The sequence below is a fragment of the Eumetopias jubatus genome, unplaced genomic scaffold (assembly GCF_037043125.1).
Source record: "Eumetopias jubatus isolate StellerSeaLion01/CBP00866 unplaced genomic scaffold, mEumJub1_p1.0 scaffold_3, whole genome shotgun sequence".
Lineage (NCBI taxonomy): Eukaryota > Metazoa > Chordata > Mammalia > Carnivora > Otariidae > Eumetopias > Eumetopias jubatus.
The window spans coordinates 138,722,381-139,010,738 of record NW_028274809.1 but is presented as its reverse complement, the minus strand read 5'-3'; the positions used below and the strand labels follow the sequence as shown (position 1 = coordinate 139,010,738).

At 43.7% G+C, this 288,358-nt stretch overlaps 5 protein-coding genes and 2 non-coding genes across 13 annotated transcripts in view; 3 read left to right on the top strand and 4 right to left on the bottom strand.

Annotated features, from left to right (window-relative positions):
- Nucleotides 1–18,455: 18,455 nt before the first annotated feature.
- Nucleotides 18,456–18,589, bottom strand: LOC114212976 (small nucleolar RNA SNORA31). Its single transcript, XR_003610092.1, has one exon. It is a non-coding gene; the product is annotated as a small nucleolar RNA SNORA31 (small nucleolar RNA).
- A 449-nt stretch (nucleotides 18,590–19,038) lies between these two features.
- TPT1 (tumor protein, translationally-controlled 1) lies at nucleotides 19,039–23,244 on the bottom strand. Its single transcript, XM_028103781.2, has 6 exons — nucleotides 23,087–23,244; nucleotides 22,747–22,820; nucleotides 22,001–22,191; nucleotides 21,486–21,591; nucleotides 20,570–20,686; nucleotides 19,039–19,583 (listed from the first exon to the last, which is right to left on the bottom strand). The coding sequence occupies exons 1-6, from the start codon at nucleotides 23,112–23,114 to the stop codon at nucleotides 19,581–19,583; spliced, it is 519 nt and encodes a 172-aa protein (XP_027959582.1). The 5' UTR covers nucleotides 23,115–23,244; the 3' UTR covers nucleotides 19,039–19,580.
- On the bottom strand, nucleotides 19,653–19,782 carry LOC114212973 (small nucleolar RNA SNORA31). Its single transcript, XR_003610091.1, has one exon. It is a non-coding gene; the product is annotated as a small nucleolar RNA SNORA31 (small nucleolar RNA).
- A 54,624-nt stretch (nucleotides 23,245–77,868) lies between the features above and the next one.
- On the top strand, nucleotides 77,869–111,723 carry SLC25A30 (solute carrier family 25 member 30). Of its 4 annotated transcripts, XR_003609800.2 has the most exons (13): nucleotides 77,869–77,957; nucleotides 84,049–84,226; nucleotides 84,408–84,528; nucleotides 85,734–85,881; nucleotides 88,800–88,894; nucleotides 90,125–90,210; nucleotides 92,000–92,095; nucleotides 92,768–92,892; nucleotides 94,375–94,513; nucleotides 96,093–96,173; nucleotides 97,116–97,724; nucleotides 100,490–100,621; nucleotides 111,273–111,723. XR_003609800.2 is itself a non-coding variant. In XM_028106204.1 (11 exons), exons 2-11 carry the CDS (start codon nucleotides 84,215–84,217, stop codon nucleotides 97,155–97,157), a joined length of 945 nt encoding a protein of 314 aa, XP_027962005.1. In that variant the 5' UTR covers nucleotides 77,869–77,957; nucleotides 84,049–84,214; the 3' UTR covers nucleotides 97,158–99,755. The 4 variants fall into 4 exon arrangements, 2 of the variants coding, with proteins under 2 accessions (XP_027962005.1, XP_027962013.1); XR_003609801.2 differs by lacking the exon at nucleotides 111,273–111,723 and having other exon boundaries at nucleotides 100,490–101,205; XM_028106204.1 differs by lacking the exons at nucleotides 100,490–100,621; nucleotides 111,273–111,723 and having other exon boundaries at nucleotides 97,116–99,755.
- A 6,763-nt stretch (nucleotides 111,724–118,486) lies between these two features.
- Nucleotides 118,487–186,501, top strand: COG3 (component of oligomeric golgi complex 3). 2 transcript variants are annotated; one of them, XM_028104601.2, is made up of 23 exons: nucleotides 118,487–118,762; nucleotides 127,702–127,848; nucleotides 129,535–129,596; nucleotides 130,824–130,989; nucleotides 131,642–131,716; nucleotides 133,170–133,262; nucleotides 133,980–134,105; nucleotides 135,647–135,727; nucleotides 139,066–139,109; nucleotides 139,581–139,707; nucleotides 140,314–140,405; nucleotides 141,685–141,824; nucleotides 143,195–143,355; nucleotides 154,921–155,026; nucleotides 159,804–159,928; nucleotides 163,798–163,887; nucleotides 167,355–167,475; nucleotides 170,074–170,162; nucleotides 170,272–170,406; nucleotides 175,781–175,856; nucleotides 180,140–180,267; nucleotides 181,309–181,407; nucleotides 184,512–186,501. In XM_028104601.2, exons 1-23 carry the CDS (start codon nucleotides 118,589–118,591, stop codon nucleotides 184,539–184,541), a joined length of 2,487 nt encoding a protein of 828 aa, XP_027960402.1. In that variant the 5' UTR covers nucleotides 118,487–118,588; the 3' UTR covers nucleotides 184,542–186,501. The 2 variants fall into 2 exon arrangements, with proteins under 2 accessions (XP_027960402.1, XP_027960409.1); XM_028104608.2 differs by lacking the exon at nucleotides 127,702–127,848.
- A 4,209-nt stretch (nucleotides 186,502–190,710) lies between these two features.
- Nucleotides 190,711–231,450, bottom strand: ERICH6B (glutamate rich 6B). The gene is given in 12 exon segments (XM_088021979.1): nucleotides 190,711–190,877; nucleotides 190,880–191,033; nucleotides 193,472–193,697; nucleotides 195,604–195,756; nucleotides 195,929–196,014; nucleotides 201,707–201,885; nucleotides 206,878–206,939; nucleotides 209,224–209,360; nucleotides 212,044–212,132; nucleotides 221,854–222,021; nucleotides 222,391–222,569; nucleotides 231,080–231,450. Coding segments are annotated over 12 exon segments (1,971 nt in total).
- Nucleotides 231,451–278,228: 46,778 nt separating this feature from the next.
- The window catches only part of CBY2 (chibby family member 2), a 12,277-nt gene continuing 2,147 nt past the window's right edge, over nucleotides 278,229–288,358 (top strand). The window contains exons 1-2 of one of the 3 annotated variants that reach the window (XM_028107172.2): nucleotides 278,229–278,303; nucleotides 278,594–278,674. In XM_028107172.2, coding sequence (XP_027962973.1) covers nucleotides 278,229–278,303; nucleotides 278,594–278,674 — 156 coding nt within the window. Of the gene's footprint in view, nucleotides 278,304–278,593; nucleotides 278,675–279,188; nucleotides 279,355–288,358 lie in introns of those variants that run through there. The other 2 variants (XM_028107180.2, XM_088022203.1) reach the window with 2 other exon arrangements.

Sequence of the window (288,358 nt, the reverse complement as noted above, 5' to 3'; positions counted from 1 at the left end):
AGCCTCTGCTGTTGACAGAAATGGAGGCTCTCTGCTGCGTGGGTCATTCTCCTCTTAACTTTTTTTTTTTTTAAAGATTTTATTTATTTATTTTTGAGAGAGAGAATGAGAGATAGAGAGCACGAGAGGGAAGAGGGTCAGAGGGAGAAGCAGACTCCCTGCTGAGCAGGGAGCCCGATGTGGGACTCGATCCCGGGACTCCAGGATCATGACCTGAGCCGAAGGCAGTCGCTTAACCAACTGAGCCACCCAGGCGCCTCCTCTTAACTTTTTAATGGCATCCAGGGTCACTGTGAGTTGAAGCTCTAAGTTCTCAGCCATTCTCCAATTCTGAGGTTGCTTAAAACATCTCTGCCTTAGAGCCCTTATTTGTGAAAAGAGAATATAAGAATCATTCCAGGTACTATTCAGGAATGACTGATGTCAGGTCATACCAAAAAGTCTTGGGATTGTTAATTGTGAAGCAAAGTGATCCAGTAACTCCCTGAATGACTTGAGTTGAATTTTATTAGTATAACTTGTCATTTGCTAGAAAGTCTGAATGCAGCAAAAATGAGAACATTCCCAATCAGAAAGTGGACAACTTCTCCCTAACACATCAGTTTTTATAGTTGTGAGATATCATATATTACATATATATTTTTTAAAAGATTTTATTTATTTATTTTATAGAGACACAGCAAGAGAGGGAACACAAGCAGGGGGAGTGGGAGAGGGAGAAGCAGGCCTCCTGCCAAGTGGAGAGCCCGATGCGGGGCTCAACCCCAGGACCCCAGGATCATGACCTGAGTCAAAGGCAGACGCTCAACGACTGAGCCACCCAGGCGCCCCTCATATATTATATATTATTTAAGACAGGACACATACATCCCCAACACACACCTCTTCAGAAATTGTTTTCTGACCTGTGGAAGAAGGAGGCCTTTGTACTCATAGGAAAATAAACTTTCTGGTACACATTTAAAAAGTGGTTCAAGGGTGCCTGGGTGGCTCAGTTGGTTAAGCGACTGCCTTCAGCTCAGGTCATGATCCCGGAGTCCCGGGATCGAGTCCCGCATCGGGCTCCCTGCTCAGCAGGGAGTCTGCTTCTCCCTCCGACCCTGCTCTCGCTCTCTCTCATTCTCTCTCTCAAATAAATAAATAAATAAAATCTTTAAAAAAAAATAAGTGGTTCAAGTATACATTTTCAATAACATTAAACAAGGTAAAATGTACATTTGAAAAGATATTTAAATGTGCATTCTTTTTTTTAAAGATTTTATTTATTTGAGAGAGAGAGAGAGAGCACAAGTGGGGTGGGGGGGCCAGAGCGAGAGGGAGGAGCAGGGAGCCCCACCCAGGACTCTATCCCAGGATCCTGAGATCATGACCTGAGCTGGAGGCAGATGCTTAACCAATTGAGCCACCCAGGTTACCCTTAAATGTGCATCCTGAAAACGAGGCAAGTGTAAACACCCTCCAAGGGGGTCTTGGATGATCCGTACCTCCTGGTATTCACACTCTCGGGTAACCTGTCCCCTCCCACATTCAATATGGCTGACCTGTGTATCCATTAGGATGTTGAGGGAATAATGGTGTGTGACTTCCAAAGCTAGGTCATAAAAGGTATTGTGGTTTCTACCTTGCTGTCTGTTGGATCTCTCACTCTGGGGAAAACCAGTTGCCTATCATGGGGACACCCAAACAGCCCTATGATGAGGTCCATGGGGTGAGGAACTGAGGCTTCCTACCAACAGCCATATGAATGAGCTTCTTGGAAGTGGATCCTCCAGCCCAGCCAGACTCAAATGATTGCAGACCCAGCTAACATTTTGATAACTTCATGAGAAAGGCCCCAAGCTAAAACTACCTAGCTGAGTCACACCCCAATTCTTAACCTATAGAAGCTGCAAGATAATAAGTGTTTATTGTTGTTTTAAAGCACTATGTTTGGGTGTTATTTGTAACATAGCAATAAATATTTAATACAGTGAGTCACAGTAAACAAGGCTAAAGAGATTCAGAGAGGTATTTGAAAATAAAAGGAATCCCAGTATTTATTCAGAAATTTTAACTTTTAGAACATACGACAAAGTTCTTTTGATTATGCAGAGCTGATTTCATTCATTTCTGGATGTACAGCCCCATCCCATTCACACCTACCTATTCATTAGACTGTAATTACACTTTCCCAGGGGCCACCGTTGATCACCATCACTGTAAGAACCCTTGGAGGTGGACACATTGAGAGAAAGGGGAAATTCCTCCTCCTCAGCAGCAAACCACAACAGAAAACAAGGTCCAAGACTTTCTAATCCAACAGTGGGCATTAGCCCAGACATCTTCCAGTTCACACCAGTGGGTCCAGGGTTACCAGCCCTGCATCCCACACCGCTTTCCAGGAAGGCGGTGTTGAAACAGGCTTGGGCTCTCTCACCAAGTCTTTTGAACTACAACTTGAAGTTTTGTAGGAAGCAAACTTGGCCGCCCTCTGGTGGCGTTACCAGGAATTACACCACCCAAACATTACTGGGCCCTCTAAGTACATTGGCCATACCGGGGTTTAATCTAGTGAAGTCCCTTTTCTATACATATGCTATGGATGCAGCAGCTGGGCAGTGTGATTTACAAAAATAAAAACTTTACCTACATCCTTTTTTTAACCTGTCGCAGATATTTTTCATTCTTTCCCACAGGCATGTATACCTTAGTGGTGCAACTAATGGGTTATGGTTATTGGTAGTACAAATTTTGATAAAATCATAGCAATCTCACCACCCCATCTAATTCCCCTGGCAAGTCTTGGAGAAGTTCTTGCAAAGTTGGTTAAATTTTTCTTGAGAGCTAGAATAACAATGACTGACTCAGCTGCTCTTATATTTTAAGTTTTGTTGGTTCCAGAAGACCCTGGGGCCAGAATTCAGATATTAACTATCAGTTTGTTTACCCTTCCCACTTTGCACCCCCACCGTGTCATCATTTTACCTACCTTTGCCTTTCTTTGGGTTAGGAAAGGGCAGGAATAGAGGAGGCAAAATAGTCACAAAAAGATACAAAAGGGTGATAGTAGATGTGTGTATGAAGAGCTTTCTATAAATCAAACTCTATGGTGATACACATGAACTTTGCACAGTAGTACCTACTATCTTCGGAAAGACTAAATTCATAAAACCTCAGGCTAACCATTTTGGCCACCTTAGAATGCCCACAGCATTAATAACAGAATTAGACTGAACTTAATGTACCAACAGCGTCATTTCCACTCATTCCCAAGGGAATGTTTTGTATCTTTCTGCAAAGACGTATCTAGAAGCAAAACTACTTCTCCCCCCTACCCTTAGTCATTAAGCATTTCAATAATGAGATGCAGCAGTATGCATGTACTTCTGTACCACCTGCCTTTTATTCTGCATTTTTATTAACACTTTATGTTGCTAAGCAATGAGCCGAGTCTGGGCTCTTCTCAATGAGGCTAGACAAATGTCTGCTTAGTCCTGGTTAGGAAGGAAAGTTCACCAGAGCAGAAATATACTCTTCATGGGTTCTGACCGGCCGTTTCTTTCCTTGGACCGCTCCCGATGCGGCCACGCTGACCCTTCACCCCGCGGAGTCCCAGCCGCGCAGCAGGCGCCCCCACCAGGCGACATCTCCCACCCGTGGTCGCACCGAGAGGCCAGACGCAAGGCCCTTTGGTTTCACTCTCCCAAGCTAAGGCGAGCAGCCGCTCGGCCCATTCGATCGCTGCAATCGCGATGTCCCGCGCTGTGTCATCAGGAAATGCCGCTTCTCGTCACAGTTCCTGGAAAACGGGACTGGGGGGTGGGGGGGCGGGGGAGGAGATGGGTCATGCGGATGAGTTGCTGGGGGTTTGTTGTTTAATTTGGGCAAGTTCGAGTGCATTCTGCTAGGAAAAGGCAGATCGGGAAAGGCTGGAAAGATGAGGCGCCTCCAGAGCGGCAGTCGCCTGCCACCGCGCGGAGCGAGCTGCTGTCCCCGGGGACTCCTGCCGCGTCCCCGTCCCCGGCGGCCTCGCACTCCCGGCCTTCCAGGGCGAGGCGAGCCCGGCGCCGAGCCGTCTCATCTCCCGAGGAAAGCCCGATCCCTCTGGGCCCCTGCTCCCGGAGCCGGTCCCTGTGCTCTCCACGGCGGGCACAGGTGGCACGGCCAGGGGTCCCGGGGCGGGGAGGGCGGCCACGCGCCGGGGACTCCTGGACGCCCCGGGCCGCAACAGAGGCCCGCGGGGGGCCGCGGGTCGTGGGTGTCTGGCCATCTCTGAGGGGCGCCCAGCCATCTCCGGTACACACAAGTCCTCTCTAGGGCCGCGGGTGTGCTTCTGAACAGTAGTCTTTGATTTTTCCCTAGGATGATCTGCAGGGGGGTCCAAACCACAAGTCACTCCAAAAAGTCTGTGTGTCCGCTGAATGTTTCCAGAAGATTTGGCACTGCACCAAAAGCAGACAGGTAAACACCTTTACATATCACTATAATAATGGTTATTTTCCCCACAAAGGTCTTGAAATGTGTCCCTCCTAGGGGCAAGCACCTGAGGGCAAGCAAACATATAATGTATTATTTGTTTCAGGGGACAGGTCTGTGGTTCATCAGTCTTAGACAATTCACAGCACTCACCATAGCGCATACCCTCCCCAATGTCCATCACGCAGCCACCCCATCCCCCCACCCCCCTCCACTCCAGCAACCCTCAGTTTGTTTCCTGAGATTTAGTCTCTTATGTCTCCCTCTCTGGTTTCATCTTGTTTCATTTTTTCCTCTCTTCCCCTATGATCTTCTGCCTTGTTTCTTAAATTCCACATATCAGTGAGATCATATGATACTTTCTCTGATTGACTTGTTTCACTTAGCATAATCCTCTCTGGTTCCATCCACGTCGTTGCAAATGACAAGATTTCTTTTTTGATGGCTGTGTAATATTCCATTGCATATATACACCACATCTTCTTTATCCATTCATCGGTCGATGGACATCTGGGCTCTTTCCATAGTTTGGCTATTGTAGACATTGCTGCTCTGAACATCAAGGTGCACGTACCCCTTTGGATCCCTACACCTGTATCTTTGGGGTAAATCCCCACTAGTGCAATTGCTGGGTCATAGGATAGCTCTATTTTCAACTTTTTGAGGAACCTCCATACTGTTTTCCAGAGTGGCTGCACCAGCTTGCATTCCCACCAACAGTGTAGGAGGGTTCCCCTTTCTCCACATCCTCACCAACATCTGTTGTTTCCTGACTTGTTAATTTTAGCCATTCTGACGGGTATGAGGTGGTATCTCATTGAGGTTTTGATTTGGATTTCCTTGATGCCGACTGATGTTGAGCATTTTATCATGTGTCTATTGGCCATTTGTATGTCTTCTTTGGAGAAATGTCTGTTCATGTCTTCTGCCCATTTCTTGATTGGATTATTTGTTCTTTGTGTGTTAAAAATATTATTTTGGGAAGAGGTTCATAGGCTTCACCAGACTGTCACAGAGGGCCACAAGAAAAAAAAAAAAAAGGCCAAAAACCCATGATTTAGAATAAAAAAATAAATTTAAAATATTCTAATTTTTAAAAGCTGACAGGGGTGCCTGGGTGGCTCAGTTGGTTAAGCATCTGACTCTTGATTTTGGCTGAGGTCATGATCTCAGCGTTGTAGGATCGAGCCCCACCTCAGGCTCCATGTGGGCTCCAGTCTCAGTAGAGTCTTCTTGAGATTCTTTCTCTCCCTCTGCCTTCCCCCCACTCTTGTGCATGCTCTATAAATAAATAAATAAATAAATAAATAAATAAATAACATGTTTTTAAAAATAAAAAATTAAAAGGCTGACAGATATTCAGAAAAATAATATATTTTTATTAATTGCCTGTCAATTTCAGTATTTTCCCAGTATACATTTTGCAATAAATATATATATTGCCCCAAAAATGTATTTTTTATTGGCTACCTCTTCATTCTTCAGATATTTACCAAAATATATGGGCCATTTGATTACTCTTGGAAAAAAAGCAAAAGATCTGTCAGTGCTGGACTCTTATCCCACTACTGGTACAAGATGGCTTTATAACATAATTTCATAAAGAGTTTTATTCATCTAAGGAGTAGATGACTTTTCCATAGACTAGCTTTTGGCTCCATTCATTTTGTACCTTGTTTCTTTTCCACCACCTACGTATTCTAATGTTGGTCACTCAAAGGTTATAGCGTATCACCTCTGACTTTTCATCTTTAAGTCACACATCACAATTCCAGGTGAATTGTGCAGTGAGTGGTAGAAGAATTTCTGGAAGTTATTCCTATGCCAGCATCCTGTATGTATGTACCCCCAAGTCAGCTTCCCTCTACTGTACTTGGATTCCAAAAATGTCTATAGGCACTCCAGTGCCACCCAACTTTAGAAGGAGACAGAAAGGAAATCAAAGTGGAAAGAGACAGCAGTCTTAACTGATTACAGATACAGTATCTTATTTTTGCAAATTTTATAAAAACAGTTGGACCTTGGGGGGCGCCTGGCTGGCTCAGTTGGTAGAGCTTGTGAATCTTGGTCTCAGTGTTGTAAGTTCAAGCCCCATGTTGGGTACAGAGATTACTTAAAATCTTTAAAAAAAAAAAAAACCAACAAACAAAAACATGTGGGCCTTGGAAGGAGCCTATGCAAGAGAAGACTCCTAGATTTTCTTGACAAATCAGAAGACCTGATAATATTGGGCCCTCGTGCCCTGGGGACCACAGTCCACTGGAGCTAGGTGATAAAAACGCTTTTCAACCAGGCACATGCTCTCCATTTTGCCAGAGTCTCTCTGCAGCCTGCTCTCCTCAGACCTATGATCCATCAGTACCTGCAGCTGTCTGAATTGGCAGCCATGTCCAGCATCACACCTGAGTACGGCCTGCTTACCTCTAGCTAGAGGACAGGCCTTAATGGGGCCTCTCAAGGAAGGTTGTCCAGCCCTGACTGGGATTAGAATTGGTAGAAGAGATGAACCAAAATAATTAATCCACCAAAAACATCTGTCTTGATTCAAGTTGGAGAAGAACCCAGAATTCTCCATTACAATTGAACACAATATGCTGAGTGTTTGGAAACAGCAGTTTCATCAATGCTCTTTGGGGTGCACAGGGGGTGCAATGATATGTTTTGACTGAGGAGGATGAGGGGGCACTCTGGGAAACTGACATTGATCTGGATCTTTCAAGATGGGGGGGTTTGACCAAGTAGAGGATGGAGAAGGAAGCATTCCTGGAGATAAACAGAAGGGGATGGATGCAGGAAGGTGGAGGGTATGTGGGGGGCTGGCTGGAGTTCAGTGAGGGAGAAGCTAGAGAAGGTAGGGGCCGAAGTGGTAAAAGGCTGGGTTGAGGAAGGTGAACATTTCATGTCAGCTACAGGAAACCATCAAGGGCTAAAATGTTAATGATGTATCATTTGTTAATGTGGTAACCTACTGGGAAGGCTTACATTTTTTTTTAAATCCATATTCTTTTTTTTCTTGAGATTTTATTCATTAATTCGTCCGAGAGAGAGACCATAAGCAGGGGGAGGGGGAGAGGGAGAGGGAAAAGCAGACTCCCTGCTGAGCAGGGAGCCTGATGAGGGACTTGATCCCAGAACCCTGAGACCATGACCTGAGCCAAAGGCAGACACTCAACCAACTGAGCCACCCAGGAGTCCCAAGGCTTACATTTTTATAAAGGTCTTTTGGAGCCCCCAAAATTTGACCCAAAGGCAGTCTTTTTTTTTTTTTTGATTATGGAAATTTCAATAATATAATGAACCTTCCTGTACCCATTATCCAGCCTCAGGAATCATCAACTCATTGCCAATCTGGTTTCATTATTATCACCATCCACTTCTCCCTTGCTCTGTAATGTTCTCTAAAAGAGTAAGACTCAAAAAAAAAAAAAATCCCATAATATCATCAATGTCATAATTTTTTCTTTTATAATTTATTTCTATCAGGACCCAAATAAGGTCCATAATTTGCAATGAGCTGATCTGTTCTTTTAGTCTCTTAATCTATAGTTTGCCTCTTTCTTTTTTCTTTTGATTTATTTGTTTAAAAAGAAACCCAGTTATGTGTTCTTTAGAGTCTCCCCTCTCTACCACCACCACCACCACCAGTCAGGATTTGGGGGATGGCATCACCGTAATGGAGTTTACTCCTCTGTCCCTGGAGTGGTGGTACTTTGGTAGTTGCTTGACAACTAGATTCAGGTTTGATCTTTTTGACAAGACCATTTCGTAGCTGGTATTGTGTCTTTCCATCAGGAGGCACTTAATGCCCGGTTGTCTCTTTTTTTGTGATCTTAGCAACTGTTGATACTCAATTCCTAGATAGGAGTGGATATTTAATGATGGAATTTCAGATCTGCAAGCAGGTCAATTGGAGGAGGGCTATTTTGGGGTACAGAGAACCAGGATATCTTGCCATCCTTGGAATAACACCTCACATCACATAAGGTAGACAAGTTCTGAGTCTGTTTTCAAATAAGGTTTTTGCAAAGGAGCTACTGTAACCACCATTAGCTTTCTTCTCTCCAAGTAATTATCTATTCCCTTTTCTCAAACACTATATACACTGGCCTTTCCCTGCTTTACAAATTATGTTCCTTAATTCAACAGATATTTACTGAGTGCCTACCCTATGCAAAGAACTGAACAGGCCCTGTGGGGGTGGGGAGCGTCCAAACTGGACCCTGCCATCAAGGACACTTAGGATTTAGTAGAGGAGACAAGCTCTAAGATGAAAAGAATGGTGTAGCTCTGTGGGCTTTCCAAGGGGGAAAAGTCACCTCTAATCGAGAAGAATAAAGAGGCCTTTGTGGAGTTAGTGCTTGAACCCAGCTAAGGTAGATGGAATGATCTGGAAAGGGCTGTTGCAGGCCATAGGATTAACCTGAAGAAAGTTTTGGAGGCAGATCTTAGAACACGTCTGAGAAAAAGAAAGTAGTTCAGTTTGGCTCCAAGGTGGGTAGGAGGAATGGCAGGAAATTGAAATAGTGAGAAAAGTGGGTGTGGAGTTCAACATTGACCTATGGTACAGCCCAGCCATTCCACGCCTAGGTATTTATCCAAGAGAAATGAAACATATGTCCACTTACAGGCTAATACACAAATGTTCACAGTAGGCTTATTCACAGTAACCCCAAACTAGAAACACCAGTAGGATCCAAATGGAGCATCACACTGCAATATAAAGGAAAAAATTACTGATATCTCCACAGTGTGGATGAATCTCAGAATCATTACAATGAATGAAAGGAAAATGCAAAACGAATCTCTAGTGACAGAAGCAGTGTGAATTTAGCCCTAGAACTGGGTTCACAGAGTCACAAGGAATCTCTGAGGTAACAGAGACACTTTGTATCGTGATTGTGGTGGTGGTTTCAAAGGTATACACATCCGTCAAAATTAATCAAATTGTACACTTGAAAAGGATACCATTGCTTGTGTATAAAGTATACCTCAATAAAATTTGGTGTTTTAAAAAAGGTACATTTGGGACACACCGTGGAGGTTTTTGAAAGACAGGCTAAAGAGTGTTATAAGATTTTGAAAAGAAAGGGTGAAACGCTTGGATCGCTATGTTCAGAATTCAAAACCAGGTCACATTCAGGCCAGGACTGCCTCAAGCAGTTACTCAACCTGTGGTCCACAGCCTGGGGCAGAAACTGAGAGTTGATAAAAGATAAACCGAGGCATATTAAAAAAATTTTGGAGTCTATTTGAGAAGAAATGACTTGACTTGGGCACTGCCAAACCAGAAGTGGTTGGGAGCATTCCACCAACAGGAGCTCAGGGAAAGACTTTTCTGTGGGAAGGTGGAAATGAAGCAAGGAAATTATTTGATTGGCTGTAGCTTGGGTGATTACGCGCTCTGGGAAAGCCTAGGTGGCTGTTTGTGATTGTTTGGCCTTAAGGTTTTGATTTCCTAGCCTTGAGGCATTGACAGGTGGTAGGTTTCGCTTTGCTTACGTCTGCTAAGGTATTAGAGCCACTTCGGTCTACTGGCCTCATTGTTTAGTTAATTTAAAAGGATGTAGAAACTTGTAATTAATAAATAAATAAATAAATAAATAAATAAGGATTTAGAAACTTGTAAAGGCAATTTAACAGAATAATTTTGTTTGTTGTATATAAAATATAATCTAAAAATCTAATAAACAAGAGTTTAGAACTGTAGTATGTATGTTTTGGGTTTTTTTTTCTGTGATATGTGGTTCATAATAAGAAATAGGTGTTTTTAAAAAGTGGGGGGAGTGCACCTGGCTGGCTCGGTTGGAAGAGCATGTGACTTGATCTCTTGACTCTTGTTCGAGCCCCATGTTGGGTGTAGAGATTAGTTAAATAAATAAACCTTTAAAAAAATAGATATTTTTGTCTTTATATCCTGGGTTCCCAGCACTTAGCACTTTATTTTTTTTTAAAGATTTTATTTATTTATTTGAGAGAGAGAGAATGAGAGATAGAGAGCACGAGAGGGAAGAGGGTCAGAGGGAGAAGCAGACTCCCTGCTGAGCAGGGAGCCCGACGTGGGACTCGATCCTGGGACTCCAGGATCATGGCCTGAGCCGAAGGCAGTCGCTTAACCAACTGAGCCACCCAGGCGCCCAGCACTTTTAAACCTTTAAAATTTCCTAAGCGATAAGAGCTATAAGGGCTTCTTTTGTTCCCAGCTCCTGAAATAGCTCCCAAAGATAAAAGTGAAATGTGTGTTTTTTGTATTCCTAACAAGTTCCTTTCAACCACATCTGATTTATGTTAATGGAGTGATTTTTGGAAAGTCCCGCCTTAAAGGGGCTGGTTGCCAGGGGAACCAATCACATGAATAAAGGGTTGGAACTTTCAGTTCCATACCCCATGGGAGGGGCGAAGCAGTGGCGGTGGAGTTCAGTTACCAATGGTCAATGATTTAGTCAATGAGGCTTATGTAATGAAGCCTCCAGGTTCGGAGAGCTTCTGGGTTGGGAACACATCTACATGCTGGGAGGGTGACGAGCTTCGAGAGGGTACGGGAGCTCTGTACTCCCTCCCCATACCTTGCCCTCTGCATCTCTTCCATCTGGCTGTTCCTGAGTCCTAGCCATTCCTGGCAAACTGGTCATCTAATAAGTAAAATGTTTTCCTGAGGTCCGTGAGCCGCTCTAGCAAATTAATCCAACTTGAGGAGGGGGTATGGGAATCTCCAATTTCTAGAAGCACAGGTAACCTGGACTTGTGACTGGCATCTGAAGTGGGGAGGTGGGTGCAGTCCAGTAGGACTGATTCCTTCACCTGTGGAATCTGATGCTGTCACCAGGTAGAGAGTGTCAGAATCGAGTTAAATTGTAGGACACACGGCTGGTGTGACAGAATTGCTTGGTGATTGGAAAAACCTGCACACATCTGGTGACTAGATGTGTCAGAAGTGAAGAGTATATAAAGCGACACACAAGAGTGTTTTTCCTTTAGATTTCCTAGTTCACTTTTCTAGTAAGTCATGTTTATTGTGGTTTACAAAAGTTGCCAGTCCACAACAGATTGAAATTTAAAGTAAATCATCCATTTACTACAGATAGTTTGGGCAGAACTGCACCAGAGTCAGAACAATACCGAGGCAAGATTTTTCTCTGACAGTTTCGGTCGGTTAGATTATCGGAAAAAAGTGAGCAGACACGCGCACTAATTAAAAGTTGGCTATTAAGAAACTCGTGGTTTGCCCAGGCATGGGGTTGCGGACAGTGTGAGCAGCCACGGTAAGGCGGATTTAAAGTGGCGATTTAATAACAGCACTATTTGTTCCAGACTTCTAGAGCGCTCCCAGAACCTTGTACCATATTCAGATTTAAATCCAGGCTGCTATTAAATAAATGAAGAACAAAATAATGGGGGGAGGGGCAAGGGGAAATGGAAGCTTTCTTCTTACGCTAACCTTCTATAACCTGGGAGCTTATAGCTACTTTCCCATTTTTAAATGAAGTTACTGATACATAAGGGAAATGTTACAAAGAATTCTAAGAAAGAAAAGGAAAAGTCTAATATTACCAGACACTGCAGGGAAATGTCACTGTGTGATAACTCCCATATGGGGTGGGTGACAGATTTGGGCTTCGTGCCTAACAACATACCATGCTGTTACAGAATAACATACAGCCTCCTTCTGGGCCTCCCCGCCTAACACAGCGGTATACAGCCCTACTGTGACAGGGCGGACACGTCGAGAAATAGGAATAGAGACATATTCTGAGGGCAAAAAGGCTATCAGTAAAAACAAACCAAAAATGGTCTTTTAAATGTAGGGAGCAGGTTACCTACTTGGGGAATCATGATTATTCCTCAGGTCTCCAGTTTGCCAGGGCCCAGGCTCACTACTCCATGGGGGGCAGCCAAGCAAACTCTTAAGATTGGGACTCAGGTTAAATGAAACAAATTATATAAAAATGTCTTTCAATCTATAAAACATGGTACAAATATGAGGGAAGTATTCTGATTTTCCCTAACCGGAGAAGCTTCTGTGTGCACTTTTTCTATGACAACTCTCCCCCGTGTTCCTTGCAGACCCTCAACATACAGCCACATGCTAAGAAGGTGGGCTCTTCACCTTCAAGTCATGAAATAGAAGCAGAGAGGAGCTGACATGAGCTGCAGTCATGCCTTGGCCTCCTCACCTTGTACATGAACTGGCCCCCTTGGTGGCAGCAATAGCTGTGTGGTGCCCAGGTTACACTGAACATCACCCTCGAGAAGCAGGCCCCAGAGACCCAACATCTAACAGGAAATCCAGAAAGTAAGGCCTGAGAAGATGGAAGGAAAACACCTAAGTGTGTGTATGTGTATATACACATGTCAAGAAACTTTCCAAGAAACAAAAACCATGTTTCCAAGTTGAAATGACTCACCAAGTGTCTCACAGGAAATGTTTAAAGACATAATACCAAAGAACAGCATTATGAACTATTAGAACATCAGGAGCAAAGAAGATTCTAAAAACTTCCAGAAAGGAAAAAAAACAAAACAAAACCATGTCACCATGAAAGAACTGACAATTAGAATAGCAAACTTCTCAATAGCAACAGTGGAAGCTAGAAGAGAGTGGGTTTTTGGACAATGTCTAAATTTGACAAATAATTATTCCTAACCTAGAAGTCCATACTTAGCCAAATTATCAATCATGTGCAAAAGGAGAATAAGGATATTTTATACAAGCAAAATCTCAAAAAAAATTTAACTTCTCAGTAAGCTATGAGAGAGCTGCTTCACCAAGACGGAAAGGACATTCGGGATTTAGGTAAGTGGTGAAGGGGAATTCCAGACTGAGTGGGGGAGAAGCTCCATTTGACCAGAGGGCAGCAAGATGGTGAAGGCCTCCATGAGGAAGCTCTTTAAGAAAATAGAAAGTTAGTCCAATAGATTCCTGGAACACTTCAAGTTTTTTAAAAAAATTTACATTTTGCAATGTTGTAATTTATAATAAGACATATATATTTAGTCTTTGTCCCTATTTCTGGCAGAGATCCTAAAACCTTTGGGATTTCCTGTGATAAGAGCAATAAAAGGTGTCTTTTGCTTTGAGGTGACTTTTGGAAAGCCTCAAAGGATGGAGGCTGATTGCCAGCGGAGCCAAAGGTGTGATTAAAGGGTTGGAACTTTCAGTCTTACTCCACTCCTTTCTGGAGGGGAGAGCTGGAGATTGAGTCCAACCAGTCACCAATGGCCAATGATTTAATCAAGCACGCCTAGGAATTGAAGTCTCTGTAAAAATTCAAAAGGATAGCGTTCAGAGAGCTTCTGGGTTGGGAACACATCTACATGCTCGGAGGGTGACAAGCTTCGAGAGGGTACGGGAGCTCTGTACTCTCTCCCCATACCTTTCCCTCTGCATCTCTTCCATCTGGCTGTTCCTGAGTCCTAGCTGTTCATGGTAAACTGGTCATTTAATAAGTAAAATGTTTTCCTGAGGTCCATGAGCCGCTCTAGGAAATTAATCCAACTTGAGGAGGGGGTGCGGGAATCTCCAATTTCTAGAAGCACAGGTAACCTGGACTTATGATTGGCACCTAAGTGGGGAGGAGGGGGCAGTCCAGTAGGACTGATTCCTTCACCTGTAGAATCTGATGCTGTCTCCAGATAAGTGTCAGAACTGAGTTAAATTGTAGAACCACCAGCTGCTTGGTGTGGGGGAAACTTCCACACATTGGAATTAGGAGAATTGTTATAATTTCTAGAGTTTAGGGAATGAATTAATGATGAGTACCTAGAAAACTAAGCAGTAGGGAATGAATTAACTCCAGCAAAATGTAAAACAAATAAAAATTAGAAATTGTACTATATGGCTTAATTTGGAAAAAATACACAGACATACCATAATTATTAAACTTAAATTGGGAGATAACCGTATGGGAGGATGAGGACAGAGAAGCGACAGGGCTCAGGGGAGAGGAGATGGGAGTTACCAGTGCCAAGAAAGCATGATCTTCATCTTCCATAGAGAAAGTCAGAAGGTAATTTTTTTTAAAGATTTTTATTTATTTATTGAGAGAGAGAGAGAGAGAGCATGAGAGGGAAGGAGGTCAGAGGGAGAGGCAGACTCCCTGCTGAGCAGGGGGCCCGATGCGGGACTCGATCCCGGGACTCCAGGATCATGACCTGAGCCGAAGGCAGTCGCTTAACCAACTGAGCCACCCGGGCGCCCCAGAAGGTAATTTTTAAACTCTGAAACTGAAAAAAACAAGAAATAATAGTTGAAGCAAGTTATTTAGAAATAAACATTAAAAAAGAAAAAGAAACAGCAAATATGCAGAATGTGTCTTGGGAGAGTAAAAATAGCCTGGCAGGAATGAGGTGGGGCAAGGGACTGATGTTCTCGCTGTGATCACTAAATGCATCAGTTTAGACTAGGATATTAAGTATTTTTTAAAAGAAGCATATCCAGGTCAAGCTCAGCAGCGTGTGTAGGATCTCCCACCATTCCTTTAATCCTGTGACCAACACACCTTGGTGCTGAGTGCCAGGCACCATTCTAAACATTCAGGATACAGCACTGAGCCTCAAAGCCGAGCTCTTTTGGAGCTTGCGTGGAGTGGAGACACGATAAGGCAGTAAGCAAGTAAAATCATAGTATGTTATATGTTGAGAAGTGCCATGGAGGAAAAAAGCAAAGAGGGTGGGGTGGGGGGGAGTGTAGGTTTCAATGGCATGGTCAGAAAAGGCCTCTCTGATTTTGACCAGATGGCCTTTGAGCAGACTTGGTTGTCAGAGCGAGCCACGTGGCTACATGGGAAAAGCATCTGGGCTGAGAAAACAGCCGGGGCAAAGGCTGTGAAGCGGAAGCCTGCGTGGTTAGGGTGGCCAGGTTAAATGCAGGTGTAGGAAGGGGCCTCAGATGCAGGCAACCCCAGGGATTAGAAAATATTCTCCAAACCACCATAGGCTAGTGATAGGGGAAGCTAAACGGTAGTTGGGAGTTTTGCACAACTCTCACAGCCCCATAAACCAGAGGGTTCAGTAACTGCCTTAGAAAAGGAAGCTTCCACATTGCTCTTGGGAATGCTAAAATCAGCTGCTCTCACATTCACACCCAGCCCTCCTCCTTTGTCTGTAGAAGAGTGGAACAGTTTGCACATTACTTAACCAGTTTCAAAAGCTTCGTCACTTTTGCTTTTAATAGATGCCAGCAGGTGGTATTTACTGTCCTGCCGGTTGATGGCAGTCACCAAGTGACACCCCGCCCGTCCTCCACTTGACAAAATCCATCAGTGTGGATTGCCATCACGTTGATTCGACAGAGTACGCTTCAGAAGGGTGGAATGCTAGGAAAGTGATGGGGAGAAACACTGATTGCAGGCCACTGAAGGGTTTCCTTAGCTTCCAATTTTATACTTGCCATCTGTTGATACGCATTATTTCACCTCAAGGCAGTCAAAAGAGGTGCTCATGTTTTAAACTTCATGCATAGTAATCCTCGTTTCACTTGCCAATCCCCCACCCCCAAGGTTGACTATTAGATTGGCTATTTGACTTACAGGACAAATTGGCAGTTCCCGAGGGAGACTTAAGGTACCTGAGAAAATGGAAATTACATGTATAGCTGTTTTGAATACTTGTCCTCAAAGTACTAACTTTCTCTGTGATTTTATCAGCTCTCTACCACTCTGGGTGGAGTGATTTTATTTTCCTATGCTCTAGGTGAGGCCATGTGCAAGTAGCATTTGAGAATAAACTAGAACTTATCTGCTGTTTTTACATATGAAGAAAATCACCAAGTACAAGACTAGATTTCTAGCGTTAAACTGTTACAAACTCAGGACTGAGAGTCTAGTAGTTCTACGGTACTAATGGTACTGCACTCTTGGTTAGTCAGTTGTGCTGTGTCCTCCCCCCCCCCCAGAGGACCCCTCTAGTTAGTCACCTGATGTCTGAATTCTCATTTTTCACCTCAAACTGTGATGCATTCATGCAAAAGCACTCCATTGCCCCCATCTCCATGCTTCCTGCTTTACCACTAGCTCAGTACTATGTATATATGAACAAAGAGAGATGTCAAGTGTATCCTGGAGGGGGTGGAGGAGAGGCGTCAGTAATTGAAGGGAACCTCATTGAACAGTTACTTTGGTAAGAATTTTCCCCTAGGCTCATGGTTGACATTTTTCTACTGAATTGTATGGACTCCTGTTAAAACATCCACTTGAGGTTTGCATAGCCCAGTGTACGGGAGGAATCCTGTATGCCAGTCTCCAGGCTGTAATAGGAAACCATGTGTAATAGTACAAATCCATTATCTATAAGCTCTCAGAAAGTATGCTAGAATGTTCCAGTAGTTAAAAAACATGCCCCCACAATAGTAAAAAAATCTGCTTTGGACTGCCAACAAGCATTATAATCAGACATACCATTGCTACACTAAGGGATGGATTTGGAGGAATTCAGTGGGATAAATATAAACTACCATCATTATGGTTCTTAACTTTATCTGCAAACTCCCCCACAGTAGTAACTCTGCACATAACTTTCCACTCCCCACTTTAATAGCCTACTGTTGACCAGAAGCTTTACAGACAGCATATTAACACATATTTTATGTTATACACCAGTCTTGCTTTCTTCTCCTACTATTCACACACTTGTCAAGTTCGCCTACTTGGTCCTCATCTTGACTAACCCTGAAACACTGTCCACTTGACTTCCAGACCACTCCTATGATTTTCCTATCTCAGGGACAGTTCCTCTGAATCACTTTGCCAGGTCATCATGCTGCCCATATCTCAAGCTCCAAGTCGGAGGGCTGAGTCTATCCTTTCTAGGTGATCTCACCCACTGTTTTGGCTTCAAATGTCATGCACTGGGATTTTCCCAGTAGCTCTTTAAATCTTTAGATCTCTCCTCCCAAGTAAAATACTCAATTGGGTACAGTTCATTAGGTCAGGTCATGTCACCCTTCTGCTCAAAACCCTCCTATGGCCTTCCTGCATGACTTGGTTTCCTCTTTTCCTGGATACTCTTCTATGCCTTAACCCTTTCTCTTGTCATCGTGGGTCCAGCAAACCGGCCACCTTGTCTCTAGAACATGTCAACACACTCCACTTCAGACTCTGTATTTGCTTTTCTTTGCCTGGACTGTACTGCCCCCAGATATCTACATAGCCTATTTGCTTTCCTATTCAAATCACATTACAAAGGCCTTCCCAGACACCATCAGAGTCCTTTTACAATTTTTCTCCAAACGTGTAACAAAGCCTAGGGCTTAAAGGGCACTAGGAACAAGACTTTATCAAATTTAACACCAATTAAGGACATAAAATGACATACCCATAAAGTACACATCACCTGTTACTCTTGCACCAAGTATCTTAACTAGACTCTTAGCTGGGAGTAACTAGAAAGACTGAAAATAAGCATTCCTAGGCTGGACTGATCTGGACTCACTTCCTACAAAGCCTCTGCACCTCCTGTTCTTCCAGTCTTTTCCATGGCTTGCTCACTGGACCGTTTCAGGTTAGATGGTGTAAGACTTTACAATCAGGTGGTCATGTTCATAGTACTGACCGCTGCCCCAAAATTCTTTCCCTGTTTGAGGCCCAAGTGGCCTCCTAGACCAGCAACTGGCACTTTTTCTATTTTAATGTCAGATCAGAATGCTTAAAATTGCCACCAGCTTGACTAGTTTCCAGTATTTGGGTTTACTTCCACTCATCACCAGGGGGCACTATCAATCTTAACGTGTCTCAGGTTCTGAATCACATCATGAACTCTGAAATCTCTAGGTTCCCAATCACTGGATTTGCCCTGGGTTCACGTGTCATAGGACCAGATGACTCACTGGCTTGCCTTCTTTTTAGTTTTAACCCTTAAGCTTTTAAAAGTGGGATTAATCAAAAGGCAAGGGTCTGGGAAATCCTTTTGTAGCACTTCTCATAAACTCAAATTTCAGATACTTTGGAGTAAAACAATTTCACTGTTGACGAGGTCACTTCTGAGTTGCAGAAATTCTTCTGGTTTTTCCCTGTACTCCCCCATTCAATCTTGACTGCCATAATGAGACAGACAGAAAGCGCGAGGACACTTTTTTCTTGCATCTCTAGTGGAAACCTTAGCAGCAGACAGGAACTGCTCCAGGTCTGTCAAACGGATGCATTTTTCTTATTCTCCTGACACCCACAGCCCTTTCAGACACGACAGGACACAACAGCATTTTCCTGGGCCCACACTCCATCTAGAATTTCCATCTTTGGAAGCAGGGGCAGGCAAACCTGTCTTGAGGGGCCACATAGCTGTTTTAGGATTTGTAGGCCTTAAAGGTCTCTGTCATACTCTGCTCTTAACAGTTAAGAGCCAGTCAATACATAAAAACATGAGCATGGCAGGGCTCAGTAAAATCGGACACAAATTTAGGTTTCATGTTTTTCACATTCCACCACCTATTTTCTCCCAACCATTCAAAAATGTAAACACCACCTTGAAGTCACAAAAATAGGTGGCAGGACAAGCCATTCCAGGGAGTTTGACACAAGCATTCCAGGAGACGTCTAGGTTTCTCTAGAACTTGGCTCTACTTGACTTATGACAAGTAAGATCACACAATACTTTGCTTCCAACTGTCATTAGTCTCTTTTTATTCTTTTGGTAATCTCCTCCAGAGTTAACTACTTCCGTTGGTAGGTGACGAAATGTGTAAGGAATCCACTTCAAATGTTGGCCCAGCTATGAGCATGGTCTTTCCCTTTACTTGAACTCAGAATTAAGACTTTTGGATTCTTGTTTTTTATATTCCAGTCCCAGAAGTTTTTCACGGTAGAAGTTATCTGCAGGCAGTCTTATGCTTTCTAGCAGTAGTCTACGACCAGGCTCTAGCTTCTCCAGGACACTACACAGGATGGATTTAAATATGTGTTAAACTAAGAGGCATTCTCTCAAATGAGTTTAAATGCATTTTATTTTTAGACAACCTACATGACATGTTTTTTTCTTAAAAACAATGCCTCCGCTCCAAATAAATCAGGGTCAAAACAAATGAAGAGCTCAAGATGCCATCAGTCCCATCTGTCTAAGTCCTGGTGTCGTGTGGATGAAGAGGAGCAGCCCGTTAACGGCAACAGGTGACACATCCAAAGTCATGGCCGAATTCGTTACTGTAAAAACGAGACAGACCGTATTAACACTTTTACCCGGTATGAAAATATTTAACATTTCTATGCTGCAGATGTATTCCCCTATTCAATCTGGGCTGCCACAAAGACAGACAGAAAGCGCAGGGATTTTCTTCTCTCGCATCCTAGTGCAAACCAAAAGAACAACAGCCAATTGTTCAAGGTCTATCAGTGGATGCACAACCATCCTTAAAGCAGGGGTAGCACATTTTCTAGAAGTCTCATTCTGAAGCAAGCCCCACTCATATGTACATATACTTTTTGTTCTACCAACAGAAACCGCAGATACTCCTGGAATAATCCCCTTAGCAAATCATCCATACCATCCTAAAACATTTTTGTCCACTGTTGTCTCAAATCTTATTTAGTGTAGCCTTAAGTTGATCTTACTTCTAATTTACATGGAAGCCTCTGAAAGCTAGGATAAATGAATGCTTTCATTCCTGTATTGCCTCCAGAAATTCCTTGCATAGCAGACATTCCTTTAATTTTACTGAAGGATTTTGCATATTGGGTAAGCAGCCACCTCTAACTTTATTTACTAAAAGCTAGTAACATCAAGGCTTTCAATGACCAGCTGTCAATTATCAGTAAACCAAAGTGAAAAAGGTTTCACATGCCATACATGCCATTCACGTATGCTTGGCAAAATAGGAAGAGAAGGACCATTTCTATGGGGGAAGATCAACACAGGGTGCTGTTTCTGATCCCCAGCTTAGTGATTTAAGCCACCTGCAAGAAAAACTCTCTGTATATAAAAATTCTAAGTCCCTTTTCTGTCCCGTAAAAATCTTTTACATGTGAAACACAACCCTGTTAAGACTCCCAAAAAGAAACAAGAACTAGACCTACATTTTACAAAGACTGCTGTAAAACCCATTCTAACCATCCCAGGGGCAGGAAACAAGGAATCACAAAGAGGTCTCCATTTTTACATTATGGATTTCAACCCACTTCCTTATACTTACACATTTCTCCATTTCTAAACCATCCTTAAAGAAAATCATATATGGGGTCACACCATCCTCACGGTAGTCCAGCAGAGCAACCATGCCATCTGGATTCATGTTTTCACCAATAAAAAACTTAGGAAGCAAACAAATACCCAGAATTAGACCGTTATATACAGATCGTATCAAAACAAACTACAATAAAACAATCAAAGGAGGATTCAAAACACCACAATTTAAGCAATTTTCACCAGGAGAAAAAAAAATTCTAACCAAACTTCTGTTCACCGAATGAGAACACTAACAATTGACCAAAGTTAAGTACAGAGCAATCCAGAACACTTTAGACTTTCTGCAAACACATTCTCTCAACCCCACATATACAATTCCAAACTCTGTAAAAGCCTGTTTACATCATCAAGCATAGGGAACACACAACGAAGAGAGCACATCATATGGATAAAGTTATCTTTATGGCCAGAGGACATGTGAAAGTTGGAAAAATCAAAGAGCCAGACTGTAATGAGTTTTTTCTTTATTCCTACAGAGGTAAGGGGAAGTCACTGAGTTTCCCCAAGAGAGCAAGTGTAGAAAGAACTCTAGTGGCAATGAGACACTGGAGTTGGAAATAAAAAGATTGGAAGACCACTTAGGATATTAACAAGCAATTCTAGACAGGGAGAAATGCAAAATGTCCTCTGGGAAGTGAATAGGGATGAGACTCTGGAATCAAGCAGACAAGATCTAGAAACACACTTAGGAGCAGGGAAGGCTACTTTCCACAGCCTAGGCTACTGGAATTAAATCTATGAAGTATTTAAACTGTTCAAAAGACCCAGGAGACAGCTAGGTTACATCAAAGATTCATCAAGTAATTTGTTGCTCTGGCAGCTAAATTGCACAAATCTTTGACACAAACATTTACGGTATTTACCTGGTAGTTTTTGAAATTAGCAAGGATGTGCTTGATTTGTTCTGCAGCCCCTGTCATAAAAGGCTTTACTCTTTCTGGCCTCTGTTCTTCAAGTTTGCCTTTGATTCTAAAACAGTATTTTATTAATAGGTTAAAGTACTCAGTTCTCAGCAAAATGAATTTTTTCAGTAAAAAACAAGCAAGCACTGAAAAGGACAACTAGCTGTCACTGGGCCAGATTAACATATGGCACAATCAAGAAACCACTAGCTCACAGGATCAAAGTTTCAAGACTGTTCACAATTTTGGATTTCATGTTATTCCCAAAGTACACTTCTAAAAAGCTAAAACCACACTGCATGCTCCACTATGTTCACGTTAGTTTATTTATGGAAAAGCGCCTACCTTGTAAGCTCACAACAGAAAAGGTTAAGGCCTTTCACAAGTAAGCCTGCTGCTAAAGACCCTCCAAGGCAGCTTATCCCCGAATCCCACAGGATTGCGGGCAGTAGGTGGGCGGCACCAGCAGCACTTACGATTTCATGTAATCTTTGATGTACTTCTTGTAGGCTTCTTTTGTGAAGCTGGTTTCCTGCAAGTGATGGTTCATGACAATATCAACACCAGTGATTACTGTGCTTTCGGTACCTTCACCCTCTGGGCCTTCAGCGGAAGCATTTCCACCAATGAGCGAGTCATCAATGTTACCCTCTGTCCTACTGACCATCTGCATTAAGAAAGAAAGTAGTTCGGTTTCAGACGTTTTTGACCGTAGCTAAAGGAATCCCCCAAATCTTGTGTCAGCAGTTCACATAACCATCATCCTCCCACCAAAACACTTTTGACTCTTGCCAAAATCACTAAAACATTGTTACGGAGAAAAAAACTCAAGCCGCCTGAAATTCCTGAAACATCGTAACTCAGTTAAGAATTCTTTGTTGACCGGAAGGAAAACGGGGTCATTTACACCCAAGTAGAGGTTCTATGTGGGCTTCTGGACTGATGAGCAAGTACATGTAGAGCAAACGTTGAAGGGCTTAGGGCTCCCTAACCGGAGCCTACCTGTCCCGGACCGCCCGGGAGGAGGATGGGCGCCAAGGCGGCGGACCTATTTCCAGGCTCAGCTCCGCCTCCACTTTTCTAGAAAAACCCGAGCCCGGAAGAAGCGTCTCCTCCGCCAGGAGGCAGCGGAGAGGATTGCACAACTTCGGGCGGGGGAGCGGCGGAAACCCGAGCCTGCCCAGCCTTGCCTCCCCCGCGCCGCGCGGCCCGACCGACTCACCTTCCCCTCCACCTCCAGGCACAGCCCGTCCGCGATCTCCCGGATCTTGTAGATGTCGGAGAACATCTCGTCATCTGCTCGGGGACACACACCCGCCCGTCACGGCGCGCCCGAAGGTCTGGAACCGGCGCCGCCATTTCCCGCGCGGGCCAGGCGCACGCGGCCCCCGCTCCTCCCCGGGCGTTCGAGACCCCGAGGCGTGTCCCAGGCACCGACCCCTCCTCGCTCCCGGAAAGGCCGCCAGCGTCCCCTAGGCTCACGACAGCGGCGGCGTCCTTCTTCCCCGCCCCCACCCGCAACCCTGTCCCCTGCGCGCGGCAGTAGTGCAGTCACGACTCACGGCTGATGAGGTCCCGGTAGATGATCATGACGACGGCTGGAGAGAGACGACGGCGGCACTACCTTAGCAGAAGCCGGGAGCTCTGACCGAGCGCGGTGCAGCCGGAGCGGCACTCGGGGGGAGGGGGGAGCGGGCGGAAAAGGCCGACTCAGCCGCTCCCCAACCTCATATAGAGGGCACGTCCCCCTACGTCATCGCCCGCTGCGCCTCCGGAAGCGCCGCAAGCGGTGACGCAACACGCAAAGCCGCGCGAGGGGTGGAGCCACGGCACGGGCCGGTGAGGGGAGGTGAGCATCCGGGGACTTGGCCCGAGGACACAATGCCGCGTTGCGTGGTGCTCGCGATGGGGTGGTAGGTGGAGAAGGGGAGGAAGGGGTTCCCGGGCCTCTAGTGCGGAGAGAGGGGGAAGCGGGGCAGGCTTCCTGCCCCCTCCCTATCCTGCCGGGCTGCCCTGGGAGGTGCTGGGCTTGGGTGGGGCTTAGATGGAATCTCTTCAAGCTTCCGCCCTACGCCTCGCGCCGCGCAGCTCGCACCCATTTCTGGGAACAAAAATGTCAACTTGGCGTTTACGGAGGGTCGGGGCCTGGAGAGACCGCGAGGCTGTCCACAAAAGATGAGGGTAGGGGACTGGACTTTTGACCTCGCTATAGGTTCTCGGGAGGCCTCGGAGGACTTTTTAGCGTTTGGCGCAGGCGCTACCCCAGCAGTAGTTTTCGGACGCTTTTGTGGGGCAGAGTTGAGTCCGGGGACCGGGCTACAGGTGGTCCAGCTGCGCCTCTGGGATTAGTCGTGGGCGGGGGGGGCGCAAGGTCTTGGGGAGGACGTAAGGTGTCTCTGGAGTTTGCACAGCTTTCCCATCTCCCAGTTGGAGTTCCGTATTTGAAAGCTTGCGGATTCCTCGGGCAAACAGCTGAAGAAGTTTCCCTTCTGTTTTGCACTTGGCCTTGAATTATGTCCTCTGTTTGAAAAAAGGGTTATAGTGTCGCTTTAAGATGACAATGAAATTATGTCCTAAGTGCTAGAGAGTTAAAAATAGGGAGCTTCCTACCTGCCCAAATGTTATGTGGACTTTAGACCCAGTTATAAGGTACAAAACAAACACTCAAGGTTAACAATTTCCCTTTTTGTGTGAAACCGGAGAGCATCTCCGGTTACATTCAACAAATATTTTTATGCTCTGCGGGGTCCCTAGCACCGGGTTTTGCACGGATCTCCCAATCGTGAACAAGTTAAAACCAGTCCTATCCTCACCTAAATTTTTGTTCCTAAGAATCAGGTAATTAGGGGCGCCTGGGTGGTTCAGCTTTAGGCGTCTGCCTTCGGCTCCGGTCATGATCCCAAGGTCCTGGGATCGAGCCCCGCATCGGGCTCCCTGCTCAGCGGGAGGCCTGCTTCTCCCTTTCCCACTCCCCCTGCTTGTGTTCCCTCTCTCGCTGTGTCTCTCTCTGTCAAATAAATAAATAAAAATATTAAAAAAAAAAAGAATCAGGCAGTTATAATACAGCCAACATTTTTGTTTTTTTCTAAATCTAATAACGAAGCATTCTGCGTAGTAAGAGAAAGCAACTCGGGAAAGAGTCGAGCACAAAACTGAATTGAGATGATGGAGAAGTCAAAATGGAAAAGAGCCAGGAAATAGTACCCTCCCCAAAAGATGTGGTCCAGGGCTGCACTGGACACCCTTGAGGACCCCCGGTAACTGGGAGGAAGCTAAACAATGGCATGAAGGGAATTTGAAAACAAATTGACATCTTCTGACAGAATGTGAAGAATCTCTCAAACCTCTTGATTATTTCTGGGATATATGAGTGGAACAGGTTATCCCAGGCAGACGTTCAATTATTTTCCTTGGCTTTAACATTTTCAAATTTTTGAAATATTTCCATTTGCTGATACCATATCCCTAAACTTTTCTCTCCACTCTTACCCAGTTTTATGTTCAATTAAAAACATTTTTTCAAGTTTTATAAAAGCCATAGTGAAAAAAAGTACTGAAGTTAAGAGTCATAGTGAAAAAAAGTACTGAAGTTAGGTTGAATCTTGGCTTTGTCTGTTACTGGTCCTGTAACCTTGGGAAAGCCAGGCTCCCTAAGCCTAAGCATAAAACGGAATTTTTGTGAGTTAAAAGGTTTTGGGGATATTAAATAAGGCAACGAAAAAATGTCTGGTGTCTTCAGTAGGTTGTTAATAAATATTGGTTGAGGGCGCCTGGGTGGCTCAGTCGTTGGGCATCTGCCTTCGGCTCGGGTCTTGATCCCAGGGTCCTGGGATCGAGTCCCACATCGGGCTCCCTGCTGGGCAGGGAGTCTGCTTCCCTCTCCCACTCCCCCTGCTTGTGTTCCCTCTCTCGCTGTGTCTCTCTCTGTCAAATAAATAAATAAAATCTTAAAAAAACAAATAAATATTGGTTGAATTTGGTGCATAATTCTTTCCAAATCTACCTTTTTTCCCCAAATTTTATTACTTTGCAAAACATTCCTGAAACTATTCCATTAATCCTCTAATTAGTTATTTGGAAATATTTAGGGATTTAGTGGATACGTGTATTAAAGACGTTCTTCTGTTCAGTCACAACACTTAATTGTTCACTGAAAGAATTCGGCTTTTGTCAAGAGATTTCTATCTTGGGTTCATGTTTAATAGCTCATGGTAATTCAGAAACTACAAATCCTAAAAAAAAAAAAATCTTAGGAAAATCTGATTTGAACTTCAAGATATTTTGTAAGCTCCACCCTGTCATCTAAAAAATTTGTTCCTCGGGGCGCCTGGGTGGCTCAGACGTTAAGCGTCCGCCTTCGGCTCAGGTCATGATCCCAGGGTCCTGGGATCGAGCCCCACGTCGGGTTCCCTGCTCTGCGGGAAGCCTGCTTCTCCCTCTCCCACTCCCCCTGCTTGTGTTCCCTCTCTCGCTGTGTCTGTCTCTGTCAAATAAATAAATAAAATCTTTAAAAAATAAAAAATAAAAAATTTGTTCCGGGCGGGGGGAGGGGGGGGAGGGGTGCGCCTGGGTGGCTCAGTTGGTTAGGCATCTGCTTTCAGCTCAGGTCATGCTCCCAGGGTCCTGAAATCATGGGCTCCCTGCTCCCTCTACTGTTTCCCCCTGCTCGTGCTTTCTTTCTTAGTTAAATAAAAATCTTTAAAAAAAAGTAGGGCGCCTGGGCGAATCAGTTGGTTAAGCAATTGCCTTTGGCTCAGGTCATGATCCTGGAGTCCCGGGATCGAGTCCCACATCGGGCTCCCTGCTCAGCAGGGAGTCTGCTTCTCCCTCTGACCCTCCCCCCTCTCGTGTACGCGTGCTCGCTCTCCCTCTCTCTCATTCTCGCTCTCTCGAATAAATAAAATCTTTTTAAAAAATAAAAATAAATAAAAAAATTTGTGCTGGGGCAACCCTGTCAGGACCCCTGTCACTCTTGAGAGCTTTTTCTGTATCTTCACTTAATAAACTATCGCTTTACTCACTGAATGAATGAATGAATGAATGAATGAATAAATAAATATTTTTTTAAAAATTTGTGCTGTATCTTGAAAATACCTACTTAGAACACCAGCAATGCAAATAGGGAAAGTTACTAATTGCAAGCCACTGACAAAATTGAAAGGATTTGGTCTTTAGCTAATTTGCTTTTACTTTGGCATCATTTGAATTTTTTTTTAAGTAGGCTTCATGCCCAGGGTGGAACCCAGTGCGGGGCTTGAACTCACATAACCCTGAGATTAAGACCTGAGCTGAGATCAAAAGTCGGATGCTTAACTGACTGAGTCACCCAGGCGCCGCTAACATTTTAATTCTTAACATGATTTTTTCAGTGTTTTCTAACAAAATCTAAGGCTGTCCTAAATTTTACAACTGGATATGACTTGGTATCTCTTGCAATTAAAGAGGTCTAAATGTCTTCTGGCCTCTGCACACAAGCCCTCACATGAGAAAAGCACCTCAGAAGAGTTCCCCCTTTTATCACTTTGGGATTGACTACAATAGCTTAAACACATACAGGTTTATTCATTCTCTCATATAAATAAAATTCAGGGATATGCAGTCCAGACTCATGTGGTAGCTTCATGGGCATCAGGGGCCTAGGATTTTCCTTTCTTCACCACCTATATGGTCTGCAGTAGAGGCTGGAACTCCAACCATCACATCCACCTTTCAGGCTGCAAGAAAAGGGGAAGGACAAAAGAGGTACATTCTAGCGTGTGTTTCCCTCCTAGGGAACAATTCTAAAAGTCCTAAAAGAGGACTTAGTCGGCCTCCATTTTGACCTCAAACTTTTCTAGTTGGGTTATTCTTTCCAGCTTGTCTCCACTCAGGTGGAAGAGCCTGAAGGCAAAGCATCCCCTGATAAGAATCAAAACTACCCCCTCAAGCAATAAGGACTGCCCTGAGCTAGCAAGACACCACACTTGATGGACTCCAAGACGATGGTTTTGGCTTTCACTGCCCACCTGCACTTACCCACCCACCTTTGCCCCACATTTTCCTTATATATACCTGCAAGTATTTTCAGCGCTTTGGAGACTGTCTCTGAGACCGTAGTCCTCTGTCTTCCCAGTGTCTGCCTCACTGAAATAAACTCCTTTCTTGTTTCACCACCACTCAACTCTCTGCCTTTGGATTTTGTCAGTGGCGAATGGCCGAACCTGGACTGTTTGGAGTACCCCAGTGCCCTGGCTACAGTCCCACTGAACAATTACATGGATCCATCCAGTTGCAGTGAAGGCTGCAAACTAGTCTCCCAGCTCATGGACACTGGTTGACTGCCACCCTAAATAAAATCAGGATTTTGTTCTTAAGGAAGACTGTAGGCAGCTAGTAGTCCTTGCTGTACTCACAGTGCAAAGGGTCTGGTTCTCAGCTTAGACGTTTTTCACCTTTACTCACTGGGGGTCAGGTTCAGGGAAATTGATTAGTATTTACCAAACTCATGAGATTGATTTGCAAAACAAGAATACCATTAATGTAGAATGAGGAATTCCTAATTGGTTACATACAGTGTAGACAGTGAAGTTGCAGAAAATGTAGTTTACTTAAGAGGGAATTGGGCAGGGAGGTTAGAATGTGGTTTATGATGGTGACAGAAGGTGATTTAGGAATGAACCAGTCCAGCTGGACTATTCCTGGTGCATGGTCTGAATCCCTTCATTCTGAGATCTGTTAATGAATTCTCTTGCTCCTTTTACCCAGACTTTTCATACTCTGCTAACAAATCAGTACTTTAGTCAAGTTACAAGGCAAATTCTTTCCTTTAGAGCAGAACTGTTCAAAAGAGCTTACTTTGATAATGGAAATGTTCTGTATCTGCTCTAATACAGTAGCCTCTAGGCCACAAGTGGCTATTGAGTACCTGAAATGTGGCTAGTGTGGCAATGGAACTGAGTATGTACTTCTATTTAATTTTAATTAATTTAAATTTAAATATCCATGGCCGCAGAGCCCTATAATGTAAACTCTATGAGTGGGGGACTTTGTTTTGTTAATTGCTATACCTCAGGAGTCCTAACAGGGCCTGACTCAATAATTATTGATAAATGATGGACGAAAAAAAGTTTTCATTTCTCTTAATTAAGTCAAATCCCATCTCAATTAATAGGATTCAGCATATATTCAAGACCTAGTGTAACAGTGCTTTTCAAACTGAGAGCTGAAAAACAACTTAGGGAATAGTGACCAACTTAATTAAAAATGAAACAATAAAAAGAAAATAGAATCACATGTAGTAAAGGTGACTATTGTTTCATGAAACTTATGTTTTAGATTTACACATGTATATGTGTACTGGATCCCAACATAAGACGTATTTCTTCATGTGGATCTAGTTCAAAAAAGTTTGAAAGCCTTTGACTTAAGCAAATTTTCTCTTCAAATACATTTCTTGGCAGCATGAACTGGTCGATTTCAGTGGATAATTTTATTATTATTTTTTTAATGTGCCCCTTTTGACTGTAGCGCTTTTGGACAAGGTTCATGTTTTTGTCACAAAGTAGCCTTATCTGGTGTTAATGTTCTATGAGTTTGTTTATGCTCAACAGAATACCAAGCCCTACCTGGAACAGGGACTGCCAGGCCAGTTGTTGGCAATATCTAGGTCTAGCTGAGAATACCCGTTCCCTTTCTCTTAAGTGAAACCAAGCAACATAACTAATATAACTTCCAATAGTGTCTTTGATGAATGTAAAATGATCATTAGAATCTAAGATATTTTAGATATTTGAATATTTCTTTTAACTTTGAAAAATAGGGCTTTTTTTCTGATATAAAAAATCATAATACACATAAAAGAGCATTTATAAACCATAGAGAAAACCACAGATAACTAATCTTGACGTTAATGTTCGCCCCATCAATATTCGTAAATTTTTTAAAAAGCAGGGTAGAGGGAGGGGCGCCTGGCTGGCTCAGCGAATGAGCATACAGCTCTTGATCTCTGGGTCCTGAGGTCAAGCCCCACATTGGGTGTAGAGCTTACTTTAAAAAAATAAATAAACGTATTACCTATATTAAAAAAAAACAGGGTGGAAGGAATCCTAATGTCTAAGTGACTTCTCCATCTTTTAAGACTTTTAAGACTTTTAAGCATAGGTTACTGTTTTTAAGACTGCTCTAACAGATCTATAAACAAGCCAATTTGAAGATTTCTTGGTTGGGACTACTTTTAATCATTTTTAGACTGGATTTTAAAAATGAGTAGAAGATGATTAGACTAATCAGTCAGCTGGGTGGGCAACTCTTTAATCTCAGAAAATTGTCCAAGTATTTTACCTTTATCGTGAATATTTTCCCATATCATTAACTATTCATCTAAAATGTCATTTAAAATTATTATAAATAGGGACGCCTGGGTGGCTCAGCCAGTTAAGTGTCTGCCTTAAGCTCAGGTCATGTTCCCAGGGTCCTGGGATGGAGCCCCACATTGGGCTCCTTGCTCAGCAGGGAGCCTGCTTCTCCCTCTGCCTGCTGCTCCACCTGCTTGTGCTCTCTCTCTCTCTGACAAAGAAATAAATAAAAAATACAAATGATTATAAATATTCCGGGACGCCTGGCTGGCTCAGTCAGTAGAGCATGGAACTCTTGATCTCAGGGTCATGAGCACAAGCCCTCCATTGGGTATGGAAACGACTTTTAAAAAATTTTATTATAAATAGTCCAACTGATGAATGTTGGAATTTATTTTTAAATCATAGATCCAAAACATTGGAAAAATAAACATTTTAAAGATATTTAGGTACCCACCAATCACAATAAATAACTGCTAACATTTTTCATATTTGCTTCAAGTTTTTTTTTCAATGAATGAAAAAATACAACTGATCACATTGAGGTCTACTTTATCCTCCTTTGTGGACATCCAGAGGTCCATCCACCCTCCCCACCAACACCCACTCAGGTACCCACACCACCCATGTCCACATCCCAGTAAGGAAGGGATAAACAGAAATCAGGGCAGGCACTAGCAGTCATGCCTATCACTTCTTTTATCTTATTGCCAGAACCTAATCACAGAGCCTTTAACTCCGAGGGTGGCTGGGAAGTATATTCTTTATTCAGGGTGGCAGATGGATAGGGAGTTGGAAGAGTGAGCAGTCTCAGTCACAGCTATATTAGTACTTCCATGCTCTGTGGCATAGGGGAGGAGAGAAAGCACAGAATTGAGTCAGAAGAAAATTTAATGGCTGTGAAGTAAGGACTGACTTTAGCCTCAGTTTTTCCATCTTGCCTATGGAATTATTATTGGATGTATAAATACTTCATCATCATGGATGAAGGAATGAATAAATAAACATATGGATAAATAAATATTAGAGTTATCTCTATACTTATTTTTATCTCCCTTCCAGATTGCTAACTTCTTGGCTGGCTTACTCTTCTTTTCTACGTGACTTCTCCTTTGCTGGTGCATCTTGCCCAGCTGCCTACCATTCCCTATAACAGTCCTGGAAATTAGCTTACAGTAGGAACTGAATGCAATTTCAGAATATCAAAGAAAATTTAGAATTTGAAATACAAAGCCTGAAGATAATTAAATTTTGTTATGAGAACAGAGCAAATAGAGTCACGTAGATAGAATCAGTATTCCTTTTAGGAAAAGAATATACATCTGTTTGTGTCTGTATTAAAACTTCTCCAAAGTTTTGTAAATTGTTCACAGTGATTACTGTGGGATTGGGGTTAATGTGTAGATAAGAATTAGGAAGATTTTTAGTTTTAGTTTTATAACCAGTGGTACTCTTTGGAGGCAGAATTTAATTGCTCTAATTCATCTTTGAAATTTATCACATAGTTGAGGACAAACAGGGAAGAAAACCGTGGCAGACTTTCTTCATTAAGCTGTTGGTATGGCAACAGTTATTTTTCAGGGCTGCCTTAGCGGGGTCACTAGAATGTTAAGTATGGAAAAGGAAGGAATTTTTTTCTCAGATCTCTTAGGGCATGCTAGTGCACAGTAACTTATTACCACTTTTAGAGCAAAATGTGCATTCTATTTGAGACATCAGATATGTAAACATTTGTTCAGAAGTGCAAGACCAAAATTATAGAAATGGAGGGGTGCCTAAGTGGCTCAGTGGGTTGAATGACCCACTCTTGATTTCAGCTTAGGTCATGATCTCAGAGTTCTGGCATCAAGCCCAGGCTGGGCTCTGTGCCCCGGCGGGGGGGTGGGGGGCTGGGGGGTGGTGGGAGGGTGTCTGCTTGAGATTCTCTCTTCTTCCTCTCCCTCTGCCCCTCGCCCGGTTTGTGCTCTCTTGCTCTCTCTCTCAAATAAATAAATAAATCTTAAAAAAAATTATAGAAATGGATATAGGAGTATATATGATATAAATATAAATATAAAATATATATTTAAAATATAATCTGAAATATATAAATATGTGAAATATAATTATAACAATAAAATATAAATATGTCATGTATATTCCTGTGCATATCATATATATAATATAAATATATTTATAGGAATATACATGAACATGCAAATATAATTTATTGGCCCACTTTTTGTCCTACCCTGTATAGTATATCTTTTAGTGTAGGTATAGAGGTGGCTACCATTTTCAAAAACTGTCCCCATATGATGAGAATTAGATTTGAAACAAATATTTCTACGTTGATAAGGAAGTATACTTCCAAGAAACCTTGCTCTTCACAGTTCTGTGAAGGTCCCCATGGAAAAACGGACTGTGTTTTCATTTACACACAGTACTTCTGACACCAGATTCCCCACAAAGCAAGGCAATTCTCCAACACCAGCTGCATGGCCTACAATTCAGTTCACTTCTGACACTAAGTGCTCAGATCCCGCAGGTTAAGGGCTCTGTCCCACAACACTACCACCCACCAACCCTTTAGATGCCAATCACAAGTAGTAGGTCCGCAGATTACCCACCACTTCTGTCTGACTTGGCTGTAAACTGGAGACTCTCACAACTTCCTCCTCAGGTTTAATCATTTGCTGGAACAGCTCATAGAACCCAGGAAAACAGTTCACTTACTATTACTGATTTATTATAAAGGATATTTTAAAGGATTCAAATGAACAGACAGATGAAGAGATCCATAAGATTAAGATCCGGAAGGTCCCCAAGGGCAGGCGCTTCTGTCCCTACGGATTTGGGGTGTGTCACTCTCCCAGCACATTGTAAATGCATTCACTTACTCAGAAGCTCTCAAACCCTTGTACTTCTGGGATTTTTATGGAGGCTTCATCATGTAGGCATGGTCGATTATTAACTCAGTCTCTACCACTTTTCTTCCTGGGGGATGAGGTGTGGGGCTGAAAGTTCCATGGTTAATCATAGCTTGGTTTTTCTTTCTTTCTTTTTTTTTAAGATTTTATTTTTTCATTTGACAGAAAGAGCACAAGCAGAGGGAGCAGCAGGCAGAAGGAGAGGGAGAAGCAGACCCCCTAGAGCAGGAAGCCCAACGCGGGGCTCGATCCCAGGACCATGGGATCATGACCTGAGCCGAAGGCAGACGCCCAATGACTGAGCCACCCAGGTGTCCCATAGCTTGGTTTTTCTGATGACCACCCTCCATGCTGAAGCTATCCAGCCCACCAGGAGTTGCCTCATTAGCTCAGAAGACATTCCTAATCACCCCAGAAATTCTTTTTTTCTTTTTTAAGATTTTATTTATTTATTTGTCAGAGAGAGAGAGAGCCTACAAGCAGGGAGAGCGACAGGCAGAGGAAGAAGCAGGTTCCCCACTGCGCAAGGAGCCTGATGTGGGACTCGATCTGAGGACCCCGGGATCATGGCCTGAGCTGAAGGCAGATGCTTAACCAACTGAGCCACCCAGGCACACCCCACCCCCATTTTTTTTAAGATTTTATTTTTACTTATTTATTTTAGAGAGAGAGTGCATGAGTACAGGAGTGGGGGAGAAGGAGAAGGGGAGGGTGAGAGAATCAGAAACAGACTGCACTGAATTGGGAGCCTAACTCGGGGCTCGAACCCACAACCTCAAGATCATGACCTAAGCTGAAACCAAGAGTTGGTCGCTTAATCCACTGAGCCACCCAGGCGCCCCACCCAAGAAATTCTAAGGGATTTCAGAGCTCTGTGTCAGATGCTCCTATCACTCAAAAAATTACAAAGATCTTAGGAGCTAAGGACGACAACACATATTTCAAAAAAGATAATATATTGGAAAACACTTTGCAAAAGTGTGAAGTTGTGTATAAGGAAGTAAGGAATAATTAGTAGTAGCAACATCTGGCTAATTATAGGATCCCCTGGTCTTAGTTTCTGGCTGACCTGTCCTTCAGTTGGAAACCTGTGGTCATTTGTTGAACAAATTATCACTAGGGCCAGTGGCCTGTAAGACAGTGGTTCTCATCCCTGGCAGTGCATTAGAATTACTTGGAAAACTTTAAAAATCCTGATGCTTAGGCATACTCCTGATCAAAGAAATTAGGACCTCTTGGGTGGGACACAGGCAGCAGAAATTGTTAAAGCTTTCCAGGCCATGCCAATATGCAGCCAAGATTGAGAATCTTTGTCTTTTTTTTTTTTTTAAGATTTATTTATTTATTTGAGAGAGAGAGCTCACACAGGGCTGGGGGGAGGGGCAGAGGGAGAGAATCTCAAGCAGACTCCCTGATGTGCACAGAACCACATTGGGGCTCAATCCCACAACCCTGAGACTATGACCTGAGCTGAAACCCAGTGGGACGCTCAGCCAACTGAGCCACCAGGAGTCCCGAGAATCTCCATTTTAAGGGATTAACAAGAAGAGGATTTTTCAAAATAGTAGTCAAGAGAAGCAATTTGATGCCTTTTAAACATTTTATTTATTTTAAGTAATCTCTACACTCAACATGGGGCCCAAACTCATGACCCAGACATCAAGAGTTGCAGGCTCCAAGGACTGAGCCAGCTAGGTGCCCTGCAATTTGATACCTTTTAAAAGTGCAGGTGCCTGATAAAGGAAGCCTGATAAAGAGAAAACAGCCAAGTTGTTTTCTGGCGTGCTGTCTGCAGGCTGACAGAAGTGTCATCTTCCTGACCCCTCTTACAAGGGCATTGCTCAACCGTCGAGTTTTAGAAGGTGAACCAGCTGTGGGAGGGCTGAATGATAGGAAAGATACTGCTGAAAATGCCTCATTTAAGCTTTTTCTCTCTCTCTGAAAAAGAAGCTCCTGTCTGCACAAACTAAAGGTATAATTTGGCTCCGATTGTTACCTTCTCTATAGGCCCTCCACGGCCACCATGTTTAAAATTGCCACCACTGGTCTCCTCTTGGAAATCCCTATTCTTTTCTCTCTAATTTTTCTCTGTGGCACTTACCAGCAACCAACACATTCTTTTTTTCTTTTTTTTTTTTAAGATTTAGTTATTGGCAGGCCTGGGTGGCTCAGTGCATTAAGCGTCTGCCTTCAGCTCAGGTCATGATCCCAGGGTCCTGGGATCAAGTCCCACATCGGGCTCCCTGCTCGGTGGGGAGCCTGCTTCTCCCTCTGCCTGCCGCTCCCCCTGCTTGTGCTCTGTCTCTCTCTGACAAAAAAAAAAAAAAAAAAAAGATTTATTTATTTATTTATTTGAGAGAGAGTGGTGTGGTGGGGATGGGGGGGGGGAGGCTGAGGGAGAAAGAATACAAAGCTGACTCCCCACTGAGCACAGAGCCTGAGGCGGAGCTCCATCTCACGACCCTGAGATCATGACCTGAGCCGAAACCAAGAGACAGACGCTTAACCAACTGCACCACCCAGACTCCCCCACACACTATTTCTTTTACTTATTATTTTATCTTCTGAAAGCACCAGAGAGGCATACATTGTCTTTTTGCTCACATTTAAATCCCCAGTGCCTGGAACAGTGGGTAGTAGACAGCCAGTCAAAAATTGTTAAATGAGTGAGCTTGCGACTGAGATAAATTATAGGTTTAGCACCATAGTCCAGCCCAGCAGCCTATGAGGGAGTCCTCCTTGTATAGTTAGATTTTCTGAATTCCTTTATGATCTGCAACTTAGGTCTTTAGCCATGCTGGTGACTGAACAGTAAAGATGGAAGACTAGCCCCTCATGACTAGAAGAGGCTGTTTGCATGAGTTAGCAGAGACAAGAGCTCTTCCCTCCGAGCAGGAAATGGGCTCAAAAACATATGGTTCTGTGAAAAAAGCAAGTTGTAGAGCAGCGTAACACAGCATACCATCCATCCAACACACAGACACGCCTAAGAAAAGCAGTGTCTTGCTGTGGATACATGTATATATTTGCAAAAGCACAGACAACAGTCTGGAAGGATGTGCATCAGCCTGGTAACAGTGGCTAACTCTGGGCGGCCGGGGCGCTGAGGAAAAGTGGGGTCCAGGGGAACTTTAGTGCTGTTAGCACTTGCCTTGTAATTTATCCCAATGACTTTGTGTACAATTTCACATTTAGTTTCTAAAGCTCTTTTTTCTCACAGATACCTAACATTGTATTATAGTAACAAGTGAAGTATGGGGGAAATATTTCTGTCATATACAGACAATTTATAAGGAAAATGCCCTAAAGAAATAAGAAGCATATTACACCTGAGAAGAGCTAAAGGAGTTCCACCTCTAGATTGTGTGCCTGGGAGGCAGTGAGTTTTCTGATCACTTAATAGGCACAGGGTGTGTGTGTGTGTGTGTGTGTGTGTGTGTGTGTGTGTGTGTGTGTGTGTCTGAGAGAGAGCTTGATTTTGATCCAAAAAACTGACCCATAAATAATTTTGCTAGAAACGGCAGCCAGTACTTTAAAGGGAGGAATGGAGAGGGATGGGCCAAGCCTGCCATCCGGCTGTGGGGGGAAGGTAGCTTATCTTCTGCTTTCCACTCTTTCAAGTGCAGATGCGCGATGGGGTGGGAACTAGACAGAATATAATTTGGAAAGCATATTAATTTCTTTTCTTTCCACTTTGCCTTACTTAAAAAATTACTGGTAGCAACTTATGGAGGTCTATGTAGCACCTTCAAAAATTAGTGAGGCCATAGGTACAAACTGAAAATGAGAATAAGAATATGAAGCCAGGGGTTGGGATTATATCAACCTGGGTGTGTCGAGTCCTGCACCGTCATTAAAGGTGGGCCCCGAAGTTGGTCAGGAGCTTTTTCACAACTGAAGAGAAGGGAGAATATAATTAGTTCTAAGATTTGCCGTCGTTTTTGTGTTTTTCCTAGGGAAGACTTTTTTTTTTTTTTTTTAGTGTCTGATAATGAGACACCCAAGCCCTCATCAGTAAATACCCCTACAGTAAATTCAGTAATGGGCTTCCTGTGGCTTATTTTGTGTGATCTCCTTCAGTGTAGGCCTAATCTTCAAATTCAGCTCAATAAAAATAATTCTAGTAGTCGGCAGAACAAAGGGATCCTGCCTTACAGCTTTCCAAGGCCAGGACCCATCCAAAGAAAAAAAATATCTTATTATGATCTGGAATGGCTAGAGCACTCTTCAGGCAATCTAGCACAAGTATGTTTCTGTAACACAGATGTCTGCCGGGCTCTCCTGTCCCCATGGAATCCAGATAAGGTTGGCGCATATCTTCGGAGGAAATCCAAAACCCTCTCCAAGACTTCTGTCGATGTTTATTTTAGTCATTGACAATACATGGAAAGGAAGAGAGCGTCTTACATCACAGCAATGCAGCTTCGGAGGAAGTCTGGGTGTCCCTGTTGTTAAAGTCCCCCTAACCACCCATCACGACTCTGCATGATCCCCCATCTCTTACCCGCTCGCTGGCTGCCCTCTCTTTTCTCCATTCCTGGACCTGCTCCCCCACTTCCCCATCAGGAAAAAAAAAGACAAATCCCTCATTTTGTCATACAGAGGCAGCTTAACCATTGCTTTTTCTTGCCTTCAAGGTCTCTGACTTCTATTACAAGGTGATTTATTATTTTCCCACAAGGGAAAAAAAATCTAATTTGCCCTGAGCTTTTGGTAAGAATTGAGTAGTATTAATTTTGTATTCATTCATTCAGCACATGTGTATGGAACAATTAATATGTGCCAGGCACATTAGCAGCTGCTAGATGTACAACATGAACAGGACAGAGCCCTTCCCCGGAAGGAAAGTGGAACAGATGGGAGATTAAACATGCAAATTGCAATAGAGTGATAAGCCTCGCCCAGGGGAAGATGGGAATGCTGCAGGTAGCGCCTAACGCAGGTAAGTCAATCAAAACATCAATTTCCTTAAAGGGTAACAAAAGTTTCTGAAGATAATACCCAAAGCAAGTTTTATAACTTGTACACTACCTTTAATAACTGTCTTTTAGCAGTGACCTAGAATTGCTAATACTACCTATGTGACCCTGCTGGGGGCTCTAAGGCACACAGTAAAGGTGTCCCTTCTGCCTCATTCTTGCTTAATGGGCATGGAATTTCAGTTTGGGATGATGCGAAGTTCTGGAGATTGATGGTGGTGAGTGGCAAATTTTATGTTATGTATACTTTACCAAAGGAAAACAAAAAAAACCCAGCAACTACCATGCTGCCTGACTTACTCTATGTGTTCATCAAATACTGGCTCCCTCCCTGCTTTTGTGAGTGAATTTGCATCGGGGATCATCCACTGTTTTGCTTTATTGACTAATATACATACAGAAAAGTGCCTGACATCTAAAAGGAACTTCTGTGAAGCTCATTTGTAAAGTGACAAGTTCTGAGGTGCCTCGAGTCCTGTATATTTTTTTTTAAAGATTTTTATTTATTTGAGCGAGAGAGAATGAGAGAGAGAGAGAGCATGAGAGGGAAGAGGGTCAGAGGGAGAAGCAGACTCCCCGCTGAGCAGGGAGCCCGATGCGGGACTCGATCCCAGGACTCCAGGATCATGACCTGAGCCGAAGGCAGTCGCTTAACCAACTGAGCCACCCAGGCGCCCAGTCCTGTATATTTTTATGTCTTTCTCCCTTTAAATTGCCAATACTGTCTTCTCCTTCAGTAGAATGATTTGCCAGAACATTGTGTCTAGAGCTTTGTGGTAGAATAATACTTCATAGTTGTAGAAAAACAGCAGTCAGTTTTTCACAGTAAGGGGACATCATCTTCTTACAAGTCATTTGTTTAAGAGACTTGGTATTTCCAAAGTACTTTCTGGCCAAGGAGCTCAGATGACTGTACCAGTCAATGTTCTCAGGGAACAAGAATTACCACTTCCTTCCAGGCAGGCTTCCTAGTCTTTAGGAATCAAGGATGGTAGTTAGAGCAAATCCCATTAGGTAAATATTTCTTCAAGAGAATCTAGAATCTCAGAGCTCATGGGAACCAGAGAATTTAAGAGGAAATCTCATTCAAGTGTTAGTTTTCATTTCCATCAGGTATAAAACACAGGGTGATCTATGCTTTGTAGGATTATTATAGCCTATAGCTCAAAGATCATTATTATAGTAGGCGTGAAGTAGAAACACTTTTATTTAGATTCTCTTCATTCTCCCCTCCTCATGCTCCCTCCATTTCTTCTCAGAGCCTGCCTGTAGTGGGATGTTTTTCAGCTCCCATCTTGGACCCATTCACTGGCACCAGACTCAGCCATCAGCTATGCTATAGGTCCTATCCTATGCTTGGGTCCTATGTGGTGGACCAAGATGTGGGTGCTGCTAAGCCATTCCTAGGCCCAGTGACCAGAGGTGTAGGCTCCCTCCTTCAGTCAAGAACCTGCAGGCTGATGAGTCAGGTCTAATTTCATCTTTGTGGATAATTAATGAGTAGAAAGGACTACAATTCCAGTTTTACATGTCAGAATGCATTCTTTTAATTCTAACAACATAAATAAGGATTGGGTATTTCCCTAAAGTAGGATCTTAGGACTATAAGAAAAGTTTTTTTTTTTTTAAGAAAAGGTTTTATGAAAATATACATACCGAAAAATGTGTATATTGTGAGTATACAGCCCAATAATTTTTCACAGACTGATCACATGCATGCAACCACATCCAGGTCTATAATCAGATCATGGCCAGCACCCCAGAGGCCCCTTTTGCTCCCAGAAGGACCTCTAAGAAGTTATTTTATACATCCATCTGCCTGTAAGTAGGCCTATGCCTAAATCCACCTAATAGATGGACACTCTCCCTTTTTATTTTATTTATTTCTCGGGTACGGAACCATACATAATTCATTTGAGGAAATGCATAAATGTTATCATATCGTATATACTTTTTTGTGGCAGCAGAAAATTTCCTTCCTTCTTTTGCCTGGCTCTCCCACATCCCTCTCTTCCTCCTTAGACTTATATAGTGATCTCAGTGCCCTGCAAACATGCTTGTCATCACTTCCCAGGCAAGAAACAGAACAGGCTGGGGCCACCCCAGAAGCTGCCCCTCCTGCCCCATCCCCATCAAGCCTTTATCCTGCCTTTCCATATGAAACCTACCCCTGGGTAACCAAATCACAGATGCAGAAAAGCATCTTTTTGGAAATGTAAAAATACATTTTTAAAAAGAAGTGGTAGATAACAGGGTTTCTGTTTGGGATGATACAAAAATTCTGGAGATGGATAGTGGTGATGGTTGTACAACATTGTGAATGCGCTTAATGCTACTGAATTATGTGCTTAAAAATGGTTAAAATGGTTAATTTTATCTATGTATATTTTAGCACTATATAAGAAAAGAAATGGTAGAATTAGAGTATCGCCATTTTGTAGCCCTCAAATGAGTCCTGTCCCATTTCAACCCTACCCTTTCCTTAAAGTAAATACCCTCCTGATTTTATACTGATCACGTCCTTCCTTTTTTTTATAGCTTTCTCAGCCAAATAGCATCCTTAGATGTAAGAGTTTAGTGTTGCCTTTTTGAAAAATTTGCTTGGTCTTCTAAATTTATTTTTAGTCTGTATGGTTCCTCTCAATTCTTTCCCTCAATTTCATCTGTTGGAGATTTTACATCATTTGACCTGCTTCTCATGGTCTGGATTTTGTGTGGTTCATGTTCCTCTGGCCTCTGTATTTCCCCCAAAGTTGTCTTGCTAGATTCAGGGGCTTAAGGAGACTCCATTGGTCTTTGGCAAGACCATAGCAGGGTTGAATTCTCTCATCAGGGGGCCCATATTATCTGGTTGTTGCTCTTTTTAAAATTTTTATATTTTTTGATATCATCAAATAAGGTACTGAATCTTCAGTGCTTTGCTATTGTCTATTATTGTGTGAAAGTTAGTTTCCCTGAGCCTTTGGAACGAGGTGTGCTCTAGAGTAGCTTGTGTGGTCACAAGGTTTCCTCTTCTGGTATTTTGGATAGGATTCAAATACGTAGGCAACTTCCTATCTGGGGTTTCCTGGCTCTGCTCCCCTCCCCCACTTTTAAAAAAATATTTATTTAACAGAGAGAGAGAGAGAGAGAGAGAGAGCATAAGCAGGGGGAGAGGGAGAAGCAGGCTCCCTGGGAGGCTGATGCCAGACTCGATCCCAGGACTCGATCCCAAGACCCTGGGATCATGACCTGAGCCGAAGGCAGATGTTTAACCCACTGAGCCACCCAGGCGCCCCCTCCCCACCCCCACTTTTATGTGGCCTTTCTATTTCTTTGGTTCCTAATTCCTAGGGTTCACAGGAGCTAGGCTGTCCAGCATCTTCAAGCTTACTGCAGACTCCTTGCATTCCCTTACCATTGGTGGGGCAGACTCTCTCCCTGTTGCCATGCTTCCCTGTGAATCCGTTAGTCACTGTTCTCAGGTCTATCAGACACCCCACTGGCACCCTCTGCCTTCTCCTGCCCAGATGTCAAAACCATGCGGTCTGATGGCTTGCCAAGGTTTGCTCCTATCTGCCTCTATTTTGATCGTCATGGAGATTTCTTTCTTTTTTTTTTTTTAAAGATTTGATTTATTTATTTGACAGAGAGAGACACAGTGAGAGAGGGAACACAAGCAGGGGGAGTGGGAGAGGGAGAAGCAGGCTCTCCGCTGAGCAGGGAGCCCGATGTGGGACTCGATCCCAGGACCCTGGGACCACGACCTGAGCCGAAGGCAGATGCTTAACGACTGAGCCACCCAGGCGCCCTGTCATGGAGATTCCTTACTCCTAATTTTGTTGTACATGTCATCCATAAGATTTTGGCTTTGTTGTAGTTGCTCTATTTTTTCACTTGGGGATTCAGAGAGATTAAAAATCTACCCTACCCCTGCTGCCATTTTCCCAGAATCTTCCTGATTGACTTTAACAAAGGAGATACACACACACACACACACACACACACAGTTCGGCTGCTCATTGAAGGGTATATCAAAGGCTTTTTCAGTTCATGCGTTTATGGGGTTTTACTTGGTTAAATCTAAGGTATAGGTTTTAATTTCTCAGAGTATCTCATTTGGTTTTCTCTACCAGTGATATCTGTGACATATCTTATTATCAAAATGTCCTGACTTGGGGCGCCTGGGTGGCTCAGTTAAGTGTCTGCCTTCTGCTCAGGTCATGATCCCAGGGTCCTGGGATCGAGTCCCACATCGGGCTCCCTGCTCGGCGGGAAGCCTGCTTCTCCCTCTCCCACTCCCCCTGCTTGTGTTCCCTCTCTCGCTATCTCTCTGTCAAATAAATAAACAAAATCTTAAAAACAAAAAAACAAAATGTCCTGACTTAACGCTCCAGGGCCCTCAGCCAGGTGACCAGGGGCAATCTGGAGAGGACCTTTGCTTTGTTGTGCCATATGAGTGTTTGGGTCCTCAGGGCTGGTGAGTGGGGTTTAATGTGCAAACTTTAAACACATGGTACATGGCCTCGACTCCTGAATTAGTGGCCAAGTATATTCCTAAAATGATGTACTCATTTTGGGGAACAGAGGCTCAATTAAGGTGCAGGTAGAAGAGAATCTACTCACTCAGGAAATGCCTGGTGTTCAGTTAAATGAGCCCCGTGTCATACTATTCAGGAATTGATTCTGTTATAAACTAAATGTTTGTGTTGAAAATTCGTATGTTGAAGTCCTAACCCCCAGTGTGATGGTATTAGGAGGTGGGGTCTTTGGGAAATGATTAGGTCATAAGGGTGATTGGGATTAGTGTCCTCATGAAAGAGACCCCAGAGAGCCCCCTTGCCCCTTTTGCCAGGTGAGGACTTTGAACCAGAAAGTCGACTATCACCAGACACCAAACCTGCCAATGCCTTGATCTTGGACTTCCCAGCCACTAGAACTGTGAGAAAGAAATGCTGTGCAAAGCGCCCTGGTCTACGGGATTTTTGTTAGAGCAGCCAAGTAACCTAGGACTTATTCCTTTCATGGTTCATGATATTTTGGATCCTGGCCCACTGTGAGAATCTGATTCAAGATATAGATCTTTCCCCCCAGAAAAGCGCACATACCCACACATTTTGCACACGATATTAAATGTTTACGGACTATCTTAACCATGACTCATTCCTATGTTTAGAATTCCTGTGCTGACACATTTGTCAAAAGCACATGTCTTCCAATGATTGGTGGGATGTTCACAAGAGAGAGCAAGTAAGGTGCCCCTCTCTTGGATTGTTATCAAGTCTACTGGAGTCTCACTAAACATGGAACTCTGAATCACACCGCAGGGGAGTTTCGTTTGTTTCCATGGGAGGCCAAGCTGACAACCGTGGGTACACGGGCCTGACTTCCTGCCAGGCTCTGGGCCATGGTGGGAGTAGAATGCTCTGCTCATTAGCACTGCTAAAGAGCCACACAGTTCTGGCTGCTGACAGATGGAGGTAGCCTGCTTCTCCTCTGGCTTTCCCTGCCTGGCACTTTCCAGATTCAGTCGTTAAAATGAACCAAAGTCCTCTTCATCTTCTTTGTGGCCTTGGCATTTCCACGACTAAGTCCCACGGAGGTGGAAATAGGCCCACAGAGGCTCACTGTAGGTCAGGGCAGGTGTAACTCAGGAGGCCAGGTGGGCATCAGCTGGTCTGATGTGCAAGCCTTCTGTGTCCTGGGAGATTCCCTGCTCATCTTTGCTGTGAGTCTCCCGATTAATAAACAACTAAGCCAACCGACAAGCACAGCAGAAGGAGGCACATGGCTAAAATACTAGCTTCTGAAATAAATTTGCTTAACTTTATGTTTTTTGAAGTTTTCTTATTTGAAGTCTATTAATTAAAAAAAAAGACTCAAAGGGATGAATAATTCTACAATTACAACAGCAAACAGCAAATTTTTTTTTTAAGATTTTATTTATTTGTCAGAGAGAAAGAGCAGTAGGCAGAGAGAGAAGCAGACTCCCCGCTGAGCAGGGAGCCCAATGCGGGGCTCGATCTCAGGACCCTGGGATCATGCCTGAGCCGAAGGCAGATGCTTAACCGCCTGAGCCACCCAGGTGCCCACAAACAATCCTTTTTGTCGGCCAAGTTTTTCTTTATAGATTCACCAAAGAGTGTGGCTGGAAGCCTAATGGCCTAGCAGGTGGCCCAGCCAGCAGTCCAGGAGGTAATTGATGAGAAATGATACCACAAATAAGCAGCAAAAAGGGCGCCCCCAAACTTCCACATCTCAGTCAATGGCATCACAGTCCTCCCCGGTTGCACCTGCCCTCAATGAGGAGTCTTCCTTGGTTGGACTCTCTCTTGCCTCCTTCTTGGGGCTTCAGCGTGTCCTGTTGCTTATGCCTCGGATGTGTATCTCAGCGCCACCGTCTTCTGTGTGCGCGCTGCCCCGGCCTCCCGGGTGAGGTCCCCGCCGCTGCCCGCCAGCCCCACAGCCCCGCTGTCACGGAGCGCGTGCGGTCCCCGGGGACCGTCCATCGCTTCCATCACTGCCGCCAGTGCCGTAGCGGCGGCTTGTTTAGTAAACCGGAGTGTGCTGAAGTCCCGCCTCTACTCACAGCTTTCCAAGTGACTTCCCACTGAATTGAGAATTGAATGTAAACTTAAAAAAATAAATTCCTGGGCGCCTGGGTGGCTCAGTCGTTAAGCGTCTGCCTTCGGCTCAGGTCATGGTCTCAGGGTCCTGGGATCGGGTCCCACATCGGGCTCCCTGCTCCGCGGGAGGACTGCTTCTCCCTCTCCCTCTCCCACTCCCCCTGCTTGTGTTCCTGCTCTCGCTGTCTCTGTCTCTGTCAAATAAATAAATAAAATCTTTAAAAACAAACAAACAAACAAAAATTCCTTCCACGGCTCATGCCTCATTTAGAATAAGAGCCAGCTTCCTCACGTGGCCTCACAGGTCCCTCCTGATGGGGGGCTCCTCTCCAACCTTACATCTGTGTCAGTGACCTGCGCTTTCTCTCCAAACCCCTCTTGGTCTTCGATCGTCTTGAATTCACCATTACTTAGATAAGTGGGTGTTTTTCCTCGTTTCTCCTCCAGCTGTTCCTCCCTGCCTCCCTGCTTCCTGTCTGTTTGCCAGACACACTGTGTTCTTGTTCCTCGCAGACCACCGCCTGCCCTGGACTTTATCGGTCTGCAAGCTCCTTCCCCGGGCTGCTCCTCACCACCAGCTCACAGTGCAGACGCTCCCTATTCCAGGCTGCCTGCCTGACCACCCCCTCCACTGAGGCTGCTCCCTGGCCTGTTAAGCCAGCCTGTCGTGACCTCACCGGTTCGCATGTGTGTCCCCTTCTTCTCTGGCTCCCCTGGAAGGGGAGCTCAGAGAGGGCAGAGTCTCCGACTACCTGGTTTTGCATGGCATTTCCAGAGCCTAGAGGGGCAGGCGACATACAGATAGATGGGTTAGGGCAACCTCCTTCCTGATGAGCTGGGGGTGCTCTTGCCGCCCGCCCGCAGAGCTGTAGCAACTCTCCTCTTGCCGATTTCCCCGCCATGCACCTGCTCAACTCTCTCTCTCTCTCTTCTGGTTCACTCGTGGGCCTTGGTTTGCTCTCAGTTTGTCCCATCTCTCTAGGACTGTGAGCTGAGCTCAAAGCAGTCAACTAGCTTAACCTTCCCATGTTCAGGAGGGGAGCTGCCTCATTTTTGTTAGGGGTTTCCAGCGGGGTGAGGGGTGAGGAGGTAAGTGAGGGCACATGCGCCCTAGGGTGGAAAATCCCAGGCCCTGAGGAACGTGGTTTCTCATTCCTGAGTCAAGGTCAAGGCTCTCCCCAACACCCCTACCCACACTAAGTGCTGGCAGTCTTAGGAGGCAGCATCCCTTAGAATCTAGTCCCTCCAGCCTCGCTTGGGCCTGGGAGAGGTGGGGAGGAAGTGAGTCCCTGGGTCTGGTCAGTCCCACCTGTTTTTTTGTTTTGTTTTTGTTTGTTTTTTAAAGATTTTATTTATTTATTTGACAGAGAGACACAGTGAGAGAGGGAACACAAGCAGGGGGAGTGGGAGAGGGAGAGCAGGCTTCCCGCGGAGCAGGGAGCCCGATGCAGGGCTCGATCCCAGGACCCCGGGATCGTGACCAGAGCCGAAGGCAGACGCTTAACGCCCGAGCCACGCAGGCGCCCCTCAGGCCCACCTGTTTACGCAGCCTCTTGCCCTTCACTGACTTTCCTCTTGAACCCGAGGATCCCTGCATCTGACTCAGCTGCTGATCCTCTCAGGCGGGGGGAGGGGAGGGGCAGCAGCAGGACTAGACTCCTTCCCTGGCCGCGCTCTCCCCACCCTGTAGCCACCTTCCAAACGGCCTCCCGCCACCCCAGGGGCTCCTGGCCTCCTCTTGATCTGTCCTCCCTGTAGGTTCTCTGGATGTTGTTGGGGAAGGAGCCGGGGGCCCTGTGCCATTCCAGCACAGGGGCACGAATGGGAAGCAGAATGTCTCATCCAGGGAGACACATTCACACTTAATTTGTGTTTTCCTATTTTCTGGTTGTTTATTTGGCAGATCCTTGATACTCAGATGTGGTCCATTTGCCAGCACTCAGCATCACGTGGGAGCTTGTTAGAAAGGGAGCATCTCCATCCCCACCAGACCTCCCAAGTCGGAAGCTGCACTTTAGCAAGGTCCCCAGGTGATTCATAGGCTCATTAAAGTTTGGGAAGCCCAATGCCTCGGTAAAATATACTTCTGTAATTAAGAAAATGACAAGTTTTTTAAAAAAAATGGTAGAGCTTCCCCAATGGCTCTTAGTTACCCCTATTTCTGGGCTGTCAGGTTACAAGCTGGAGAGCACTCGGTGTAGAATTGTGTTTCCTGTACAGGGTGAGGCCCTGGGGTGAAGACGGATCTTGCCGTTCTTCCTACTAGAGACAAGAACCTCGTAAACATTTATGGCAGCAATTCTCAGCACCCAAAAGGGATATAAGAGAGAACATTTTAATCACCATATTAATTAATGATGAAATTGTGATCATGGGATTATGGGGACAAAATGATTTTTTTACGACGATTTGTCATTACGACAAAATTGTAATGCTTTCTGGGTGAAGATAATCAAGTAGAAAGAGAAGTGGGTGAAATCAGGGGCGGTGGCGGGGAAAGATAAAAAAAAAAGCAAACCACCCCAGGAAATGACAACGGGAATATGACTAATAATGCCTGAGCCCCGCCCAGACTCGAGGTGGAATCCCAATCCTAGAGGTCTGTGGGCGTCTGCCCCCCCCCCCCCCCGGAACCGACAGCCTGTCTGTTGCTCTGTGTAGCCTTGTGAGCCCAACAGGAGACTGAGCGGTTACAGGGAATGCGACACTAGGTCTATTTTGGGGTGTACCTACTGCTTCCTAGTGTAGACTGATGCGTGGACTTACCCAGGCATACGGGCTGCCTACACTCAGTCGCTGCCTCTGGATCTAGGCCAAATCTTCCCATGTGTAAGGAAACAGGAAGGAGGGGTCTCTCTTTTTCCGAGGACATTATGAGGGCAGTCCTAGGCTGCTTTTGTTTTGTCATTTCTTTCTTCCTACTTGGCCCTCCTCAGTCACTGACTGTCTCCCTCCTTCCACCTCCTTCTCTTCCCAGATCCAACCTCCACATGCATGAGTTCCAGAGGGCTTGGTCCTTGGAACTCTCTCTTCCCTAGGCAGCACCGTCTATTTCTAAATAGCGCCCATTGTGCTAAAAACAACACATTTCCATTTCTAACCTAGATGTCTTCTCTGAATCTCAGAATGAATTTCAGTTACACACACTAAGTTTGAGATGCCTGTGAGTCTCCAAGAGCCCCCCTGATTTTTCACTTAGATGGATCACCAGCATCCCAAACTGAGTGTGTGCAAAACCAAACCGTACTCACTCTCCTACATTTGCTCGCACCTCCATCCCAGTCAGTGGTCCATGTCCAGTTTCCTGAGCTCAGGTGCCATCTTTCATAGCTTCCTCTAGCGCACCCCGCACCTGACCTGTCCCCAGTGCTGTCCCTTCTGTATTAAATCCATCCTTTTCTCCCCCATCTCCACTGCGCCCCACCTTGTCTGAGTCACAGTTAGTCCTCGCCTGGCCCGCTGCACGTGCCTTGCACCTTGCCCCTCTACTCTTGCCCTCCTGTGACCTGTTAGCCATTTAGCACAATCTTGCTAAAACATAAGAGATCGCTCAGAGCCCCTGCATAAGAGCTGATGGAGATAGCTCGCTGCGCTTGGAATAAAACCACAAACTCCTTAGGGATGCCTAGAGGGCAGTGTAGGGTGATGGCTGAGTGTGTGTAGGGTGATGGCTGAGTGTGTGTAGGGTGATGGATGAGTGTGTGTAGGGTGATGGATGAGTGTGTGTAGGGTGATGGATGAGTGTCGAATCTGGGGGCTGAGGCTGAAATGCATGGGTTTCAATCCTAGTTTTGCTCCCCACTATCTACAGGACTTGGGGCAAAGTACTTAATCTCTCTGTGCCTCAATTTTCTCATCTATAAAATTCAAAAAATGAGACTGTTATTTACTTCTTAAGACTGGTGGGGATCAGATGGGACAATGCGTGGAAAAGCAAAGTGGAACAGTGCTGTCACATAGTAGGTGCTTATTGTTAACCAGACTCCTTTAGCCTTATCTCACTTCACAAGCCCCTTATGCACATACTCCTTAAATGAGAACTCCGTACACCACCTGGAATCCCCTCCCTGCTTTGCATGGCTCATTCTATCCCAAATGTCAGATCTTAGCTTCAAGTCTGCTCCAGAGAGAGGCCTTCCTTGATCTTCCTTCCTAAAATAGGGCTCTCGAAACCTAGTTTGTTTTTTGTTTTGTTTTGTTTTTCTGAGATTTTATTTGAAGTCATCTCTACACCCAATCTGGAGCCTGAAACTCAACCCCCACATCAAGAGTCACAGACTCCACGGACTGAGCCAGCCAGGCACCCAAACCTAGTTCTTTTATTTCAAAGCATTCATCACCATGTGTAAGTAGGTATTTATCTGTTTAATTCCTCTCTCTATCTCTAGACTATAAACTCCCTGAGGAGAGGGCATTTTGTCTTGTTCTGTGCTAGAAGAATGCTTGGTGTTTAGTAGTGTTTATTATTCAATGAATACTTGTTGGAAAGAAAAGAATGAGTACATGAATAAAGAAAGTCTGGGTGACTCCTAGGGAAGCAACTCTTTACCTACTCGTGCCCAAAACTGAATAAACCACAGGTTCCTTCTGCTCCAGTGTGTGCAGCCAGTTCTGTTCTAATTAACAGCAAATTCTTTTTTTCTAAAGATTTTATTTTATTTATTTGAGAGAGAGTGAGCACATGAGGGGGGAGAGGGTCAGAGGGAGAAGCAGATACCCTGCTGAGCAGGGAGCCCGATGCGGGACTCGATCCAGTGACTCCAGGATCATGACCCGAGCCAGAGGCTTAACCAACTGAGCCACCTAGGCTCCCCTAATTAACAGCAAATTCTTTTTTTTTTAAGATTTTATTTATTTATTCATGAGAGACAGAGAGAGAGAGAGAAAGAGAAGCAGAGGGAGAAGCAGGCTCCCCGCTGAGCAGGGAGCCCGACGCGGGACTCGATCCCCGGACTCTGGGATCATGACCTGAGCCGAAGGCAGACGCTTAACCATCTGAGCCACCCAGGCGCCTTTAACAGCAAATTCTTAATCCATCTGTTCATTAATAGCATATGATCAGCATGTATTTTCTCAGTCCGTGGGTATTAGTAGTATTCACCTTCACAGTACGGTGGGCTATCGTTATTACATTTTTTTTTTTAAAGATTTTATTTTATTTATTTGAGAGAGAGTGAGAGAGCACAAGAGGGGGTAGGGTCAGAGGGAGAAGCAGACTCCCCACCGAGCAGGGAGCCGGATGCGGGATTCGATTCCGGGACTCCGGGACCATGACCCGAGCCGAAGGCAGTCGCTTAACCAACCAACGCCACCCAGGCGCCCCTCGTTATTACATTTTTTGGTATTAAAAAAGGCGTTGGGGAGCGCCGCTTGATGCCCCTGATACCTCCCGGCGGAGAAAGTTGGTCGCAGTTAAGGTTTGAGTACGTATCCAGCAGAGGGCGCTGCGGAGACACAGCTGCAGAGGGCGCTGCGGAGACATAGCTGCCGCGGGCGCAGGCGCAGCCCCGCAGGGAGGGGCGCAGGGAGAGTAGAATGAGGTTCTGAATGACTGCAGTGAGAAGTATTGGCCCGTTCCCGGGACAATTTCCAACTACTAGGTGGTTTCATAGCCCAGTATAAGGCAATGGTTTCCTAGTCTGGCTGTATCACTGGAACATGGAGAGCTTTTGCAAAATACAGATTTTTCGGCAGCACCCCTGAAGATTCTGGTTTAGTGCGACCCCCTTGAAGATGTTCCCGCTGATTTTGATGATCAAGAGGTTTGGGATCCGTTGGTGGGAACACCCACCAACTCGAGGTAGCCGAAAGAGTGAGAAGACAAACCTGGTTCTCACTCCCAAGCTTGTTGCGTTTTAGCTGTGTGACCTTTGGGAGCATCACCCTCCCCTTGTAGGATGGAAGTATAAGGCCTACCTTGTAAGGTTGTTTTAAAGATGAAACGACATCCAGGTGTAAAGCACCTAATAATAAGTGCTCAAAGCAAAGTAGTCTCTAACCTGAATCAAAGGTGGAGGAGATGTTCTGAGACCTCTCCTGGGTCTCCTCCCCTCTCTCCCTAAAAAGGAGACTGTCCAATCCAACCATTTTAGAATTGACTACAATATTTAGTTCTAGAATCTCTGCCTCTGCCTGTCTTTAGTTCCTTCACTTTTCTTCCAGTAGGCACTAAAGAACAGTATAAGGAGATGAGGGAGGGTTCTAGTTAGAAGGGATCGTAGGCAGCATCTGGTCAATCCCCTTTATTTCTCAGATGGGGAAACAGGTTCAGAGACGTCGAGGCTTACCCAAGGTCAAACAGCTGATTAGGACAAAGCCATGGGCCTGTGCTCTCTCCAGCACTCAGTGCTGCCTCTGGAGGGTTAGTGGTGAATCTATTTGGGTCTTGCCCTTGTCCTCCGGAAAAAAAGAAGGGTGCTTTTCTTGAAAACTCAGTGCTTCCTGTACTCCCATTTCGGGGTCATTATTACTGCCTTATCCAGCAAAACAGACTTGCCGCAAAAGAGGAAAAATAGTAACACTACTACCACTAAATCGTGAAGCTGGTGGGCATTCTCCAAGTGCTTAGGCACATCGTCGTATGTAATCCTCAACTTATCCTATTTCGTTCATCAGATATTTGTCAAGACTTCAAAGGATTCCGGGCACCATGGATGCTGCAATGGGCAAATAGGCCCCTGCTCCCATGTAGCCTGCATTCTGCTGACAATGGCAGACTGATAATCAACACAAGTCAGTAAGATAATTTCAGATAGCATCCAGGGCTTTGAGAAAAACAGGATGTAGTGATAGAAAGTGACTGGCCCACAAGGGACCTGAGGCCTGGGGTCCAGAAAGGCCTCTCCCAGGAGGTGACATTTTTTTTAAATCATTGTTATTATTATTAACATATAATGTATTATTTGTTTCAGGGGTACAGGTCTGTGGTTCATCAGTCTTCTCATCAGTCTTCACAATTCACAGCACTCACCATAGCACACACCCTCCCCAATGCCCATCACCCAGCCGCCCCATCCCCCCCCCCCACTCCAGCAACCCTGTTTGTTTCCTGAGATTGAGTCTCTTATGGTTTGTCTCCCTCTCTGGTTTCATCTTGTTTCATTTTTTCCTCTCTTCCCCTATGATCCTCTGCCTTGTTTCTCAAATTCCACATATCAGTGAGATCATATGATAATTGTCTTTCTCTGATTGACTTATTTTGCTTAGCATAATACTCTCTAGTTCTATCCACATTGTTGCAAATGGCAAGATTTCATTTTTTGATGGCTGCATAATATTCCATTGTGTATATATATATATATATATATATATATATATATATATCACATCTTCTTTATCCATTCATCTAGGCTCTTTCCACAGTTTGGCTATTGTGGACATTGCTGCTATAAACACTGGGGTGCACGTACCCCTTCGGATCCCTACATGTGTATCTTTGGGGTAAATACCCAGTAGTGCAGTTGCTGGGTCATAGGGCAGCTCTATTTTCAACTTTTTGGGGAACCTCCATACTGTTTTCCAGAGTGGCGGCACCAGCTTGCATTCCCACCCACAGTGTAGGAGGGTTCCCCTTTCTCCAGGAGATGACATTTGAGCAGCGACCTGGACAGTGAGAAAGAGCCAAGGACAGAGCAAGGCGTGGAAAGCTGCCGAGAGTGAACTCAGTGTGTTCAAAGACCTGCGAGGAGGCAGGTGAACAGCAACAAAAGGTGGCTACAGCTGGAGGGATGCACCCGGAGGAGGCAGAGAAGGCGGCTCCAGGCTTGGCCAGCCTGTCGGTCCAACTCCTATCCTGAGACTTGCAGCCGCCAGCCGCTTTTCCCTTCTCTAGGGCGAAATGTCACGGAGGCGGGGAGGACTTTGGGGGAGACTTGGAAAACAGTTGCACCACTTTAAGAGGTGGGTATATTTCACCCATTGCCTACAGAAGGCACTGAGCGGGGGGAGAATGAAGGGGGGCTTTGCTCCCTCCTTCCAGATCATGCCTCTAGTTTTCCTGCCTTTATGTATTCCTGTGGCTTACCTTACCCCCAGCCCAGCTCTGCCTTCGCTGGGTGTCCTGTGGCCCCACCACCTCTCCTAGCTCAGCACTGGGCTTGCAGTGGGGCTCTCGTATCAGCCCTAATTCTCGGGTCCTTACTCTGATCCAAATTAAGGCCAGCCTCCTTTTGTGTGAACGGCTGTCATAGTGTAAGCAGAGTCCCTTTCTCCTCCCATCCAGTGCCCTGGCCGGTGGTCCCTGGGCTCCTGCTTCCCAAGGCTTCCCAAGGGGCTGCTGGAGGGGCGGGGGGCTTCCTCAGCAGCACAGCTAGTAACACGAATCAGTTAGGATTGTATTTCGTCTGGAGTTTACGAATAAATGACCTCAGCTTTGTGTTGTCAAAGAAAAGAAAAGCTGGCCCCCCTCTCTTTGGGACCTAGATGAGGGGTCATTTCCTTCGCCTTGTTCCTTAGACACCGCCTGCGGAAGAATGTGATCAGATCCACACCAAAGCCCCTCTGTGTGCCACCGCCCAGGGGCTGGAACTTCAGGCAATCACAGTAGAATAATCACGTCAGACACAGTCTGTAATCACGTTCCGTGTGTTCCCTCCTTGATCTTCAGCCTCTGGGGCAGGGGTGGGGCCGGTACCATGGTCTCCCGGTAGGTAGCTGGCTTAGAGAAGGACTGTCTGCTGTCAAGGCCACACAGCTAGGGCCTGGAGGTCTTTTCACTCGGTGTTTATGCCTCTAGAATCATAATCCTTCTGCTTTAGAACGGATGAATTCAGGACGGGGCTATTTTAAAAAACTGTTTCATTAATTTTTAAAATCATGTTTACATGAGAATAACAGAAGGAATCTTTTTCTGAATGACGACTGCTGGGGTTGGGACTGTTCAGGTAGAGAAGTTCTGTTTTCTCACTGACTGGATGAACTTCCTGGGAGGTCAGAAGGGCGCGGGGGGGGGGGGGTGGCGAACGTGGGCTATCAAGTGACTTCCTCTAAACATCCTGAACAGGGTCCACTTCTGGGAATAGCCAAGGACTGTCCCTCCCTTAGACAACAACTACAAACCCTGGGGGCCAGGAAAACTATCTGGAGGTGCTGTGTGTGGTCGAAAGCAGGAAGATTCTGTAGGAGTCAATACTCCGAAGGAGGGATTGGTACTGGGGGGAGTGTCCCGTTTTAGGGCTCCTATCTTGAGGACAGAAGAAGAGGAGAGAAAATGGGACAGAAAAAAATATTTGACATTATGGTTGAAAATTTCCCACATTTGGCAAAAGCCATTTATAGATACCAGAAGATCAGTAAACAGAATAAATACAAAGTAAACTATGCCTGGGCCCATGAGAGTCAAACTGTGAAGAACCAAACACAAAAAAATCTGAAAGCAGCTAGAGCAAAATGTCACTTTACATACAGGAAAACACTAATTCCAAAGTTCTTCAGGCTGAAGGAAGATGATGCCAGACAGGAGCTTGGATTCTCAGGAAGGCGTGAAGAGCATGCAGCATGGTGAGTGCGTGGGTGAGGAAAAGCATCCTCCGCGGGCCGCTGCATGGGCAGGAAGCTCACTTGAAGGGTAGAGGCTTGGGTGCCCTGGTACAGACCAGATCCTGGTTGGATGTCAGCTGGAAGAAGCCATTTCGAGTGTGATGTCGCTATGGTCTTCATAGATTGATCCCTGGACCCTGAACCCCCAGCCCACTTCCTGGAAACTTGTGCCAAAGCCCAGGGTAGAAGTTGGACAAGGAGGTGAAAGATGACTGCCTTATTCATCCCCAAATGAGAATGACAAAAACTGCTTCACTATTGACTGAAAAGCACAGGCTGTCTGTTTGGGCCCCTTGAAAATTTTTAAAGAGGGTACTACTCTCATGACCTAGTTACCTCCCAAAGGTCTCAGCCCCAGATACCATCGCATTGGGGATTAGAGCTTCAACATAGGGTTAGTGGCGGGACACAAACATCCATAGCAGGACAGCAGGACAGCTTCCAGGGACATACTACGTTTTATGGTTTGCTCTTACGTTGGCTGTATTTGTTCTCTTAATGCACATTTGTTACTTTGGGAGTCTATATATGACAATCAGTACAGATGATTATTTGTTCAGTTATTTTGTTTTTATCAGCCATTGTTACAAATCCAGTTTCACAAAAATACCAAACAAAAATAGAAGTGATGCTTTTAACTTGTGGCAGTTGAGGAACCCAACCCTTGTGCCTAAAGCTCTCCTTCTGCTTCTCTGGCCTTGGGGGCCCCTTGCCCAGGGGCTCACACTGGGCCCAGATTGCCCCCCTCCCACCAGAGAGGTCAGGAATCAATCTGAAAGGAAGGCTACAGGCCAGAATACACTGTCACAGAGAAGCATGATCCAAAGACAGCTCTGGCACCTGCCAAATCAGGGAGATTGGGCCGACCAAGACACATGTGCCCAGGAGGGAGGAGATGGGTGTGATGCTCATTGTATGGGACCTCCCTTTCCCTCTGTCAGAGCTAAACTCGAGTTGTGTCTTCTCATGTTCAGAGACTCACAGTTGAATATTGGCATATCTCTGAAATGGTCATGGCAAATATATTTGATATATCTTGATTCACTCAATGTGCAATGTGAGGTCAATTTAGAAGTGATAAATGAGGCTCAGAAATTCAGTTCTAATTTCTTTTTTCCCCTTCAATGTGAACATACAAAAGCTACCTTATTCAGTCATAGCTTTCTAATAATGTAAAAACCCAACTCAAGTTCAGCCCTTAAATTGTAAGATCCAAAGTGAATTCTATGTTGTTTTCTGTAGCCAGACAAGTGTGCAACACTTAATTCTGGTTATTGGTCTCTGAAAGTAGTAATTTAAGATCAAGGATATAATTTCCCATCCAGAGACCAAAAGGCCAGAGAGGAGCCTTGAAGCCTGCTATTATTAGATCAGAGGCAGTCAGATGGGAAGGAGTCTAGAAGATCAAGTTAGCGTTAGTCATATATGGATGTATTAGTCAGGGTTCTCCAGAGAAGCAGAACCAATAGGATATATACGTAGATATATATAAGAGGAGATTGATTATAGGAATTGGCTCACGTGATTATGGAGGGTGAGGAGTTCTACAGTCTGTCTTCTGTAAGCTGGAGAACCAGAAAAGCCAGTGTAATTCAGTCCCCGTCTGAAGGCCAGAGAACCAGGAACACCAATGTCTGAGAGCAGGAGAAGGTGGATGTCTGAGCTCAAGCAAGAGGGCAAATTCACCCTCCCTCTGCCTTTTTGTTCTATTCAGGCCCTCAGTGGATTAGATGAAGCCCATCCGCATTGGGGAGGGCAAACTTCTTCACTGAGCAAACTGATTCAAGTACTAATCTCTTCCAGAAGCACCTTCTACGGACAGCCAGAAAGAATGTTCTACCAGTCATCTGGGCATCCCTTAGCTCAGTCAGACTGACATACAACATTAACCATCACACTGGACTTTTCTGGTGGACCAGACCTTCTGAACCTACCCTGGCTGCTGGAAGCACCTTCTGAAGAGACCCCTTCTACACCCCTCCCCGCCCCAGTCAAGGGCCTGAGGGGACAAGTGTGCCCTGCCCTGCGCTCAGGCCATAAGACCTACCGTTTCTGAGTTACCGTTTGGTTCATGAAGATCCACAGCTGGGAGAAACGGAGCAGTCTCTTTCACCTTTTAGTAGACCAATTTTATGGAGGCTTAACATGGGCAGCGTGGTGTGGGATGGAGAGGATGCACACCTGAGCAGACGTGGCCCCACCTGCAGGAGCCCCTCAGGTCCTGGCCAGCTGGGCAGAGGTGCCGCACATGCACGTACCCACAGCACAGGGCCATCAGAAAGCAGTGAGACGTGTGATAATGAAGGTAGGGTGGACGCTTTTCCCAGCCATATGGTGACCAGTGACCAACCATGGACCCTACACATGTCCTGCTGTTGAACGTGTGAAGTGTGATCAAGGAAGTCTCAGCAAAGTAAAATAATTTAAAACCAGAGGGCATGGGATGGTATTAGGCTAGGAGATAAAAGTGCCTCCCTGCTCTTCCCCGAGCTTATCAATCTGATCTCATCTCCAGGCTTAGTCCCTTCGAGCTGCTGTGTAGAAGAGCACAGACTGTGGGGCTTATAAGCCACAGAAACTTACTGCTTATAGTTCTGGAGGCTGAGGCGTCTGAGACAAGGCCCCGGCAGATCCAGTGCCTGCGGAGAGCCCACATCCTGGTTCATAGATGTCTTCTCGCTGTGTCTTTTTTTTTTTTTTTAAGATTTTATTTATTTATTTGGCAGACAGAGAGAGACGGAACACAGCGCGGGGAGTGGGAGAGGGAGAAGCAGGCTTCCCGTGGAGCAGGGAGCCCGATGTGGGGCTCGATCCCAGGACCCTGGGATCATGACCTGAGCTGAAGGCAGACGCTCAACGACTGAGCCACCCAGGTGTCCCTTCTCACTGTGTCTTAACATAGCAGAAGGGGCGAGGGAACTTTCTGGTGTTCTTTTCTTTTCTTTCTTTCTTTTTTTTTTCCCATTCAATTTTTTTAAATTTTTTTTTTAAAGATTTTATTTATTTATTTGAGAGAGAGAGAATGAGAGATAGAGAGCACGAGAGGGAAGAGGGTCACAGGGAGAAGCAGACTCCCTGCTGAGCAGGGAGCCCGATGCGGGACTCGATCCCGGGACTCCAGGATCATGACCTGAGCCGAAGGCAGTCGCTTAACCAACTGAGCCACCCAGGTGCCCTTTTTTTTAAATTTGAGAATGCTTGACACGTAATGTTGCATTAGTCTGGGGTTTCTTTTCTTTTTCTTGTCCCATTCATAGAGCCTCCCAAAGGCCCTATCTCCTAATACCATCACGCTGGGGATGAGATTTTAATACATGAATTTAGGGGACATAAACATTCAAACATCTACCATCGCTCCATTTCCAGCCACCCGGAAGCCCAAGCTGTTCTGCAAACAAGCCAGTTGCACTAGCCTCAGGACCACTGCCTTTCTTGCTGCCCATGTCTCAAATATTTACATGGATTGTTCCCTCTGTGTTTATGCCATATGTGTGCAAGCTTGTGGTCTCATTTCATTAAGTCTCCTCTCAGACATGGCCACCGGACATTCTCTTTCTCTTTGCCCTGCTTCATTTTTCTTTAAAAGATGTCTCACCTGACATTTTGTGCTTGTATGTGTGTTTATTGTCTGCCCCCTCTAAGCATAGTGGAAGGTCTAAGAAGGTGGGGACTCTGATTTGCTCCTTGCTGCAAGCTCTGTGCCCAGTAGAGCATCTGGCATATCAATGAAATTAGTATTTATCAGCAGAATGGACAAACACATCATCTATCTGAAAAAATATACTTTTTAAAAAACACAGCCAAATGAATGTCATAAAAGTACGCTGTCATCACTATTTTTCTCCATTCTACATATTTAAATTAGTTTAAAGCAAGAATAAGGTTTTATGGGAATAAAGCATTAAGGAAAAGAGACCCGAACAATCGGGTGATCTACTCACCTGCATCCATTTCTTGTCTTGGTGCCTAGTCAGTTTCCTGTAAGTCATAGAAACAGGCCATGAAGGAGATTAAGTATGATATCCGTTGATGTATTAAGCTCCAATTTCTCATTAGAAACCATGGGAAGTTATTGCTTCAGAACCAGTTGGGTCTAGCCGGCACAAAAGGAAGTAGAAGTTGAACACCTATCCAGATAAAATTAGGGGGCATCTGACATCCAAATTGGCCAAATTATTTAGGTAATTGCCAAGTGTCTGTTTCATGTTGTGACAACCAAATGCAATTAAACTCTCAAAGTCGTCCTTTATTTAAGCAGTGAGAAAATGGGATAGAATATCTGTCCAAATTAATGATGAGTTATGTTATAAACCTGGCCTTTTATTTGAAAATGAAGTAAGGGCCTGAAACTGTGGTAGAAACTAACTCCTGAGGACTCTGCGAGGTAACTGCTTTGTTACACCCCGGGGGTGAATACATGGGGGCAGATGGACTCTATGTCCTGTGCTAGGTTGATATCCAGGTCCAAATTCCCAGAACTTCTGATGTTGACTTATATGGCAAAAGAGACTTTGCAGGTGTGATTAAAGGTTGTGAGATGGACAGTTATCCTGGATTATCTGGATGGGCCCTCAATGTAATCCACAGGGTCCTCGTAAGAGGGAGGCCAAGGGTGATTTGAAGGCGATGTGACCATAACAGCAGAGTTGAGAGCGAAGGGCTCTGAAGATGGAGGAGGGACCACAGGCCAAAGAACAGAGGCCACCACTAGAAGCTGAAAAAGGCAGGGAAGCAGAGTCAGCTCTCAGAGCCTCCAAAAGGAACCAGCCCTGCAAACAACTCGATTTCAGCTCAGTGAAACTGATTTCAGGCTTGCGACTGAGAGAACATTGCTCTAAGCCACTAAGCTGGGGATGACTTGTTATAGCAACAACAAGAAATGACTACCTGTGCTTACTGGGAATTCTTAGCTTCTTGCCCAGAGCATCTGAATTAGGAACAAGCTTCCTAGCTCTGACATGCGCACCTTGGCTGCTGCCGAAGCCTTATCTTCTAGAAAACAGAACCTGAGACAAACGTTAGGATGCTCACTCTTCAGGTGTGTAAGCCTGGGACAAGGAGGGTGAACAAAAAGGGACACAAAGCAAGGAAAGATGCATAGATTTGCTCTGAGATAGGTTGTTGCCATGAGCTGTGAAGACACTCCTCAATGGCACATCTACTTATGTAGAGAGTTGCAAAGAGGGGGCCCTACCTCAGAGTAGTCCACAGAGAGAGAAACGAGGGAGGATGTACGTGTCTGGCTCCCTCCTTTTTCTCATTTCCAACTGGTCGAGGTTCATTCAGGGCGGGGGGTTAATGCCCTGAACTTCTAGTTTGTTCCATCCAATTCCTCAGAGGCGGCTCGGGAAATCATACCCCAAAGACTCGGGGTGTGTTGTTTCATTTACAACCAACAATGAAGTTCAGGTTCACACAGTGGTTGGGTAAGGATCCAAGAGAGTGAACACAAGCTGGAGGTCTCTTGAGGTTCAGGCTCAGAAACCACACAGTGTACTTCCAGAACATTCTAATGATCAAAGCAAGTCACATGCCAGTTCAGCTTCAGTGGTTGTGGAAAGAGATGCCATCTCTTGATAAGAGACGCTGCAAGGGTATCTTGCAGGGGAAATGGATGTTGAGAGAGGGATGATCGGGGCAGTTTGTGCAAATAATCTACCACAGGTCGTTAGCAGAACAAAGCAGAAGGGGCACTGAGCGCCAGGGCGGGGAGGCATAGGTACTGCACAATGGCAAACCTCTTCTCCTTTACCAGAGCCAAAGCTCAGCATGTCTTGGCGTGGAACAGAGGGGGCTGAAGCTAAGAGCTGGATCAAGAAGGGCTTTGGGTGCCATACCGAGGCATTTGGATTTTGTTCTGAAGGCAACAGGGAACCACAAGGAAAGGGAGATGGGCAGGCTTTCTGTTTTGAAAGCCCTACTGACTGGGGTATGGAGGATGGATGAGGTCATCCGGGCAGGCCTTCGGAAGGTGATCAGGGCATGAAGATGGAGGCCTCGTGAATGAGATGAGTGCCCTTATAGAAGGGACCCCACAGAGCTATCTTGCCCTCTTTCTGCCATGTGAGGACTCAGCCAGAATATGGTTTTACCAGCACCCTGGTCTTGGACATCTAGCCTCCAGAACTGGGAGAAATGAATTTCTGTTGTCCGGCTTCCTAGAGGACCTAGCTTTCAATTCTAACTCAAGAGAGGAAAGACAAAATGATGGTGTGAACAGAGACACCAAAATCCAGGAGAGGTTTATGGGGCCGTGAGTAAATCGTTGGAATTATTTCTTCCAAAGCGATCAGCCGGACCTGGATCCCATCAATAGCTGATATGAAAGGAAATTGTTAAGAGGCTTAATTTTGTTAAAGATTTATTTACTTAGGGGCACCTGGGTGGGTCAGTCATTAAACGTCTGCCTTCGGCTTGGGTCATGATCTCAGGGTCCTGGGATCTCCAGCCCCACACTGGAGTCCCTGCCCGGCGGGAAGCCTGCTTCTCCCTCTCCCTCTCCCTCTCCCCCTGCTTGTGTTCCCTCTCTCGCTGTGTCTCTCTCTCTGTCAAATAAATAAATAAAATCATTTATAAAAAAGATTTATTTATTTATTTGAGAGAGAGAGTGGGGAGAGGGGCAGAGGGGGAGGAGAGGGAGAGAATCTCAAGCCAACTCCCAAATGAGTGTGGAGCCCCACTCGAGGCTTGATCCCACAACCCTGAGATCATGACCTGAGTGGAAATCAAGTGTCAGCCGTTCGACTGACTGAGCCACCCAGGCTCCCCGAGGCTTAATTTTTGGTAGAGCAGCTCTGAGCCCTCCAAAATGAGGCCTGTCACTTTCACTTTCTGGCCGGAAAGGACCCTGTTGTACTGAAACCTGTTGTGCTGGAACCTGGCACGACATAGGGGATAAAGGTCTGGGACAAGCTTGGGGCACAGTTATGAAAAGCCAAGAGGACTATGGGAACGGATGTGCCTCTGCTTGAACTAGATGCCTCTGCAGCGTTGCAGACCCACAGGCATGGGGCCTGTACAAGAGATGCGTCACTTTCCGGAGCAGCGGTGGCCCTGCTGAGCTGGCACTTCCTGGTTTTTTTTTTTTTTTTAAGATTTTATTTATCTATTTGTCAGAGAGAGCACAAGCAGAGGAAGCGGCAGGCAGAGGGAGAAGCAGGCTTCCCGCTGAGCAGGGAGCCTGACGCGGGACTTGATCCCCGGACCCTGGGATCATGACTTGAGCCGAAGGCAGACGCTTAACGACTGAGCCACCCAGGCGCCCCGGCACTTCCTGTTCTAACCAGGTTGCCAGGAGCCCAGCTTTCATTAGGGGTGGGAGACCTCTGTGAATAGACTCATTTGCACCCACCACCTCACCTGGTATGATTCCATTCGCTGGGGCTCAGGAGGAGCCTTTGAGAAGGGACCAGAGAGAGGGCCCGGGATCATTTGAGTTAAGGGAGCCCATCCTGGAGGAAGAAGGAAACTTAGGGGCTACCCAGGTTCACCTCTTTGCTAAAAGATGGTGGAACGCACAAGATCACCTGGCTTATTAGTGACAGAGCCAGCCCAGATGCCACCACACTTTTTGCCTTTCGTGGAAATGTGATGTTGTTTAACTCCTAAGCTAGTGTGTCCCATGGACAGTTCTAGGTGATCTCAACTTCCATGTCGCTGACACGGTAATTTGCCTTTTTCTTCCTCTTCAAATCACGCCTCCTTTGGTCCTTCACTTCTTTCACAGAAGAAAAGGTAGTATCCCCCACTCCTAAAGTTTATCTCATTTGTCCCCTTGGCAGGGGACATGTCGGCCACCACCCCTTCTCTGGCTCCCTGGTTCCTGCCTCCCAGCAGGCATCTCCTGAGGTGGGTCCTTAGCCACCTTAGCTCCTTTCCCTGCCCCCAGAGACCTCAGCCAGATCTATGGACTCACCTATTGCTCATATAACTTCAGTGATTCTACATTCATTTCCAGCTCCTATCTATTTCCGGGGCTCTAGGCCCATATAGCACCCTGACTCTTAGACACTCCCGCGTGAAGGCTCTCAGACACTTTAAACCAGCATATCTCAGAATTACCACCTTAATGTCTAGGCCAACCTCTTTCTAACAGTCTCTGTGCTGTGAGTGGCACCACCAGACATCTTTTGGTATAAGCCAGGAACGCAGGTGTCTGCCTCAACCACTTCTCTTCCACCTCCATGGCAGATCACTCAGGTTCTCTGGATTCTACCTCCTTCATCTCTCTTGACTCTACTCTCCCCACTCCCTCTATCACCATCTTAATTTAGCTCTTCTACTGAGAACCTACACTCATGCTTCAAGACTTGTTCAGCTCAAGTGTCATCTCCTCTGGGAAGCCTTCCAAAAGGCTGTTTGGACTATTATGTAATTGATGGGTTATCTTTTTTTCCTCTTCCATCAGACCATAAATCTCTAGAGGCAAAGACATCCCCCCCCCCTTGTACCCAGCATGGCACTTAATCAGTGACTGTTAATCGCATGAATGTGTAAATATACAAATGAATGAAGTGAGGTAATAATATTTATTTTCCACATGTAGGATTCATGGTCAAACATGATGTTTCCATTTGGCCTACCATGCTCCAGATTTTTATCAGGTTTTTTCTGGGCATATTTTCTCTTGTTCTGTTTCATTCTCTACTAAACACAAAAGGAAACAAGACTCAAGACTCAGGATACACACTAGTGGCTGGAAATTCAATCTAGTTTCCTGGACCAGAAAATTAAGTGAAAAAGCATCTTCAAAGGAAGTTTAAAATTTATAAACTGCAGTCAGACAAAATCAGGCATCAGAAATTCCATTGTCTTGCATAGGAGAGTCACTTCACAACCCTCCCATGGCTGGCTGTGGAAACACCGCAGTTAGACACCTTACCTTCCTCCTGTTCTTGCCGGAGAGTCAGCTGTTATGGTTCATTTTAAGGCAAATTATTGTTAGTGTGTGAGAGCAAGTAACGAAGTGCAAACTTGGCGAACTTCATCATGGTATTCTCACAGAAAATGAAGGACAGGGAATAATTCTCAGCCTAATCTTATAAATTTCCAGACTGTAGTCACTGGTTATAATTTACCTAACATTAAAAAATTTTTTTTTGTAACTTTGTAGGGTGACAGATAGTAACTAGACTCATGGTGGTGATCATTTCACAATGTATATACATGCAGAATCATTATGCTATACACCTGAAACTAATATAATGTTGCTTGTCAATTTGCACTTCAATTAAAAAATGTTACCTAACACTTACTAAGCACTCACATCATGTGTGTGTGTGATATATTCACAACTGGGAAAACCATTCGGCCATCCCATCAGGATTTTTTCCTTTGTATAGCCTAAATGGAAAGAGGACAATGAGTACCACATGCAAACCAATTTGTCAAATTATCTTTAGTTTTAATTTTTCTGTGAACTGTGATTAAAGGAAACATATTTGGGGAAAGGGTCATCCTGTTTGTTTATGTAGGGCTTTTTTTTTTTTTTCTTAATTTGAAAGAGATACTGTGTCAAAGTGTGGAGGGCATTCTCTTGAATAGATCAATATGCCCCAAAGTCTAGTTATCCCTTTTTAGGTAAGTAGGTGAAAGGGTGATGGTGGTAATGCGGGTCCTCATAGCTCTGGCTGCAGCATTTTTCCCAGGCTGCTGGAAAATCCAAATTAAGGACAGGGCTCCTGGTCATAAAGAGACTTCTATCAATTCAAAACCCTTCTGTGGTGTCAGTAGAACAAGCCTGGCATTTTTCTCCTCCAAGAGGAATGCACGTTCATGTGACTCAGGCCAAAGTGAGAATTGGCCTTGACCTGAGGTGAAGGACAGTGGTGATAAAAGAAACCTGACAGGACATTGTTATCAGTTCCAACATAAGCACAGGGTTGGAATATGGCCGCTACTTGTTCTTCCTTCTGCCAAGGAATTCGTTAGTTAACCCATATCCTTTGCGTGTCCGGTTTGGAGCTGGTTTTATGTGAGTTAGCTAAGCATGTGCTCCTTAGCTCATGAATTTATTGAGCATTTGGGGGAAATGTTTAATATGTGTATGGCTGTGTATTTCTCCAAGAACCATGCCCTGATCATTTTATGTAGGGCTGCATCGGTTCTATAATAGCTCTTTCACAGAAGCAGTGATGAAGTACGCTTAATTGTGGGATGTAATTCAGATTTTTTCACTCTTAGTGCATGAAACTCCATTCAGCAGCGGCTTCTGTGTGAGGGGAGGCGCACTCCAGTATGAACCTGTCTCTTTCAGGTGCTGCCGCAGGGCCCGGGCGCTGACTCCTGTGGAGGTTGGGTCCCTGGAGTTTCTCTCCTTAGCAAAACCCAAAGTGATTTTTTTAAACTGGAGATTTTATGAGAAGTAGTTGGAAGGACAGGACTCTACTGCGGAATGAATATCGCCAGGCTTGCTGGGAAGTTTACTGAGGGAAATGATAGATCTGTAAGCCTTATTTTGTTACCCGTTTTACATGGACAGTGGTATCGGTTAGGAAAACTAACAATACTCAAAGTGGTATTTTTTTTCATAGAACAAGAAGTCTGGGGGCGCCTGGGTGGCTCAGTCTGCTAAGCGTCTGCCTTCGGCTCAGGTCATGGATCGAGCCCCGCATCGGGCTCCCTGCTCAGTGGGAAGCCTGCTTCTCCCTCTGCCCCTCCCTCCCACCCCTTACCAAGTGCACTCTCTCTCTCTCTCAAATACATAGAATCTTAAAAAAAAAAAAGAAATCTAGAGGCAGGAAGCTGCTGGCCTTGATTTAGCGGCCCAACAATGCCTTAAGGACCCTTTGTCTTTGCCTTTTGGTCCCGCCCTTCTTAGCAGGCGGGGCGTTTGTTATCAGGGCGGTCGGTTTGTGCTGGTGAAATGGCGGTCACAGCCCCAGGTACCCTGTCTGTACTATAGGTACGAGGATGGGAAGGGGCAGGGCCAGTGGCCACTATTCCTGGACCTGGTCCTTTTACATAGAAGTAAAAGCTTCCCCAGACGGTACCCCTCCTGCCCCCCAAGAGTTCCCCCTTTGTCTCATTGGCCAGAGCCTGTCACGTGGTCATGCTGAGCTGCGGAGGGCCTGAGCAAGAAGTATCTGTATCTGGCTCTCGCAGCTTCCCTAGTGGAGACCGGAAAGCAGAAGAGAATAGGAATAAGCCTCCCTACCAATAACAGAAGAGTAGCTACCAGTCCTCCTTTAGGGAAGCAAGGAGTAGTCAGAATCCATTTGACGGCTTCCTTTTGTGGCACTTCTACGTGAATTAGATTCTTCTCGGTTTCATGATACAGACACCTGCTCTGGTTCTTCCACTCTTAGGAGGGCTAATTATAAGGCTACGGGGGAAATAAAGGAGACAGGAGGTTGTGTCAGGCCACGTGGTCCCACCTTTGGGACAGTCTGGACTGTGGTCAGTGCCCCAGCTCTGGGGACACTGTCACAACAGTTACTGTAGGCGGCTCTTCAGAATAGGGCACTTGTGGATCCCGTGACTCAGAGCTTTTGTTTCTAAACCTACTGCTCCTGCCTTTACCGGCAGACTTTCTCTTTGTGTCTTATAGCAAATGTCCTGAGAGACTCTCTGTTGGACAGCCTTCCCTGTCCACTGGAGGTGCCCCTGTGGGGCAGCGCTAGCTCACAGCCACCCCCGGCCGCTGGCTGGCCTAGCAATGGCTTCCTTGGCCTGTTAGTGTGAGCAGGGTGATGGGTAATGGACTCCCACTCTTGGTCACACCTGAGCACACTTAGAAGGTGGGGGTGGGGGGAGAGTGGGTGAGGTAGGCTCCCCGAGGCAACAGAGGAAGTAATGAAACCGTGTCTGGTCCTGGATCCCTCCTTCTAGGCTATCTGCTGCGCTGTGTCAAACTGGCCATTTGGGGGGCTGCGCTGTGTCAAACTGGCCGTTTGCGGAGGGGGGTGGTGGTGAGCTGTTTTACTCTTTATCAAGAGTTCTCTCTCATTTGCTCAAAGTTAAAGCCCTAAAAGTATTTTGCTTTGACTATCCAGAGTGTCAGAAAACTAGAATAAAAAAAACAAAACCCCTACATTTTTCATTGTTCTGGTGGTATGTGTTCTTCTATATTGTTTTTTCTTTTTGTTTTTGTTTTTTAGAAATTGAGGTAAGATTCACCTAAGACCGAACAACTTTTCTTTTTTTAAAGATTTTATTTATTTATTTGAGAGAGTGCATGTGTGCACTCACAAGTGGGGGGGCGGGGCAGAGGGAGAAACAGACTCCCTGCTGAGCAGGGAGCCCGATGTGGGGCTCCATCACAGAACCCTGGGATCATGACCTGGGCTGAAGGCAGACGCTTAACCGACTGAGCCACCCAGGCACCCAACTTGAAGTTTTCTTTAGTGCATTTGTACACCGACCATCGTAAAGTAGACTTAGTGCATTTACAATGCTGTGTAACTACCCCCTCTGTCCAGTCCCAGATGATCTATTTTTGAACGAATGTGTGTGAGTGTCGGGATGAGATGTTCCTCTGTGCTGGAAAGAAAGACTGACCCCAGGAGCTACGTGTTTATGGACCTATGCTTCTTTATAGACTTCACGTAAGAAGATACCTTCCTGACCAATGTTACCAGGCAGCTCCCTCGGTTCTCAGAAACCTGCCTGCCCTCTCTCAAATATCCCTCAGCTGCGGAACACACAGTGAGAAGCTGCTTGTTGGATTTATTGTTTAATCATTTTATGGTGGCTTAGATTGCAGTTAAATTCACACAAAAGCAAACAAATGATGACCAAACTGAGCCAGGTGCAAAGCCATGGGTGGCTTGGTTCTGATGCGAAAATAGAGTCTCTCCTCCCATTCACTCACTGGGAGAAGAATTTTCCAAATTAAGGCCTCAGGATGAATTCTCAGAGGGCCAGGCCACTATTCAACCACAACAAGTTTTATGGCAAAGCCCTTTCCCCTTCCTTGGCACTACCACAGAATCACCCCGTTGGATCCTCACAACAGGCCCATGAAGGAGGCAGGGCGGGTATGGTCATCCTATAAGACCAGAGACTCGGAGAGCATTGCCTGCCTCTCTCCTGACCACCCACCCTCTCTAACTCTACAAGGATAAAGGGGAGAGCCTCACAGGCCCCTCCAATTACAGAATAGCTCAGAAGGAGTGTGCTTGGATTTGACTTTCAACGCCAGTGTTTTTTAAACTGATGTTTTTCAATTTCAGGGGTTATGAACAGTGGAAACATTATTTCCATTATGAGACAGAACAGAGCGATAAATATCAGAGTACACTGTGCTTATAGTAAGTATTTTCTCCTGGAATGTTTTCTTCAGTAGTGTGTGTATGTGTGCACTGGGTTATGAAGTAAAATGTGTCTCCTAATGTAGGTTATAGTTTAACAAGTTTGAAAGCTAGGGACATAAATGACTATGGTCCCATCAGATCTGCTCAGATTTAGACATGGCCAGCCTCAGGCCTCACCTGCTGCCCTGACCCTTCAAATACCAGGATGATAATGGGTGTGTTCAGAGTCCTTGTGCCAAGTTTATGTGCACTCTATCAGAGGCAAAAATGGAGCATGACAGTCTGCACTGAGGGCAAGTGCCAAGAGCTGAGAACATAGCCCTTGGAGGGTTGTCTAACTTTTCAACTGTAAAAACCGGGTCGGTCCTGGTTTTGCTGTCCCTGGTTACTTTGTGAATGTACTTGAACATTCTAGGGCATTTCTAGAGCCACAGGCCAGGGTACTGACCTCCCTTACACTCCTAAGAAGCATGCTGCAGAGTGCTCTGGCTAAAATTATCCTGCAGAAGCCACCTGTTTAGTTCCTTTTATACTTGTGCCTCTCAGCATTAGGTGTCCCAGATCACTTGGCCCAAACTCTTTTTCATGGAAAAGCCACTATTCCAACTGTTGGGGTTTTTTTTTTTTTTTTTTAAGATTTATTTATTTTAGAGAGAGACAGTGTGGGGAGGGGCAGAGGGAGAGGGAGAGAGGAACCCACGCTGAGTGCAGAGCCTGATGCGGGACTCAGTCTCGGGACTCTGAGATCACGACCCTGAGATCAGGACCTGAGCCGAAACCAAGAGTCAGACACTTAACCGACAGTGCCACCCAGGCGCCCCTGCATTTGTTGGAGATTGTACTTTGCCTTTTTTATTTTGCTTCTGATAAACTTAAATCTGATAGTTTTCTTAGGCAGTGTCTACATGAAGACAACCCAGAAAATTAGGTAAAATATTTAGTCAAATGAATGACTACAAAAAAAAAATGCAGACAATTCCAATCAAAGCTCAGCTTGATTTTTTTTTTAACATGTTGAATTGGTTAATTTTCTTAGCGTTCCGTAGATATAACTAGCCATCATAGCAAGTAAGTAGCCATTTTGGTTTCTGTTCCTATTGTATTTTAAATTTTCTTTTAAAGTAATCTCTACACCCAACATAGGTCTTAAGCCCATGATCCCGAGATCAAGAGTCGCCTGCTCTTCCAACTGAGCCAGCCAGTCGTCCCGTGTTCCTATTGTAGTTTTGAAATTGTATTACTCAGTAAAAGTTCATTGAAAGTGCTGAGTAGAGGCCTCGGACAAAATCGCTAAGAGATGTTGAAGGCTTGACTTTTAGACTCTTAACTATCTAGCAATACTGGTTTTACCTAAAGGCAGTGGGCCTTTTGTGTATAAGGTGAAAGAGACGTTCAGACCAATGGCGGTTGTGATGATGCTAAGGACAGTGGTGATAGCAATGTTTAGTATACGCAGAGCACCATCTTCATTACTTCATTTATTTCCTTTGATTATTACAAAAACACTCTGAAGACAGTATGACATTGATTTTACTTTTAAGGACACTGAGAATTATCAAGAAGATACATATTACAATAGTAATATGCTAGATCCTCAGGCCGGCTCTCCGTGGAGGGAGAGGAGTTAGCCCGGAGGAGCCCTGTCAGCCATTTTCCCAGGGGGGCAGGGGGGTTGTACTTTTTTGTTTCCCGTCAGCTCACCGGGGGCAAATAACTGCAGGGGGCTAAAAACTCAGCCTATTCCTAAGTGTTTACGGGGAGGCCAGGTGAAGTGAAGGTCAGGTTCCCAGGAGCATGCCCCAGAAGACCCGGGCATGGGCCTGCCTGAGATGTGGGGCTGCCAGGGGAGGACAGGGGGCTTGTGTGAGAGAAGATTCGGTGCAGCCCCAGTTAGGATGGCAGGGAGATGGGGCAGCCAGGGAGTCAGGGAGGGTGCATTAGTGTCCTATAGCTGCTAGAACAAAGGACCACGGACTCAGTGGCATAAAGCAGCACACATTTATTAGCTTGTGGCTCTAGAGGTCAGAAGTCTGAGATGGGGCTCTCCGTGCCAAAATAAGGTGTTGGGCAGGGCTGTGCTCCTTTCTGGAGGCTCTAGGAGAGAATCCGTTTCCGTGACTTTCCCAGCTTCTAGAGGCTGCCTGCATTCCTTGGCTCATGGCTCCTTCCATCTTCACAGCCAACGATGGAGGGTTGAGTTCTTAGATCAGATCCCTCTGGCCTGTCTCCACAGTCCTATCTCCTCCTCTGACTTTCTACCCCCCTTTTCCACTAATAAGGACTCCAGTGATTACATCGGGCCTTCTGGATGATCCAAGATTAACCCTCGCCTGAGAGTCGGCGGGTTGGCAACCTTAGTTCCACCTGTAATCTGGTTCCCCTCTGCCATGTGACTTAACACGTTCCCAGATACCAGGTATTAGGACACAGACCTTTTTGCGGGGGGGGGGGGGGGTCATTGTTCTGCCTACCACGGTGGCCTCTTGGAGGAAGGAGAGATTAGGAGAGACTTCCTGGAGGAGATGACCTCCAAACCGAGGCCTGAAGGAGGAAAGGGAATTAGCAAGGGGAAGAGTTGAGCTTGCACGAGGTCCCAGAGGGGAAAGCGTGCCCTGGCATGTTTGGGGAGCTGCAAGGGTCTCATACAAACACTCCCACGTAAGCCAACCCCAAAGATGTGTTCTCAGAAAAGCACCTGTGACCAAGAAAAACATAGGCCAAAAGCCACAGTCTCACAAAACAGAATTTCTCAAACCTCCGCACTGTTGCCATTTCGATCACTTTGTTGCCGGAGGCCTTTCCTGGGCATTGTAGGAAGTTTGGCAGCATCCCTGGTCCCCACCGGATAGACGCCAGGAGCAACCATGCAGTCGTAACAAGCAGAAATGACTCCAGACATTGCCAAGTGTCCCCTGAGGTGGCAAAATCTGGTGGAGAACCAGTGGTATAAGATATAATGATAAAGAATTGTACTGGCTCGTTCCCAGTATCCTAGCTGGGAATGCTTGCCTATCCAGGTGTTCTTGTTAGGAGGAGCGGTGGCTCATTACTGCTTCTCTTTGCCGAGGTGGGTGGGGAGGTAACCAGATGTCTCAGATACAGCTTTACCCTCTTCCTCCTCCTCCTCCTCCCCCCACCAACCAGTGAAGTCTATCCCTAAAAGTGGTTTGATCCAGGCCTTTCACTCTGCTTGGCACCAAGCATATAGAAGAACCCAAGAGACTCTTTCCTGACAAGATCGAGGGCCACAGAACAATGTATCAGCGTCTTTCCTGTCATTCAATGTCGTCGCACACACATTTGTTAAATTCTAGCTGATTCCACAGCATCTGTTCCTCATCAGGACACAGTGCAAACGCAATCACCAAGATGATGAGAAACCCGACGTGGGTGAGGGCTGGACCCTCCTGCCCGGCTCTTCATGCGGACTGGGATAGTCCCTTCACGGAGTGCAGTCCTGGCTTGTGACTCTGAGCACCTTACTGCTCTGAACAGCAGCAAACCAGGTGTGCTAATAAAAGTCCTAATTGGAAATAAGGATGAAAAGTCCAGCTACTTAAGATGACCGGTGAGGAGGTGAGGAGGACGGGGAACCAGATTCCTGGACTGGGGAGCAGTGAGGACCACACAATGAGGGGCCTCTGTGCCAGACTGAGAGTTTGTCCTTAATCCTGAAGACTCTGGGGAGCCAATGAAGAGTCGTAAGCTGGTAAGTGACATAGCCAGATGAATTTAGGATATATTTCTAGAGCACTTACGTTTTACAAAGTGCATTTGTGCACACATCACCTCATTTAACGTTCTGTAGGTTGGGTATTATTTCCATTTGGCAAATGAAGACTTAGAGACGTTATTAATTAATCAAGGTCAGAGAGCTAATAAAGTTGTGGCCAGAATTGAGTAGAACCTAGGTCTCCATTTCTGCACTGCCATCTGGGTGTGTTTACTGTACTTAGATAAACACCCTACACAAAGAGCTGGTAAGGGCAAGTGAAGGCAAAGAATAGAAGGAAGGTTAGTTGTGCCCAGCATGGATTAGCACTGAGTAGTTAGTAGATGTTTTTCCAGGCTTACCGCTTCTTTTTTGCTATTCTTGTTTTTAGGTGGTGGAGGAAGGACAGTAAAGTATCCTCCAAATTGAGAAGGCATTTTGAGATTGAATAACAAAGCAGGCGACTCCATACAAGTTTACAAAGAGTTTTATTCAGGATAACTTACTGACGGGGAAATCAGGCGGATGACAATCCAGATGCTATGCAGATATTCTCCACTAAGTCCAGACATTTATCTACAGATTGTATAGAGCGAGGGGATGTACAATGGGCATTGTGATGAGGTCAAAGGGTCTGCATACACGTAATTGATAATTAACATTTAACAGACCTCATGGTACTATCTGTGCATGGGGAGGGGGTGGGGGGTGAGGCATATGATCTCTATTAGTTATCTGAACAATGTTAGGGAAGACCAGAACAAGCCTTCCCACATTCTGGTCAGGGCATACATTAACTTCCAACGGGTCTAGAACATGAAGCCCCAAGGGAGGTCATCGCATGGATATGAACAAGATGGAGGGCCAAAGATGGAGTCGGTATTGTCAGCACCGTACACTTGTTTCTAAACTAATTATGATGATGTAGCCAAGTTACTGTTTCCCGGAACAGTGATTTCCATCCTGTGGATCAAGACCCTTTGGGGGACCCATGATTATTCAGAGGGTCCTCAGGTTCAATGTGCATTTTCTTGATGGAAGCTGAAAATACTACCATCTATTTTATAGGGACTCCAAAGTTTTTAAAAATTCAGCTTATATTACAAAGGGATCCTCATACTTGAAAGGTTGGGAATTGTGTATCACTAAATACTAAATATAAATTACTAGATATTATGTGTGTATATCAGCAGAGGCTGGTGGGGCATAGGGTAACAGGGGAGTCTGGGTGTGTAAAGATCAACAGGAAGGGGGAAATCCAGTAACTTTGTATTCAGATGCCATACAGTTGTGAATCTGGAAGGACTAGACATGGTGAGATGAGCATGGGGGTAGCAAACATCGTGTACTTCTTTCTCTGCCCTAGGAAAGGAGTATTTCAATGACTTTCCCCCACAGGCTGGGGATGGTGCTTGATTTTATGTCAGGATTCAGGTGATACCCAAAGCATGTCCAAGCTGTAGCAATAACAAAACGGTGTGTGGACAAAACTCCAAGGATTCATTTGGAGTTCAAGTTGGAGAGTAAAGAATGCTTAAGCCTAAGCCCGAGGCTGCTGGAGAAACAGGAGAAGGGAATGAGAGAGGGATAGCCCTGGGCCCTGGCAGAGGCAGGTTACCTCCAGGAATCTCATTCCCTCATCTGTAAATGGAAGTGACACCTCTTTGGCCAGAATAAACCCATGAATGTAAAGATCGCTGCCATGCCTCTTTGCAGCAATAGATGTAGGTTCTGTACATATGTGTTTACTCTGAACCAACGCTTCTCCCAGAAGTTTACCCTGAAACTCTGTCTCCTCCAATAAAAACAATACATGCAAAAGTTTATTCACTATGCCATTGTTTGCCGTAGCAAAGTATTACAAACAACCTGCATGTCATATGTATTAGCTTTCTATTGCTGCCTAATAAATTACTATACATTTAGCTAAAAGCAACCCTACATATTAGTTCACAGCCCTCTCCATCAGAAATCTGACGTGGTGGCTGAGTTCTCTGCTCAGGGTATCACAGGGCGAAATCATAGTGTTTCTTGTGGCGGCAGGACCGAGGATCCCCTTTCCTTGCTGGGTGTCAGCTGGGGGCCACTCTCAGCTCCTCAAGGTGACCTGCATTCTTTGCCATGCACCTCTTCACCTTCAAAGCAGTGCATCAAATCCTTCTTGTGATTTGAAGCTCTGACTTCCCTTCTGAGAGCAGCTAGAGGAAACTCTGCTTTTAAAGGGCCTGCGTGATTAGGTCAGCCCACTGGACAGTCTCGCTATCATGGGATCAACTGATTTGGGACTTTATTACATGCATCAAAATCCTTTCACTACCATACCTAGATGAGTGTTTGATTGAACGGGTGGGAGAAGGTATGCGTGCACCAGCGGCCAAGAATCCTGGCGCCCATCTTAGGACCCTGCCCATCACACACAGGAAGCTGAATACATACGCTGCTTCCGTCCACATGACAAAGAACAATGCTGTAGTAAGAAGCAATGAGAGAGGCTTCTGTGAACTGCTCTAGCATGATTTCCAGGATGCATTATACACCATTACATGAAAAAAGCAAGGTGGAATAAAGTGTGCTACCTTTCATGTAAGGAAGAAGAGGAAGTAAGGAAAAATACATATTTATGGCAGGCAGCCTTGAAGATGGTCCCCAGTGATCCTTGCCTTTTCCGTGTAATCGTATGTAATCCTTTCCCTTTGAGTCTGGACTGGACTTATCAACTGGTTCTAGCAAACAGAATCTAGCGGAAGTGTTAAATTAGGTTACAAAGAGATGATTGGCTTCCATCTTGGAATCGATTTCCCTGTCTCTCCCCGCTCTCTCTCCCTCTCCAGGGCAAAGCAAGCTGCCATGTGAGTAGTTACATGGAGGGGCCACAATGCAAGAAACAGAATTCTGGCTCTTGTGGGTTGAATTGTGCCCACCAGAAAGATATGCTGAAGTTCTAAACCCAACTGGTACCTATGAATATGACCATACTGGAAATAGGGTCTTTGCAGATATAATCAGGTTAAGATGAGGTCATGCCGGATTAGGGTGAGCCCTACTCCCCTGACTCGTGTCAGTAGAAGAAGGAAACTGGGACACAGAGACACATACACTGATGGAAGAACATCATGTAAAGGCAGATGCAGAAATTGAAGTTATGCAGTTGCAAGCCAGGGAATGCCAAGGGCGGCTGGCAATGGCTCAGAGCTAGGAGAGAGACAAGGGAAGACTCTCCTTTAGAGCCTGCAGAGAGAACGTGGCCCTGCCTTCATCTCGATTTTGGACTCCTAGCCTTCAGAACTGTGAGAGAATGAATTCTTGTTTCTCAGAGCCATCCAGTTTGTGGTCATTTGTTATGGCAGACCCCAGGAAATGAATACTGGCCAGTGGCCAGTGAGGACCTGAAGCCTGCCAAGAGCCATGTGAGTGAGCTTGAAAGAGGACCTCCTAAGGCCTGCCAACAGCCAGGCTGAGTGTGCTCTGGAGTAGATTCTCCGCGACTCAAGGCCTGAGGTGCCTGCAGCCCCCAGGTGCCACCCTGACTGCATTCTTGGGAGGCCTGGAGCTATAGGTGCCTACCGGAGCCCCTCTGGATTTTTGACCCACCGAACTGTAAGCTAATGCACGCTTGTTTTAAGCCGGTACGCTTAGTTATACAGCAATAGATAACTAACAAATATACTTATATATAGTTCTATAGATTTTTAACTTGGGGATGGTGGAAGAATAAACTAGAAACTAAGGAAAGTGGTTACTGCTAGGAGGTGAGTGGGACCAGAGTGCAGGGAATGGGGAGGGAGTTTAACCTTTGTAAGATTTTATTTTGAACCATGTGGATGCTTTATGCGTTCAAAAAATGAAATTGAACAAAAAAGATGAAAAAAGCAAACTCTAGAGTTGATGCACATAAAAATAACCAACCTAACAATATATCAAATAAAGAACATAACCATAGCAAAAAGCAATGGATTCAAGTAAACTTTGAACACAGTACTCTTTGAATACACCATTTAGAAGGATGTAGTATAAAGATACAGGGAACTGCCAAGAAATCTCGAGCTTAGAAGGTTTGTTGCCGGTGGTAGTACTGGTATGTGAGTCTTATCTAGTTTCTGTATATTGTAGAATAAATGAGCAAATGTATTGATGCTGTCGTGAGCTAGGGTTTTCATTGAGGGAGAAGGAAGATATAAATACGGAAAGAGGAAGACTAGAATGAATTCCATGGTGTTGGATTTTGACTTGGAGGTATGAATTCATGATTTAAAAGTGTATCTGAGGGGCGCCTGGGTGGCTCAGTTGTTGAGTGTCTGCCTTCGGCTCAGGTCGTGATCCTAGGGTGCTAGGATCGAGCCCGATGTCGGGCTCCCTGCTCGGCGGGAAGCCTGCTTCTCCCTCTCCTGCTCCCCCTGCTTCTGTTCCCTCTCTCGCTGTGTCTCTCTCTGTCAAATAAATAAATAAAATCTTAAAAAAAAAACAAAACAAAAAAAACAACTGTATCTGAGTGAGGGGTATACTGTTTACTGCATTACATCTGTATCTCCATAAATATATATATGCTTCGTCCCCTGTAAGGGCCTAGAAGAATGACATCCCAGTAGCCATGAGCACAAGTACTCAGATCTAATTTTCTAAGTGCCATTTCCTCCCAAAAGCAACTAGGGTTTTCCTGCCTAGGGCAGAGAAGAGTCAATGAACTGTCAGCAGGTCTTGGGTCAGAGAACAAGAAAGTGCTCAGATTGATACGATATTATATAAAGAATAAAGGAGCCAGGTGTGGGGGCTTCCACTGGCCAAATATGGGCAATTTGAGCACCAAAAGTAATAATGGTATTTGTTTATAGTAACTGAATTAAATTGAATTTAAAAAATTCAGGCGTCCACACACCATTACTCAAAAAGGAAAAGGTGGGGGAGGGGAGCTGTGAAGGGAAGAAGAATGAGAAGCAGGGGGAGAAAAGAGAAAAGGAGAAAAAAGGTAGACAGGTAGAAGGAATGACAGCCCATTAAAAAAAATCACCACTTTATAACCAATTCTATAAGTGTTCATCCGTGTGTGCTACACCCCCCAGGAAAAATATTCCCCCAGTTCAGATAGTCTCTGCTGCAGTGGGAGAGGGATATTTTTTTTTTTTAAGATTTTATTTATTTATTTGAGAGAGAGAGAATGAGAGAGAGAGAGCACGAGAGGGAAGAGGGTCAGAGGGAGAAGCAGACTCCCTGCTGAGCAGGAAGCCCGATGTGGGACTTGATCCCAGGACTCCAGGATCATGACCTGAGCCGAAGGCAGTCGCTTAACCAACTGAGCCACCCAGGCGCCCGGGAGAGGGATATTGTTAAAAAAAAACCCAAAAAACAAAAACGGAGATCAGCTTTGAACATTCTCTGAACGGACCAAAAAAACAGTTTAATCATACAAAGCTTAATTTGCAAGACTAACTTGACCTGCGTAATTTCTTGCTTATGCCTCTGGAAATCATAAGCGAGGCTCGAACTGTTTCTTAAGGTTGACATGAGGTGACCACTGACCAATTCCCTGTCATTTAAGAAAATTCTAATATTATAACCAATCCCCGTGAAGAACAAACAGTCACTGCTTTCTCGCTATATAAGCTGCTTTATAACATACTCCTGAGCCTCTTTCCGTGTTTTGGTTTGAGTGCTCCCAATTTGCAAACTGTCTGACGTGTGCACAATAAACTTTTACTGATTACTGGTTTGGTGATTCATTCGCTTTACTTCTATCATTTCTGAGCTTCTGACGATATCTTTGTGGAGAGATCTGCCAGATGCCTTGACCAAGTGATCCAACTTGGCAGCACGGATAAAAGAACACTGTGCCTTCTCGTGGAAATACACATCACCTCCCGTTTTCCTATTAAAATGTTTAACCTGAATCTAATTATGAGGAAACGACTTGATAAATCCAAATTGATAAAGTCTACAAGACAACTGGCCTGGACTTTTCAAATATGTCAAAGCTACGAAAGATTTTGAAAAAGTGGAAGTTCTAGTAGATAAAAGGAGTTTCTAGAGAGGCACGGTGTTAAACCGAACGGGTAAATCTTGGATAGATCCTGAATTTTCAAAGACGTGTGTGTGCATGCGTGCAATTGTATGACATTTTGAGACAATAAAGGAAATTTATTTATTTTATTTTTTTATAAGAGTTGAGGATACTATGGCTTGCCCATGTCCTCTTTTTTTTTTTTAAGATTTTATTTATTTATTTGACAGAGAGAGACACAGAGAGAGAGGGAACACAATCAGGGGGAGTGGGAGAGGGAGAAGCAGGCTTCCCGCGGAGCAGGGAGCCCGATGCGGGGCTCGATCCCAGGACCCTGGGATCATGACCAGAGCCGAAGGCAGACGCTTAACGACTGAGCCACCCGGGTGCCCATAGATATGTTTTTTTTTTTTGAGACAATAAAGGACATTTAAATATAGACGGTATGTTGAATGATATGACAGAAAAGGTATTCAGTTTCTTGCATGTGATAATAGTGAGATATTTAGGGGTAAAGCAGCATTGCATGCAACTTTCAAAGGTTGGGGGGGAACCTATATAGTGAGAGAGGACGCAAATGTGAAATGCATTGAATGAAGGGTATACTGTTCATAGTACTATTCTTGCAACTCTTCGGTCGGTTCGTAAATTTTTTCAAACTAAAAAGCTGGGATTAAAAAAAAAAGCGAGTGTTTCCTTCCTCTGCGGACGTTCACGTGGCCATAGGGAAACAGCACTCTGAGAAGCCTCCAGTTCCGAGGCTCTCGGTGCATTCTCTAAAGTTTCTCTTTCACTGAGGAGCCGGGACCCGAAGCCGTGGGGAGGTATCACCTAGTTCCCACAGCTCCCACCCTTGTCCGCCGGGAGCGGTTACTCAGTGCCCGGGTCCCTCCGAGGCCAGCCAGTCGCCGGCTGCCATGGGCGTGACCGCGGCCGGGGCGGCCAATGGGAGCCGCGGAGGGGGGCGTGGCCGCGCGGTGAGGGGTGGGCGGGGCCGCGCGCTAGCTCCTGAGCCGCCCCCGCTGCTCAGCAGCCCTTTTTCCAGCTCCGGTGCCGGCTGACTTCGGGTGCAGCGGGGCGCGGTAGCAGGACTGGCGGAGCCGTCGTCGCCGGGTAAGTGTCTGACCACCGGGCCGCGGTCGCGCTGGCAGCTCTGTGCCTGCTCCGGGTCGCCCCTCTGCCGGCCCGCCCCCCTTTCGCCGCGGCGTCCGGAACCGGTCGGCGTGGGACTCCCTGCCCGGCCGCGGCCGGTGCTGCGCCTCGGGTCGGCCTCGGCCGGGGATGGGACTGCAGTCGGATTGCGGCCCGGGAGAGCGCCGACGCGGCGGGGCGTGCTCGGGGGCTGCCGCTGCTCCCCGGTTCCCGTGCGGAGCCCGGCTCCCTGGGGTTCGAGGTTCCGGGGCTGGGTCGCGCTCTTCCGGCAGGGGCGCCGGCAGCAGGGGCGCCGGCTCCAGGGCCTCAATCACTTGGCGGCGAGGGGTGACTTATGTCCCAGCGTCACAGGTCCCAAGTGTGAGGCCCGTGTGGGTGGCATCTCAGCGTGTGCGCCCCGGCCCCCACGGTGTGTTTTTCCTGCCTCTGCATCCCTCCCACTCGCGGTTTATTCAGAGTGCGCTACCCGGGTCCCCAAGAGCTTCCTACTCTGGGAGAGGGCACACTGTACTCGGAATTGCTCCTGGGACACGCCAGGTTGGCTCACGTTTGTAGGGACGGGTGCACTTCATTTGCTTGGAAGGTTAATGTAGCTCTGGATTTTAGCGTCTTTCCAGGTGTTAAGTTCATGTAAAGCATTTGCAGTGTTCAGCATTGTTGCTCCTGGGCAAGAATAGCAGAAGAGTGTTGGGACTGTCCTACAGATTCTAGATTCATCTTCCTCAGGTAGTGAAAAAAATTGAAAGGCATGAATTGTGGTCTTGGCTTTGCCTCTGCCAAGTTTTGTGGTCGTGGGCTCAATTAATTCGTATGAAATGAGGAATGACTTCTAAGATTCCTTTTAAATTCCCCGTTTCATAAGTCTGTGATGAGCTTATTTTCTATACTGTACCTTTAAAGAGAATGGGAAATAAGAGTCTGTGAAAGGCAGACATATGGGGAACAAAGATTTAAGAGGTCACAGAAGTTTAGAGACAGTGATTCCAGTTTTAAGACTGCAGACTGAAAAGGAAACACAAGTAAATTCGAAAGAACTTATCGAGAATTAAATATATAACAGAAACTTGGAAAGCTTCCCGAAGTTCCAGAAGCAATTACTGTACTATATTTTACCTCCCTTTGCAGCTGTGCAAATGAGGTAAAGAGAAAATAAGTACTGAGTAAGAGAAAATGTAGGAGAGAGGCTATGGTACATATCCTAAGTGTAGGGAGAGTCTTTTGGAATCCTTAATTAATATAGACATTTCCACTCAGGAAACACTTAAAAAAAATAGGTGGAAAGTTTTTGTTTCCTTTGCAGGAAAATCATACATTTATTCCGAATGTGCAGAATTTCGACACTACCACCTGCTAATATTTTTTAACAACCTTTGGAAAATAGTGTCTGGCTTTGTAGTACATAGAGGAAAGATCATGTGTTCCCTCAGGGAGACTTTAGTTTGCAGACTTTGTAGCTGTGTGACGGAAAAGTCACTTTTCCTCTCTCAGGTTGTCTTTCCTCAATTGTGAAATGTGGCTAATGGTACCTATTTCATAGGGTTGTAAGGATTAAATAAAATCCTTAGTGTGGAAAATGTATAGCAATGCCTGACATACAAGATATTCAATAATGATGGCTGTGGTTATTAGCATTGTGTTTATAACGCAGCGGAGAGGTGGTACCCAGGTTTAGTCTGGCTAGAGGGTTGGCCTAAAGAGGAGTGCAAAGTGGGAAGTGATCCACAGGCACTGCTATCCCTGACACTGGAGTCTTTGCAAAGTTATAATCCCTTCCCTGGATCTCAGGCTGAGATGTCGTCCAGACACTAGTGACTGCTAAGGACACTGATCTCCCTGACTGTGTTGGCCTGTCATTCTTGGGACTTGAGTAGAGTTGGGATTTTCCCAAAAAATGGTGCTAGGAGGTTAATGTGTGTGAGAAAAACCCCTCTAAAGAGCACTCCAAAACAAAGAAATGGTTCGGTTTACTGAACAGAGATTTCAGCTTGAGATAGCCGGAGCCCTGTCTCAGCCTGCTGTGGCCAGCATGGCATACTGGACATAATGTCTCCTATTGCAGCCTTAGCTGGAAGCTTTTCTTGTTTGCATGTTTGACCGACTACTGATACTCTCTGGTAGTTAGCTAAAGTTTTCTTTCTTTTCTTTTCTTTCTTTCTTTTTATCTACTTGTCAGAGAGAGAGCACAAGCAGGGGGAGCAGCAGGCCCCGCGCCAAGCAGGGAGCCCGATGCAGGACTCGATCCCAGGACCCTGGGATCATGACCTGAGCCAAAGGCAGATGCTTAACCGACTGAGCCACCCAGGTGTCCCTAAAGTATTCTTTCTTTGACCCAGCAAACATTAACCTGGGAAGGCGGGCAGTAGGCTTAACTGCTCAATAATCTTGTCCTAGCGTTGGGAAAGGAAAAGAGAGGAGCCTGAAGGTAATTTTTACCCTATTCCTATCTAATTTTTAAAAGTTGTAATTGAATAGAAGGTACTTTCGTACAGTTTAACCAGGGATGCAGGAATGGACCCTCATTTGCGGAAGATGAGTTTATGGCGGTGGTACATCTGAATTGGGACAAATCGGTGTGTTTTCCGTCCACTTGATTCAAACCCCGGGGGAGGCAATTCCACACAGTTTTGAGCTCTAGTTGAATATTTGCATTCGAACCCAGAACTTTTGGTTTTGATCTAACTGAAAAGTTAATATCAAAACTGACAAGATAGGGGCGCCTGGGTGGCTCAGTTGGTTAAGTGTCTGATTTGGCTCAGGATCCTGGCTCAGGTCGTGATCCCTCCCCCGGGTCCCGGCCAGGTGTCTGCTCAGTGGGGAGCCTGCTTCTCCTTCTCCTCCCTCTGCCCCTTCCACCCCCCACTTGTGCTCGTCCACTCGCTGGCTCTCTGTCGCTTTCTCTCAAAATCTTAAAAATAAAATCTTAAAAAAAGAAAAAAAAACTGACAGAAGACAAAGTCACCAAAAGTAGCCATTAAAACTAAGCTAGTAGGGGCGCCTGGGTGGCTCAGTCGGTTAAGCGTCCACCTTCGGCTTAGGTCATGGTCCCCAGGGTCCTGGGATGGAGCCCGAAAGGCTCAGGTCATGGTCCCAGGGTCCTGGGATCGAGCCCATGCATCGGGCTCCCTGCTCAGCGGAGAGCCTGCTTCTCCCTCTCCCACTCCCCCTGCTTGTGTTTCTGCTCTATCTCTGTCAAATAAATAAATAAAATCTTAAAAAAAAACCCAAAAAACAAAACAAAACAAAAAACAAAAACTAAGCTAGTAAAACAAATAAGTAGTGGCAGGAAACCAGAGAGTTAATCAGTGAGATGGCATGAGGCCATATGGCAATAGAGTCTTTAAAAAATATTTTGTTTTAGGGGCGCCTGGGTGGCTCAGTTGGTTAAGCGACTGCCTTCGGCTCAGGTCATGATCCTGGAGTCCCGGGGTCAAGTCCTGCATCGGGCTCCCTGCTTAGCAGGGAGTCTGCTTCTCCCTCCGGCCCTCCCCTCTCATGCTCTCTCTCAAACAAATAAATAAATCTTTAAAAAAAAAAGGCAAGAATATTAAAAAAAATAAAATAAAAAATATTTTGTTTTGTTTTTAAATTAGAGATCAGTCATGATTCCATTTCCCATAAAGTTTTGCTGACATTTTGCAGGAAAGCTTGTGTGTGTGTGTCTTTATATATGCAGACACATATATATTTCTCTCTCTCTCTATAGAGAGAGAGAGACACACACGCATATGTATGTGTAGAAAAAAAGTCACTACTAAATAAGATGAGTAAGAAGGAGGGTCAACTCTAATATCATCTCTGAGAATTAAGTACTTAAAATGGGAATTTAAGTGGTAAGTATTTCCAAGGTATGAATTGGCCACCACATATTTAACTCACTGATTTACAGTAACAGTACAGATGCTTGTGATGTCCCTGAGATCCTCATTCCATAGGTGGAACCCTAATGTCTATACTTTTCCGAAGCTCTGTAGTCAGGTTAGGAACTATTAATAAGGAGTCCTATGTGCCACACAGATGCTTAATGCTTACATAGTATCACAAGAAAATAAGAACCAGATGGAAGCCACAGGGAGGGGGCAGTGGGGAATCAACTGGGTAATCGTTTTCTTTTGAGATATTTTGGAACCAGATAGAGGTGGTGGTGGTACGACATCCTGTGTGAAGTGCCACTGAATTGTTCACCAAAATGACTTATTTTATATGTGTGAATTTCACCACTGTGAACAACTGCAAAAATTTATTTGAACACTATCATTGTATACTGTGTATTGGGAAAATAAATTATTGCTGTTTAGATTGACTGTCTACCTTCTGAATATTATATTCTCTCAAGACTTTTAAATTAAGCACATTTGTTGTTGTTTATAAGATGCAGCTTATCAGTACTACCTTTTCGAAGCTGCTTCGTAATAGTTTCTCCTTAATTAAAACACCATCACTCCTTTATGATCACATGCAGCTTCAGGTGGTGGCAGAAAGAACACTGTATTTGGAATTAGAACCCCTGGGTTGGAGGCCCAATTCTGCCCCATCAGCTGTGTGGCCTTGGGCAAGGCACCTTGCTGAGACTCCATTTCCTAGTCTGTTTTTCTGTCTTCCTATCCCAAACTTGTTGGGGGATCCACTGAAATCATTTGTATCAGACACTTTTCTAATGGTAAATTATAGTGCTTCCACAGGTCACTGTTACGTAGTTATTGCTTTGTTTTTTTTAGCTTGAATTCAGCAGAATCCAAAAGTAGATTAAGGAAGGTACTAGCAGACAGTTAATGAATTATTGGATTTATTATTAATGTGTTTTGACAGTCTATATAACTTATAGTATTAATCATTATATTATGAATCTCATAAGGCTAAGAATTAGTTACGTACAGATATTATTAAACGTTTGGAAGGATGATAGGGAGCTGAGATGATTTTTTGGGGGCAGGGCTTGTTCTTGGTCCTGAAACACATAAAGCAAATGAAGATTTTTCAGATTCCATGCTCATAGAGGTTCCATACTCACTTGTAACCAGTCTGAATTCGGTTAATGTCTGTAAATGAGAATAGCCACTGGTAGATGTATTTAGAATCTCCTTTGGGTTCCTTGTGTTTTTTCTTAGTTTAAACAAGCCCCTGGGCCTTGTTGCAAACTGACATTTTTGGCAGTAATGACTTGTGGCAGGCCTTTCTTGAGAAATGTAGTCTTGAGAAACTCCTGAAACATGCAGAGTCAAAACCCTGGGTGTATTGCTCACCAATAATGACTATAATAAATTAGAAATTTTATTTCAAACCACAATAATTATGGCTGATAGTATATATGCAAATGTTTGTTAATTGGCATGTTTCTCCTGTTAATGGGCAGATTTACCAACTGAAAGTGCATAAAACTGAAGAATGTGTAATGAATATGGGGGACCTGGTGTGGCAGGTGTGTAAATACTTCTCACGGCATGTGAGCACCTTTTAGGTGAAAGGAAGATGGAAGACAATTGTTGAGTGTCTGTTTTGTGCTAGTTTAAAACTGTGTATTTAATCCCCACAATATGGCGCCTGGGTGGCTCAGTCCTTAGGTGTCTGCCTTCGGCTCAGGTCATGATCCCAGGGTCCTGGGATCGAGTCCTGCATCGGGCTCCCTGCTCCGCGGGAAGCCTGCTTCTCCCTCTCCCACTCCCCCTGCTTGTGTTCCCTCTCTCGCTGTGTCTCTCTCTGTCAAAAAAGAAGATAAAATCTTAAAAAAAAAAAATCCCCACAATAGGAGTAAAAGCTAGGCATTTTATTTAGCTTAGCCAATAAAAGTATGGGCTCCACCACTAATTGGTTGTGTTGGCTGCTTGGATGGTGAGGATGTTGATGAAGACAAAGCCTAGGGGTTAATAGGCACTTCCCTAGGAGGGATGCCACCTCATTCCTTTGTATCAAGCTTCTTCCCAGCTATTAATGGCATATGGATAAGAAGAGAAAACAGACATTTATAGAGTGTGAACTAGAAGTACATTTTGGTACTTTTAAGTAATTATCATTTTACCTTAGTACACGGGATTGCAACATTTTTTTTTTGCTCTAGTGCACCTGAGGGACTCACTAAGACAGTGGCAAACTAATGGCAAATATTTGTTGAGTGAAAATGGATTTTAGATAAAATGGACTACCCAGAAAATAGCCTCCATTGTGCTCCACTAAATACATTCACCGTATCACCGGATCAGCATATTGCATTACTTGAGGCCTGAATGAGATTTAAGGCAAGTGATAAAGTGAGGTTTGCTTTATGAAGCTGAGGCTCCCCTGGGGAATTGGGGTGGGGGTGGGGGGCGTTGTTCACCGGTAGCATCTGATGGCACTCTCCGAATGGAACACAGGTTTAAAGAAGAAACTTCTTGTGCACAGAGTTACAACTTTGACATGCCTTCCTTTTGTGTCCAGGAAAAACCCTATCGGAGGCTATGTTTCTCTGATCCAGGACAAGGGACCGTGGTGAAGATGTCGGCCCTCAACTGGAAGCCCTTTGTGTACGGAGGGCTGGCCTCCATTACAGCAGAATGCGGTAAGGAGCCCAAGGGGCCGACTCAGGTCGCTTGCTTGCTGCTCAGGACGTCGGGATGTCGATGAGAAGTTAAGGTCGCTGTTTGGTGTTTGATGTGACTGTGGTTCAAGCACAGCACGTGAGAGCATGAAATGTTAATCTCAGATTTCAAAATTGCCTTCTTTTGGTATGTTTTTCCAACACAGAGTCATTTTGGCTGCCTAGCCGTTTAGAGTTCAAAGTTCAGTGTGGAGAAAGTGGAACCTGTTAATCAAACAGAAGGTTTATCAGTCATTTTTAGATCACATCTGTCCCTACGCTCCTTGTCCTTTCCCCCACTTTGCCCCTGTTAGCGCCTGGGGCCGTAGAGAGTTGGGAGGAGCTCCCAGGTCCTCCCCTGCCCATTAGCCGTACTGTATTTGTGACTTCCTCTGCAGTGGAGTGCCACATCAGATCCCGGTTATCTTTGTCTATTTCCTGGCATAATTCACTCAACAAATCCTCACTGAGCAGCTGCCAAGTGCCAGGTGCCGGGCTGGACACGTCTTGTGCTTCCAGGGCTCGGTCACTGCTGTCCTGGGACAGGGGCCGCCCCTGAGGAGCCAGTGAGGAGCAGGGCTGAGGGGTGAAGGCGCGGGAACCACCTACCCACTTGGTTGCCCGTGTGGGTGGGCTCTCCCATTGCCACGGTGGATCAAGTGTGCTGACAGTGAGTGTTACATATTTGGGTGGACTCTCCGTGGGGCACTGGATTAAACATTTTTAGCTGTGTGAACAGATTTGCTTTTAGACTGCAGGACACAAAGTGAGACACTCCTTTGGAAAATGAACTTCTCTTTCTTTGTTCATATTGAACCTGATTTTAGCTTTCACAGATGCAAAAAACAGTAACATATTTTAAAATTTCCTGTTTGTGTAAATCATTCTGTGTACCTGTGTTTCACAGCAGTGCAGCCTCTCAGATCCTAGGTAGAGTAGGATGAGAACTACATAAAAACGTAAAGAAAGGAAAATAGGTTTATGCATCTCTGGGGTCTTTTTAATCTTTTGGTTCCTAATTTTTTTTAAATAGAGAAAAGATTGCAAAGTATCTGCTATTTTTTAATAACATTTCTTAGTTTACATTGTAGTTGAAATGTTTCCTCAGTGATAGATCACCATGTATCCTTTATTTAGTGGAATTTCTTCTTACCAAGTGAAATATTTCTTTTTAAAAAAATTTTAAGGTACTTTTCCAATTGACTTAACGAAGACACGGCTCCAGATTCAAGGCCAGACAAATGATGCAAACTTTAAAGAAATCAGATATCGAGGAATGTTGCATGCGTTAGTGCAGATAGGCAGAGAAGAAGGGCTGAAAGCCCTGTACTCAGGGTAAGTAGACCTTTGTGTTTTATTTGACTATTGACCTTCCAAATGAATAGACTGAAAACTAAGGCTTCATAGAGAAAAAGTAGAAATTTGAGATATATTTGAAAAGAGCAAGTAGTTTGCAGATTTTTCGTTTTTCATTTCAGCTTTATTTTCTATGTATCTTTTATGTAATGAGCGTTGTGGTGAAAGTATGTTTTTATTATATTCAAATATAGATAATAATGCAAAAATTACATTTGTTTCCAAAAAACATTCCATAATTCACTGGTGTTTCACTCTGGAAAAAGCCCTTCCCCTTGGCTATTCTGAATTACTGAGGTTTTTGCTGTAAGGAAAATGACAGAGTATCCTCTGTGGGTAAGGGCTGTGAACAACTTTTCTTGAATCCAACGTTGAGTGAACAGCGTGAGGGTGCGGGATGGGAAAGTGAGTATGGCAGGTGCCTACGTCAGCCCGAGTCCCTGCAGAAAACAGAACTCGCTGGGGTGGTTTCAGTGAGGAGACCTTAATGAAGGCACTGCTTAAGGGCCAGGGGAACAAAGGAGGGATATTGAGGTACCGAGAAACTCTCCAGGTGAGAAGTTGGTACCAACCCTAGAACCAAGAGAACAAGGACGGGAATGGCGTTAGCAGAGCCTGTTAAGACTGGAGCCTTGAAGGAGCGAACAGTCGTTGTGGAGGGATGCTTTGGTAGTGCCCAGGGAGAGGAGAATCCCTCTTCCTCCTGCCTCCCTCCATCCCATCGTCTACTGGTGGAATCCACCTGGAAGTCAGCTGGCAGGGGAACCTGAATGACGTAATCCGTGGGCACCACCCTCTCGGCGCGCAGAGCATCACAGAGAAGGTTAAAAGACTGGATCTGGGCGGACAGATGGGGATCAGCAAGCAACACACGGTCGTGAAGGAGCTGTCATTTAGTGGGGACAGCAGACGTGGGAACGGGGGACACAGCGGCGTCTGATGATGAGTACTAGAATCTGGTGGAGGCAGGGTGTCAAGCCCAGAGTGTGGGGACAGGAAAGAGGGTGGGTTTCAGGAAGGCTGCTTGATGTAGGCAGTGCCCGGTCCGACCTTGCAGGATCAAGAAGAGTGAGTTAGCCAGGTGAAGTTAGGAGGGAACTGTATTTATACAGAGCCAGTAGAATGTGCAAGAAAGCACAGTACATTCTACGAACTGCAAGTAATTCGGCATGGGTATAGCATGGGGGCTGGTGAGCAGTAAGAGCTGGGTTTGGAGCCGTAATGAAGGGTCAGGACATGGGCAGCCTCGGGACGGGCCAAGCATCCTGACCTCATCCGCTACACCATAGGTCCCAAATCTGGGCCTCACACCCCTTCCACCCACCCGTCACCAAATGTTTTTGTTTTTCACTTGGGCCACTCTTTCAGCTATGAGAAATTGCACACACAAGCCTGGGATTCCATTTTCTTGCAAAAAGTCAACATCTGGGCCCACATTCGTTCACTTAGGATAATAGGAGCAGGCATCAAGGAGGCCTTCTCTGGTTTCCTGAAACCTCAGCCTCTCACGCGGTGTATGTGTGTGCAGTTGGACCCAGCCTGCGTCAGTCACTTAAGGCATCCGCCTGGCACCTGTAGGCACTTGAGTTTGCTATGCCCGTGGCGGACCGAAGCTACTGGGGGGCTTTAAGTGTGAGACTGACAAGATAGGGTTTCCATGGTGAAGAGAAGCCGTCCTGTCGTGGGGAGACGGGATGAAAGACTGATGACACTGGAAACAGGCTGTCGCGCCAGGAGCAGGACCTGAACAGAGGTGCTGTGTTGGGGACAGAGAGAAAGAAGACAGGCTGTTTAGGGCGTAGGGTTGTCGTATTATGGGACCTAACATAGGAGGGGGTGTGGAGGAAGCAGGGGACAAGGCTAACGTCTCGATTTCTGGTTTGGGCCAAAGCGTAGATGGAGCTTCCATTCCCCGGGCTGGGAAACAGAGGCGAGCTGACTGGTTGGAACGGGAGGATAGTGAGTTCCGTGTGGGACTCTGGATCCGGAGGTGGGCTGGGGATAGGACATGCGCATTGAGAAATCTACCGAGCAGTTGGAAATGCATCGTTGCATCCGTGTCGGAAGCAGGAATTAGGCGTCCCGAGTCTCTGACAGTGGTGGAAGCATGGCAATGTGTGGAGAGTGGGGAGAGAAGGAAGCACGGGATGGAATTCTGGGGACCCCCCAGATGACAGGAGGAGGAGGCTGTGGAGAAGAGGAGACAAACAGGAGAGGGGGATGTTACGGAGCTCAGGGAGGAGGTAGCTGCATGGAGGACAGAGGGTGGCCAGTAGCAGATACCACAGAGAGGTTGTGTAAGGTGCTAAGTGGAACGCATCATTTAGTTTAGTGACAGCGTTGTCAGCGGGTCACCTCAACTGAGGCAGTTTTGATGGAGAGAGGGGGAGGGAAGGCAGACGGCATTTTGAGAAGAGGTGGGAAGTGCAGGAACAGTGGGCGGATAACTGCCCCAGGGTGGCTCTGGTGTCCGGAAGGCTAAGAGAGGGAGAGGAAATGACCGGAACAGCGCCTCTGAGGAGGTGGGAGATGAGCTCCAGAGCAGCAGTGGAAGAATGCTAGATGCTTGCCGAGGGCAGATTTCACTGGGCACTTTGTCCCGAGCAAGGAGAGCCTTTTCCCTTGAACACCGGTGAGCAAGTTAGAACTCCACATGCACTTAACTTTTCGTTAAGGATAACTACAAGGGGTTGAGCTTTCACTCGTGAACTAATAACTGGCACAAATTTAACTGAACCCAGCTATATTTTTGTTGGATCTTGAATTGTGAGAAATCTGGTTTAGCGTAGTTTGATTGTGGAAGGTACACGTGGTTGCGTGTGTGTGTGTGTCTGTCTTCTAGAGGGTTTAAAGTGATTTTTAGGATTTCTTTGTCCTTTTGTACGTTGGTTTGACAGGATTGCCCCTGCGATGTTACGCCAGGCTTCCTATGGCACTATCAAGATAGGCATTTACCAGAGCTTGAAGCGGCTGTTTGTTGAACACCCAGAAGGTGAGTGGGGAATCTCTTTTCCACTTGTGGACAGGAGGTGGGGGGGTTGTGTGTCTTTCTAGTCAAGGCGAGATCAGATTTTCTTGAGCCTGATTGTGACTTTACTACTGCTGAGAAGAACTCTGGATGTAAAGTCTGAATGAATGGTGCTTAAAGCACATCGTTCTTAGCTGAAGTGACAGTTAAAAGAGCAATCTTAACAAATTTTTAGTTATCCTCATCTCCAAAACACCCAGACTAGAGGGTGTGTTATTGTAGTTCGAGCCAACTTAAAAATTCTAAAATCAGGAATTATAACCTGTTTTTCAGGAAAGCAGTGAATACCCTTCTTAGTATTAAGAACTGAATTCTAATACTCTATTGCTAGTTGACTCTGTGACTTTGCTTTAATCCGTAGAACTTTTTGTTTTTACAATGGGATGAGCACTAGTCAGCTGTTATGTGAGAGTGGTCAACAGGAGGAGCTAAGATGCTTTAGCACTTCAGTATATTTCACATTAAATAAATACAGTGTGCTTTAAAACTTTTATCTTCTCGGTATCTCCTAGGAGTGTATCTTTTTTTTCTTTTTTAAGATTTATGTATTTATTTGAGAGAGCGAGCATGCACACGCACGAGTGGGGGGAAGGGCAGGTAGAAAGAATCTCAAGCAGACTCCCCGCTGAACATGGACCCTGACATGGGCTCGATCCCAGGACCTTTAGATCATAACCTGAGCCAAAATCAAGAGTTGGACGCTTAACCAAACTGAGCCACCTAGGGGCCCCAGGAGTGTATCTTTTTTATTCTCCTGTGGGATATGCCTCATCGTAATTACTACAGTGGTCTGCATTTACACACACAAAAGTGAATTGGTACATGGTTGTTCACTTTGCATGATAATTCACATTCCTTTCTTGGATATCAAGTCATTTTGCTAGGCAAAATCCTGTTAAGCCAGCAAAATTCCTGATATTTTAAAAATTGCTTGATTCAGGGCTGCCTAGCTGGCTCAGTCAGTAGAACATGCGACTCTTGATCTTAGGGTCATAAGTTCAAGACCTGTATTGGGTATAGAGATTACTTAAAAAAAATAAAAAATCTTTAAAAAATTGCTTTATTCATAAAATAGAAATTTTACTATTCTCTGAAGATGTACAAGTGGCATGTACGAGTTACACCTATATTTAAGCGACTGATATGAAGAGCTCTGTGTATACGAAAAGTTGAATAATATGTGTTTGTTTATAGATGAAACTCTGCTGATAAATGTGGTGTGTGGAATTCTCTCTGGAGTCGTATCCTCAACCATCGCTAATCCAACAGATGTTTTGAAAGTAAGCAGTACGATCCATATCTTATAGGCATACCCCACATTTTCTTACTGAGAACAACATTCAGATAATGAAAAGCTGCAAATATAACATACACTGTATGTGTGAACTTGTTTATAATTTAAGTGCCGTGAAGACTCTAACTTAGAAACATCCACTGGATGGATTTCCCGCTGATACGGAGGAACTCCAAAGTAGAGCTCATTGTGGAGACAAGGTTTTTGGCGATTAAGCAGAAAAAAAATTTGGGCTTGGATACATTTGAATTTCATTTTTCATTGAAAATCTTCCAGGTTTTATTGGTTCATTAAAAATGGATGGGCTGCAAGTCCTACACAAATCTGTTCACTCATGATCATTTCTGAACATGTGATGTTATCTGTTAACTTGATTTTAGGAAATACCAATGGAAATATTTCCTTACCACAGTTAGACATACCGCATTGGATGACCTTGTTGCCAATACCAGAGATACGGCCTCCTTAGATCCTTTCTGGAAAAAGATAAGGAAATAAACTAATTAAACAAAATAGAAATTAGGCAGGACTTACTTTTTCTTTTCTTTTTTTAATTTTTATTTATTTGAGGGAGAGAGAATGAGAGAGAGAGAGAGAGCATGAGCAGTGGGGAGAGGGAGAAGCAGACTCCCAGCTGAGCAGGGAGCCTGATGCGGGGCTCAGTCCCAGGACTCCAGGATCATGACCTGAGCTGAAGGCAGATGCTTAACCGACTGAGCCACCCAGGCGCCCAGGATTTGCTTTTTCAATGCTCTGAGGATGTTTGTCTCTGTCCCTCCCTCTCCTTTTTTGTTCCTATTAGTTAACCAGTGTTCACTGCTTCTACCTTCTACCAGTTGATGTACTACATGCTTAGAATCCAAAAATGAGTAAGATAAGGACCCTGCCCTCAGAGCCTTCACTCTAATAGGAGATTGTGACAAACATCAGCGGTATGTGGAGCACACTACACCTCTGCACAGTGAAGGTGCAGCACATGTGAAGGTGCTTTTGCTAGGATTTTGTTGGGGAAAAGTGGAGAAAAATATCCATATGCCTCTTAATACCTTAAACATTTGTCGGGGCTTCATAGAAAGGCAGTTCCTGTAGTTTGGTTTATTTTCCCATGTTAGCATGGCAGTAACACTGTCTTTTAGAAGTTAGAGATAATTGCTTTCTAAACAAAAATAAGGTACCAATTTTTAGTGAGAAAACCCTTTAAAAAACGTAGAGAGCTATATCAAACATTATTTTTATGTTGGAATCTCGGTCATATGAATTCCACAGCCGTTGTCAAGTTTATTTGTAAGTTCAAGTGTAACAGAGTGTGACGGGCATCATGTGGTCATCTCGTGCTCAGCTCGCCTGCATACCTTTGGGTTCAGCTGGTTGGAAATAGTAGTGGCTTGAAGTAACTACTTTAAGCAATATGCTTGTCCATGCTTAGTGCTGCCAAGTGTGCTGGATACTCTTTATCAATTATGTGAAATCTCAGCATACCATCACATTCTCTTTTCCTGTTCAGTAACTTACAAGGAAATATGTCATTTTCTTTCCTTTTCAAAAGACTACTTTTAAAAATCCATCTTTTGATTCCAAAGTGCCTCAGAACCAATCCTTATGAATGTTAAATCCTTATAAATTCTACAAAGGGCGTTTTAAACTAGCATTACAGTCCTGTTTATACTGCGAGTCTTTCAGTGGTTAGTAAACAACAGATTGAATGATTTTCAGAAGTCTACATTTGGAGAGAAATGTGCTTTCCTTCTCATGTTTGTCTTTAAAATAACCTCTAGATACGGATGCAAGCACAAAGCAGCACCTTTCAAGGTGGAATGATAGGCAACTTCATTAACATTTACCAGCAAGAGGGAGCAAGGGGACTGTGGAAGGTAAGTCCGCAAAACAGAGCCAACTTCCTTACTTAGTTCTTCCCCGTTTTCCTTCTTTGAATTTATTTTTCCTATTTCCATCCTCTTATTTAATCCGAATGTCAAAATGGTGTACGGGAAGAAGAGTGACGTCCACCCTCGAAGTTACTTTCTTTCTTAATTTCATTACCTGTGAAATGGGAATACAAAGAATATGTCATAGTTTTAAAGTGCCTTTTGACTAATTCATGCATAAGAAAATCTGTGAAGATTGAGCACTTTTTCGTTTGTTTACTTGAAAAAAAAGGGGAAGGGTTTTCTAGGTTATAGTTATGCTGGATTTTTTGATCTGTGGGGTTTCCTGGTCCTTAAGTGAAGACCTTTAATAGGCAGGCGCTGGTATGGAGTGCTGTTCCCTGGTAATCTAGTCACCTGTCAGTTCACAGAATAGACCCTAAAGGTCATCCAGCAGAGTGCTCTCAGTATGTACTAGGAAACCGGAGCCTCTGTGAGGCGACTTGGCCTGGCCAGGGTCTGGCCAAGGTCATACAGTTAGTGCCAGATCAGAACTGGGCATGGGAGCTTCTGAGTTCTTTACCCTCTGGTCTTTTCTACTCTGTCACTCTGTAGTTTTTTTCAAGGCCTGTTCCGTGGAGAGCTGTCTGAATCTTGGTTGTTCGTATTTTTACCCAGGGCGTGTCCCTTACGGCCCAGAGGGCTGCCATCGTTGTCGGCGTGGAGCTTCCGGTCTATGACCTCACCAAGAAGCATCTGATTCTCTCGGGCCTAATGGGAGACACTGTGTATACCCACTTGCTGTATGTTTAGAGATTTTAAAAAAATGCTATTTTAGGGATACATGAGTTCAGGGTGGCAACTTGCTATAAATATATAGAAATTTTAAAGTTTTATTATAAAAGTATTCTCATATTTGAAAAATTACAATTCAGAAGTGAACCAAGAAAAAGTAAAAGTCCTTATCTGTTTACATAGGTAACCATGGTCAACAGCTTGGTTTTTAGGCCCATGCAAATATGTCTATAAACGTATATTATATATACATGTTACACAAGCAAGATCATGCTTAACATTCTCTTACTTTTTATTTATATTACTTCAATTTTTTAGCTTTATTGAGGTATAACTGACAAACTTGTGAGCTATTTAAAGCGTATGACATATGATTTGATACGCATACACAATGTGAAAGGATCTGCCCCCCCCAGTTCATTAACATATCCATTACCTCGCATATTTATCCTTTTGTGTGTGTGTGTGAAAACATTTAACTTGTACTCTCTTAGCAAATTTCAGTTATATGATAGTGTTATCAGCTATAGTCACCCTGTTACATGTTAAATCCTCAGACCTTGTTCATTTTAGAGCTGAAGGTTTATGCCCCTTTACCAACCTCTTCCGATTTCCCCCATCCCTCACCCCCTGCAACACTTTTCTACTCTGTTTCTACGGGTTCTGTTTTTTGTTTATAGATTCCACATATAAGTGGTACCATGCAGTATTTGCTGTTCTTACTTGCTTTTTTAAATTTAATAATATATTCCAAATATCTTTCCATGTCAGTACAAACAAATTTCACGTATTTTTAAATAGCTGCACGTTAATATGGATGTATCATGGTTTCATCCACTGAGGCGTGATTTTGCCCCTCAAGGGACCTTTGGCAATTTCTGGAGACTCTTCTGATTGTTAGGATTGGGGAGTACTGTTGGCACCTGCTGGGTGGAGGCCAGCAGCTTACAGTGCACAGGTCAGCCCCCCACAACAGAGACTTGCCTGGTCCCAAAATATTAGGAGTGTGGAAGTTGAGAAACCCTGCCCGGAGCTGATTGATACCAAGTGTGGTCTTAGTCTTGTGAGACTGAAAGTTTCGTAGACCCGGAGACCCCTGGGGGGCATTACAGTGAGACATCTTTTTCTCTGCTCTCCAAGAGTGGTACGGTTGTGATGGGGCTAAAATTACTCTGAGTCCTGCTTATAGCAAATAGATGCAATAGATCGTCGTTGGAGGACATTCCTTCATGTTTCTATGATTCTTTGACATTCTGGAACCTCAAAGGTATTCTTAGTCGGGGCCGGAATTTGTAAGCCACTGTAATGAGTGCCATATTTAAGAAGTTTGTGCAGCGCTCTAGTGATGGACCTTCTCCTGGAACCCTTTCCTCTTGTTACATGTCACTTTGGCGTCATTTGGGAGGAGGCTGCTTCCTGCTTCTGATGGTGGTGGTTGCGGCTCAGTGGTGGCAAACTGTTTGTTTTTCCCTTGGTATCTTTTTTCATAGCTCAAGCTTCACCTGTGGTCTGGCTGGGGCGCTGGCCTCCAACCCCGTCGATGTTGTGAGGACACGGATGATGAATCAGAGAGTCCTTCGGGACGGCAGGTGTTCTGGCTACACAGGTACCCTGGACTGCTTGTTACAGGTGAGCGTGGATGTGCCCCTGGGCAGGGTCCTGAGGTCCTTTCCCAGCTCCTTAGTTTACTTGTCCCCTCCGAAGAGTTTTCTTATCACGAAAAACACAAGGGTTAGAGCAAGACAAACCTGTGGGTTTGTCACTTGTGATTGTGTCACTTTGGTCAAGGTACAGATTCTATACCTCAGTTTCCTCGTAAGTGAAATGGGACAATAATAGCACGTATGTCATAGAGTTATTGTAAAAAATTGAGATGCCTACAAAACAGTGTAGTGCTTGGATTCATGTGTAGTAAGCCTTGTTAGTATAATTAATAATAATAAGGGACACTTATGAAATAAGCAAATTTATTTTACTTAATCTTCAATATTCTAGTGGTTTGTTTCAGTCATTGAAACTGCCCCCCAAATGTGTGTGTGTGTGTGTGTGTGTGTGTGTGTGAATATAGACATACATATTCACATGCACACTTATTTGTATACATCTATTTAACCGGAGAAGTAACTAAATTTTGAGGGCTATTATAACGAACATGAATGATGCTCTAAAGCCCTGGGATAGTACCCAGTTTGGGCCACATTGGGGCTAACTTTGATAAATACAGAATCTAGATGAATCTTTAGAAATGAAAGTGTATTTCCTTTATACCGTGGCTCTGCTGTAAAGGTAGAGAAAATAGTCAGATTTTCTGCCATCACAGTGGAACTGTGTCTCCTTCCAAAGTGTATCTCCCTCCTCTCGAGTCCTACTGGAACGAATCTCATTCATTCGGACATCTCTCAGAAGAACACATCACTCTTACTGTAATTTTCAGTTTATTTTTTTTTTAAAGATTTATTTATTTATTTATTTGAGAGAGAGAATGAGATAGAGAGAACATGAGAGGGGGGAGGGTCAGAGGGAGAAGCAGATTCCCTGCTGAGCAGGGAGCCCGATGCGGGACTCGATCCCGGGACTCCAGGATCATGACCTGAGCTGAAGGCAGTCGCTCAACCAACTGAGCCACTCAGGCGCCCTGTAATTTTCAGTTTAAACAGTGGGGCCTCCTGTTCATGAGGGGATGCAAGTTCGCAGCTGTCTCCCCGACTAGATTGCCGGCAGCCGAGGATCCGGGCCCCCTTTGCTGTTCCTGCCCTCTGGCGTGATGCTGGCACAGCCTAGATTTCAGGGGCTGCTTCAGCGGAGCAGAGATGCATGTTTTTCCACCCAGTGACGTGAAGTAGCGGTGGTCCGAATTAGGTCTTTACCACCATTGCTTCACTTCTTTATTTCCCACCTGCTTGTGAGTGCATGGGGCCAGGAGGCAAGAGACTCCAGTTGGGATTCAGTCTCATTTCTCGCTCCTCCAGCGGCCGTTTGCCTGCTTGGGCATGGGCTGGTTTGACACGGAGCCTTTGTCTTCTCCCATGCAGAATCCTTTAAAGAACAAAAAGAGGCAGAGGGCAGTGAGGTTTTAAAGTCTTTTCAAACAGGATTTTATTTTTAAGAAAAATAGATCATTCAGTCTGGCTACTAATGAATTATGAACGCATTTGACCTAATTGGAAAGTTGGAAGTTAACTTGTCCCCCCTCCCTCCCCCACCTTAGACATGGAAGAATGAAGGGTTTTTTGCTCTGTATAAAGGATTTTGGCCAAATTGGTTGAGACTTGGTCCTTGGAATATCATTGTATCCTTTTTTGTCGCAGTACATCTGAAAAAAGATGTAGCTAAAAGAAGATTGTATAAACTGTCATATTATTAATGATAATTTAGAAGTGGCTTTTTATTCTTTTGAGTTCCTCTGATTCTAAGAAATAATGATTCAGTTTCTATCTCAGCAGGTATAAAATCTCTGTGCTGGGCTATATGACTCTTGGTTTAGTGCTGGTGTTATTGAAAGGGACTGACATCAATACAGATTTCTATTCAGACTCAGTTTTCGAAGCTGAGAATACTTACGAGTAGAGAGAGAGACAGGGATTGATTTGATATCCCTAGCCACCCTTGGGAAAGATGCGGTTTGGTAGCAGTATTCTAGAATGCTTATTTTAGAGAGTGCCTGCAGATAAACAGGAATTAGCTCCTGAATTATTTGGCCGATTAGCACTGTTTCCTGTATGCCAAAGTGGTGGGGAGGAAAGAAGCGACGGTTCACTAGACACGGAAGGGCAGAATTATCAAGAAGGGAATGTGGTTTTCACCATCCCTATTTCTCTTTATCTGCCCCTCCCCGCTGCTGAAGGCCTGCCTCACCGTGACCCTTGGGGAGAGCTTCCCAGGGCTTGCTGTCTTTCTGTTTCACACAGAATTCACTGTTCTGGAAAGTCTGCCCACCACAGCGGTCGCCAGAGCTATTCAGGGGGGATGTCATCTTCGAAGAGGCTCTGGGAGCTGATGTGAGGGGATTTAGAGATCTCCGCTGTGGTGGTTCTGTTCCAGGCTGACCTTGGGAAGGCTAATGGGAAGATCTTTTGAGGTGGGTAAGGATGGAGCCCCTCATGTTCAATCCTGTCCAAGGCACGTGGTCTGCCCAGACATATCTGTTAAATGTGCTGTCTGTGAGTCTGTTTTTATGTGTCCATGTTGTTAAGACAGCATCTTCTTTGTCAGCCTTAACCAGTAACTGCAGTTCTTTGTGACATATGAGCAGTTGAAGAAATTGGATTTGTGACAAGTCAAGGCTGCCTGAGACAGCGCTCTGCAAACGCTCCCTTTCCGAAACAATAAAGCTTCCTGCGTGTCACGCTGCTTCTCACTGCTTGGTTCATCACAGATTCTGAAGCGTGAGCAACAGATGAAGATGGGGTTAGTTCTGGTTGCTGTGTGTGGTCAGCTGTGCCTCAGATGTTTCATGCTAGAAACGAACATCCGAACACTAGTCCTTACCATGCAAGTGCCCTTCGACTCCACGACCGCATGTGGAACGCATGTTTCTTGCTAAAGAAAACTTGCGAGAAGATCAGGAACTGTGTGTCGTTTTCTTCAGGGGAGAGGAGCCCCTGTTGTGTCTCAGCTCACAGCTGAGAATGCCAGACTGCTTTGGAGAAGCTCATAGGAGCCATGGATTGGAGCCTCCAAGAGGGTGTTATTGTTCCTGAACTTGTGGGGACTGTCACTTCTTGTCAGCTGAAGAAATTTCACAACCTTTCAACTTCAGGTGTAAACAGTGCAGGAAATAGATCCTTGGAATACTGCACTGCTTTATAATTTCCGATTTTGGCAGGATCCTTCACTTACAGTAAGTGATTTTCAGCCTTTGAAGGCTTGACCTTTGTGAAGAGTTGTTACAAAGTATTGATCTCTAAACCCGTGACCGTGTGATGTGTTGGCTTTGAACATGGCAGGATCCACGTTGATGGAAGATCTTTGAGGCAGCTGGGGTTCAGTCTTAGGTAATGTTAGCACTTTGCTCCAATTTTTAGCAAAGTTTATTATACCAGTCTGTAAAATGGGGATAACAACCTCTCTTGATGTTGAGGGTCAAATGAAGACAAGAGTAGCTGGTAGTACCTGCCTGGAGGGTAGGCGTTGTACCTCAGCCGTGCTGTCGTCCCGCCAGAATCCCGGCATCAACGGGCTGGTGTACAGAAGAGAGTGGTTTCATGACAGGATTCTCACTGGAATCCCCAGCAAAGGCCCTCGCCAAAGGCCTTGTGAAAAGAGAGAACACAGTCTAAGTTACAGTTTTATTATGTTTTCCTTTAGCAAGATGTTGCGAGTGAATAGAAGAGTTGATTTTTTCCAGATTTTTCAGTTTTTACTTTAGTTAAGGTTATGTCTATTAAGATATGTCCTGTCTCGGACTTCCTGTTTGGTTTTGGATGGAAAACACTTGCTTGAAATTTCAGAAACTATCTCTTTAGTGCTGCACCTGTTTTCCAGTTTCGGGAAGAGGTATATAGTCTCTTCCTTTCTTTCTCCAAAGACAACAAAAATCATTTTCCCTCTTCTTTCTTGCCTTCATCTTGTTCTTTTCAGAATAAAAAGTGACTCCAAGAGCCTGAAGAACTTTTACACTTCTAGAAAACAGCCCAGAGAAGGGGACATAGCTACTTGGGTACCTTTGGTTCTACCGTTTGAGAACATTGAATACACACTGACGGGGCCTCTGGGGTGGACCCTTCTGCAGTATTAGGCAGGCAGGTTTCCAGTTTGTTCTTGCCATGGGTCACCACCTCCCTTGAACCCAGAATCGAAGGCGTGTAGGTTTTTTGGGGGGATCGAGCCGTTTTCCTGCCAGTCACATTCATGTTGCTTCTTTATATTAATGTCTACTTTAAAAAAGATTTTGTGAGGCAGAATTGTTATTTCCAAACTAGAGACAAAGTCATTAAAAAGAGAAAGGAAGGAGTGGTGGAGTGGCGTCTAGGTGTTAATTGATTAAAGACTTAGTTGAAAGTCCAGCTCCCGGGGCCCACTCTAGATGTGACTGCAGAGCTGAGCTCACTTGGGCCCTGCTCCTGGTACTGAACTGTATTTTTAGACGGAGATTTTTTTTTTTTCCTTCCTACCAAAACATTCCATTAACATGGTCAGGGCTTTCTCAGAAAGGCTTTCACTTTTGAGTTCCTTGAGTTTAGAGGATTACTTTTTAAGAACCACTTTTTTTTTTTAAATGAAGAAAACATATTTTTTAAGTGTACATATAATTTCTAAAACAGTAGAAGCAAGTCCATTTTGAAGACCACGTAAAGAGTCAGCGTTCATTGTATCAATTTATTCAAATTATGTACATGTTCGTACCAGGATGAAAAGAAGCTCAAACCTCACTATAAAACTTGATCATGTTTTTAAGACAAAAATGGAGTCTTTCTCCAGTGTCGACTTATTAAACATGTTCTATAGAACAGGATCTTAACCTGTTCTGGTTTTTCTGCTTCCTGAAGGAGTTCATGCAAGAGAGAACTTAAGGACTTGGAGACCCAGTCCCCTTATTTTTGGGGGTGTGACTGCAAGTCCCCCACCCCCTTGGATATTGCTTAAATGTGGCAAAAGGACTTTTAGCCTTTATGACTAAAATGAAGATAATGGATTTTGTTTGCTTGTGGGTTTGTGTAATCATCGATGCTGAATGTTGCTGATCTGTGATATAAAAATGGCTCCTGTTCTCTGTATTTATTCATGAGCTAGAAATAGTATGTATTATGTAAAGACTATACATTTTTCATAAGCCTTTATAACTCAAGCTCTTTATTTAAGCATTGTTGGACTATGTGGCATAAACCTTGTTCATTGTTTAATAAACTAGAATAATACATAATGATCCAAATGATTTGTGGTTATTTTGGATAGAGACCTTTAAACAAAGACAAGCTTCAAAGAGTCCAGAAGGTTGGAGTAGAAATACATGGGACTTGTAAAGGTGGCTACAGACATTTCTCCTCATGGAGAAGTTGTTGGGGTCATCTTTTTATTTTTATTTTTTTAATTTTAAGATAATCTCTACACCCAATGTGGGGCTCGAACTTATAACCTGAGATCAAGAGGTTCATGCGCTACTGCCTGAGTCAGCCAGGCGCTCCAGGATCATCATCTTAATTGCCTGGACACCTGTGTCACGTCCCACTGTATGAAATCCTCTGTAGCCCAGTAGAGGCCAGTGACTTTGATTCATGGACTGGCTCGGAAAGGTCCCTTGGAGATGCAGAACACCAGGGTGATGACATGAGTGCCTTGTGCCTTCAGGTTCCCTAAGTCCTTTCAGTGTTTGGTGTCGGCTAGAGACAGGGGCTGGGATGTTTTGTTAACTGTGGATCAGGCAAAGGCACCTCTGGTTGGCATAGAAGAGCCAGGGGATGACACGCAAACTAGGTCATTAATTTTTTCGCTGAAAAATATTTTTGGGGCGCCTGGCTGGCTCAGTCGGTGGAGCATGTGACTCTTGATCTCAGGGTCATGAGTTCAGGCCCCACATTGGGCATAAAGCTTACTTAAACAAAAATTAAAATTAAAAAATAAAACCTCATCCATAAGATTATAAAAAACATATCTTTTTTCTTCTAGGTGCCTGTCTTATTAACATTTGAATTAAACATGGTGGTTTATTGAAAAAAAGAGAGTCGGGGAAAAAGGGTCGCTTTCTCAGTTCTCTTCCCTGAGAGATTAAATGATGTACAGGATTGACTTCACATGAAGGTTAGTGAGAACCACTGGCTACTGGCATTTCTCAAAGGCATGTGGACAGTAGAACCCTCATGCACATTATGGTACCTGTTAAGACACATTTGGCTTTTATTCCAGGTGATTTATTTCTAAACTGGCAGCTGGGAAAATAAGACACTAAATTTTTGGTAGATTATAACTAGATTCATTCTGAATTAAAACATAGGAATACAAGACAAGGGCAGTGTGTATAAATAGGTTTCTTGAAAGCTTGATGCAAATAATAGAATGAAGAGCAAAAAAAACCTGGAAACTACCTATATGTCTGTATGTCCCCTGCTTAAATAATAATCCATACAGTGGCTTACTATGTTGCTCTTGAGAAGAAGGAGTTAGATCTCAGCCTACTGACTTGGAATGATGTCCATGATAGGTTATTAAGTAGGAAAAAGTTAAGATGCAGGCTCCTGTGTATACCATAGACTAAGTTCTTAGGGAAAAAAGCAAACTTAACGTTTGTAGGGAATGGATTTAAAGGGTGTGTATTAGAGTTCTCCAGAGAAACAGAACCAGCAGGGTGTGTCTGTGTCTGTGTGTGTATACATAAATGATTTATTTTAAGAGATAGGCTCATGCAGCTGTGGGGGATTGGCAAGTCTGGAATCAGGAGAGCAGGCCAGCCGACTGAAAACTCAGGATTTCTGTTATGGTCTTTTTTTTTTATTTTTTTTTTTTAAAGATTTTATATATTTATTTGACAGAGAGAGGGAACACAAGCAGGGGGAGTGGGAGAGGGAGAAGCAGGCTTCCCGCCGAGCAGGAAGCCTGATGTGGGGCTCATTCCCAGGACCCTGGGATCATGACCTGAGCCAAAGGGAGACACCTAATGACTGAGCCACCCAGGCGCCCCTCTGTTACAGTCTTGAAGTAGAATTTCTTCAGAAAACCTCAGTTTTTTTTTCTCTTGAAGCCTTTAACTGATTAGACAGGGCCCACCATATCATGGAGTGTAATCTTAAAGTTAACTGATTATGGATGGTACTCACATCTACAAAATATCTTCACAGCGACATCTGGTGTTTGCCATACGATGACACCATAGCCTAGCCAAGTTGACACAAAATTTGACCATCATAGGGTAGAAAGAATTAGAAATATTTTCCTTATACATAATTAATAGGTTTTGGTTTCTCAAAAGCCTGTATTTTGTAATTTAAAACAAGATATTAACTCCAAATGCAAAAAGGACTAGCTTGGGATACAGATGTCCAATTTATGGCAAGTGGGGGAAAGTGGGAGTTGCAGTATATATAATATTTGATTTATATTTTAAGTATATCATGTTTCTAAAAGTATATTAAATGTCTGTCAAACTTAAAATTGAGCTAATAAGGATGATGGGAAACTTTTGCTGTTTACTTCAGTTTTTAACTACTTTCTATTCAATATACTTAATACTTCTGTGATTCAAAAACAACTTAGCCTTTTTTTTTTTTTTGACAGTGGGGGGGCACCTCTATAAAGAGTGCATCATGTGGGCTGTGGACTTAACCTCTAAACTCCTGGGTTATTTTACATAATTCTTAGTCTTTCTCTGACCATACTGACTCAAGTTATACTGTTTCATTGCATTATATGGTAGAGACAGCTACATTCTTAAGAGGTTTTCTTCATTATTTATAATTAATTATTACAAATACATTGCAAATATTATTACAAATAGATTTCTGAAACACTCTACAGTTCTTTTTCTAAAAAAGATTTTATTTTATTTTTTAAAATATCTATTTATTCATTTTAGAGGTGGGAGGGGCAGAGGAGGTGGGAGGGGCAGAGGAGGTGGGAGGGGCAGAGGAGGTGGGAGGGGCAGAGGAGGTGGGAGAAACTTAAGTAGACCCCTTGCTGAGCACAGAGCCGGACACAGAGCTGAATCCCATGACCCCAATGTCATGACCTGAGCGGAAACCGAGAGTTGGCCACTTAACTGACTGCACCACCCAGGCACCCCTATTTATTTTATTAGAGAGAGAGAGAGAGAGAGTGAGCGTGAGTTGGGGGAGGGGCAGAGGGAGAGAGAAAATCTCAAGCGGACTCCCCGCTGAACCCCAGTGGGAGCTCCATCCCTGGACCCTAAGATCATGACCTGAGCCCAAACCAAAAGTCAGTCGCTCAACTGACTAAGCCACCCGGGCGCCCCAGCATTCCACAGTACTTTATGGAAAGGGAAGCCTAATAAATATAAGTTATTGCTTGTCTCCACTGAATGTGTGTGTGTGAGTGATGACTGCTCTAGACTTAAAAGGTATCCACATCCTACAGTTAGAGCCAGAGTTCCAACATCCGAGGACTGCTTAAGGCCACTGGCAGACTTCATCCTTAATTGTATCCCTGCTTTAATTTTCTGTACTACTGTGTGCTTTTTTAACCTGATAATTTGCCCATGGTAGATAATTCGGTAAATACCTGTTGTGTTAAATGGAAGCAACCTCCTAAGATTTGCTTATTACCTCTGGGCTGCTTATGTGTGTTATCCCAAGGTCACCAAAGAGCCTGTGACAGTTGGGATAAGAACACAATGGGTGGGGTTTCCTACAGATTGCTTTATTCACCGAGTCTCTCTGTGATGCTCAAAGAAATCAAAACCTCTGTCAGTTCGTGTTCCGTTCAGGCTGAGATTAATATTTAAACGTTATAGGAAAATACACATACGATGAATTTACCATGTAAGTGTATAGTTGTGTGGTATGAAGTACATTCCTCTTGTTGTGCAGCTGTCACCACCGTCCCTCTCCAGAACTCTTCATCTTGAAGAACGGACACTCTATACCCATTAAATGAAACTCCCCATTCTCCTCTCCTCCCACTCTCCAACATTATACTTTGTTTTTGTGATTTTGACTACCCTAAGCACCTGACATGTGGAATCATACAGCATTTTTTAAAAGGATTTATTTATTTATTATTTAACAGAGAGAGAGAGAGAGTGTGTGCGTGCATGGGGGGAAGGGCAGAGGGAGAGGGAGAGAGAGTCTTCAGCAGACTCCGTGCCCAGTGCCCGATGACGAGAGGAGGCTCCATCTCAGGGCCCTGAGATTGCGACCTGAGCCAAAACCAAGAGTCAGTTGCCTAACCGACTGCCCCGCACAGGTGCCTGAGTATTTGTTTTTTCGTGGCTGACTTATTTCACTTAGCATAATGTCTTCACGTTTCATCCACATTGTAGCATATTGCAGAATTTCCTTCCTTTTAATGACTGAATAATATTCCATTATGTGTGTAGACCACATTTTGTTTATCTTTTCATCTGTCAGTGAACACTTGGGTTGCTTCCATGTTTTAGCTGTAATGCTATGAACGTGAGTGTACAAATATCTCTTTGAGACCCTGCTTTCAATTTTTTGGGGTATACACCTAGAAGTAGAATTGCCGGATCATATGGTAATTCTGTTTTTTTGTTTTGTTTTGTTTTTGAGGAACTGCATATTGTTTTCCGTGGTGACTGTACCATTTTACGTTCCTACCAGTAGTGCACAAGGGTCCTAATTTCTCCACATCCTGGCTAACGCTTGTTATTTTTTGTGTTTTCAAGAGAAGCCATCCTACTGGGTATGAGGTGGTATCTTTTTGTGGTTGTGATGTGCATTTCCCGGCTGATTAGTGACGTCAAATATCTTCTCATGGCTTGCTCGCCATTTGTGTATCCTCTTTGGAGAAATGTTTATTCAAATCCTTTACCCATTTTTGAATTAGGTTGTTTGTTTTTTGTTGTTGAGTTTTAGGACTTCTTTATATACTCTGCATATTAATCTCTTATCAGATATATGCAAATATTTTCTCCCATTCTGTGAGTTGCCTTTTTGCTCTGTTGCTAGTGTCTTTTGATACACAAATTTTTTTAATTTTCATGAAATCCAATTTGGTTATTTTTGTTGTTGCTGACCTATCCAAGAAATCATTTCTGAATCCAGTGTGGTAAAGCTTTTGTACTATTTTTTTTTTTTTTTGAGTCTTATTGTTTTAGTCTTTATTGTGTTGGATTTAAGCCCTTGGTCCATTTTGAATTAGTTTTTTTAAATTTTATTTTTAAACAATCTCTACATCCAGTGTGGAGCTCAAACTCACAACCCTGAGATCAAGCATGTGACTCCCACAACTGAGCCAGGCAGGTGCCCCATTTCCTGGTCTCAATTTAATTTATCTCTGCTGTAGTCTTTATTATTTCCTTCATTCTGCTAGCTTTGAGTTTATTTTATTTTTTATTTTTTTATAAGGTTAATTTTTTTATTTTAATGTGTTTTTAAATGTTTTATTTATTCATGAGAGTCAGAGAGAGAGAGAGAGAGAGAGAGAGAGAGGCAGAGGCAGAGGGAGAAGCAGGCTCCCCGCCTAGCAGGGAGCCTGATGCGGGACTCGATCCCAGGACCCTGGGATCATGACCTGAGCCGAAGGCAGACGCTTAACCATCTGAGCCACCCAGGTGCCCCTGCTAGCTTTGAGTTTAGTTCTTTCTTCTTTTTCTAGTTCTCTAACTTATAAAGTTAGGTTGTTGATCTGAGATTTTTCTTGTTTTTGAATGTGTTTATAGCTCTAAATTTCTCCCTTTGCACTGCCTTCACTGCATCCCCTGTTTTGGCAAGTTGTATTTTCACTTTCATTTCTATCTGAGTCCTTCCCTCCCTTCTTCTTCCTTCCTTCCTTCCTTCCTTCCTTCCTTCCTTCCTTCCTTCCTTCCTTCCTTCCTTCCTTCCTTCCGAGAGAAAGAGAGTGAACGTGCGCACAAGCAGGGGGAGAGGACAGAGGGAGAGAGAGAATCCAAAGCAAGCTCCCCCTTCAGCATGAAGCCTGACGTAGGCCTTGATCCCATGACCCTGAGATCATGACCTGTGCCAAAATCAGGAGTCTGTTGCTTAACCACCTGAGCCCCTCATTTGTCTCTAAGTATTTCTAATTTCCCTTCTGAGTCCTTTGATCCATCGGTTGCTTAAAATTGTGTTGTTTAGGGGCGCCTGGGTGGCTCAGTTGGTTAAGCGACTGCCTTCGGCTCAGGTCATGATCCTGGAGTCCCGGGATCGAGTCCCACATCGGGCTCCCTGCTCAGCGGGGAGTCTGCTTCTCCCTCTGACCCTCTTCCCTCTCATGCTCTCTGTCTCTCATTCTCTCTTTCTCAAATAAATAAATAAAATCTTTAAAAAAAAAAATTGTGTTGTTTAATTTCTGTAATTTTGTGAATTTTTGTTTTCCTTCCTTTTTTTTTTTTTTTTAAAGATTTTATTTATAAGTAATCTGTACACCCAGCTTGGGGCTTGAACTCACAACCCTGAGATCAAGAGTCACATACTCACTGACTGAGCCAGCTAGGCACCCCTTGTTATTGGTTCCTGATTTCATCCCACTGTGGCCAGAGAAGATACTTTGTGTGACATTTATTTTTTTTTAATCTATTGAGACTTAATTTGTGACCTAACACTGGTTTTCCTGGAAAATGTTTCATGTGAACTTAAAGAGAATGTGTATTCTGTTGTTGTTGGGTAGAGTGTTCTGTATATGCCTATTAGATCTAGTTGCTTTATTGTGTTAAGTCCTTTTTTAAGTCCTTTATTTCCTTACTTATCTTCTGTTTAGTTGTTTTATCCGTTATTGTGAGTGGGATATTGAAGTCTCCAACTATTATTGTAGAACTATCTCTCTTCAGTTCTGTCAGTTTTTGCTTCAAAAATTTTGATGGTTTGTCATTAGGTGTGTAAATGTTTGTAATTGTTATATATTGTCTTGCTGTATTGAAAATATTATTATTTTTTAAAGATTTTATTTATTTATTTGAGAGAGAGAGTGAGAGACAGAGAGCACATGGGGGGGGAGGGTCAGAGGGAGAAGCAGACTCCCTGCTGAGCAGGGAGCCCGATGTGGGACTCGATCCCGGGACTCCAGGATCATGACCTGAGCCGAAGGCAGTCGCTTAACCAACTGAGCCACCCAGGCGCCTGAAAATATTATTAATATTTAATATTCTTCTTTCTCTCTCGTATGTTCTTTTGACTTAAATCTATTTTGTCTGATGTTAATATAGCCATTCTTGCTCTCTTTTGGTTACTATTCCTATGGAATATCTTCTTTTTATTTTCAGCTTGTTTGGTCTTTGGATCTCAAGTGAGTCTCTTATATACAGCATATATTTAGGTCTTGTGTTTTATTTTTTAAAGATTTTATTTATTTATTTGACAGCGAGAGAGGGAACACAAGCAGGGGCAGTGGGAGAGGGAGAAGCAGGCTTCCCGCGGAGCAGGGAGCCCGATGTGGGGCTCGATCCCAGGACCCTGGGATCATGACCTGGGCTGAAGGCAGACGCTTAACGACTGAGCCACCCAGGAGCCCCCAATGGATTATTTCTAAAAACTAATAATAGCATACAATGTTCTATGCCTTAGTCTCACTTAACAATATATCAACAATTTATCCATATTGACATTTTAAGAACTACCTATTCTTTTTTTTTTTTTTTTTTTATGTATTTGACAGAGAGAGACACAGCGAAAGAGGGAACACAAGCAGGGGGAGTGGGAGAGGGAGAAGCAGGCTTCCCACGGAGCAGGGAGCCCGACGCGGGGCTCGATCCCAGGATTCTGGGATCAGGACCTGAGCCGAAGGCAGACGCTTAAGGACTGAGCCACCCAGGCGCCCCAAGAACTACCTATTCTTTTTAAAGACTAATTTATAAATCACTCTGAAGTTTAGCGAGTTCTCTATTGATGAATATTTAGATTGTTTCCAATTCTTTTGCTACTTCAAAAACAATACATGAAGAATCTTTGTGTTTTTATCATTTTTCACATCTGCAAATATTTCCAAAGAATGAAGTCCTGGGTCAAAGTAATTGAAATTTTTTTAAAAAGATTTATTTATTTATTTGAGAGAGAGAGAGAGAGAGGAAGAGAGAATGAGCAGGGGCAGAGGGAGAGGGAGAAAGAATCCCAAGCAGACCCCCAGCTGAGTACGGAGCCCCACATGGGGCTCGATCTCACCACCCTGAGATCATGACCCGAGCTGAAACCAAGAGGCAGACACTCAACCAACTGAGCCACCCATGTGCCCCACAGTGTTTTGTTTTGTTTTTTTTTTTTTAAGATTTTATTTATTTATTTGAGAGAGAGAGAAAGCATGAGTGGCAGGGAAGGGCAGAGGGAGCTTGCAAATACTACTTACTGTATTGAATATAGAAGGGTTAATTGGCCCAGGCTTTGTGGAGAATAACTTAGTATCTATTAAAATTGCAATTAGGGACGCCTGGGTGGCTCAGTTGGTTAAGTGTCTGCCTTCAGCTCAGGTCGTGATCCTGGGACTGAGCCCTGCTTTGGGCTCCCTGCTCAGTGGGGAGTCTCCTTCGGCTCTAATATTTTTGACTTTGTATATAGTGTTTTTTTTTTTAACCATGTAGAACTCTGTTTTATGTAGTCAAATTTATCAAATTTTTTTATTGCTTCTGTTTTTGTGATGTAGTAGATTAAGAACATGGATTGTGGAGCTCAGCTCCTCAGATTCAGATCTTAGTGCTGCATGTTTCTGGGTGAGTTACCTAACCTCTCTGTGCTTCAATCTCCTCATCTGGAAAGGTGGGGTAATAATAGGACTTGACTTATAGAGTCCTTATGAAAATTAAAAGAGTTAACATATGTAAAGTGGCAGAGCACATAGGAAAAACTCTATGTAAATGTTTACAGCTGTATCAGTCAGGATAGATTAGGTGATGCTGCAGCAACTAATAGCCCCAACATCTCAGTAGCTTGTAACAAAATTTACATCTTAAACACACCACATGTGCATAAAATGTCAACTACAGCTCTGTTCTATATTGTCTTCCCTTGGACCCAGGCTGATGGAACTTATTTTGGCATATGGTTGGTTTGTGGCACAGAGAAGGGATCATAGTAAAGCACATACTGGCTCACAGTGTCTACCTGGAAGTGGTACACATGGCTTCTCACATTTTATTGGCCAAAGCAAGTCACATGGACACTCTTGAGTTCAAGAGAAGCATGCATTTTCCTCCTGGGGCAGGAACATCCAAACAAGGCCATCATAGGCAAGGAAACTGGAATGTTTAAGAGATAATTGCACAGTCTACTGCAGCCCTTCTCAATCTCTCACATCCTGTGGGGGCCTCCACACCAAGATTGTAAAAAATTCTTCCCCTGACTCTGTCCCCTGAGGAGGGCCCAGAAGATACTCCCTTCAACGCGGTATTGTGAAATGTGCTGATGGGAACAGCCACATCAGAAAGTTCAGAAACTTTGCAGTGGGTGTCCTCTGCAGGCTGAAAATGACGACGATCAATGCTGCCACTGAAGTAGACTTCCTGATCTCAGAGGCCAAGTGACAGTGTTTCATACCAGAGACAGGCATGGTCACTACAATTGGCGGCGGGCCCACAGTGGCAAATAGAACGCTTTGACTTGTGAGGATCTTCGATGGAGTCCCTAGCAATGAAATCGATGGTCAGCCTGCTGTAAAAACATAATTTGATTTACATAATCGGAACTTGCCAGGTAAGCAGAGATCTAATTTGGGTCACAATCATAGAGTCCTGGCCTCTCACCCAGTTCCAAGGTCTGAGCTGGTTTACAGACCTGGAACCCTTTGACACTGCTCCAAGCATATATTCAAAATCTTGCCTCAAGCCCCAAGAGACCTACGGCCATGACCAGGGGCTTCTTTGGAGAACAACAGCCAGCACCTTTGAATTTACTGCTCTGACTTATTTAGGAAGGAACTTGTAAGGCTGCCAGTTTGGAGTGAGGCCCAGAGCAAGAGAAGGTCTTTGGGTATCTGGGCTGTAGTACATGCTGCTCTATCACATGAACACGCCTGAAGTGTCCAGGACAGACAGGGATGCTGTATGGAGATTTCAGAAAATCCCAGTAGGAGAATTGCTGTGCATGCCCCTGGAGTTTGAGGGCAAAGCCAGACCCTTTGTGGCAAATAATTATTTTTTTCTGTGTGAAACAGCTTTTGAGTTGTTACTGGCCTCTGACAGAAACGTTTTTTTTTCTTTTAAGATTTTATTTATTTATTTGAGAGAGAGAGAGAGAGAGCATGAGCAGGGGGAGGGGCAGAGGGAGAAGCAGGCTCCCCGCTGAGCAGGGAGCCAGACTCAGGGCTCCATTCCAGGACGCTGGGATCATGACCTGAGCTGAAGGCAGATGCTAAACCAACTGAGCCACCCAGACGCCCCAGAAACTGAGCATTTGATCATGTTGCTTGAGCTGCCCATCATGACATGGCAGGGATGAGCATGGCTCAGGACAGCCCTGAGAACAGAGGAAAACGATCTCTCATTTTTTAAGTATGATGGGAGAAAATGGAACAATCTTAGAGTACTCCCAAGCCCTAGTAGTGTTAGACAATGGGGTAGAAAGAGCTGTGAAATCCTGGAGGCAGCTTCTACTCTTCATAATGACCCCTGCATGGTGCAGGGCAGGGTGTGGTAGTGGCGTGCAATCACATATTCTGTATCCAATGGTTGTAGAAGCCATGGAGCTACAGTTGGGCCCGGAGAGGGTCTGGCAGTTTGGATACAGCTCCAAGTGACAGGGTGCCCCTCAGTGCTCAGCTGTGCTATCTTTCCTGGGGAGGGCTCCTCTGCTCCCTGGGTGAAGTCCAGCTTGCTGTCATATGGTTCTCGGGCACCCTGTACTTTCCCTTCCTAAAGGATAATTTTCAGAGAAAGGTAAAAGCATGTCTCTTATGCAGATAAAATTAATGAAATGGAAGTATACCAGACAGGGAAAGAAAAACTATGAAAAAGAACTAGGCAGATTATAAAAACAATCTGAGTTTTAAAAAATGATCGTATTTAAAAAATACAATCTTTGGGGCACCTGGGTGGCACAGTCGGTTAAGTGTCTGACTCCTGATTTCAGCTCAGGTCATGATCTTGGAGTCGTGGGATCCAGCCCTGTGTTGGGCTCCGAGCTCAGTGCGGAGTCTGCTTGAGGATCCTCTCTCCCTCTCCCTGTGCCCTACCCCCTGCTCATGTGTGCTCTCGCTCGCTCTCTCAAATAAATAAATAAAAATAAATCTTTAAAAATATAATCCTTAAAATGGAAAAAATATTATCGGAATTAAAATAGAAGGCAAATAGTTGAAGAGAGAATTAGTACACTGGAAACCAGATTTAAAGACATTTGTTCAAATACAGCATGAGACAAGGGATGGAAAACGTCTGGGGGACAAATGAAGACTAACCATCTGGGCTGTGATCGTGGATTCAAGACTTCCAGGCCTGGCAGTACAGAGGTGCTGTTAGAAGTCTGAGTGGTCCAAAGATTTTCTTTCCCGGTTCTTTTCCAGTGATGCTCCTGATTGGGGCTGTCACACAGCAGCTGATCACTTCTAGCTGGTGCCTGTGTATTGTTCAAACCATCTATAACTGGTCTAAGTCTTCTCCTCCTCTGGCCACAGGGAAATCCCAGTGATGCCGTGGGTGTGGCTTGAGGGCGAGGCAGCCATGCACGGGAGGCTGAGCCACCTTGTCCTGCCTCCAGCAAGTGCCTGCACGTGATCCTGTGTAAACCACAGCACCTCCACGTACCTCGTTCCACTGCCAGGCACCCCGCCGCCTCCTGTTCATTTTATTTCACACTCAGTTAAACTTCAAGCCCTGTGGATTTTATCTTACTGTCTTTTCCAGGTATCCTCCTTTCTCCATGGACTCTCCTTCATTCAGTCCTTCTAGACAACTGAAACAGTCTCTGCTGCGTCCACACCTCCCGACGGGCCTCCTGTCATTGCATGTGTCCTTCTGTCCATGGACCTTTCTACATGGCCCATCTGGCAATGTCCTCCCTGCTCATTCTCTTCCTTAGCATGGCACCCAGGGTTTCATAGATTTGTCTCTATGCACTTCTTGGGCTTCATCTCTTGTCACTTTTCTAAACTCAACTCCAAATTCCAGCCATATTGGACAATTTTTGACTTCCTGAAAGTGTTCTATGTTCTCGCTTCTAGGCATGAGCACATGATGTTTCCTTTGTCTTGAAAGGGTTTCTCCTACTCTATTTGCCCCATTGCCCTTCTGATACCAATTCATTCAAAATACATTTACTGAGCATCTACCATATGCCAAGCACAGTGCTTAGGTGTTCTGTACTCCAAGAAATAAACCTTATCTTCCAAGAATGGATTAGACGTTTTTCTTCTGTGCTTTATGTAATCTCATCTCATGTTATTCCAATGATGTATTAGAAGAATATATATGATCTATACAATCATATGTTGTATTGTACTTTTCAGTACTTTGTTGTCTCTCTCATTAGATTGTAAGGTCCTTGAAGGCAGGGAATGTTCTTATTCAGTATTGACTACTCAGACTCGCTAGCACAATGCCTGACACATAGTAGGCACACACTAAATGTTAAATAAGTGGATGAGTTCATGAATGAATTGGTTATGTTTTGAGATCCCTAACATTATAACACACACACACACACACGCACACACACAACATGCATACATAACAAAAATATATAGGCGTAATTAATATATGCACACTGTCACAAATAATGCACACTCATTTAACAATATTAAAAAACAGAGGGGCACCTGGGTGGCTCAGTCGTTAAGCGTCCGCCTTCAGCTCAGGTCATGATCCCGGGGTCCTGGGATCGAGCCCTGCATCGGGCTCCCTGCTCCGCGGGAAGCCTGCTTCTCCCTCTCCCACTCCTCCTGCTTGTGTTCCCTCTCTCACTGTGTCTCTCTCTGTCAAATAAAATCTTTAAAAAAAAATAAAAAACAGAAAATACAAGTAAAATGGAAAAAATTTAAAATGACTGTCTAATAGGCCATCAAACAAGTTTACCATAGTTGTAAACTTAAATTACTTCCAAATGTTTGTTGGTATCCCATGATGAACATCTTTGTACATAAAGTTTTTTTAAATATTTAAGATTACCAATATTTTAAAAAGCCCAGAAGACGGATGCCTGGGTGTCTCAGTCGTTGGGCAGCTGCCTTCAGCTCAGATCATGATCCCAGGGTCCTGGGATCGAGTCCCACATGAGGCTCCCTGCTCAGTGGGGAGTCTGCTTCTCCCTCTGCCTGTCGCTCCCCCTGCTTGTGCTCTCTCTCTCTTTCTCTGACAAATAAATACATAAAATCTTTAAAAAAATAAAAAGCCCAGAAGAAGTAGTTTTAAAAAATTTAAAGACAGCTGATAGATATTTTCAAAGATGTTTTACCAATGTTTATTCTCCTCACCAGCATGTGGTAATGATTTTATTGCACTTGTTTAATTTTATGACTAGCAAAGTTGCAGCTTATAGGTTTTTGAGGTTGAAATATTGAAGGCAATTATGTCTGTCTTCAAATATGACTTGACTCTAAATATTGATTCTAAATTCTCCTATCAGAACACTGAGGCACAGAGGTTCAAGTTGCCCATATTCACATGTGGAAGAGATCCTGGGTACACCCTGGATATATGTATATGAAAGCCTTAGACTCAAACACAGGATGTGCACCATAAGGTTTAGTTGTTGAAGAAGGGAGGGGAGGGGAGAAGGAAGAAGAAAGGGAGGAGGGAGGGAAGGAGGGAGGAGAAACTTTCAGGTTGTTTAGATTTTAATCCCTCTGGAATTCTCCAGGCTGACCTTACAAAGCCTCCAGGACTTGGTCACAGCTGTATCTCTGCCTGTGAGCATCTTCCAGAAATGCACTGAGCACATTCCAAGGATAAATTCCTCAGCTGCTTGCCCTGCTTGCCAACCATTTTCCTGTGCCACACCCTGGAGAGATCTGATGCAGTCCAACAGCAAAGGGGGGGGGGGGTCTATTTCAACCTGGTTCTCAAGTGAGGTGGGGCTCCAGACAGGGAAGCTCACCATGTCATGACTTACATATCTACTTCATTCTCCCTTGCCCCAGTTTTATCGAGGTGGAATGAATATGTTGCACGTGCATATGTATACTACACATGTTTAAACTGTGCGATTTGACCTGTTCTGACATATGTGTACAGTTGTGAGACCACAACAGAGGTCAACAATAGGTAACAAGATAACGTTTGGTAAAACCAGGATATTTCCATCACTTTCAGAAGCTTCCTCATGCCTCTAGATAATCCATAGGTTGCATAGAAGCAGAATTGATAAAACATTTCATTCTTTTAATGGTTAATTCGGACCCGTGTGGTAGATTCAAAATCCTGCCCGTCCTTTGCTACTCCTTCCATTGAGAAGCGGAGTCCATTTGCCTTCTAGACTCTGGCCTGCACATCGATCCTGACACAGAGTGCAGCAGAGGTGACCTGTGACTTCTGAGGTGAGGTCAGAAGCCTCTGGGAACAGTCTCTCCAAGCCTCAAGCCACTGTAAGAAGTCTAAATACTCTTCATGCTGGAGAGGGCCCTTGGAGAGACATGTGAGGATGCAGAGACATGCAGCCAGTCCCCAGCGGTCCAGCCAGTAGCCATTCGAGTCACCCCAGCTACGGCTCCAGGCATGGTAAGCAGAGATAGGTCTTTTCTGATGTGCCCTGTAGACATTTCTGATGCACGCAATTATGAAAGAAACAAAATGGTGGGTTTTTTTAGGGCACGATTTTTTTGGTTTGGTCTGCTAGGTAGCAATAGATAAGAGGAAAAAACTATTCCTTTATCGAAAAATATTTAGGTTGTGTCCATTTTTCCTCGACCAACGACCCTCTATATGTACTTTTTTTCTCATATGTAAAAATTTCTCTAGGATAGATTCTCAGAGGATAGAATTGCTAGATCAAAGAGCTATCTTGGGGCACCTGGGTGGCTCAGTTGGGTAAGTGTCCAACTCTTGATTTCAGCTCAGGTCATGATCTCATGGGTCATGGGATCGAGCCCTGTGTCGGGCTCCATGTTCAGTGGGGAGTCTGCTTGGAGGTTCTCTCCCTCTGCCCCTCCCCCACTCACAAGTGCACGCACGTGCGCGCGCTCTCTCAAATAATTAATTAAAAAAAAGAGCTCTCTTCTTTCTCTCTCTATTTCTCTAGCCTCTGTTTTTTTTTTTTTTTTAAAGATTATTTATTTATTTATTTGAGAGAGAGAATGAGAGAGAGCATGAGAGGGAAGAGGGTCAGAGGGAGAAGCAGACTCCCCGCTGAGCAGGGAGCCCATGTGGGACTCGATCCCGGGACTCCAGGATCATGACCTGAGCTGAAGGCAGTCGCTTAACCAACTGAGCCACCCAGGCGCCCCTCTAGCCTCTGTTTTGATAGGGGTTGGCAAATTTCCCTCTAGAAAGAGCATATAAAAGTGGCCTTTTCTCTTCACCCTCCCAAATGTCTTTGACAGCTTTCTTCACCATCTAGTGTTTCATTTGCTTATCTCTAAATGAAAGAGAATAACTCCTATGCTGCCTTACTCATAGGATTTTGGTCAAGAGATCAAAAGTGAAATCTGAATAACACAAAATGTCCTCTATTGTGATACGGGACCTTGATCATTTGGGTATGAAATTCCTCTGACCTCACCTTTGTCCTTTTCCCAAGATAGCTGACGCAATCCTGTCTTCTTCTTTTCTCTTGTACACACGCGCGTGCACGCACACACACGCATATGAATACATATGTGTATCTTATATGTATATATACATTCACTATTATCAATTTGAATGATTTATGGGAACGATTAGCAATTCTTGAATACATTGTAAGAATTATAAAACTTATTGTATTTGTCATGGCCTCTAGTGCTTCTGGGAATAAGTTAATCACAGCTGAAAGCAGGAAATGACTTGTAATATGGAGTATAAGTGTTCATTCATTTTAGGAATTTTGTACTTTTTTTGGAGGGGGGACTAGACAATATTTGTCCGTACAGAAAAGAGCACTATTGTCTGAAGCAGAAGAATTCAGTATATTGTATAGCATGTTTCTAGTAAAGTTTGAGGGACCACTGCATTGTTTACAAGTGTGTATTTCTATGCTAGTGCTCTGCAAAATTAAAACACCCCATGCAAACTGCTGTTACTCTGTTCCCTTGCTCTTGTCTCCCTCCCACCCTTGCAGGGCCAGCTGGAGACTGCTGGGTCTTCCATGCACTGCTTCCTTAGCTCTCTCAGTTCTTTGATTCAAGAATAAATCAGGCATTATTGTGTTGCATATCTATTTTCCTCTTCCCTCATTTGATCTCACAGCAGCTGATTAAACATTCAGCCTTGACCCAAATCTTTTCCATGGGTCCTGTGACCTGCATTGCATCCCTTTAGGTTGGTTTGAAGCCTCAGAAATTCCGCAGGTGAAATTAGAAACTGGCACCCACATTAAGAGGGTAGTGAGAGACCGAAGAAGGTGGCAGGCCACTCCAGGTCGGTAAGTGGCTGTCTCAATAAGCAAGGGAACTTACATATGAGGCTTGTCGTACGCAGCCGGGAGACGAGTAGATCTCTGCACCTGCCTGACAGAATCTTGAAGTTTATATAGAGACCTTCACTGGGTTCAGTCATGTATTCAGTCCAGATGGTCTCAACAACATATTGCTCTCTCAAGGCTGCATCCTTGAAAACAGCTCCCATTGTGGGGAATGGTGGGCAGAAGTTACAGTCCAAGGACAGGGAAGAGGCGAGGAGCCTTTGATGACCCAAGTCCAGCTCAACTGGTGGTCTTGTCTTCTCGATGACCTCCTCCAACACTTTAGCATCACGAGTCACCAGTTACTAAAAATATTTTAAGGAATTAAACAATATTTAGAAGAAAGTAGAGTGATCATGGATTTATGAAAATCTGCAATAGAAACACATTTGGGAGAAAAATATGCTTATATTTGGATGAATATAAAAGGATGATGTTTGGTGAAGAATTGACATCACAAAACTCAACAGAATTAATTTTATTTATGAGATTTTTGGAACTAGAGATCAGTCTGGCAAGAAGAGAAAGTGTGTGTTAGGTACTTTGACGAGTAGATCCACATGTCTCTGTATCTACAAGATGATTTTCTTTAGGAAATGGTGCAGTGGTTTGATGGGGAAACAATACTCTGAAGCTGGGTTGAATGATTAAAAAAAAAGAGAAAAGAAAAAAAAAACATAATTAGTAATCCCAACCACCTACATTTAGGTAATTTTAGACTTCAGAAAAGTTGCAAAAGTAGCACAGAGTTCAGGTGTGCCCCTCATTCAGCTTCCCCCAATGTTATCACCTTACAAAATCATGTACAGTAATCAAAACTGGGAAATTAACATTGGCACAATAGTGTAAACTGCAGACTTTATTCAAATATCTATATTTTATTCTATAGTTTTCCCTTTTTCTGTCCCAGGATCTAATCCTGACTCCTACACTGCATCCAGCTGTCATGTCTCCCTCATCTCCTCATGTCACAGTTCTGTGGTTTTTCCTTGTCTTTTATGATCTTAACACTTTTGAAAAATACCGGTCAGTTGCTTTACAGGATGTTCCTCAGTTTGGGTTTGTCTGATGTTTTCTCATAGTTAGAATGTAGTTTTGCATTTTTGGCAGGAATACCACAGAAGTGATACTGTGTCCTTCTCCTCGATTTATCATGTCAGGAGTTTCACGATGATGACGTTGACCTTTGTGGCTTGGTTAAGGTGATACTTGCCAGGTTTCTCCACTGTAAAATATCAGCCCCCCTCATTGCTATTAATAAATACCTTGGGGAGATCATATGAGACAGTGCAAATTTATTTCTCCTCAAACTTTCACCCACTAATTTTAGAATCCATTCTTAGATTTTGTCTGTCAATTATTACTGTTTTCCTCATTCTATATTTATTGATAGGAATTCCTCTGTAGAATTATCCCTTCTCCCTCATTTACTTATCCAATCATGTATTTATGTCAGTATGGACTCACAGATATTTATTTATTCTATAAGTTATAGAACTTTTATTCTACAAATTATCCAATACTATATTTGTTTTTAATTATTTGTCAAAACTACAACATGATTTAAAAGACAGAATAGTATTTTTTTAAAGATTTATTTATTTGAGAGAGAGAGAGAGAGTGCGTGAGAGCAGGGGGGAGGGGTAGAGGGAGAGGAGAGAGAGAAACCCAAGCCGACTCCAGGATGAGCATGGAGCCCTACCCCTGGACCCTGAGATCATGACTGCAGCCGAATTCAAGAGTCCAGGGCTTTCCTGGGCTTAACTGACCGAGCCACCCAGGCACCCTTGGATTGAAAAGTATTTCAATTACATGTCTGTGCCATGAATTAGTCCATTTCTTCAATGTTGGACATAGATTTTATTTATTTATTTGAGAGAGAGAGGAACAAGCAGAGAGCAGCGGGCAGAGGGAGAGGGACAAGCAGGCTCCACCGAGCAGAGAGCCCGACATGGGGCTCCATCCCAGGACCCCGGGATCATGACCTGCGCGGAAGGCAGCTGCTTAACCAACTGAGCCCCCCAAGCCCCCCCAAGTTATTTGATACTATTAAAGATTTTTCATATACAGAAATCTTTGAGTTTTTATGTTTTCCATAACTTGGTTTTCTAACAGCAGAATTATTGGATGTTGGAAAAGTTTATACTGGTGGTTGTGATCTAGGCGGTGGCAACGGTCAACATGTCTACACGGAAATCACACGGTCCACGCACTCCACCCAGACTAGTCAGCGGTGAACTGAGGCTGGAGATCCTGGAGTTCAGGAGGACCTCTGCCGGCAGGGTCAGGTAGCTCAATTGTCAATAACCTGAAGAACACGTAACAATAAAGTTATTGAAGTTGAGAAAGAGACTTCCGGTAGGGGCATTTCTATTTCCGTCAGGGCCTATATTCTTTGCGCGCTTCTTCTATATCCCAACCGGAAATATTTGTACCCCGTTTAGAGCCACGTCGATCCTTGCCTCGGTCCCGCCCACACACAGTGGAAGCATTTCCGGGGTTAGGTTATTCTGCTCCGCCCCGCCGCCGGTGCCTTGCTGGAAGCCCGGGTTCCCCCGGAAGTGGCCCGGGCCTCTCTGTCGGGGTCCGCACCACCCCGCTGCTGCTGAGGCCCACAGAGGCAGCGGCAATGGCAGAGGCGGCGCTCCTGCTGCCGCCTGAGGCGGCGGCAGAGCGGGACGCTCGGGAAAGGCTGGCTCTCTGGGATCGGAGACCCGACACGACGGCGCCGCTGACCGACAGGCAGATGGACTCGGTGCTGGAGCTGAAGGCGGCGGCAGAGAACCTGCCCGTTCCGGCCGAGGTGAGGTGACCTGCTGGAACCGGGCTGGGGCGGCAAGGAGGCGGGGTTGGGATGCCTCTCCGGCGCGCCCGCGGACCCCGGCCTTGCAGACTGCACCCGGGGGCTCTCCTCCCTCCTCCCGTTTCACTGTGGCGGCTCGGGTGGTAGAGGCCCCCTCACCTTCCCGGGCTGTCAGGCCTCGCACTGCCGGCGACCGCCGACTCTACTCTTGGGCGGGGGCGGCTGCGAGGGCGTCCAGTGGCTGGTGTTGGCTGGCACCCAGCCCTGCACCTGCGGCGTGGGACGGTTGGCTGGGAGCCTTCCTTGCCCTGAGCGTCTTGCCCCGGGTGTCCCTGCTCTCAGCTGAGGCATATTCGTGCTGCCCACCATCTCCCAGGAGAGGGCACCGAACCCGAAGAGCTTTGTTTCAGGACAGCCTCCTTCCTATTGGTATTCGTTTACCACCTTAATGAGTAACCCAGCTTCCTCTTTCCATGGGGGCACTTGGAGAGACACAACTTGACCCTGAGTGACGGTTTCATTCATCATTGAGCAATAAGCTCTCCGTCAAGTACAGGTTATGGGAGATCGTTTTATCTGACCTGTAACAGAGCCATAAAATGAATTTTCTTTGAAAGCTGGGTCAGTACATTAGGTAACGCTGGTTTTCGGTGTTAGTGTCAACGTTTTTAATCTTAATTAAAATCTTATGTATATTACCGCTTGTGTCATTCAGTTCAAGTAGTTACAATACCAGGAAGTACATCTTACGAATTGTCAGATGTTTGGCAGGCTTTTTTCTGGTTTTGAGAGCCAGGTTTAGGATTACTATTTTATTAATAACGATGGTTATTTTTTATGTTGGAAGCACTCCTTGTACGCGATTTGGATTTGTGTCCAAAGGCACATTGTTTTTAGAGACAAAGTTTTTTTTTTCTCCCCTCAAATATTAGAGGTTGAGAACTTTGATTTGAAAGTTCACTTTCACTGTTACGTGCTCCACCATAAAGTACAGGCGTTCTTTCTTGTGTTTCTCTGTCCACCTGTAGGATGCTATGCTGAAATAAAGGAGGAAACGGAGAAATTTCTTTGGCTTGGCTATCAAAGTCTTTTATTCTCTGGATAATAGAAGTTGTTTGCTTTATAAACGTTCCAGTCTGTTTATGATTGATTTGGCCTGTTACCGAAGCAGGATGCTTGGACATTACAGCGCCTGTGGGGAATATAGTCCACAAGAATAGTAACCCAATTTGCTTTTATTATCTTAGCTTATAAACTATTATTGAGCATGAAGGAAAGGGGTTTGGAGGAAGTAAATGGAATCTTTCATTTTCACCCCATTTTTTTTCATATTTATGCAGTATAATGCCCACATTCACCCCATGCAGTCATTTAACATATATTATGTGGCTACTCTGGGCTAGGAATTGAGGGTAGAAGGATAAGAAAATCAAGATCCCTAGTCTCATGGAGCTGACATAACTGTGATCAAGAACTTGTAAAAAAAAGAACAAGGTGAGTTCAGACAGTGATCCATGATACAAGGAAAACAAAACAAGATAGTGTGACACAAAGGGACAAGGAAGGAAGCCTAAGAAAGTGACAGTCTAATGTGAAAATTCATGATGGAAAACAAGATGCCGGCCTTGCAAAGACTAGAGAAATAACCTTCCAGGTGGAGGAAAAAACAATGCAAAGTCATGGGTAGGCGATGAGCTTGACAAGTTCAGGGGTTCAGTGAGGGTGTTCTGGTACATGTAGCTTAGATACTGGATTCCTGCGAGAATGAAATGACCTTTATTTACCTGTCTGGGATCGTTCAGAGGACTCATTGTTCTTTAGCTATCTGCAGCCTTCATTTACCTTTACTAAAGTGTTTATATGTCTGGTGGGAACATTGGAATTGAATTCTTCATCTATTACCACTCTTAACACTGGTGCTGAAAAAGAATGCCTCAATTTTTATTTTGTCTAGGGTATCTGTAAAGGATTTTCTGTAGTGTTTCACAGTTTTCACAAGATTAATTACTTCCTGAACAACTGGAACTGAGCAGGTTAGTTGAATAGCAAAAGGCCAGCTAAGCTTCAGTAAATATCATAAAGCTGTTAACTTCTGTAGAAAATAGCTTTCTCTTTTATGAAGGGGAACTGGTCTTACCTTGGAAAGAAGTTAAATCTTTGTGTTTTTTTTTTTTTTTTTTTTGGTGTTAGATAAAAGAATTTGCAGTAAAATATTAGGTAGACTGGTTTCCTATAGCCAGGGCAAATTTTTTAGTGGTGAGGGCCTTTTTCTTTCTGTTGAACTTAGTAGTTCTTGATAAATGGTACAATAATTGATCCTGAAATTTACCTGAAATGTACTGTGACAGTGTTTTCCTTAAGGCTGTGTGTTCTTAATATATTTAACTTCTTTGAGCCTGTTCTTTATAAAATGGGTGGGGTTCATAATAGTACCTTATTTGTCTGATGGGGAGTTGTGAGAATTCAGTGAAGTCGTGTATGTAAAGTTCACGCAGCGAGTGACCTGGTAATATTATATTATATGCTTTTTCCCCCCAAATGATTAATAACTTGAGAGAATAGATTAGAATTTTGTGATCCTGAGCTGGTACAGGTGTCACTCAGACCACAGGTAAGAAAAGAGGTTAAGTGCCTTGAGGAAGGTTCTGGGATTCCATCTATACCTCTTCAATGATTTGCTCCAGTGAGAGAAAGAACATCAGGTTTCATTTAGGGAATGAATTGTTTAGATTATGAAAGTGATATTCTCTAACCCAGAACTGTGCAAGAAGTAAAGTTTGGGAAAGAAAGGTGTATTTGTTTTTTTCCTGGACCTGCTTAACTCGTCAGGTGAGGTTGATAGTTTATTGTAATTATTATTTAAGATGTTGACATACCATTTGCATAAACTATACGGTAGCTCTCTAGGACTGCCAATTAGGAACCTAGATCTGTGCTCTTCTCTCTCTGGTGGTAAATATCTGCTCCATCTGGAAGCCAGCACAGTGTGAGTGAGCCAGAGGACTCAGGAGTGAATGAGTGAATGAGAGCCAGTTTATTTATTTATTTGTTTAAAGTAATTTCTACACCCAGTGTGGGACTCGAACTCACGACTCCCAGATGAAGAGTTGTGTGCTCTCCCGACTGAGCCAGCCAGGAGAGCCAGGAGTGAATGAGAGGTCAGGACGGGAAAGTTTGTGACACCACCACACCTCTTCTTGATTTTCCTTTCCATTCCAGGTGCTTTGAGAAAAGAAGACAGCTGAGCAAATGTACCTAATGGGGGCATTTTCTCGTACTCTTTTAAAAAGCAACTTGTTTTGTTTCTTTAAAAAATTACTTCTTAGAAGTGGTCTGCTTGGCTTCTCTCTTGCTTGGTTTGAGAGTAAATGGTTTTGTATTAGTGCGAACAAGGGAACAGGACAGGAAGCCTCCTTCTATTTCTGGTATTTAAAAGTCCTTATGCAGGGGGCCTGGGTGACTCAGTTGGCTCAGGTCATGTTCTCAGGGTTCTGGGATCGAGCCCTACATGGCGCTCCCTGCTCAGCGGGGAGCCCGCTTCTCCCTCTGCCTTCCACTCCCCCTGCTTGTGCTCGCTCGCTCTCTGTCAAATAAATAAATAAAATCTTTAAAAATAAAAGTCCTTATGCTTGAAAAGTAGTTAGTATTTGTACATAATCAAATAGAATGCTTTTTCATATATTCAAATTATGTTTACTCACAACGTGACTATAGACCGTATCTGGAATATCTGCATTACCTTCTCAAGTATCTAGAGTTTTCATATGATTTGGTTTTCTAAAGTAAATTAGAAGATAAATATTTTTTGGTTCAAGATGACATACTGACCACATGTGTATGACACCCTTGGTCCTTTTGACATGACAGTAATATTTGTGTGGCACCCCAGAAAGAAAGACAGTATCAGTAAACTTGTAGTTTTGATAAATTTATGGAAGTCAGGAAGTATGTACAACCATTTAAAAAATCTAAAGACTTAATTACAGAATAAGGTATAAATATTATTCATTTTGAAGATCTAAAAAAAGGTGGCATAAATGACAGGATTTGAGATTAAATGTAGAAGAAAATATTAGGGAGACTCATTTCTTCATTTTACTTAGTGGGGACCTCAGATTGATGAATTGAGTGAAGACTGCTGTAAATCTGTGTTTTAGAGTTATGGGGTAACCACCAAAAATATTGAAAATGGTTAAATTGGCTAAAAGTTGGAGTTGGGGGAAGGATTTTACTTTTCCATTATAATTCTTTTGATGATTTAGAATAAAATTATGTTTATGTGCTTTGAATAATTTCTATAAGGGAAGATTGATAAAAATTGCAAATTATCTCTTTCATTCCTTCTTAAGTTCTTCATTCTGCCCTCAAAATCCTTAGAAGAATTTCTCAATTATAAACACTGGTATTGGGATGCCTGGGTGGCTCAGTCTGTTAAGCATCTGCCTTTGGCTCCGGTCATGATCCCAGGGTCCTGGGACTGAGCCCCACATCGGGCTCCTTGCTCAGCAGGGAGCCTGCTTCTCCCTCTGTCTGCTGTTCCCCCTGCTTGTGCTCTTTCTCTCTCTCTGACAAATAAATAAATCTTTAAAACAAACAAACAAAACACTGGTATTGCCTCAGAGAAGAACAACTGGAAAGATGGAAAAGAAGAAGGAAGACTTGGTTTTTACTTAAATAATCATTCTGTACTCCTGGACTTCTAAAATAATGGGCCTGTTATAGTTTAATGACAGACAGTTATGAATTTAAAGTGAGAGAGTAGGGGCGCCTGGGTGGCTCAGTCATTACGCTTCTGCCTTCGGCTCAGGTCATGATCCCAGCGTCCTGGGATCGAGCCCCACATCGGGCTCCCTGCTCAGCGGGAAGCCTGCTTCTCCCTCTCCCACTCCCCCTGCTTGTGTTCCCTCTCTTGCTGTCTCTCTCTCTCTGTCAAATAAATAAATAAATTCTTTAAAAAATAATATAAAGTGAGAGAGTAAAATCCATACTCTGTTGAGAGACAATTGAAAATGATGCATATTAAATGAAAAAGGCAAAGTGTGTGTATAGCATACTATTAAAAGGTACACTTCCCTTGTCTATATATAGGCTATTATAGGAAAGAATCCCGAGAAACTCGTAACTAATAGCTTCTGAGGAAGGAACTGGATGGTTGGAGAATGGGTCCAGGGGAAGGGGACTTCTACTGAATGTCCTTTAAATTTTGTGCCATGTGAATTTATTATCTTTTCAAGTAACTATGTTTAAAAGACTGCTATGTATATTATAAATGATTCTGGAATAAGAGGAATTTTACTTTTTATCTGTAATTTGTGATATATTGTCAAGTGGTGTCAGAATTATATGGTTTAAGACCTCATAAACTCTGATAGAATATGATTATTACATTTTCATTTTGCAAAACCATGTATGTGGTATTATAACCAGAGTTTTGACATTGATTTATATGACTTTTAAAGATACATTTAAGATCTTTTTTCTCAAAGGGATTGAATTAAGGATAGATAATAGGTCTTGGTGGTATTGAAGGACTGAATTTTGCTAGGGCCTCTATGCGTTTTCAGTATTTGAAATGATTGCCCTAGTGTTTACAATATATTTCTTTAATTAGTCACAGTCTGCTTTTAAATATTATACTACTTCATGTGTGAATAAGAATCTCACATTAGTATGCTCCCAATTCTTCCCCTCTCTTTTGTACTATTGTTATGTATTTTACTTTTACATATGTTTTAAACCCATGATACATTGATACTATGTTTACTTTTTACATTTATCTTTCTGAGTGATTAAAAAATTTAAAAATTGTCATATTTACCTTTATTTAAACCATTTCTGGAGCGCTTTAGTTTTTTTTGTTGTTGTTTTGTTTTAAGATTGAGGTTCCCATCTGGTACTTATGTTCTATCTGCTTTTGAAGAACTGCCTTTAACATTTCTTGTAGTACAAGTCTGCTAGAAATGCATTCCCTCAGCTTTGTTTGAACAGTCTCTATTTCCCTTTCATTAAAAAAAAATATTCTAGATAAAGAACTCTGGATTGACAGTTTTTTCCTTTTATCACTTAAAAGATTTGCCTAATTTCTGATGAGGAGTCTCCTGTAATTCTTACCTTCATTCTTCTGCATGTAAAGTCTTTTTTCCTTCATCTGCCAAGATTTTCTTTTTAACTTTGTTTTTCAGGAGTTTGAATATGTGTCTAGATGTGCATTTGTGTGTGTGTGTGTGTTTGTGTGTGTATTCTGTTTGGGATTCTCTGAGCTCAGAACTGTAGTTTGGTGTCTTTTATTATTTTTGGAAAATTCTTAACTAAAATATTTTTTCTACCCTATTCTCTCTCCTTTTGGTATTCAGATTATGCATATACTAGATAATTTGATACCATCCAATTCTTCTTGGATAGTGTGTTCAGTTTGTATTTTCTCACTGTTTCCCTTTGTGTGTTTACTGTTGGGTTATTATATTAACTGTCTTCAATTTCATGGATTCTTTAGCTGTGTTGAGTGTACTGATGAATCCCTTGCAGCAGCCCTCTGTCCAGCTTTCTTTTACCTTAGCCTAGTATCCTTGTGCTTTCTGGTATGTTCTTCAAATCTGAGCCTGATCCACATCTCCCCTCCCTTTTCCCTTTTAGGTATTGTGTAAACATTGATGATAGAATTATATGTTTGAATTTTTTGTTTTTTAAGATTTTATTTATTTGTCAGAGAGAGAGAGCAAGCGCACAAGCAGGGGGAGTGGCAGGCAGAGCAGGCAGAGGGAGAAGCAGGCTCCCCACTGAGCAAGGAGCCTGATGTGGGGCTCGATTCCAGGACCCTGGGATCACGACCTGAGCCAACAGCAGACACCCAGCCGACAGCCACCCAGGTGTCCCATATGTTTGAATTTTGTCGCAGTCTCTTCATATAGAACTAAATTTTATTCCTAGTGAGATATAATTTTATAAAAATAGCTTATGGACTGTTCTGTTCCCAAGAAGCACTCTAGATTCTGATTTATAGATTTACTTATTCTGTTGCTCATAAATAGGAATAATAAGAATAATATGGTAAATAGCAGTAGCTCAGATTTATTGAGTGTTTACTATCTGGCAGGCATTATGCTAAATACACATAGTATTGTCTCTGGGGGGTACCTCCCCCTCTCCAAGGAGGCCACTTTTGTTGGTAATTGGGCTGGTTGCACAGAGCAGGAATAGTGTGACTGCACGGCTTCTCTGCCTCCAGACTCAAAACTGGAATTGAAATGAAACAAAGGCCCTTTTACTTTCCGAACCCTTGGTGGCAGCACACAGTTGCTGGTGATACTTCAGACTCAAGATAGATTCTCACCGGATTTGAGAAACTTAGTTTTTACTGTGTCCTTTTATTACTGAGGTATTATGTCACCATTCAGGAAGAGTTTACACGAATAAGTGGTGCCCTTAATAAGATGTATTTACATATACCCATGACCTCCTGGCTCTTGAGTCAGACTCATTTGTGGGGAGAAGGCAGATGAAGACTTTCTTGAGCATTTTGTTTTGTTTTTTTTTTTTTGGTTTGCAGCTTCCCAGCAGTTTAAGAAGCCTGTTTTGCCACACCTGTGTTTTCTTTTTTTCACAATGGCTTCATGATAGAGATACTGGAATTCTTTTTTTCTTTCTTTTTTTTTTTTTAAAGATTTTATTTGAGAGAGAGAGAGAGCATGAGCTGGAGGCGGGGGACAGAGGGAGAGGGAGAAGCAGACTCCGCCACTGAGCAGGGAGCCCCATGTTGGGCTCAATCCCAGGATCCTGAGATCATGACCTGAGCCCAGAGGCAGAAAGACACTTAACTGACTGAGCCACCCAGGCAGCCCAGATACTGTAATTCTTATTTTATAGAGAAGAAATTGGGGTTTAGAAGTAGTAAGTAATTTGCCCATGGTCACACAGCTTATACGTGAGCAGGAGCAGGGTTCAAACCAGGCTGCACTATAAGGTGCTTTACCGTACCGGAAGGGATGGCTCCACTTGAACTCAGGTACAAAGGGTTGTATTTCTAAATTAGTGATGGTGCATTGTGCATCTAGCTTTTTTTTTTTTTTTTTTTTGCTTTGAAGATCAAATACTATCTTCAGATGAAAGTTTTATATCTAGGAAAACAGATGGGAGCAATTTCCTAAGGCCCTGGGTCAAGGTTTTATATAAGTGGGCTTTAAATGTTATGCCCTGAGGACTAAAAACTGGAACTGAAATGAAACCGGCCCTTTTACCTTACCCTGCAACCACACTCTGTTTATTGTAGGTCTAAAAATAGCATGTCTGTGTGACTATAGGTAAGTTAACACCTGGACTATCTTTAGTAGTGGAGAACTAGAATTGTAGGTTGATGGCCTCAAAGTGAGGCCTTTTAGGTGGGCCTCTTCTGAAACTGATGGGAAACTCTGAAATTCTATCTACTCAGTTGTAATTTCAAAATTTGTCACCAAGAAGGTGTGTGTGAAGTGTGCCATTGGTAGAAATGGCATAAGGAGATAATTGATAGTTATTGATAATTGATAACTATTAATAGTTAATTCTTGGGTGTGATTTATTTTCTGTTGGTGCTCATTAATCAGGCCAAGCTCTTTTGTTAGATCCTGGGAAGGCAAGCTACTTTCAACAGCATACAGGTTTTTGCCTTTGGTGCCAGTTCACAAGAGGTTCAAGTAAGAAAATGTGTATTGATTAGCACAGATTCACGGCCAGTATTAGAAATGTAACTCAAAAATCTTACTTTATATATCAGCATCACATTTATATTTTGAGACTAACATTTAATAGAAAGAGCCTAGTTGTATTATTATATGGCATTTATTAGCCTCAAATGATTTAATAGAAAACATTTCTTTCTCTTTCAAAACAGTGAGATGGAATAGCAATCTTATTTAGAGAGTTTTCAAGTTATTTAAATATTTTTGTGGCTCTTTTTTTTGAAGCTTCCAATTGAAGACTTATGTAGCATAACATCCCAGTCGCTGCCCATTGCACAGACTTCAGTAATACCTGAATCTACAGAAGACATTCTCTCGAAGGGTTTCACTTCCTTAGAAATGGAAGAAGAAAGAATTGAAACTGCGCAGCAGGTGAATGGCAGTGTTGTTGCTAAGGACGTTTGATTATTCTAAATATCTCAAGACAGGGCTAATAAAAATGTCCTGATTAAAAGTTTGAACATTTGAAACTATAGTTAACATCAGATCTTTCTAGAACAATCTTGATTTTGTGTTAGTTTTGTAAGTGTTTTAAATTAACCTCTTGCCCAATTATACTTGAAATACAGATAAAGATATGATATTCCAAGTGTGGTTGTTGATAGCTAGTCATTAGGGTTTTAATAGTTCATGCACTTTTGACTTCCCCCAGTGTATGTTTATGTTAACGTGTCCCCCTCCAGCATGCGTGTGTGTGCACATACTCGCATATGTGCGCACATACCCCTCTGCTTGTTGCTATGTAATTTCTTTTTTTTAAGAACCTAAGTATTCTCTTTAGATGAATCCTTATAGTCATTTTTCAGTAGTTTACATGTGTAATCTTTCCTTGATTTTTATTTATTGCTCATTATAAACCTAAATGTATAGCAGTTTCTTCTGCCACTTCCCCTGTCTCTTCTTTCTACCCTGTAAAAATCAAAGCCTAGGCATTTACCCAGTAAAACAAAAAGCAAGCATGCTGAATTGCATATGTAGTAAGTCAAGAGACGGTGCTGCAGAGTGAAAAAGAGCGCCACCTCTTGAGATAGGCCAGCTTGGATCTGAAAGTCACTTCCATCACTTACCATCCTTGTGAGTTTAGGCAAATTACTTATATCTTAGGCTTTTAGTTTTCTAATCTGTAAAACAAGGATGTCTGTATACCCTTCTCATGGGGTTTTTCTGAAAATTAGATAATGCATACCCTGTATGGCAGGCACACAGTCAGTGTCCAGTAAATGATGGCTAAGGTACTTGGCAAGCCTTGTATCTTGAGAGAATAAAGCATACCCTTGACTTCAAATCCCACTTGAGAAGATAGTCTTACGCTGTGTCAATGAACTTATTTGGATTATTTGAAAAAAAAAAAGTCATCTGGGCTAAATTTGTACCTATGTATCTCTCTTTAAGAAAAAACCTAGTATATTGAGTTATAATTTATACACAATGAAATATACTCATTTTAAGTATTTTGCTTGATGAGTTTTGACAAGTTTAACTACCACTGTGATCAAGATATAAACCATTTCCATTATCCTTCATGCTTCTTTGTCAGTCTTCTCCGCCTCTTTTTAGTAATAGATATTTTTCATGACTTATGAAATAGGTGTCAGGGCCATAACTCAAACCCAGGTTTAGCTGATACAAAAATTCATGTTCTTAATCCACTCTGTTACATTATTTCAGTTTATATTTTTACATTTCTTATTAGGTAACATTAATATTAACATTTACCCAAAAACCCTAAGTTACCTGTTCAAATTGAGCAAAGTAGCAAATGGGCATTAGCCTCTTAGGAAGAAATATATATTTTTTACATATTGTATCTTTAATACTCCTCCTTGTTTGACTCTGGATATGACCAATGTTTTTAATATCCTTTGCTTTTCCTAGCATGTAGATATTGACTATGGAATTAAATTGTTATCTCCTGGTTAAAAGTAATTATTAATGTCTGATCCCATACGATAAGACTTAGATAGTGTATACCCTTTTTACTTGCTGTTTAGCATGTAGCCACTTTTCATTTTGTCTGTTTTAGTTTTGTTGACAATATAATACTCTTTATTTTTCCAGTTTTTCTCGTGGTTTGCAAAGCTACAAACTCAGATGGATCAGGATGAAGAAACTAAGTACAGGTATGTGGTTCTTGAGTTTGTTGACTATCCTGATTTTTAAATCATACTCATCTGCAGCATTTCATAATCTGTGTCTTCAAACAAAATTAAGGTACAAAGAAAGATCCAACAGCAACATTTTCTTTAAAAAGAGTTAGAAATTGTGTGATTTAAAAAAAATAGTTGTATCATAATAGGTGAAGAAGTACAGACATTGGTTTTTAGATAATTCTAGAAAGATTTGGGTTCAAGTGGGAATTTTACAGGAACTGTAAGAGATATTTGTTGCTTTTCTTTAGGAGTAGAGACCCAAGAGATTTTAGGGATGCCCACCTAGACTGGGTGTAACTATGTGGTTCTGTTTGTGTATATTGTTAGCATGGAAGAAATGATGGTGCATAGTTTCTAGCTGATTTGGGGACTGTGGGTTGAATAACTGCATTTATTTAACATTTATTAAGTGTTATTGCTAGGCAATGTGTTAGGCTCTTTGATACATGATTCCACTTAATCTTTATAGCAGCTATGTGAGGAAAGGTATTATTTTTCCCATTTTACAAATGTGCAAACTGAGGCCTGAAAGTATTAAGTAACTTGCCTAATGTCATAGAGAGTTGGGCAGAGCTGAGACTTATACTCAGGTCTTCTTTTTTTTTTAAAGATTTTATTTATTTGACAGAGAGAGACACAGCAAGAGAGGGAACACAAGCAGGGGGAGTGGGAGAGGGAGAAGAAGGCTTCCCACAGAGCAGGGAGCCTGATGCGGGGCTCGATCCCAGGACCCTGGGATCATGACCCGAGCCGAAGGCAGACGCTTAGCGACTGAGCCACCCAGGTGCCCCTATACTCAGGTCTTCTAATTCCAAGTCCAAAATTCTTTCCATGACCTTACACCATCGTGGGGTTTTTGGCATAAGTGACCTTAGGGATTGACCTATTCCATACCCTGGGATGGCCCTAGTGTACTAGTTTTTGAAAGTTGGGCCAGTGATTTCTTGCCTTACGTGTGAAAAGCCAGCTTGTGGCTTCGAGGTTGACTCCTTTTGTTGGCTTATAGTTGCAGTGATTTCCTTCTAAATTACTGAAAAAGGCGTTAACATAGTTTTTGAATATGATAAGCTTTAGTGAATGGTCAGACTTCTCTCCTGAAATTCAAGCATTTGGGGAAAAATGAGACTTTGTTGTTTATTGACTCTGCTTATTGGGGGAAAATATTATTGCCAATCCCCTTTTGGTTCTGTTTTCTAGACAGATGAGGGATTACTTGTCTGGGTTTCAGGAGCAGTGTGACGCTATATTGAATGATGTAAACAGTGCTCTTCAGCATCTGGAATCATTGCAGAAACAGTATCTTTTTGTGTCCAATAAGACAGGAACCCTACATGAAGCCTGTGAACAGCTCCTAAGAGAACAGGTAATTTGGAGTATGGGAAAGGGTTAGTGATTGTATTTAATATTTTATTTTTAAGTAGATGAATAGAATTTAATTGTAATTTCTCTAATTTCTCCAAGTATATATTGAACTCTGTATGAGGCCTTGTGCTAAGCATGCAAATTGTTACATTGTCAGACTTTTTTATTTTAAATAAGCTTACATGAGTGAACTGGGCAAGGCAAGCTTTCCTACGTTTTGAGCTGTTATATCTCAGCACAATTTCAGAGTGAAGAGGATACATTAGTTTGCTCTGTGCACACTTTACTATTGACACTTCAGACAAGCACAGTGATTGTAGTAATGGTGGGGTTTATGAAAAGATGAACTGATCTAGATTGCAGTTAAATTTATGATTTAAAGATAGAACATTTAAGTACTTTATCTGAGTTTTCTCTGTGTATTTTGAGTTTTTTTTAAAAGCAATTATTTATTGTTTTATAAAAGATCATATGTAAGTTGCTATACTAATCATTGCTTATTAGTCCATAATTGCAGAAATCTTTGAGCATTAGTCTGAAATCTTATGTCTAACATAAACCTATCTGGTATAAATCTATTCATGTAATTTTGAGACTGGAGTGTTGATTCTTACGTTCTTATGCTAATTTTTTTTTCTTTTAAAAAACACAAGTCGGAACTTGTTGATCTGGCTGAAAACATTCAACAGAAGCTTTCCTATTTTAATGAATTGGAAACTATTAACACAGTAAGCATGGTTTTTTACTTTTTGTAAAGTTAATAACCTTATTTTATATTTCCCTTTCTGAATATAATTTTTAAATTTATAAATTGGCCTGAGTGATATTTGAACTTAATAGTTTGCTTGCTGATGGATATTCCTATTTGTACCCGATGGAGATATCATTACCAGTTCAGAATTTTTCAAATATGATTTAAGTAGTAGTTCTTTTTTCTTTTTTTTTTTAAGATTTCATTTCTTTATTTGAGAGAGAGAGAGAGAGCGAGCGAGCACATGAGAGGGGGGAGGGTCAGAGGGAGAGGCAGACTCCCCGCTGAGCAGGGAGCCCGATGCGGGACTTAATCCCGGGACTCCAGGATCATGACCTGAGCCGAAGGCAGTCACTTAACCAACTGAGCCACCCAGGTGCCCTTAAGTAGTAGTTCTTAAGTTATATTATTCTTATTAAAATCTCTTTGTCAGTTACCACTTATAGTATCTTATTTGTAAGCTGTGAAGATTGTAAGAAGAAATATTAAATTTTAAATCTTGCTGTGGTTGTGTTATTATTAGTAATCAAAACATTTTTTAAATTAATCTCATGTTTAATTTGAAGTGTAGTCCTTATAATGCATGCTTGTATCACAAAGTAATAGTCTCAAAACTGCTGTGTAAATTATATTCCTATGTCTTTCTGGCTCATAAATTAATCACAATTACTACATATAAATTATTAAAATCATTAAATTAATCATAATTATTATGGTTTACTACAGAGTTAGAAAACTAGGAGCTAGTTAACAATGGAATACAAGGAAATCATTCATGGCCAAGCTATCAAGAGAAATAATTGGCTGGTTTTTTTACATTTTAACATACATTACTTATATTTTTGTATATTTATATTATATTAAAGACATATGTTATATAGTTTATATATTCTAATGTGTAATTTTATATAATAAGTACTGAACGTTTATGTTATATTTTACTCATATTTATACTTACATTATATTTTTATAAATGCTTACTTATATTTTACTTATATATGTTTTACTTTTGTAATATGACTGCTAAACATGGTATGACTGCTAGTTAATCCTTTAACCTTGAGAAAATCACCAGTGTTTGAAAGTAGGAAATTTGTATATGTTATAAAGTACTAGAAAATGGGAAATCTAGGTAGTTGATGTGTTATTTTAGTATAACATTGTACAGTGGGGTTAATATAAATATTAATTTATGAAGAGCCCCCTGAAAGCTCATTAGGAATAAACTGAATTAAATCAGTATTTTTTTTTGTCCTTTCTTTATTATTACACGTGGGCTACTATTTGAGGATATTTTGGTGATTCTTAAAATGTAAAGATATTAGTATCACTGTGTTATAGCTTAATGGGAAATATGCTAATTCTAATACGTAATATTCAACTTTGCCTGTATATTTTTTGTGAATTAAGATTTTTTTTTTTCCTTAAAGAAATTGAATTCTCCTACGTTGTCTGTTAATAGTGAAGGATTTATACCTATGCTGGCCAAGTTAGATGATTGTATAACATATATCTCATCGCATGTAAGTCATGGTATTTCTGTATGTTTTTAAGAAATATTAACATCCCTATTTTATAATTTCCTATGCTTTAAAGTAATTATTTCTTCTGAAGGGAAAAATGTATCTAATATATTTGAAGAAAGACTGTAGTAAATTCTTAATCGTTGTCCGTAGTGATGTAAAAAAGTACTTTCAGCTGCTGAGGCAACTCCTGGAGTAGAAAGAGGTCTTGGCTGAAACAGTTTTATGCCGCCTAAAAGGATGAGTGATTTTTAGGCTGTTGACTTCCTAATGTTTTAGATATTTCTTTGACAAGCAAAAAGTGTTACTTGGGAGGAAATAAAGGAACAGGTCATTTGATTTAATCACCCTCTTTCTATCCCCCAAGGATTTATAGCTGTACAGGTTTCCCCCACTATCTGAAAGTAGTATGTTCCTATGAAACCTTTTGTAAGCCAAAGTGGCATAGAGCGAAGAAGCAGTTACCATTTCAGAAAAGTGAAAATCCTCTTTGAATTTCTTTTGGTTAGTGAAAACAGGTACGATTCTAAGTCTTTTGTAAAAGCCAAATGGCGTAAAGTAAGCATTTGGTTGAGTGGGTGCGAGGGAGGGGCAGCCTGTATTCATCTTTGCCGAGCTTACGATCTGTATAAGACTGTATAAAGGACAGGTTTGTTTTCATAGTTTACTCTGCCTATGTTTATTTACTCTTTGTAAATCTTTCCCTCTCCTTTACAGCCAAATTTTAAAGATTATCCTGTATATTTACTGAAATTTAAGCAATGTCTTTCTAAAGCTTTGCACCTGATGAAGACATACACTGTGAACACACTACAAAACCTCACAAATCAGTTACTAAAAAGGGTAAGTTAACTTGTGAAGTGTTTTTTCTTTTCTTATTCATTTATCTTCCATAATCTAAGTGTGAGATGACTACTTAGTAACTCTAAAAACTTTTTTTTACCTTTTGTTAAATAAGATTATGCATCAGTTTTATTTATAATAGAAAAAAATGGCTATATTATATCTGTCCATCAGAATCTCATTTTCAAAGAATATTTAATAGTGTGAGAAGTACTCAGTACTATATGGTAAGTACTAAGATTCAAACTGTTTGTCATTTAAAACATTTTCTTATCTAATTCATGAAAATATTGGAAGGAAATACACCAAAATGACAAAAGTGGTTCTGTCTTAGTGGTGGGATTACATATGATGGATACTTTGAATTTTTTTCTTTATGTATGATAGATAATATGTATGTATGATTTTTTTCTTTATGATAGATAATTTTCTATGTTTAGCAAATGTATTTTTATTGAGTGCCTTCTCAATGCTTGGCATTGTACTGGGAACCGTACAGTAGCTATAAGGAGCCAGTAAGGTCCCTGGGCTCATGGGGCTTATATTCAGGAGAAGTAATCAGTGAAGAAGGAAACAAAAAAATTGATCAATTACAGATGGAGCAAGCAAGCTAGGTGGAAATTGAGCAGAGTGTTACATTAGAAAATTAAGAATACAGCTAGCTAAGATAGTCATTGAACACATTTCTTTCATAAAATAAAATCATAAAGATTGTACATTTTATTTTGTAAGCTCACTTTCTAAAGAACATGGAATATCTTCTTAAATTTTCAGTTCAGTTCAAAGCCACTGATTTTGGGGTTGCAGTTTAGTGTTCACATTGCTCTTAGCTGATATGAAGGCCAGACTATATAGTTTTTCTATTTTGTAAAATTTTTAATAAGTTTAAGAAATTAATACCTAGTCAGTACTAGCACCTACTGTGTACTAGTAGCTAGTGCTTTACTATTGAGCTGCATAAAAACTTTATGAGTATATATATATATTTTTTTTTTTTTTTAAGATTTTATTTATTTATTTGACAGAGAAAGCACAAGCAGGGGGAGCTGGAGAGGGAGAAGCAGGCTCCCCGCTGAGTAGGGAGCCTGATGCAGGACTCAGTCCCAGGACCCTGGGATTATGACCTGAGCCGAAGGCAGACGCTTAACCAACTGAGCTACCTAGTCGCCCTTTATGAGTATATGTTATCAGCATTTAATGGATGCACTGAATCTCAGAGAGGTCCGGTAATTTGGCCAGTATCCTACTGTCAGTAAGTGACTGAGTATGAATCTGAATTGAAGTCTGTTTACTACCAAAATTCATGTAACATAGGGTACATTTTAATTATAAGGAGGAAGGAAATGACAGCTCCACACAAGTATTTCTCATTTGTAGCAATAATACTAATATGTAGTCTCTCTTTGAGATTTTTCTCTCTAAGCTTTTGGTTGGTATATAGGCCAAGCAGTAGCTGTTTGAAATAGTTGGTGTCACATTTTCTGAATAAATATTTGTTTGCTAATTATCTTCCTTCCCTCTCCTCCTCCATGTCTCTTTAGGATCCTGCGTCTGTACCTAATGCAGACAATGCCTTCACATTATTTTATGTGAAATTTCGAGCTGCTGCTCCCAAAGTCAGAGTAAGTCTATTGACATAAATAGGATATTACTCTGAAGTTTTTTTAGCCAGCCCTTTTGAAGTTCTGCTGTATGTTAGGCCCTTTGCTTATACCAGGAAATGAACACTAATGAAAGGTAGGCACTGTCCTTCCACATTACAGCAGTGTAATTTTGTGATGTCTTAAGAGCCCAGAGCAGGAAACAACCTAGCTCTTCCTATGATACTCAGGGAAGGATTCCGATGGAAGTGATATTTGAGCTTAAAAAGCTCAGATGTATAGTGAACTTGAGGGGATCGATGAGGGTATTTTATACAGAGAGAACAGCATGTATAGGGATGGTTGTAGAGACATCTATTTTGGGAGAACTTGTAACTTGCTATGATCAAAACACAGGACATTGATAGCATGCAGTTGGGAAAAAAGGAAAGACTGCAGGGATCATTTCAGAGGGGTATCACATGTCTTGCTAATTCAGGAAAAGTGGACAGCTAGTGAAGTATTTTATTGTATTTATTTATTTTAAAGCTTTTTACTACTCATTGTGAAGTTACTAGAAAGAGTTGCTTATTTTTGCTGCCTCTGACTCTCTTGCTGTTGCCCTCTTGGGAGTCGGTTGAAGGATTTTTTTTTTTTTTTTTTAGTTAACACACAGTGCAATGTTGGTTTCTGGAGTAGAATTCAGTAATTCATCACTTACATACAACACAGTGCTCATCACAACAAGTGCCCTCTTTAATACCCGTCACCCATCTAGCTCTTCCCCATCCACCTCCCTCCATCAACCCTCAGTTTGTTCACTATTGTTAAGAGTCTTTTATGGTGTGTTTCCCTTTCTCTTTTTTTTCTTTTTCCCCTTCCCATATGTTCATCTGTTTTCTTTCTTAAATTCCACATATGAGTGAGATTATACAGTATTTGTCTCTTCTGACTTACTTCACTTAGTATTATTTCACTCTAGCTCCATCTATGTCATTGCAAGTGGCAAAATTTCATTTCTTTTGATGACTGATAATATTCCATTGTATATATGTACCACATCTTTATCTGTTCATCAGTTGGTAAACATTTGGGCTCTCTCCATAGTTTGGCTATTGTTGATAATGCTGCTATAAACATCAGGGCGCATGTACCCCTTTGGATCTGTATTTTTGTATCCTTTGGGTAAATGCCTAGTAGTGCAATTGCTGGACCAGAGGGTACTTCTATTTTTAATTTTTTGAGGAACCTTCATACTGTTCTTCAGAGTGGCTGCATTCCCACCAACAGTGTAAGAGGGTTCCCGTTTCTCCACATCCTCATCGACACCTTTTGTTTCTTGTGTTGTTAATTTTAGCCATTCTGACAGGTGTGAGGTGATATCTCATTGTGGTTTTGGTTTGTATTTCCTTGATGATGAGTGATGTTGAACATCTTCTCCTGTGTCTGTTAGCGGTCTGGATGTCTTCTTTGGAAAAGTGTCTGTTCATGTCTTCTGCCCAGTTCTTAACTGGATTATTTGGTGTTTTTTGGGTGTTGAGTTTGATAAGTTCTTTATAGATTTTAGGACTAACCCTTTATCAGATATGTGGTTTGCAAATATCTTCTCCCATCTTTTAGTTTTGTCGATTGTTTCCTTTGCTGTGCAGAAGCTTTTTATCTTGATGAAGTCCCATTAGTTCATTTTTGCTTTTGTTTCCCTTACCACAGACGTGTCTAGTAGGAAGTTGCTATGGCTGAGGTCAAAGAGGTTGCTGCCTGTGTTCTCTAGGATTTTGATGGTTTCCTATCTCACATTTAGGTCTTTCATCCATTTTGAATTTATTTTTGTATATGGTGTAAGAAAGTGGTCCAGTTTCTAAGGAGGGCGCGTTCTGTGTGGAGCACTGGGTGTTATGCACAAACAATGAATCATGGAACACTATATCAAGAACTAATGATGTAATGTATGGTGATTAACATAACAATAAAAAAGGAAAGTGGTCCAGTTTCATTCTTCTGCATGTTGCTCTCCCGTGTACTAAATAAGCAAGACTAATTATACAAGTAAATTTGAAAAATACGTTGATACTGATCAAGAATTTATTGGTGGATCATTGGAATGAGAAATTCTAGAATTTAGTATATAAAGAAATCAATCTTAAAGAGGAAGGGTTAGAGTTTTCTATATAGTATTGGGAAGATTTGCTAAGTATTTGGGGGGAAAAAAGTAAGCTCTTCACTTTATAACATTACCAAAATACATTCTAAATGAACTAAAGAGTTAAATGTAAAAATAAGCAGGAAAAAAAAAACCTAACAGAAATTATTGGGAAAAAATTACAGAGTAAAAGATTCAGGATATAAAAATTACATTTTCTGAATTTTAAACAGCCAAAGAAAAGCAGAAACTAGCATGTTTGCAACAGACAAGTGAGAAGGTTAATATTTTTAATAAGCTAAGAGTGCTTCTAACTCAGTAAGAAAGATGAATATCTGATATATAAATGACCAGATTACGCAAAGAAAATGCAAACTTTCATTAAATATGAGCTTCAGTGGAGAATACGTGTAGTTTAGATTAGATGGCATTTTGTTTTTTGTCAAGACAATGGCAGATTAAGGTGTAGCAATCAGTGCTTTTGAGAATTTGATGAGGCAGACAATACTGCTGATAGAGAGGTAAATCAATTCCTTCCTCAAAAAACATTTTAGGAGAATGGAGCAAAAGCCCCTTTAGGTATTTATCTCTTTTGACCCAGTGTTGGGGGTCCCCAGCTGGGAAGTAGGTACTATTATTGTACCTGCTTTATGTGGTAGGAAGTGGAAACTCAGAAGTGAGCCCTCTCTCCTGGGCTCAGACAGCTCCTGGGGAGCTGGCACCCAGACCCTCTAAGTTTCATTCCAGGCTCAGAGCTCCTAACCACTAGACTTTTCTTTTCAGGAAACAGTCTAGATGTCTAACAGAATATTTGACTTATGGTACATTTTCCTAAGGAGATATTATGTGGCCCTTTAAAATAGTGTTTTTTTTATTATTATTCGAGTGTTTACTAGGTGCCAGGAACTATGCTAAGGCATTCCATACATTTTCATTTAATGTTGAGTAGGATGATGTTTTGAAATGTAGTTTTTTGAAAGCAGATTATCATGTTGAATGTATAATTCCAGGTTTTTGTTTTTTTTTTTTATATAGTAACTATAGTGTGTGTATACAAAAACCTGAAAGAATATTCTAAAATATTAGTTGTGGTTATTTTGTGGTATTTATAGGTGATTTTTATGTTTCAGCTTTTTTGTATATATAGATTTTCTAACATTAGCATGTATTTGTTAAAATCAGAAAGTAGTTAAAAGTATAACTAAAACAGATGTATTTTTAATATATTTTTATTTTGCAGACTCTTATTGAACAAATAGAACAGCGATCTGAAAAAATACCTGAGTGAGTACCTAGAAGTTCTTCAAATTACCTTCTTCTTGATGTGCCATTTTTCCAAATCTGTTATGTTTCTGATATTTTCTGAGCATTTACCTTCTATACTATGCAAGCTTTTTCTTGTAGCACATAACTTACTTTGGGGAAAGGTTGTAGACCTGACTTCTGAGTTTGCAAGGCATCTCTTTTTCCCATAGCAGGATTTGCTTTTAATTTCAAACATGTAAGATCTTTCTCTACTCTTGGGAGATAAATCTCTTTTTAAAAGAATAAAAATTATAGTTTTTGAACCACAGTTCATTATGGTTTATTTTATCTCTTTTCATACATAAATATGTCTAGTATTTAATGTGGTCAAATAAGAGGTGACCTTATTGCTTTAGAGGTTTTGAAACCTCTTCTGGGATTTAAGATCAGATTTAATTTACATATCTGAAATCAGAAATTTATACTCCAATCTCATTTGCTTTTCATCAGATACCAACAACTGCTAAATGACATCCATCAGTGTTACCTTGACCAGCGGGAGCTCCTTTTGGGCCCTAGCATCACTTGTACTGTAACAGAGTTAACAAGCCAGAATAATAGAGATCATTGTGCCTTGGTAAGCTTCTGCTAGTTTTGATTGATGTTAAACCTTCCCCTGAAATATTTTGATGTTCTAGAAGCTGTATTTGGGTAAATAAGTTTTGGATCCCATATCAACAAGCTTAAAGAGTTTTTCTTTCAGTTATGAGAAATCTAGAATATAATTAGCATTCAGCTTGTTAAAGTATTCTCATTTTGATCTGTTTTTTGAAGAATGAAGACTCACAAACAAGTATTACTCCTTGAAAGATGAAGTTTCAGAGTTTGTGGATTTATACTGACGATTTAGTTTAGTTTTTGCTGTAGAAGTGCTTTTGTTTAGCGATTTTAATTCATATTATAGAAAAATACATAAACATTCTTTCATTAAATACCTCCTCTTCAACTAAAAGAGTAATTTATTTTCATTGTCAAAAGTTTAGAAAATAAAAGAAAATAAAAACGAGCCATATTCACATTATGCAGTAAACCATTGAAAAACCAGCCACCTTCTGTTCTTGAATGAGTTATTTTATGAATATATGTGCATAAACTCAGTGCAATTAAATTGTTTGTTTTACTCATAAATGCTGGGATCATTGTGTGTCTTTGACTGTAGGTAATGTGTGTTTATTTCCTGCAGATTCGCAGTGGCTGTGCCTTTATGGTCCACGTATGCCAGGATGAGCACCAACTTTACAATGAATTTTTCACAAAACCAACATCAAAATTAGAGTGGGTGGTACACAAACTCTAACTCTTGTTTTTAAGATTTAATTTCCTAATGACCATCATGACTTACTATATTATAGGAGTATTTTAAAGTCAACTGCAGAGTGTTTTAACTTTTGTGAGTGTGTAAACATAATATTGGATGGAACAGTGTTTTTTTTAAAATAAATGTGCAATTTAAAGGCCAACATGCTTTTACATTATTTATAGTATATCGAGACAATATGGTATGATAGTAAGAAGCCTATATTGGGAACTAAGTCTTGGCAGTCTATATCCCTTTATCTCCACTAAGTATAATAATTCCTTCTAGTTAAAGAATTCTGTGGTTCTAACCAATGAAAGACACTTAAAAATACAGACACTATTTAATACCTTTTCCTTATTTTTCTCAAAGTGTCTTTCAGCTCCTGTGTTAGTCACTTTTGGTTTCTTCATATTGATGATTTTGACTCTTACCAAGATTCTAAGATTATGACTTTTGTAATGAGGAAGAGACAAATGTACCTTATAGTTTTGATACTTCTGATGAAATGCTATGTATAGAAGAGTACTATTAACAGTTTGAAGAATATAGACAACTTAAGTTTTTCCTTTCAAATGTTTAAAATTGTCAAAAATACTTTTATGTCCAAGTACTTTGAATTTTGCTAATCTAAATCCAAGTATTCAAGAATTTTCAATTCATCTTTCCTAGGGAAAATGTTACATTTGATTCACAAATGATGTAGAATATAAAAGGATAATTAAATAAAAATATTTGTTATTGTGGACATATATAAAGAATTGCTGAAATAAAGTTGTAATGAATTGACATTTGGCTGGGGACAGCTACTTTGGAGTGGCTGCTCAAGACTGCTTATGGATTTTGAGCTTATTTATTTATTTATTTATTCTTTAAAGATTATTTATTTGAGAGAGCGAGAAAGAGAGAGAGAGTACATGAGAGGGAGGAGGATTAGAGGGAGAAGCAGGCTCCTCGCTGAGCAGGAAGCCCGATGCGGGACTCGATCCCGGGACTCCAGGATCATGACCTGAGCCGAAGGCAGTCGCTTAACCAACTGAGCCACCCAGGCACCCCGGATTTTGAGCTTTTTAAAGCAAAGAAAAATCTACAGTATTATTTTCACTCTTTGACTTCTCATTATATAATGTTCCCATGCACTATTTTCCAGTAGATTTTTATTTTTATTGGCTAGAAGAAATCAATGATACCTTTTAAACTATGAGAAAATCCCCAAAAGATTACTACTTATGGCCATGTTTTATTCTTTCATTTTAGTGAACTTTTGGAGAAACTGTGTGTGTCATTGTATGACGTCTTCAGGCCTTTGATCATTCATGTTATTCACTTAGAGACTCTATCGGAACTTTGTGGGATTCTTAAAAATGAGGTGCTTGAAGATCATGTACAGAACAATGGTAAATGATAGTTAGAAATGATAATTTCAAAAGTCTTTTTAATTATATTTGTGGCTCAATGGATTTGAAAACCCCCTATCCTCTACCCCACTCACCTATATAAATTCATTATTTTTATAGCTTGGGTTGATGCCTTGTCCCTTTTAAAATCAAGATGCACCTTATTTTTTGACTAAAAGTACAAATTAAATGGGGAAGAATTTTAAAATCTGGGCAAAATTATTAATAAAATAATTATAGTTAATTTTTCTTTTTGGCATCTGAAATCCAGAGAGAACTGTCAGTTTTGGATTAGACATTTCTTAATACATTCTTAACCAAAATACCTAGAGTCATTGACTATATTGCATGCTCTTGATTTAAAAACAAATTATTTTAGTGTACATACATAATAATGACTTATCTTTTTTGAAATTACAAATAAAAGCAATTCTCTGGAAAACTCTAACCATCTGATACATTCTTTAATATTTGATTTGATTGTCATAGAAAACATGACTTAAATAATTTAAAAAAAAAACCCTTCAAGTAATTATTTTATTGACAGAAATTACTGTTTTCACTTTGACTTTCCTTAGGAGACACTATAGGTTTGTTATGCTTCCAAAGTTTCTTCTGCTGCATTTAGTTCATTCTAAGATGTGTATTTTCTTACACATTAATGCTTCTTAATTAAATTAATTTGAATATTTATGTTATTATATAGTGTCTCCAACTCCCCAGCCCTTGGAAAGCTGTTAGGGAATTGATGGTTTGTCTTAACACTGAAAGCATCTTAGGAATGCAGAAACTCTATATAAACTCATATTTCATTTTAGTTTTTTACTCATTTTGTTTTTTGTTTTTTTTGTGTGGAAACAAAAGTTTCCACTTTTGTTAAATAACAAGTTATTGTTGTTAAATAACAAGTTATTTTTGTTGTTAAATAACAAGTTATTTTTGTTAAATAACAAGTCATTTAATATCTGTGGGACGCAATTTATTTGTAAAATTGGAATGATGACCCGACTAATAAGCTGCCCTAGCTGTCTCTCAGGATTGGTTTGAAGCTGAATGAGATAACTTTTAAAAAGCACAAAACACTTTAAAATTCAGACTTTAGTATTTATATTAATAATAGAAATAATATCACAGAGTCTCAGAAAGAAGGTATAAGGGCAAATTTATTTCCCAATTTTAAATTTGAGGAAATTGAAAGACATTTATTAAATTTTTCTGAGGTCATTGAGTCATACTGAAATAGAATGCGACCACAGTCCCCGAGGCAAAAATGCTTCCTACTACTACTGGACACTTGAGTAATATTTTGCTTTTTTAAAGAAAGTATTTTTCTAAATATAAAGGAATGGATGATTACACTTTTTTATCAGCTGAACAACTGGGAGCATTTGCAGCTGGAGTAAAGCAGATGTTAGAAGATGTACAAGAGCGCCTCGTCTACAGAACGCACATCTACATTCAGACAGACATCACGGGGTACAAACCTGCTCCTGGAGATCTGGCGTATCCTGATAAGTTGGTGATGATGGAGGTAGGGTTCCCTTATTTGATCTTGATCTCTTCCTCAGCCCCATATACCTTTTGGATGTTTGGTACTAGTGAAAATAGGATTTTTCTTTTTAATTCTCATTCAAGATGTAAAATCAAGATAAACTTGCCATAAAGTCACAGGAAATAAAATTTTTAAAAATTGAACAAAATGATCTGTTACATTGTTTTTCCTTCAAGTTATATTTTATAATTAATTTCCCTCCCCTTTTCTAGGAAATACATGTCTCAATTTTTTTTTAAAAGATTTATTTATTTACTTTAGAGAGAGAGAGTGTGTGTGCTCATGCATGAGCATGGGGAGGGGCAGAGGGAGAGGGAAAGGGAGAATCTCAAGCAGACTCCCTCCTGAGCATGGAGCCCAACATGGGGCTTGATCCCACGACCCTGAGATCACAACCTCAGCCGAAATCCAGAGTAGGACACTTAACCAACTAAGCCACCCAAGTGCCCTGTGTTCTCAGCTTTTAAATTGAATTTGTGCTCCCTGTGATTTCTCTATTTTTAAAATAAATGGCATGGAAGAGGGTTGATAGCACAGGAGCCACCATAGTTGATTGTCACATAACCACGTGTCATGCTGTCTCATAAAAGCTCTTTAGGCCGTCTCCTCAAAATTCTACAGCACCTAAGTCCAGTTTATGGTTTGAAGAGTTAGATTTACCTCACTGATCATTTATCTCACTGATTCAGTTACATATGAATCTTTATTTTCTTTGACTGCCGGACAGGGTTTAAATAATGCTGAGGATATTAGTGCTAAACCAAAATTAGAACCTAGAACTTTTTTTTCTTTTTAAGTATGCTCCATGCCCAGTGTGGAGCTCAACGTGGGTCTTGAATTCATAACCCTGAGATCAAGACCTGAGCTCATACCACGAATCAACTTAACCAACTAAGCTACTAAGGCACCCCAGAACCTAGAACTTTTTTAAAGGAAGTTTCAAATACGAGCAAAGGGTAGAGAGAATAATATAATGAGCTCTTACATATCATTACCCCAGCTTCCACATGGCCAATCTTATTTCACTTAGAGCTCCATTATTCCTTTCCACACCATTAGTTATTTTGGAGCAAATTCTAAACATTTCATCAGTAAATACTTCAGTAGGTAGCTTTAAAAGGTAAGGCACATTTTATTTTTTGCAGTGAGGCTTTTTTCCAGTTTTATTGAGAAATAATTGACATATATCAGTAAGTTTAAGGCATAGAGCATGATGATTTGATTAACATACATTGTAAAATGATTACCCCAATAGGTTTAGTTAACAGCCATCATTTTATATAGATAATAATACAAAGAAAAGAAATTTCTCTTTGTGATGAGCTGTTAGATCCACCTCTGAACAACTTTCCTATCTATATACAGTATTTATTGTTAACTATAGTCATCATATATATTACATTCCTAGTATTTATCGTAACTGAAAGTTTGTACTTTTGTTTTATTTTTTAGATTCACATATAAGTGAGATCATACAGTGTTTGTCTTTCTCTGGCTTATGTCACTTAGCATAATGTCTTCAGGGTCCATCCATGTTGTTGCAAATGGTAGGATTTCCTTGTTTTTTTGTTTTTGTTTTTGTTTTTTAATATGGACAAATAATATTTCCCTGTCTGTATACACAACTTCTTTAACCATTCATTCATTTGTGGACACTTAGGTTGTTTCTGTGTCTTAGCTATTGTGAGTGAACGTGGGGGTGCAGATATCCTTTTGAGTTAGTGTTTTCATTTCCTTTGGATATATTCCCAGAAGTGGAATTGCTGGATCATATGGTAGTTCTATTTTTAATTTTTTGAAGATCCTCCATACTGTTTTTCAGAGTGGCTGCATCAATTTACAGTCCTGCCAATAGAGCACAGGGGTTCCCTTTTCTCCACATCCTTGCCAACACTTGTTAACCTTTTTTTTTTAAAAAAGATTCTATTTATTCATTTGTCAGAGAGAGAGAGCATGTAAGTGCGCACGCACACGAGTAGAGGAGGGGCAGAAGGCAAAGCAGACTTCCCACTGAGCAGGGAGCCCAATGTGAGGGGGGCTCCATCCCAGGACCCTGGGATCATGACCTGAGCTGAAGGCAGACGCTTAACTGAGCCACCCAGCATCCCAACACTTGTTATCTCTTGTCTTTTTAATAGTAGCCATTCTAACAGGCATGAGATGGTATCTCATTGTGGTTTGAATTTGCATTTCCCTGATGGTTATTGATGTCGAGCATCTTTTCACTATCTGTTGGCCATTTGTATATCCTCTTCGGAAAAAATGTTGATTTAGGTCCTTCATCCATTTTTAATTGGGTTATTTGGTTTTTATGCTATTGAGTTGTATGAGTTTTTTGTACATTTCGGATATTAACTCCTTATCAGATATGTGGCTTGTAAATATTTTTCCCCATTCTGTAAGTCATGTTTTCACTTTGTTGATGGTTTCTTTTTTTTTATTTTAAAGATTTTATTTATGTATTTGACAGAGAGATAGTGAGAGCAGGAACACAAGCAGGGGGAGTGGGAGGGGGAGAAGCAGGCTCCCAAGGAGCAGGGAGCCCGATGCGGGGCTCGATCCCAGGACCCTGGGATCATGACCTGAGTCTAAGGCAGATGCTAAACGACTGAGCCACCTAGGCACCCCTATTGATGGTTTCTTTTGCTGTGCAAAAGCTTTTTAGTTTGATGGTAGTCCTACTTGTTTATTTTGGTGAGGGCACTTTTCATTTTAACATAACCGTGATAACTATCACACCTAAAAACATTATTATAGTTCCTATCTTGATATCATTGAATATTCAGTTGAATCTGGAATTTTTTCAGATTTACTAGTTGTTAGTGTTTTGTCCCAGTTACTTTATCTTTTTGTGTGTAAGTTTTATTGCTGAACCATTTGAAAGTAAATTACAGATACTGTGATACCTCACTTCTGAATACTTCAACTCTTACTCTCCTAAGAATAAAAACATTCCTTCACATAATCACATGCTATTTTTACATATATAAAAATTAACATTAATTCAACATATTATTTATATGCAGTACATATTCAAATTTCTCCAGTTGTCCTTCAGCTGTCTTTAAAACAGGATCAAAAAATTTAAAAAGTAGGATCCGGTCAAGGTTGATGTTTCTCCCCACCTGTTTTTTCTTTTTTTGTTTTGTTTTTTGTTTTTATGACATTGGCTTTTTTGAAGACACCAAGCCAGTTTTATTGTTGAATGTGCCACATTCTGGATTTGTCTGATTGTTTTCTTCATACTTAGATTCAGATTAAACTTTTTTCTTTCTTTTTTTTTTTCAAGAATACTACACAGCTGATGTATACTTACCTCATCACATCAAAGGCACATAATGTCAGGATATTCCACAATTGGTTAAGGTAGTAATTGGTAATTTTCTTCATTATAAAAGTACATTCCCCTCTTTGTAATTAGTGAGTAGTGATGAAATGATACTTTGGGATTATGTGAGTTCCCCAGCATCTTTTTACCCAGTGGTTATCGCAACTATTAATGATCTGTGCCTGAATCGGTTATTATGTTGGGAGTAGCAAATTTCATATCAGCCATTTCTTCTGCATTTATTAGCTGGCATTCTGCTGCAAAGAATTAATTTCTCTTTCTCCCTCCCTTTTTTCCTACCTTTGACCCTTGTAGACTAGTGGAATTTTTAAAAAAGTCATTATCTTTTGCCATTACTCTTTTTGAAGCTCAGAATTGTCCCAGATTTGACTAAGGGAAGATGGCTTCTTTGTCCTTTAGATGGCTTTAGATGGCTTCATTGTCATTTTGACATGTCCCTGTAATCTTTAAGGACTTATTTCTTTTTTCTTAAACAGTTTTATTGAGTTACAGTTTATAAACCCCACAATTCACCCATTTAGAGTTTATAATTTAGTGGGTTTTAATATATTCATGGATAGGTGCAGCTGTCACCACAGTTGGTTTTAGATTACTTTCACCATCTCAGAAAGCAGCCTTGTACCCTTAGCCGTCACCCTCCGACCCCAGTCTGAGGCAGACATTAATTTCTGTCTATAGATTGCCCTGTTTTAAACATTTCATATGAGGGCGCCTGGGTGGCTCAGTTGGTTAAGCGACTGCCTTCGGCTCAGGTCATAATCCTGGAGTCCCAGGATCGAGTCCCACATCGGGCTCCCTGCTCAGCAGGGAGTCTGCTTCTCCCTCTGACCCTCCCCCCTCTCATGCTCTCTATCTCTCATTCTCTCTCAAATAAATAAATAAAATCTTAAAAAAAAGTAAACATTTCGTATGAATAGAATTGTATAACATATGGTCTTTTGTGACGTCTTTCACTTAGCATGTTTTCACAGTTCATCCAAGTTAAAGCATGTATTAGACTTCATTCCTTTTTATGCCTGGATAATATGCCGTTGTATGGATATATCACGTTTTGTTTATTCATTCATCTGCTGATGGACATTTGGGTTGCTTTCGCCTGTTGGGTGTTATAAATAATACTGCTACAAACATTCATGTACACATTTTTGTGTGGACATATGTTTTCATTTCTCTTGTGTATATACCTAGGAGTGGAATTGCTGCTGTATAGTAACTCTATGTTTAATCATTTGAGGAACAGCCAGATTGTTTTCCAAAGTGCCTGTACCAGTTTTCATTCTCACCAGCAGTGTATGAGGGTTCTGATTTCTCCACCTACTTGCCAACTCTTGTTAGTATTTGACTTTTTGCTTTTAGGCATCTAGTGGGTATGAAGTAATATCTCATTGTGGTTTTGATTTGCATATTGTCCTTGCATCATTTATTATCCCAGCATTCTGTCCAGTTGTCCCAGCATCATTTGTTGAAAGGCTATTCTTTCCTACTGGATGGTCTTGGCACCCTTGTTGAAGTCAGTTGCTCATAGATTTTTGGGTTGGTTCCTTCCTTCCTTCTTTCCTGTTTATTTATATGAGAAAGAGAGCATGAGTGGGAGGAGGAGCGGAGGGAGAGAGAACATCCTTAAGCAGACTCCCCACTGAGCATAGAACCTGACTCGGGGCTTGATCCCAGGACCCCAAGATCATGACCTGAGCTGAAATCAAGAGTCAGATGCTCAACTGACTGAGCCAGCTAAGCGCCCCTGGGTTTATTTCTGAACTCTCAGTTTTATTACACTGATCTTTATGTCTGTTTTTATGTCAATATCAGACTGATTTGATTATTGTTTTGTAATAAATTTTGCAATCAGGAAGTATGAATTCTAATTTCTTTTTCCTTTTTAAGATTGTTTTGACTATTCTTGGTCCCTTGAAATTCCATATGAATTTAGAATCAGCTTGTCAATTTCTACAAAGAAGTCAGCTGGGATTTGTTAGGGATTGTCTTATATCTATCGATCAATTTGGGGAGCATTGCCATCTTAACAATATTAAGTCTTCCAATTCATGAACATGGGATATTTTGAAATTATTTAAATGTTTTTCAATTTCTTTCAGTGATATTTTGTAGTTTTCAGAGCATAAATTTTATACATAATTTGTTAAATTTATTCCTAAGTATTTTATTCTTTTTGAAGCTAATGTAAATGGAACTATTTTCTTAATTCTGTTTTTTGATTGTTCATTGCAAGTGTATAGAAATATATTTGATATATATTGATCTTGTATCATGTAACCTTGTTAGACTAACTTATTCTAATAGATTTTAGTGGAGTCCTTAGGATTTTCTATGTATGTATGTGTAAATATGTATGTATGTACATAAGATCACGTCTGCAAATAGAGATAGTTTTAATTTCCAACTTTAATGCCTTTTATGTATTTCTCTTGCCCAATTGCCCTAGCTAGAACCTCCAATACAATGTTGAATAGAAATGATGAGGCCTTAATTATTCCTGATATTAAGGGGAAAGCATCTAGCCTTTTCCATTTAGTATGATGTTAGCTGTGAGTTATTCATGTAATGCCCTTTATCAGGTTGAGGAAGTTACCATCTATTCCTAGTTTGTTGAGTGCTTTTATCATGAAATGATGTTTGTTTTTGTTAGATGCTTTTTCTGCATCTATTGGGATGATCTAGTGATTTTATTCTGTTGATACATTACATTAATCAGTTTTTCAAATTAAACCAACCTTACATTCCTGAGACAAATCTCATTTGTTGTGGTGTATCAATCTTTTTATATGTTTCTGGGTTCAGTTTGCTAGTATTTTGTTAAAGACTTGTATCCATATTCATTAAGAGATACTGGTAGATAGTTGTCTTTTGTCTTGATATCTGGTTTTGATATCAGGGTAATACTGGCTTTATGAAGTAAGTTGGGAAGTATTCCCTCCTCTTCTATATTTTGGGAGAGTTTGTGAAGAATATTAGTTAATTCTTTAAATGTTTGATGGAATTCAGTGGTGAAGCAGTGTGGGTCTTGACATTTCTTTGTGGGTGGTTTTTTTTATTATTCAGTCTTTTCACTTGTTATAGGCCTATTCATATTGTCTCTTTCTTCTTGAGTCAGTTTCAGTAGTTTATATTTTTCTAGGAATTTTTCCATTTCATCTAAGTTATCTAACTTGTTGGTATATTGTTCATCGTTGTTACATTTGTGTTTTTTATTTCTGTAAAGTTGGTATTACTGTTCCCTCTTTATGTGTGATTCTAGTAATTCGAGTCTTTTTCTTTTTTTATCTTGGTCAAACTAGATTTCTTTGCTTTCCTGCACAAGATGATCCATGTACTTACCCTTTACATTCTTTGCCCTAGATCTGGAGTCACCTGTTTCTCCAAGAAGTTTTGATTGCCTTAACAGGGAGGAGAGTGGTATTTAGAAACCAACATCTGAGTGTTAGGTGTTTTCATTGCTAGCCCTGGATGTCGTTACTTCTAACCCCTAAAGGGTGGAGGTAGAAAAAATGTAATTTTAAATATCATGAATTATTACTGAAACCTCTAATTCAAATCCATTACCATAGGGTTCTTCCTTATTTTCCCCCATTCCATATTTGTATGTCTCTTCTCTCACAAAAGAAACCCTGGCTTCTAGTACCTTCTGTTTATTTATTCATTTGCTCCAAGTTACAACATACTTGAAAATAGTTTCAAAATTAACACCATAACTAACAGCAAACTTACTAAATTCAAGATCTTTTGTACTTCTTTTTGTCCTTGGATCATATCCTATTAAGATATACAGATTACTGTCAAACTTAGACCTTTGATTCTAACTACAGATCTGAAGATTTTAAACTAAGAGCTAATCCCTTTAGACTGGGGAGTTTTCCCCTGTAAGGTTGCATGGGGAAAGTGTAGAGTCAGACCTAGGTTCAATCCTGACTCTGTCAGTCAGTAGCTATTACTCAGTTTCTATGAGTATGTGTCATTATTTGTAAAGTAGGTGTAACAGTACTGACCATTGGGGATTGCTGTGAGAGTACAGATAATGGCTAGAAAGCACTTGACTTTCTAGTCATATAGTAGGCAGTGGCTGTTATTGTTTAGCCCTTGAAATATTTAAAAACAATATTTGACTTTTTTAAACTGTGTTTAATTAAAATAATGAGTGAAATATATTACCAGTTAAAAATTGTTTAATTTTAATTTTTTACCTTTATTTATAATTGACATATAACATTGTATAAGTTTAAGATGTACAATATAATGATTCGATGTACATATATGTTGTGAAATGTTTATCACAATATATTCATTAACATTCATTATTTCACATGGTTGCATTTTTTTTGTGTGTGTGTTATGGTAAGACCTTAAAAAAAATCTACTCTCTTAGCAACTTTCAAATATACAAACAGTATTGTGGGTTTTTAAATTTTTTTAAATTTTATTTTTTAAAGACTTTATTTATTTTGAGAGTGTGTGTGAGCAGGGAAAGGGGCAGAGAGAGAATCCTCAGGCAGACTCTCTGCTGAGGGTGGAGCCTGACGCCAGGCTCGATCCCCTGACCCTGAGATCATGACCTGAGTCCAAATCAAGAGTGGGATGCCTAACTCACTGAGCCACCCAGGCGCCCCATACAATACAGTATTATTAACTGTCATTACCATTCCTGTATATTAGATCCCCAGGACTTACTTATCTCCTACTGGAAGTTTGTACTCTTTGACCACCTTCCTCCCTTTTCCCACAACCACCAATCTGTTCTCAGTTTCTATTTAATATTTTTTTTAAAAAACAAGACATTTGGCTTGTTAGTAAAGGTGAGTTTTGATGTGTCTGTCTGCTTTTTTTTAATTTAAATTTTAATATGAAGGGTGTTGTCCTTTTACTTTCCCTTACCTATAAGAATGTGACTATTTTTAACTTATTAAACAAATTACTTGATCTAGTTTGTTTGGAAAATATCTAAAGTATTTAAAATAAAAGTACATTATAAGAGCAGTTATCAGTAGCCTGATTATTTTATTTGAAAAGTTCCAAAGGAAATTTTGATACTAGTGAATTTGAAAATATCCCCTGAAATAATATAGCTAAGACATTACACGTTTCTAATGTATTTTCAAAAATGTGGTCTAATTTTTGCAAGGTTTGCAGACTATCCTTGCTTGATTATCATTGGCTTCCAGCAGGGGTGCTGACTTAAATTTGTCTATGAAAAATAGGTTTAAAGTCCATTTCTTCATAAGTGTATTCTATATTCATCAACATACCTTTTGATATCAAGTGGGAATCTTTTTTGTTAAGTTATAAATATGGCTCAGATAGTATCCTGTTTCTGTTTAGACTGCTTCTCCTGGATGTCACACATCCTGATTTTTTTTTTTAAATAGATTTTATTTTTTAGAACAGTTTTAGATTTATAGAAAAATTGAGAAGGTCTTACAGAGTTCCCATGTAGCCCACATCCAGTTTTCTCTGTTATTTAACATTTTATATTAGTGTGGTACACTTGTTGTGGTTAATGAGCCAGTAATGATACATTGGTATTAACTAAAGGCCATAGTTTATTCACATTTCCTTAGTTTTTATAAAATATCTTTTTCTATTCCAGGATCCCATTATCCATTTATAGTTACTACATTGCATTTGTTTTTCATATCTTCTTAGGCTCTTCTTGGCTCTGACAGTTTCTCAGACTTTCCTTGTTTTTGCTGATATTAATTTAACATTTTTGAGGAGAATTGGCTAAGAGTTTTATAGGGTGCCTCCCAATAGGAATTTGTCTGATGTTTTTCTCTAGATTAGACTGGTGTTATGTATTTTTGGAGGAAAACCCAAAGTGCCATTTTTATCACATCATATCTAGGGTAGATACTATCAATATGACTTTCCACTGTTGATACTGACCTTGATCACCTAACAGAGGTAGCATTGTCAGGTTTCTTCACTAGAAAGTTGCTCTTTTCCCCAAGTTATGCTGCTTCCTTGAGACAAAGTATTTACATACATTATTTGGAATTTTTCTGCGAGGTGATCTTTTTCCTTCTATAAATATATGTATGTATGTATGTATTTATTCACTTACTGATATCAGTATGAACTCATGGATATTTATTTCATACTTTGGGTTATTGTCCATTGCTATTTATTTGTTGTTCAACTGGTTCCAACTTTGACCATTGGGAGCTCTTTCAGTTGGTTCCTGGGTCCCTTTGAACATATCCCTCGCTTGTAGGTGTGTTTATGTTTTATGAGCACTTCCTTATCTCTTGGCTCTATAAGATGCTTTAGGCTCATTTTGTGTATTTCCGGTCTTAGTCCTAGAATCAGCCATTTCTCCAAGGAGTCCTGGCTTCTTTTATTGGAGAATGGTATTAGAAAATAAGGTCTAGGTGCTTAAGTGTGCTCATAGCTATAGAATGTTCTTGCTTTTGGGTCCTCTCAGCTGACAGAGCAAATAAATATATGTATGTATAACCTATTCCTGTTGCTACACATCCTCACCAGCATTTTAACTTAACCTAACTTATTTTAATGCCTGAACTGATAAATGTGTTGTAATAAGTGTGCTTGTTTTAAAGCTAACAGGCTTGAAATATACCAGGCTATTTAGTTTACTGCCCTTACCTATTGTAAGAATGTTCTCCTCAACTTTCATCCCTTCTCCTGACTTCTATTTAAATTTATATTTTGGATAGTTATATTAATTATTTGTATAGTACTTTTTTTTTTAGTAATACATAAAATCAACCTTGTAGAATCAGATAAATGGTATGTAGGGCATATAGTTTTGGGGCTGTTTGTTTATTGCCCAGCTTTCATTTTTCTGCAGGCTTACAGTAGGAATATTGCTGATAATTCCAGGGAACAGATAGATAATCCATTTGCAGGAGTTACCTTGGCTTTAAGGCCACAAATCCATTTATAGGAGTTACCTTGGCTTTAAAAGTAGATATGATGAAGACTAGATTTATTTCTCAGTCCAGTCTGGGGAATTGTGTTCTCCTTTCTTCTTCCCTTTCTTTATTTGTCTTCTTTATGAATATTAGTTTTATATGATAGACAGAATACCTGTTTTAATAGTTCTGATAGGATGTTAGTTGATGAAGTTTACTAGAAGTCGCTCTCCCAGTGTAATTTAGTGATATATTTAGTATGTTTATTTAGTCATCACATGACCAGTATCCTGATACTTTCTTGTATGGACCTTTTGGTTTAAGGATACCACTTTCAGTAAATAGGCTTGCTTTGTTTTTCTTTTGGTGAGGGGTAGGGGCATCAGGTGATCCTGCTATGACATTTGTGTGCTCTTTAGGGGTTGGCTATAGTTTCTCGTTTCTGCATACAGAGTGAGAGGACTGGCCTGAGTGATAATGGAGTCTGTCTCCCAAACAGTTCTCTGGCCATTCCTTTTGGCAGTAGTTATGTGTGTGTTAGTCCTTCATTTTTGTGTATTTCCACCTTTATAAAACTATAAATGTAAATTAGTGAGATTTTCATTACTAACTTAGTAATTAGTGACCTGTGTGTATTTGATGTTATTCTTTAGGCAGTGAAGAAGGGTTTCAAAAATAGCTTACTATAGCTATTCTCACCTAAAGAGAAAACCAGTTGTTTATATTGACCGGTTACTTGAAAAAAGCCTTTCTGACATTCAGAATGTATCCTATTCAGTCTTAAATTTTGTTTCTAAGCATAAAGTTGAAAATTAGCTTCCTGTAGGAGCCTTGTGTATTATATAACCCTGCAGCAGATACCTGTAATAGTTCTGAAATTAATGGTTCACAAAAGGCTATGTATGTATTTATGGGAGTAGGGACACTCTTCTTTTTTGCAGTCTTTTTTTTTTAAGATTTTATTTATTTATTTTGATAGCGAGAGCAGGAACACAAGCAGGGGGTAGTGGGAGTAGGAGAGGGAGAAGCAGACTTCCCGCTGAGCAGGGAGCCCAATGTGGGGCTCGATCCCAGAACCCCGGGATCATGACCTATCCGAAGGCAGACGCCTAACGACTGAGCCACCCAGGTGCCCAGGAGTAGGGACACTCTATACTAATTTAACTTTTTCATTTCCACGGGTTGTTTTGCTGTGGTTCTCTTAATTGGTCCATTTATTAACTAGTTTTTTTTAAACTTTATGGAAGGAATATGTTCATATTGCAAACACAGCTGAAAACTACACTTTCATCTTCTGATTTCTTTATATAGCAAATTGCACAGAGTTTAAAAGATGAACAGAAGAAGATACCTTCAGAAGCTTCGTTTTCAGATGTTCGGTTAGAGGAAACAGAGTCTAATAATCTAAGAAAATCCGGTATGTTATGATGTTTAACTCCAGCTTTTATTCATTTGTTTAAGCTTTTATTGAGGACTCATCATGTTCTGGGCATGAGAAACACCTTGTGCCTTTGAGGAGCCCACACTTGGGTGTGGGGAGATTGATAAGCCACAGATATAATTGAGTGGTGACATGCTAAAGGTATGGGCAGTGCACTCTTGGGCCTTGGTAGAAGGGCATCGGAATTATGAAGGGAGATGAGCTTTGAGTGCAGGAAGGTGGTGGGTTCAGTGAAAGTTGGGGTGTCTGAAAGCTATATGGTTTATAAAAGCAAAAATGAGAGAGCCAGTTGAAGTAAGGTTGTTTAAGATAGAAGAGCATGGAGGAGGGCAGGCAGGAATGGAAGACCATGGTTGCTTTGGGGAAGTCAAGTGGTTTGGTATTTTTGGGCATAGGTTATTTGGAGGGAAGAGCAGCTAAAACAGGCCAGATAGGTGTCAGTGATAGTCTCATGAACTTTGAACTTCTTGCTAATACAGTGTATTGGCATAGTTGTACCACCAGACTTGCATTTTGTAAATATATGGAGTGCCTGAGACTGGGGTAAGATACTGATAAAAATGTTTGGGGTAGCTTGGACTAGGGTGCACGTTATGCAAGGAGCAAAATTGTCCAAAAGAATCCTGGATATTTATGTGTTATGTAGACAACAAGCTAGATGGGAAGCAGGATATCCCTTCCCCTCTCTTCCTAGCTGTAAGGGGGACACTGAAGCTCAGCTCCTCATGGAGCTGGGACTGACTGGGAGTTGGGGTAGTGAGAATGGGAGGCTTTAAAGAGCCCCAGTTGTCCCTAAATCCCTAGGTTTAGGGCATCATCAGGTACTGTGTGTTAATCTATGAACAATTGATACCTCAAAGCCAGACTGCCAAGCAACCTGAGTATTCCCTGTCTGGCAAAGCCATTTTATCACACTTGCCCCATAGGAGGTTAAAATTTTCTCCTTTGAAATAGAACCCGTGCCATGTCTTCATATACCTTTTGTTTCTAGTATACACCTTGGTCCTAATAAACCTCTTCAAAAGAGTTATTGGAGAGACTAGAGTACATTTCTGTCTTATTGACCCTGGTCTTATATATTTTCCCTTTCCCCAGTAAAGTCTATTCTTTCACCCATGTTTGGCCTTGATATAAATAAGGTATTGTTGACAGAACTGTAGAGACTAGTTAGGAGATTGTTTTCCATTTGAAAGATAAAGGTTTGAGCCAGGGCACTGATGGGGATGTAGAGAAGTGAATAGATGAGACATCTGGTTAAAACCTTGAATCAGTAGAATTTGATGACACATTAGATGTGGGGGCTAAGAAAGACTTAGCAGGGTCCATGTGGAACAACTGAGAGGATCTGTGTGTATCCATCTAGAGCTATGCTGTTCAACATGGTAGCCGCCTGCCATTGAACATGTGAAAGGTGGCTCATCTGCATATGCTTTAGCATATAAAGTACACACCAACTTTCAAAGACTTAATATGAAATGAATGAAAAAAACCTTACTAGTAATTTCTGTCTTGATTACATGTTAAAATGGTGATATTTTAGATATATTGGGTTAAATACAACTCATTCCATTTGTTTCTTCTTATTTTTTCTAATGTGGCATTATAATGTGTTACATTTATGGCTCATGCTGTATCTCCGTTGGACAGTACCGCTCTAGAGCTATCGAGAGGACCGAGTTAGAAAGATCATAGAGTACTCGATGCTTCGGGTTTGTGTAGGGTCACCCCAGGACAGAGAGTAGAGGGACAATAGCAGAAATCTGGGGAGAGAACCTCAGCAGATGCTGCCATTAAAGAGCAAATGGAGGTAGAGGAGTGTCCTGGGCCAACAACAAGAGAGGTCAGAAGCAAGCAGGGGGATAGGGTGTGATTAAAGCCAGAGGTGGAGGGGTTGGCAGTGTAGTTTTGGGTAAAAGTTGAGAAATAGGAAATCACAAAGCTATTGTGGTCAGAGAGTGGGATGCTAAGATCTAATAATTAAGAGGTGAAATAGTTTGGAGTAATAAGAAAGTCTGTAGAAAGTAATAAAGTAGTTCTGAAAGAAGGTCATGAGAAAATCTGTGTGGCAGGGAGTGAAGGTCTTTGGAATTGACAACTATGTCGTTGTCCATATGGTTATTGAGGCTACTTAGAGTGGTGATAGAATTTGGGATGGAAAACAGGACTGAGTCAAGTGGCAAGGGGAGCAAAAGAGTGTAATCACTTTTCTTGATTCTTGGTTTCTTGATATATTGGAAGTGAAAATAGGAGCCTCCAAAGTGAGGACTTTAAACAACATGGTGTTCATGTAGTAGAACTTGGTGCCAGGGCAAATTAGTGGAGGGACCATTGTGTGAAGAGGCTGGTGGTTATCAGTGTCTTCAAAAGCAGAGGCCCTGTTCCATACATAGAGCAGGTAAGGGGAGGGCGGGGCTCACGGAGGATGCTGGAGGAAGACTGCAGGAGGGAGGAGCCCTGCTTTTCAAGAGAGGCAGCCAGTAAGCACTCGCCTCTTCTTGATGGATTGTCATGTAAGTAAACTTTCCCTCTGTCAGTTGTTTTAACTGTTAACTATTTTTAATAAAAAAGTAAAAAAAAATAAGCCAACTTCTGGTTTTACTTAAATAGATTTGTTTCACTGAACTTTTATTTGGGGGTACTTTTTGGCTCTTTATATTGATCCTGCGGATATCATAATCTTAGCACAACCATAGGTACTTCATCTCCTAAATATTCTTTGATATAATTTGTCTAGTTTATTCTTTCTAAGGAACTTCATATAAAGTAGGTATTTTGGTTTAAAGTAAGGCTTTATAGAAGAGCTTTTAAAATTACACAAATATTACATGCTTTTGAAAAGCAAAAAATTAAGCTTACAGAATTATAAATTAAAAGCACTAACCCACAACATTCTCCTCTCTCTTTTTCCCCATAAATCTATACCACAACCTCCAGACCTTCTTCTAAGCAGAGGCCATTCTCTTTTTTTTTTTTTTAAGAATTATGCTTTGCTTGGCTATACTTTTGTTTTTTTATTATTGAAAAGATTTAAAATATACGGAAAGGCAGAAAGAATGATGCAATGAACAGTGAACACCAGTACCCACCATCTGGATTCAAGACTTAACATTTTATCACGTTATATATATATATATATATATATACACGTTATATATACGTATATTCTTTTGCTAATAATTTTATTTTTATTTTTTTTAAAGTTTATTTAAGTAATCTTTATACCCAGTACGGAGCTCGAACTCACGACCCCCAGATCAAGAGCCAGCCAGGCGCCCCAATCTTTGCTAATCATTGTAAAGTAAATTATTGACATCATTGCCAGTTTACTCTTCAGTATTTCATCATCTCTCCAAAAAATAAGGACATCTCATGTAACCCTAAAACTTTATTGCACTAAAACATTTAATAGTTTCCTAATGTCCTCTAATACCCAATCTATATTTCATTATCCCCTTTTGTTCTAAAGTATTATTTTAGCTCTGCTATTGTGGCTCATTTGAACTCTGGTCTGTTGAGCTGAAGTGATTGTGCTTCCCTTACAAAGATGTCTCTGCTCAGCCAAGCTCCCCACCTGCTCCTCCTCACCCTCACCAGAGTGCTCTGTCTCGGAGAGAGAGGGGACAGTTCTACCCACTTGGGAACTGGATAGACTAAGTAGACCTACAAGTAATACAGCTAAGAGCATGGAAGGAAGGCTGTCAAGCAAACCAGCTTTGATTAATTTTCCTGTTTAACATTGCTTTATTTTCTTGTCACTTCCTCACTTCCATTGGCTCCCACTTGCTTCCACATGACTACGTACAGATCTACCTCCTTTTTGTGTATACTGTTCATTCACTCCATAAAGATTATTTTGTTTTAAAGATTTTTATTTATTTATGATTTTATTTATTTGAGAGAGGGAAAAAACGGGCAATGGGGAGGGGTAGAAGGAGAGAGCAGGAGAAGTAGACTCCCCTCTTAGTAGGAAGCCCAGTGTGGGGCTCCATCCCAGGACCGGGAGATCATGATATGAGCTGAAGGCAGATGCTTTTTTTTTTTAATTTTTTAATTTTTTTTAAGATTTTATTTATTTATTTGAGAGAGAGAGAGAGAATGAGAGAGAGCATGAGAGGGAAGAGGGTCAGAGGGAGAAGCAGACTCCCTGCTGAGCAGAGAGCCCGATGTGGGACTCAATCCCGGGACTCCAGGATCATGACCTGAGCCGAAGGCGGTCACTTAACCAACTGAGCCACCCAGGTGCCCTGAAGGCAGATGCTTAACCGACTGAGCCACCCAGGCACCCCAGATTTTATTTATTTGAGAGAGAGGGAGAGTGAGCATGAGCGGGGAGGCAGAGGGAGAGGCAGGAGCAGACTCCTGCTGAGCAGGGAGCCCATTGTGGGGCTCAATCCCAAGACCCTGGGACCATGACCAGAGCTGATGGCAGACATTTAACCTACTGAGCCACCCAGGCGCCCCCATTCTATAAAGATTATTGATCACAATTTTGGAGTAGCTATTTGAGTTAAGCATATATATATGAGGCTGGAATGTATATGTGTATTTATGTGTAGTCTCACTTATTGTGTTAAATATCAGCTGTCACGATTCCTATGGGTTCCTGTGGCACTATTGATTAAAGGGGAAAAACGTGGAAAAAATGGATGCCTCCAGCTAGTGATAACAAGAACAAACAGTTTATGTTTACCATGCAAATAAGACAAACCTCCATGTGTGTGAAATGTGTCTTTTTTTCCATTTGGGTTTTTAGGTTCAACAGAATCCCTCAATCCTAGACCGCAGACCACAATTTCTCCAGCAGATCTTCACGGAATGTGGTATCCTACAGTTCGAAGAACTCTTGTGTGTCTTTCCAAATTGTACAGATGTATAGATGTACGTGTATCATTTGTTATATTTTTACTGTAAATTGCTTGCTCTTTCATGGGAAATTTTATTTTATTTTTTTTAAAGATTTTATTTATTTGACAGAGACACAGCGAGAGAGGGAACATAAGCAGGGGGAGTGGGAGAGGGAGAAGCAGGCTTCCCACGGAGCAGGGAGCCTGATGTGGGGCTCAATACCAGGACCCTGGGATCATGACCTGAGCCGAAGGCAGATGTTTAACGACTGAGGCACCAGGCACCTCTCATGTGAAATTTTTTAATTTTAAGTTTATTTTAAGATCTTGATGTAGTATTTGGTTTGGTATTAAATTAGAATCATATGATTTTTAGATACAGAGGTAAGTTTAAGATCAATCTAATTTAGGGATTTTTTTTTTTAAGATTTTATTTATTTATTAGAGAGAGCAAGAGAGAGAGAAAGCACGAGCCAGGGGGAGGGGCAGAGGGAGAGGGAGAAGCAGATTCTCCGCTGAGCAGGGAGCCCCATGAGGGGCTCTATCCTAGGACCCTGGGATTATGACCCAAGCCGAAGGCAGACGCTTAACCTACTGAGCCACCCAGGTGCCCCTAATGTAGGGATTCTTAACCTGTGCATTCTGTAGAACCTTAGAATTCACTAGTGGCCTTTGGGGAGTCTATGAACACCTTGAAATTGTGAGTAAAATTGTGTTTGTATGTTTATATTTGTGTCTTTCTTAGGGGAAGGATTATAGCTTTTATTGCTTCTCATAGGGATCTATGACCACATAAAAGTTTAAAACTGCTGGTTAATTCATCTGTTTTAGTTTATAGGTAAGGAAAAAGACATGCAGAAAGGTTAAGTGATAATGTCCAGTGTCACATGGGTATAATACACATTTAGTATTAAATTTATTATTAAATGCATATACTTCAGTTTTTTTTTTTTTTTTTTAGAGAAAGGGTGCGTTTGTGCGAGTGATGGGAGGGGCAGAGGGAGAGGAAGAAGGAGAGGAAGAGAATCTCAAGCTGACTCCCTGCTGAGCCCGACATGGGGCTTGATCTCACGACCCTGAGATCATGACCTAAGGTGAAACCAAGAGTCACATGCCTAACTGGCTGAGCCACCTGGGCATCCCATTAATTTAGTTTTGTACTCCATTTAATTCAACATTCTTTTTTTTTTTTTTTTTAAGGATTTATTTGAGAGGGAAAGTGTGGGGCGGGGAGGCAGGGAGAGGAGCAGAGGGAGAGAGAGAATTTAAAGCAAGACTCCCTGCTGAGCTCAGAGCCTAGCATGGGGCTCCATCTCATGACTCTGGAATCATGACCTGAGCCGAAATCAAGAGTTGGATGCTTAAGTGACCGAACCACCCAGGTACCCCTAAGTCAACATTCTTAATAAGTAGTATTAAGATTACATGTGTTTCTTAGACTAAGAAACCATGGACTAATTTTATTTATTTGCTGAAATTAGCAGTACCTTTTTTTTTTTTTGAAGCACTACCTTAAACATTATGCATTGATTTTAGGTCAGAGTTATTGTAAGCATTCCAGAATGTTTAATGATATGATTATCAATCTTGAAAGATTAGAGTTGTCTATACTTACTTACTCTTAGGAGTTTGCTGCTGAAATAGTAAGGTTCAATTTTTTTAAGTTTTATTTAAGTATGGGGCTTGAACTTACAACCCCAAGATCAAGAGTTATATTCTCCTCCAACTGAGCCAGCCAGGCACCCCTAAAACTCCGTGGTTTTAATTTAAAATTTGATTGTTACAACTCAAATAGCATATAAAGAGAAAAGTGACTAAATACAACAGCAGTGTAATTAATTGTCCAGATGCTACCGTTTCTTAAGAATAGAGTTCAAAGGGGGTGTGTACCCCCTCCCCCATAGAGATGGTTCCATATCTCAGAGGCCTAGGGGCTGAATAAGGTTGCACAGTTGTGTGATTGGTCCAAGTAGAGTGCACAGTATTTAGTCTCTATTTTAAGCTACATAGTTACTAGAGTTTGTGCTTAGAGAGATTTTGAAATTCAACCAGAAAATACCTTTTGGCCTGTTCTGGGACTTTTAGGATGAGGCCACATCACCTCTACAGTTAGATGTCTTAGCCCTTTTGCCCAGCTAATGAGCTGTCTTCCAGAGGGAGGTTTGGACATTGGCATCTCCTCTTCCCTAGGTTCCCTAGTAGGTGTACTGAATGATGGTGTGAGGCTGGGATTCAGAAACTCCCTAGAGGGGGCGCCTGGGTGGCTCAGTCGGTTAAGCGTCTGCCTTCGGCTCAGGTCATGATTCCAGGGTCCTTGGATCGAGCCCCATATCGGACCCCCTGCTCAGTGGGGAGCCTGCTTCTCCCTCTCCCTCTGATCCTTCTCCCTGCTTGTGCTCTCTCTTTGTGTCTCAAATAAATAAATAAAATCTTTAAAAAAAATAAAAAAATAAAAAAAAAAGAAACTCCCTAGAGTAGAGCCAGGATCCTAAGGGGACACATGGGGGCATATTCCACATAGAACCCGTTATCATCACAGACCCTAGTGAGGCCTTTTAGATGCTTAACAGGGATTTGAGCCAAACAGTAGGGTAGACCTGAGGACGCAATTCTGCCTGGTTTTTTTTTTTTTTTTTTTTATGTTCTGGGACTGCTTGTTCCTTTTTTTTTTTTTTTTAATTAACCTAGCTTATGTCTGAATCCTTTCCCTTTCTATTTTAACCAGCTAAGGCGAGGAAAGCCAAGTCTAGTGAAAAATGCATTAAGACTGAGCAGGGTAAGAGAGGGTCTTCGTCTAAGCTGCCCATCTTCAGTCTTCTTCAGGCAGGGGCAGTGACCTAGCAAGAGGCATCCCTAATCTTTTCTTACTACAGAAGCCTCATGGGAGACAAATGAGAGGGAAGCAGTACAAAAAGAGAGTAACATCAAGTAGAGATTAGGACCCAGGACTGTGGCCTCATAATAAATATTTTGCTCATATTCCTCCATATCAATTCCATCTCAGGTGGAATGGAGGCAGGGAGGGGAAGCAAGGGACTTGCAGGCGACGCTGCCCAGACCAACATGTCGCACCTCTGGCAAGATATAGAATTGGCAGAATTAAATTAAGAATCATACTTCACATGCTATTTGTAACCCAATTATTTTGTTTTTACCTAATTACATTTTATAAAAATTTTACCACATCCTTCAGCCTTTCTGTATTTCATGCACAGTAAGTATTTTATTTGTCAACTCCCCCATCATTGAGCATTTTTTTTTTTTTTTTGCTGTTTTAAATAATGTAGTAAGAGCCGTGTGCATGAATTTTATAATATAATACTGATTGTTTGGGGTACATTTTTAGAAGTGAGTTTACTGGGACGCCTGGGTAGCTCAGTTGGTTAAGCGTCTGCCTTCGGCTCAGGTCATGATCCCAGGGTCCTGGGATCGAGTCCTGCATCGGGCTCCCTGCTCTGCGGGGAGCCTGCTTCTCCCTCCCCCTCTGCTGTTGCTTTGGCTCTCTTTCTTTCTGTGTGTCAAATAAACAAATAAAATCTTAAAAAACCACAAAAGAAGTGGGTTTACTGAGGCTTCGTCTTAAAGTTGGTTTTATTGATTTAAAAAACAGCCTACAACATGAGGCCATATTGGAGTCAGGGCTCCATGGGGTCAGAACCACATCTGCCTTGTCCACCCACCCCTGTGCATCCAGCATTTGAGAGATGCAAATTACAAAACTGTGTGTTGGTCTAGACAGGTTGCATGGGAATAGGAAACTCCAGGAGAAATATTGCCAGTAATATAAGTTCATCCAGTGGATGAGGGCAAGCAAACATTCATTGTTCCTTGTACCCCGTTTACAATTTCTTTTTCCTGTGTTGTGAAGCACTTCAGGGTAATATTTTTCTTTTATTTCACCAGAGGGCAGTGTTCCAAGGATTATCACAGGAAGCCTTGTCTGCCTGCATTCAGTCGTTACTTGGAGCATCAGAGTCTATCAGCAAAAACAAGGTTTGATGAAGTGTTAGGTGAATAATATTGTGGAATATAGCATTTATTTATAGGCACAGAAATTTAAAGCCATTTTGGCAGTAGGATTTGTTTAATATGATTTAATTGAGGCCTTTTAAGAGAAGCTAGAACAGTTGACCCTTGAACAACACAGGAATTAGGGGGCTCAGTTCCCCCCCACCTAAAAGTTGAAAATCCTTATAGAACCTTTGATTCCTCGAACACTTTACTAATAGCCTGCTGTTGACAGGAAGCTTTACCGATAACATAAATAGTCAATTAACACCTATATTGTCTGTTATATGTATTATGTACTTACAATAAAGTAAGCTAGAGAAAAAATGTTACCAAGAAAATCATAGGGAAGAGAAAATACATTTATAGTACTGTACTGTAAAAAATTAACATATAAGTGGACCAGTGCAGTTCAAACCATGTTGTTCAAGGCTCAGTTGTATTTTATTATAGTGCTAAATAAAGACTACACTATATAAAGGAGGGCCAGCTTTGCTAAAAAGTGCTGAAAGTGGTACTTTGGCTATAAAGTCTATAGGGTAAAGGTTTCTTATTATAGCCTTAGCAACTGGGAAGGTAGTAGACTCCTGTTTCGCTGAAAGACCAAAGCAGTGTTTATAAGAGAACATAACAATTTATAGTCATCCATTCAGTGATGGTTTTAAATAGTTGAATGGCCTCACTTGGAGGAAATCAGCCAAGTCAGTTTGGAAGACAGACAATTGTGGCCCATGGGTTGCGTGGCTAGAAGTAGTTGCCATGACTTTGTGACTTACAGTTTTTAATCAAGAAGGGATCTGGGGCTGAAGGCTGCTCTTGGGGCCCCTGAGAATTTTTTATAGCATGGTCAAAAGTGTTGCTTTGTTTAGCTGTCCATTAAAATACCTGTTGCCAAAAGGGAGGAAGCTGTGGGGCTATTTCCAGAGAAACTTTTTTTGCTGTTTGGAGTATTCAAACCGTGTGAACCTTTCTGGACTTCCAGATTTACAAACTTGATTTCTTACTTCAAGGCTTTAGATAAATTAGGGTAAGACAAAACAAACAAACAAAGAAAAGAAAAACAAATGACAAAAAAAACTTCCTGCAAAAGAATTTGGGATTCTGTTGCTAGGAAAGCTGTACCTCTGATTGTGACCACTGCATTCTCCCAGTCATGGAATGGAAGGTTGCAGTGAAATTTTTGTATGCTGGAAAGAGGATGGAAAGTTATTTGTAGACAGGCAGATTTAATTTTTAAAAAGTATTTCTAAGCCTGAGCTTTCACATTTCTTATAATACATGAAATCAGGAAGCTTGTCTAATGTTAGGCAAATGGTTAAGTAAATTGTGGCATACTCATAGAGTAGACTATTACACAGGCATTGATTTTTTTTTTATGAAGCAATAACATTTAACTTAAATATCTTAAGGCAAAAAAAAAAAGGATACAAACCAGATGTACATTATGACTATGTAATGAAAACACACAATAAAACAAGAACATTGAAAGCTTTTGGGTGAATATTTTCCCTTCTTTTCTCTACAGTCTTCTTTATTTTCCAGATTTTCTAGAGTAAGCCTGTATTTATTAGAGGATAAGGAGGAAAAAAATGATCTAACTTATTAATTTTTTTTAAAGATTTTATTTATTTGAGAGAGAGAATGAGAGAGAGAGAGAGCATATGAGAGGGGGTAGGGTCAGAGGGAGAAGCAGACTCCCTGCTGAGCAGGGAGCCCAATGTGGGACTCGATCCTGGGACTCCAGGATCATGACCTGAGCCGAAGGCAGTCGCTTAACCAACTGAACCACCCAGGCGCCCAAAAATGATCTAATTTAAAAATAAGTTTATATGCTTATGTCTTCTTGTACCACCTCCTTTTTTTAAAGGGAGGAGTGAAGGGCTCTTTGATGATTTTGTCCTTACCCTGTGAGGCTATCCTATTTTATGTAACTCTGCTTCCTACATATTACAAGGGGTTTAAGTTTGTGTGAGGAAGCCCTCGATTTTGCAAGCATTAGCTCATTTATTTTTGTTGTTGAGTTTGTGTACTTTTGCCTTTCAAGAAAAAAGTGATTAATGAAAATGACCATTTAATGTCTTAGCTTCTTAAGGCAAGAAGGTTATTGCCATACTTAATTGAACGTCTAATATATTAGTAAACTAACATGATAACCATTTGCTGGATTATAACAGCTTTAGTAAAGTAAATCTATATTATACTATTTTTGCCCCTTGGAGTTGTTAGTTTTTTAAAAAATAGAGCAAGTATTCAAAATGTGTTGCGCTTCCTACTTATTTAATGCTCTGTGTTCCAGAGTGTAAAGTGAGTTTCCATCAAATAAATCATACTTACATATTGATTATATGTTTATTTAGAAGGAGGAAGGAGAGAGAGAGACAGACACCAGAGAGGAGTTACTTTGTTTAATAACCCCTTTAAAATTGTTATTTATTTATTTATTTATTTGACAGACACAGCAAGGGAACACAAGTAGAGGGAGTGGGGGAGGGAGAGGCAGGCTTCCCGCTGAGCAGGGAGCCTGATGTGGGGCTCGGTCCCAGGACCCTGGGACCATGACCTGAGCTGAAGGCAGACGCTTAATGACTGAGCCACCCAGGCGCCCCTAAAATTGTTGTTGTTTGCTGAAGGACGATTTTATTCTTTTCCTACTACAGTGTAACGTTATAAGAAGTATTTTCAAAGTAAGATTCTGTCTTGATTAAGCAGCAAGAATGAGTGGTTGCAGCCTTGCTCTTGTTAATATACAGACTTTTTTGGAAGTGAAAGTTATGATTATTCACTGTTTTAGGATTAGGACAGAGCTTTGAGAACAAAGCTTGACTCATAAGACTCTTCTAGATGGGTCCTGCCAGGGCAGATGCAAGTATAGTGACTCTCAGGGTATAGACAGTCAGTGCTCTGTTGGTGGCAGGATAATCCAAAATGGTAACCCCAAATCATTTTTGCATTTGGAAGCTCCTTTTCTGTAAATATGAATATTTCTGATATTCTGGATATTGAAACCACTTTGGCCAAACAGAGTCATGTTACTTGAAGAGAAACTGGAAAGCCACGAGAAGTCAGAGTTGTGCTCATGCTTAGACTTTTTCTTTATTTCCTGCTCCATGCCGATGTTAGGTCACTTTATCTCTTCTGTTTCTAAACCAAGTTAAAATAGATTTGATTTCTTTTTCTAAATGTGTTACTTTATAGCCTTTTGTCTGATTTACTTTCTTGGATTGACGAAGTAGAGTGGGTGACAATGTTAGAGTTTGCAGCAAGATTTTTTCCAGATAATTCTAACATGGGTAATACGGGGAGAGTTCATTGCACCACAAAGGAGTATTGTTACATATGGTTAGGTTAAGGGCCATAAACTTAGGTAGATTAATGTTGATTAATAACACCATGTGTTTTATATGTTTTTATTCAATCTGTGATAATACCCATTTTTCTGTCTTATAATTTAGACTCAGATTGATGGACAACTTTTCTTAATTAAGCACCTTTTGATTCTTCGTGAACAAATTGCTCCATTTCATACTGAATTCACCATTAAGGAAATTTCCCTGGACCTCAAGAAAACTAGAGGTACTTCATTGTTCTGGCTGGCACATTTGGGTGTGTTTGACCTGTCCAAATGTGTCAGCAAAGGTTATAGGTTTATTTTATGTTCATCTGCAATTTTTTTTGCATGCTGTGCTTGCTGAGCATGTTACTTGTTCATACTAAGCTGAGCTGTCAACATCCTAATTACATCTAACTTGCTGTATTTTCTTTATGAAGTGAACTGTTTCTGAGCATTTCAGTTTGTAATATAGCATTACTTCTCTTAGACTCTGCCACATGTTACCATAACCAGTTAAAAAATGAAAAATCAGTGTAACAGCTACTTACAGTGTCAGCCAATTGGGGTGATTTTAAACATTGAGTAGAGTTTGTCGGTTCATGAAAATTCAGGAAGCCAGCTGGGTAAAATGGTAAAATGGGAGTATTTATCTAAGAGTGAAAGATTTGGGTTCTGTTCCTGGACCATCATTTCCTGGCTCTTGTGTGATCTTGGATGGGTGTTTTAGCTTTCCTGTCCCACGTGAAATGAGCAGAATCAACTTGTCATGGTAACTTCACCAGGTTATTGAGATCATTAAGCATGAAAATGTATGTTAAAGTGCTTCATAAGCTTTAGGTGCTTAAATTAGCCTAGTTGGTATTATTAAATCAGCTGGTTGTTAAGTAATCATGTGGATAGGGTCTTTGAGTTGTTAATAGACAGTGAATCATCTTGAGAAAGATGATTCATCCATCCTAATGATTTGCCTCTGACTAAATTAATAAGAGATGATTTCTAAAAGATCGAAATAGTTATTTTCTAAGATGTTGATCTTAAGCACTTAAGGATATACTATGAATATCCCTTGTTTCCCTTACTTACTTACAAATTTATCTAAACTTTATCTTTTCTTAACCATTTCCAAGAGAATTAAGCTCTAATGCCTTAAACCTTTGTTTATAAAATGGAACTTCTCTCTTAAGTATTGGGGGAATTGAGAAAATAGTCACTCAAATTATTTCCTGTACTCTGGTTCAGAGGAACGCCAAATACAGGATTCCCAAGGGTAGCCGGTTGTTAGTTCCCTAGTGACTGTGCTTATAAAATAGTGGGCTTGACTTAACTCACCTGAGAACCGAAGTGGTCTCATCATAAGTCATATTAGAACAGTTTACTCATTCTTTTCCTAATGCTCTCTCCTTTCCACCATAGAGAACACCTTTTGGTTCTGTTGGAATTTGAATAGTGACCCTGTGTGTTACTCATATATTTTGTGATTTATTTTTAGTTTTTAAAAGATTTTATTTATTTATCTTAGAGGGTGGGGGAAGAGCAGAGGGGGAGGGAGAGGGACAAGCATACTCCTTGCTGAGTGTGGAGCCCGAGAATGAGGGGCTCGGTCTTGACCTCAGGACCCAGAGCTCACAACCTGAGCTGTAACCAAGAGTCAGGTGCTCAACTGACTGTGCCACCCAGGCGCCCCTGTGATTTTTTTTTTTCACAGTAGCCAGATTTCCTGGCTTTTGCCTTTATAGAATGCATAATGTTTTTTAGAGCTTATCTCATCAGAGGCTTCCATCCCCCAACCAGTTCCTTCTGTCTCAGTGTGAGGTATGGGAGTAGTGCTCTAACCTTGAAGAGTGCTAGGGGCTGATAGTCCTTAACTTTATTTAAGTGATGGGACAAAGTAAGGCTGATTTCTAATTCATAATTTGTTGCTGCTTACTTAGTTCTCATATAGATCCACTGAAGTGTGAGAAAATGAAATGCCCTAAAATTTTGGCAAATACTGTTTTCTCTAAAACATTATAAAGCCTATATAATCCTACTGTATTCTGTCACAGACAGCCTTTTAGGTTATCTTGTAGAAAAGACAGCAGAAACAAAGCTTTACTCTCAATACTGAATCTGATAAATCTTTTTCAGTAAGATCAGGGTCAAGGCAGTAAGTACTGTTGTGGTGTGTACTTGCAAAAACCAGGGTTGGAAGCATTTCATGCTTTGCTTCTGCAGTGTGGCAAAGCAAAGAAATGGTCTTTTCTGACTATCACTTAAAAGTATTTGCTCTCTTTACTTTTAAACCTCTAACCTCTCATGACTAACATTATATCTTAATTGCATTTGAACATCAATGAGACCTCAGTACTTCGCATGGATTCTAGTTAGTCTGGAGGTTAAGGGATAAATATGTCCTTTTGGTGTTTTCTTTCTGGCTGACACATTAGTTTATTTGTTCTGCTTCAAATGAATAAGTTTCTGTGCCAGCCAGGATCTTAAGAAATGAAGCTGGGTAAGTATATGATTTTTTTTTTTCTGAAAAATCTATTTAGCAGCATAAAAGTAAAGCAGTGAAATTTTAAGGTATCAGTTACCATTTATCTTTTTTTTCTGTAAGTGGATAATTGAGATTAATAGTCATTTCTCAAGTTTGACTTCTAGAAAATAACTGTGTGTGGGTACTACAGCCATGGTTGGCACTAATCTCACTTTCTTCCATTCATGGAGGTGAGTTGGTGGAAATGGAACCGCTCTTGCTTTGTGGTAACAGATAACTGGTGTATATTAACACACTGACATAGTAACTCGTCTTTTCTTTTAAAACCATACCTGTTCACTGGATGAGTAATTTTGTTTCACAGATGCAGCATTTAAAATCCTGAACCCTATGACTGTTCCAAGATTTTTTAGGCTGAATAGCAACAATGCCTTGATAGAGTTCTTGTTGGAGGTGAGAAGGAGTCTGTTTCCTTGGTGGTGGGAGATAAATGGCATTCTTTACGTATCTGGTAATTTCTAGGCACATAAAAACAGGAGGAAATTGTCATCTTCTTTTTAAGGGTACGCCTGAGATAAGAGAACATTATCTTGACTCTAAAAAAGATGTAGACCGTCATCTGAAATCGGCCTGTGAGCAGTTTATTCAGCAGCAGACCAAGCTGTTTGTAGAGCAGCTGGAGGAGTTCCTGACAAAGGTATAGACCTTGGTGCATATTTGGTAAAGTAATTTTCATTTCTTCCTTCGATTTCCTTTTGAATTACCCTCTAGTGAAAACTCTGGCAGGAGCTAGTAAATAATAAGCCCAAATCTTAATGATTCCATCTAGGGAATCACTGTGTTTCCTATTATGGAAGCTTTCTGGTTTGGACTTTTAGATATGCTTGCACAGTTTTCAGTTTTTAAGAGAAAAAGGGGCAAATATTTTCTCCTCACTAACATCCATCCAACTGGCTAATGCCAGGAATGAAAAAAATCAGATCATGGCTATTTTGACTTTCCTGTTTCAGCCTAATTTTTTTTTTTTTAAATACTTAAGTACCGTTACTAAGGACCTTACTTCATAAAAATGTTTAAAAAGTCTTGAAATTTTAAAAAACAGTCTTGAGATGAGCTTTCATTTGTTAAGCCTCTACTGCCTGTCCGGACTGGTACATTATAAAAAGGAGAAAAATATGATAGCCTTTTCTCTCAACTTTACTTACCTAAGCCCTAACTGGGGAGACAGGTTATATCCCTGAAATGACCAGGGGACAGCTGAGCAAATTGTCTGTTAGTAATTTTTTGCTGGGGCCATCAACACTAATATGCCTGAAGCCTATGATATTTGTTCAAAAGATAGAGGATACTTGTTTTTAAAAATAGTAATAAATACCAAAAAAGCAAATATAGAAATGTTAAAGTAGTTAAACTACCCTTTTGTTTATCATTGGCATATAGTACTTGTTTATGGGGTTTTAGTCCATTCAAACAAGTATTTGGAGTGTGTGCGTGTTTTTCTTCCCCTGCCACATAAATTTAAAAGGGGGGAGTGGTGGTAGAAAGGTTTCCTGCTGGGTTTTGATTTTTAAAAAATGGCACAAGTTATCGATACTTTGTAATTTACAGGTAAGTCCATTACAGTTTTTACTGAAATTGTCCTTACAGGAAATCTGTAGATTGTGGTATGTATTTTTGGGAGAGCATCCACATTAGTGCTGGTGGAAAATATTGTAGATGAGTATTCTGCAATAGCAGAGCTGCAGAATGAATCATCTGACATAAGCAAGTTGATTATAATGAAATCTAGGATTAAAGGGTTTTTCTGGAAAAGCACAGTCAAGAAGTCAAGAGAATGAAAGCTCACTGATGTAGCTGTCCAGATTGATGGTAGTGTAAGTCTGCTAAATCTGCTATAACTCTAATTATGCATTTTGGAAGGCTCTGGACACTATGAACATTTTTAAAAAATTAGAGATAATATGTAGAAAACGTGTATTCCGGGGCGCCTGGGTGGCTCAGTCAGTTGGGCATCTGCCTTCGGCTCAGGTCATGGTTCCAGGTCCTGGGATCGAGTCCCGCATCGGGCTCCCTGCTCAGCAGGAAGCCTGCTGCTCCCTCTCCCTCTGCCTGCCGCTCCCCCTGCTTGTGCTCTCTCCCTCTCTGTCAAATAAATAAATAAAATCTTTAAAAAAAAAACAAACAAAACGTGTTCCAAGTCTGAATTATATAATGGTTCTCCATGGAGTGCTACACATCTACAGCGGGGATTGCTGTGTAGCTCTTCACGCATCTCTCTTCATACCACTCCTCCCTGAGGGATCGGAGAGGGAAAGACCCTGCCTCTTGACATCATTGAGAAGTCAGTCCTGTCTCCCCTGCTTAGTCTGTGTTGTCTTGGCTCAGATCATTCACTGTTGCCTCGTTTTCTTTTTTCAGACTTGGTCCCTAAGTGCTCTTCAGAGTCCAGTCAGAATATTTAGTAGATAGTGCAGCTTAGATGACTGAGTGTCCCTTTTACATTCTCTTATTCCAAATTCAGTCCCTTCCCCCATCCTGTTGGAGTAGAGTGAGTCAGAGACAAAGACGCACACACATCCACGGCGCATACGGCGTAAGCACTGGAGTTCACACAGATAATGTGATTAAGACATTGCTTGTTAGAATTTGTGGACCAAGCCATTTTTCACTTTTTATCTGGTGTATGTTACTAGTATTCTGAATAGCAGAGACAGAATAAATGATTTTAAAACTTTAAAATGATTTTCTTTAAAGGTAAATCTGCAAGTGCAGAATCTTGTGCCTCTTTTAGTATAGTTGGCATCTTATAAGGCAGCCCGTGATTGTACCTTGATAAATGATTGCAAGAGAAGCAGCATCCATAGGTGCAGAAAGGGAACAGTTTTTCATCTTCGATTTGGATGTATGCTTGTAGGTCTCAGTATTTTAACATTTGGATATAAGCCTCATCAACAAATGTTCTCAGCTGAGAACAGTTTGGGCTCATTTTTTTAAATATATGTGGATTTGCATAATAAAACAAACTGTGTGAGTGTAGAGAACATTCTTAGGCTGTCTGAAGAGTTGTTTTTGAGCCTAAAGACTCGGGGTGTGATTTTAGTCCCTTTTTACCTGCTGTAAATTGGCCTTTTGGTTATGTAGCTCCTTCCTGGACTCTCCTTGTTGAGATGCCTTGTTTTCATTAATTCTCATTATACCCCTGGCACCTAGAGTAAGTAAAACATCTTCATTTCAAGTTGGAGACACTAAAGTTACACAAAGTGACCCAATATACACAAGACAATCATTTCTACAAACTTAATCTGACTAGTGTAAACATCTTCCCTGATTTTTTGGTACAATTAATGAAGTTTCTTTAGAAAAATAAAATAAATTCTAGAAGAATATATATGCTCTCTTGTCCTGTTTCCTGCTCCTTGAAAAATAACCTTTTCTCTAAGTATTTGATCCTAGGGAGTATAATACTGTTCTAAGTGTTGGGGGTAGAAGTTCATACGAAAATAATTTGGATCAAATATCTTCTGTAAACTCAAAAACTGTTAATACTTTCTTTTCTTTTTTTTTTTTTAAAGATTTTATTTATTAATTTGACAGAGTGAGAGCACAAGCAGGGGGAGTAGGAGAAGGAGAAGCAGACTCCCTGCCGAGCAGGAAGCCCAATGCGGGACTTGGTCCCAGGACCCTGGAATCATGAACTGAGCCAAAGGCAGATGCTGACTGAGCCACCCAGGCACCCGAAAAACTGTTGATACTTTCTATTGTTTTAGAATTTCATTATATTGATCGTTGCTTGAAACAAACCCTGAAGTAGGGGTTGGACTGGTCATGGGTGTGGTAGAAAGAGCATAGAATTTTGACTCAGGAAAGCTGAGCTCTAGCCCCACTTTGCCACCTCCTGAGTAAAATGGTAGCAAGGTAGATTCTCCAAGCCTTGCTTTTCTAATCTCTACAGCAGAGATAGCTACTGTACCCCTCTTCCCAACTTAAGGTTGTTATGAGGCCCAAAAGAAGATCATGCACGTAATAGTACTTTAAATGCTGCAGAAATGCTATAGGAGAATACGACAAATTTGAAGTGCAGGTTTTGCTTTAACAAAAAATCTGAATGAAGCATTTTAAAGGAAGTACATTTCAAGTTTATGACTAAGCTAAAAGTGTTCCCCCCTGGTGGGACCAGTTTATGCTGAAAAACTCAAGACTTGTATTTAGCAATATTCATTTTTTCCCAAGCAATTTACTGAAGTGAGTTTATTTGGGTTGGGGGTGGGGAGGAGTGGAGGGAGAGGGAGAGAGAGAATCTCAAGCAGGCCCAGGGCTCTGTCTCACAACCCTGACATGACCTGAACCGAAAATCAAGAGTTGGACGCTTAACCAGCTGAGCCACCCAGGTGCCCTACAAGTTTATTCTTAATATTCCCTCTGAAGTGTTGTTAATTTCCTCAGCAACACTATAAATTTAAGTTTTTTCTTGATTGTAGTGCATGTAAGAGAATTTGACCTATAAATTTAATTTTTGTTCTCAAGGACTTTAATGGGAAATCAGGATAGAAAATACATAAACATGAAGTGTACAGCAATGTCATCATGAGACAGTGGTACTTTTGAGCCTAAAGACTCGGGGTGTTTTTGAACTAATAACATATTTTAGCTCATAGGGTTTTTGAAAAAGATAGGGCTAATTGGGGAAAACTTTTGAAGAAAATGCTCCTTGCAGTTTGACTTAAAGGTAAGTATGTTACGTAGCTACTAAATAGAGATGAATATGTAAGTTTGTCTTTGTTCTTAATGTAAAAATAATTAATACAGCCTAAACGTACAGCATATATATCATTCTGATATTGTTTAAGTCCTGGAACAATCAGTGGAATAATGGGCAACCATTACTAATAAAACATAACCCCCCTTGGACACAGAAAAATGTCCAGAATTTAGAGTTAGGTGGGGAAAAAAGATGTCAGAACACTGTGTTCCTATTTTTGTAAATGTAGACACATTAGTATGTTTATATATTTATGTTGGAAAATATTTTGGATAATACATACTAAATGAACATGTTTTTCTTTTAGCATTGTCTAATCTATAATCATATGCATGATTTGTTTTTAAAAGCTGCATCTCACAATACAAAGTAAAGCTATCAAGAGGGATAGACAATACGAAAGGGGTGATTTTATACACGTGGCAGCATGAGCAAAGGCCTAGAGTAGTCCAGGAATGTGAGCTTACTTAACACTGTATTCTGTCTGTGCCCGTCTTCTGCCTAAATATTTTTATGACCTTCTTTAATCGAAAGTGTTGGTTCTTAAATTTTTCTAATGAGACTATCTAGTGAGGCCAAGGTCACAGTCGGGACCTTTGGCACCTAACAATCCATTTAAAAAATGTTTTATGCAGTTTCTGTCCTTCACCTTCCCCAGCTACACCTTAGTTAGTTACCAACTACCCCACCATGATTTGCCATCTTGAGAACATCTTAAGAACAGACTTGTCCAAGCAACCAGATATACTTCTTTTTGTTTGCTTCTCTGTACTGATGGCTGAGGAATGAAAGGGAGATGAATAAAAGGTGGGCATCTGAGTCTACCTGTAGCACTGGTTGGTCAAGTGTGCCTTTTGATGCTGTTTGAAAATCTTGTTTTCATAACATTCTCTCTGCCTGAAATATAATAAAAAGAATCTCTAGGTATGTAAAGGAGATTTGTCCTGCTGGGGTGACATTTTTCTAACAGCATACAATAATAATTTAATGTTGACATAACAGTCCACTTAAAAAGGGACCTGTTTTGTCTGCGTATTTTTCCTAGGTCCCCAGTTTTGTCTTCTCTAAAACGTTTCAGGCAGAATACCTCAGGACATTGGTGGTGTTTTTTGCAAGACAGCAGATGCCTTGAAATCACAAAAGAAGTTTTGCTAAAATATGTTATTAGTTGGAAGGATTATGAGTTATGACGCGTTTTTTTAGGATTGCACATTTGACTAGCATTATGTTTTAATAGGTTCAGATGGTGGTGTGTGTCCTTGGAGAGACGTGAAATGAAAAGGAACGTGTTTCTTTTTGTCTTGTCTAACAGGTTTCAGCATTAAAGACGATGGCCAGTCAGGGAGGACCCAAGTATACTCTTTCACAGCAGCCTTGGGCACAGCCAGGTATTCACATTTTACTATCAGGGATTTCTTTTATTAGGATGTTGATTAATTTGCATTTATATAGTCTGACAGCTTGGAGTTGGTTTCCTACTTCTGTGGTTTGTGTTGATCCAAGGTGCAGTTTGGAGCTGACAGTTGTCTTAATGGGCCAGCACTACTTGCATTTCAAAAAGCATTCCAAGGAAACAAGAATTAAAAAGAAAAAATACAGAGTTAAAAATAAACGGGGCTTAGATGGAAACACTTTGTATACCTGCTTTTCATTGTATTAGAGCTTTGATGAAAGTACTGTTTTTGGTCATCTGCTAATAGGGAATGCTACTGTTCCCAAGTATTAAATGAAGGATGTTGGTCATTATTTTGTTTCACGTTTTATGTAAGTTACATCCTCAGTTTGTTAACATTTTTAGAGTGTTCAAAAAAATTATAAAAATTGTGGTGTAAGTGGGGAGTTGGCAGACATGCTTGAGATGTTCCCAGTTTTACTCTTTCCTAAATGTAAATTTTTTTGTGCCAGAGGTTTTTTTTTCTTTTTTTTTTATCTTTAGCAATAGACCTCGGACATTTAGAATCACAACTTTGTAGGCTACTTTTGGTTCATTTTATGGCATTTTAAGTTGCTATTAAGCCAGAATAAATCATTTTGGAGGATTAGTATTTCTGGCTGGTCCCTGGCCCACATCGGGAAAGAGATCTTTTGGAACCTAAAGGGTCAAAATGGTAAAAGAATCATGTTTTAATTATGGAGAAGCTGTATCCAAGTTGGTAGGGCAGCTTTTAGTTGAAAGTGAGATCCAAATTCAGGTTTAGCATCCATAAAAAATTGACTGTCTACAGGCACCTAATCTAGCGTTAGGTTTTTAATATGATTGGTTTTCCGTATTGAAAGAATGATATGGGGCGCCTGGGTGGCTCAGTCGTTAAGCATCTGCCTTCGGCTCAGGTCATGATCCTGGGGTCCTGGGATCGGGTCCCACGTCAGGCTCCCTGCTCAGCGGGAGGCCTGCCTCTCCCCTCTCCCACTCCCCCCTGCTTGCATTCCCTCTCTCGCTGTCTCTCTCGCTGTCAAATAAATAAGTAAAATATTTTAAAATAAAAAAAAAAAGAAAGAATGATATATTTGTCAGGTATTTTTTCTTTTGGGGAGAAGAATTGAGGGCATTCTAAAAATTTTCAGTTACTCTTAATAATGGCTCAGGTTAATTTGAAGTTGAACTAGAACTGAGAAGCTAAAAGAGTAGCTGTGCATCTCAGGAGGATTTGTAAGTGTACAGAATTATCAGTTGTATTTGAATGGAAGATAGGATTTTATTTCAAAAATCTGTCATATGAACTTTGATGATATCAGTATAGGTTTGCATTGATTTGCTTTATTGCATATGAACTTTTTGACTGCTTTTGGTCTTTTGTTTACCTGTGTTGGAGACAGTAAATATTTTACATATTTTACTGTCTTCATTATTTTAAACCTTTGTATCGTGTGAGATTGAAATCTTCATCATCTTACCAAAGGACAGAGATCATACTTGATGCAGTAGTACATTCTGTCAGAAGACAGAAAATCAGTTTCTTTTATTGATAACACTGGAAATTCTTTTTAAAATTTATTTTATTTATTTATTTTTAGAGAGAGAGCATGAAAGCGTGGGGGTGGGGAGGGGCAGGAGGAGAGGGAGAGAGAATCCTGAGCAGGCTCCACATGGAGCCCGACGCAGGGCTTGATCTCAGGGCCCTGAGTCACTCAGGTGCCACAATGCTGGAAATTCTAATCATAGCTGGCTGTGGTAGTAGCCACCTGTTCTGACCCCTCACAGTCAGGAGCAGACTTGTTACTCCGTAACTCAGCACAATTCTAGAAGGAATTCTGACCACCTGTGGATTAATTGAGACTTTGGGTCAAGGTTTCAGTGTTTTATAGGGCTTATTTAGAAATAGGAGCTGATTTTATTTTGAATGTTTATGTAAATAAAACTCTTGGGTGCAATAAATCTTTCTTAAAATAGGTAGAAACCAACAAACAGGCATAGGCGTATTTAATACAGCTAAGCCCAGGGGCTTGATGCATAATAACCGTATTTTTCTTTCCTCTTTGGAAAGATCCTCTTTCACTCAAAATGGGCTGTCATTTTCTCCAGTGAAATCTGAGTGGAGCTTGCAATGTTAGGCGTGCTGTGCTCTGCAGCGTTAGGAGCACAGAGCACAGTCGTCTAAAGCAGGAGTGGATGAAAGGAAGCTGACGACAGGACGGATTGCAGTGGGGCTTGCTGCTTTGTCATTAACCCATTCTCTGTCTTTTAAGGGAGGAGGTCTTGGCAGACAGAGCAGTGGCACTCCAGTTCACTTAGCTGTTCTATCTTCTGTCCCATGTAGCCGCGCAGAGCTGTGGAGTTGCTTTTTCTTCATCTGTAGTACAAGAGACCTACACTGAAATGTCAGGGATGTTTGGGCCTTTGGCTGGGAGCATCAAGAACAATCTAGGGACTCGTCTAGGGCCCTAGAAACCCAAGGTGACGGGTTCATGCAGTCTTAATTAGGTTCCTGGGGATCATTTCATGATAAACTCAGAGGAGATTGAGTTGTAAATTGGGGTGCCAATTTGTTAATTTACTCTGTGTTAGGATAGAACCAGAGCCCATGGAATTAAGTGCCCTAAAGGAGCTTTCATCTATTTTATGAAAAAATAAGCAATTCCTGGATTGTTTTCTTCTTGAGAGCATTGATACCACAACCCTTCTCAATTAAAAAAAAAAGTTTTTAATATAGTACAAAATTTGGGCTGTGACAAAGTATAAAATGAAAAGTAATTCTATTTTTCATCTTCAAACCAGTCCTCTCAAAGGTAGCCACTATTAATAGTCTCTTTCCCCCAATTGTTATATATGTACTAGCATATCTGGACTTGAGAAATACTGTACAAATAAGATTATACCATATTCCTTGCCTTTTTTTTTTTTTTTAAACTTATTCTGTGTCTTGGAGCCCTTTCTGTACTGGCATATCCAGCTCTATGCATTCTCTTTAATGATGCATGGAATGCATCACTCTGTCATAATTTCTTTAATGATTCTGTTAATAGTTAAAAGTATTTTTAGGTTTTTCTTCCCCATCCAGTCTTCAGTAAATGTCCCTGTATACACGTATCTTGGTATTTTATTAGTATATCCATAAGGTAAATTTCTAGCAGTGGCGGTGTTAAGCAATAGAATATATGTGTATTTTCAGTTTTGCTAGACATTGCCCAGTTTATATTCCCCACGGCAGTGGATGAGAAGGCCTCTTTCTGCATACCCTTACCAAATGTGGATATTCACAGTCTTAGTAATTTTTACCAATCTGAAAATATCTCAGTTGTTTTAATATACATTTCTTAAATTATGAGTGAAGTTTGGATGTCTTTGAAATTATTAGTCTTTTTCTTCATACCTTTCTAGGTAGTTTCCTTTTTTAAATGACCTCATAAAGATTACTGCTCTTCTTTTCCATTTGTACTTCTTTTCAGACACTACACTTAGGCTACATAATTGTTTCAGTTACAGTTTTCTGGAATTCTGTAGCCTTTCTGATAATACAGCATAAGATTATAACAGATGGGGGCACCTGGGTGGCTCAGTCAGTTGAGTGTCTGATCTTGGTTTCCCCTAGGTCATGATCTCAGCTCAGGTCATGATCTCAGGGTCCTGGGATAGAGCCCTGTGTTGGGCTCCATACTCAGGTGCAGAGTCTGCTTGTCCTTCTCCCTCCCCTTCTGCTCTTCCCCTCACGCAGGTGCTCTCTCTCTCTCTCTCAAATTAATAAATAAAATCTTAAAAAAAAAAAGGAATGTAACAGATGGATTTTTAGTTACTGTTAAATATGTGTGGATGTTTTCAGAATGATCTCACAAGCCAAGAGAGCATCTCTTGCTGTGAGTCAGTTCTGTAAATGAGTAAGCTCATTCATAATGAAGTAATTCTTACTGGTGTCTCTCTGCAAATAATTTTTTATTTTAACTATCTCTGAATTCCAAAGGCATCAGGTATAGCCCCTATGAATGTCCTGAAGGGTGTTGGAGGAGTTCTTTTACTGCCTTAGCCTTCGGGAGTAGAATTTTGTATGTAGGAGATAATGAATGTTTATAGGGCTTGTGATTAAACTTGGTAAACAGGAAAAGTGAAAGAAAATTTTGGGGGAAATAGAGTCCTTTCTTCTGTCGCTTTTTTCTCTCCCTTTATTCCCCTCTGGATGAAAATGGAAGTGTTTCTTCTCTTTTTCTTTGTAACACTAATGAGGTTAATTCTTTCCAGCAAAGGTCAGTGACCTTGTAGCAAGTGCCTACAAGACAATAAAAGCGAAGCTGCCTCTGACATTGAGAAGCATGTCATTGTACTTATCCAATAAAGACACAGAGTTCATCTTGTTTAAACCTGTTAGGGTGAGTATCGTGATATGTCATTTGAATGTTGTCCAGTCTCTTCAGGTTTTCTTGCCTTGTCTACCATTTTCCTCTTCCTGTAGACATTTAAAAGTGTTGGTATACTGTTCTAGTAAAGTTGGTTAATAATCACTGTAATTCTTGGGAGGCTTACAAAGCCAGCACTGGCCTGATTATATCCACCCCTGCCTTTGTCTTAAGTTCTTTATGTTACCTTTGGCAGCAAGGTAATTTTGACCTTAAAGTACAAATTAGTAAATAAATAAGTCATCAGACCCTACCATTGAATGTGGCCCAATACTTGAGAAAGCGGCATTTCAGGAATTATGCTTCATTTTACTGGTGAGTAGTGGAAATAAATGGCTTGCAGTGGCTGCCAAGGGATTAAATGTCAGAGCAAATTTAGTGCTCATAACTTCCAGCTCTGTGTTGAGCTCACATCTTTACCAAAGGCATTGGTGGATTTTTAAAGTACGTTTTATGCGTCTGGGAACTTTATTATCTTTTGTGTAAGAAATTGCTCCTGAAGGCTCTTACTATTCTCTGGGGGGACAGGGCTTATAGAGTTTAGCTTTTCCAGGAAGTATTATCTGATAAGGCTTAGTTGGGTTGTACTAGCATGTGAATTATTAAGTGTAAATTATATGTCTTTGGTAATCCAATGAAAGATGCATTTCCTCCACTTGTTTGGCAAATATCATTAAGATTTAACATTCTTAGAGAGAGAGAGAGGCAAACTAAGAAACAGACTTTTAACTATAGAGAATAAACGGATGGTTACCAGAGGGGCAGTGGGTGGGGAGATGGGTGAAATTGGTGATGGGGATTAAGGAGTGCACTTGTTGTGATTAGCACAGGGTAGTGTATGGAAGTACTAAATAACTATACTGTGCACCTGAAACTAATATAACACACTATGTTAACTAACTGGAATTTAAATGAAAACTTAAAAAAAGATTTAACAGTCTTAATGCTTCATGTTTAAGATGACCACATATGTTTCTAGTGACTCATTTAATGGGATTGCCTCTTCTTTCTAAGAATAATATTCAGCAAATCTTCCAGAAGTTCCATGTTTTGTTAAAGGAAGAGTTTAGCCCTGAAGATGTCCAGATCATTGCTTGTCCTTCTATGGAACAGGTAATCCATCATCTGAAGATCCTTGTTACTTTTATTCCTCTTCGTTATTTTACTTGAGTAGGTAATGTCTTTGAATAACCATGTTTTTAATTTTAATTTTAAAAATTGTACATAATTTTATTCTGATGAGCAATAATTCAAACTTTGAATTGCTGTGTCAGATTTTTAGAGATGACTTTATAATTTTTAATTGCTTTTTTAAATCCTTTCTGATACTGAAAATTGCTGTTTAACATGAATGAACTATTTGTGAAAAGTTCAAATAATGGTGTTTATGATGCTGAATAACTTTACTTGCAGTATGCATGATAAGAGGCCCACATTTCACATGAAAAAAAGTTACTTTAGGGATTTGATGTTAGAAATGTTTCTGTTTTCTCTCTTCTTCCTAAGTTTGAAAAACTGAATACAGAGCTAGGTCTGTATTTATCATTCATGTATTCAGTTCAGCCAGCAAGTTTTTACTGAGCACATATTATGTATTAGGAGTAGGCTGGTGCTATGGTGGGTATTTTATTTCTGGTTTTAAGTTTGGTATCGCTGAGGAGTTTTATATATGTAAGGACTGGAGGGTGTGGGAGAGAGTAGTAAGGTATGGGAGCCTGATCAAAGAGAAGGGACTGGAGGCAGTGAGTATGGGTGAGTCTTTTGGGAGTTTTACCACATTGGGAGAGAAAAGGTGTAGCTGGAAGGTAAATGGGGTCTTTTTTTTCTTTTATTGAGATAGAACTCATATGCCATAAAATTTACTCTTTTAAAGTGGACAGTTCATTGGTTTTTAGTATATTCACTAAGTTGTGCAAATTCACCACCATCTAATTCCAGAACATTTTCATGTCCCCCCAGAAGAAACCGCATAGCCATTAGCAGAATCCCCATTCCTCCATCTTCTATAATTTACTTTTTGTCTCTGTAGATTTGTCCATCCTGGATATTTCATTAAATGGAATCATACAGGGGTGCCTGGGTGGCTCAGTCAGTTAAGCGTCTGCCTTCGGCTCAGGTCATGATCCCAGGGTCCTGGGATCGAGCTCCGCATTGGGCTCTCTACTCCATGGGAAGCTGCTTCTCTCTCTCCCACTCCCCGCTGTCTCTCTGTCAAATAAATAAAATCTTTAAAAAAAATAATCATACAATACATGGCCTTTTATGACTGGCGTCTTTCTCTTATCAGAATGTTTTTAAGGCTCTTCCATGTTGTAGCATGTATCAGAACTTTATTCTTTTTATGGTTTTATATATTCCTTTGTATGGATAGATGGGTCATATTTTAAAAAGATGTGTCTGTGGTTCCAGGATTGTAGTTAAAATACTTTTTTTTTATAACTCACTTGAAGTAATTATATTCTATGTGATTATACCACTAACTTGATATATAGTTAGGTTTGTTTCAGTGTTTAGAGATTTTTTTTCCCCATCATTTTGATTTAATTTTGTTTTTTTATTATATAAAGTATTAACCTGGTTCTCAAGTCAGAATTCTAGAACAAGGTAGAATTGGAGGTGTCTTGCTTCCCTTTCGGTCCCCTCCAGCCTTTTCCTTCCTTTGTCCTATAAATAACTTACTTTTATTTGTTATTGGGTTATCTTTCCTTTTTTTTTTTTTTCCTTTTAAAGATAGGGGAAAATGCATGTTTTTATATTCATGAGGAGGATCCAGAGAGAGGGAAAAATTGATGCTGGAAAAGTGTCCTGGAGTAGCAAAGGGGGGATGGAATCTCAGGAACAGTTGGACGGTGGAGGCTTTGTTAGGTGCATGGGGGTGGGGGTGCTCAGTCACGAAAGGAAAGAAAGCCCAGTGTTTGGGCACACATGTGGGGAGGCGGTGGACACGATAGGATGATGGGAGCTCTCATCTGATTGCTTCATGTGTGTGAGTGAAACAGGAAGACGGTTAGCACTAAAAGGGAGGGGCACTAAAGATTTGGGGAGCAGGGCTCAGTTGAGTTCAGTGGTTATGAATCCAAGAGAGACCAGTCAGCACGGTTGTCTATTTTTTCTCCAGTTATATATAGTCAGTTGCAGGAATGTAGATGTGGAGTAGCCAGGTGGGCTTGCCAAGAACATGCAGGGTTCCTGGGCTCCTCCTGGACTCCTGCTAGCAAGATACATGTTTTAGTGTGTGTGTGTGTGTGTGTGTGTGTGTGTGTGTGTGTGTGTTTGTAACTTAAAAGTTTGACAGTAGTCACTCACATTATGTACAACTGAAATTGCTTTGCTCTGCCTCTCTTCCCTTTCATTTGATGAACCACTGCCTTGTTCTCATGATGTACCAGTGGGTTGCAACCTATAGTTTGAAAAACACTGATTGAGACCATCATTCTGTGCAACTTGGTGTTGTCTGTTTCATCGTGATTAGACTGAGGTTTTGTATTTTTGGCAGGAAAAACACAGAGGTGATGGTGTGTTCCTCTCACTGCGAGTACAAATTTATAGAAGAGATTAGGGGGCCATTATTATTTTGATTACCAAAATAGTTTGTACTGTGTAGAAGGGTTCACTGCCAGGTTCATTTAACCGCATGTCTTCTAGGGCTCGGGTGCCAGATTGGCCTTTTGGAGACTGCAGTTCCCTACCCTGTCCCATGGTGGGTTTCTCCGCTTCTCCTGGGGGCCGGCTCCGTGTCCCGCCCTCCTCTACAGAGTGGGCAGGGTGCTCTAGGGCTCAGTCAGAGTTAGCGTGTGAGCTGAAATTGACTCCTCACGCCTGTTCTTATGTCTTTAAAATGGTCATTCAAGGAATTCCGCTTACACACGGTTCTTCCCACAACACACTCTGCACAGAGAAAGGTGAAATTGATAATTTAGATCTATTTCTATCCCTTGTCAGGGTTGGTATATAGGTGTTTTTTTTTTTCCCCCTCCTGTCATTTTCATTGGATTCTAAATAAGTTGAGGGCCTCGATTCGGAGATAAGAGTGTGACCCCGTCCCAGACCTGCCACAAAGCCCGCCGCCCAGCGGCCGCTTCACAAATCACACCAGCATTGCAGGTCCAGCTGTGTCCATTTGGCTTCTTAAAAATCTTAGACTTTTTCTGTCATTCTGTGTTTGAGGATCGGTATTCCACGGCAGAACTAACATAGCCTTTCACTTTTCTTTTCAGCTGAACCTCCTACTGTCCGTTTCTAAATAACCGGGCCAGCCGGGCTGTGCACGTCAGTGTCTGTGCGGACCGAGCGGGCTGGGAAGTCTGGCAGCCTGCAGGACGCCGAGGAACCGGATGTGGGAGTGTCCCCGAGAACCACACAGGCGTGCTGCTCAGTGCTGACTGCAGAATGAAATGCAAGCAAAGTGTTTGGAAGATTGGTGTTTCCCTTTTAAAAACATCAAAATGCCAAAGACTAATCTAGGAGCGTGAGAACTGCCTTCTTGAAAAGGTCACAAGAATGTGAGTTTTTTAGAGGTAGCTATGGTGGGCACACAGGGAAATGGTTCTTAGCAAAAGATGTGCAATGAAACTAGGTTACAATAAGTAGTGCGAAGAACTTTACAGAAGTACTGTTAATTAGAAAGCTTCTACGAGGAGGGTTTGTTAAAGCGTGAAACACTGCAACACTTTGAGCCACAAAGATTCCACAGCGGCTCTTTTTTACTTCCAGAAATCTTATTTCTGCACTCTATTTAATGTAATGTTTCTCCTATCACTTTGAAGTTTCGTTTGGAGTAGATTGGGTGCATCTGAGAACACATTCTGCTTTCCTGGGAATTTGGAGTGTTCTCTTTCTGTGTGTTTGATGTGAGGTAGTTTCAAGGTGCAAGGAGCCCGTGTAAGGTCCCAGCGTCTGTACTCCTTGAATTGCTTAGGTGCAGAACGTTCAAACACAGGGGCTGGAGCCTCCTCATAATAGATGTGTGCGGCATCTTTAATGAGAATCTTCATGGTACAATAGTCCGTGTTTGTGAGTGGGAGGCACCAATTAAGGTGTCTTAAATCTGGCCCGTAAGGGAGAGGAGGCAGCCTGCTCAATAGTGTATCTCCTGCAGGAAGGTTAGGGTTTACCAGCTTTCTGTACACTGCCTTCGGTTTTAGTAATTCTAGGAACAGTGAACACTTTCATGTCCCATATATTCGTTCATTGGCTGTGCTGTGTACCAGCGTTGTGGGGCTCTAGCCCTGTCTCAGCAGGATACATTTTACTAACAAAGACGAGGAGGATGAAGATGGTCCACCCCTTAAAATCTACCGTATTGTATCAGGGAATCATCAGATAAATTACGCACATCTATGAGTTTGCCCACAAAAAACTGTTTCCTGATTGGATTGGTTTCACCTCACATAAGCTGCTTTTTGGTCCAGAAGGAATTTTTGAGTTACTCAAACACTATCCAGAGATGGAACACTGAAGAGGGTTCTGGAATGTAGCCAGCGGACCTCATTCTGCAGGACTCGTGCCCTTGCAGCAGCCTCTTGCAGTGTGTAGATAGGTTATATATCCTGATGTCTGTCACTTTAAACAGGTCACTTGTTTCTCAGCTCCATTTAAATTGGTGACGAATGTGGCTTGAGAGAGCTTAATAAGTCTATTTTGGGAAGGTAGAAGGGAAGAGGGTCCATACTCATTCTTTGACATGAAATGAATGAATCAGGAAGACTGTATTTACTTCTACTTACTATTTTAAATACATGTTCAATGAAATAAATTGTAAAATAGCCTGTTTTCTGTATTATATGTACATTTGATTTTTTTAATAGCCTTTCCAAAGAAATGAGGGCATGATTATTGTACAGTACTGTGACTGATTTAATTGGATGTACAGAGCAGGCTGCATTCTTAAGGATAAAAATATTTGGTGGCACTCGTTCCTGTGTTTTGAATCTTTTCTTTCTGAAACACTCAAACATCTTACAAAGTGCTGATCTTAACAAAGTGCTGATCTTACAAAGTGCTGAGTAGGTGATAGTGATCCAACTTGTTGGCTAAATGAATATTTGTTTAAAATCTGTACAGTTTCAAGTGTTTACTTATACAAAACATGTATATACTTTCAAATAATTTAAAATGCTTTATATTATTTGGCTAGAAATTGCTGTTTTTAATAAATGTGAATTTTTTAAAAAATAAAGATTTTTGCTTCCTACTTTGTCCTCCACATGTCTGTTGTGTGTATGGATTCTTTTTAAAAATAATTTTTTAATTGAAATTTTTATTGAGCTAGCTTGTGATTCACATGCGGTTGTAAGAATACAGGGAGACCCTCTGTACCTTTCCCCTGATTTCTCCCAGGGGTAACATCTTGCGAAAGTAGAATACATTATCATAAGCAGGATATGGACATTGTTACACTCCACCAGTCTGTTCACATTTCCCCGGTTTTACTTGTACTGTGTGGATTTTTTTGGTAAGATGATTATTGTGGGAAGACATTTTTGAAGCCTCTTTATGCTCCGTTAGTTGAAAGATAATTTTTCTTTGTTTGCAAAACTGCCAATTTCCCGAGTACTGTCAGCACACAGAGTTGTGTTGAAATTTAATGTTATGGAAGTAGCAATAAAAACGATTTTGTATTTTCACCCTGGTTTAACAATCCCATATCTTTAAATTCTCTTCTGCTATATATTACCTTGCAAGAAAGAATAGTCAACCTTCGTTTTTAAAAGGGGGCCGTTCAGTAGAGAAACCTCGGTGCGTTGGTGAGAGAATGTTGCTTCTCAGAAAGGAGGAACTTCATTGCTTCCTCTCTGGAGCACTTCTCTCCCCGTGGCCGCTCGTCCCCCAGCTTGTCCGTCCTCCGACGGCCCGTGGAGCCCCCACGCATCTGTGCGTCTGGCCTCGGCTCCTCACTGCTCACCCTCCGGGTCGGTCCGCGTCGGTCCGGGTCCGTGAGTGCACGCGCCAGGCTTTGTCACTGTCTCACTTGGGCAGGAACGGGCTTTCTCACCGGGCGGGGACAGACCAGAGGCTGGAGAAGCAGAGGGATAAGCGCAGGAAGTATCACCGATGTAGATATTTCTTGAACGCAGAAGGAGTTGGTGTGGACTCTGCTGTGCCAGGTCCTGGACTGAGCGTCACCACAACCGCGTTCATCTCGGGCAGGCTCGGGAGGACGGTCTCTGCGCCAGTTACCGATTTACGGCCTCGTGGCTCCAAATCCACCTTTTTGGGCCCTCCTTGGAGACTTGAGCTGGACCCAGAGAACATTTCTCCTTTGCCAGCGGGTGCAAACTTAGGCTTTGTAGGGTGCTGGAGGTACACTGCACGGCACGGCGGGGGTGGGGGTGGGGGAAGGGGCCTCCTATTGCTGGTAGGAATCAGCTGTGAGGTGGTTGGCTTTCCCTTGTGAGAACGGTCCCTGATTCTCTTTTTCCTTCTACATGGCCACTGTGGCAGTGTGGGGGGCTCTGTAGTGAGTTCTCCTGCTATCCAAGGTAGGAAGTTGGCGGCTCCCCAGCACTCCAGTGAACCTCCCCCCTCCCCCATCAGCGGGCCGCGGTTCCATCCTGGGCCTTGGTGCTGGTGGGGGCTCTTCCAGGTTGTTCGTTCCCTCCTGGGTACTCCCAGCCCGCACCCTCACCCCCACTCTTCATTCCGTGACCCCTTCCCTCTCACCCAGGGGACTCTGCTGTGCTCCTTCACAAAGCCACAGTTGCTTTGTTTTGCTATCGCTTGCTTCTCTGAGCCCCAGCCTAACCCCCCCAGGGCCACCTTGAGCACATGGCGGAAGCTCAGTGTGTATTTGTTGCATGGCCTAATTAGTTACCGAATTCATTAGTAATTTTGCGGGCACTGCACGAGGCTCCATTTGCCTTGGGGCAGTCACCGATTGTTACTCATCAGGGAACCCTGGTGTGTAACTGAACAGGTTGGTATTCATAAACAGCCTCTTTCCAGGAGAAGCACCTTTTCCTGCCAAGTCATTGAAGATAGAATGGGGGTCAGTGAGAATTTGTCCCCTCAGGAAGGTGAGGCCCTGGGAAGGGCCCAGGATGGGAGGCAGAGGGTGTTACAGGTTGAATTACGCGCCCCCACCCCCCACATTCCTGTGTTGGCGTCCTAACCCCCAGGGCCTGGAAGTGTGACCTTATTTGGAAATCGGTGGTTGCAGATGTAATTAGTCAAGGTGAGGCCATACCCTCTCCAATGTGACTGGTGTCCATATAAAAAGGGGGCCTGTGACTCAGAGACACACAGGGTGAAGGCCAGGCGAGGTCTGCCTCAAGCCCAGGACCCACCAGAAGTGGGCGGGGCCCGGAACACACGCTCCCCTCGCGGCATCTCGGACCTCCAGGCTCCGGAAGCCTGACAGTAAGTTTCTGCTGTGGACGGCACCCAGTGTGGGGCCTCCAGCAAACGTACGGAGTTGGCGGGGGGGGGGCGGGAATCTAGATCTGTGCAGTTCCTGGCCATCTGGTTGGCGGCTTTATTTCCTTCCCGAGCTGTGAGGTGATTGGCTTTCCCTTGTGAGAACAGTCCCTGATTCCTGTGTGATTCTGTCCAGTCTCTGGCGGCCCTGGCACAGAGCCGCGGTTCCCAGGGGACCTGGAACTCCGAGCCTCTATGTGAAATGCCTGGGCCTTTAAATGTCGGCAACACGATTTTCAAACGGGGCTGACCAAACAGAACACCTCTGCGCAGCCGCCTATTGACAAGCTCCGCGTGAGTGGAAGAACGATTTCAGGTTCATGCCAGGAGGACTCCCAGGGAGGGGAGCGGGCTGATGGTCATGAGAGCCCGCTCAGCAAGCTCGGCGCGCAGTGCTTTATTGACGCTACTTTAACCCCTAGTGTGTAACTCTGGGAGGAGAGGTCCAGGATGGCCCTCCTATGCCAGGGGAGGACACAGGGGCTCACCACGGTGCCCGAGTTCGCGCAGCGAGCACGCCGTGGTGCCAGGACCCCGAGCCAGGGCTGGCTGGTCCTTCAGTCCTGGAGGAGACGTGAGCGCTGGCTCTGAGCCAGCCACAAGCCTGGGGGGAACTTGTTGCTGAGACCAACTTGGAAGCTTCTGCTTCTCGTGGCGGGTAGGAAAAAAGGGCTTCTAGGCACTCGGCACAAGTGCGGACCGAACAGGACCCACTGAGACTCTGACGTGGGCTTGGGAGGGGGAGGCTGCTCTGGCGGTCGTCTGTGTCATTTAGGGCTCATTGTCTTGCGCCACAGGGACTGTTGTTCTACCTGAGGGTACCCTCGGCCAGCAAGATGTGGCAAATAGTGGGCGTGACTGTGTCCGCCCCCCACTGCCCACCTCCACCTCCAGTCCTGCCTCAGCTGCTGGGCTGTCGTGGCTCGGGGCCATGATGACTTCGGTGAAGGTTGCTGGCAGGCCATGTGAGATCAGCAAGGGGGCAGGGCCACGAAGGGGGGGCTCCGGTGTCATTGTCGTGGCAGGGAATGTCCAGTTGCCAGGCTGGCTGGGAGGAAGGGGTTTCCTATCCCGGCTTGGTTTAGGCTGCAGTGGAGGTCATCCCGGGAAGTGGCCGTGTCCCGGGATGTAGAAGAGGCACACTGTAGGGGGCTGCCCAGCTCCTGAGTCCCCCTTTTCTAGAAACTCCCGCCCATCCCTGTGCACGGGCATCAAGACATTACCCCACCCTCCCTACCACGTGAGGCTGGACCAAGAGTGGCCTTCTGATCAAGCCAGGCCAATCAGAGACCTCTGGCGGCTTTTGAGAGAGATCGGGAGGCAGAGCCCCATGAAGTGAGGTGCATAGACATTCAGGACAAGAAGACTGTCACAGAGATGAGAATGGAAGTCCTCTGGCTTCTGGGGGCTTCCCATGCTCTGATCCTTTTCTGAGACCCACTGCACCTTCCGTCCAGATGACTCATTTCCCATTTTGCTTTACCTACTTGAATTAGTGACTGTTACCAGTGAGCAGAAGTGTCCCAGCTAGTGGAGGGGGTTTGAATGTGTGTCCCTTCAGGCTCCCGACTGGCTCCTGGGTTAGGGGACCTGCAGCAATCTGACGTTGGTTCGCTGTCTGGGTCTCCCTCTGCCTTGGCAGGGGTGGGAGAGGGGTGTTTGTGATGACGTTAGGGTTAGTGCGAACCTCTGGAGATATCTAGACCCATTTGACTGACAAGGAAACTGAGGCATAAAGCTACTTGCCCAAGGTCGCATAGCCAACAACGGGCAGAGGTACGCTTTGAGACCGTCTGTGTCCTGAGTCAACCCAAGTACAGGAGGGCTGCAAAAGGACTGCATTCAAGTGACCAGTGGGGCACGCAGGACAGGGGTTGACGGGTATTGCCCACCGAAGCAGCCTGCTCCTCGTGCTGTCAGGTGAGGGTTTTTCCGTGCCCAGCCACAGATTCTTTTTTCAAACCAAGGAGCTGTGATAAGTCCCAAATGACAAATCAACTCTCAAGAGACATACATAGGGCTCTGGGGTTTTCCTTGGTGCTCATGATAACTCTCCCGAGACAGTCCACGGTGGCTGGAGAAGGCCCTGGCACAATGTGGTGACTGCCCTACTATTGGAGGTAAGAGTTCTCCTTCCGCTCCAGATTGTCGGTTGGCAAGATCCCGGCAGCCTCTATGAAGTTTTCCAAATCAGGGATGGTCAGGAAATTCAGGATTCTACTCATTTTCCCCAGGAGGACCTGCATCTTCCGAGCTGTTGAACCAAATTCTACCTCCAGGATGGCCTTCTGCTTCATTTCACTCAGCACCTCCCGGGTTATGAACTGTGGGAATTCACAGAAGGCTAGGTGAGGAGAAATGCTGTCCAGACACCGTGCTTTCCACCCCAGGATTAGGCCCCTTGGACCAGGACCAGGTCTCCCCTGGAAACTCACTCCGGGGCAAATCTGTGCTCCTAGCCTTGTCACCAGCAACGCTTTCCCCATTTGGCCCGGGCCTGTGCCCCTACAGCTACAGAGACGCGGGCTGAGGCCACCCTCAAGCCTGACCCCACACCCGTGGGGGTTACCCCCTCCTGGGCCCTTGTGTGGCCTGCCTTGCAAAGGCTGTGTCTTTCTAGGGGTGTCTGGCTCCTCCCCATGAATTCGCACCATGGGAGCAGGGCTGGGGAGACTGGAGCTCTACCACAGCCGGGAAGCTGTCCAGTGTCTGCCTGTCAGTCCCACTTCCAGCTCGGCCTCCCCTGGAGTGTGTCTGGGTTTTGCTGGGATGAGGCACTGCCCCAGGGAAGCCATGTCTAGGCCGACTTCTGCCTTGGTTTGTAGCCTACAGAGGCTGAGCAAAGGGTCTCCTGGAGGGAGAAATAATGAAGGATCATACCAGAATGTTCTATTTCGGTGAGGTATCCAGCTTATGAAATGCTTTCACCCAAGTATCTTATTTAAGCCTTACAACAAGGTGGTGTCCACTTTACAGACAATAATGGGTACAGAAAGTGCATGAGGTGGGCCTGGTATCGCAGGGGAAGTGGAGGGGCTAGTATGTTCTTCCTAGGGTGCCCTGGCTGCCCGGCCTCGGTGGACCTGCTGACTAGTCAGTCACATGTGTGCTATTTGCTTCATTTGCCACCACCTCCCCAACCCCCCCTTGCATTGGCCCAGCTCCTGGGGCTGCCAGGCCTCCTGGGGTTTTTGCCTGTACCAGCCCTCACCTGCCCTTCCTGGCCACTGGCTTCCTTTCCTGGCCCCCTCCATCGGTGGGACCCCACCGTCATCCAAAGGCCAGGGGCCCGGGTCCTTGTACCCTCTCTACCCCCAGCTGCTCCCTTAGCTCGTCACCGCTGTGCGGGGGGTGACCAGCGGATGGTACCGTGTACGTTCATGCCTCCTCTCTACTGGGTTGGCTGCTCTGGGAAATCCGGGGTAGGTAAGGAGGTTGGGACGTGATTATTCGGGATCTAAAATGGCAGGCCTTGCCAGGCCAGGGGACCAGCTGTCCAGATCTGCTTGCAGCTTTCCCAGTTGGAGCACTCAGAGTCCTATGTCCTGGAAAACACCTCCGTCCTGGGCAAGCTAAACCAAGCATGTTCCCTCCTCTCCTTCCCAGAATTTCATATGGTGTAATTTTGCCTGAGTCTGCTGTTTGGTTGCTTCCTCCATCAACCTACTTCTCTGCTCACCTCCCAGGAAACATGTCTGTCTGTCGTCTGTCGTCTGTCCTACTTTCAGAGACCTCGAATGCCTCTCTGGTGGGTCTGTAAACAGAGCCTTCCATGAATGTGAAAGAGGAGCCAGAGCAGGAGCAGGGTCTTGTGTGGGTCTCAGCGGGGGGCCAAGGACACCCTATTCCTCTTCTGAACTCTGGGCCTAGGGAAGGGTCTCAGGAGCCCACCTTCTTGCCCACTCACAGTCAGAACTCCCAGGTGCAGACTCCCCATTGGTAGGGGGTTGAAGAGAGGGTTTTTGCAGATGTAATTAAGCAAAGGATCTCAGGATGAGGTCATCCTGGACATAGGGTGGGCCCTAAATCCGCTGTCTGGTGTCCTTATAAGAGAAAGGAGGGGGACACTGGACACACGGAGGCACAGAGAAGAAGCTGTGTGAAGGTAGAAGGTCAGAGCGCCGCCGCCACCAGCCAACGGACGCCTAGGGCCCCTGGAAGCTGGGAGAGGCAAGGAAGGGTTCTCCCCAGAGCCCTTTGGAGGGAGTGTGGCCCTGCTGACACCTGGAGTTCAGATTTCTAGCCTCCAGAGCTGTGAGAGCTTCTGTTTTAAGCCAGCCAGGTTGCAGTCATTAGTCATGGCAGCCCTAGGATGTGAACACACCTTTGCTACTTTCTTGCCGGGCCCAGGCAGAGCCCCCCTGAACTTCCAGGTGCCCCTTTACTTGGAGATGAGTGTGTTGGGGGAGGAGAGGAGAGGACACCAAAGGCAGGCCTGGAGACACAGATTTCCCCCTGGTTTCTGTCCCTGCCTACTGACAGGGCTGATGTGAGCGTTGGGTGAGAAAACGTATGTTGACGTCTTTGCTTGTTTGGCCTGGCTTGCGGCTGGGCTCTTAGAGGCTGTTTCCTCAGCTCCACATCTCGAGGTGCTCAGGGTCTCGAGGTGCTCGGACGGTAAATGAATGCCTCTGTCAACCGTCAGGTCAACGAAGGTGGCCGTGTCTCTCTCTGCGTAGCAGTGATGCAGAACGTGGCCCAGAGAGAGGCCCGTGGCATGGCCCAGTGGGCACCTGCCTGGCAGAGGGAGTTGAGACCTTACCTTGTACTTGGTGCCCAGGTTTAAGCAGATGTGCTTCTTTTGGTGGCTGAAGCAGAAAGCGATCTTATCCTGGCTCCTTATTTGTACCTTGATGTACCGGTTGATTTTCAAGGAGATGGACTGGAAAGGGGGCGCATGGACGTGGAGGCTCAGGTCCCACCAGTTCCAGGTCTTCTGGTGTTTGCCTTTGGGGAAGTAGTAGCCCAGGTTTTGGCTCAGGCTCAACCTAGACCGAGAAAGGATCAGACAAGCACGGGGCTTGGCCTGTGTGCAAGGGGCAGAGCCTTCCCTGGGGTGAATGCGGGCCTGCCCCCGTCCCTGCCTCCTTCCCTTTCTCTTTCCTCCTGGCCTGGGTTCCCACCCCCGCTGACCTGCACAAACACCTGGGAAGCTTTTAAAGCACGTAGATCTCCGGGCCCCACACCAGGCCGACAGAAGGGGCATCTGGAAGGTGGGGGTCAGCCCTTCCCCAGTTGGAGCATCATTCTTCCCCTTGGTTTTTGATGGGTTGAGATTCAGGGGTAAGATGGGGTATCTCTTGTATACCTTATTTGAGAAATTTTTTTAAGTGCTTTATTTTAGGCTAAGTCCAATGTCATAAAACTTTTGGCCCATAATTTTTTTTAAAGATTTATTTATTTGAGAGAGAGAGTGCGTGCGTGCAAGCAGGGGGAGGGGCAGAGGGAGAAGCAGAATCCCTGCTGAGCAGGAGCCTGATGTAGGGCTCGATCCCAGGACCCCGGGATTATGACCTGAGCCGAAGGCAGATGCGTAACTGACTGAGCCACCCAGGCGCCTCTTTCGCCTGTAATTTTATGTATGACTCACGGTAAGTCCCTTATATCCTCTAAGTTCCTTCGTCAAGAAAATAAAAGTAGTTCCTAGATTTCCCTAAGGTCTCTTCTGGCCCTAAAAGTAAGTGTCATTATGGAGAAGAGGCCCCACAGAATGTAGCGATACTATTTGAGATAATTGGCCGAGTTTCTTGCCTCCGCTTGCTACCTGGTGCTTCCTGCACCTTTCAGACATGTTTCTATACAAAAGGTCCTCAGGGCAGGGCAGATAGCTCTGAGAACAAAGTTGTCAAGGAGGAAATAGTGTTTTAAAAGCTCAAAGAAAAAAAAATGAAAAAAAAATTAAAGAAAAAACAAAAAACACAGAAAAATAATAAAACACAAAAATATTTAAGAAAATATTCTTAAGGGGTGCTTGGGTGACACAGTTGGTTAAGTGCCTGACTCTTTGTTTCAGGTCGTGGGCTCAGGGTTGTGGGATCAAGCCCTACTGCTTAAGACTTGTTCTTCTTCTGTCCCACCCAACCCTCCCCCACTACTCTCAAATAAACAAATCTTAAAAAAAAAAAAAAGAAAGAAAGAAAATATTCTTAAAAACCAAGGCTGGCAGAGTCAAAATATTTTTTTTGAATTAAAAGCAAAAATCTGGTTTTGACAATCAAGAAGAAAGGAAGTATAAAGTTGATGCAAGATGGTAGGCATTTCCCACTCCATGACCACTTAGTAGGGAAGGGAAGGGGGAAATCTTGGAAAAAAAAAAAAAGAAAGGAAAAGGAATACTTACCCCCAAAAAGATGGAGAAAGATTTTGAAGTGGCCAGATTACCTTGATTTGGTAAGATGAAGTTTTCCACCATGGCCAGAAATGGGAACTTAAGAACTAAGTTCAGCGATCACAAAATATTTAGAAGTTTGGTTTTTGTGCACAATACACGTGTCTCCAAAGCCCTGACCACACCCTGCTCTCTGAGGCACCTGGGACAGAGGGGCACTGGGTCTTTCTCAGGTAATTCTCAACTTGACTCTCAGCAAGTGTAGAGAACTTGGAGCCAGGAGAAACGGTCACCGTGAGTCTCTGATTGCTCTTTCACCCTTGGGGAAGCAATGGCGACAAGGACAGCGTGCCTTCCCTGAGGTCAGGGACCTGCCCTCCTGCCACCATGATACCCATCTCTCCATGTGCAACATGTGTGGGTCGGAGAAAGAAATTCACAAGTGAATGAGGGAGAGAGAGACCTAACCCAGTGAGGGAGGGGTGCTGTGCGGACTGGGGAATCAGCCCTTCACCACATTGCCTTTCCGTGGGGAAGGGTGTTTGGGACTCACAACCCAAACTTACCAGATTTCTCTGTTTCCATCATAGAAGGTGGCATGGCCAGAGTTGTTGATAAGGGCCTGGACACACCCTTCTTCACTGTCTTCCAGAATGATGTATGTGAACTCTCTCTGTTTTGTACTGAGGATGAGCATAGCCAGGTTTCCTGACGGGTAGCTGGAAGACAGTTAAGGCACACGCAGCTCCTTGGGGTCCCTGGGAAAGGCAGAGCCCTGCAGAGGATGCGGGCCTCAGGAAAACCCACACCCCAGCCCTGACCCACCCACTTTTGTGGTGCCCTATGTGTCAATATGTGTCAATGTGAGCGTCCCTGGGCTTCAGTGGATACTGTATCTGGCCTGATCCATCAGGAAAGAGGATTTGGAAGACCATCTCACTGGGGTAGAGAGTTAATTTTACATCATGGTGATGCACCTGGGAAGAAAAGATGAGCTTATTATAAAGAGTGCACAGGGGCTGATTGTCCCAATTCAGAGTATGCTGTCGTCACTAGAGTGCTCGGGATGGGTTTACTCTCCGAACGCCCACACTGCCACTCCACCCATCACTACCCCACCCATCACTACCACCACCTTGCTGAGGATTCTGGATAGGAAACCTCTCAGGGCCTCCTCAGTTTATTCATCTATGTGACCAGGAGCCAGAGAGGGATCACTCTGTGTGTGTGTGTGTGTGTGTGTGTGTACGTGTGCATGTATATTTTAAGCTGTCATTGTCATTTCAATCCTCTAATGGTCATGGGTTGTTTTTCTTTCCTTCTTCTTTAAAAGATTTTATTTATCTGAGAGAGAGGAGAGAGAACACGAGCGGGGGAGGGGCAAAGGGACAAGCAGGCTCCCTGTTGAGGGGGGGACATGGGACTCGGTCCCAGGACCCTGGGATCATCCCTAAGCCAAAGTCAGACACTTAACCAACTGAGCCACCTAGGTGCCCAGGTTGTTGGTTGTTTTAGTTTTCTAGGGTTGCTGTAACAAAGTAACACCAATGGAGCACTTCAAAACTACAGAAATTTATTTTCTCACAGAGGTGGGGGCCAGAAATCTGAAATCAAGGTGTTGGTAGGGTCAGTTCTTTCTGGAGGCTCCGAGGAAGAATTTCTTCCGCGCCTCTCTCCTGGGTTTTGGTGATGACCTGTGATCCTTGTTCCTTGGCCTGTCTATTCATGGCTGCAGTGTCTACCTCCATCTTCATGTGCTGTCCTCCCTGGGTCTCTGTGTCTTCACATGGCCATCTTCTTGAAAGAATACCAGTCACCCCGGATTAGGGGCCTGCCCTGCTTCAGCATAACCTCCTCTTAACTACATCCTTAAAGACCAATTTTCCAAAGAATGGTCTGTTCTGAGGCACCGGGGCTTAGGACTTAAATATATCTTTTTAGGGGGATACAATTCAACCCATAACTTTGGCATTGTATTCAGGGTTTTTAAAATTTCTCCTTGATTCAGTTTTAGTGAATTATATTTTTCTAGAACATTGTTCATGTTAGGTAAATTTTCAAATTTATTGTCCTAAAACTGTTGTCATATGGTGTTTAAAAAAAAAAAACAAAACCCCTACTGCCTCTGTAGGTATGACGTCTTCATTTTTTTTTTTTTTTATTATGACTATCTTCTCTCTCTCTCTCTCTCTTTTTTTCCTGGATAAACCTCACCTGAAGATTTGCTTTTTTAACTAGCCTTTTCAGAGAGCCAGCTTTTGGTTTGTTTATTCTATTTGTTTCCCACTGTATCGATTTTTAGTCTTATTATTACCATGTATATACTTCTACCTTCTGTAGGTTTTCTATATTACTCTATTTTATTTTTCTAATTCCTCAAATTGAATATTGAGCTCATTGGTTTTCATCTTTCTTCTCGATCCTCCCCCTCTTTCTTAACATAAGCATTTAAAGCTATAGCATTGCTCTCCAAATACCATTTTAGCTGTTTCCCATGCATAGAGGTGTTTACCTTTCATTCCATTCTAAATATTTTTGAATTTCCAGTATGATCTCTTCTTTGACACACAAGTTATTTGCAAGTGTGTTTTTAAATTTGCAAATGCACAAGTTGCTTTAGGTGATGTAATTATGACTAATTAAAACGCACTGGGGTAAGAGAGCGTAGTCTGTGTGATACCAGCTGTTGAGCGTTTGCTGAGACTTGTTTTGTGGCCCAGTATGTCATCGATTATTGGAGCCGTTTCACGTGTGGCTATTTCCTTGGGAAGGACACATGTCCTTGTCTTGCGTTCCCATCGGGGCATGAACACCCAAGCGCCTGGATTATCAGGATGAGCTGGTCTCCTTCTGGCCCTCCGCTCCCCAGCACACCGCCCCACCTCACCCACCCCCTGCTCGCATGCTCGCTCTTCTGGTGTCTCGGTTTCTCTCTTTCTGGTGTTGATTATGTCCCTCACTTCCTTATACACTCCCCTCTGCATTTCTGACGCTTTTTACATGCCATCTACATTTCCCAGGTGTTTGCAGTAAGAAGGCTTTTTGGGTCATCTAGTGCCCCACATCGCTCTAAATGGGTCAGCAGTTCTCCAGCTATTATTTTTAACCGTTGAAGACCCTTTTGTTCAAGAAAGCTTACAGCAGAATGCTTAAATCTAAGGCAATCAAAGACAAAGATGCAGCCATCTTTGGAGCTGGGGCTGTGGGCTCCTCAGGGCATGCCTTGGAATGCCCGGGAACCTGGACATCTGGGTAAAACCCACTCGAGGTGACAAAGGTCTGCAAACGGACTCCATCCCCACACCCAGCACTGCGCCGACCACTTTCTTCCACAGCACAAGGACCCTACAATGTAGACACGGTCACTAGCCCCCCTGCAGATGAGGCTAAATGACGTACACCAAGTTGTCTAGTGAGAGGAGAGTCAGAGGCCAGCCATCTGCCCCTCGCCTGCAGGCTTGTCCGTGGGACACGCTGCCTCCAACCATTAAGCTCCCGGCTACTTCCCACATTCAGTCTGCACATCACTGCTTTTTTTTTTTTTAAAGACTTTATTTATTTATTTGACAGAGAGAGAGAGAGAGAGAGAGAGCACAAGCAGGGGGAGCAGCAGAGGGAGAGGGAGAAGCAGGCTCCCCGCTGAGCAGGGATTCATGACGTGGGGCTCGATCCCAGGACCCTGGGATCATGACCTGAGCCGAAGGCAGCCGCTTAACCAACTGAGCCACCCAGGTGCCCCTGCTCTTTTCTTTTTTAACCTAAAAAAGGGCTTTGTAAAGACATCCGGGGCTGGTTTGTTCCCGATGGCCTGGAAGGAACTTCTAGCTATTACTCACGGTAGAGGATATTTGTATTTTAGGTCTTCTGTTCACACACTCCCTGAAAGCCCGATGTTCTCCGAGACGCTGTCTGCCTGTCAAATTCAATTGTCATGGAATGACATTTTCCTGGCGATGAGGACCCCACAGGCAAAGCAAAATCTCTGACCTGAAGGTGGAGTTGTCACATTTTCCCTCACTGGGAATTATATAATAAGTGGCTTATCTAAAAGCTGACATCTCATCACCATTCGTGTGGGGAAGCTGAAGGTCTCTGAGGGCTTCCAACACCCTCACCATTCCACAGTCTGGTACAACCTAGAGAGTCCCCTGGCTTTCCCTTGATTTCTCCATCTGCAGGAGTTCTGGCTGGTCCACTGACTTCCCTTCTTCATGCAGGCCCAAGAGATGAAGGGATACCGAACTTTCCATTCCTTTCTGGAATGAGTCATACCTTGGTTGACAGTGTTGGTTTCCGGTTCTCTCCTACTTTTGCCACAAGATGAGGCCAGCCTCATCACTTTAGGATGTTTGGTTGCTTTTCCACTTAGTGCAAACTGTTTTCATTTTCCTCTGGACACACAGCAGAAATCCACTTCCCAGCTCTCTTGCATCTAGGAGGCATCATGTGACTTCTTTTGGTTGATAGATTTAAGCCTAGACCATGTCTTCACTTCCTGTCCATGCAATGGGACACAAAGGACTCCAAGATGGCAGAGACCCGTAATGAAAGAGCCCAGATTCCCAGGAGCCAGCCTCAAGGAGAGCCACTCAAGAAGAGCTAGGAGACTCAAATCAGATGTGACATGAGCAAGAAACATACATCTGTTTATTAAACCTCTTAGCTTTGGGAACTGTTTCAAGAGGAGGCTCTATGTCCGTGTGACAGTCATTTAAGATTTTTTGGGTCTCACTCTCTTCAACTGTAAAGTGACGATAGCAATACCATACTTATCCCATGAGATTGTTAGGAAAAGCTCAGCTTACACGTAGAAGTGCTTTATCACTTGCATGGTGTTACACAAATGTGAGGTTACATTAGGCTTCTTGTGTTCTCCAGTTTAGTAAATAGTAATGTAGCATTTACTCAGTGGCTCAGGCCAAAATTCTTAGATTCATCCTTTCATCTTCTCTTTCTCTCACATGTATTGAATTTAAGAGAAAGCCTTTTTGATTCTTCCTTCAAAAAAATAGAGGTGGTGCTTTCCACCACCTCTACTGCCCCCGCCCTAGTTGAGATGCCCATTATCTTTCACCTGAATTGATGCCCCGGCTCTCAGCTGAACTTCCTGCCTCCATTCTTGCCTCATTAAATTTATCTCTGCACATAGCCAGAAAGGTTCTTCTAGAGCATAAATCAGATGATGTTCCTCCCCTGCTCCAGATCCTCGTGACTTCATATCATCCTTTGGATAAAATCTAAAGTCTTACTATGACCCACGAGGCTCTACCTGACCAGGGCATCTGAGCTCATTCCCTATCCGTCTCTCACTTGCCCACAGCTGTCCTTGAGCTGTTTGCTCTGCCCCTCATTTCATTCGTGCCTAGACTCAAAGGGCACTTCCCCACCTGCCCTATGGGCACGAGAGCAACTCTCCTCTCGGGCCAACAACTCACGAGCCCCTTATGCTGCTTTATCCATGGCTCCTAACAATATCTGACAGGGCACTCAACAGTTTGTTATACATTGGCTGTCGCCTCATCTGGAACATAAACTCCATGGGCACAGGGGCTTTGTTCATCCTTGTATCTCCAGCACCTAGAAGAGGCCCTGGGGCATAGTTGGTTCTTACTTTATGTATTCAGAAGGCATAAAGCCTATCACATCTTCCTCTTTCCCACCTCAGTGACTCTTTTTGAGCTTCAGACCTGGTTGTTAGCTCACTCTGAATGACTCCAATACTTTGAGATGTTTTCACTTATGTGTAGTATCCAAATATTACAATACACATTTTTATAAATTTACCATATAAGTGTTTTTCTTTAAAAGGCTTTATTTTTTAGAGCAGGTCCCAGCAAAATTAGCAGGAAGTACAGAGATTCCCATACATCTTTTGTCCCTACACCCATGCACAGCCTCGCTCACTTTCTACACCCTGCACCACGGTGTCCATTGTAGTCAATGAACCTACACTGGCACATCATTATTGCCCAGACTCCATAGGTTGCATTAGGGTCCCCTCTTGGTGTTATATATTCTGTGGGTTTGGAAAATGTATAATGGCATGTGTCTACCATTACTGTTTCATACAGAGTATTTTTACTGCCCTAAAATTCCTCCATGCTCTACCTATTCATCCCTCCTTTATATTGTTTCCAGAGTTTTGTCTTATAGTTGAAATGACTCTAGGACTTATGTCATATAGTAGGAATCCTACAATATGTAGACTTTTCAGATTAGCCTCCTTGACTTGGTAACATGAATTTAAGTTTTCTCCATATCTTTCTATGGCTTGATAGCTCATTTCTTTTTAGCACTGAGTAATATTCCATTGTATGAATGTACCACAGTTTATTTATCCCATTCGTGTGATCAATTTTTGATATAGATTTTAAATTTATTAGGGGATGGAACTAAATATTGCATATTTCCCTTATTCTCCTCCCAATCCCATCCTGTTGCCTAAGTCAGGCCCTGGGAGAGGGAGAGGAGTCTCAGTGAACCCTAGCAAAAGCCCCAGTTAATCTGCCCTCAACCCACACACTCAAGTGTGCCTCTCTATGTGGAGCACGTTTTTCTTGCTTGTATTCACGTTGTATATTAGTTCTGAACGCTCCCTGATGGTGTGCATGCATGTCTCACCTGAGCAAAAACCCTGCACAAAAAACACCAACACACTGCCCTACCTACCTCAGTCTTGCTCTGTACCACGTCTGTATCTATTTCTAATTTCTTCTTATGACGAACAACATGATGGGTGTTTTTGACTTCTGTCACAGACTCCTTGACTGCTGGTGGTTGATTCCATAAATGAAATGTGAAAGTAGATGTATCTGGGGCTGCTCCTGCAGTTCTGCGGTTGAGTAAGTCTGGTAGAGAAGAGAAAAAAAGTTTAGACTTATCTTTCCCAGGGCATCAGAGAGAGTGTGAGGGTTTGAGATATTGCCCATATTCCCCCAAGTAACAAAGGTTGCCTGGCAAGTAGAAAGAGCAAACCTTTGGAGAGAAATGTAGGCGTTGGAATCCCGGCTTTCTCATTTTCTGCATTCATTCATTCGACTTATATTTATCAAGAGCCTACAATGTGCCAGCCCAGTGCTAGCTGCCAGACACCATGGTGGTCTTCAGACTTGGGGATGCTGGGGGTGACCTACCAGCCACGTGCCAATAACCAGTGTGGCTGCTAACTCTGTTCATTTAAAAAATAGGTGAAAATGGGGAATCATTTAAAAAAAAGGAAACATACTTTAAACATGTTATTTTAACTTAAAACATAAATGTGTATTAGCACACTATTTTAAAAGTAGGGCAAGATCTGCAGGTGGGTCTGACGACGGGCTCTCTGGTCACGTTCATAACTTATTATCTATAATTTTCAGTTTTGGTAGTTTCTAAATAGTCTGAATGCAGAATCACGGACTTAAAAAAAAATTCTATCTATTCCCCAATCTTTAATGTACGTTTTGTCTGCATCTAATTTAAATCAGGTTTTTTAGGGGAGGGGGGTGGGGGGATGGGTCAGCCCGGTGATGGGTCAGCCCGGTGATGGGTATTAAAAAGGGCACGTATTGAATGGAGCACTGGGTGTTATGTGCAAACAAGAACTAATAATGTAATGTATGGTGATTAACATAACAATAAAAAAATAAAAAAAAACTAATGATGTAACGTATGGTGGCTAACATAACAATAAAATAAAATTAAAAAAATAAATTTCTATATAACTTGTTATATTAAAAAATAAAGCAGTTTTTTAAAAAAGCTATTTTCTTACTGAGTTTTTTTTAAAGCATTCAACGTAGTTTTCACAGCAACAAGTTTCCTTTTATCATCATTTCTGTCCATTTTGTTTTTTTATTTTTTTATTTTTTAAATTTTATTATGTTACGTTAGTCACCATAGAGTATGTCATTAGTTTTTGATGTCGTGATCCACGATCCATTGTTTGCGTATAACACCCAGTGCTCCATGCGGTACGGTACGTGCCCTCCTTAATTTCCATCCATTTTGATAACAGTTGAATTCTGAAACTAAATGAGGAGGGCAGCTGAGGAAAAATCCCTGCTCCCAGTGACTGCCCGTGGGCCTCAGACAAACAGCCAGAACAGAGGGGCCAGAACAGCTCAGTTCCCCTGGCAACTAACTGGGTCCAGGGGGAAATCAGTTAAGAGCGCTTACTCGGCCCACCACTGGGGTCACCACTGTTGGAGGAGGTCAATGGGAGCACGTGACCACTGGCTGACCTCTGACCTAGAGCCAGGCAATCAGAGGCTCCTCACCTGCTCCCCATCCTTGGAATGCACCTTCCGCCCCGCCGGCCCTTCCCACAGCCGGAGCCATTTTCAAGGACGCCGCCTTGAGAGAGCCGCATGTAGTCGAGACCTGGACCACATGCTGGGACCGAACCCAATGCAGGTCTCTAGGTAAGCTTTCAAGACCTGGCGGGCGGATGTGGACATCTACTTGTCTCTCGGCTGCCCAAGAGGAGCCTTGGAAGTAAGTTCTCTTGCTTATGGAGACGGCCACCTACCGGTCTGGAGAGGCCTTTCTGGAGTCTCTACTTGCCTTCCAGTTTCTAATTTCACCCGGGGCCCTGCCCAGGTGTCCCACAGGGGCCGGGAGACCTCGCAGGAAGGGACCTGAGCAGGCCTGGAGGCTGAGGAGATGGCGGGGAGGGTAAGCTTCCAACAGGTGAGGGGAATTCCCAGCATCAGCACGGTGCTGTCGAAGGCCACAGTGAGACCGGGTTAGAGGTGACCGGTGACTCCAGGGAGGCAGGCAGGGCATTCCCTTGTTCACTCATTTAGTAAAGGTCTACTGTGTATCTGGGTGCCCAGAACTGTCCTTGGTATTGGGGATTGCTGTAGTCCCTGCTCTCCTTTCTAGTAGAGGAGGTAGATGCTAAACAAGTGAATGGATACAGCTTACCATGCCGAATGGCTAGGAGTGCTTTGAAGAAGAGCTAAGCAGGGTGAGAAGGGTGGAAAATGATGTGTGTGTGTGTGTGTGTGTGTGTGTGTGCACTGACTTATAAAGGGTAGCCAAGGAAACTATTTCTGAGAAGGTGACAGTTAAGCAGAGACCTGAATAAAGTGAGGGAAGCAAGCCACAGGGATATTGGAGCAAAGAGTGCTCTGGGCAGAGGAACAGCAAGTACAAAGGCCCTGTGGTAGGGGATGCCTGGCCTATTCCATGAAGAACAAAAAAACCAGTGTGTCTGGAGGGGAAAAGGTGAGAACCTTCTAAGCCCCGTAAGGAAGGTGGGCATTTTCCGGGAGGCAATGGAGGGCCAATGAGGAGTTTTAAAAAGATTATTTGGGAAACAATGCAAAGGAAGGACTGAGAGAGGAGAAGCAGGGAGTCAGGGAGACTAGGGAGAGCCCCTTCCAGGGGAGAGATGAAGGTGCCTGAGGTAGAGTCAGTGAGAACGGGGGGCGGGGGGAGATAGGAAAAGGGGAATCTAGGATCATGGCACGTCTAAGGAACTAAAGAGGCCACCAACTAGAGCTCAGAGAGGAAGCTTTTCCTCAGGAAAATGACGAGACAGAGGTGGCAGGGCAGGGTCATTTGGAGACCCGTGTAGGAAGTCTGGAAGTGGGTCTATCTCCCTGTGAGGAGCACCTTCCTGCTCCAGTGCTTGCTTACGACTGATAACGATTTGTCAGAGGGAAAAAGCTGACGGGAGCCCAGCCACAGTTCCTGAGTGTCCATTAGAAATTAATAGAAGACATTTCTGAAAAGGTAAAGATAAAAGAGGACATTGATATGCTCATTTTGTTTCCCTGTCAGAAAGCTAAAATCATGGACACCCTGGTCTGTGCTGTACATCCAGCTCTGCCAGTGTAAGGGCAAGGCTTAGGCCACCTTTCTGAGCCTCGATTTCCTTAAAATGGGATTATGCTGTCTACACAGACCTATGGAGTTACTGTGAGTAATGCCCGCACGGCGCCAGGAGAGGGTCCATAGATCTGTGGCCTTCACGCAGGGAGCTTTGAATTGTGACTGCTCATGATTCAGGCTTTGTAGTGTTCTCTCACCTCTTTTCCCAGATGAGATGGTTCTGAACAGGAAAAGCTGCCTAATTTGAGAGGCCCCATTGCAAAATGAAAATGCAGGGGTCCTTGTTCTAAAATTATTAAGAATTTCAAGCCAGTGACAGCAGCAGGGCATTAAGCCAAACACAGGGCCTCTCTAAGTATAGAGCCCCAAGCGACTGATCATAGGTCCCACACCCGTGCAGGCAGCCTGGGCTCAGAAATCAGAGTGTGCAGAGACATGGGTCTGTGTGCCTGGAATGGGGAATAGTCTGCATATCGGAAGTAAATGAGTTTGTATCTCAAAAGAGGCTGGGAGATTTCTTTGGGACTGGTAACAACCAGGACGTGAAGGGGTTGCCTTTTATCTATTTGAAATGTTGCTTTTTTTGTATAAAAAAGCTCAAACCTTCTAGGCTTCAGTTGTCCAGAGGAGCGGGGAGTGGGCAGGGGTGGTGGTGAGGCACTATGGGAATCCGGCCATTATCAAATCTCATTTTCCATTTGGAAGTCATACCCTGGCCATGTGACAGCAGAGTATCCTGGTAGGCCTTAATTTCCCAAAGGAGCAAAAAAAATCATTCATGCCTACATCCATCAAACAAAACAAAACAAAACAGTTATTGAGTGCCTACTGGGTGCTTTGCTTGAGGTGCCAAGGGATAAAAGACACAGGTGTCTGCAGCCCAGAGGGAACAGAACTATGAGCAGTAGACAAATATAGCATCACAAGTGGAATAGATGTTTGTTGTACTTTGGCAGCTGAGCATCTGAACCCCCCCTCCTTGTTTTGGGGGCACCCCACTGTGTGAGTATTGGTGGAAGGCAGGGCCTTCCCACTATGGAAACTGAAGGTAGCCATTCCTTCTCCTTGCCTCCTAACTCCAGTGAGGACACAAGACCTGGCTTAGAAGGCCCCCACTTTTTCTTCTCCAGACACACTGGCCTTTTGTTGTTCATTGAACATGCCAAGGGGATGAGCCCCAGGTTTGGCCTGAGAGGTCTTGGGCAGAATGTGGCTTGTGCCCACACAATGGCTAGATGATCTCAGGTAAGTCTTCTTGCCTCCCTGAGCCCTAGCTTCTTTATCCTGCTTCACGTGGTTAGGAAGATTCATTTGAATCAGAGACAGTATGTGAGAGGACCTAGTCCATAGCGGTTACTCCCAAAGAGTGAGGTCAGGGACATAAATCAGTCCTGGGGGACTGGACCACAATCTTAGGAAGGGATCTGCACCAGGACTGGTTGGCTATGTCTGCCATGGGTATTCTCACCATTTCTATGTTGGATTTAGTCATCTGAAAGATATGTGGTGGCTTTGGGTTTCTGACGGAAGTAACCTCGTGGCTTAGGCTCGTGGCCCAAGTTTTCCACAATTAGACTTAAAAACACTGGCAACCTCCATGATTGGCAAATCTTAACAGCTGGACCTCACATGCCTTCAGTGTCCGGTAAAGGGGCTAATTCTTCCCCAAACTGTTGTGTTAATACTCTAGATAGCCCCTCAAATCTAGGTTAGATGCCTTCCTATGGGGCTCCATAGCCTCCTCTTCCTACTATAGCACTCAACCCTTGCATACGTGAATCCCCTTGCTTTCTTATCTATCCTCACCCACACCCCCCAAAAAAGGGTAAGGTGGCCCCAGACTGTGTCCATCTTGCTTGATATTTTATCCCTGGCAGCTAGGACCTTGCTAACCCAGCAGGTGCACAAGCTAGGCAAGGAGCATTTCTGCCTGCTTTAGGGTACGTGGCAGAAGGTGAGAGGCAGCCAGATGCCACCAGGAGAGCCGATCACGGGTTGGAAAATGGGAAGGCGGTCCTTACTTTCACGTTTCTTCATAATCCAGAGGATTGTTGTCTTGTATTTTTCAAAGTTTTTCTTCATCCTAAAAGGAATGTGAATTACCTTTAAAATCTGGGACTAAATTCATGTGTACACGTCATGCTACACAGTGTAGACAATGCTAGAGCCTGCTGGGTGTTTCTCATAGTTGAAAAATCGGGCCCATTGCTCTGCTTTTGGACTCTGTTTTTCTTCCAGTCAGTACTCAGAGCACATGGTATTCACTCAGTGCTTGCCTCCTGGACTCTACGCGGACTCCCAAACTCTTAAAAATGAATTCAACAAGGGTCATCTTGGCAGCTAGACACAGGGCTGGGAGGTCCAAATGCAAGCCTGGCTCTGAGAGTTAAGCTCTCACAGCTTGATCTTTCAATGGTTTGTACAAATCCCAGTGAAGGTTGCATCTGGAAATAGCTGAGAGGAGTAGCACTGGACAGTCACTCGAGGCCACTTTGCATGTAGTGGAAACATTTCAAATAATCTTATTCAAAATGACTTATCATGAAAGCCCCACTGAGGCACAGCTCTTCAAAATGATCAAGCCCTTACCCCCCCTCCCCCTTGAATGTCAATATACAAAGCAAGTCATCTTGGGACTTCAATGGCTTGGGCTGTTTTACTTCCAAATAAGGGTGGTCTCCAGCGTGCTTCCTGGTTCTCAGATCACAGCTCCTTTGAAAGGGAAGGTACTGGAAGGAGTGAGCTTCCTAGGCTTAACTGGATCTGAGAAGAAGGCTTTTGACAGGACAGATTTTAAGTTCTCAGTTCGGATTCCTGGAGGAGAGAGGAATAAGTTAACCCCAAGTGACCCCAGGAAGCAAATACACTTTGCTGGGAAGGGCCGAACTGTTTTCCCTGGCAGGGAGCAGGTTTATGTTTGAACTTCAGAAGCAATGGTGGAACTTGAGAACGAGCCCTTTGTGACCCATTTGTATCAAATGTTCTTTATCTACGAGCACTTTGAATGGAATTAAAGCAGTTACCTAGCCTGCCATCATCTGTGAAAGAATAAGGACCGAACTGTCGGTGGGGTGAAGCCTGACCTGCAGGTTGAGAGCAGGAGGCCAAAGGTATGCAAGAGTCAACTCTAGTGAGGGGACCTAGCCAGAGGCACCCAAGGTCCTCTGAGAAATGTTCCTCCCTTGGCTCTTGGCCCACCTTTGCAAGCTAATGGAATTCTTGACAGCTAGCTCCTCAACTGCAGAGACTCTGAGGTACACACTGCTCTACTGATCGACACCCAGCAGATCAGCACATAGTAGGTGCTCAGGAAATATGTGTTGTGTGCAATCAGATTAGAATGAACCTTGGTTATGGGCTTCAGTGGGATGGAATGGGTGGGGGAAGTGTCACATAAGAGGCAGGATAACTTACAGGGAAGTTAATTTGCATTTGTTTTTGTAGCTGTGAAAGGTTCTGAAAGCTTGGATAGGCTTTGTGTTTTGCTCCGTGTATTTTGTCTTCTCCTTTCCTAGAGAAGCCTCACGGGTCTCTGGCTCCAGGACTCTACTGAGCCCAAAGCAGAAGTCTTCTTGGTTTTTGTGAAAGCTTCAACTCATCAAGGAGGTTATGCGGGGTGCCATGTGCCCCCAGAGCCTGTTCCTTGGTGTCACTGCCAGAGTCTGCAATAGACGTACAGGAGGCCTGAATGTGCACCTTGCTTGCTAAGGTTTCTGGTAGTTGGATAAATGAAAATCCAAGTTTCCCCGCACCACAGACTGGATGTACAAACAGAGTTCAGGAGCATTTTGTGACCTGGGACCATGATAACTAGAAAGACTTGGTGCCAGCAAGTCTGCAATAACCTTATTGTTACCCACTCCAGTTGGGGATTCTGGCCATGACTCCCAGGTCGGTGCAGCGCATGGTTTTTCCCACTCCAGGGAGCATGGAAGAGCATTAGCTAACCTATGATGAAGCTAGGAATTTCTTAGCACATGCCTAGGACTTTGATCCCCCCATTGTCCCCTCTCTTACAAGGCCAGGGCTCTGAGCCTTGCTCCCCAGACTTCTATATAAGCTCATGATCCCTCCAAGACTTTTCTTGCCCTGGATTTCCAACCTCTGTCACCGTCAGCCGTTGATACTACCCCGAACCTCCCATGCTTGTAGATTTCCTTGCTCTTGACTTTTGGCAGCCAGATCATTCTGTTCACCTGCCCACTGAGCTTGCCCTTGCTCTTGCACCTGCTCTTTTGACTCAGGGAACCGGCCTGGCCCTGGCCTTGCTCTTTTTCTTTGTGGTGACCCAATTTAGACTTCCCCTGCTGCTACTGCTAGCCTGCCTGAACCCACTGACCAAGAGCTTGATCTCTCCTGTCACTTACAGAATTCCCAGTTTCCTTCTGGTTTCACTCTCCAGAATTCCGGTCACGGGGATGTCAATATCCTCTTCCTGTTCTTTGCGAGCCTCCATTTCTTTGAGCATGGTCCTAAACACTGCCTGATAGGAGCTGCTGAGAAGCTACAAAAGGGACAGAATGAAACACCCAGAAGAGGGGACTTAATGGCTTTACCACTGAAGCACTTTTCTGACTCCCCCAAGGTGCCAGGTGAGATTTCGCCGTGCTATTAGAAAAACACAAACAGTGGGAACAGTAGTGTGGCTAGCAAGATTTGTTTTAAAGAATACTTCCACTATCCTCATACACCTCACTCCCCAATTTGTTCGAGGTTTGTTTGTTTAACAGCCGTATGCCAACAAATCTTTTCAGAGCGTAAAACTACCCTTTTTCCAAATGTGGAGACGGTTATAGAGCATAAAAACGCTTCCACGATTTAAGAGCATAACAGGCTTTCTGAGTTGCCGAAAAGGCCTGGCAGCAACAGTTGCTTACTTAGCAAAGGATGGCAGTCTTCAGGAAGGCGGGGTAGCACCTAACATGATATAGAAGTGGACAATTCTGTATTTAGAGATTCTTCCAAAGTAATCATGTCGCAAGCTGCCTTTTGATTTTGTAAATTGGAGCATTCTATCCCAAGTCTGTGAAGCTAATAACCACGACTGACTTATAGGTGGGTCCTCACAGCAGTTTCTTTTCTGGATCCCTTTTGACAGAAGGAGAAATTTGGCTTACTGTCATAGAAAACCATGTCACTTTCATGTTGCCCTGCTCACCTACAAGTTGAGGTTGTTATGGTGGTTGGTCAACACCTGATCATGTATAGCATGCCATTAACATATTAGCCTCCTATAGTAAGTGGAAGGCCGACATATCCAAAGTTGCGTGTGGGCTGGGACAAATATAAGAATGTAGCCTGTGGTTGGCCAGATTTTCTAGGTTGGGGGACAAGCTGGGGTGCCTCCTGTCTGGCTTGCCCAATTCCAGCCTCTGCATACCCCTCTCCCATTGCTGGTGTTAATTAAACAAGCAGGCTATTACAGGAGGTGGCTCTAATGCGGCGGGGCTTAGGTGAGCAAACCAAAATCTTAAGCTATAGATGTCTCAGTGTTATGCATCAAAACCTAAGGACAACCAATCACAAGCAGCCAGTTAGGTGTTAAGTGATGGCCAATCAAAAATGTCCTTGCTCTGCTTCTGCCTCTTCTTTATAAAAGCCTCTCCCCAGCTCCTGCCAGTGGAGTGCTCCTGTCACATGGAGCCTTCCCAGTGTGCTGTGCACAACCACCCGGGCGAGGTCTCCCCTCTGCCTGTGACTGCAGCTCCATCTGGCTGGCACAGAGAACCTCAGCTGACAGGTGTGCTGACGGGTTCTGAATAATTTAAGTTTCTAATTAAAACAATTCCTTGAGATTTCAGCTCTTGCTGAAAAATCTTCCTAAAATGCCTGAGCTTACTTTCCTGTCTTAGTAAATCCAATGAGGTGAATTTGAGTTCCAGAAATTGTGCTTTCTCCCTTTAATGTGGTTTTTCAGTATTTGAAAACCAATTCTTATTAATGTATACAGAAGCAAGTGTGGACAGCAAGAAATTTAGGGCTAAATATGAACTGAGACCAGAAAATTTCCCAACTAAATAATTAAAAAACCCAACCTATCTTTTTTTTTTTTTTCATTTTTTCTATTGTAAATTTAGAAAAATATATCTGCTTAATTTTGAGTTCCGGGGACACAAGATTTCATTCTTGTGATTGTAGTTAGTACCTGGAATCCTGAGAAAGTTTCTTAGCCATAATGGAAAGGATGCATACTAATGTTTTCACCTGCATCAACATGCATGGTAAGTCTTAGAAGTAAGTTGACACAGGAAGTTAGAGCCACCAGGCTGTAGCAGCGGGTAAAATATTCATGCAGGAAAGACAACGTAGCATACTGTAGACGTAAGGCTTATTCAAACTATTATGACTTCCCATCTTCTGTCTGGTAACGGGCTCCAGCCAGGGAAAGGATGTCCCTTGGTGCTTGGGGCTGGTTCTGCGCCCCTCTGCGGGTGGTGGCGGTGGCAGGCGACAGATCTGGGGAGGGTCATCTGTGCTAGTTGCCGTGGTGTTTGCTTACGTGGCAGAGGCTGATGTCTACAGTGTCTGTCTTGCCAGGCTGCCCCATTCCTGGTTTTCTGGTCAGAGATAGCAGGTGTTTCTTGAGGCTTTTGCTGTCTGTGCCTGTTGGGGTTTCTGAGTTGCTGTCTTTCAACACTTCATCGCCAGGAATAGATGAAGCAAAACGAAAACTCAGGGAACTCACCGCCATGACATTCCTTGGGTCCTGCGGTTCCTAGCCAGTCTGGCTTCTGTCCACCTTTCAGAAGCTTCTTCTGTTTGTTTTATAGATAACGTCTAGGGTTTTAAGCTGTGCTAAGTGGGAAAAGTACACCTACTCCATCTTTCTGGAATTGAACTTCATTTTTATTGAAGGTTTCTACAAAGACTGATTTGCCTTGATATCTAGATAAATTAACTGTTTTGTTTTGTGCTCTCCCGCCTTTAAAAGTGATCTGGAGGGTGTTTATAATACCAGCAGGGCTCTGAAAGTAAGGCCGTGGAATGCTACATTCGGTTTTCTTCTGACCCACTTTGATGTAATACATGTCATTTATACCTACTTCTGTTTTAAGAAAAGCTTTCTTGGGCTGTGCTAACAATGGAGTGAAGCTAGGAATCCCTGCGCTCTAGAGGCAGTTCCTGGCTGGCCTCGGGCCACCCTGCTCCAACATTTGGAGGAAGGTGGTCTTGAGTTTTTTACTTACCTTGTCATCTATGTCCTCAGCTTCCGGTGAGTCAATGGGCTCATTTGATAAATCGTTCCAAAAGTTCTCTTTGGTAACAAAATCCAAGACTTTTGATTTTGGAAGGCACAGCAGAAGGAAAGGCGTTTGGAAAAAGAACCATAACAAGGAACAGACAAAACCAAAACCAAAAGGAAACAGAGTTATGACATTTATCCTTGCCTGTTTAAATAAAAATGCATGCATCATTGTTAAGACTTGAGGTAAATTCACCAAATTACCCAAAATTCAACTTGGGGATATTAATAAAATAGGAATCAAAGGGTCAGTTTCAGTGGCTGACTTGAGATAGTATGTGTTCCTGATGGATGGCAAAGGTTCACCTGACAAAGTGACACCTGAGTGGGTCCCGAATGAAGGAAATGAGCAATCAGGCAGATAACTGGGAAAGAACATTCCTGGCAGGAGGCTAGGAAGTGCAAAGGCCCGGTGGTGACAGTGGGTGGGAGTGCGGTTGACATAACTGACAAACTGTAAGAGGCACAATATGCCTGGAGAAGAGTGAGTGTGGAGGGTAGCAGGAGCGGAAACGGGGTGGGGTACAGGACCAGCTCACAGAGGACCTTGCAGGCTGTGGGAAGGATTTTAGTTTTATCATGGGAGAGATCTATTCCGAGTGTGATTTTCTCTTGGAAATCCTGAGAAATATTCCCATCTCTTGCCAGTTTTGTAAAAAAAATTGCCAATTTCTACACTTGCATATGGTTCATAATCGCGAATTAAAGCACGTGAGATGTATTCTCAAGCCAGTGAGCTCATAAAAAGTCCTCCAGAGAGCAGATGCCTTTGTTCTCAAGGTCAGCTACAGCCTGCTGACTCTGGGCTAAGAGGGGCTTAGAGCCTCCGGTGTTGACGGGCTGCAAACTGAATCAAGGAATTGATCATTACAACTTGCGCCCCATCCCCTGCTCCTGGGAGGCTGTGGCTCTTGAGGCGGGAGCTCAGAGGACTGGCTCTCACAGGGTCATTGGGCCCCTGGGGAAATGAGAGCAGCCCCTTCAAGCCGGCCCATCCAGACAGCCCTGAAAATCCACCAGGTTGGTGCAGGGCTGACTTAGTCTGGCTGATTTTGTGTCTCTAGGGTACCTTTGGAGGTGGAGGAGCGACATTCTTCGTGATCTCTATACATGTGAACTTCGCACTTCTTCCCAATTTTGGTTCAGTAATAAAAACTCTGTTGGGATAGAGAATGCTACTCGGCTGGATCCGCCTTTACCGGCACCGGGCTCAGGGGTCTTTCTGCCTGCAGACCCCCTACCCCAGCTTCGGTTGTTTCTGACAGAAACCTGACACATCTGTGATAGACCCTGTGCTGAGAGGACCCTTCCAGCAATTCGTTCTGTTAGTTCTTGCATGCACCCTGGGGTCCTCAGAACTGGCAAGGCCCCGGGGCCCTTTCAGCTCGATTCCAAAAACACTGTGTGTCCCCAGACTGCCTGCCTGCCATGGAAAGAGTGGAGAAAAGTTTTGAAAAGATATTCAGGAAAACCTGACAAGAATCCATGGGAATTCCAGCAAGCTCTGAGGAGGATGGTCCTTTCGGGTGTCACTGGGGAGGAGGGGGGAAGGAACTGGGAGACCGGGTCTGGACAGACTGAGGGGCAGCACCTCCCACATGAGATTCTTTGAGTAAGTGCCTACCCTACGTTGAGAACAAGAGTCTGGCTCTGGCCCTAATAGCTCAGCAAATCCCCATCATTTGTGACTGCCCTACTTTCATAGGGCTTTCTTGAATAATACATGGTTAATTGGAGGGAACCCAAACTAGGTGTTTATCAAGGGAAGAAGGTGACCGGGCAGTCCTGAATACCGAATAGCACTGTTCAGAAGTGTTCGATTCAACATAATAATTAACCTTATTAACATCAGTGGGCACTGTCTACATGTCAAGACAAGCACAGTAAGTATGCAGTAACAGCCATAACTGGGGCTGAATGAGAAGGAAAAGCTTTCTGCCGAATAACTTTTCCTTTGGGGATTTCTGTCAACGTCTACCTTTGTTCTAGTGAGATCATTATCTTCCCCTGAAGTGGCTCCACCCGAGGGCTGGTGCGGGAAGTGCCAGGCCCTTGAGTGGTGTCACCCAGCCCCTTGGCACTCTGGGCCCCTCATCTGTGCAATGGGAACAATAAGACTTGTCTTCAAGGTGGCCCACCAGAGTGCTACCGTAAGTAAATGCCAGGCATACAGGATTCCCTCAAGTAGGGTGTGTCTTCTCTCCATCTGATCAAGAACAAATCTTAATTTTTCTCCATCCAGTCAGTGACTCTCTTCTAGTGGTTTTTCCCCGACAGAACCATAGTTCCTGAATGTGGGAGAGATGCTTGAGCTGTGTGTATCTGCCCTGCAGGGCAGATCCCCACACTGTAGATGAGGAAAGGGAGGGGAGAAGCAGTAAAGGACTAGCCCAGGGACCAGCTCTGAAGAACGAGCAAGCCAGCTCCGCTGACAAATAGGCACATAGAGGAGACTGTCCAGTTTTCACCTCCTCGACCTCTGCTGTAGTAAATTCCTTTTTAGCCTCCACAGGTGGGTGGAGGGATTGGCTCTGGTCTGGTGATTGTAATGGGCACAAATCTATAAGCTGTTCTTAAACCTTGCTAGTCAAAATGTGGTCCATGGATCAGCAGCAGTAGGTGCTGCTGGGAGCTTGTGAGAAATACAGACCTACTGAATCAGAGTCTGCATTTTAACAAGATCCTCAGGTGGTCATTCTTTTATTTTATTTATTTGACAGAGAGAGAGAGAGAGAGAGCGAGAGCGAGCATGAGCAGGGGGGAGCTGAAGGCAAAGGGAGAAGCAGGCTCCTCATTGAGCAGGGAGCCCGATGCGGGACTTGATCCTGGGACCCTGAGCCAAAGGCAGATGCTTAACTGACTGAGCCACCCAGATGTCCCCCCAAGGTGATGATTCTGTGCATTAAAGTTTGGGCAGCATGGCTCTAAACTCTCCCTGGGAATGGAATAAGATGAAGAAAATTCTATTGGTCAGTACTCTTCTGGGGGTGGTGGGGCAGTGGGTGGGATGCTTTGTCTAGAATCTGAGAGTTCATTTGATGAGCCACCGTGTTTGTAAGCCCCCACCATGCTGAAAGACAAGAGATTGTAGTTCCTAAGTTGTTTTCTAATAGGATGCGCCTGGTTAATTGTGGGGCTTTTGTTTTATGGAGGGGTAGGTGTAAGATGGGATTTTGCCACCATAAGGATTCTCTCCTGTCCTTTCTCTTCATAGGATTCAATTAACCCCTCCTTAATAAAGAATTAAAAGTCTTTAAAGGTACCATTTGTAGGGGCTCCAATTTATTCCCTACCAAGGTGCTGCTGGATAAGGCTATTTGGAGGGTCCTCTGCATCCCAATCAAGCCCTGCTGTCTAGACCTCAGGCAGCCCAGCAATTGACTGGACCCTCTTAAATGTGGGGGTCCCTAGACCAGAGCTCTTGAGTATAGAGATGGACTTCTGTCCCAGGTCATTCGGTCTCACTCCAGAGACCCTCTCTCTACTTCTTCTTCCATCCGTCTTCTTCAGGAAACGACATCGAAGCCCATCCAAGTTTAGGGGCTGTGTGCCCAGCATGTCCCTAATTCCTCTCTAGGACTTGATGCAAGCTGGACCAACAAGGGACCCACCCTCCCGGGCACTATCCCCAGCCCAGGGCACTCTGCAGGGAACAGGAATCTTTGGATATGTTATGTTGGGTGCTTACCATTTTCTTCCCCGTGAGAAAAATCAGGGATAACAGACACTGAAAAAGAATAAGAACAATTATTAATAGGATGTGGTATGGTGAACTTATGTGGACTTTTTTTCTTTTAAGATTTTATTTAGTTGTCAGAGAGAAAGAGCACAAGCAGGGTTGGGGGGGAAGGGGCAGAGGGAAAGGGAGAAGCATGTTCCTCACTGCGCAAGGAGCCCGATGTGGGACTACAACCCAGGACCCTGGGATCATGACCCGAGCCAGAGGCGGACACTTAACGGCTGAGCCCCCCAGGCGTTCCTTATCCAGACCTTTTGGTCCCTGAGGGAATCAATTTAAAAAGCACCTCCTAATAGCTGGGGGAGACAGGGTGGAGATCACGTGTTTTGGGACAAGTAGCTTCCATAAACTTCAGCAGTTTGAGGCCTGTTGCTTACGCTCAACAAATATTGATTTCCCTCCCTGTGTTGGTATTTCATCTTGCGCGTTAGGATTTAAGGTCTGAATACAACATAGTGATTCAACAACTCTCTATGTTCTGCTCTGCTCACCACAAGTGTGGCTACCATCTGTCAGAGGGTGTGATGGTTTTGTCCATCTTATATCCTGCCCAGTATGCAGTCGGTGTACAATAAATGTCTGTAGGTATACAGTAAGTGTCATGGAATAAGCTGAGTATGGGTAACCTATTATCCTTCCTTCAATAATTCCAGTGGTAAATACTGTTTCGTCCCTCTTCAAAATTCAATTTTAATTCAAATTTGAAAGCCTTTTGACCCTTTGGCTCAGTTTCTTCCCTGAGCCCTAAGCCTTGCATCGAGCCCTGGGAATAACGCCTTAGCCACAGGCCTTAATTAAGATTGCTTTAGTCTAAAATGGTCAAAAGAGGTCTCTCTCTGGCTGGGGGCAGGCTAATTCTGTTTTTCTTACCTTCCCGTGGATGGATCTGTAACTTCCACAAGTCATTTAAAATCATCATAAAATTATAAAATTTAAATACCTTCTGAACCCGACTTTAAAGAGGGTAGCATGGTTATTGACATTTCTTGTCCTGTTTTCGTTTTTGATTTTCCAGGTGCCGTTAGAAGACAGAAGAATGTGGCCATTTAGCGATTTTAACCTCACCCCTTGCAGGGGCTTCATATCAGACATTTAGGGCCTAAGATTCTTCCTTGGTGCCCAAGGCTGATCCGCAGAGGGGAGGAGCGGCTTGGAGGGCACTGAGGCTGTATCTGGGTGCGTCCCCTGCCTCGCCTCCTGTTTAGTTTCGCTAACTCACCGCAGCACAGCGGTAAAGCAGTGGTCGGGAGATGCAGCCCTCTGCGGCCCTCTCCTCTGGTCACCATGGGCCGGCTGGGCTCTTAGGATCAACGGAATGGCTGGGGCTTGGGGGGTAGATTTTAGAGCTCCAAGTGGCTTCCGAGGCCATGTGGAGACTTGAATGGGGCTATGCCTGTCCCTGCAGGAAGCGGGTATCTCTGCTCTTCTGTTGCTCTCTGAGAAGAGTTCAGTGGTTGCTGGCTGGGAAGCCAGGGGCGTGTAGCACAGATCCGCTAAGATAGGCAGTGGGAGGCTACTGTATTTTTTGAGAGCTTTTGTAAGTTCCTGGCTACCGTTATTTCATGCCTTCTGGAATTCTGTAGCCCCTGTCCCTTTTCTGCACCTTCCCCCACCTCTCCCTCTCCCTAAGTGCATGTGTGCACACACACCCTGGATATACCAATCTTCAGAGCAGAGCATGGCAGACACCAGTGGTGAAAAAGCAGAGGCAAACTGCTCCATCCGCTCCCGGGGGTGGCAGGTTTCGAGCCTGGCCTGAGGTGCCCGGAGGAGAAGCCTCCCGCACACGAGCCGGGTCGGCGCCTGCTCGTTCTTCAGCCGAGGCAGAGCCCCGTGCGGACAAGCAGCTCTCCGGCTTTTAAGAAAACTCATGCACTGTGGCATAGCTCTGACTGGTAGGAACCATTTCATTTTCTTAACATGTTTCCCTTCAGGGCACACGCAGAGTCAGGTCTCATCTTTGTGTGGCAGATGGTCAGATATTTGAAGGCAGTCCTAGCTCAGAGCCACGGGTCCTCCAGGCTAACCATTGCCCTTCACTTCAACAGTTCTGGGCATGACGTAGTGCCCAGGTCCGCCTCCCGCCACTCTCTAAGCCCAGTCCGCTTCGAACTCTCCTGGAGTGCGGTAGCCCCCACACTGAACAGGTGTCCCGGGGCTGGCCCTCCAATGCAGGCTAAAGCACGACTGATTTCCCTTTATGTAAACGTTAGCTTTTCTGGCACTCACCTGGGTCATACCGCTGACTTACTGAACTTGTGGATGAGTAAAGTATCTACAACAAACAGGGCTTCCCCACCCTGTACTTTCCTAACCTATTATTTCTGTGGGCCCAAGAGCAGGATCTAATGTAAGTTGACCTTATCTAGGATCTAGCTAGTTCCCGTTCAATGTTTCCACCTGTCAAGCTCTTTTAGGATCTGATTATGTTATTCCCATCAACCAACAGCTTCAGGTAATCTGCAAATATAAATACTCCTCCTACGTCTGTGTCCAGGTCTATGATAAAATGTTGTGCCGGTCAGAGCCCTATGGCTCCCCACTGGAAATGGGGTTGACTCTGATCTTTAAGCAGTGTCTCTGGGTGGTTATTCAACAGTTATCATTCTATCGTCTTTCATGAGCACCCACCTGATATTTCTTTATCTTGTCCACAGGAACATCAGGAAGGCTTTGAAAATGAAACCCATTGTGGAATTTGGGTCTACTAGGTTATCACTGTTCCCTTATCTACCAACTTTGTCCAAAAAGGTGACCTAAACCCAGTATTACTTGATTTGTTCTTATTGATCTTACTCTGATTTCTTGTGGTCATTCTGCTCTCAATATTTGCCCCGGGTTGGTCACAGACTCATCTCCCAGTTCCTCAGAAACCATAAACGTGATTAAGATACTCTCACTCTATAGACACTCTGGTGGATATTTTATCCAGGGCGGGACACGGCAGTTACTGTCCCCTTCTGATCTTTTCACCAGTCTTTGGTTTCTGCTATTTTTTGCTGAATTTTCTTGCATCCATTTCAATCTGGAGATCATTTTCCTTCGCAGTGACATCAAAATTAAATAGCAATTGAAGAACCTTTCTCTGAATCATTCCTCCGCATTGCACTAAACAGTGGCCCTGTCTGCCTTAATCTTCTTTTTGCCCCAATCGTATTTTAATAGGGCCCCTCCTTTTGTGGCTGCCTGCGTGATGATGGTGATGGTGATGACAGGATGATCTTCTGGTAAGAATAAGTTTATCCTGGGCTTCAGCTCTGTTGGCACTATTCCTGTTTCTTTTTTTTTTTTTTTAAAGATTTTGTTTATTGATTTAGAGAGCGTGCATGAGCGGGGGTGGGGTGGCGCAGAAGAAGAGGGAGAGAGAGAATTCTAAGGAGTCTGCCGCGGGGCTCAATCTCACGACCCCGAGATCACGACCTAAGCCCAAATCAAGAGTCAGATGCTTAACTGACTGAGCCACACAGGCGCCCCTCTCCTGGCACTATTCTTAAGGTTTGAGCCATTTTCCTACCTTTATCATAGGGAACTTTATCATTTTTTCTTTAACCTCTGCGTGCGATCTTTCAAAATCCGAGTCCATGGCAGGAAACTGCACGAACGCTTGTTTGCACTTTTGGGAGTTCTCCAACACTCTTCTCCATCTGGCCAGGTGGCTTGAAGCAGACTGCACCACTGAAGGCACTTCCTCCCTCTGTTTATCCTCACCCACATTTCTAGATGTATAGTGTCTCTTTGTGTATATATTTCTGTACGCAGCCCCCTTCCCAACCAGACTGTTTTCTTGGGAGTACGATACACTCTCTCGTCACCATGTCTGATCTCGAATTAGATGAGGATTCAACAACAATTTTGCAAGTGTTTAATAAATATAAGTGCTTACTACGTGCCAGGCACGAAGTCTTGAGGATCTTTACACTCATGGGTAGAATGCTCTGTGTTAGAACTCCTGCAGTTCTTTATGAGTCTGCTCTGTGCCTGGACAGGTAGACACCTGAGGCCATAAATAGTCTTTCTGGTCCTCCTTCGGAATACTTCCTTACATAGCTCATGAGGCATTTCTGGTGCCTTTAGCATTCCTTCCATATCAGACCTGCCACTCTCTGTAGTAATAGGGTTCAAGGATTTATCTGGGTGTTTTCCCTCCAGATTCAGTTCAAAGTCTTATTTGCTGAGAAGGACCCTGCCATGTGAAATGCTCTTTCTGGCCCCCTGGGGTTGAACAATCCCATAATTTACAAATGCTCTAAAAGTAGGAAACGAGGACCCGTGAAACTCATCCTACGGTCAATAAGTAGCAATTGAGGTTCTCTGGTTCTCCGATGCTCCGGTGCCCATAAGTCCTCTGGGGATCATGTTAAGCATACAGACAGGGATCCTGGTAAGGCTGGAAATCTGCGTCTTTACAGGCAACCGGGAACAGGGATGCACGGCAATATCTATGCCTGCTCTCATCTCTGCTGTTCCTACTGGCCCCACAGCCAGCATTTTGGATTGCTTTTGCCTTGATTGTGTTTCTCCACCAAGTGGATGGGTGGCTTCTGCCCTGGGCTGAAAGCAGACTCTTTTTTGCATCTGCAAAAACCCCGAGAATCCTCAGGGTTCTGTATTCTAGCTGCAGAAGGACTAGCTTTCCTCCATGGCATGGGCCCCATCACCAACCTCCCACACATCGCTTTCCCCGTGTCACCTTCTTCTCTCACCTCTGGATGTGGTTTTGAGCCCTTCTGCCTTCCCGGAGCTCCATTCTTCATGGGTTTTTCCGGCACCCTGTCACTTTCTTTTACAACTCCTTCACCCTCAGACGGAAGTATCTTTGTCATCTATTCGCCCCATTCTGTTGCCCAGACACAATCATGTATATTATTACAGGCAATGTTTGCCCGACCATTACCAATGCTCTCCAAAGGACAGATTGCAAACCAAAAGCAGAAGGGGAAAGAAAAACCTCCGTGAATTTTAGAGAATCACTTGCTTTTCCTTGTGTTTCAATCTCTGCTCTACCCACCATCCCCTCACATAACTGCAGGAACCTGGGGTGTGTCACTGATCGTGGCTTAGAGGCTCCAACGCCCAGCACACCTTTGGTCCAGGCCACCCCTGTCGCAATATTTGATCAGTAGGCATTTACTGTGGGCGGCTAGACTTTTACTAAGCACTGACCTGACCATATGTCGGCTATAAGGATCTCAGTCCTAGAAAGACACTTAGCTGCAAAACACGCCCCTACAGGCCAGATATGCAGAGTGCTTAAAACCCCAATTAGATGCAGACATCACTAGTTCTGTAAATTAAGCCTAGGGACCAAAAGGATTGAGAATGAACAGGTCAAATGAAACTATGACCGCAGGAGGCGCCCTCTCTGGAGGTGGGTCCACAGTGGGATGAATGGGCTCAGCCCCCCCCCCCCTCCTCACTCCAGCCTTCTTCTATTCTCTCCCCTCCCACATCCTTTCAAGCTTAGCACCGGCACTTTACGGGCTATTACCCAGTAAATGACTTTTAGAATCCTGCTTATGAATATTTAGATAAATGCTCAGATTTTTCCCAGCTGTCATGCTTATTGACTTCAAAATGGTTCCAGTTCTCAGGGCCCCACCGGAGCGCACATGCTGACAAAAGTCCCACATGAACTGATTTCACCTGTAAAAATCCTCCTCCTCTGGAGCTGCTTGTGCCGATGGGCTCCTGGCTTGTGCGGGCCTGCCCTCTGCCTCTCCACCCTCCCTCATAGGGTTTCTGGTGCCTAATTCCATTTAACCACATTTGAGCTACAAAATAGAGCAGGCACGGACGCAGGCAGGGAAGGGGTGAGTGGGGAATATAATTTACCGCTGCCATGACTACAGCTGTGAAATGAATCTGTGAACCTGTGATGGATCAATCTCACGAAGGCAGGATTTAAATTATTAATAATGGCAAGCAAAGCTGCTCCGTCTTCCATGCCAGGGTCCTAGGGTGAGGGGACTTTGGGCTTAATTGGGTAGAGGATTAAGATTCTCAGTGCAATCTTGCCAAACTCTCTCTTGAGTGTCTCCCAGTTGTGGCTACGGAAGTTGATGCTGCAGCTGGTTTTGGCCGGGTGGGAATCAGGGCCGGCTTTGACTGCCTGCTGAGACACAGTGCCGTTGCCGCCGTCCACGTGGTCCTCCGGGTACAGCCCATCACCCCCAAGGAGCCCGTCTGTAATCTGGGAAGGTAATGGCCTGTGTCCCTGAGGGAAATAGGGCCCGAGTTCATGTAGAGCAGGAACAAGAAGACTAATGAAAAGAGAGGGAAAGGTTGAAAAAGGTATTTGTTTCAGCACTTTGCTGATGTTTCTCTGAGGGGGGCGCTGGGATGGAGGAAAGGGGTAGCGGGGCTAGTAGAGGAGTTTAACTTCCTACCTAAAATACCACTTCGAACGGCACGGGAAGCAGGTGTATGTCATTAGCGTGACAGGCAACAGTCGAACCATGATATTTCACACCCATGGAACGCGCCTGCCCTGCCGCCCCCCCCCCCCCCCCGCGTGGTGGCCAGCAGGGTGCAGTTCCCCCATCCCCTGCTTACTCTGATAGGTCCATTCTGTCTGCGTGCTCCGGTCTTGCCAGGCCAGAAGTTCTCCATGTTGCCGCACGTACGAGGTAGAAGGCGTTATGTTACCGAATGGAGACTCATGGGGAAGTTCAGAGATGGAAGGCGGGACAGAGAAGAGGGTGGTCCCCTTAGAGGGGCTAGTCGCTGAGCTCCTGTCAGAGGGGAGCACAGAGGCAGGTCAACTTCCACCCAGGGGCCAGGTCAGGCACTGAGGGCGATGGCCTGCTGGAAAAGTGGGGTGGCTACTCTCCGGCTCCTGCAGACTCTGCCCATCCCACACGGTGGGTGTCACAGGTGAGAAGGGACCAGCTAGTAGATGATGGTAAATAGGCCTGTGTGCTCTTCCAGGCAGCAGAGCCCCATATGGCTGACTGCTGCTTCGTGTTCAGTGAAAGGCTCTGTGGATGCCTTCAAAGGCCAATGGGCCAGGCTTCCATAACTGACAGTCTAATGTTCCACAACATTCTCTATCCTTCCCGGCACACGACACTGCCCATCCCAGTGGCCCTTCCTGCCTTACTGCTGCCTCAAGTAGAGCGGGAAAAATATTAAAGTAGATGCTGCAGCAGCTTAAAATCAAGCACCGAAGTCTGTTCCCTCTAGTCTGCCTACTACAAGCACCACCATTATCAAGAAAGGTTTCCACAGGGCCTGATGACAGAGCATGGGCTCTGAGGCAGAGGCCCTGCCATCTGGTACCTTAGGCTCAAAAGGGACCCCCCCAACACACAGACCCACACTGTGTTCTTCCTCAGAGACCTCTGGTTTTTAGCTGGGGACAAAAAACTGTCATTCAAAAAAGCAGTCTTTGGGGTGTTTCAGCCCTGAAGTCACCTCATGAAAACTGGCTGAAATGGCAAAGACAAGTGTAGGGAAAATGCCCAACATATAAATGGGCAGTGACTATGGTTGGTAGAAAAAACACAGACTTTGGTGTCAAACGACACAAGCTTGAATCTTGGCTCCTGCACTAGAGAGGAGGAACTTTGGGTAGCTTATTTAACGTCTCTGGGCTTCAGTTTCTGCACCTTTTTGATAATCATACCTCTGTCACAGGTCCCCGCTGGGGGGGGGGTGGCGGGCAAAGCGAGGGTGGGCCGCTGCTGTTCTTATTGGCGAGGGAAGCAGTTCGGTGGCCCCTCAGAGACAGGCCTGTTCCCTGCCTGGGTCAGCACCTGCCCCCCCCCCCACCCCCGCACAGAGGGACGGGGAGGCTGAGGTCTGAGACTTGAGGGCAGAGAGGCTGAGGGAGAGAAGAGGCCCAGCGTCTGTGGGAGTTATGGCAGATCTTGTTTCACTTCCAAGGGACCCATGGGAAGGCCTGGGTCTGTGCCAGCCTGTGGTGAGGGCATCGCACCACTGAAAAGGGGGAATGGGGTCACGTGAGCAAGATAGCAGACGCTAGATCAGGTGACCACAGGGATCAAGAACAAGTGGACAAAGGCAAGCTCTTTAGGCAACTGTCAACTCTTGCCCCGTTCTGGGCCTCAAGGCCAGATCAGGAGACTCTCCTGGGCTTTATCCTTTTAATGGGATAATGCAAGTCCTACTTCACTTACCAGGTGCTCCCTAGGACCCAAAGAGGTAATGCAAGTCCCCATGAAAAGGACTTTGAGAAGTCAGACCTGCCAAACACACAGGGGGATCATACTTAAGGTAATGGTGGGCCCATCTGGTCATTACCATCTTCATGTACATTTACTCAGCATCCTCCCTGCCACGCCTGCCCTGGGCTGGGACATGGCGGGGTCTTCTGGGGGCACCTATGGAAGCAGGACTGGGGTTCTGGCCTACCTGGGCCAAATACCAGCTCCCTGCTCCATCTGCAATAGAAGGGTGCAGGAGGATCCACTAGATCCTAGATCCCGGGGAGATTGGATGGTTCTAGGCCTGCTTCAGGTGTTTCAGAGTGGGGAAGGGGCCTGTGTGTGCCGGGGGGGTATCTTCAGGGCATGCGTAGGAGTGGGAGAGGGAGCCTTCCTGTTTATAAGGGACCCATGAAACACTTGACCTGACCTTTTCCGGCTCCCCGCCTTAACAAACAAATAGCAGTGTAACACTTCTTGCCTAAAGTGGTTTGTAGGTTCAGTCTCTCAGCAACCTGGTGTCAGGAAAACCCAGGGCCTCTCTAATCCCCACGAACTCCTCCGTGACAGGAAAGCCACTCGACTGGAGTGTGGATAAAGGATTGGATGGGTGCATATGTTTGGAATAAAGCCGACTGGGAATCATGACTCTTGTTCTGGGCGTGCTAAGTTTCCATGCGGTGGCTTGTGGGGAGCAGGAGGGGGAATAACAGCGACCCGTTGCATGTACTGAGCCCCTGTTCTCAGGGAGCCCCGTGAGTTAATACTCATCGAGTCTCCACCACAGCCTAATGAGGCTGAAACTCCTCCTGTCCCCATTTCACAAATGAAGAACCCGGGGCACAAGGAGAGTGTGCGGCTACCCGATGGCACACAGCTGGCTGAGATTCAAACCCGAGCGGTCTGGCTCTGAGCCCCTGTTCTCCGTCCCAGGCCTCCCTGTGCTCACGGCCACAGTGCTTCAGATGCTGTGGAGTCTGTAACTGAGGTGAAGGGGCCTCCACGTTGCTGAGCCCCCAGGAGCATGAAGCCTGGGGATCGGGGGCCAATGGAGAGCAGCAACGGGGGCTGGCCTCACCAGGCTGAGGGGCAGCCCTCAAGTTGTAGCCTGCAGCTTCCCTATGTGGCAGAGCAGGGACCTCATCCCAGCTTCTCACCATAACCAAACTGGCCTTGTGCTTTCTTTGTATCCAGTGCCAACCCACTTGACCAGTGGACACAAATGCCCCGCAGTCATCCTTGGGGGAGCGAGTGTAGGGATGAAACACAAGGGTGAGGACTGTGAGATGGAAGTCTGGGGTACCCGCCTTGGTTTCTACAGAGCTGAGCACATAGGAGGCATTTACTCATTTATTCCATAGGTATGTTAGTGACCGTCTTGCATGCACCAAGCCCTGTGGCAGTTTAATGAGTGCCCACCGAAGGGTGACTGAGACCTTGGGAACGTGCCTGAGGAAGGAAAATGGCGACTCTCTTTTGGGCATTCATCCATCTGTTCACCGCGAGCATGGCCACAAGCCCCTTGCTCTCTTTTCCTGGGTGAGACCTTCTCTGCAGACTCAGATGGCTCTTACCTTTTCATCTCTGTAGTTCTGGGCGCCCAGGACTTGGATCTTGGGACCCGCCCCTTACCCTGTGAGTGGCTGAGTGACAGAGGGGGCAGTGGTGGGAGGTCCTTTACGTGTGACTCCCAGAGATACCCTCCCCCCTGCCTGAATTCCTCCTTCCTCAGGGGGCCTGAACCCTGCACCTCCACACCACCTGCCCCCGCCATTCCTGTCTTTGGGACTGCAGAGGCTCCTGACGCATCATCCCTAAGTGTGACTTTCCACCTGATTTATCCAAAAAGAAAACTATTACCTTGTGGTAGGATGAGGCAGGGTTTGACATGAAGAAGTAATCTTTAATTCTATTGGAAAAAGAACAGAAAGACAATATTGAAAAAAAAAAGAAGGCATCATTTTTTCAACTTAAGAATATGCTGTTAGGTATGTGATGCTGGGTTTGGGGTAGAGAGGCCCCGGTTTATATAATTCTTTTTTTACTTTTCATTGGTGGTGTCTCTCTTAATGGTCTCCCTTAGAAATTACAAGGTTAAATTTTATAGAGTCAGTGAGAACTCAGGAAGATAATTTTCATGAAATCAGGAATTTTGGAAATTGAAGTTTGCTTTGTTAAACTTTGGGTCATCACAGGGGCCTTGCTCTCTCATGAGATGAAGGGTATCTGTACAGAAGAGGTGATGGGGGTTCAGAGGATCTGAATATTTTAAAAATGAGTTTTAATTTCAAAGAAACTGTTTGTGTTGTTTAATCACCCATTTGCCTTGAATGATACATCAAGAATTTCACATACAATTGGGATAGAATAGGCCATCAGTTCTAATAGAGACTGGCCCAGTGGAAGTAGTAAAGAAATGAGAACCAGAACTTGAAATTTGAAACTTAAATGTTCAACACTTATACTTATCCACAGTTTACCCATGACACAGAATATTATTGAGGAGTGTTAGGTGGCTGTTAAAATGATATCTACAAAGGTTAACCAATACAGGCAAATATTGAGGTCACAGTTCTGTTACAAAAATAAAATACAAACTTGTACATACAGTATGTTTAAAACAGTAAAAACACAACAGAACAAAGCTACAAAACAAGGACCACTACCATCCAACACAGACAAAATAAGAGCGGGAAGGACAGAATAAAAATCACTAAAGAGTGAATCAGCCTTATTTATATTTGGATGTTGGTAGATGGGGTGATGCTTTTCCACTTTCTGCTTTTCAAATTTCCCATTAAAAAATGAACAAAAGTAGATTTTATTTTTTATGTCATTCTCTTAAAGTATGTACATAATTTATTAAAAAGCCCAAACAAAGAAGGACAGGAGGAAGGAAAGGAGAAAAGAAAGAGAGGTGATTACAAGAGGGAGAAGGGACGCCTGTTGATTTCCCATGACCTTGGAGTAGTCACTTACCGTCTCTTGGACTCCAGGTTCTTCATTTGTGACAATGGGATAAGTAATGGCTGGGAGAATTTAAGGAGACAAAGATCACGAAATATGCAACACACGCCCTATGCCCCCGAACTGCGCTCCCGACCGTCTGGCCAAGACACGTACAGAAAATGATGCTGTTTGTTCAGGAGCAGAGTGGAGGCTGCGAGCGACCGGCCCCCGGGCTCGGCATCTCCCCCACCAGTTGCACTCGGGGCACCCTGGCTGTGGAACTCTGTCACCATCTGTGAAGTTTCCTGCCTGACAAATTGGCTGGCTCTCCCGTCCCTGCCTTATCAATATTTTGCACACCTTTCTTCTTAAATACACGGAAAACTGCTAGGTGCCCTGTGGGAAAGGGTTATTGGGGTAGCAACTCTCAACTGGAAAAGGCAAAAGGATTATAATAGCATTTAGGCCAAACGGCATTTGGAGCTATGGAAGAGGGGGTAGCAAGGGTAAAGAAAATCAAATCCAGCAGATTATGCATATCAAAATACTATGGAGCAAAACCATTATAAATCAAAATAGCCTGTGACATCTCTGGCATTATTTGCCACAGAACAGAATTCATCTTTAGGAAGGTCATCCCAAAGGGGCCTCATTATGGGGTGGTTTCGTGTTCTATGACAGCGTGATAGTAACATAGATGGTACCTCCTTCTAGCACCTCCTGCCCATGTGAGATCAGAAGAGCGTTTTCACACCTTACAATTGTATGGTGTGGGAGAGCTTTCAAAGCATTTCTAGATACATTTATTTTATGTAAATATTGCAACCACACTGTGAAGAAAGGTATTTTTATACAAAGGGAAACTGAAACTTTGAGAAAGTGACATGCCCAAGGTCAAAGGCCCCGCCCATGTGCTGGATCTTTTGACTCTGACACCGCAGCATGGACACCCACATTTTACAAAAACTATTTGGAACCTCTCAGGGAGATCCGTCATATGGAGCTATGGGTTATTCAGTGGGGATAGATGCTGCATTTGTGTTCAAGTTGCTCATCTAATTTTATGGGATTTCCCTGCAAACCATGGGGAAAATCATTTCTTTAAAGAAGAGAAAGGGGGGAGTAGGTTGTAAGGGTGACCCTACCCTGATTTGTCCCGGGCAGTGGGAGTCTCTGATATTGACCTGCCTGCAGAGTATTTAGGTGGGCGCACAGATTCCTCCTGTACCCCAGTTGGTCGCATCTTCTTTTTTTGTTACGTCCAATCCATAAATTGGGATGGGGTGTGTGGTGATGGGGAGTGTAAACGACCCTTCACAAGTCAACGGTCGGGGAATCATAAAACACAAAACAACAACAATAATAATAGCTAACATTGGAAAGCCTTCAAATGCTATGTGACTGGCATAGCTCATAATGCTCTACATGATTGAATCTCTCTCATCTTCGCAAATATCCTATAAAGTATGTCTCCTGTTATTCCTAATTTAGAGTTAAGAAAGCCAGCACGCAGAGGGGTTAAGTGACTTGCCCAAAAGTTCGTGCCCTAAGAAGTGGGAGAGAATTAACCCTCAAACTCAGGCAGTTAAGGTCCTGAACGAGGAAGGAAACAGTGTTCTTAGTGATAGACTCACACCTACCCCCCAAACGGACAAATAAATGGCCCTCCTGACCCTCCGTCCCCATCTGATCCTGTGGCAGACATCACTGGTCCCTCGCAGCACTCTCTCCTGCGGAGCCCAAATGGGCCCTCAGAATCTTCCTCAATATAGTGCTCCCCCACTAGTCTCTAGCAATTAATCCATCAACCCAAGCGAGAGAAGCCCATTTGTCATTTCTAGGGCCCACTTTCAATTTTTTTTTAAAGATTTTATTTATTAGAGAGAGAATGAGAGAGAGAGCACATGAGAGGGGGGAGGGTCAGAGGGAGAAGCAGACTCCCTGCTGAGCAGAGAGCCCGATGTGGGACTCGATCCCGGGACTCCAGGATCATGACCTGAGCCGAAGGCAGTCGCTTAACCAACTGAGCCACCCAGGCGCCCCCGTTTTCAATTTCTAAAAGGTGTTTCTAAGACTAAATGCAGGTGCGTGCATGCGAGTGCGTAAGCATGCGCCTGACTTTATGAAATGGATGAAATTGAGCTTGACTCCATTTGCATGTCCTGAGCATTTCCTAGGGGTCAGGAAGGCACCCTTGTGCCAAGGGCTTGACAAATTTCTAAATCTTAAGGGTATTGGCAAAATATTCCACATTAAGAAATCTTGATGCAAATTCTTTTGGAAAGTTCCGAATCATCTTGTAGACCCCTTCTTAATTTAGTGCTTAATTTAATGTTTTGTGCATTTTCACACCAAGACATTCTTCCATGTGTGTGCCTTTAAAGGCATTTTAGCATTCCTCTACAGTTTTTTCAGTGACTCTCCAAATTTTGCTAGCAGGGCATTTATTTTCAAAGCTTTTGTTTTATACATAGTTCCATTCACTTGACAGCATTGTATTTGTCCTACTGTAGTGGGTAATATATTTACAAAGGCCCAGTGCATACAGGGCACATGTTAAGAATGCTTGATTCATACTGTGCCAAAGAAAGGGCCCGAATGCTGTTATTCAGAATTAGAATTACACTTGGTATTTCAACAGCAGGGATATTAGGATTCTGAGAGGGAGCTTCATGGCAGAGGCACACACAAAAGAGAGTTTCCCAGCAATAGAGGTATTACCTCTCCAGTGCCCCAGTGAAACTTCTATGAGGATAGGAGGAACCTAGGATGATGCATCTGATTTGAGGAAGAGGGACGTCAACGCTTGTGTTGGCTGCTAAGAACACCCAGCTCTTAGGATGCAGGCGGTGTGTAATCAGATTGGGATTTAAAAATTCAAGCTGCCTGAGTGGCTCGGAGTTGGTAACAGAATCAGATCCAGAAAAATAAAATAAAGTAGTCCTCTTTCTAGGTCAACATTAAGATCATGCAGATGACCTGGATTTTTAACTTTCTGAACCTGGTTGGCTATGGCCATGTAGTCATGACAGCAAGGGAAGGCACCACATGGGCCTCGGAGAAAGTGGGAATCAGCCACCTCTAGCAATGGCACAAGGAGGCCACTGCCAAATAATAAAACCCGACTTCAGGAAAAGGTGCCAATCGCAGGAACGCTATTGGAAGAATGTCAGCCCCAGGGTGAGAGAAATCACTCCGAAGTTAAATACTCACAAGCAGGGTAAGGTGAGGCCTTCCAGGGGCCTAGTGGGCACTCTGAGAAGCATACTAGTGTCTGTGGACCTAGCAACAGACTGCGGGATGGATTCTAGGAAATAATTGGAGGTCATTGATAAAACTGAGCTCTAAGGATGTTTAGCAAAGTGCTGTTTGAAAAAGTAACCCCCCAAAAATCAGAAGCAATGAATGATTAATAATAATCAGGAATCGATTAAAAATATTACGGCTTGAAAATACAACAGTGTGATGTAGCTATCAAAAGGACTTGTAGAAAATTTAATAACATGAAATGTATTCATATAAGTATGAATACTTACATGTGTTCATGTAAATATGTAATGTAAGTATTATATGTCACCTGCTTTTTAAGGTAAATTATTTATAATTATATATATGTAAATTATTATATATAAAGCATAATATACCTTAAAAAGCAGGTGACACACACTTTATAAAGCCTGGGGAGGCTATGACCAAAATGTAAAAGTGATTGTTCCCCTCTGGCTGGTAGTGATGTTTGCTTTCTTCGTTTCTCTTACACATAGTTTCTCAAACATCTACAATGAATATGTATTACTTGTGCAATAAGGAAAAGACACACATTATAGGGTCTGTTTTGTTTGTTTTGTTTATGAATGGGGGCTTTATGTTCACTAAGCCTCTCCGCTCTGTGGGCACGGGGCTGGGGGGGCACGGCCACTGAGGCTGGGCGAAGAACCTGTCAGTCCTGAGCGCGCCGGCAGCACCGTCGGCGGGGTTGGCAGACTGAGCGATGGCTCTCTCCCAAGTTTGCCCTTTTTTCCTGGGCGTCGCAGTGAACTAGCATTGCTTTCTTTTAGGAGGCCCCCCTGCCGGTATCCCCTCCCTGGTACACTTCTTCATACACATCCTCTTTTCTTTTTAGCTACTCTCCCTCATCCAGATACTCACTGCCTTCCAGATACTTTTCGAACAGATCCTCTTTTTCTTCCAGATGCTTTTTCTTCTGTAGATGCTTTCTCTGTTTCACAGACGCCGGAGTCTCATATAGATACGTGTTCTCTTTCAGAAACGTTTCTTCCTCCAGGTACTCATCTTCCTCAGGATCGAGTTCCTCTTCCAGATACTCATTGTCTTCCAGATACTCAATGTCTTCAGGAGATAGATATCCTCTCTCTGAGTTCTCATCTTCCTCTTTATGTCCTTCCTCCGAATATAAGGTCTGTGTGGAATACCGGGAGGTTGTGGGAGGGGAAAGAGGGGATGTTCCTCCTGAGGACTGATTATTTTCCGCAGACATGTTGGGGCAGCATTAAGCAGATGAAACCCTTCAAGCAGCATGCAGTCGCTTTGCCATCCTGGTAACCAATAAAGGAATAAAATCCCATTAGTCAGTAATTGCCCACTGCATATTGATTTAAATCCATTTTTGTTCACTCATTTCATTTCGTAGTCTTTGGATGGCCCTTTGAGTGTGCCGATCAGTACATGGTGGCCCATGAAAAGGCCCAAACAAGGGGGAACAGAGGTTTTACCCTCAAGGAGCTGGTAGGAGAGACCACACCCAAAGGCAACACCTTTGCAATTACTGCACAATGTGAAGTGAAGGAGTGACTCAGTGTCTGGTGGTAGCGTCACCAGAGGAGACTTTTAGTGATCCATCGAGAACTATTTATTGCCACAATAAACAAGACAGAGGATGTCTCGCAGGAGCTTGAAATCTGGTGAGGAAAACAGGCATGCAAGCAGGTTTCTATACACAGAGTGCCAGGCGCAACGGGAAGGTACCGGGGTGGGTGGTACAGGCGCGGGGCCTGGGGCCTCCGGCAGCCGTCAGGGAAGAGCCTCGTTGTTGGTGGTCTGCCAGGCGCATGCTCGAGGCCGCCCAGGCACCGCCCCCTCAGCCAGAAGCACTACCCACCGGTTCGTTCCTTCAACAAACGCTCATTTTTACCTCCCAGCTCCAATACAGCTGGGAGCACCTTAGCTCCCCAGGAAGTCTTCCGTGCTCCATCCTAAGCTCCCTCTGTACCTTCTATATTTTCAGGAAAGTAACTATTTTGCCATATGACATGGTTTGCTTGCACATCTGTCTTTCCAACAGAGTGTGAACCTTCTGAGGGCCGGAAGGATGGATTCCTGTTTAATAATATGCTTGATTCCTTCTACTCTTCTCCATCGCCACTGACTACCCTCAGTGAGCCGTGTCATCGCCCGGCGGGATTCCTGCAGCTCTTTTTAGAGGGGTCTTCCTGTGAGCCCGGCTGCCATCCTCCTAGCATTCTCCATGGAGAGTGTTCGTGAGAACATGGAAATCAGATCATGATCTCCAGTGCTTAAACATCCCCCAATGGCTTTCCCCTGTACTTGGAATAAACCGTAAACACCGTTCCCTGTGAGATCTGGCGCCTGCCAGGCTCTCTGACTTCATCTCTTGCCACCCCTCCCCTATTCTCCCACCCCGTGAGTCTCTCCTGTAGCACTTACACTATTTCTGATTATGTTTTTCTGTTTACTTGTCCAATCTTTCTTTTCCACTAGACTATCAGAATGCGATAATCCAAGGGTTCTAGCAACCCTGCAGGTGGACAGATAAGCCCACTGGCCCACTATGAATGTGTTCACGCATCACACTTCCCATGTTGGGCATCGTGTTGCACACATGCTGGCAAGAGATCCTATGATCTCATCTGGCTGGTTCCCTAAAACAGAGCTGCCTGGTCTAAGATCTGAAAAAAGGCAGGCCAAGATATTGATCCATGAAGTGACAGTGACTTTACGTGACCTGTTCTCCACTCTGTCTCCAGTGGTTAGCTTGGTGCCTGATGCTTAATAAATGTCCAATAAATCTATGCTCAGTGACTGAGTGAAGGGCAGGAATAGATGGCTCTAGAGCACTGTGTCCCAAAGTTTAAAAAGGATAATACTTACTCTGCACAAGGGGATAAGTTGAAGAGGCTGCTCATTGTGGAGGCAAACTGTCCAGAATCTTCTTATTTGCTTCAGGGACTTCATGGATCAATATCTTGGCCTGCCTTTTTTCAGATCTTAGACCAGGCAGCTCTGTTTTAGGGAATCAGCCAGATGAGATCGTAGGATCTCTTGCCAGCATGTGTCCAACATGATACCCAACATGAGAAGTGTGATGCGTGAACACATTCATAGTGGGCCAGTGGGCTTATCTGTCCACCTGCAGGGTTGCTAGAACCCTTGGATTATTGCATTCTGATAGGATTAGCCTGGGGTAGTGTGGTGAACTGAGGGGGTGCTGCCCTGCTGTGGAGACTGTGGTCTACAGACAGCCTCCAGCCACCAGGTCCTTCCGGAACTGCCTTGGCTGCAGAGCCACCTTCCAGAAGTTGCGCCCTTCTCTGGGCATCAGGCATTTGGTGACTGAGCAAGGTGGCGACAGGGCGGGGGGCGGGGTATGAAAGTCCCGCAGACTCAGGCAGGTCAGCTTTGACAGGCAGGCCTGCTGAGGCTGTTCCACAAGACCGTTCCCTCCGCCAGTCCTTTCCGGCCTTTCTCGGGCGTCGGTCCCTAATATACATCTTTTATTGCCACTGGTTGCACCTCACGGTCTGCAGCTTTTGAGTCCCTTGGCCGACGACCCACCCTGTGACAGGCAGCTTCACAAAGCACAGACTGACTGCAGGATTGGGGAAAGCTGAGGGGAAAGGCCTCAGAGGTAGTTTGGTGTTTTAGAAGGTGGGAGGGTGGGGAGTAAGCAGAGCTCCTGGGGCAGGGGAAAGTGACCTGGCAGAGAGAGGACTGGGTAGGAAAAGTCAAGGCAGAGCCAGTGGGTGGAGCACTTTAGAACCCATTATGAAGCATTTTGTGCTGGGTGCTAACTGGGAAGGTGAGAAGATTCAAAACGGCAGAGCACAGGGCTCTTGCAGCCATTTACCAGAAACAGCAGAGACCCTTTTCTCTGTCACTCACAGCTCTGTGGTCTGTGTGTGTCTTTTCAGTGGGCTCCCTGCTACTGCAAGTGGAAGACGGTGAGCTGTAAATCACACACGTGAGGAGGGTGGAGATTGCCTCTGAGGCAAAGGGTGAGCATGGGCAAGTGTTGGGGCCTACATCTATGTCTACGGGAGCCTCCTCTGCTTTAAAGGAGCCCTTCCAGGCTTATTTCGACTTAAAATCTGAATGTACCAGTTACTCTAGCTGTCCACTTCTGCCCCCCCCCCCCCCCCCGCCGCTCGCTCCTGAGCCCAGCTTCCTAGACAGTGACAAAGCACGGGTAGGCGCCGGCCACTCCATCAAAGGCATGCTTACACTTCAGGGATCTCCTATCTTTCAAAATTTTTAGTTGCTTGAGATAAAAGGTCAGAATCACCCGGTCCCCTGGACGGCCCCGAATGCATTTACCAACGGCATGCTGTCATTCAGGGTTAGGGACCTTTTCTTTCCATTTTCTCACCAGGCCTTGTAAAAAGGCTCAGTCCGCTGCGTTTTCATTTCAAAGATCAGAAAAGAAACGGCACTCTTGACATTCTCTTTAATTCTGCTAGAAGCTTATGAGAAAAGCCATCGGGGAGAAATAAATAAATACCGAGGCAACTTGATACCCCGTGTCTGAGGCAAACATCTAGGTTGTGACTTGTGATTCGGATCCCGACTCATTTTGACCCTGGTTTCTGACACATTGCGGCTTAATTTCTGTGGTCACAACATGAAACATCCACTTTATAATGGTCGATTATAGGTCCTTAAATTTTAGACTGGCTTCACAAAATGGCTGCGTCAATCAAAGCAGGCCGGCAGACATATTTTATTCAGCTTAAGTAGTTTAAAAAAAAATCCAGAGTGAATATTTTAGAATTCACAGAATTCACGAGTTCCAGCTTCTCTTGGGAACAGGAATCTCGGGCAACCCTGCCCTGGCTTTCCCACGCGGTGGTGGTGCTGCTTAGGTGAGGCTGCCTTCCCCCAGTGGGGCTACGCGTTCCTTTTCTGCTTCCGTCCCCACCACTACCTGTAATCTGCTTAGACTCTCAGGCAGGCTCATCATCACATGGGTCCTGTTGTTTTGCTTAGAGTAGAGCCAAGGCTCCTTGTCTCTAGCAAAAATTGGAAAACAAAAGATACACTACAAGGACAGATATTTCTCACACTTTGCCTACTCACTCACTGGCTTTATCTTTCTGGCCCCATAGAGAGAAGGGGCCTTTGCTCGAGGCTGTTTGGTGCTGTGTTTACACAGCTCAGCACTGAACGCTGCACCTACCATGGTGATTGGCACATAATAGGCACTCGGTGGGGGATTGGCACTCTGATACCTGTTCGGTGAATAAACGAAAGAGCAAAGCAAAGTATTAATAATATGCTATGTGCTTTGCCAAGTATACTTGCTGATTATGTGCGTATGTGTATTTAATGAAGAGGGGTAGAACTTTATATCAGAGGTCACCACAGGAACACAATCTTGGAGATTTAGATCTATGTAACCCCTTCCACATTGCACTGTAAGTGAGGGGCCAACTGATTTCCCTACAGTGATTTTTTGGGGGATCCCCGTTTTCATTCTGAGGGGTTGAGGCCAGGATCCCCAAACATTCTTAGTTTGAAATATATGAGGAAGACATATATGGCTGATCTCATGAAAAACGACAGCAACCTCTGGCTTCCAAGTGAGTGACCTAAAGAAAGGTTCCATGTTCTGGTTGTGGTTTTTTAGGTAAAGGGTTTAGTAGGGTCTCCCCACTGGTTTCCATGATGGGAGGGTGGTGCTGCTCCGGAGTTGTTCTTTGTCCCTCTCACTGGGGCCATGGCTCTACAGACTTGCTGCAGGGCTTCATGCTTTGGAAATCAAGTGCATACAAAGGGACTTGCAGTTGTGTGGGAACAAAGTCCTTGGGGCAGGAAAATGCGCAGCTGTGTGAGGATGAGAATGTTTGCTTTGCACAGCTCATGGGGCCCTATGTGATGGCTCTGGGCAAACAGGGGATGGAAAGAAATACTTGGACATGATTTGCCAGTTTGACCAGCACTGCTCTCCTCCCCTCACGCCTCCTCCTGGGTCCTCCTCTGCCCTCTGGACATCAGTACTACTCTGTTTCCAAGGGAGCAGCCCAAGGACCTCAGCTGACCCTTGGTCTCTCAGCACCAAATGGCAGTTCTTTGTCATCACCATCCTCCGCCTTTGCATTCTTAAAAGAAAGGAAGGGTCTGGCTTCTCTCACAAGGAAGGCAGTTGGAGGCCCAAACACCCCCTGGTCCCTGCACAGGGGCCCTAGAGGGGCCTTGGTTCCAGTGTTCAGCTCCGTGCCCGAGCCAGGGCTCCCTTGCCAGACCTCCCCTCCGCCCAGGGTCTGCGCACGCCCGCTGATGGACCCTTCCAGGTCCAGCCCTGCCAACCCCTCTGTGCTCCAGCAGTGGGGTGCAGCTTTGTAAACTGGCCACTCCCTGGTCAATGACTCAACACTGCTTCCCACAGAACCACTGCAGAGGATCAGCAGAGGACGGGGTCTATGTGGAAATGGAAAGGGAGAATTGAAGCAGGAATGAGCAGAAGGGCCTGGTGGTCAGGATCTGGGGCCAGGTTTCCTGGGCTCAAATCCAGCTTGGCCACTTACATGCGACTTCGAGTGAGTTTCTGAACTCTCCTGGGACCTAATTTCTTTATCTGTAAAACGAGGAGAGTAAGAGTGCCATTCTCCTGTGAGGATTCAATGAAGCAATACATGTATGCTTAAGTAGTGCCAGACACAAATGTGAGCTATGTTATTGCACACCTGCTCCTAACCAGCACTGAAGGTGTGTGTGAGCGCGTGTGTGGTGTGCGTGCCTTATTTAGTTTATGGCATGGGGAGAGAGAAAAGAGACTGCTTTCCGCTACCTGCTCCCTGGTAGCGACTGCAGGCTAGGGAGAGGTTGGGAGATTAGGGCCTGTCTGTCGTTCAGTCCAGGTCGTGGTGGCTGGGCCCTGGGGGAAAAGATGGCCACATGTCAGAAGCGCGCTCCCTTATCCTTGGGAGGCTCCCTTATCCTTGGGAAGACTGCCTGGCCCAAGGGAATTTTAGGGTGATGTCTTTCTTGGCCCGGACACAACCTCCTGCGTAATGGGTCAGCCCGTTTTCCGACTCTCAGCCCTGATCTCAGGAAGTTGTCATCCAGAAACAGGAGATAGCCTGGCTGAGGCAGTTCATTCAGCTTTCACACAGCTGTGATTCAGTGGGGCTTGGACTGAATCGGGGCCTTTCTCACTCTGACTTCCACTCGGTCATCTGCCCTTTTTGTCCCTGGGGGAGCCACAACCAAGGGTTCTCACTCCTCTTCCCCCTTGACGGTCTTAGAAGTGTTTGGAGGTAGCAGTCAGACCTTTCTCCAGGGCCCCGGGCTCGGATCTACAGCTACCTTCCCGGCATCTCTGCTTGGACGTCCACAAGACCTCTCAGGCTCGCTGTGCCCAAACTTCGATGCTGCTCTTCCTCCCTGGGTTTGTCAGCTGCTGACAGCCCTTGGGAGTCATGCCCTCCCTCCTCCTCACCTTGCAGCCCAGCCACCAGGAAGTCAGGCTGGCTCCTCCTTCAAAGGATCTCCCACTTCCCAGCCGCCCCCCGCCCCCCGCCCCAGTCCAGACACCACCCCATCTTGCCTCAACGGTTGCAGCGCTCTGCTAGTGGCTGATTCTCCACAGGTAGCCTGCTGTTAAAACCGAGGTCCCATCACCTCACCCGTCCGCGCAAAACCCTGCGATGGCTCGCATCTTGCATTGAAAGGCAAAGCCCTTTCAGGCCTGTAGGTCCTTCCCGCCTGGCCCCCATCACCTCTCTCATCTGCTTCCTCCTGCCCTCTCCCTCCTTCCACTCCTGCCACCCTGAAATGCATTTAAAAATTACTATAGGAAAATAAAATCCATTCTGTGGAGCTCCGTTGCTATTTCTGGGATTACAGGGTGTCTAACAGAGAGAGGACAGTAAGAATTATTTGCAATCATGACCGTGCAGCCTGCAAGACCTGGGAACAATGTGGCGTAGTTATGACCGGTTATGTTCATGGCTCAGTACTTACGATGTCAGGGAGTGAACCGAGTCCAAGTTAAGAGATCTTTCAATAATAGCAGCTGAAAGAAAAACGTTTTCTGGTTAGCTCTTAGTTACCCAGAAAATTAGCCAGAGAAAACCTCATTCCCTAAGAAGACTAGGAAATGGATCTTTTCCCTATGCTAATATGGAATGGTTTACTTTTGTGGTACGGTGCATTATCTTCATTAACCTTCCTTGGTCAGTAGCTCTCCTTGAATGTTGTCCTTAGGAAATCATACCTAAGGAGCCCTCACTTACAGAACCTCCCTTTCCATTTCTCCCCTCATCCCCATCTCTAAATGGTTTGACCAGTCTGAGCACTGATGCTCCCTGGGCACTGCAGAGAGCTCACAGGGATGCTGCAGTAGATTTTTTTTTTGAAGAAAACAGGAATTACTCGACATCTGTTCGGTATTGTATGAAAACCTAATTTTTGATTATGCTGTCTTCCTGTAATGATGGCATATTTTCCAAAGCTGGGTTTTTGACAGTTGTTGAGATAAAAAGCAAGTACCATGCAAAAAAATTAGTATGGAGTAGAAAATGAGGGTGGCCATGTGCAATCAGATTCCAAGATCGGAGAAGTCACGCAATGCCCACTGGGCACACACGTTCTGTTAGAGAGTCATTGTGGCTATTCAAGAATGAAATAAAAGCATTATTTTTTTCTTTCACTTTCTACAGTAAGTTGTGACATAATCTGTGACACAGAGATGCAACACAATATCTATTAAGTTATTTGGATATAACTAATAAATGAAAACCGTACAGACTTCTTTTGGCATAGGGGGGCACCATGAAAAATTCACTGAGACACTAAGGGTGTCATGAACTGAGAAAGTTTGGGAAGGTCTTGTATAATTCACATATTGGCTCAGATGGAGAAATTTGGAGTCTTCCTTGATTCCTCCTTTCTTCGTCCTCCCAAATCTACTAACCAATCCTTAAGTCTTCTCGGCGCTATCTTCCAAAAAATGTCCCGAATCCACTCTTCTGTCTGCTACAGCTGTGCCCATCCTTGTCTGGCCCACCGTCTTCTACAGCCACTTCTGTGCTTTGGCTCTGGCTCTCCGGTAATCCATTCTTCAGAGGCAATCTTTTGTTTTTTATTTTTTTTTATTTATTTATTTATTTTTTTTTAAAGATTTTATTTATTTATTTGACAGAGACAGCGAGAGCAGGAACACAAGCAGGGGGAGTGGGAGAGGGAGAAGCAGGCTTCCCACAGAGCAGGGAGCCCGATGTGGGACTCGATCTCAGGACCCTGAGACCATGACCTGAGCCGAAGGCAGACGCTTAACGACTGAGCCACCCAGGCGCCCTTTTGTTTTTTATTTTTGTTAAGATTTATTTATTTATGTTAGAGAGTGTGTGCTGCATGTGCGCGAGCAAGCACTCATGGGGGAGGGGCAGAGAGAGAGAGAGAGGGAGAGAGGGAACCCCAAGCAGACTCCCCGCTGAGTGCGGAGCCTGATGTGGGGCTTTATCTCATGACCCTGAGATCATGACCTGAGCTGAAGTCAAGAGTCGGACTTTTAACTGACTGAGTCACCCAGGTGCGCCTCTTATCATGTTTTATTTTCTTCATAACATTTGTATCATGTTCATTGATCTATATATTGGAGAATAGACACTTTGCTCCCTTTTATCTGCCACTATATTCCTGCCACCTAGAATAATGCCTGGCACATAGGAGGAGGTTAATAAATGTTGGTTGAAATGAATAAATGAATGATTATTTCATGTAGTGGTAACTTTGGATCATTCACTGATGGCTCCTAATGGAGGAGATCCAGAATTTGTGTCCAGAGGGAGGAAGTCAGTAATTTCATTTATTGATATATATGTATGTAAATATACATTTATATACAAAATATGTTTTACAAACCAGGTAATCTAATCAAGGGTTTCCTATATTCTTTGGAAAGAGACAACTGATTGCTATCCTATATGAATTCCATTTTTCTTAGCAATACTGGTAGTTTATCATAAGTTTATATGGAATTGGCTAGTTAATGAGCAACTCCATCATTTCATTTGTTATTTTTCATAACAGGCAAGCTCCTCCTACCCTTTTTCTTTCCTTTTTTTCAAATTAGGAAAATGAGATAAAGATGTAAAAAGGAACATTTCTACAACAACAGCATTTTTAAAAAATTTTTGAGGGAGAGAGAGCGAAGCAAAAGCACACAAGCCGGGGGGGGGGAGGGGCAGAGGGAGAGAGAGAAATAGGCTCCCTGCTGAGCAAGGGGCCCGATGCGGGACTCGGTCCTAGGACTCGATCCCAGGACCCCGGGATCATGACCTGAGCTGAAGGCAGACCCTAACCAACTAAACCACCCAGGCGCCCTCTATAATGACAGCATTAAACAAAACGGGAATGCCACGATCCAGCCTAAACCCACCGATGTGTTTTCTTAGACAATACCAAATCCAGAAGGGTGCACAGTGCAGAGGCAGCAGGATCAGGTGTGGAATTATTCAACATCTCTGGCAAACAGCAGTGGGGATTAAACAGAGATTTCGTTAATGAGATTAATTCTGAAATACTAAGAGCAGTTTGGCATATCCCCCAAGACACAAAGCATTTGTATCTATACAAGATTAAAGGAGCTTTCACCCAAAGCAATTTTATTTTTCAACATCAAAGCGACGCTTCGGAGGGGTTGCTTGAAGGAGGCACACTGCAACAAACGTGGGGAGTGCCAAAGCTTCTTTTTATAGAAGACAGTTTGCTTAGCCAGGAATTGTATCTGTGGTTTTCACTACCCAGGACATGACAGAGCATTGTTCTTTGAATCACAGGATTATGGAGAAAGGGAGACCAGGGGTTAGGAATCAGGTGGACAAACATCCCAGACAGGTGGTTACCCAATGATAACCTTGGATTTCCAGGGATGGGAGCTCAGTGCTTCCCGAGGCAGACTGTTGAACAGCTCTTATAAATAACAAATAATGGAGATGATGCTGGTAATAATGATAAGAAAGATCACAGCCACCATTTCTATGTGCGAGACAGTGTATTTAGCACGTAACAAATTACCCAGACTTCTGTTAAATTTTCCTGCCTTGGGCTTTCAACCAGCCTTCCCAGGTCTGCTTTCTGGAGCTACAGCAGATTTGCTCTATGGCAAGCTACAAATATTCGAAGGTAGCTCTTATGTACTGTACCTTTTGTTTTGTTGAGGTTTGTTGTTGTTGTTTGTTTTGTTTTGCTAAACTTAAGTTTATTTTTTGAACCTGATAACAAGTATTTATGTGGATCAGTATTAAATTTCATCTTGCTGACTCTGCCTCACCCTTCCAGGCTGCTCAAATATTTGTGAATCTGATTCTATCACTCAGTGTATTAACCAGACCTTACAAAATGTGCTACTGAAAATGATAAGCTTCCAAGGATCCCTCCTATTCCTTTTCCCTTTCTTGCCACAAACAATTATTGACTTTCTATGTGCCAGATACTGTCAGGCATTGGGGCTGCAAGATTGCATAAGGCACATCTATAGACCTCAAGATCTTGCTGAAGCAGGGAAACAAAAATAAATTAAAATACAGTATAGTATGATTATGTCATGAATGAAAACAGAGGAGGAGAATGTCAACATAAGCTGGAGGAGTATCTATAAGGGGAGAGAATAGGGAGCTAGGAGAAGGCCAGCACTATGCCTGGCTTCTAGGGTGTGGGGCCCGTGAGGGAAACAGGCAGTCCCCACTTAATTAAAAGCAAGCCAAAGGATATTCTGGGGTTGGGAGGGCAGGAGGTAGGCTTTAGCCACCATAAAGACGTGGAAAGAGAATTTTGTGTAGAGGGAGAAGGTTAGGGGAGCTTATTTATGAAAGGGGCTATGCTATTACTGCTCAGTGATCTAGCCCCTTCTCTCTCCTACCTGCCTGACCAGTGCGGCTCCTCCCTTCCCCCTGGTGGCCCTCCCTACAAAAATCAAGTTCAGCTGGCTTGGCAAGTGGGTTTAAGTTTTCACATGGTGGACTGGAAAAGCAGGGAGCATTCTAGATTTCAATGAGAGACCAGGGAGAGACAACATGAGAGAGGAAGAGGGTCATTTGTGACTTGAAAATGCCGTTAGTCCCTGGAAAAGCTGGTAAGACCAAGAGCAAAGGGACTTTTTGTTATGATTGTTTGTGGGGTTCTTCCAAGCATAATTTACCCAGTCATTTAGAATGTAAATATGAAGACCGGAATCCTCAGGAATCCAGGCAGAATGGCTTGTCTGCTCATGTTGCAGAGCCCAGGATGGTGCTGGGAGCCTGCAAACTCCCAGGTGTTAGGAATTTTGCAGGACAGAGAACAGGTGACCTTGGTAGACCCATTATCCCATGCTGGCTCCACGGCCTGTTCAAAGAGGGATACCTCTGAGGGAGTGGGCACCCCTCCCACCCTGGAAAGAAACCTGAGCAGCCAAGAGACTATGAGGTCCGGGAATTAGTGGGTTCTGGGCCATTGTTAGGTGCTGAATCTCTCCCCCCGTGCCTCCTGGAATCCCTGCAACTCTGTAGAAAGTTGGTGGCACAGATGGATTTGGTTAGGGCTGAGGAGCTCCACCTGTTGTCAGTTCAGAAAACTATAGCCTGGGTGAAGAGTGCTGATAGTGTTTATTGCCTTGGAGACAGTGTCTGTGAACACGGTTTGGTGTAGCTCCCCAGGCACCGAGTGCAAGGCTGTAGCCGCACACACAGATCTGAGCTCCAAAAGCAAGGCTTGAAGCTGGGAACCAACACAGAGCTGAAGTTTATCACAACCACTGGTGCAAACAGGACTGGGGGACTTCAGTGGATTTGGAGCTGAGAAGGAAGTTCAGGACCTGGGGTGTGCTGCTTAAGCATCGCTTTCTTCTAAAAAGGTAAAGGCATCAATCAAAAAGGGCAAGATCTTTGGAGTTGGGCGGGATTAAGTACCAAAAACGAAAAAAAATCTTTGTTATTAAGCCAGTACTCCCTAGTTTTGGTGGGACGGGAGGAACAGAGGCAGATGCTTGTAGACTAAGAGATTGTGAACCACACCACCTGGAGTGAAGAGGCCAGGTAAACCCTTAAGGTCCCAGGAGAAGGCTAGCAATTGCTTGGTGAGGACTCATGGCTGCCAAGGCCTGACTTAACCGCGTATTTCAGGCCAACTACAATAGCAGAGAAGGGGAGACAGGGCTTCACCTGTCTTATGGTGCAAGAGAAGCCTTTGACTTTGGTAGATAGTTGTGTGTTCCCTCCAAGAAGATAACGAAGAGAGATTTGGTTTTAGAACAGTCTGGCTTATTCAGAACATTCCCTGCAGGGCTCATGCATTTCCTGTCAATCCTTGAGGTGCCTAGTGGGACGCCCTGTTGACAGTGTTACATTACTGAACAGGAAGAGTCAACTTGGGAGGAGGCCAGGGGTTTGGCCAGTCACGGAGTGCCTCTGAAGTCCGAGGGCGCACCGCCAGCATCACGGAGCTGGGACTGAGGGCTCAGTCTACTGACCTGGGCGTCCCCCTGGGCCATGCTTCTGTCTCCTCTTGGTTTTGTACTTCAGTATATTCATAGTCCCACGTTCTTTTCTGGAGGACGCGGTACACGTTTCCGCCAACTCTTCCAGAGCGGGATTTCTTTTTTGGGGTCCTAGCCGGCTTTTGAATTTCCTAAAGCACGTTCGAGTCTGTTCATCCTCCAAAACCCAACTCCAAATCACCTCCTCTGTGAAGACACGACAACTCCCCTGGAAGGAGTGTCCTCCCCGCCCGCCCCCCCAGGTCTCTCATGCTCTTTCCTTCCCGCACTGTTGGCGTTTATGTGCAGGTCTGCCTCAGCCACGGGGGTCGGCAGCCTCGCACAACTCCTGGCATGTGGCAGGATTTCCACAGAAGTCCATGGGATGGATAGACGGCCCATAGGAAGAAAAAGCACACGGGAGCCTGGCGGCACATCCAGTTTGTCGTTTGCAGCCAAGAGATGGGCTGTCGGTGGGCTCAGACAGCAGAGCCGCCGCTGTGGGAGAGAATGGAGTGGGTCACAGGACCTTGGGTGTGGCTGGGGTGCTGCCAGCAGAGGCTCGGAAACTCTGGCTGGAGCCCGCAGAGAAGCCTCATTTCCATGAAGGAACCGGGCATTCCCCAGGGCGCTGCAAATGCAAGCCCTTTTGTTGCCGCGGTTATTGTCCTTATTGTCCTCCGTAGCTGTTTCCAACCTCTCTAACTTGGCAGGATTCTTGGCTGAAGGCAGCTGCCTTCCCTCTTGGGCGAACAACTGGTTGGCCTGCTTTGCTGAGTGCCATGGTGCCATGCCCAGGCTGACCTGGATCCACATTTAAACATGCCAGGGGACGGGCACAGAAGTCAAAAAAGTCTTTTGACCTCCCTTAGACCACTCAGTGCAATTTTTAGCAGTATTGACACCCCAGTGTACTCATTAAAACGTGATTTCCTAAGGCCCTTTTGATAAATAGAATTTCAAATGTATTCAGGTTTGAACTTTCAAGGAGGGTGGGCTTGAGCAGACACTTGGCACAGGACACCTGTGGGACACCTGCTACTGGCCGCGCCTCACCATCTCCTTGGAAGGTTAGGACCACTGTTTCTCTCCCATTTTAGAGGTGGGGGAACACAGGGAAACCGAGTGATTTGCTTTGGGTCACAGGACCCGGTTTGTGGGCAAGGCTGGAATTTTCCATCTGGGGAATTCTTTTTTTGCTTAGTTGTCCGGGCTATGGAGGCCGAAAAGGAAGAAGTCATAACCATCTACACCCACAGTTTTTCCTTAAGCCCAGAGCCAGAGGCTCCCTGGAGTGGAAGGCGCCCAGTCCTCCTCCGTTTGTAGGAGTATCGGGAGCCAACACCGCCCTTCACAGAGGGTGGAGCGGAGCGGGGAACAGAAAGGCCAACAGTGAGGGGCAGAGAAAGGGGAGAGAAACAAAGAAGGCTGCGTGTGGATGCTTCTTTGTTTCCCGCACTCCCCACACCGCTCCCCGCTCCCTGCGGCCCGGCGGGGGCTGGCGGAGGGAGTCGGGTTCCCTACACACCCGGCGGCTAACGTGGATGCCTTACCCAAGCCAGACAGCCGCGCAGATCCAGCGCAAAGGTCCCGGGCCGCCCGCGTTTGTTTTAGCTCCTCGTTACCATGGAAACGGTGCCCCCACGTCTGCCGGCGCCCCCCGGGGTGGGGGGGGGGGCTCGGTTCCCAGCCTCCGCGCCCTCTCCGCTTCCCTCCTGCAGCCTCTCTGGTCCCCGGGGAAGTGCTCAGGCCACGCGGCAGGGGCTGGCCAGAAAGTTGGGTTCATTATTTGCGCCGGGGCCCTCTGCGTCAGGTGTCCCCCAGATGGAACCTGTGGATCGCAGCCCGCTAGCGTTCGCAGGAGGCTGGCGCCCGCCCTACAGCCAATCCACCCTGGGCTCCTGAGCAGAGGAGGGCCGGCCAGCACTGGGTGGAGTTTTCTTTTGTTGTGTTATTTATTTAATGGTATGGAATTTTTATAGCTCTGTTTTCCTAGGGGCTAGCTTTCCGGAATGCTGGGGCCCAGGGCTGGGCTTGGTGGGCGGCTGCTTAGATGGAAGGGAGGGCGGCCTGTGGCTCCCAGAGGGGACAGCCTTGAACTCAGTCTGGTCTGCCTATGGGCTACAGCGTGGGTTGGGGGGGAGGTCAGAGGGGAGCGTGTATTCCCACGAGGCACCCTGAGTAGCTTCACCTGGGCTGGTTCCCGGGACAAAGACCCCTAAGCAGCCTGGAGGACAGGAGCCCCTCTGCTCTCTCTCGGGTACTTTTGGGGGGTCCAGGGAGGCTGGCCACTACCCGGGGAGGACAGAAGAGGAAACCAGTGAAGTTCACATGTTCTGGCCCCTCTGAGTGGATTTGCGGGAAGTGGCAGAGTGGCCCAGTGGGGCAAGGAGGCCTGGTCAGTTGTCACAGACAGTTCAGAAGAAAAGGTCCTGGATCTTTGAAATTTTAGTGATTTTTCTGTGATTTCTTTTCCCATTCTAAATATTCACGTTTGCGCCTAAATTTATAATTTTAAATTCTTTTTCTCAAAGAGGGTTCCTCATATTGTGTAAGTTCGGGTATCCGGCAAACCCTGAAGAATCATGAGTACCCGGTTTGTAGCAGCAGTGTTGTGGGGTTCTTCACATTGTCTCTCAGGGGCCTCTGTCAGGCTTTGGTAAGGGGGTGGGAATGACAGAAAAGGGGATTCCAGTGTGAAGGGCGTGGGACACAGAGAAAGTTGGAGAAAAGTTGGAGAAAAGCAGAGGAGAGGCCAAGTCCATACCAGTATTATGGGGTGACAGCAGGAGCCTCAGGGAGTCGGAGAAACAGGAAGACAGAGGACGCAGCCAGGTGTCCAAAGGGCTCTTTGGATCTTCGGTTCCTAAGGATCTCTTGAAGCACAAAGGAAGAATTTGAGGCTAGGTTATTACAACAGTGTTTGGTGAGGGGGGACTGGTCAAAGACTACTTTGAGAGCTATACCTCTCAGTTATTCTCAGGACCAGTGCCAAAGGCTGGCTTAGGGGAACATTTGTAGCCCCCTATAATGTCCACCTAGCTTACCTGAATCTAAGTAAAGAGCGTACTTAGTTTTCACACACAGCTTCAAGGCAGTTTCCTAGCCCACTACTCCTAATGGTCTGTGGCCCCTCAGGTCCTGTCCCCCAGAAATTTCAGTGTCCATTCTCCCATCTGGTGACTATAATCTCTTTGTCATGGTAAGGCCTTCCACAAGATGGCGCTCACAGGTTTTTTAATTTTTTAATGTTGACTGATTCATTGCTTTGTCAGTATCTTATGAATGCCTACTATGTGCTGGCATTGTTCCAGGAGGTGTTGGGCATACAGACTGGACAAGACAAACTAAGTATCTCGTTTCAAGGAATTTAAAAAGGCTGTGATTTTTATACTTTCAGAGGTAAAATCCAACTGTGATATAGGTTTCCCATTTATGTTGCTGATACGTACTTTTGAAAGTTCTGCTACATTTCTGACAGTTGCGCAATTCCCCCCCCCCCCCTCCAGACTACTATGGCCCGGAGGGATTATAGACACTTTTATTATCTGGCTGGGGAAAGGATTAACTGATATCTGTCTGTGTAAGCCACTGTCCGAGATCCATCCTTTTGCCAGGAAAACCCTACATCTTAACTTGGACAATTCCAAATTGTTGCTAAGCACCAGCTTATCATTCTGAGGTCTCAGCTTGGGATTTGTCTGCCCATTTGAGTAAATTCACAGTTCTTTTTTTAAAGAAAATTTTGGGTAGGTCTTTCAGGTATTCTGGTGACCTGCCTCCAAGTAAGAATGAGATGGGCTTTGATCTGTGTGAGAATTTACCAGACTCTTTTTCTGCTTTTCATAGCAAAATGTCAACCCTGCCACCTAACCATCTACCCTGGAGAATAAGTACAATTAGCTCACTCTTGCCAAAGGCAAATCTGAAACATAGTTGAGAGAAAACGGATAGGTCCGTATAACTTCCCATTTCTCCAGCTTCAGGAAGCTCTATCCTTGTTCTAAGTTAAATTCCCAAAGGCAACATGTTTTAGGACATTTACTATACTAATTTGGCTGTTTCCAGAGATACCTTCACTTAGCTATAATTGAAGAGTGTGACCTTGATTTTTATCTTAGACTGAAAGAAAATGGTCATAAGACAAATATTTCTGTATTTTGGCAAAAAATAATTGTTAAAGACCTTGCTCACTTTACCATTCCATATATTTTATGTGAGGATTCGTGAGGACCCCAGACTCATACCTGACCACCTGCCTGACTTGACATTTCTACTTGGGGTGTCCAGCAGGCGTATCTTATTTAACAGACCCCGAATCAAACTCCTGATCTTCCTCTACCATCTGCTCTCGCCTCAGTCATCTCTGTAAACAGCAACTCCACTGCTCACGCCAAGCATCTTAGAAACATCTTGGCCTTTCTCTCTCCCTCTCTCTCACCTCACATGTAACCAGTTATCAAATTCTGTTGCCTTTACCTTTAAGACACACCCAGAATCTGGTCACTTCTCACTACCTTTTCTTGTCTGGAAAATTCCACAGACTCTTTCACTGGTCTCTATACTTCTGCGTGTTGTTCCTCTACATCTATACTTGACATAGCATCCAGAATGATCCTTTAAAATATGTCAGGTCATGACCCTTCTCTGCTCAAAATCATCCCATGACTTTCTGCTTATTGGAAGGAAAAACCCCAGATCTCCACTTCCGGTCCCCCCAACCCCTTCTTATCTCTGACTTGATGTAATCATAATCGGCTCCTGATTCACCTCATGGGAGCCACACTGGTCTCATGTGCTCCCATCTCAAGGCCTCTGTCTGGAAGACTCCTCCCCAGATAGTCACATGATCTCTCCCTCATACCCTCATGTCTCTCCTCGGATGTTACCTTCTGGGGGCGGGGGTTCCTTACCACCCTATTAAAACTGCAGACCCCTCTCTGAGCTCTCTTTATTCTCTGTTCTGGTTTCATTTTTCTCTATAGCACTTACTACTGTCTGATGTACTATATATTTTACTTATTGTCTGTCTTGCTCTACTGAAATAGAAGTTCACCAAGGGCAGAAGTTTTTATCTGTTTGCTTTGTTTTATTCACTTCTGTATCTCACCACCTAGAACACTGCCTGGGACAGAGTAAGTACTCAATAGATATTTATTGAATGAATGATTAAATTCTACGAGAATTAGTGTCAGAAGAAAAAGCATTTTTTTTTTTTTTTTTTGTCAAAGTTGTACTTCCTTAGGCGATGTGATTGATGTTATACATTGTAATTTACTTTTTGGTTTTACTACTGGGAAGCTCAAAGTCAAATATAGAAGGAATTACAAGTACTGTTTCCCCCACGGTCTCTAACATAGTAACCTCCCCCTCTGTATGTTTTTCATTGCCTTCACTTTTAACTTTTATTTGAACAACTTTGTGCATATCTATGCCTTCAGGTAGTGTTCATGGAACTTTAGGCTTCCACGAGATATTTGCCAAGTGAATGCACCGTATACTGTTTTAATCCTTTTTGGAAATAAGTGGGATATGAATAATAAATTATTCATGATGTGTGGTATGACTGAAAAGTAATGAGCTAGAGAGAAATAGATGATGTGGAGGAGAAGACAGGAGAGGAGAGGAGGAGAGGCCTTGCCCCCCGGGGGTTGCCCCCCTCCCTCCCCCGGCCGGGGCCAGCGCATGATGGGTCGTCCATGCCGGGATCCTCTGTCAGTGAGAGGGGAGAGATGAATAATTTTGCCAGGACAACAGGCATGAACTGGGACAGTCTGGGCAAACGAGGACAAATGGCCACTTTAGCAATGGTTAATATTTATTAAATAGTAAATATTTAATTTAGGTTCAAGTTCAGAAAAGTGAGCATCAGGAAAGTTGATTCCTTTGTCAGGATCCACCAAAGCCACTGACAGTGTCACAGGCACCGAATGAAGACATGTTCCTGTATGTTAGGAAAGAGTTAAATAAGCAGGTTGACTCTCTCTCTCTCTCTTTTTTTTTTTTTTTTTAAGATTTTACTCATTTGAGACACAGATACAGAAAGAGAGAGAGAGCATGAGCAGGGGGAGAGGCAGAGGGAGAGCAGGGCTCCGATCCCAGGACTCTGGGATCATGACCTGAGCCGAAGGCAGACGCCTAACCATCTGAGCCACCCAGGCGCCCCAAGCAGGTTGACTTGTGTTGCTACTTCTCAACATGGGCTTTGGCAGAGAGGTTTGAAACCCTGGAGAGTGGGAAGGAGTGACTCCATTAGGATCAAGGGGGACCAACCAGACAATACCAAATAGGGTACCTTCCAGGAGCCCAGAGAAATCCTGCTGCTGTTCACTTACCCTTGAAGCAGGGACAGAGGTGAACGGGGCTATCTCGTGCCGGTGGGGGGTCCCCTGCCTTCTGTCCCTTCCTCATCCCCAAAGCTGGGATTTCTGTCCTCTCCAGCTCCCAAGATCACCTATTCAAAGGCCAGTTGCTTAGGTTGTTGGTGGCAATAAGAGCTCCTAGAGCCTAAATGAAGTTTTTTGGAAATAACATCTACTCCTTTCTAGCATCTGCCGTGGAGCCACGTGAAGGCAGGCTGCTCATATGTTTTTCACAAACCCATGCCGGTGGTTTTTCTTTACCTTCAGTTGTTCCATGTGACCGCAAACAGACTCATGGAGAATCCATTTTAACAGATATTACAATTTGACAGAGCACTTCACAGTTGCCAAGGACAGCTGTCCTTTATAAAACCAGGCACCACCTTTATCCCCTTTTAGAATCCAGGCACCACAGGCTTTGTTTTAACCCCCATCAGGGTCTTCACTCATTACCGGGTTCCAGCCATCACATCCTGTTTAGTGGTAGGTAGTTGTTCTCGATTCTTACTCTCATTTGGATTTCTACTTTCTCATTCTAAGAGTAACTGGCCTGACAGTTGAAACTCGGAGGACTTTTTTTTTTTTTTTCTAAAGGACAGTAGGGGTGCAAAAATATTTTGAAAATCCTGCTTCTTCATGTACAATTGGCATTTCCTTTCCTGGAGGTGATGTTTCCCTTGTACTTTCTCTACCTGAAGACTGCAAGAACATCCTCCAGGTTCAATGGCTCTGTTCTGCATTTTTGTATGTATTCTAGCCATACAAATCAGACCCCAGGGGAACAGAGGTCAGGGAAAGATCTCCAGGCCTGGAAATACAGGAAGAACAGACGAATCAGCACATGGCTAACTTGGCTCTACTGTACAGAGCCCTTAACCACATTTGAGGGTGTCACAAGAGAGAAGTCATTGCTGAAGAATAGCTAAAAACGGGGAAAAAAGGAAAAGAAAAAGAAATTAAACACCACGTGAGAGTCTCTCACTAGGGCCTATATTTGGTTGTATAGCAGGTTTAATTGTACTGTAGATGGTGGCCCATTTGGAAGATTTTTCTTCTTCTTGTGTTATATCCCGCGAGGAAACTTCAAACCTCTTAATCAACTAGAAGGTAAAGAGGTGTGTTCTAAACTCCTTTACCTTCTTTCTAGCAGGGTGACCAGCTAAGTTGGGTGTGCCTCTGCAGGGAGCCAACAACATGTGTTCTTGGTAGGTTGTGGGGACAGGGCCTCAGTCAAATACCCTACTGTGGGTGTCGGTGACCCAGAGCCCCTTGACTAGGACAGAGAGATGTCAACTTCAAGAACACTAGTTCTCTGTTAACATACTCATGGGGGGCTAAGCTTGGCCATTGTCCCAGCCCACCAGCTATCTGCCGCCACCCAGGTTGGACGAAGCCCCTTCTAAGATACAGATGACACCATGGTTGCCAAGGAAAATCCTGAGCTCCCCCACTGCTGGGTAGCGGTTGGCAGTAAGACTTCCTCATGGTTCTTCCTGGATCTCTTTGGAAAAACCTCCCTGGAAACTGCTAGGAGAAGCCTCTTCTTGCTGCACCTGTCTGCTGTAGGGCTTCTGGTTCTCAACAGTGATTTGGGGTGGGAGCAGACCTCATACCATCTGCATTAGCAGCACAACTGATGTAACTGCATCCAGAGATTGAGAGAAATTTGTGAAGATTTCCTCCCCTGGCAAAGCAGAGAAAACAAAATATTGTTGTTTAGGGATCAAAAATATTTATATTTGAAAGCAGAGCTTTGCTATAGGAAAGGACAGAGGTGGGCTTCCTGTAAAAACGTATTCTCATTTTTGATCTGGAGTCAAGGGGATCTTTAGATGTAAAGATCATATCTTTATATTTTATGCTATCCTTGGATATAAGGTCTGTTGAGCCTAAAGCAGAGCTCTGTTAAATTGAGGACAGGTCCACGGCTGGGTGCACGCATGGATCTGAGGTTCAGTCTTCTCGAGGTAGGGGTAAATGGAAGGCCCAGTGGAACCCAGCTGCTCCATTTGTCGATGTGCACACTTGGTTCACCTGGATGGGTAGTGAGCCATAGGTAAAACAAAGAGTCTTTGAATTATTATCTCAATGTGCAAACAGTTTTTATAACCTGTTTTAGGGGATGATGAACTCATCAAGGTGAGAAATTTGCCTGCTTTGAGAGAGCCGGGCTGTGATTGGGTACTGTGTTCCAGTGATTTATAGTCCCTTTTAATGCAGTTGGGATTGGGAGCGAAGGTCAGAGTGGGTCTTTTAGCAGATGTATGAGAGTGGATTTTAGATATAAATTATGCAACACTTGAAGTTCAACACAGATACAAATTGAGCAGCTCCTTCATGGTGTTTGGGGAGTTGTGACCGATTTGTGGTCTGCTTATGAATGGGAGTGGGTCACCCTTCAGTTACGAAAGTATTTTTCACATTAGGATACCCATAATTAATTAGGGGTTCATGTGGCGAGGTCATGAAGGGAAATGCTTGGTGTTTTGACCCCCTAAATCCGTGTTCCTGCCCACAAGGCCTCGATGATAGTTTTCTTTCATAGTTCAAAAAGGAATTATGAGATCTTGTCTCCTAGTACAGCAGGAAACATTTTCATGGCGCCATTAAATCGGAGCTTGTTCAGGTTGCTGCTAGGAAGCTGATTTTTCATAAGACAATTCATACAGAATATTTTATCTCAGTCCAAGATTTAACTTTGAGACTCCTCGATGTGATTTTACTTTCTAAATATTTTGGATAGAATTGGTTTACTTTTCCATTAGAGGGTAAAAAAGAGTTTTAAACAACTCAGACATAGTCTAACTAATCAGGTAAGGAGAAAGTTGAAGCTATTCAGCAGCCAGAAATAATTTACCTCCCAATTTAACTAATCCATGTCCCCTTCTGATGGTAGCATGCGTGCCTGAAGCTTTGCTTTGAGTCGTTTCTGAAATACTCAAGGAAGCCCCAGGAGCCAAGCTTGTTATTTTTGCATGAAGTATTTGATGCTAAACTTATATACTCTCAGTGTTCCTGAAATGTGAAATGTTGTACTTCAGTGTCCTAGAGTGGGTGGATATACAGAAGGGCACAATTATCTAGTAACACGGACTTTTGTGATTTTTTGGAGTCCACTACGGAGGTTTGTAAGTTCAGCGGGATCTAAAGCTTTTAAAATCAAAATGGTGTCTTCCATGTGGTTGTCCATGTTGTCTTTCAGGAAATGTGGCAGGACGTTTTTCCTCCCCATCAGAGATTTTTCTGTTTCTTCTCTCTAGCCCACTCCGTACCCTGGCGCTCTCCTTTTCTTGTCTCTTTGTTCCTCTTACTGACTTCACAACTCTTTTGAGCACTTTATCCTATCTCTTCTACACAGTAGACATGGGCCACCTACTTACACATATTCCATCTCAACTTTGCTGAACTGCTAAAAGAACACCAGACCCTGTTTGCCTCTAAATTGCTGTTCCAAATCACAATCCGGTTTTCTGCTACTTTTAGCCAAAGGCCTTCCTCACTCAATCAGAAGGAAGGTACCTAAAAGTGACGAAGATCAGTTGTCAAAAACCAACAGCAAATATTAGTATGAATAATGAAGCACAAAACAATTTACATTAAAATCAAGCCAGGGAGTGCCTGGGTGGCTCAGTTGTTGGGTGTCTGCCTTCGGCTCAGGTCATGATCCCAGGATCCTTGGATCAAGCCCCACATCAGGCTCCGTGCTCTGTGGGAAGCCTGCTTCTCCCTCTCCCACTCCCCCTGCTTGTGTTCTCTCTCTTTGTCAAATAAATAAATAAAATCTTAAAAAAAAAAAATCAAGCCAGAATTGCACATAGATGTCTCCTCCTGCCATTATTATTCAACAATTTTCTTGAAGGCTCTAGGGAATGCCATAAGGCCAATTAAAAAACAAAAAACACAAGACAAAAACAGTAAAACTAATGCAACAAATGAAGTCCTGAAAATTCAACTGTACAGAGTTGTATTTTTGTATTTTGTACAGTGTGGAGTTGGCTTTCTATGTGTTAATCCATGAGATGAGTTGTACAGCCAGCTGGGAATTTGGGGGTGAAGCTGTGCTCTCTGAATAAATGATTTCCTAGTTGTAGTTTGGTGCTACTTGATAGCCTGTAAGTGTTTCCGATTAAATATCTGAGGGCTGGACTTGCCAGGATATTGGCAATTATCCAGAAATTTCTCAGCTATTTGGTTCCTGTTTCACTGGGTAAATTGGTCCAAGAGCATAATGGGGATGCGGGTACCCACCATATCCTCCCTCATCCCAGACAAAAAGTTATCTTCCTCCCATTTGAGTTCGATTGGTTATTGTCTTATGGCAGAATTTACATTATTACGGACTATAGTATTGTTATTTTTATAATCAATATAAGCAATGAGAAAAAAGATAAAACTTTTTTTGCATATGATGTGACTATTTTCTCCAAAAATCTTCCAGAATAGAGAATTTGTTAAAGTGTTTGGATACCAATTAAACACACAAAATCAATAACTCTTCTCCATTTTAGCAACACTCAGGTAAAGCCTAAAAATGTCATTAACACTGGTTACAAAATTTGTAACATGACAATGAAAAAAACATAAGATATAAAGTATAAGAAAAAAATATTACTTGAACAAATGAAAAGTCACACTATATTCTTGGAAGGGAAGACATGATTATTCTAAAAATGTCAATTCCCCCAAATTAACATAAATATAATGCAATTTCAGTCAGAAACCCAGCAGTGTTATGTTTATGTGCTTGCTTGGTTTAAAATTGGATAATGTGATCCTAAAATTTATTTGAAGAATAGTTGTATCTGAGGTTGCTAAAAAATATGAAAACAATAGTGAGATGGTCTTTTCCATACCAGATTTCGGAACACACTCTAAAGCCACTGTAATAAAGCCAACCTCATATGATGACAAAGAGAAAGTGACATAGAGTCGAGAATCAGAATGGATTCCACTCAGTGAAGAGCTTGATTTATTTAATCAAAGATATTGGCCCAACTAGTTCTCCGTCTGGAAAAAAATTAAGTTGGTACCTTAGCTCCTATTATAGTCTAGAATAAAATTCTGAATGGATTAAAAAGTTAATATAAAAAGAGAACAATAAAGGGGCGCCTGGGTGGCTCAGTCAGTTAAGCATCCGACTCCTGATTTTGGCTCAGTTCATGATCTGAGGGTTGTGAGATCAAGCTTTGCACTGAGCTCTGGGCTGAGTGTGGAGGCTGCTTAAGATTTTCTCTCCCTCTCTGCCCCTCCCCGCTGCTTGCGTGTGCATGCCCTCCCTTTCTCTCTCTCTCTCTCTCTCTCTCTCAAAAAAAAAAAAAAGAGAACAGTAAAAATTAAAAAAAAAATACCTGGGTGGTTCAGTCGGTTGGGCATCTGCCTTCGGGTCAGGTCATGATCCCGGGGTCCTGGGATCGAGCCCCACAGCGGACTCTCTGCTCAGCAGGGAGCCCACTTCTCCCTCTCCCTCTGCCACTCCCCTGCTTGTGATCTCTCTCTCTCTCAAATGAATAAATAAATAAATAAAATCTTAAAAAAAAATCTGGGAAAATGCAAGTACAATCCAGGATTTGGAGAAACATTTGTCATTAAGCCTGGAAACAGTATCTATAAAAGAAAAGAAACCTGTTTGGCTATATGATATAGAGAACATATAGATTAAAAGTGCCTTTGATAGACAATGTATTAAAATCTGTTTATACAGTGATCTCTTACAGGTTTGACAAACCTTCAAGCAAAACAAAAACCTCAGGAGAAAAATGTGTAAAATGATAGGAGTAGACACTATGGATGCAAGCAGGGGCTTGTGTGTGCACTGGGCTTGCCCTCTTGGAATGCTGCCACCATATGAAGAAATCTGGACACAAGTTACCAAGCTGATAGCCAGCACCAGCTGCCAACACGTGAGTGAAGCTCTCTGAACTATTTAGATGCTAAATGTCTGTAGGCACCTGAGCGACCCTAGGTAGGACGGGCAGTGGAACTGTCAGGCTGAGCCCTGCACGAACTGCTAAGTTATAGAATCGTGAGGAAATAAGTGGTTGCTGTTTTAAGGCAGGGGTTGGCAAAAAGTTTTGGGGTCTTTTTAAAAAAAATTTTTTTTTTTTTAATTTGAGAGAGAGAGTTAGTGAGGGAGAGCTTGAGCAGGGGGAGAGGGAGAAGCAGACTACGCACCGAGCAGGGAGCCTGACGCAGGGCTTGATTCCAGGACCCTGGGATCATGACCTGAGCCGAAGGCAGACGCTTAACTGACTGAGCCAACTAGGTGCCCCTGTTGGCAAAAGTTTTTTAAAGGGTCAGCTAGTCCGTATTTTAGGCTTGGGGGCTATAGGATCTCTATCACAATTACTTAACCTCTTGTGTTGTGGGATACAAGCAGCCATAGACAAGAGGGAGGTGAATGGGCATGGCTGGGCTGCAATAAAACTTTTATTTGCAAAGACAGGTGTTCGGCTTCCTGGCTGTAGTTTGGTAACCCTCGTGAAATCAGTCAGTTATGCGGCAATCACTAACTGATACAGAGGGATGTCCACGATTGTCAAGGGAAAAAGTCAAGTTGTAGAATAATATGTACAGTGTGATTTTTTAATTTTGGCAAAAATCTCTAAACAAAAGCTAGAAACCCTCTGCTATCTGTGCATGTCTGCGTGAATACCTTGTGCGTGAGTGCAGAGAATACACTCTTGACTCTGGATTCCTCAGAGGAGTGGATTATTGGGTGTAGGTGCAGTGGAGGAAGGGTGTATGGCGATGAATATTGTTTCCATACAGTCTTATGTCATTTTATATATTACAATGAGCATATGACTTCTGATTGAAAAACATTAAATAAGGAAAAAAATGAAAACTATTTAAATGCCTCGAAAATTCTGCTGTCTTCCGTTGAAGACCACATAAAACCAGTGATGCTGTCCAAAGGCGCCGTTGGCTCCATCCACAGTCATCACTAGAGGGGGCTGGGCATTTGCCAAGTGGTAGAAATGAGGTGGTTGGTGGTGGTGATGGGAAGACTGCCTGCTGAGCAAGAGGAGTGAATGTTCTGTTTGAGTTGTTTTTGTGGGCTTGGATTTTCTGAAGGCAGACAGAAGCCTGAAAGTCATGGTCATTGCCTAGTGGGCTAAAGATCTAAGGATTAATAGAGGCCATCAAGTGAGATTCCTCAGACTCTTTGGGTGGAGTCTGTTGGCCCGTTGTGGTCCTTCGGGCTTCACCACAGAGCACCTTGCTATAACCGCTGGGCCTTCTGATGAGCTCCTGCAACTGTTATTCATGAGCTGTGCGAACCTCTGCTACAATTTGTGAGGACCTGTCCTCATTGGAATGTGAAATTTCTTCCTTTCTCTGCAGAAAACCTCTCTTGATCGATCATTCCAATTGTTGTGAGAAGGAAATCATTTACAAGAAGGATCACTGAATAGTATAGCAATTAAAAAAAAAAAAGTGCTTAACAGCCTCTGTCAGCAATTCCCTGCCTTGTCAGTGAGTCCACTGATGGTGAGTGTGGGATAAACCCAAGTGGCTGGTGCCGGAGAACCTTCTGGCCTTTTGATAGTCAGCCATCGCCTCACAGAAAGGCCAGTAGAACCAACCCGAAAGAAATTGTTTTCAGGCCCAGACAACTGAGAATTTGAACATATGTGAAAAATATGACCAATATGAATGGGTGGAAAAGTTTTTTTTTCTTTTTTAAGATTTTATTTATTTGAGAGAGAGAATGAGCATGAAAGCAGGGAGGGGCAGAGGGAGAGGCAGACTCCCCGCTGAGCAGGGAGCCCAATGTGGGACTCGATCCCGGGACCTTGGAACCATGACCTGAGCCGAAGGCAGTTGCTTAACCGAGCCACCCAGGTGCCCCCAGAGAAGTTTTTTCTTGTGGGGGAGTTAAGAAAATTTTTTGATCAATTCTAATAGTATATCACCTAAATATATATGATACATAGGCATATCTATGTATATATAATACACAGGCATATACATATATGTACACGTATGTATGTGTATATATACACGTACACATGTGTATAAATAGCATATACATATTTCAAAACACATAGTTTAGACTTATGCACAATATTTTAGCTTTTTCAAAGCAGTTCGCTGTTATCTCTTTCGAATCCCCATATAGACTTACCGCTAACTCCTTAAGTCAAACTTTGGTTTAGTTTAAGTTTGTGTGTGAAAATCATTTCATCAATTGATGATGTCATGTTGATGTGACAATACATCTTGAAGAAGTTAATTTGGTCTCTGATTCCTGATTCCTAGATTTCTCAGTGGCCTGGCAAGAAGGGACAGAGGGGCAGAAGGCCCCCTGCGGTGGAACAGAGGTGCGAGTTTTGCAGATGCCTGAGTGGCAGCCACAGTGGTCAGGAGGCAGGGCACCACCCTCCCTTCTGCCCTCTGGGACCTGAACCGAAGATAAGAAGCAGGAATGAAATCCATGGAGGGGGCTGGCACTATCAAATGCAGTGACATTTTAAGGGCGTGGAGGAGTACTCCCTTTGAGGATTTACCTATTTGCAATTTTTTATTTCAAAAAGTTTATTTATTTATTTAGAGGGCACAGTGGGGATGAGCAGAGGGAAAGGGAGAGAGAGAATCTCAGGCAGACTCCGCACCCAACCTGGAGCCTGATGTGGGGCTTGATCCCACAACCCAGGAGATCATGACCGGAGCTGAAACCAAGAGTCAGACACTCAACAGACTGAGCCACCCAGGCGCCTCTAGTTTTTGATTTTAAAGAAAAGAAAAAGAATACCACCACAACCAAAAAGGAAATTTGACACAACAAAACCAAGCTTTGAGAATTTGTTTGGAAAAATTTTCCCACCGTGGGGCAGGGGTTTGGAATAAATGGCCTTAAACCCCTTTCCATGGTTTCTTTAATCAACTGTGAGTTGATGTGGCCTCCATGTCAATAGGGCACTGTTTACCTGATGTCCGCAAAGCCCCAGAACCCCGTTTCTGTGGGGGGTGGCCTTGGTACTACGTCTCTGCTGAGCTGCAGCTTGGCTGTAAGACTGGATTATGTACTTCCTCGGTGGTCCAGGAGGAACTTCAGTTTGGGAAATTTGGACATGGAGGCCCATTAGGGTGCAGTCTTCTTCTCAGTGCTTTGCTAGGACAGGTGACAAAGACAGCAGCAAGGATGGGAAAAATGCAGTCCTTGTACAGGGGGTAGTGGAAAGGGAGAGAGCAAGGTGTCCATTTGGGTTAGGAAGATGGGTTTTCAAGGGTACTTGGCCTGTTCCTCGGTCTTCACTCCCCTTTGCCAGTATTGGACATGGGACAGGCCGAGAGAGGGCAGAAAGGAGGTTGTGAGGAGCTCATCAAACCTTCTGTTGTACGCACCTCCTGCAGAACCTCAGGGTAGCTGTCTGCCTCCATATATCTCTGGCTCTGGGGAGTCAGAGCCAGGAGGGGAGACCTTTATTTCCATGTGGGAGCAGTGCAGTGTAGAGTGAAGAGCCAGGAGAGTGGAGCCAGACTCTCACTAGCTGCATGACCCTGAGCAAGTCACTTCCCATGATTCTGTTTCTTCCTCCGTTAACGGGAGGCTAGTGAGATGCTCCTAGGATTAGTGTGGCAATTCAGTGCTATCTTCATATGAAATAGAATATTAGAGACATGTCATAATCCACATATTTAATTAATCACTTCATACATTTATTGCTTCTCACCACACATTTATTGAGTTCCTTTTGGGCATCTGGAGTCAGATCAGAGTTAATAGCCACCTCCCAAGAGTTCATGACCAGTGGTTCCAGTTTTTCTAAGATTTTATTTATTAGAGAGAGGGAGAGAGGAAGAGAGCAGGAGCGGGGGTGGGTGCAGAGGGAGAAGCAGGCTCCCCACTGAGCAGGGATCCCGACTCGGGACTCGATCCAAGGACCTGGAGATCATGACCTGAGCCGCAGACTGTCACCCGACTGAGCCGCCCAGGTGCCCTCAAATGTTTTTCTTGAAGTATCTGGGAGAGCATTGGAGGTGGGCTCCCAGTTTAAGTAATTGGCTGCACCAAAATAAGTCTGAGCATCTGGGACAAGGAGGTGACAGTCCCTGAGGACAGGCCAGGGGATGGAAGCAACTAAGAGCCGTGTCTTGTTAGCCAAATGCTGCTCTGGAGGGGCCTTCAATCACTGAGCCAGTTCTCTTTGTTAGCGAGACTTGTACTTTGCACACGAAGGTGCCGCTCGTCCATAACATTTATTCCACCATTATCCAGTCATAGAGCCCTGATGACAGTCCTTCATGAGTCCCCAGAGAGGGCTCTTCTTTGGCTCCAACCACAATGCAGAGAACAAGAACCAGGCTGCTGACTGGGGAGGGCAGACACATAATCACTCAGCTTGTATTTGCACAGAGCGGGGAAAAGTGACAAGTCTGCAGTTCATGTTCTTACAGAGATGATGAGCTGTCTCAAACCAGCAATTTGGCTAAAAAGGATCTGCACGACTCCAAGTAAATTTGTCACTTTATGTTCCCCTCCTTTCTCCTAAGTGTTAATGCAAGTTTGCTGTTGAATTTCAGATATTCTGAAATCGCATTTCCTGGCATTCAGTGATGCTACACTGAACGCAGAATGCTAAGTACAGTATATTTTTCTTTTGCACCCAAGTGAATCTTGGAACTACATAAATACGCATATATATATATATTTTCCCCCAATTCTTTTTGCTTTGGCTTTATAGTCTCCTGACCCAGACACCATCTCATTTCTTTTAGTTCTAGAAGTTTTTGTTTAGCCATTGTTACTGCACCAACATTACTAGATGAGTTGTACCCAGATTTTTAAAATAGCAGGCAATTGTGCATTTTCTGGAACCAAGTAAATGATGTCTGTTGTTAGGATTTGTCCTGATATTTTTTAGGATCAGAAAAGGCTTGGAGGAAAACATTCAAAACAGAGGGTCTTGAGAAAAAAGAATCAGGAGACGTAATTAAAAATATTGTCTAAGAATTCCTTTGGCTGCGAAGGTCAGATTAGGGGAGGAATTGGAGTTGTCTGAAGGATGGATGTGCCCGTGCAATTGTGGTGGAGCCGAGAATGGTGTCGAGGGGCAGATGCAATGAACGAGAGCAGTCACAGTCAGGAGGCAGGTGATAAAGTTATGGACTCGAGTCTTGGGCCCTCCTTGAGAGAGATAATACAGGCTTCCAGTAGCAGTAGTCTTAAAAGGGTCATAAAAAGCCTTGACAGCTTGAGGGATATGGACGTCGTCTACTTTTTTTTTCCAGTGTAAAGAATGGGATCCTATAAAAGCGTTCCCTAACTAGGAAGAAGATTACCTTTGTGTAGACTAACCGGACGCATCCGGGCCCCGTGCTACCTGCTGCCGGCAGTCTTCCCCGCACACCTGTTTACGCTCATGTACTGCTGGGGGTTTTGAGCCTCCTTTGAAGGGCAGTGGTGGTGATGTGTTGTTTTCAGCCTTCTTGCAACCTTTCTGCATTTTGAGATCTCTTTTATATCGGTTATTAGAGCTGGCGGTAAGTATGCCCCCTTGCAGAAGGCAAACAGTCTGTGTGCTAGCCTATCTGCAGCTCCAGGAGAAGACCAGGCGGGTGCCCAAGCCGCGGCCATTCCTTGAAAAGCCTACAGCAGTTTCTCACTGCTGTCAATGATGGTAATTATAGTTACAGAGCCCTGTCACCTGAGGAGCTCAAAGCACGTTATAGACACTGTGGCATTGATCCTCATAACATGAGTGTAACAGGGAGAAGAAACAAGCATTGTTATCATTTTATAGATGGGGAAACTTAACTGAGACAGGCAGAGATGACTTTCTGTTCAGGTGGAGCAGGTAATGCTGTAGAGGTTTCATGAATTCTGATGAGTGTGCTAATCGCCCTGCGAAATCACCATCGCAGATCAGCCTTTCTTAATAAGGATGTCAACTCAGGCGTATCGCAAAGACAGTGCTCTATAATGAAAAGTCATTTAAAGATAATTCAGTCCTTCTTTTATTTTTATTTTCACCAAAAAAAAAAAAAAAAAGCTGTAGGGTAGCTTATTGTAGAAGTAATTTCCAAGTAAGGATAAAAGAACAAAGGCCAAATATCATGCCATGAACCGGGGGTAGGGGGCCGTGGCGGGGCAGGGGTGAGATGTAGTGGCGGGGAATGTGTGCTAAAGCCAGTTACCGCAACTGAGCAGAGCATTCAGCTTTGAGATTCCTGGCAGTCAAGGCGAAAAGGAAAACCCGATGACTTGAGAAGGTCTCTTATCCACTAAAATACAATATGCTGTGAGACAAGAGGAGTTTGGGTGTGTGAGCTCAAGTAGACAAATTAGCCCAGGAATAAAGGTTTAATTTTGCCTCTTCTGAAGGAGTATCCTAAGGCCAAATGTCAGAGTGGCTGGCTGCTCATCTTGAAACACCGTACGCACACACCCCCCACCCATTTATCCTCACGTTCAGGTACGGTGAAATGTGGTTAAAATTAGCTTCGAGGGCAGACTTAAAAGGCACAATGGGAACAGAAAGCTGTAGGTGGGCCACTTGGTGACTGACAGGTGGAAGGCAGCAGAAGGGACATTTTTGCTAGATGTCAGCCTCTTCCTGCAATATATGAAGAACCCTCAATTCTTCTTATCCCAGTGATTTCTGCCTCTTTCTCCCTGACTGGCAGTATTGTTTGGATGTTTAGAATCTTCAACTGTGAATGACCCCTGGGGACAGTTATCTTAACATTTACCCAAGGGGCAAGCTCTGATCTCCAGATGAATACCAAATTCCAGGAAGAGTTCTTTTCTCCCTTTTGCTGCAAAATAACCAGGTCTCCAAGCTCCCCGCAAATTGGGGGCTCTTTAAACAGTGTTTGAAAAAAGAGGCATCTGGGCAGTTCGGTCTTTCTTATGCTTTTTACTCTAAACTGTCTGAGAATAACCTCAAGGGTTATGCTTTTAGAGGCTTAGCTTTTTTAGTTCTAGAAAATGGATTGAGGATGTCACCAAGTGTCCTAAACTTAAGCATTGCTCAAGACAAAATGTTGTCATTCCAAAAGTGTTTAGGGATTGAGCACATTCACTCAAACACCATCTTCATGAGCAATGCCCACTTCAGCTAAATCCTGCCCAACCTTATTTTCCACCATGATGTGTGTGTGTGTAGGTGTAGGAAATTTTAACAGCTATGCATGAGGCAGAAAAGATTAGCAAATGTTGCCTTAGATAAATAGTGCCTCTCAAGCCACTTGCTGCCTTTTTAACCAGGGGTAAAATACAACTTGATTTCAGTATTATTGATATTATTTCTGGCTCTTGAAGACCTATGAAATGAAAAGGAAGCTTTAAAAGCTTTGCAGTTAATTGCTGCTGAGTTAAGTGTTTTTTCTTTTTTATTTTTTTAACACCTTCGTGCTGACACATAATTTAGAAAATCAATCAGGGAGAAGAGGAATAAAAATATGGGCTTAAAATACTCTTGGCTAATTAGAAAATGCTGTAATAAACTCTGAATGGCCCAGAGCACCACGGAGGGCCTGAGGTTTATGTTGCGGACTGCTGGACAGCTGGGTGTCACATGGCAGGGGTGAGAACAGAGGGAGAGAATGGGGGTGCGCAGAGGAAAGGCCTGGAGCTGCTCAGAAAAAGGTGTTCATTATTAGTCAAAATCAGACCTGGCATTGAACATTTCTTCAGAGACTGCCAAATTGTGGGGAAAGGCAGTCGTTTTAGAAATCAAAGGTGATATTTATGCCTTTCATAAATGGACCCTGCGCTGGTAAATAGGCCTAATTGCAAATCCAGCCCTTGACGCTATTAGAAAGGATGTAAATGAGTCTCGGGTCCCCCTGCTCTGTCTCTACCCTTTTCCTCCTAAGTAGCTCCTTTTTCCATTTAGCAGGCTCCCAGTTTTCTCTGCTCGACAGGACGTGCTTGTAAACCACCACACCTGTAAATGTGCACTTAGGCCTCCATTTTCCCTCCTTAAGGGGGGCGGGGAGTGGTGATCACGCTCCCAAGAGAACAAAAGTTTATTCTTGGGAGGCAACAAAAAAAGTCTTATTCTTTTTATGTGTAAAGCACAGATAAACATACAATGCACACACAGATACACAGAATCAACATATCTGCGGGATTAAAATTTTATAGGTGGGGAACAATTAGGAAATAGATGTCTGAGAACCTGGTGTGGTGGTGGTGCACTAGGAAAAATCCAGGTGGGAAACAACCCTGTAGATTCAAGGGCTTTGGCCCAAGTTAAAGTGGCCGTTTCCCAGGTCAGTTCTGCTGCCAGACTCTTTGCTGGCACTTCTTTTGGGGGGTAAAGAGGTTGAAGAAATTTACTGGGCACCAGCGTCTGGTCCCAGTTACCTATGAGTTAGGAATAGGGTGAAGATTTGAATTTATAGTGCTGTGAGTCACTCCAGCCCAGGAAAGGAGAATTTTCAGAATTATGCAAGAGACATAATTATGGAAGGGGAGGAGGAGGAGGGGGAGGAGGGAGAAGGGGGATGGGGGAGGAGGGGGAGGGGGGATGGAGGAGGGGGAGGAGGGGATGGAGGAGGAGGGGGAGGGGGGATGGAGGGGGAGGAGGAGGGGAGGGGGAGGGGGGATGGAGGGGGAGGGGTGGAGGGGAAGGGGCGATGGAGGTGGAGGCGGAGGGGGATGGAGGAGGAGGGGGATGGAGGGGGAGGGGGAGGTGGGATGGAGGGGGAGGAGGGGAGGAGGAGGGGATGGAGGAGGAGGGGGAGGGGGTGGAGGGGAGGGGGAGGGGGGATGGAGGGGGAGGAGGGGGAGGGGGATGGAGGAGGGGGAGAGGGGATGGAGGAGGGGGACAGGGGATGGAGGAGGGGGAGGGGGGATGGAGGGGGACGAGGAAGAAGGAGGAGGAGCAGATTCTTTATCCCAGTTTCTTGGCTTCTCTTGGTTGAACACATCTGACTGCTGTTGCTTTGTGCTAAAACTGCAACACTGCCCTGGGAAGCGAACTGGTGGAGGGAAAGTCTCCTCTCGTGTGGTCTCCCCTGCAGGAGTTCAGGGGTTCAATCCTGTCCTTCCCCACTGCCGGGCAAAATCCAGCTCTGTGATCCTTCAGAGAATGCAAAGCTTCCCTTCCTGGCCTTTGGCATTTTCTGTCTACTTGGGTCTTTTATTTGTTCTTAGTCCTTTCTTGGCGCTGAACGAGCTTTTCGTGCCTGCACCTGTGCCTGACGTCAGCCGGGGACTTATCGGCAGTCAGTGAGTTTTGCTAAGTCTTGCAGATAAATAATCATCAGCCAGCCATCAGGGCATCCCAGCGGTGCAGCGTTCTCACGAGGATGAAATTAGCACCAAACTTTCAGAAGTGAAGCAAGAAGCACACAGGAAATCGCTAACCCATAACTCTAATTCCCTACCTGGTAAATTGCTGAAACAATCAATAGCACAGACGGTCTGGAAGCCCCCTTGGGAAGTAAAGGTGATAAATGTGTTGTAGTCCCATAATGGAGGGGATAGGGTCTGCAAATGGAGGCCCTTCTCAAGGGGGACATTGGGGGGCTGCCATGGTAACCTCGGCAGTGTGCTCCTTGTGTCTCACGAGTAGGTCTGGAATGTACGGGGCTAATTGGTAGAAATAAGCAAAAGGAAGGGTTCACTGTGGGGTTGTCTGAGGTTTTGCTACAGTGAATCACATGATCAGAAATCTGTATGTATTTGGGCCACATGAATTTTTCATTGATTACAGTAGTGAGTTGGGAGAGTCCCTGCAGGGCAAATGAGTATCAGACTTGATTCAAACATGAATCAGGTGCATTTAAGGCCTTATTCATATCTCCACTTTGGTCATTAATCGCTTAGTGTCCCGAGGTTATGGTATGTTTTTAGTAATACTGGATATGAAGGGCTCAAGGTTGCATGATTGATTACACTGAACTTGTTTTATACCAGCTAATTAATCCATGCCGGCTGGCGTGGCACCTGGCAGTGGTCAGTCATCCAAGGATAATGGTGGACAGATGGTCAGGCCCTGTGGCCCGTGCATTCATCACGTGGATCAGTTTGTAGAAAACTTTTTTTTTCTCAGAATCTCAGGTAGGTTGCCCTTAGAGACAGGTGGGTTGCAATGAGTCATCCTCACATCTTATGTTGGATGCCTGAGGCTTTGAGGGTCACAGCTGAATGAGAGCTGGGGATCTCTTTGGGCACCCTGTCTAGTTGAGGAAGCTGTAGAATAGCGCCACCATCGCTGCATTCAGCGCCAGAAGACCTGGCTTCAAACCTCAGCACGGCTGCATTCAAAGTGAATGACCTTGGATAAGCCCTCTGTGTCTCTTTGACCTGAGTTTCGCCCTCTGTTAAATGCAGATAATTCTACCACTCTTAAAAATGAGATTTTGTGTTTATATGTGAGAGATCTTGGCATATCACAGACACTGAGTAGTTGCTTAATCTGATTTCTACAGAGGCATGTGTTTGGTCAGCTACATGGATCCTCAGGGTATGGGACCCTGAAGGACTCACAAAAGAGGTCCGTTACCTATTTTCTTGACTTGAACTGACTCGGTCTGAATCTCCCTATTGAATGAGGCCTCCTTTTCTGTTCCTTGTCTTTCTAGTGACTATGCAGGGGTGGTCCCAAGCAGCATGTGTCATTTCTACCCACATGCTTTTGGGCAGAACTCAGTTGCACGGCCTCAGCCTAGCTCATGGGGGCTTTGAGATGAAGTCCCTGGCGGGGCAGTCACTTCCCAGAGACACCTTCACTCTGCAGGGGCAGGAGTGCACATCTTTGGTGATTGGTAAGCTGTCATGGACACAGTAGTAAATGTAGGAGGTCCTAGCACGTGGAGGAGAAGGGGTGTTAGATAATAGGAATTAAGGGGACGATAATAATGTTGGTTAATCTACCAAAAACAGTTTCTTGCTACATTAAGAAAACAGCTGTCTATCTCTGGCACCTGACCTCTTAGCCATTCCCGTAAATGCTTTTAAAGTCAACTCTCCGAGAGCATCTAAAAAATACCTCTTGACAACCGTTTGATTTTTCATTCATTGTAAGCATTTCACCGCTATTTGGGACGTATCTACTGGGTAGAGTAGGACATACCTGTGGAAAAATGAAGTTATACCCCGGTAGGATTTCTAAGGCAGGCTTATTTTTATTTGCCTTTATTCTGGTGGGAAATTGACAAGAGACCTTTGAGAGCCTTGGTTCAAGGTTACATGGCAGATTAATAGACTGTCAGGGAACAGCGCCCAGGAGCCCAGCGATCCCAACCGCGGCCCTCGGGACCCATTCACAACATGGGTAAACCTAAGCTTTGCTTTCAGGCTCCCACTTCTGCAGGTCAATGATGTCCTTTTGTTGCACTGGCCATGTTAGTCAATAAATGTCCCCCCATCTGCCAGCCAAGCTTCTTTTAATTGTGGGCATGTTCATGGTAAAACTACCTTATGGAAAACAACTTGCCACTTAACTGTGCTCTGTGATTGGAAATTATGATTGAGTTCCTCCGCTTAATTCCCTAGGGAAATGAGCAGCTGCTAGACTGAGAACCCGCAGTATGAGGCGAGTGTGAGGTCTGGACTGGGTGTCCACCCTGTTTCTGCTTCCTCCAGGCCATGCGCTCCTCACCTTCGGTATTCTTGGACTTAATAGTTTTCTTCATGACTTCCCTATTAAGAGTGGAGTTAAAATGGAATTTTCCTTAATGATGGTAGGTGAAAACAGTTTCACAGAATCAATTTCAATTTTAAGAGCACCTTGAGGATTACTGGGAGTTTGTAAGTTTTATTAAATTGAATTGTACTGTATTAATAGGCATTTCTGAAACCAAGATTCTAGAGTTCAGAATGCCAAATTTTTCCCCTCTTGGCTTCACTTCAATGATTATAATAGAAAAAAATGATCTTTAAGTGAGACTTCTGAACGAGGTGCCTTGCCAATGATGGTCCTCATGGAAATACAATCCCTTTGGCCACTCAAGCCTGCTACCGTTTAAAGTTGAGGGTCTGGATTCGTATGAAGAGTTTTCAAGGATTCAAATCTTTCTTGTATTTTCTACTCAGGGGGTAAAAGGACAATAAAGTTCAAGTGTGCAAAATGTATCGTTAGGCTCAGCTATCCTCAGGATTAGTACTTGAGGGTGGAGAGGAAGACAGTTCTCTCTTTTTGACTGGTTAAGTGCTGCTACAGTCGGGAGATCATAATAGGTCAAAACGCAGTCCCTTTACAGAAGATTCTTAAGGCGATTTGCCCCTGTTGGTTTGGACCGCTGGTGAGAAGGGCACTGTGTGACCTCCTTTGAAATCTTCAAGGTCATTTGTGTGTCTTATAAAATTAGGGATTCCAAACTTAACTGTGCATTGGAATCACTTAAGGAATTTGGAAAAAAGAAGAGAAAAGAAAACATAAGAGTATTTAGGCTCTACCCCAGACATATTAACTCTGAATTTTGGGGGTGGCTCTGGGGAATTCATATATTTTAAAAAACGTGCCTCACGTAGATTTTGATGCAGTCCCTTCCATTTGGGAATTGGAATAACCAGCTGGTTATTTTGTTTGCTCCTTACATGTAGTCTCTGCCCTTCTCTTTGTTCTGAGATGCTGGCTCCATCAGGGAGCACACTTGTGCTCTGGCTTCTTGGACTTGATCAGAGGGAACCCTCGGCAGGAGGTGAGAGGGAGGAAGGTGGTGCAGTCAGGCATACCTTCTCCTGACTCCACGCGCCTCCCCCCAGCCTGCAGCATCTCCTTGGGCTGGCTGTGCCCCTTAGACTCAAGACATCACTTCTTTCCAGGTGGTACCATCTTCTTTTCTTTTTATTGAGGTAAAATTGGCACACAACGTTTTATGTTTCAGGTGTACAGCAGTATAATCTGACATCTGCATACACAATGGAGTGATCACCACCAAGTCTGGTTACCATCCATCTCCTTACAGTTGACCCCTTTCCCCTCTGGTAATTCATAGTCAGGCTCTTGCTGCAAAGCAGTTGAAACCAGAAATGTACAATGAGCTAGAAGAGATTATGGATGCCATTAATCTGATTTTAACAAGTAAGCAAGTTGTATAAAATGCCAGGACTTTTGCAGTACTTTGTACCAAGTTGGAGAATGAGAATGCCCATAAAAGTCTCTTGTGCTGTAGGGAGTTTTGCAGTTGTCTATTTTTACAAATAAACCAGGTGTTCCAAATTTGCTGACCCTTTCTTGGGGTGACAAATGACTGTTAACAGTGTGCTGTCTAGGAGGCATTTTTAAAAAGAAGAAAAACCACAATTATTTTTTGCCTTCTTGGAAAAGATGATGTTTTAACAATAAGTAAGAGAGTTTAGAGTTTTTTGAAAAACGACAACAAAGCCAAACTTATTCAATGAAGAAAACGTTTTGAAAATGGATACAAATTTTAGTAAAAAAAAAAACAAACAACTTGCATTATTTGGGGATAGGGCTGAATATTGAGTATTGGAAATTGCAGTCAATAATATATTTTATCATTTGGATCTACAGTCTTTGTGAGGTACCCTCCTCAGTGAGGACAGCAATTAAATTAAAAAATCTGAGTCAACTGAATGTAGAACTTGACTTTTGGCTCACTGTGTTAAACTAAGATTTTGAGAAACAGGGGACCACATTTAGTTACACTGTGCTCACTAAAAACATTACTGATAATTTTTTGTGAAGCAAAATATTTTTTGTATTATTGATGAGTGAGGTGCAATGGCATTATTATGAAACAATCACTCTATCTTCCTTTATCTTGTAAACATTTCAATTTGGGTTATGTTTTATAATGTGTATACCAAAATCACACATTAAAAAAAGCATCACATTTGTAAATTAGGAAATATACCTGTGAGGGGTTGCACTCAAAATAATTGATTGGTAGGATTTACTAGGAAAAGATTTTGTAGCTCATGGGCTGTGGATTACTGATGATCGCGTGTAATTCTGTGATACGGTACTTGAAAGAGGGTGGGTCAACTTCATGAGAGAGTCTGAAGCATATTTAGTGTGCAGGTTTTATCTGGGGGACACAGGGTGTCTTCAGCTGATAGAAACTCTGGTTTATACCCAGTAATGGCAGTGCAGACTCAGATGCATCTAAACTTTTATTAGAGACCTACTGCATGCCAGGCACAATGCAGAACACTCCTAACTCACCTTATTTCATGACCACAACAAACCATGCCATGGGGACTGTTAACTAGTTTTATAGATGAGGAGATTCTGGCTCTGAGGTGAAGTAATTCTGTAGGGCTACACAGATGGCATGGAAGATGCAAACTGGGGACTTCCAAGTCCAAGTCCAGGATCCTCCCCTTGCTGCCAATATGCAGGCAATATTAAGGGCACAGAATTGGAGCTCATATCCCAGCTCTGGCACTTGCTGGGTGACGGGAGGCAAATCACTTAACTTTTTGGTGCCTTGCTTTCCTTACCGTAAAATGGGGCTAAAATTAATAGGTAGCTCTCTGGGCGCCTGGGTGGCTCAGTTGGTTAAGCGACTGCCTTCGGCTCAGGTCATGATCCCGGAGTCCCGGGATCGAGTCCCACATCGGGCTCCCTGCTCAGCAAGGAGCCTGCTTCTCCCTCTGACCCAACCCCCTCTCATGTACTCTCTCCCATATAAATAAATAAATCTTTAAAAAAAAATAGGTACCTCTCTTCTGAATTGTTGAGAAGATTAAATGGTACTTACAGGGCTCATAATAGTGCCTGGAATGTAGTACGCCCTCAATAAATACTGGCTCTTAGACTCCTATCTCCTGTCTTCCCCAATGCTGCTCTCTCTCATTCGATTATAACCCTTTTGGGAGCAATGGATGGCCTCTGATTTCTTCTCCCCTTTTCCTTCCTTATCTCCACTACCACACACACTGCCTTGCTCAGAGACGATACTCAAGCGTTCATTAGTAAGGATTTCAGTTCACCCGAACTTTCCAATCAGTTAATGCTTATTGAGTCTCAGTGTGGGCGAAGCCCATGCACCACTGTTTTGAAGTCTCTCCTGTCCTGTGTTGTCTCATTTAATCCTCACCACCACCCTAAAGTGTAAGAACGAGCATGGTCATTCTCTCAGCAAAGAAACTGGGACTTAGCAAAAGTCAGCGGCAGGGGTCATGCAGCTAGCTGGGGGTGGAACCAGGGTTCCAACATAGGTAGTCTGACTTCGAGTCTGTGTGCCTCTGCAGTGCCTAGTGTGGAGGTCCTCTGACACTGTCACCTTAAGAGGTGGTCCTTCTTCACAGTGAGGCAAGTCCAATCTCGGACCCACTTTTTGGAGACTGAACACATTAAAACTCACTGAGCAGGGGCGCCTGGGTGGCTCAGTCGGTTAAGTGTCTGTCTTTGGCTCAGGTCATGATCTCAGGCTCCTGGGATCAAGTCCTGCATTGGGCTCCTTGCTCAGCAGAGTCTGCTTCTCCCTCTACCTCTGCCCCTCCCTGTGCTGGTTCTCTCTCTCACAAATAAATAAATAAAATCTTTAAAAAGATTTTATTTAATCCACTATTCAGAGATCACATGCTATTTGGTAAGCATTCCGTTATCATTAAGGAGTGACTAATGGATAATTAATTGAAGGGATTACACACATAAGTAATTCGATGATTTTTAAATTTTGGTTAGATTGAAATGTACAGAATCACATAAATCACAATTAAAGTTGTGCTAATAAACAAAACCTTCAATTTTGCCCCTGTTGGTCAGAAGCGGAGACCCCCAGCCTCTTTGTTTGGAAGCGTCTACTCCCATGGCTTCTGACTGCCTGCAATGACAAGGCCACTTACTGTCTCTGACTGGGGCCAGAGACCACAAGGTCACTGATTTTTTTCGTTTTCTTTTTGAGAGAGGGTGCATTCGTGAGCAGGGGTGGGGGAGGGGCAGAGAGCGAGCAAGAGAGAGAGAGAGAGAATCTTAAGCATTAGGTGGAGCCCGACACCAAACACCATCTCACGACCCTGAGATCATGACCTGAGCCAAAACCAAGAGTTGGTTGCTTAACTGACTGAGTCATTCAGGTGCCCCACACCTAATTTTTTAAAATTATTGAAGTGTAATTGACATACAATATTATATTAGTTTTAGGTGTGACTTTTTCCAAACTAAAGGAGAATTTCTTAGAAACTGAAAGTCTTTTCCATTGGCTGTCTTTTGATAGAGCCTCTCTCTTGGATGGATTGAACGGATGGAGTAATATTAGGAAAACGTCAGAACTTTGGGGGAATTTCTAGCAGTTCCTGGGTTCAGAAGATAAGTCTGGTTGTAAGGATGGCACACAGCTCTAGAGACCCCAAAGTTTCGACATTACTTCTGAGGATCAGTCAGGCACATGATCTCCTTTCTGACTTCAAGAAGGATTTATTTATCCTGCTTATCTTTGGAACTTTGGAATGCCAACTACCCTACTTTCTAGGGCACTGTACCTCTGTTGTTTCCGTCAATATTCCCACACATGTGAGTGATTCTTCTAGAAATAACAGCCATTCACTTCAACCAGCTGCCGCCAAGAGCTGCCATTTTATTTTTCTACTTCCTTCCCTCTTATATTTTTCCAACTGTTGACCTTTATTTGTTGCCGGATAGACTTAACAGCGGTCTTTCTTGTACTTCTTGGTTGCTGCCTTCTGCTTCCTCAAAAGGTGAGGGCCCCCAGCTGTCCCTTAAAGATCTTGGCCCAAAGCCTTGCTATAATCAGGCTGGATTTCTGGCACCAAAGTAGAGCTACCCTGCCCTATGTAGCAAAAATAACACATTTGTAATCATGTCATGCAATGGGAGATGACAGGCATCATGATAATGTACTACATACATCCAAATTTCTATCCCCTTCTCCACAAACGAAGAGAGAAAGGTCAGAAAGTACCCTCCCCCCCTTGCCCACTTCTGACTCCTGAACCAACAGCTGCGGTTTCTATGACTCTTCAGGGAAGGGCGAGGGGCCCTGTGCTCTCTAATGGACCCTCCTGCTTGCTGAATTTTTCTCTGTGATTCATCATCTGACAGCTGCAGGTGAGGAAAGCCTGGAGAGGCTCAGCTGCATGCTTGCCCTTTCCTTTGTCTCTGCTCTACCTGTCTGTTTAGATTAGAAACCCATGAGGCATGTCTACCTCCATGTTCTGCGTAGCGTCCACCAAATGTGGATGCTCATGGAACGTGGATGATTGATGATGGTGCTAATCTGAGTAATAACAGGCATTTTGGGTGCAATCTCAAGGAAGCTTCTCAATACTGGGTCATGGATACATGTGTTCTGCAGAGGAGGAAGGAGCCCAGCTAATGGGCAGCTGTAGGTGCCGGTACCAGGACGGCCCCGTTTGAAATGCTCCTCCCTTAAAAACAAAAACCAATCAATCAATCAGGTAAACATAAAGGCTTCACGTAAGCTGTAGTAGCAAGACTTTTTAAGAGCAGCCCCAGTCGTGTGTCAGTGGCTTGAGATTGTAAGTCAAAGGGAGCAAGACCGTTTGGTAGGAGGCCTCCGAGGCGATGATTATTTATTTAGAACTTGCTAAGTGTCAGCTTCTTTACGCATGTTATCTCAAATTACATACGATTTCCTCCTTTTGGAAATGAGGCAACTGAGCTTCTGAGAGGTGGGGTGACTTGCCCAAGTCAAGTAGCATAGAGATGGAATGTTTATGTTCCTCCAAAAGTCCTATGTTGAAGCCCTGATCCCCAGTGTGATGGTATTTGGAGGTTTGGCCTTGGGGAGGCAATTAGGTTTAGTGAAGTCTTGAGGATGGCATTAATGTCTTTATAAGAGAGGGAGAGAGACCAGAACACACACACACACACACACACACACACACACACACACACATGCACACACACACTCTGCCATGTGAAGACACAGTGAGGAGGTGGCCGACTGCAAGCCAGGAAATAGGTCTCATCAGGAACCAAATCTGCTAACACCTTGATCTTGGACTTCCCAGCTTCCAGGACTGTGAGAAATAAGTATTTGTTATTTAAGTCACCCAGTCTGTGGTATTTTGTTGTGGGAGACTGAGCTAAGACATAGAGAAACTATTTCTTGGCCTCTAGATCTGCACAGTCTGCTGATGCCAGTGTCCATGACCTTGCTATTTGCCTCCTCATTTATTCTTTTTTTTTTTTTTTTTTTAAAGATTTATTTACTTATTTTAGAGAGAACAAGTGAGTACCGGGGTGGGGACGGGCAGAGGAAGAGGGAGAGAGAGAATCCTAAGCAGATTCTGTGCTGAGTGCAGAGCTTGATGTGGGGCTTGATCTCGCCATCACAACCTGAGCCAAAACCAAGAGCTGGATGCTTAACCGACTATGCCACCCAGGGGCCCCATCATCCTCATTTATTCCTATCAGTGCCCTTCCTTTAGGTTCAATAAAAGAAGTTATTTTTATGCTAATGTGGTAGGACCATCCATGTGTCCATTTGTTTTCTTCCCTTCCCCCAGCAAACCCCCTGGCAGGATGGGGAGGGAGGGTCTGTGATCACGTAACAGTGAGTAATGAGTCATTGATTTGCAGTGAGAACCATCATTGTCAGCCACAGATCTGGTGGCTGCCCCTTCACCTGGAGCCAGGCCTCTGAGCAGAGAAAGGCAAAGGACTAAGGCAGAGGTGAGGAGGGAGGGAGCTCACAGAGAGCAGGGTCCCCAGACACCCATCAGAGGAGGTCTCTGCTGGACCACTTGGCACTGAAATGGAAAAAGGAATGATTTACACGTTCATCTGGACCCTGGGAGTTTTTGTGATCGTCCAATAGCAAGACTTCCTTTCTAGGAATGAACTATTCCTTTAGTTCCCCCTGAGATCATGGGTATAATTTGGGGGGGTGTGTCACAGTAGAAAGCCAAGAGGAACTTAAATAGGGTGGGGTGTTTCTTTCTGCAGATATGGCCTCAGGTCAGGGCTGGGGTAAGGATTTTACCACACTGCCTGGAACTAAGTGCCAGATGGCCAAAGGCGTGGAGAAGGCAGGGCGACCGAGAGCAGGCAAAAATCACACAGTGAAAATAATAACAAATATAAATAATATGTAATATGTATAATAGTAATAAAATACATCAGGCTTACTAGCAGATTCCTTTGTCCATGAGGGGCCTTGCAGGGAAGAGCTGTGCTCCTTGGCACCAGAGCCATCTTCTGTGGCAGGAAGGGGTTCAACTGAACCTGTTGGAGATGGGCCAGGGCGATGGGCTTAGGGACCCCAAGGGTGGGCTATCACCCAAGGTGGGAGGACTTGCATACGTGCCAGCAACTCTGATTAAGTAACTTAGCACATATAAAGTATCTGGCACTGTGCTGGTGCTCATTAGGTTAATGTTAGCTTCTGTTATGGGTTGAATTGTACCTCCCTCCCCTCAAAAGATATTTGAAGTAAAAACCCCCCAATACTTCAGAATATGACCTCATTTGGAAATAGAGTCATTGCAGACGTGATTAAGGTGAGGTTATACTGGAATAGGGTAGACCCTTAATCCAGTATGACTGGCGTCTCTGTAAGGAGAGAACAGTTGTGGACACATGACGGGAGAAGGCCATGTGATGGCGGAGGCAGAGATGTAAGTGGGGCAGGTGCAGATCGAGGAAGGGCAAGAATTGTGAACAACCCTCAGAAACCAGGGGAGAGGCAAGGGAGGGTTCACCCCTATGGGTTTCAGTGGGAGCATGGTCCTGCCAATGACTTTGACTTTTGGCCTCCAGAACCGTGAGACAATAAATTGCTGTTGTTTTAAGCCATTCATTTCACGGTCCTTTGTTTGGGCAGCCCTTGGACATGAACATAGCGAGTTCCCTCTTTGTTTAGACTTTGTCTAGACTTCCCAGATCAACCCCAAAGGGGGACGTGCAGGTGCTTCTGTGAGGTGCGTCTATAAGGGAAAACCGAACCAAGTTCTCCAACAGTATGAGAGTTAACCACTAGAAACCCTTGGAGAAACAGAAAACAAGTGTTGATAAGGATGTGGAAAACTGGAACCCTCGTGAGCTAGTGATGAGAATGTAAAAGGATGGCGTGGCAGCTATGGGAAAGCAGTATGGAGGTTCTTCAAAAAATTAAAAATAAAACTATATAATCCAGCAATCCTACTTCTGGGTATATATCCAAAATAATTTAAAGCAGGATCCTGAAGAGATATTTGCATACCCATTGCAACATTATTCACAATAGCCAAGAGGTAGGAACGACCCCAATGTTCATCAGTAAGTGAATGGGTAAAGAAAATATAGTATGTAAATACAAAAGAATAGAATGCAGCCTTAAAAAAGGAGAGCCTGTCACAACAGGCTGGAGGAACATTGAGGACGTTATGCTAAGTAAAAAAAACTAGTCATGAAAAGACATACTGTGTGATTCTACTCCTCTGAGGTGTCTAAAGTAGTCAAAATTACAGAAAGAGAAAGCAGAAAGGTGGTTGCCAAGGGTTGGGAGGAGTTGGGAGGGAGAATTCGAGTTTCAGTTTTGCGAGATGAAAAACTTCCAGAGAGATGTTTGCACAGTGATGTGACTATAGTTAACACTACTGAGTTGTGTATACTTAAAAATGCTTAAGGTCGTAAATTTAATGTTATATGTTTATGACCACAATTAAAACATGAAATGAAATTAAAAACAAAACACTTGGAGAAGTTCCCCTTTAAAATGAAAGTAATAACCAATGTGAATGATTTATTATATGTATATATACAATAGTAGTAAAACATATCAGGCTTACTGGCAGATTCCTTTCTCTGGGCAGAACCTTGCTTTGCGGGGCAGAGCTCATGCTCCTTGGCCCTAGAAGCAACTTCTGTGGGAGGAAGTGCTCAACTGAACCTGCCGTCAATTTTTTGATGATGTGATTAATTACCTTCTTGGTTTTGCCACACATGTATCTTTGAATTCTCGTACATTGGATTTTCTTAAAGCAAGGCTTGCTTGTAATTTGGGTGTGGAAGATTCCAGGGGCAGTTATGGTGTCCCTGGATCTGCTGAGCCTGGTCTACTACTCCCTTCCCCCCATATACTGCATAATAATGTGGAACTGGAGCTCTTTGCCTAATAAGAGCCTTAGGAAACAGAAGGCTCCCACTTACAGTCTGTAGAGGCAAATAATTTGACAAGAATTGAGGCCAGCGGGCTGGTCTGCCCCTTTCATGAAGCCCAGACGTCAGCACTGTGGTCTTGAAGTTTCTACGTGTGGCATAATAAAAACATATATTTGGTTTTTGTTCCCAGTTCCTGGCATGGAGGTCCTCAAACCCTTGGAATTTCCTGAGTGATTGAAGTGCCTTTTATTATTCATAAGGAGCCCATCTGGAGCACACCTGAGTTTATGCTAATGCGGTGGCTCTTGGTGGCCCCTCGATGGCTTCAGGATGGGCACTGGTTGCCAGAGGAATCAGCCATGTGATTAGCTTGTTGGAGCTTTCAGCATCTCACTCCTTCACCTCTGGGAAGAGGAGGGGTCGGGCTGGAAATTTTCCATCACCAATGACCAGTGATTTACTCAACCATGACCAGGTAGTGAAACCTCCATAAAAAGCCTCAAGCAATAGGGTCAGGAGAGCTTCCGGGTTGGTGAACACATGGAGAAGCCGGGATGGCGGTATGACCTGCGAGGATGTGGAAGCTGCGTGTTCCTCTCTCCCCGTACCTTGCCCTAAGCATCTTCCATTTGGCTGTCTCTGAGTTGTCTCTTTTATAATAAGACTAATCCTAAGTAAGGTGTTTTCCTGCATCCTGTTAGCTATCCTAGCAAATTATTGAGGCTGAGGAGGGGTTTGTGGGAACCCCCAATTTATAGCTGGTCAGGTCGGAAACACGGGTGGCCTGGGAGTTGCGACTGGTGTCTGGAGGGGGGCTGTCTTGCAGGACTGAGTCCTTGAACTCAGGTGACCTGACACCAACTCCAGCGAGACTGTGGCAGAATTGAATTGACATCCAGTGGGCCTCGGCGAATTGGAGGAGAATTGGTTGGTGTCAGAAAATATCTCGGGCCTATTGTCTTCTCTTGGCCTGGAATGAGTTCAGTTTGGGTTCCTTCCTTCTTGAGTGATACAACTCCAAGTAGAAGATGCTAGCTCTAGAGAGAGGACAGAGATTTCAGCCCAGCCAGGCAGTGGGGATGGGAATAGCAGCAAGGATGACCAAACAGGGGGCTAGTGTTGGGTGGTTGTGTGTCACACTGACCATGACTGGCGAGGTAGACGCAACCGGGGTGAACTCTTCCTGACCGTCAGATGCCCCATTCCCACCTGTGATGCTCAGAGAGACCATGAGCCCTGAAAAACAGCGTGTTGTTTTGTGATGTCACCTCTGGAATGTTCTGAGTGTTTTGGTGACCAACTCCTGCACAGGACCTATACCTGGCACTTAACGCTGGTATGGCTTTTTACTTGAGATAGAAGTAATCATCTTAGAGTAGGTAGTAGGTATGGGTATCTCTGCTCCAAAGACTTTTTGGAAGGTTTTTACACCAACTATAATACCTGTCCAAATTTTTGTCCAGAGATACGCATCTTGTCAGATACCATCTTCACATTCTTTCAGACTCAGATTTTCATAATGTACACAGTTGACAAGGGGGGATAAGTGAGTAGAAAGTCTTCTGTTTTTCAGGTTGAGCAATTGGGGCTGGGAAGCGGAAATTGTCTTGTTTTCTCTTTTCACAGCACTTGAGGCCAAATATTACAAGAAAAAGAGACACCAGATCTGAAAGCCTAGAAATCCCAATCAATGTGGTTCTACCTCAGGTAGGGATAATCGCAGAAGGGTGTAACTGCCTCGTAGCCAGTAGAGTCCTCCTCTTTCAAAACTGTAGCACGATATTGTAGAATGAGCAGAGTCAGGACCTCTAGCTGCAGCCAGCCTTGTGCCAAGGGGAGTTCACTTAGCCACTCTGGGTCTTGGGTTTGTCATACCCTCCAATGAGGAAGGTGGGTTTGGTGACCTGGCAAGAACCTCTGGCCCTCGTAGCACTTCGAGTTTCTATGACACTGAAATACGCCGGTCTTCCCAGACTTCGATCTTTTGGTGCTTGCTGTTGTGTGACCACTCCGGGTTTCTGGGGGAGGACTGGGACTCAGAACCAAATGCATATGGCTGAGATCGCGAGTAGAAAGCCTAGGACCTGGACCAAAAGGTACAGGGTGATTTGGAGGGGCCAAGAGAACTGTATACTGAAGATAATAGAGTGGAAGGGGGACTCAGAAGGGAGGGAGGCCAATGAACGGGTAAGGTCTTGCGGTCTCCTCCCCAGGTCTCCTAAGCAGCTGTTTCCTCGGTGGGGTTCTCCTGACTGGATTGTTTCTCCTGCGGCTATGTCACAAAGGGGGCAGCCTTGCTTCTCCAGAGTCACCTAAGGCCCTGTTGGAAGATCATGGCTGTGCAACCAGAGGGGCTGAAATGTAGGCTGGAGGGACCCAATGCAGAGGTACTACCCGAAAGCTAGATATGGGGGTGGGTAGGAACAGGGCCGAACGCCAGAGGGCATCCTATATGTATATATATAATTTATTTATTATATGTATATTTAATATATACTTATATAATACATAACTACATAAGGATATATAATACAGATAATAACATTATACATATGTTTTCTGAAGCCATCTCTTAAGGATTCGCTGAAGAGCAAGTTTACAAAGGAGACCTTTAGCATTCTTTCAATAGGTGGAGATAATTGTTAACAATCTTAGCAAGTAAGTTCAGCAGGAGGGAAAAGCAGGACCCAAGAACTTTCTGGTTGTCTGTTTTCACATTATCCTTATAACTCTGTAACGAGCAGCCACTTCATCAGTTTCAGCCCGAGAAGCCTAGAATATAAGCTACCTTTGGCCTGATGGTTAGACAGGATGGCTTGCCCACAGGGTTCCTGCAGCTCCAGGAACCTTCCTTTTAGGTCTGACTTTTGCCATGTTGTTCTGCTGGCCACCGCTCTCCCCTGAGGGTGGGTGTTGCTCCTATGGTTTATTCACAGCCCACAGAGATCAATCTCAGCATCACTAAGGGACAGGAAGAGGGGGCCAGCCTGGGGGTGGGGCTGGGGGTGGGGGGAGGGAATAGGGTTAAGTATAGTGGTCATGTGACAGAGAGATTGGAAAAAGTCTTCCATCTACACCTACCACAGCTCTCCTTGCTGAGCTTCCAGAAGGAGGCCAGCGCGAAGGAGGAGAGAAGGGGAACGGAACCGGGGAGTGCTCTGAGAAGGCTCCAGCTGGTTCTGGGGCCAGGCACTTCCTGCCCAGCAGGACCTGGTGCCGCAGTGGGGTCTTGGAAGGCATGGGGGGCACGGGTTGTATACCCTGCACGGGCAGATGTGGCCTCATAGGTACACCTGCTGAGGAGACCCAAGTCATAGGCCAGGTTTCAGACACGTGCCAGGATGCTCTAGGCTGGCACTCGGGGAAGGGGTGCAGGTATCTCCACATTCAGATGATCTGGACCGTGCCACCACCCGGACTGTGAAGGGACCAGCGTACTCGTTAGACCTCCCCAAATGAGAGGGTGCATGGCTTGTGGGAAAGGACTGACCTGGGGAAGAGGGGAGGAAAAAATATGGACTCAGCACTGATTTGGCCATGTGGCAGGCACTGGGTGATGCTAGTGTGAGGGAGGGATGGTAGAGGCATGGGGACTGGGAACCCCAGCTGCCCCTCTAGTAATGGCAGAGCTGGAGTGAGGGGCTTGACCCCCAGGCCAGTGTCCGCTCTCTCTGCTACACCACAAGCTCGGCATATGTCACCCGGTGGGGCCAGGTCAGCTCTTAGCTGTCTGTCTGTTCTCTTGCCATTAGGAAATAGCGCCTCCTCTCTCGGCAACCTGCCTGCCTGCCCCTAAGCTCCTTGCATGTGTTTACCACGTGCTGCTTTATTCTGGCACCAAGCCCGAGCCCGAGCCCATCCATTGCTGGGTCTCCAGAAGGTGCCTCTGGCTTCCCAGCTCCCAATCATGCTGGGCATTTGGGCTTCTCAAGTGCACGGCAAATGCCTGTGGTTCACTATTTGTTATCACCCTTAGGTTTTTTCAGGTCTTACTGATTTCCAGTTTTTCTTCTCACATTAAATATTTGTGTTTTCTGATCTATTTGCCAACAGCACATTCACTTGCCAGCCATCAAGGTTATTTCCTGCCCCAGCTAGCTGACCTGGTTCCTTCTGCATATAACGATTCCGTTCTCGCAGGCTCCCTTTGTTCCCCGATGAGTGCTCTCAGTGAGTCTCACGGAGGCATCGTTTACAGCTGGATCCTTAGCCAAGGGTCCACAGCAGATCAGAACGAGCTCTGACAGCACCCTCCAGGGCCCCGCTCAGGCCTCCCCTTCTCAGTCTGCTTTGTTTGGGCTTGTTCTTCAAGAACGAGAAGCTGTGGAGTCGGCTGACAATCCCCACCTCTCTTCCAGTTGGAGTCACTTCTAGGAGGAAGATTTCAGGAGATCCTATTTTAAACAGTTACCCGAAACTATCACATATGGTGACATTTTTATCCTTATTGCTATTAATTTTATAATTCTCTCAAAATCAATCACACTGACCTGCAAATTATCCTCTTACCTGTTAGCATTTATTAAAACCAATGTTGGCTGTATTATGGTGCTAGGCAGCTGAGTTAATTTGACAATGGGCTAATGAGACTCAGCCCTGTCCCCTCATCTGAAAATTAGTAGCATACCCGGCTCTTCCTTCCAGCATCCTGGGACTTCTCAGCTTCACTTGCCTGAACAGTACCTCAAATGGCTAATTGTTCTCTGATTGTAACCCTCCGTAATGTCGGGAAAGTAGATGTTTAAAAAACTTGGGTCAAGAGGTTTGCAGTCTACTGGGGCATTTGGACATCTCTTCTGGTCTGTGATAGTCCTAGTTTTCCAGAAGTAGAGAGAACTTTCAAGCATGTCGGCTAAGCCTGCCCTGTTAGTGTCCAGTCCTCCCCAGACGCTTTAGATGGGAGGCCACCAACCTCAGAACTCCATCCTGGAAGGTCCCGCTCAGAGAGTCCTGTTCCTTAGAAACCCCACGGTGTCAGTAAGAGACCTTGGTCTTATCACCTCGTCTTTGTTCCTTGCCCCCCTCTCCCACCTTCCCATTGGCCATTCTTCCTCCATGCTCTCCATTTGCCACAAGGCCAATGGACAAAGGCACTCAGTAGTTGGTAATTTCGAGCCTTTTCCTTGCAGGACCACTTGTACTTAAAAAGGAGATGCTGGGGAGAGGGCCAGGTCTGATGCTAAGGAGGGAGTCCCATCCACAAGCAGGAGGTGGGATTCAGGCCCTCCGAGGGAGATGTCTGTGCCCAGGCCCCCTTCTGGATCCCTGGCACTAAGGCATCTTAGGTTACAACAGTGAGCACGGTGCTCCCGAGGGCAGAGTCTCTTGGTTCCCTTCCTAACAAGGTGACGGAAAGGAATGAGGAGCCCATGGCCGGTTGTATTCCCCTTCCTGCATCCATCCTTGTAGGCATCCATCCTTTCATGAAGAAGCCAAGCTTTTTCTCTTACCCCTACTGGGTCTGTATCCACGTAGGTAGGCATTTCCCATAGATCAGGGAAGAGACAGTCTTTCCTCCATGGGAAATGTGGGCCATGCCTGGTCTGGGGGCCGTAGGCTCTACCTCCCAGGCTTAGAAGAACCTTTCGGAGTTCTCCTGAAAGGCCCAGACGTGTTGTCAGGCCTCAAGGACATCAAAGGTTCGTTTAGCCCATGAAGTGATACCACCGGCTGAAGAGACCTATGGAGAAGGGCCTGGCTTCAAACATAGGCTGAGAAGTCCTGGGGTTTTGTATCTTGTGTGTCTGCCTAACTCACATGCTCGCTCCTTGGAAAGCCTTTGGTAAATAAATACATTCAGCATTTGCTGTCGTGCTTTAGGCCAGGAACACTGATGCCTTAGCAGCAGAACTGGTCCTCTGCTTGGTCTTTATGTCTGCTTACTTACCACTTTCTTGGCCTTTTGCCCCAACCCCAGGAAGTAGGCAGAGCAGCTATGTTTAGGTTCTATTTTAAAGGTGACATTCAGAGAATCGCAGTGACTCTCTCAAGAGCACTAAAAAATGGGATTTTGAGCCCAAAGCTGCTGGGAATTTAGGGCCTCTACCCTCACTGGATTATAGGTCCAAGATGGGGACAGGAAAACGAGCATGCTCGCACGCAGGGGACGGCCTCGCTTAAGGATTACGTAGACTGACCTAGGGTTTTGTGGAATTGCCAGGGGAAAGCCCCATTGCTTTAGATTTCCCACCACACAGTAACAGCTGTGCAGTTTAAAAATACGAATCGAAATGAAGCTCTAACTTCACGAAATCCACTAAATATACTAAGACCTGTGACATCACTTTTTTTTACATCATCCAAGCTAATATCTCTTCCTTACCTTTCCAAGCATTTTGGTTTATTAGTTCACTGGCAAGGACTCATTATACCTCCACTGTATGTGAAGAGTGCTAGGCATGTCATAAATAAATAAATAAATAAGGGACAGGTCACTGGCCTTAGAGAACTGTAATTTATCCATTTGGGGAGAAGATGGGACGGGGCAGAAGAGAACCACTGCAAAGGAGTGATTTCAGCACATGCAAAGTAAACTATCTGGGCATTGGGAAGAGCGAGAATGAGCGTGTGGTTTGGAGTCGGAAATCCTGTTTTACACCCTGGCTCTTCCCTGGTGCTGGCTCTGTGACCTTTGGTAAAACCTGGCAGTTCTTCTCTGTAAGATAGTACACATGAATATGGAAATCAGTTAGCATGTCATCACATAATAGTCATCAGTCTAGTAAGTGTTATTTCCTTTTTCTTGTTCTGTATATCTTCCTTTAAGAAAATCTAAGCATCTCCTCTTCTGAATCTGCCGTAATCATCTTTGGAGCTCTCTATAAACAAAGAAAAGGTCACGTGTTCTCCTTTCATTTTTGAACTCTGAAAGAAATAGGGCAGATGTTAGTAAGGTTGCTGTGGATGATTGTACAGGTTGTGCACTGCAACAGCAGCTGTGACTGGCACCCTCTAAAGCTGGTCCCTGTACAAACATATGGGGTGACTCTGCATCACGTTTGCATCTACATTTTCTAGGTATGGAAATGGAGGCACAGAAATGAAATGATTTTGTAAAGGCTACGCACTCATACAGTGTTGAACCGGGACTCTTTTTGGATTTTGTGATGCCTGGTCCCTTGATCCCCACATCTTATGGCCTACATTAATGCCTGCTGCACTTTGACCTCCCTCGTACACCAAGCGATCATTGGTGCTATTCACTGAATTTTCAAACTGACTGGAAGTTCCCTGGAGGTAGGGTCTGAGACCAGATGCCAAATTAATGTTAGTTGATTCATCAACATAAATGTGGAGGGAGAATTGGTGCAAGAACATGCAGAGTGGAAATAGACTTAGGGTGGGGAGTTTTCACAAGGCCAAGAAGGAGACTTTCTTTCTTTCTTTCTTTTTTTTTTTTTTTAATCCTTATTAGTTTTTATTTACATTTTAAAGATTTTATTTTGAGAGAGCATAAGTGGGGGTGGGGAGCTGGAGAGGCAGAGGCAGAGGGAGAAGCAGGCTTCCCCGCTGAGCAGGGAGCCCGATGCGGGACTCGATCCCAGGACCCCGGGATCACGACCTGAGCCAAAAGCAGCGGCTTAACCAACTGAGCCACCCAGGCGCCCCCAAGAAGGAGACTTAAGGAACTAAGTCCAGCTAGGTCCGATTGGAATTGGGGAAAGAAATAATTTGTCTTGTCTTAATGTTTTCTCTTATCTTAGAGTTTAATCATGATTCCTGGCATCTCTGAAATGCCTGGATATTTGGCATTTTTCCTTAAATCTCAGTTTCAGAAGAAGATGCTGATTTACTTTAGCCTCTTGATACAATCCATAGGATTATGGGTTTGATAAAACAGGTATATTCTTCTAATAATCACTAAAATGAATACATGACTGTTAAAGAATTTTTAAATGTTGTTGTGTGCTGTCTCAGACACTAGGCCACGAGGCAACACTGGACTTGACCTCCTTCTTGATCCTGTCTGGGCATAGGAGGGAAGATATAGGACAATTATGAGAGGAGCATCGGGTTCTGGGGAAGGAATTAAAGGAATTAAAGTGGTCCTATTAGCCCATCGACATTTTCTGAATCGGGTGCTGTGGGCCTGTAACCAAGAAGGCACAGAGTCTGTGTGGGAAACATTGGCCATTTAAAAGAGGGAACAGGATGTTAAGGTTGGTAATGAGAGTTGCTGGGGCCATAGTGGTGCCCGTTTACAAACATGGATCTACCGGAGCAGAGGAAGTCAGTCAAAGAGGACATTTAGCGATCATGTCACTGACCCCTCATTATACAGATGTGGAAACCAAGGTCGGAGGGTGCTAGGATGTGACCAAGGTCACCTGGTGGCATGCATAAGGATAAGGGCCCAAGTATCCAGATTTTTCATAGCTGGGGATCCACCACCCACATGGTAAGGTTTTATTTAGTGCATTTCTGCTGAGGGGACGGTCGAAAGTTCCTTGGGTACCCAAGGCCGAGTAAAGGCAGCTGGATATGATGATTTAAAGACCATCATGGAGACTCGGAACAGTAATAAACAGTAGAAGGCACTAGTGATTCGCCTTTGGATGTGCAGTTGGATCAAGATACATATCTCTGATTGAAATGAAATAAAATAGAAATAAGACAATTGGGGGAATTTGAGCACTGACTCAGGATTTGCCGATATTAAGTGATCATTGTTAATGGTATTGATGCTTTGTCGAAAAGATATGCATCAATGTATTTATGGGTAAAATAACATGATGTCTACAATTTGCTTCAAAAGAATGCAGTGGTGGGGGCGAGGTGGCAGTGTTGGGTGGACATACAGATGAAACGCATGGCCTTGATTTCATAACTGTGGAAGCTGGGTGAGGATATTTGGACGTTTAATGAGCTCTTCTCTTTCTCTGTGTGTATGTTTGAAGTTTGCCATAATACGAAGTTAACACAGAACTATCTTCTCCCCCTAACTACTGCAAGTCCTTTGTTAAATCCGTGGCAATTTCCTGCGTGTGTGCTTCACCCGTGTTAAGTTCAGGCAGCTAGGGCTAGGTTGGTGACTTTAGTGGGTGAACTCGCACTGGTTATTTAACTTTGACCCTGAGTTTGCTTCTCCATCTGTAAAATGGGAATAATAATAACAACACTTCAATAAGTCAGTGTTGCGAGGGTTAAATTAATTCGGTGGGCAGGTCTGGCACAAAATGGGAGCTCAATATTTGTTTCCTTCTTCTTCTCAAGATTGGGATCCACACTGTTGACTAAAGCCACCATTCCCATAGTGAGGTTTTCTAGAATGAGATCCTGCTGTGATAGAGGCCTGCACTGGAGGAAAGGACCTCTCATGATCTGCTCCTTAATGACTGTGGCTAATCTTCCCAGAAGTCTGGGACCAAGGGACCTTAAATGGGCCGGGCTGCCCACAGTGTGGTTTATTCTGGTCACAGTTTCAGCCACAAGAGCCAATAGGCTCTTTCCAATTCAGCCAATAGCCAATTGAGAAATATGAAAACCATGGAGGCTGGATTTATTTAAAGCAAATAAGGTTCTGAATGCAGAATGCCCCGGACCCTCACTATCTAGAAGATTAAGCACATCCTTATAAAGTTCGTGACATGTGCTTATTGCAAAGTTAATAGCATAGAACTGAGCCTTCTATTTATCTAGCTCTTTGGGTCTTAAAGAATCGAGCCAGCATGATACACCGTGCAAATTATATTTTCTCTCTATACCCATATATATAATGCAGATAACCTGACTTGTTTTCTATCTTCTCTATCTGTAAAATTGTGAAAATAACCTAAGAAATGAGGAATTGATATTTGGAGAGCATTGCAATGTACTTATGATGAGATGCCTTTCGTGTATTTAGAAGTAGCTATCATGATCTTATTTTTATTTAAATTCATTGCTGCAATTGTTACCTCTTCTTCAGGTTGCATTCTATCTGTTCACCACTTTCTGAATACACCTCAGAATTCTTCCATTAGTGAAACCTACTTTTCTTGATAACAATACCTTACATTTTGATGGCACTTGGCAGTTTTAAAAACATTTTTGCAATCATTATCTCATTCCATCCTCACAATGGTGTGGTGCACTAAACAGGGCATATGTTTTTATTTCCATTTTATAGGTACATTTCACTGATTTTAAATGTTGGAAGGTGTCTTTTTTTTTTTTTAAGATTTATTTACTTTAGACAGAGAGAGAGACAGTGCGTGTGATTGGGGGCAGAGGGAGAGTATCTTCAAGCAGATCCCAGCTGAGTGCCGAGCCTGACACGGGGCTCAATTCCATGACCCATGAGATCACAACCTGAGTCGAAACCAAGAGTTGGATGCTCACCCGACTAAGTCACCCAGGCGCTCCTTGAAGGTGCCTTTAAGATCAGGGAGTCTGGCTCTCTCTTTTTCACTAGTAAAAAATTTGGGTCTCAGAGAGGGTGAAAGTTTCCAGGTTCACACTGCTCATCAGTGACAGAACCAGGATGAGAATCTTGTGACCCCCAGTCTTGACACCTCAGCCTTTAACCCTGGTACAACTTCCACCCAGGCGAACTTCACATTCTAGCTGACTCAGAGCTTTCCTGACCACCAGCAGCCAGAATCACTTGAGGGAACTGGTTGAAAATGCAGGTTCCTGGACCATACCCCATAATAAGTGAATCAGTCTTACGAGTAAGGAACTCAGAAATCTGCATTTAAGGGGCGCCTGGGTGGCTCAGTTGGTTAAGCATCTGCCTTTGGCTCAGGTCATGATTCCAGGTCCTGGGATCGAGCCTCACTTCTGGTTCCCTGTTCAGTGGGGAGTCTGCTTCTCCCTCTGCCTCTGACCCTCCCAACCCACTCGTGCTCTTTCCTCCTCTCTCAAATCAATAAATAAAGTCTTTAAAAAAAGAAATCTGCATTTAAAACACACTCAGCTGAGTATTCTACAATGGAAAGTGTAAGAGCTACTGGCTTATTGGATTTAAGCTCTGTGGCTCTGATCCCCTTTTTATATGATGGTATTGAGATGAATTGAACTCTCACTGCTCAGTGATATGTCTATGATGGTGCCCTTCTTTTCCAAAATTACCCACTGGACTCTGCTTTGAGCCTAACACTCTGTTGGCAGATGTGAAAGGGGCCACTGGAAGGATAGACTCAGGGAGGCTAAGAGTGAAGGATGAGCCTGAATGGGGCAAGGGAGCAGACTCGGCTGATGGACAGCACCACCATTTTGGACACAGTGACTTGGGCATCTATCGGGGTGATTCATGCTGCTCCTCCGCCCGTGCCCATCGTGGGTACATATCTGTAGCGAGGGTCGATTGAGAAGCATGTTTGTTCCTCCTCTAAGGTGACAGAAGTGTGCCAGAGCCCACATTTCATATTTTCATGCATTATCTCTAGTCATCCTAAAAATAGCTCTGTG

Bases quoted from the DNA above. Each gene is read 5' to 3' on its own strand.
- TPT1 (XM_028103781.2), bottom strand. From the start codon at position 23,114: ATGATCATCTACCGGGACCTCATCAGCC. The intron at 21,592-22,000 runs GTAAGTGCTGCT...ATACTGTTTTAG, and splicing joins ATCAAAGATTACATGAAATC to AATCAAAGGCAAACTTGAAG. The intron at 20,687-21,485 runs GTAAATACCGTA...TTGCTTCCTAAG, and splicing joins CTAATTTCAAAAACTACCAG to TTTTTTATTGGTGAAAACAT.
- SLC25A30 (XM_028106204.1), top strand. The intron at 84,529-85,733 runs GTAAGGAGCCCA...AAAAATTTTAAG, and splicing joins CTCCATTACAGCAGAATGCG to GTACTTTTCCAATTGACTTA. The intron at 92,096-92,767 runs GTAAGTCCGCAA...ATTTTTACCCAG, and splicing joins GAGCAAGGGGACTGTGGAAG to GGCGTGTCCCTTACGGCCCA.
- COG3 (XM_028104601.2), top strand. From the start codon at position 118,589: ATGGCAGAGGCGGCGCTCCTGCTGCCGCCTGAGGCGGCGGCAGAGCGG. The intron at 134,106-135,646 runs GTAAGTTAACTT...ATGTCTCTTTAG, and splicing joins CAAATCAGTTACTAAAAAGG to GATCCTGCGTCTGTACCTAA. The intron at 143,356-154,920 runs GTAGGGTTCCCT...TTCTTTATATAG, and splicing joins ATAAGTTGGTGATGATGGAG to CAAATTGCACAGAGTTTAAA.